General features: G+C 34.4%; 1 protein-coding gene and 1 pseudogene across 2 annotated transcripts; both read left to right on the top strand.

Moving 5' to 3' along the window:
• Positions 1 to 80,070: 80,070 nt before the first annotated feature.
• COL11A1 (collagen type XI alpha 1 chain) lies at positions 80,071 to 268,165 on the top strand. 2 transcript variants are annotated; one of them, XM_087866138.1, is made up of 68 exons: positions 80,071 to 80,209; positions 101,447 to 101,614; positions 106,749 to 106,962; positions 110,307 to 110,469; positions 139,308 to 139,436; positions 145,052 to 145,168; positions 145,433 to 145,585; positions 145,773 to 145,865; positions 147,846 to 148,100; positions 148,856 to 148,918; positions 150,402 to 150,443; positions 151,463 to 151,525; positions 152,306 to 152,380; positions 153,638 to 153,721; positions 155,806 to 155,862; positions 159,142 to 159,195; positions 162,343 to 162,396; positions 162,515 to 162,568; positions 162,756 to 162,809; positions 163,995 to 164,048; positions 164,169 to 164,213; positions 165,441 to 165,494; positions 165,997 to 166,041; positions 166,320 to 166,373; positions 166,832 to 166,876; positions 169,325 to 169,378; positions 170,758 to 170,802; positions 171,925 to 171,978; positions 172,059 to 172,103; positions 177,185 to 177,238; positions 178,789 to 178,896; positions 181,646 to 181,699; positions 186,393 to 186,446; positions 186,572 to 186,616; positions 186,763 to 186,816; positions 186,957 to 187,001; positions 190,529 to 190,582; positions 195,995 to 196,048; positions 200,394 to 200,447; positions 203,369 to 203,476; positions 203,872 to 203,961; positions 204,220 to 204,273; positions 217,896 to 218,003; positions 223,483 to 223,590; positions 224,523 to 224,576; positions 225,646 to 225,699; positions 226,201 to 226,308; positions 231,417 to 231,470; positions 233,292 to 233,345; positions 234,354 to 234,407; positions 237,831 to 237,884; positions 238,515 to 238,622; positions 238,917 to 238,970; positions 239,618 to 239,671; positions 240,696 to 240,749; positions 246,534 to 246,587; positions 246,702 to 246,809; positions 247,265 to 247,318; positions 254,291 to 254,344; positions 255,248 to 255,355; positions 255,851 to 255,904; positions 256,011 to 256,046; positions 256,146 to 256,199; positions 257,666 to 257,915; positions 261,393 to 261,505; positions 262,937 to 263,005; positions 265,020 to 265,253; positions 266,446 to 268,165. In XM_087866138.1, exons 1-68 carry the CDS (start codon positions 80,089 to 80,091, stop codon positions 266,590 to 266,592), a joined length of 5,589 nt encoding a protein of 1,862 aa, XP_087722264.1. In that variant the 5' UTR covers positions 80,071 to 80,088; the 3' UTR covers positions 266,593 to 268,165. The 2 variants fall into 2 exon arrangements, with proteins under 2 accessions (XP_087722264.1, XP_045657603.1); XM_045801647.2 differs by lacking the exon at positions 145,433 to 145,585.
• On the top strand, positions 87,685 to 88,253 carry LOC123795145 (superoxide dismutase [Mn], mitochondrial pseudogene; annotated as a pseudogene).
• Positions 268,166 to 288,358: the final 20,193 nt, after the last annotated feature.

Genomic DNA, 288,358 nt, shown 5'->3' with positions numbered 1-288,358 from the left:
ATGATTGAGGTTAAGAAAGAGATAGAGGGAAGACTTGTCATAAATTCTGTTTTAAATGACAAGCGACTACAAAACAAAGCTTTGTATACATGGGATAGGACTTGACTTTCATTATAAGCAAATGCCAACTATACTTAAATGATATAAAATAAGGATTCACGTACTTGTAATTAAGATGTACAATAAGAATTGTACAATTATAAAAATAATGTTATTGTTAAATATTAAAGAATGTATTTTACAAAAATAGAAACTGAGGCAGAGATGTTTAATTGGTTTGCTGCTGGTCATTGCCTAAATTGGTAGCAGAACTAGAAGAACTGGTGGTTGAACTCAGTCTTATATCATTCAGCCCATTACATACATATGATTTGCTTTTGGTACACAAGGCTTATCTTTAGTTATATTGAACTTTACTAAAATAAAGCAGATGGTTGCACGTAGCAATAAAACTGACTGGGTGACTCTTTGATATATTTCAACATTTTGAAAATTCCCAAGAAACAGTAGACCAAAAACTGCCCTAATGTTTTTCTGTATTTTACAGAAAAAAAAAAAAAACCACTATCAAGAGATTTTTGAGACAAATGAATTCTCTTTTAGATCATTCACCCCATAAGTATAAAACTAAAATATTCCCCTCCACAAATGAATATCTTTTAATACTGAATTTAGTCAAAATAAAGAAATATAGCAACTGGGGCACATTGGTATCTCGGTAGTGAGTTCAAGCCCTGCACGGGGCTCCAGCATGGGTGTGGAGACTACTTAAAAAAGAATGCAGTAGTTACAGTAGGATGAAGAATGGCCCCTGCTTTTTGATGGTCTCTAAAACAAAATATATCTCAAATCATTCCAGAAATTAAGTTATAAGTATGAATATTTAAAAATACTTGAGGTTCCATACAAATTTTAAGATTATTTATTCTAAAACTTTGTGAAAAATGCTTTTGGTATTTTAATAGGGACTGCATTAAATATGTAAATTGCTTTGGGTAATACAGACATTTTAACAAAATTTATTCTTCCAATCCAGGAGCATGGAATGTGTTTCCATTTCTTTTTGTTATCTTCAATTTTTTTCATCAGTGTTTTATAGTTTTCAGAGCACAAGTCTTTTACCTTTTTGGTTAGGTTTATTCCTAGGTATCTTATGGTTTTTGGTGCAATTGTAAAATGGGATTGATTCCTTGACTTCTCTTTCTGCTTGTTCATTATTGGCATATAGAAATGCAGCAGATTTCTGTAGATTGATTTTGTATCCTGTGACTTTTCTGAATTTATCAGTTCTAGCAGTTTTTTGATGGAGTCTTTAGGGTTTTCTATATAAAGTATCATGTCATCTGCAAATATTGAAAGTTTGACTTCCTTCTTGCCAATTTTATGCCTTTTTATTTCTTTTTGTTGTTTAATTGCTGTGGCTAGGACTACCAGTACTATATTAAATAACAATGGTTAGAGAGGACATCTCTGTCTTGTTCTTGACTATAGAAGAAAAGCTCTGTTTTTCCTCACTGAGGGTGATGTTAGCTGTGGGTTTTACAAATATGGCCTCTTATATTGAGGTTTATTCCCTCTAAACAGACTTTGTTGAAGGTTTTTATCACGAATGGATGGTGTACTTTGTCAAATACTTTCTCGGAATCTATTGAAATGATCATATGTTTCTTATCCTTTCTTTTATTAACGTGGTATACCACACTGATTGATTTGTGAATACTGAACGACCCTTGCAACCCAGGAATAAATACCATTTGATTGTGGTGGATGATTTTTTTTAATGTATTTTAGATTCAGTTTGCTAGTATTTTATTGAGAATTTTTGCATCCATGTTCATCAGGAATATTGGCCTATAGTTCTCTTTTTTAGTAGAAAAATAAGCACATAGTCCAATGGAACAGTGTAGAAAACCCAGATATGATCCCACAATTATATGGTCAATTAATCTTTGACAAAGCAGGAAAGAATATCCAATGTAAAAAAAAAAGGACAGTGCCTTCAACAAATGGTGTTGGGGGAAATGGACCCCAACATGCAGAAGAATGAGACTTGACCACTTTCTTAGACCATACACAAAAAATAAATTCAAAATGAATGAAAGACCTAAATGTGAGACTTGAAACCATAAAAATCCTAGAGGAGAACACAGGCAGTAACCTCTTTGACATTTGCTGTAGCAGCTTCCTTCTAGATGTCTCCTCGGAGGCAAGGGAAACAAAAGCAAAAATAAACTATTTGGATTTCATCAAAATAAAAAGCTTCTGTACAGCAAAGGAAGCAATCAACAAAACTAGTACGCAACCTACTGAGTAAGAGAAGATGTTTACAAATGACATATCTGATAAAAGGTTAGTATCCAAAATATATAAAGAACTTGTAAAACACTTAAAAAAGTAAATAATCCAATTAAAAAATGGGCAGAAGACATGAATAGACATTTCTCCAAAGAAGACATACAGATGGCCAACAGACACATGAAAAGATGTTCGACATCACTCATCATCAGGAAGATACAAATTAAAACTACAATGATATATCACCTCACACCTGTTAGAATGTGTACACTCAACAACACAGGAAACAACAGGTGTTGGTGAGGATGTGGAGAAAGTGAAACCCTCTTGCACTATTGGTGACAATGCAAACTGGTGCAACCACTCTGGAAAACAGTATGGAGGTTCCTCAAAAAGTTAAAAATAGAACTACCTTATGCACTACTAGGTATTTACTCAAAGAACACAAAAATACTAATTCAAAAGTATATATGCACCCTGATGTTTATATCAGCATTATCTAAAATAGCCAAGATATGGAAAGATCCCACATGCCCACTGACAGACGAAAGGATAAAGAAGATGTAGTCTATATACACAATGGGCTATTAGCCATAAAAAAAATGAACTCTTGCCATTTGCAACAACCTGAATGGAGCTAGAGAGTATTATGCTAATCAAAACAAGTCAGTCAGAGTAAAATAAATACCATAGGATTTTACTCCTATATGGAATTTAAGAAACAAAACAAATGAACAAAAGGGAAAAAGAGAGAGAAAGAGGCAAACCAAGAAACTGACTCTTAACTATAGAGAACAAACTGATGGTTACCAGAGAGGAGGGAAATGGGGTGATGTTTTAAATAGGTGATGGGGATTAAGAAGTGCCCTTGTGATGAGCACAGGGTATTGTATGGAAATGTTGAATCACTATATTTTATACCTGAAACTAATATTACACTGTATATTAACTAACTGGAATGCAAATAAAAATTTAACAAATAAAAATATTTGAATGAATCTGCTTTAATATGGTTTAATCCTTTAAAAGGGTAACCACTTGATGTAAATCTTCCTACTTCTTGCTCTCCACCTGCTTGTAGACTTTGACTTTTCTTCTACCTTCTATCTTTTTTGGAGGGTTTATTCTACTTATATTGTAACAATACTAACGCAGAAGTAAAAAAAAACAATAACAAAAACAAAACTTCTTATGAAATCCATTCCTCCTCTTGAAGTAGGATAGAGCTATAAAATAGTAGTCAGTCAAAGCTTTTTTTTTTTCCTGCCAATATCCACCCCATCACATGTTTTGTTTCTTCTTCTTAGTGTCTTCACAGAGCTAATAATAACTAACATTTGTACAGCGTATTCTAGCTTACCATTCCAGCTTTGTCATAAGCATTGCCTCATTTAGTCCCCACACTAAGCCTTTGGGGTAGCTATTATTATCACCACCAAGCTGCAGACAAGGAAACTAAGATTCAAAGAAGCTACACAGCTTGTAAAGTAGTTTTCAGAATTCACTGGATTCATTATGCAGCCATTAAAAATGAGGATTTTGTTGACAATTTAATGACATGGAAAAATGCTCACAAAAAAAATTAACTAAAAAAAAATAACAGGCTATAAACTATAGTAAATGAATCCAATTTTCTCCTTTCTGCACTTCAGATTTTCCACAAAAAGCATGCACTAATTTCCATAATATGATTAGATCTCTAATAATTTTTATCATCTAGCAAAATCAACATTAACCCCAAACTATGTTCAGTTCCACTACCAACTTGCTTACAGAAAAACTATTAATGTTGTAACAATGTAACTGTAAACAAGTATTTTCCAAAGAATGAATTAGGTTTGCGCCTGAAGAGGTTTTTATTTTTTTTATTTTTTTATTTTTTAGTTATTTATTTATTTTTAAAGATTTTATCCACATTAGAGAGAGAGACAGAGATAGCGACAGAGAGCGCAAGTGGGGAGGAGAGGGAGAAGCAGGCTTCCCACCGAGCGGGGAGCCTGACGTGGGGCTGGATCCCAGGACCCCGGATCATGATGTGAGCCAAAGGCAGATGCCCAACTGACTGAGCCACCCAGGAGCCCTGAAGAGGTTAATTTTTAAATAAGATCATTTGTGTTTTATTCTCAATTTCCCCCCCAAAACCTATCAGATTAGGTGTCTATCAGTAGAAATGGACTAAGAGGGTATACACTGTCTAGAGAATATTAATATTTTTCCATTCTTCTGGGGATAATGCAGGACTCAAAATAGCTAAGACTTATTGATAGTTAAATTATTTTGTACTAGGTGTTTTTAAAAACACTATAATAGATTAAGTCATTGAAATCTGACAACATTCCTATGAGATTGGTCTGATTTATGACATACTTTTACAGCTTAGGAACATTAGACTTGGAAATGTAAGATGCATTGTTCATGTTCATGGCAAAAGAATACAAAAACTCAAACTCAGATATTTCTTTTTCCAAAGCCCCTGTTCTCAAGCTACCAATCCTACTCTTTTTATATTGAAGAATGTATGAGAGATCTTATCCCCTGTGACCTAACCTCACCTAGTAATCTTAATTTATTAGCTCTACTTGTTAACCTTCATTATTTAAGTTTTAGAACCAAATTCAGTTCTTGGTTTTGTTGTTTATTAGCTTGCTATTTGTTATTATAGAGATAAATATAAATGCACTTTTTGCTGGCTTCTATTAACTAGTCATCTGGAGAGCAGTACAGTGGACTGAGGAGTAAACAAAAAATTCACCCACTGATGAATTCACAATTCTTTAGGCTTAATGAATCTTGAAATGTCAAGTTATCAGATTTTTATATCCCAATTGAATTCACATTGTGGAACTTATAAATACAAAAAAAAGTTCAGTCAAAATATTTTTTTATTCATCAAATACTGATCACAGAGTGTTTTCCTCTTTATGTCATGAAGTGGAACTTTTTGAAGGTGCTCTCCGTATGAGTTTTTACATTGGTAATAGGTTGTCTTGACATTTATCCAAACCATATTTGAAAAACTAAATTATCCCCTTAACTTTGTGGTAGTAGTTCTTACTCTGCTAAGCTCTCTGGAAGGTCATAGGCTTAAGACTGTACTGTGTCAAGATAAAAAATGCCAAATGTCACGTGGGAACTGAAATGGCACATCCAAGGAGAAGCAACAAATCTGATGAGCATTTTCTTGGTGACTGCAGCTTTTTTTTAATTTTCTATGTAAAAATGCATTTTATCATTTTATTTCATCTTTTAGTGAATCATTGCCTTCACATAACAGCCTATTATGTTCTCCACATTCAATTTGGTATAACATATAAGAACAATTTAGAGTTGACATAATCTTCCTAAATATTTCACTGATCTTTATTATTTGCTTTTAAGAGGCTGGCCATCATCACGCCTGTTTCTCCTTCATGATGCTTTCACTAAAGTAGAATAACATAAGCTGTCTGCTTTTATATTTTATATGAATTGTTTTACTGGTTGTATAAAATAAAACGTTATGCTATATTCTGTGACTTTGTGATCCAAACTACAAACGCAGATGTACAAGACCTTAAAGGTTCTCAAATGTGAGTATTCTTCAGTTAGAAAGTAATTTATCCCAAGTTCCATTAAAGAATGTGCTTTTCAGTGTATTTATATTTTAAATATTAAGCCTTAGGAATCAAATCCAAAGAATGTGTAAATATAGAAATATTGTAGGGGCGCCTGGGTGGCTCAGTCGTTAAGCGTCTGCCTTCGGCTCAGGGTGTGATCCTGGCGTTATGGGATCGAGCCCCACATCAGGCTCCTCTACTAGGAGCCTGCTTCTTTCTCTCCCACTCCCCCTGCTTGTGTTCCCTCTCTCGCTGCCTGTCTCTCTCTGTCAAATAAATAAATAAAATCTTTAAAAAAAAAAGAAAAAAAGAAATATTGTAAATAATTATAAATAAATCACTGTAACATTCATTGTAAATAATTTCATCTTTATTACAATGCAATACACTGGCAAAATATTATTTATTATAAATAAAAGCTATATATTGCCATTGGAGTCAGACTTGTAGCAATAGGGAAATTCTGAAATTAAAACTAGAAAATCTGGGTTATAATTTTTTCTCTTTACCAAATCTGTGAACTCCAATTTAATCTTCACTGCGTGTGCTAAGGGGATCTTGCAAACTTTGATAGGATTAACAAAACATAATTTATTTATAAACCCCTTGAGACTCATAAAAAACTAAGGAAGGATTTACACATGCTTTTTTATTGTAAATATCATTATTAAGAACAATAATATTACTGTAAATAAAATAATTATCTGAAGCTTGTTATTTTTCACTGAGTGAATATTAAATTGATTCCCAAATATACAGTGCAAATCTGATACCTCATGGTATTTCTTGTCCAGGGGAAACAAATCTCTGCTAGCCTCGGCATTGTAATTTTGTTTTAAATAGTTTCTTTGGGGGTGCCTGGATGGTTCAGTTGGTTAAGCATCTGCCTTCAGCTCAGGTCATGATCCCAGGGTCCTGGGATAGAGCCCCACATTGGGCTCCCTGCTCCAAGGAGAGCCTACTTCTCCCTCTCCCTCTGCCTTCTGCTCCCACTTCTTGTGCGCTTTCTCGCTGTCAAATAAATAAACAAAACCCTTAAAAAAATAAATAAAGTAAGAACATTTTGAAAAATAAATAAATACTTTCTTTAACCTAATGGTACTGTAAATATTATATCTGTTTATGTTATTTTCTTTGTACTAGTATCAAAGTATTCTATAGCCACATCTCCTATGTACCTCTAGCCAGCCTACACTGCCTGGCATGAATTTTTTGTGTATATTCCTCTATCTGAACATTATTGACAGTGTTAGTTGTTGTTGTTGTTGTTATTCTCAGTCAGTTTTTAACTTTTTACCTAAAATAATTATAAATTCACTGGAAATTACAAAAGTAGAAGACAGGTCACATGTACTCTTTACCCAGTTTCCCCTAAAGGCAACATCAAACACTTGTAGTACAGTAAGTAGCAAAACCAGGGAATTGACATTGCTGCAATCCCCAGAACTTGTTCAGATTTCAGCAGTTTTGCATGCACTCGGTTTTTTGTGTGTAAACGTCTATACAAGCTTATAACATATATACGTTTATTTAGCCACTACCGTAATCAAGCTACAGAATTATTCTATTACCACAAAAATTTCCCCCAGGTTACTCCTTCCTTAATGACAGCCATCGTTTATCCCTCTCTTCCATGTCCTTAGCCCTGGTCAATCACCAATCTGTGTATGCCATTATAGCTTTATCATTTCAAGAATATTATGTAAATGGTATCATACAGTATGCAATCTCTGGAGATTTTTTTTCACTCAGTGTAATTCTTTTGATATTTTATTAGGTTTTTGGGTATATCAATAGTTCATTCATTTTTATTACTGAGTAGTATTCTGTGATATACTAAATTACATGGGAATGTGCCACAGTTTTTTTGAAGGACATTTAGGTTGGTTCCAGTTTGGGGTTATGACAAGTAAAACTGTTGTGAACCTTCATGGTACATTTTTGTGTATGTGAATGTGAGTTTTCATTTCTCTGGGATAAATGACCAGGAATGGGATTGTTAGATTGTATGAAAAGTGTATTTTTTAAAATGAAATTCTCAAACTATTTTCCAGAGTGGCTGTACCATTTATATTTACATCCCCACCAACCATCTCTGAATAATGAAATTTTTCCATATCCTAACCAGATTTGTTATTGTCACTATTTTTAAACTCATATTAACTGTAGTAATATCTCATCATGGTTTTAACTTGCAATTCACTAAATGTTTAATGATGTTGAATATTTTGTCATGTGCTTATGTCCTAATATGCCATTTGTATATTCTTTTTTGGTAAAATGTTCCAGGTCTTTTGCCCAATTTCTGATTAGATCGTGAGTGTGTGTGTGTGTTTGTGTTTGTGTTTATTATTACATTGTGAAAGTTTTGTATATACACTAAATATGAGTCCTTTTTCAGATATGTGGTTTGAAAATATTTTCTCCCATTTTAAATCGCTTTTTTATTATTTTAACAGGATCTTTTTTAAAAAATTTTATTTATTTATTTGACAGAGAGATAGAGAGCACAAGCAGGCAGAATAAAAGGCAGAGGGAGAGGGAGAAGCAGGCTCCCCACTGAGCAGCAAGCTTGACTTGGGGCTTGATCCCAGAACCCCAGAATGGTGACCTGAGCCGAAGGCATATGCTTAACCAACTCAGCACCCAGGAGTCCCTTTACAGGATCTTTAATTTTAAGTAAGTTTATCAATTTTTGTTGTCCTTTTTTTTTTTTTCTGTTTAAGAATTCTTTACCTACCCCTAGGTCCTCCATATTTTCTCCTACATTTTCTTCTGTAAGTTTCACTGCTTTATATTCTACATTTAAATACTTAATCCATTTAGAGTTAATATTTGTATAAAATGTGAGGTTTAGATTGACTTTTGTTGTTATTTGTTGTTTTTTATTTTGTTTTGTTTTGGTTTTTGCCGATATTTATCCAATTGTTCCAGCAATTTAAGAAAACTATTCTTCCTCCATTTTTTTTTAAAGATTTATTTATTTATGTGAGATAGAGAGAGAGAAAGAGAGAGAAAGCACAAGCAGGGGGAGGGTTAGAGGGAGAGGGAGAGAGAGAGAGAGAATCCCCAAGCCGATTTCCCTCTGAGAGGAGAGCCTGATGCAGGACTTGATCCCAGGACCCTGAGATCCTGACCTGAGCAGAAATCAAGATTGGGTCGCTCAACCAACTGAGCCGCCCAGGCACCTAATTCTTCCTCCATTTAATAGATTGTGTGCTTTGTTAAAAAAAGCAATTGGCTGTATTTTTGTGGTAGTGATTGGCTATATTTCTATATCCTCTATTCAGTCTCATTGATCAATGTATCTATCCTTTGTCAGCACTGCACTATTTGATTGCTGTAGCTAAATCATAAGGTTTAAAATCAGTTAGAGAACCATCCTGTTTTATTCATCTTTTTCTTTCTTTCTTTTTTTTTTTTAATATTTTATTTATTTATCTGGTAGAGAGAGAGAGAGAGAGAGAGGGCATGCACAAGCAGGGGAAGCAGCGGGTAGAGGAAGAAGTAGGCTCCCCATTGAGCAAGGAGCCTGCTGAGGGACTCAGGACTCAATCCCAGGACCCTGGAATCATGATATGAGCTAAAGGCAGCCGCTTAACTGATTGAGCCACCCAGGCATCCCTATTCATCTTTTTCATAATTGTTTTAGCTATTCTAGTTTTCTTGCCTTTCCATATAATTTTTAGGATAAACTTTTTAATATCTTCAAAGCATGTTACTGGAATTTTGTTAGGAATTGCACTATACCTATAGATCAGTTGGGCGAGGGTCAACATCCTTACTACATTGAGTTTTCAAAATCATAGAAATGGTCATGTCTTCTCATTTACTTAGATCTTTGTTTCCTTTTATCAGTGTTTTGTAATTTTCAGTATACAAATACTGTACTTGTTTTATTAGATTTATACCTATGTGTTTCATTTTTGAGCTATTATAAATGGTATTTTTTTTTAATTTTTGTTTCTTTGTGTTTATTGCCACTGTATAGAAATATATTTTTGTATGTTGATTTTGTATACTGAGACCTTGCTGAACTCACTATTAGTTCTAGGAAGTTTTATTTTGTTTTGTTTTTGGTCTTTGTTTTTGTTTTGTAGATTCTTGGGATTTTCTATGTAGATTGTTATTGACAAATGGGGAAAATTTTATATCTTCCTTTCCTATTTGTATGCCTTTTCTTTCCTTATTAACTATCTAGGCATTCCAGTGAAACTGAATAACGGTGGTTAGAGTTGACATCCTTGTCTTATTTCTCATTTTACTATTAAGCATGATATTAGCTATAGACTCTAGTTTTACTTTTTTAAACATAGTTTTGATTTATTGACCATTACATTAAGCAGTCTTACAGTTGTTTTATAACAAGTAAATGTTAAGAATTCTTGTTCCTAGATTTCAGATGTCAGGATAACAAACTCACCTGCCTCTTACAAAACTTGTAGTTTCATTGCATTCCTGACACTTGGTAATTCTTTAGCTTCAAGCAAGATGCAATAAAGTAGAGGGTTTATGAGTGTTGACCACAGAGTCAATGTGTCTGTATTTATCTCACAACTCATATCACCCAGCTTTATCTCTCAACAGGGATTAAGGATCAGTTTCTGATCCTGGGAAAGTTTGCAACAGTTGACCTGGCCAGAGTAATATTATATGACAAGGGTTAGAATGTCCCAACTTACGGCAGTTATCCAAGCCTGAAGTGTAGGAGAATGGAAAATATAACTCTTCCCTCTGGAAAAAAAATTCCATTCTGTATTACTTCTAAAAGTATGAATGATAATTGCCGTGCCCTAAAAAATCTCCCCAGTACTATATATATTTATGTATATTTTGTAAGTCCTTTAAATTCACTGGATTTAGGATTTAATTGGAGAATCACTAGGTATGTGTTTTAGTATTGTTTTAATTTACAGATGTTCATTTTAAGTTAACAGAGATATGCACAGTTTAGGTAAGTGGTAAGCAAATTTTTGCATTTAAGTAAATATCAAATATGGTTATGATTGTAAAATCTTTTCTCAGCCATATTCCTTGGTTTTAAACAAAATGCCTTGAAAAGATGTATCAACTTCTCTTTTTTTGGTAATTTTAAATTCTAATGTTTAAAAGTCTATGTATGGTACAGACTTCCAGTTAGAAGATAAATAAGCTCTGGGAACATATAATTTTTTGCCTATAATAAATATTAAATGAATACAAGTGGAATTAAACTGTAGTTTTCATAGTCTTGCAGACTTTTGGAAATGTAGCAGTAAATTGTCTTTGTTCATTTTAGGAGTTTTAATACTATACATACTATTCTGTGTGGAACAATTTAGAAGGCACAGAACTTTGAGAAATTGGAACATATTTGTAGTCATTCTATCTCCCTCACTAATAATAAAGTGAGAAAATATGGACATTATTTTTCCACTCCCACCAGCTAAATAATTGCATGCCCTTGGGAAAGAAAATTACTTTTCTGGGTCTAATTGTCAAAAATGTAAAGAGTTGAACCACAAAATTTATTGTTTGATTTCTCTTCATTTGAAGATTAATTAATGCTTTGCTATATGAACTTTCCTGTCATATTTAATAAATTTGGAAAAGATCCAAATAATATCTAGAAACATAAGTTCTTAGATTTTCTGACTAAATTTCTAGATTTCATGTTAGCTGGATAATTGACAAGGCATGGTAATGTCATTATAAATACTTAAAAATGAAAAAAAACTATATCCTTTGTGTATTTTTAAAATATGTTCATCAAAGAAACTTAACATAAGAAAGACTATAAAGTATAAACAAATTCTGCTCATAGATAATGTTATTTTATTCTTTCTCCCTAATACCAATATTGTATGCTCAATACCAACCCTTAATGAAGAATATTTCCAGATATTTTGCCATTATATTTCATAAATACTATGCTAGAAACTTTATGCAGATTATTAGTAAATTATCAACAACCCTGTGCTAATCTTTTGTGCTGCATCTAGTGTTTCTGGATCTCTGCTTCTCAGGCACCCAGTAGGAATGCTTTTGGACTCCATCACAGCTTACATATGTTGAATGTTAGCCAATATATTGTGAGTGGAAGTGACATGTGTCTTTTCCGGATTGCATTATTATTTTGTGGGAGCTCTTTCCCTCTGCTTCAGCTAATCACAACTTTGAGATAGTGTTTTCCCTATCAGGCTGTGTCACAGAGTGAGCAGATATGAGAGAATTTCAATTCATGACAAACACATAACCCTTCCTTTTTATAGGCCCCTCAGGTTTTAGGTTTATTTTTCACTGCAGCCTAACATACACTAGTATTAACTGTCCTATTTTATACATTAAAATAAACTGCACAGTAAGAGGGTGAGTTAAGACACAAACAGGTCTGTTTCTAAAATGCATGTTTTTCCATGCAGCCTACAGAGTCAACTGTCATCCCATATCCCTGCACCAACTCTTGTACTTTTAGTCATTGTTTTAGAGACTTTGTGAGTACCTCAGGTATTTTGGTATTGTTGTAGAACGCTAAGGTCATTTCTCTCAGAATGCATTAAAATGCATTATTTATCTAAGGCTTAAATTCCTAACTCTGCTTCTGTTATGATTTTGCATAAGGAGAACATTGAGAATTATGTACAACATTTCGTGGTCTTGATGTTACGTAACTCCCAGCTGCTGACCATATGAAGAAGCCACATAAACAATTGCAAACAAAATAGAGAGTTTTATTAAAAATACATGTGCTCTGAGATTGACCTACCAATGGTGCAAATTCTTAAACTTTTTGTTTGATTTAGAACATTTAATAAATTTGGCATGAGGAGCTTAATTATAAGGCAGTTCCATCTCTTTCTGTTTAAAATAATATTTTCATTAATGGAAAAATGTTTCATTGCTCTTGAAGCCCATTTGCTATTAAAATTCAGAAGTTTTGGGTAGAAGTGGACATTCTTTGTTTTACATAAGTCAGTTTAGTTTTTACACAGTCTATTCATTTTGCACCAAAATGCTACACTAAATAATGGATTATTGGATGTTTCTTGGAATGAATAGTAATCCAATATTCATGGTACATGTAAAATTTGATTAAAAAATTAAAATTGGATTTCCATAGTTCTGACACAAATCAAGTAACCATTAAGTAACGTAATATTTTAGTTTTTTATTATAGTTTAGCTATAAGTTTCACTGATCTATAATGTGCTTTTAGAAGTCTGCTGTGGTGAGGGGTGTGACTCTGGTGGTTGAGGGGCGGGGGGGAACCCTCGCTGGGACAGTGTGGTCTCAGAACCCTAAGGGTCACAGGAAGACCAGGAGTGCCTGAGTGCTGCAGAGCTCTCACGTATTGGAATAGGGAAGCTGGCTGCAAACAGTGAGCCGAGGGCTGGGCTCTCTGCTTGGGGTTGCCATAAACCATGGTCTGCGGCACAATCGGGCCACTGCTCTTTGAGCCGGGGCCCAACAAGCAGCAGATCCAGGGAGACCCCCTTTCTCCCCCCAGGAGGAGCAGCGTGGGAGCACATGGCAGGAGTCTTCTGGGTTTAGAGTCTCCAAACAGGGCATGTGCCAGAGACAGAAACATTTGGTCATAGGCCAGGTGAGCACGGAGTGTGGACAAAGACCAGGGAGACAGGAGTGATTGACTGCTTTTCTCTGAGACTCACTGAGGAATGGGGCCCTGAGCTCTTGGCTGCAGCTGGAGATCAGGAGTCCATTTCCATTCTTATTGTCTAAAGCTTCACGGAAAGCTTTCAGGGAATGAAAGCTACAGAAAGCAAACTGGAGCAGCCTGGTCCCTGGCAGGGTGGTGCAATTCCGCCTGGGGTAAAGACATTTGAGAATCGATGCAACAGGCCCCTCCCCCAGAAGATTAGCAAGAACATCCAGCCAAGACCAAGTTTGCCGATCAATGAGAACTGCAAAACTCCAGCACTAGGGGAATATGGCACATAGAATTCATGGCTTTTTCCCATGATTCTTTAGTCGTTCAACTTTAATTTTTTTTAATTTTCTTTATTTTTTCTTTCTTTTTCCTTTTTTTTTTTTTTGGAGTTATTATTCTTTCCTTTTTCAACCAACTTATTACCAATTCTTTTTTTTAAAATCTTTAAATTTTCATTGTTATAGTCATATTGTATCCCTTCATTGTTTTTAACCTTATTTTTGAATATATATAAATTTTTCTTTCTTTAAAATTTTGGGATGCAGTTTCTTCTGACAAACCTAAATACACCCAAAATCTAGTGTATAGCTCTGTTCTATTCACCAGCCTGATCATATTCTTTTTCTCTTTTTTCTTTTCCCCCTGGCTTTGAGTCTCTTCTGATTTGTTTAGTGTATATTTCTCTGGGGTCGTCGTTACCCTTTTAGTATTTTGTTTTCTCATTCATCTATTCTTCTCTCGACAAAATGACAAAATGGAAAAACTCACCTCAAAAAATAGAAGAGGCAGTACCGACTGCCAGGGACCTAATCAATACAGACGTTAGTAAGATATCAGAACCAGAGTTCAGAATAACGATTATAAAGATACTAGCTGGGCTTGAAAAAAGCATAGAAGACACTAGAGAATCCCTTTCTGGAGAAATAAAATTTAACCAAGTCAAAATCAGAAAGGCTACTAATGAGATACAATAAAAAATGGAGGCTCTAAATGCTAGGATAAATGAGGCAGAAGAGAGAATTAGTGACATAGAAGACCAAATGATGGAGAATAAGGAAGCTGAGAGAAAGAGATAAACAACTACTGGATCATGAGGGGAGAATTTGAGAAATAAGTGATACCATTAAGCAAAACAATATTAGAATAACTGGGATCCCAGAAGAAGAAGAGAGGGGCAGAAGGTATATTGGAGCAAATGATAGCAGAGAACTTCCTTAATTTGGGGAAGGAAACAGGCATCAAAATCCAGGAGCCACAGAGAACCCCCTTCAAAATCAATAAAAATAGGTCAACACCCCGACATCTAATAGTAAAACTTACAAATCTGAGACAATGAGAAAATCCTGAAAGGAACTTGGGACAAGAGGTCTGTAACCTACAATGGTGGAAACATTAGACTGACAGCAGACCTATTCACAGAGACCTGACAACCAGAAAGGACTGGCCTGATATAGTCAGGTCACTAAATGAGAAAAATATGCAGTCAAGAATACATTATCCAGCTAGGCTGTCATTGAAAATAGAAGGAGAGATAAAAAGCTTCCAGGACAAACAGAAACAAAGAATTTGAGATCACCAAACCAGCCCTACAAAGAATGTTGAAAGGCGTCCTCTAAGCAAAGAGAGAGCCTAAAAGTAACATAGACCAGAAAGGAACAGAGACAATATATTGTAACATTCACCTTACAGGCAATACAGTGGCACTAAATTCATATCTTTCAGTAGTTACCCTGAATGTAAATGGGCTAAATACCCCAATCAAAAGACACAGGGTATCAGATTGGATAAGAAAACAAGACCCATCGATATGCTGTCTGCAAGAAACTCATTTTAAACCTGAAGACACCTCTAGATTTAAAGTGAGGGGGTGGAAAACCATTCACCATGCTGATGGACATCAAAAGAAAGCTGAGGTGGCAATTCTTATATCAGACAAATTAGATTTCAAGCCAAAGACTATAATAAGACTATCATACTTAAAGGGTCTATCCAACAAGGAGATCTAACAGTTCTAAATATTTATGCCCCTAACATGGGAGCTGCCAATTATATAAGCCAATTAATAACAAAATCAAAGAAATACATCAACAATAATACAATAATAGTAGGGGACTTTAACACCCCCCTCAGTGAAATGGACAAATCATCTAAGCAAAAGATCAACAAGGAAATAAGGGCTTTAAATGACACACTGGATGAGAGGGACTTCACAGATACAGTCAGAACATTCCATCCCAAAGCAACAGAATACACATTCTTCTCTAATGCACATGGAACATTCTCCAGTATAGATCACATCCTGGGTCACAAATCAGGTCTCAACTGGTACCAAAATATTGGGATCATTCCCTGCATATTTTCAGACCACAATGCTTTGAAACTTGAACTCAATCACAAGAGGAAAGTTGGAAAGAACTCAAATACATAGAGGCTAAAAAGCATCCTACTAAAGAATGAATGGGTCAACCAGGAAATTAAAGAAGAATTTTTAAAAATCATGGAAACAAATGAAAATGAAAACACACTGTTCAAAATCCTTGGGATCCAGCAAAACCAGTCCTAAGAGGAAATTATATAGCGATACAAGACTTTCTCAAGAAACAAGAAAGTTCTCAAATACACAACCTAACCTTACACCTAGAGGAGCTGGAGAAAGAACAGCAAATAAAATCTAAACCCAGCAGGAGAAGAGAAATAATAAAGATCAGAACAGAAATCAATGAAATAGAAACCAAAGAACAGTAAAAGAGATCAACAAAACTAGAAGCTGGTTCTTTGAAAGAATTAATACGATTGATAAACCCATGGCCAGACTTATCAAAAAGAAAAGAGAAAGGACCCAAATAAATAAAATCATGAATGAAAGAGGAGAGATCACAACCAACACCAAAGAAATACAATTATAAGAATATATTATGAGCGACTATATACCAACAAATTAGACAATCTGGAAGAAATGGATGCATTCCTAAAGATGTATAAACCACCAAAAGTGAACCATGAAGAAATAGACAACCTAAACAGACCCATAACCAGCAAAGAAATTGAAGCAGTAATCAAAAATCTCCCAACAAACAAGAGCCCAGGGCCAGATGGCTTCCCAGGGGGAATTCTACCAACATTTAAAGAATTAATACCTATTCTTCTGAAACTGTTCCAAAAAATAGAAATGGAAGGAAAACTTACAAACTCATTTTATGAGGCCAGCATTACCTTGATCCCAAAACCAGACAAAGACCCTACCAAAAAGGAGAATTACAGACCAATATCCCTGATGAACATGGATGCAAAAATTCTCACCAAAATACTAGCCAATAGGATCCAACAGTACAATAAGAGGATTATTCACCATGACCAAGTGGGATTTATTCCTGGGCTGCAAAGTTGGTTCAACATCTGCAAATCAATCAATGTGATACATGACATTAAAAGAAAGGACAAGAACCATATGATACTCTCAATAGATGCAGAGAAAGCATTTGACAAAGTACAGCATCCTTTCTTGACTAAAACTCATCACAGTGTAGGGATAGAGGGTGCATACCTCAATATCATAAAAGCCATCTATGAAAAACCCACAGCAAATATCATTCTCAATGGGGAAAAACTGAGAGCTTTTCCCCTAAGGTCAGGAACATGGCAGGGATGTCCACTATCACCACTCCTGTTCGACATAGTACTAGAAGTCTTAGCCTCAGCAATCAGACAACAAAAAGAAATAAAAGGCATCCAAATTGGCAAAGAAGTCAAACTCTCACTCTTTGCAGATAATATGATCCTTTATGTGGGAAATGCAAAATACTCCACCCCAAAACTGCTAGAACTCATACAAGAATTCAGTAAAGTGGCAGGATATAAAATCAATGCACAGAAATCAGTTACCTTTCCTTACACCAACAACGAGACAGAAGAAAAAGAAATTAAGGAGTTGATCCCATTTACAATTGCACCAAAAACCCTAAGATATGTAGGAATAAATCTAAGGATGTGTACTCAGCAAATTATAGAATACTCATGAAAGAAATTGAGGGAGACACAAAGAAATGGAAAACCGTTCCATGCTCATGGATTGGAAGAACAAATATTGTGAAAATGTCTATGCTGCCTAGAGCAATCTATACATTCAATCTATACATTCTATTTTTCACAGAAATGGAACAAATAACCCTAAAATTTGTATGGAACCAGAAAAAACTCTGAATAGCCAGAAGAATGTTGAAGGAGAAAACCAAAGCTGGTGCCATCACAATTCTGGACCTCAAGCTCTATTACAAAGCTGTAATCATCAAGACATCATGGCACTGGTACAAGAACAGACACACAGATCAATGGAACAGAACAGAGAACTCAGAAATGGACTCCCAACTCTATGGTCAACTAATATTTGACAAAGCGGTAAAGAATATCCAATGGAAAAAAGACAGTCTCTTCAACAAATGGTGTTGGGAAAATTGGACAGCCACATGCAGAAGAATGAAACTGGATAATTTCCTTACACAAAAATAGACTCAAAATGGATGAAAGACCTAAATATGGGGCAGGAATCCATCAAAATCCTTGAAGAGAACATAGGCAGCAACCTCTTCGACTTTGGCCAGAGCAACTTCTTCCTAGACACATCACCAAAGGCAAGGGAAGCAAGGGCGAAAATGAACTATTGGGACTTCATCAAGATAAAAAGCTTTTGCACAGCAAAGGAAATAGTCAACAAAACCAAAAGACAACTGACAGAATGGGAGCAGATATTTGCAAAGGACATATCAGATAAAGGGCTAGTATCCAAAATCTATAAAGAACTTATCAAACTCAACACCCAAAGAACAAATAATCCAATCAAGAAATGGACAGAAGACATGAACAGACATTTCTACAAAGAAGACATCCAAATGGCCAACAGACACATGAAAAAGTGGTCAACATCACTCAGCATCAGGGAAATACAAATCAAAACCACAATGAGATACCACGTCACACCAGTCAGAATGGCTAAAATTAACAAGTCAGGAAATGACAGATGTTGGCAAGGATGCAGAGAAAGGGGAACCCTCCTACACTGTTGGTGGGAATGCAAGCTGGTACAGCCACTCTGGAAAAAAGTATGGAGGTTCCTCAAAAAGTTAAAAATAGAGCTACCCTCTCCCAAGAATTACACTACTGGGTATTTACCCGAAAGTTAAAAATGTAGTGATCCGAAGGGGCACCTGCACCCTAATGTTCATAGCAGCAATGTCCACAAGAGCTAAACTGTGGAAAGAGCCCAGATGTCCATTGACAGATGAATGCATAAAGATGTGGTATATATACACAATGGAATATTATGCAGCCATCAAAAATGAAACCTTGCCATTTACAACAGACATGGATATAACTAGAGGGTATTATGCTAAGCAAAATAAGTCAATCAGAGAAAGACAATTATCATATGATCTCACTGATATCTGAAATTTGAGAAACAAGGCAGAGGATCATAGGGGAAAAGAAGAAAAAATGAAACAAGAAGAAACTAGAGAGGGAGACAAACCGTAAGAGACTCTTAATCTCAGGAAACAAACTGAGGGTTGCTGGAATGGAGGGGGATGGGAGGGAAGGGGTGACTGGGTAATGGATTGGGGAGGGTATATGTTCTGGTGAGTGCTGTGAATTGGGTAAGACTGATGAATCACAGACTTGTACCCCTGAAACAAATAATATATTGTATGTTAATTTAAAAAGTATTATAATATACATTCAACTCCCCAAAATGAGAAAATATGAATACTATTTTCGTAAAGAAAAAATATGTGTGTAATAAACATAATCATGGAATTTCAAATTAAACCCCAATGGCCATCATCTTATATTTACTAGTATGGGAAAACTGGAAAATGAAAAAATTAACTAATGTGTATTCATAAGAATATGAATAACTCCAATTCATGTACACTGCTGGTGGCATATAAACAGTACCCTCACTTTGGAAAACAATTTGGCATGATTTTTAAGTAAACATGTACACATCTTACAAACTATTTCAAGTTCTGAATATATACCATGAATTTCTCCAGGATTATGTTCCAGGAGACATGTATAAGAATATTTATAGAGTTGTTTATAATACAAAAACACTGGAAACAAATCGAAATATCTGTCATACTCAGAATGGTAAATATGATGTGGTATAGTTACACATTATGATACAAAACAGCAGCAATAATAAACGAGCCTCATCTACATATATCAACAGAGCTGCATTTTATAAACATAAAATGTAGTGTAATAAAAATCTTGTAATAGAATACATACTTTCTGATATGATTTAAATGAAGTTAAAACACAAGTAAACTAAGGTATTCATTATTATGGAACAGGTATATGTGTTAAAAGTATAAAGAAAATAATGTGTCAAGTAGTTAAATCTATATATAAAGTATCAAAAAGTATAACATTGTAACACTCTGATATTTACTTTCACACCTTATACTGGGTGACTTTATACTGTGCCTTTTCAATGATGTTTTTAGTTGTATAATGAAAAGCCATGAACTAAACTTCTAATTGTATTGTTAATTTTAAAATTTTTATCAATGTGCATTTTCTATGTCTAAATCAACCAATCTTTCTCTTTTAAAAAATATTTTATTTATTTATTTTAGAGAAAGAGTACTAGAGAGACAGAGCAAGTATGAGTGGGTGGCAGAGGGAGAAGCAAGCTCCCCACTGAGCAGGGAGCTGGATGTGGGGCTCTATCCCAGGACCCTGGGATCATGACCTAAGCTGAAGGCAGGGAGATGCTTAACCGACTGAGCCACATAGGTGCCCCTTAACCAATCTTCTATAATTTAAAGAAATGCCTTGTTCTGGTATTAGGATTGAGACATGAACTTCATAAAACCATTGCAAAAAAAGTATATATATATATATATATATATATATATATATATATATATATATATATATATATATATATATTAAAAAGGTAACTATATATAACACTTATAACCCATTGATACTTGTGATTCCAGGAAGAGACAGAACCTATGGGAACGGTGGCAGTACGTCAAAATTTAGGTTTAGGTAAGGGTTTTATGCCCAATTCAAGCTTCTCGCTCTCCTTTTCTTTCTCCAAATAGATTCTTTCCTTCACTGCAAGGTGAAATAATTTGTATAATAACATTTTGTTATTGTTGATTAGTAGAAGAATATCAAAAGTGTAAGCTTTATCAATCTTACATAATGCTTTTGTTTCCTGCAATTTGAAAGACACCCAAAAAGAAGTTTTTCTTCTTTTTTTTTTTAAGTTTTTATTTTAATCACCTGGTGCTCATCACAAGTGCAGTCCTCAGTCCTCATCACCTATTTAATCTATTCCCCCCCCACACATCCCCTCTGATAACCTTCAGTTTGTTCTCTTTAGTTAAGAGTGCTCCTTGGTTTGTCTCTCCTTCTCTCTCTCTTTTTCCCTTTGCTCCTTTGTTTTGTTTCTTAAATTCCATATATGAGTGAAATCCTATAAAATTTGTCTTTCTCTGACTGACTTATTTCCCTTAGCATTATACTCTCTAGCTCCATCCATATGATTGCAAATGGCAACATTTCATTCTTTTTTTATGGCTGAATAATAATTCATTGTATATATATACCACATGTTTGTCCATTCATCAGTAAATGGACTGATGGGCTTATGCTGTTTCCATATCTTGGCTATTGTAAATGATGCTGCCATAAACATAGGAGTGCATGTGTCCCTTTGAATTAGTATTTCAGTATTAGTATTAGTATTACTATTAGTATTAGTATTAGTATTAGTATTAGTATTAGAATTTTGTATTCTTTGAGTAAATACCTAGTAGTACAATCGCTGGATCATAAGGTAGTTCTATTTTTAACTTTTTGAGGAACCCCATACTGTTTTCCAGAGTGGTTGCTCCAGTTTGCATTGCCACCAACGGTGCAAGAGTGTTCCCGTTTCTCCACATCCTCACCAGCACCTGTTGTTTCTGTGTTTTTGATTTTAGCAATTCTGATAGGTGTGAAATGTTATCTCATTGTAGTTTTGATTTGTATTTCCATGATGATAAGTGATGTTGAGCATCTTTTCATGTGTCTGTTGGCCATCTGTATGTCTTCTTGGAGAAATGTCTGTTCATGTCTTCTGCTTTTTTTTAAATTGGATTATTTACTTTTTGGGTGTTGAGTTTTACAAGTTCTTTATATATTTTGGATATTAACCCTTTATCAGATATGTCATTTGCAAATATCTTTCCCCATTCAATAGGTTGCCTATTAGTTTTATTGATTGTTTCCTTTTGCTGCTCAGAAGCTTTTTATTTTAATGTGGCCCAATAGTATAGTTTTGCTTTTGTTTCCCTTGCCTCAGAGGACCTATCAGGAAAAAGTTCCTACAGCCAATGTCAGAGAAATTGCCATTTGTGTTCTGTTCTAGGATGTTTATGGTTTCAGGTCTCCTATTTAGGTCTTTAATCTGTTTTGAATTTATTTATTTATTTTGTATGGTGTAAGAAAGTGGTCCAGTTTCATTCTTTAGCATGTTGCTGTCCAGTTTTCCCAACACCATTTGTTGAAGAGACTGTCTTTTTCCCACTGGATATTTTATCTTGATTTGTCAAAGATTAATTGACCATATAATTGTGGGTTTATTTCTGGATTTTCTATTCTGTTCTATTGATCTATGTGTCTATTTTTATGCCAGTACCATACTGTTTGGTCATTACAGCTTTGTAATATAACTTTAAATCTGGAATTGTTATGCCTCCAGCCTTGCTCGTCTTTTTCAAAATTGTGTTGGCTATTTAGGGTCTTTTGTGATTCCATACAAAATTTAGAATTGTTTGCTCTAGTACTGTGAAAAATGCTGTTGGTATTTTGATAGGTATTGCATTAAATATGTGGTTTACTTTGGGTAGTAAAGCATTTGAACAATATTTGTTCCTCGAATCCATAAGCATGGAATGTTATTCCATTTCTTCATGTCGTCTTCAATTTCTTTCATTGGTGTTTTATAATTTTCAGAGTACAGGTCTTTCACATCTTTGGTGATAGGTATCTTATTTTTGGAAATAATTTTTGTAAATGTTTTTGATATATTTTTTTAAGATTTTATTTATTTATTTGACAGAGAGAGGGAGACAGCCAGCGAGAGAGGGAACACAAGCAGGGGGAGTGGGAGAGGAAGAAGCAGACTCCCAGCAGAGGAGCCCAATAAGGAGCTCAATCCCAGGACTCTGGGATCATGCCCTGAGCCTCAGGCAGAATCTTAATGACTCAACCACCCAGGGGCCCCTGAGATTGTTTTCTTAATTTCTCTTTCCGCTTTTTCATTATTGGTATATAGAAATGCAACAGATTTCTATCTGTTGATTTTGTATCCTGTGACTTTATTGGGTTTATCAGTTCTAGCAGTTTTTTGTTGGGTCTTTGGGTTTTCTATATAGAATATCATATCGTCTACAAATAGTGACAGTTTGACTTATTCCTTGCCAATTTGGATGTGTTTTATTTCTTTTTGTTGTCTGATTGCTGTGGCTAGGACTTCTAGGACTATGTTGAATAAATATGGTGGGAGTGGACATGTTTTGTTCTTGAGCTTGTTCCTGACCCTCAGTTTTCCCCCATTGAGGATGGTATTAGCTGGGGGGGGGGGGGGGCTCATATATGACCTTAATTATGTTGAGGTATGTTCCCTCTAAACGTACTTTGTTGTGGGCTTTTATCGGGAATGGATGATGTACTTTGTCAGATTGGTTTTCTGTTTCTATTGAAATTATCCTATAGTTCTTACCCTTTCTTTTATTGAAGTCGTGTATCACACAGTGAATGACTTGGGAATGTTGAACCACCCTGGCAACCCAGGAATAAATCCCACTTGATTATGGTGAATGATTTTTTAAAAATGTATTTTTGGATTCGATTTGCTAGTATTTTTTTTTTAATTTTTGCATCTCTGTAGAGATATTGGCCTGTAGTTTTGTGGGGGTTTTTTGTGTGTTATCTTTATCTGGTTTTTGGTATGAGGGTAATGCTGGCCTTATAGAATTAATGTGGAATTTTTCCTTCCTTTTCTAATTTTTGGCATAGTTTGAGACAAATAGTTATTAACTTTTCTTTAAATGTTTGGTAGAATTTGCCTGTGGAGCCATCTGGTCCTGGACTTTGGTTTGTTGGGAGTTTTTTGATTGTTGATTAACTTCCTTGCTTGTTTTTGGTCTGTTTAAGTTTTCAGTTTCTTCCTATTTCAGTTTTGGTAGGTTGTATATTTCTAGGAATTTATCCATTTCTTCTATGTTGTCCAATTTGTTGGCATATAGTTTTTTTTATAATATTCTCTTTTAAATGTTTGTGTTTCTGTGGTGTTTGATGCTGTTTCTCTTCTTTCATTTGTGATTTTATTTATTTGGGTTTTTCCATTTTTTCTTAATAGGTCTGTCTTGAGATTTATCAATTTTATTGATTTTTCAAAGAACCAACTCCTGGTTTCATTGACCTACTCTATTGTTTTCTCTTTTTTTCTATATCATATATTTCTGCTCTAATTTTTATAGCTCCTTTGGGTGTAAGGTTAGGTTGTTTATTTGAGATTTGTCTTGCTTCTTGAGATAGGCCTGTATTGCTATAAACTTCCCTCTTAGAACCTCTTTTGCTGCATCCCAAAGATTTTGAAACATTGTGTTTTCTTTTTCATTTGTTTCCATGTACTTTTAAATTTCTTCTTTTATTTCCTGTTTGACTCATGCAATGTTTAGTATCATGTTATTTAACATCCATGTATTTGTGGTCTTTCCGTATTTTTTCTTGTGGTTGACTTCTAGTTTCACTGCATTGTGATCAGAAAAGATGCATGGTATGACTTCCATCTTTTTAAATTTGTTGAGGCTGGTTTTGTGGCCTAATATGTGATCTATTCTGGAGAATGTTCTATGTGCATTTAAAAGAATGTGTATTCTGCTGTTTAAGATGGAATGCTCTGAACATATCTGTTAAATCCATCTGGTCCAGTGTGTCACTCGAAGCCATTGTTTCCTTGTTGATGTTCTGTTTAGATGATCTGTCCATTGATGTAAGTGGAGTGTTGAAGTCCCCTAGTATTGTATTATTATCAATTAGTTTCTTTATGTTTGTTATTAACTGTTTTATGTATTTATGTATTTGGGTGCTCCTGTGTTGTGTGCATAAATATTTGTAATTGTCATATCTTCTTGTTAAATTGTCTTCTTTATTATTATAAAGGGTCTTTTTTGTCTCTTGTTACAGTCTTTGTTTTAAAGTATTTTGTCTGACATAAGTACTGCTACTCCAGCTTTCTTTTGACATCCATTTGTATGATAAATGTTTCTTCATCCCCTCACTTTCAATCTGCAAGTGACTTTAGGTCTGAAATGAGACTCTTGTAGGCAGCATATTGATGGGTCTTGCTTTTCTATCCATTCTGTCACCCTATGTCTTGATTGGAGCATTTAGTCCATTTACGTTCAAAGTAATTATTGATAGATATGTATTTATTGCTATTTTATTACTTCTTTTGTGGTTGTTTCTGAAGATTTTCCCTGATCCTTTCTTGTCTTTCTCTTTCATGATTTGCTGGTTTTCTTTAGTGATATATTTGTATTTCTTTCTCTTTCTTCTTTGAATATTTATTTGTATTTTTTGGTATGTTGTTCTTATTAGGTTTGTATATAACATCTTCTGCTCATAGCGGTCTATATTAAATTGATGGTCATTTAAGTTTGAAACAATCCTTTACTCCTTATCTCTCTGTTGATGTCCTCCACTCTTTTCTCACATCCAGTGAGTATCCTTATAATCATTGCTTTAAATTTTCCATCAGGCATATTACTTATATCTGCTTTACTTAGATATCTGGCCGTGACATTGTCCTATTCTTTTATTTGGAACAAATTCCTCTGTCTTCTCATTTTGTCTAAGTCTCTGCACCTGCTTCTGTGTGTTAAAGAGGTTAGCTATGTCTCCTGCTCTTGAGAAAATGAAGAAGAGGTCCTGTAGTGCCCTGCAGTGTAGTATTTCCTGTTCCCCAGGGCCTGACATTTCTGGGAGTGTCTCCAATGTGTGCTGTGTGTGCTCTGTTGTTGTGGCCTGGCCTCTTTATCCTTCAGGCCAGTCATCTGCAGAAACTCTCTTTGCCTGTTGTGGGCAGTGTTTGGTCCCTGGGTTGAATGTGGCACATTTTAACTAAGTGTGCTCTGGTCTGCCTGTGAAATGGGAACTGTCATTGCCATCGGATCTGAGGCCTTGCAAAACTTCCAGGTCAGGAGACATGGTGTTGGCAGGGGTTTGGGCCAATCTTGGGGCAGAGGGAGGGGAGGTCTGCCATCCTGGGACTGAGGCAAGGGTGACTGGGAAGGGCAGTTCCACCAGAACGTGGGGGTACAAGCCCTGACTTTGCCAACTGGATTATCTGGTGACATTTTCCATAAACTGAGTGAGCTAAATCTATTACTCTGAGGTTAGAGTAAACTGCAGTTAAAGCACTAACAGTCACATATGTAATACACAGAAAAACATATCCTTTACTACTATTTAAATCATAGTCATTTTTTATATCAAATTTAAAATGAATGAGACGGTGTGTGGTATTTCAAAATTCTTTTACATGGTATGCAAGCAAAAATGTTCCATTTAGAATATGCAGGCAGGAGAGAAATGAGCTGCCAGCATAATGTGAAGACATATTTTCTCTAATTACCAACTGAGCATGAAGCTGGCCCTATATGTTACTTGCAAAAAACTAAGGATTTATAATAAACTTCTAAAATCTCCACACACAAAACAAAACATGTAGGTTTTGTGATTGATACCTTCGAAGGCTTTATTTTGATAAGCTGTTATAAGAGCAGGTTTCCCCACTACTGTGAAATAAGCACAGGAAATGCAGCATAATGATAAGGATCTAAATGCCATAATGGTTATTCTTTTGTACCTAAATTATGTAGTCAGTAGTCATTCGTAGAGTCTGCATTCACACATGGCAAACCACAATTGAGGAGCTGGAAACGTTTGTTTTGAGGGTGTAAAGTAAATCATTTCAGGGCTACAATGACTGAATTCCTGGGCTCAGCACCACCTGTTTCAGTTATCAGGGCAGGTGAGGTGAAGGCACAGTCAATCAACCTTCTGAAAATTAAATATATATGAAAGAATTACTGGCTGTAGAGCAGTGTGAACTATATATATATATTATTACATTGATTGGCTTAGACTACTGGAACTCCTCTTTTTAGCTACACAAGAGTTCTCTTGTTATAAAAATTGTGTTATGTAACAATCACCTGCCAGTGGAATACTGAGCTTCTGACCTAAATTTTAAAATGCAGTCTTGGAAATTATGTTCTCACCTCTTTACTTGCTAGTTAAAATTCTGATTCTGATGACTTTCCAGTCACACAATGACTGTATACACATGATTCTAAATACCTACAAATAAGCAAAAGCTCTTGATCGATGACTTATATTACCATATAACCAGATGTTTTCCATATATTTGTTATTAAAAAGAGGAAGAAAATTGATATTTCATTTCATTTAGTGTCACTTGGACACAACCTAGAAAAATAAAAACCTCATGACAAAAGAACACCGTATAATTTTGATTTAAGTAATTGGAAGCAAAGAATTTGGGAACCATGTAGTAATAAAACCTAAGGAATAAAAGCTCTCTTCCTGTACTGCTACAGCCACTCTCAATTGGTTAGCAACCTCATTTCATCTTCCTACATATATTATTTTAAAGAAAAATATCAGGTTTTAATTACAGTTATTATCAATGTAAAATGAATTCAATAATTATATATATTAAATATATTTTCTGAGTTGAAATTCAACAAACCATTGATTCACTTCCTTAGGGAAACAAATGCATTTTATAATGTTTTCCTCTTACTTTACCCTGACTATAGAATTAAGGCTTTTAGATTTATAAAGATAAATAACCTTTTTAAATTAATTCTCTTTTGTGGTATCTGGGTGGCTCAGTCAGTTAAGCATCTGCCTTCGGCTTAGGTCCTTGTATTGGGCTCCCTGCTCATCAGGGAGTCTGCTTCTCCCTCTCCTCCTACTCTCTCGCGCTCTCTCTCTCAAGTAAATAAATAAGATCTTAAAAAATAATAATAATAATTAATTAGTTATCTTTTAAAATTGACATTTTAAATCACAAGATATTGCAACAAATGACATATTATTTTGTACAGCAATGTTTTTAAAATTTATTATATTTTTATTAAATTACCATCAAACTAGCTGAGTATTTTGAAAGCAAATACATAGAAAATATTAAATATATTTGTTCATTATTCTCTGACACCTCCCTACCCCTAGATCCCTTCTCAGCCCTTCTGTGTACTACTTTGTATCCCAAGAGGCTGTATCATTTAGCCCCTTACCTTTGATTCCAATTTGATTTGGTTATTTTAACAGAGTTTCTCAACAAGGACACTACTGACATTTTGGGTTGGATTGTTTTTTATCATTGTTGTGGGGGGCCTGTCCCGTGCACTGTAGGCTGTTTAGCAGCACCATGGCTTCTACCCACTAGATTCACCTCCTCCTCTATTGTGGCAATCAGAAAGTCTCTCCAGACATTGTCAGATGTCCTGTTGGTAGGGCAAAATGGCCCCTGTCGAGAACCACTGTGTTAACAAGAAGAAGTGATAGGAGATGGAAGAGGGAGAGGAAAAATATTCTGTGTACTTAAAGCTACCCCACCCTTTACCACGTAATGGCTGTGCCAGTAGCTTTATTCTTCTGTTTGTGACTTTCACCTCAAGTCCCTCTTCAAGGCTGTATTCCTTTCTGGGTTTTCATAACAGTAACAACATCCCCTCCCCTTGCCACATCAGGTCTAGGGGTGATAATGACTTCCCACCGTTGCCAGTCCTTGGATGATTCACCGGCCCTTGATGGTTCTTTCTGTCCTCACACTCTAATTAAACTCTCTTCAACCTATTTCCTGCTAAGTTCTTGATTAACAAAATACACCTTTTTGGAAGGTGACTTATATGTCCAGTAAACACAGTGTTTTTGCTTATCACTAATTCCAGATCTTTCTCATCTCTCTCTCTGTCTCTCTCTTCCTTTAACTCTTGATACACATTCAGTAGACAACATTGCAACATTGACATTATTTGGACTGTACTATAATCTGTATTAAGATTTCTTTTCAGAAAATATCCAAATTTTCATTTATTGTATGTATGCTAGAGTACCTGTTCCCCTGATTAAATACTCTCCCCACTCTTTATAAGGCTTGGGGTTCACTCCCATGTTCTTTTTTTTTTTTTTTTTTAAGATTTTATTTATTTATTTGACAGAGAGAGAGAGACAGCCAGCGAGAGAGGGAACACAAGCAGGGGGAGTGGGAGAGGAAGAAGCAGGCTTCCCAGTGGAGCAGGAAGCCCGATGCAGGGCTTAACCCCAGGACCCTGGGATCACGCCCTGAGCCAAAGGCAGACACTTAATGACTGAGCCACCCTGGCTCCTCAACGCCCATGTTCTTAGAAAGCTTTTCTATCCCCTCTAGTCTGCACCAATCCTCTGCTTACAGTGGTGCAATTTACTGAATTTTTGTGTCCTGACCAAGAATCATGTATTGAAACCCTAATCCTCAATGCAATGAGATTAGGGGATGGGGTCTTTGAGTGGTAATTATGTCATGAGGATAGAGCCTCATGATGGGGTTAGTGCTCTTATGAGAAGAAATACAAAAGAGCTTGCTTCCTCTCTCTCCTCAGCCATATGAGTTCTACATATTGTCTATCAGACAAATTTGATGTCAGAGTATTCAATACATTTTTTGAGCAAATCAAAAGTCATTTCTTTTGAAGAATGTACAACTCAGGGAAAAGTTTAAATACATTAAGTAATGTAAATCATTGCATATTATCTAATAGGTCCGATATGATGGATGAGGGCTGGTAGTTGGTATCTATAGCAAGGTAGCAAACAAATCAGTTGTTGGAACACAAGATCAGTCAAGTTCTTGTGGAAGGAAGCTAGGGCTAGACTGAAGATCAGAGCTTATCCAATAGGAGAAATTGCTGATCCTAGAGGATATCTCTTCATTAAGGCTTGACTTATACAACGGAAGTTAAAGTAGTAATGTGTTCCTTAGCTGGTTCAAAGTAGCTTAAAAGCAAATTGTGACCTCATGGTGCATCTAGATAAGGCCATAAGGTTAATTCTAGATCTTGCCATGGGTAAAGATGGAGTTTCTAATCTACTTCTAGGTATGATCTGGATTGGCTCACAAACTTTTGTGGGAATGAATCCATAAATACTGAAATTGAACTTGAAGATGAGAAGAAAAGATTTAATCACTTTCATTTATTCACATATTTAAGTTATATCTGTTAATAATTTACTGGATAACCAACATCAGTCCACACCCTGAAGATATACCAGTGAATTGCATAAATACCTTTCTCATGAACTTATGATGCTTACATACTAATGGACGTGTAGTGACATAATTCTTATAGTCATTTGCACAGTGCTTTTCCTGTATGAAAGAAATAATTAAAGAAGACCTCAGCTAAAACTATCATATTGAAGTTTTGATTTTGTCCAAATTTGTTCTTAAATGATCTGTGATTTCAATTTACCTTTTATTATTCTTTTGATTCTTTGGGACTGTATAGGGCTGACCATGGAAGACTTCAAAATAAGGGGGAAAATGGGTTTGGGTATTGCTTGTTACATTTTAGTGCTTCTTAAAAAAGAATTTATGTATGTATGTATACATGCATGTATTTATTTATTTATTTAAGTGAAAGAGAGTGAGACAGAATGAGCAGGCAGGGGTAGGGGGAGAGGAAGAGAGAGAATCTCTCAAGCAGACTCTGTGCTGAGCACAGAGCCTGAGGCGGGGCTCAATCCCACGGTCCTGAGATCATGACCTGAGCTGAAACCAGGAATTGGATGTTTAACTAACTGAGCCAGTTAGGCATCCCTACGTTTTAGTATTTTTTGTCCTCATCCCCCTTATGGCATTTTCCAGTGGGAAGCCAGGGGAAAAAAATAGAAATGTTGCAGTTTGGACTTTAGTGCCTACTGTGTTTGACTCTGGAGTATGCCACATAATTGTATGTCTTGCCACCTAAATGTCTAGAAGACTCAGTTTTCATGTCTGTAAACAAAGTTGGGAACTGAGACTGTTACAGAGGAGGGATCAGCAAGACAGTATTGCTGTTCTGCTTCTTCCAAACCTTTGTGGCTGCTGGACTCCCTTGAATGCTCTGAGAAACCAAGAGAAATGGTAAAATTTGGAGTTCCAAGATAGATCTGAATTTTCATTGATAAATTTTTTTTGGATAGCTAAACTTCTTTCTTTAGCACTGTGTTAACAGCTTGAAAGAAAAAAAAAGTATTACGGTACATGTGGTTTTTTAGGATATATATATATTTATCTTCTCTTTTTCACCCAGTATACAACTGAGCTCTGAGCTTTACTTAGCAGGTATCTCAGGAAAAGATTATACTGTATTAACGAAAAGTGAAAGTCTCCTTCTGAAGGTGAAGTTTTCCAGACCAGCTCATTTATTTTGTGGCAAAGATTACCATCACACGTCCAGTGCCTTATTTGCCTGGAGTCAATTCCTGTGGTTCTCATAGTTGGAAGGCAATCAGAAGAAGTGGGAAAGACAGATGCTGGTCAAGGCTAACCATTAGTCGGCAGTGGCAGCTTCACATGTTTGAAATCACGTTGTGGTTTTTCCAGTTTGATCTTTATTGTCTGTTTGGCCTAAACACTTGCCACTCCTGTTATGAAGTTAGGATCATAAAGACCAGTGTTCCTTAATATCACATCGCTTTAATACCTCATTGTTATAACTGATGCCATCCGGAAATTTCTCAAGAGAAAGGACATATTGTAATGATACTTAGGAAAAATTTACAGCAGCCAGGGTCCATTGCTGATTTTAAAGAATACCGTTCTTAGAGTTTCACTTGCTTTAAAGGAAGGTAAAGCTTACCCTTCTGCAGAATTTACAAGTAATTCTTAAGAAGCCATGCCACTGAAAATTTGATATATCCGATGTGAAAGTGATATACAGATAATCCACTGCCCCTCAGTTCTTTTTACGTAGAGGTTTCTCTTCTCAAAAGCATTAACTCAAATAACATATCCATTCTTGAAGTTAGAGTAACATGGATAGTTCATATGCAAGCTTTCCTTCCTATTAGTTGTGTGGCCTTGAGCAGATCGTCTAACCTCACTAAACTCTATTTTCTGATTTACAACTGGTGATTGCAAGAATTATGAAGAGGCTGATATTTCTCCCAAATTGCAAGGTAACATATTAGCATGCTTCATTTTCATGGATTCTGACATAAAACACGCAACTAATGAGTCAGAGAAAAGGGACAGGTTTTTTTTACAGCAAAACAGTAGCCAGATAATCATTTTCCTGTGCCCTTTTCCCAAGCTTCAATTCCCACAGGGCACCATAATGAGGGCTTTTGAGAATCCAGAGGTGGAAGGGACTTTTATATTGACATTTAATCATCCAGCATCATCTTTTAAAGAACAGTATTTCATGCCTTAGTTTTTATTTTTATTTCTGAATTTATTTTATTTCTGAATACAAAGACTGTCTATATATATATATATATATATATATATATATATATATATATATGCCAGGGTTAGTCAGGGAATTACCTGTTTCTTCAAATAGGGGAAAAATTCAGAGGGTCTAAATATCTCTATAGACTTCCAAATTGGCAACATCCCTTCTCCAGAGGTACCTGGTGTCTTTGAGCCCTAAGCCGTCGTGAATTCTGTGGCATAAAAAAGCTTTACTTATTGGCTTCTTCCTTGCGGACCTCTGTTTTATTTTCCCCCAGTTTTCTAAATCAATCACCACTTCCCATCCATTTTCTGGCTTCTTGATATTTATTGATACACCATATTTGTTGTTACATCTACTCCTTGTTCTTTGTGTTTGTAGATTGATGCCTATTTTTTCTTCATCACTCTCATTTAAATCAATTTTCAGGAGGAAGCACAGCTTAATAAAAAACTCATACAAGCCTTCTCTTAGAAGTCTATGTTCTGAGATATTAGAAGTGTTTTTACACTCTTTTGAGTCCCAAGTTATTAGTGTACATATACAAACCTAATGGAGATGGTTCTATGACAATTCATTATTTTTCCTTATTTTCTTTTCCTCCCCTAGAGGTAAAAAAGAAGCTTACTTATTTTGCTGTAGAAAGCTTGTGACACAAACACAATTTTTCTGAATTCTTAAAAGGATAATAATGTTTTAATCTTAAGAGAGAAGTCAATGTCATGTGATCGTGTGTAAAATTCTTCTCCTGAGTCTTCCACTAATTGACTGCATTGTCTGATATTATTTCCCTTATATGTAAGAAATCTTGGTGCTTTTGTAAAAATCCAGTGTAAAATACACATTAAAATGCTTTGAATACAGCAAATATATAAGATTATTTAAAGGAAAATATTCTACATAATTTTAAAGTTTAAAAATGCTATTTTTTCTGAATCATCAGATTGGTTGACTTCTTTGTATACTCTCCAGTTCCTTGCTATTCTTTTTAAAGTATGAAGTTCCATCTTAGATATAATATCTTTAAAAGAAGCTTATCCATATGAAATACATCGCTCTGTTTTCATTCATTCCATTAACATGTTGCATGCCAGTATTTTGTCAGTTTTTGAAATATATGTGGAATTCCATTTTCACAAATACCACTGCAATGTCCAGATTTCCAAGAGAGAATATTTCTAGGTTCCAAAACACATGAAAAGGGACTATGACAGTCCAAATACTATTTTACTATCTTGGATACAGCAATCTGTATTAAATGAAAAATGCTCTTCAAAAGACATATTCAGAAATCCCTGTCTACTGAGTGATATTTTAAATGTAGATTGTATCCTTTAAGTATTAAGTATAGAATAAAATTGAAGAGAATAAATTGTTATTTAATATTCTATATTTTGAATTATTTAGATTAAAATATATACTTGTATGCATCTGTAAGACTACTGGCAGCAATTTTGAGAGGGTCAAGAGCATTGGCAATTCAAAGGACATGAATCTGGAATTTAGAATGGATGGAACTGAATCACTGAGTAATCAAAATCTAAATTCTAAAAGTTGTTCTGAGAGTTTCACAATAGCTTTTCTGTTGCAAATACACCACGTCTCAAAAGTGGTGAGGGATAGCCTCTCAGCGTTGCTATTCATGTCTGTAGCAGTTTTGAAACAATGGTCGCAAAATCTTTGACACTTACTCCATTCATGCTGTAGGGTCTATGTCACCTGTCCTTGAATCTGGGCAAACTAGTGACTGCTTCAACTCATAGAATATCGTGCAAATGATGGTATGTGTCTCATAAAGGGCTCATAAAGGGTCACGTAGTTTTGTCTTGTTATCTGAAACACTTTCTTAGAGCCGTGGGTCATCACGAAAGATATCCTACTAGTTTGAGGCAATGCCATGAGAAAGCTCATGTTCACAAAAAGACCACATAGTCATTCTGGTTGACAGTCCCAGCTAGTCCCAAATTTGAGGCATCCCAGCCCTGGCACAAGATAATCAATTGAAAATGTGTTTATATACATCTGCCTTTGGCTCAGGTCATGATCCCAGCGTGCTGGGATCCAGCCCCACATCGGGCTCCCTGCTCAGTGGAAAGCCTGCTTCTCCCTCTCCGACTCCCCCTGCTTGTGTTCCCTCTCTTGCTGTATCTTTCTCTGTCAAATAAATAAAATCTTAAAAAAAAAAAAGAAAATGTGTTTATATGATTCTAGTCCCCAACTACTCAAGTTACCTCCAACCATTTTAATCTTCTCAATCTCTTTTCACCCTAGTCATCATGGAAAAGAGACAAGCCACCCAAACTGTGTCCAATTTGAATTTCTGACTCACAAAACTGTAAGTATAAAAAAATGATTTGTGTTTTATGCCACTAAACTTTGGGATCGTTTATTTTGCAGCAGTAAATACCCAACTAATCTTAAATCAGCAATGACCTTGAAAGAGTTTCATTCTTTGCTGTATAAAATTCAAAAATGTCATTGAACAATTTTTGAATCAATCACTTTGCAAAAGTCAAGAGAAGCATAACAAAATACCTTTTGAAATCAGTGGATTCATAATAAAGCTATAGTATTTCGTAATAAATAAATTGGACATGCATTTTTTTTTGCTTTATGTAAGCACAATTTACACTTTTAAAAATTTAGACTCTTAGAAATATATGTACTTTTCTGACGTGAAATAAATTATACTCACAGATAATAGAATATAAATGTATCAGAATTTGTAACATAATCAGGTATCACTTACAAAGTAAATTTCAGGGACACTTGGGTGGCTCAGTTGGTTGAGCACCTGACTCTTGGTTTTGGCTCAGATCATGATCTCAGGTCATGAAATTGAGCCCTGGTTTGGGCTCCATGCTCAACAAAGAGTCTGCTTGAGATTCTCTCCCTCCCTGTCTCCCTCTTCCCCTACCCCACCCCACCCTTGCTCTCTCGCTCTTTCTCTCTCTCTCAAATAAATAAATCTTAAAAAAATAAAAAATAAAAAGAAGAATAGGGTGCCTGGGTGGCTCAATTGGTTAAGCGTCTGCCTTCAGATCCTGGAGTCCTGGGATTGAGTCCTGCCTCAAGCTCCCTGCTCAGCGGAGAGTCTGTTTCTCTGCTCCTCCCCTGGCTCATACTCTCTCTCTCTCTCTCTCTCACATAAATAAATAAAATCTTTAAAAAACAAACAAAACAAAGCAAATTTCAAAAAGTACACAAAGTTAGGGTTAGAGACTGCAAGTTGGTGTTGGGAGATGTTCCCAAGAATGTATCTTAACTATTGGCATTGTTTGGTCTCTCATGTGCAATTTTTAATTTTTAAAGTACTCCTTGCTCAAAATCTTTCCCCCTTTATTTTTTTCTCATATCTAATTCACAATTTTTATGAATACTCATAAGGCACAATATACTTTATACCCAAAAAGCTGCTCTCAAATTATGCACATCTATCTGTCTATCTATGTAGTTTCTATGTATTAACTCATTACATTTTTAAACAACCATATGAAGTGGTATTATTTTCTTCTTTTTATAGATGAATTAACAGAGGCCAAGAGACTAAGTATTTCTTCCAAGGTCATTTAGTTGGGAAGTAGTAATGTAGACTTTAAAACAAATCAGACTTGTTTCTGAACTTGTTCTTTTTTTTTCAAGTTTTTATTTAAATTTCAGTTAGTTAACATACAGTGTAATATTAGTTTCAGGTGTACAATTGTGTGATTCAACACTTGCATACAACATATGGTGCTCATCACAAGTGCACTCCTTAATCCCCATTACCTATTTTGAACCTGTATTCTTAAACCTTATGCTTTAAAAATACTAATGTCTATACCAATTTAGACCAGTTAAATCCTTCCTAAAAAGCGTGAGTTTGCACTCAATTGCTCACCAATCTTAAAATTAGACAAGATAGACAATTTCTAAGATCAACATAATGTCCTTATCATTTTTCACAATAAACGGATTTAGACTTCTTCTTTGGCTTTCTATTAGCTAAACTATTGGGGAAGGAAACTGATCCCAGACTTACTGATTTCATGTCCTGAATCTCTGCTCTCTGGTACCACTGAGTAAAGATCCAGGCATTAGGTGACCCATTCCTCAACTTAAGAGCCATAATGTGGTAGCAGGGAGAACTTGATTCTGAGTCTTCTGGATTTAAATCCCCTGCTTTTTAATTTTTTTAAAAACTACATCACAAAATGTCTTTTGTTCATCCTCCTATCTACCTCTTTGCATGTATTTTTTGGTATGTCTCCCCAAATTACACATGAATTTGTTCTAGGATATGCTTCATAGTTGTCCCAAATTTCATACATAAAATCCTCATTTCCCATGAAGTACTGAAAGTAAGACATTCTGGGAAATACATATTCCCACAGATTCACCCTGTAGGGGTTAAATTCTATGTGCAAGTCTTCTGTCAATAGCTTTACTAACTTACAAATACAAAAATAAGTTAAAATGTCAATTTTGCCTTCAAAACATTTCTTGAGTCTATATTTAACCTAGTTTCACCACCACTCAAATTCAAGCTCACATTATCTGACGTGGATACTTCATTTATTCCTTCATTGGACTCCAGACATCCACTCTGGCACACTTTCAGTCTGTTCTTCACAGCACAGCCAGAACAAAGTTTTTGAAATGCAAATATGATCATTTTTACACCCTGTTTAAAATCTTTTATGGGTTCTCCATTGTTCTTAAAATAACTTGACCAAGAGGCTCTCATATAGTTCAGCCCCAAGGTATCAACAAAGCCATATTGCCCCCACAGTCCTTCTTTATCTTTTCACTTGAGATATACCCTTCTCTTTTCAGTCCTTTAGACCCTCTCTACCCCCTCCAGTCACTTAATTGTCTTTCACATTTATTTTGCCTAGGTAATCCCGACTCATATTAGATTTCAACTATCACTACCTAGGGTCACTTGCCCTGGCCCATTTAAACGTCTCTATTTTCAGCTCTCATCATAGCAGCTGCATCTCTTGCATAGCACAATATACCAATATGTTTATATTTATTGTGTGATATTTTTCAGAGGATCACTCTTCTTTAACAGACTGTAAACTCCATGATGGCATTGATAGTGTCTCTTTTGCACATTGTTGGACACCTAGAGGCTGGCTGAGTGTACACCTCAGAGTAGGAACTATTTGCTGACGAACATTTATATTCCTTGTTGGGTACATTGATTCCAACCTCATGGAAGTGGCACTTACCATTTAGCTCTTGCTTAAAAATGCTGTAAAGGTCCTCTCTAATTCTACACATTACATGTTTTTGATTTTTGGCATTTAACAAGTTACTTCTGAAATCTTTGGAGTTAGAGAAAAAAACAAGGTAGAGAATTGCTTCTAGAATTAGCTCCTAGGCCTTTACTCATACTCTCAGAGCTGTTTATTGTACTGAACAGTTGTCTAATAATACAATTCCCAACATCTAGCATACTCAGTGCATGGAAAGCCTACAGTTCATCCAAGTAACATCACACCAAGCCCAGATCAGTTATGTTCAGGCTTTCCTTTATTTTGAAGAAAGTGGAAGGTGAAGTTGCCTATCCCAAGTATTAACTCTATTCTCCATCTCCCTTCTGTGATTGTATACTTGAACAAATAACAAATACCAATAACAATAGTAATTTTAAAAATAACAATCTTAAGACGCTGGAAAGACCTTAATCTGGGTATGTGGAAATTAAACAGAGCATATTTATCCACTTGTTCAGGTCATAATTTTGGAAGAATAATATACCGAATTTGCATGTAAAAACAGAACACCGTATGGGATCTGCATATGGCACTTCAGCACTTTTGGAACTTCTAGTGAATAGGTATCTGCCGTATGTTTGCATAATAAGAAATGATAACAGAATTCATTGTCCCATATGCACCCTTAAAAAGGCATTAACTCCCAAGGTTATGGACTCGCATTACCCTAAGAGTTAAGTACATTATTAAATTTTGGACTCTGGATGCTTCACTGGCCTCACCTTTGTCCTGAGCGTGCCTGAATGGCATTATCCAGTACTAGCTTGAGAAGCTTGTAAAAGCAATCTAATGGAATGAGTACAAATAAAATTATTTCAGTTTGACATAGACTTGAAATTATTCTTGAAAACAGGATTTTATTTTGATTGATAATGAATATCAATATGAACAAGCCTCTTAAAGATCACATTAAAAAGCAATAGAATGATTTCTGCTTCCAACCAGTGTAGTGTAACAAGGATCCAGTTACTCTCCTACCTGAAATAATTAAAAACTAGAAAAATACATGAAGCAAAAAATTTTAAGACTCAGGACAACAGGCAACAAAGGGTAGTGATCCCTGAAAGATAGAAAACAAATGAGGTGTAGGTTAAGATGGCCCTTATACTTGCTTGGAGATTTTTGCAAGCAGCATAATAGAAGAGTAAAGTCAGGCTTTGTAGGACAGAGGAAGCCAAGAGTCCACAGAAAATATAACAGTAGAGTTTACAGGACATTCACAGAGAAAGTACTTATTCCCACTAGCCAGAATGGAAAACCTATATCCATGGAGCATGTGGTAGGTTACTCAAGAGTGTCTTATCTCAGTAGTAATAGAGTGATCAACCAAACTGGGTTGTGAACAGAGAGTATATCAGGTTGTTACAGTGAATATTTGAGAAATAATCCCTGGAGTCACTGGCAGGAGAAGGGGAAAAGTAAGCATTGGCAAACACATCCACTGCCTTCTCCAACATAAAGGCCTATTTTTAAAGGGAAAAGACTTCAGCAGGTACAATTCTAAAACTTTATATCAGCTGAAAGAAGGGAACTCCTCCTCCCTTCAATCCCCTCCAGTCTTCCAGTCTTTCCTAAATTAAGAAAATGGAATAAACAGGAAATTAGGCTCCAAGAAAATAGGATGGAAACACAGAAGATAGGGAAAAAAGCGGATCCGCACTGGGGGACACACATGCAAAAGCCACAGGCCTGAGTGGAAAGTCCCCTAAAATATTAGTTTAACTAGATTATTGAACATACATTGTCCCTCACAACCTACTGCCACACTAAGACTCTAGTAGAATAACAGTGGATTATAGCTGAAAGAGCAAAACAAAGATTCTTTCCAAGGTACTATACAAAGAAAAGCTGTAAAGCCAAAAAAGGAGATAAAAACAAAGAAACCAGATGGGTTTGAAGCCTCTGGTACCTCTAATCCCAACAAATATTAAAAACAGCCCAACTCCCAGCCAGATTAACATAAATCCTTATAGTAAAGAGCTGTTCACCTCAGTTTTTATGACCTAATACAATATTTCTGACTTTTAACAAAAACTTAGATGGCATGACAAAAAGCAAGAAAAAACACAGGCTGAAGAGACAAAGCAATCACCAGAGTCACTCAAGTACAACACAGATATTAGAATTATTAGACAGGAAATGTAAAATAACTATGATTGTTATGTTAAAGACTCTAATGAAAAAAATAGGTAGTATCCAAGAACAGATGGGCAATATAAGCATAGAAATAGAAATTCTTGAAGAAATGGTAGAAACCAAAAATAGTAACAGAAATAAAGAATGCCTTTGATGGGCTCCTCAGGAGACCAGCCATAGCTGAGAAGGAATCAATGAGCTTGAAGGTAATTCTTTAGAGACTTTCCAAACTAAAATTCACAGAGAAAAAAAAAAGTAAAAAAATAATAACAGGATATCTAAGAACTATAGATATGTGGAACAAATTAAAAGTTGTAACATACACACACAATTTGAATAACGAAAGGAGAAGACATGGAGGAAGGAACAGAAGAGATATTTGAAGTAAAAATAGCTGAGAAGTTTCCAAAAACGAATGACAGACATAAAACCACAGATCCAGGAAGCTCAGAGCACACCAAGGGAGATAAATGCTGAAAGAAACCCAATCTCAGGCATATCGTGTCGATTGTGGGTTGAACTGTGTCCACCCGAATGACACGTTTAGGTCCTAACCCCAGTACCTGTGAGTATAACTTTATTTGGAAACAGGGCCTTTGTTGATGTAATCATGCTAAAATGAAGTCCTATTGGATCAGGTTAGGCCTTAATGAAGTAAATGGTATCCTTATTAGATAAGGGGAATTTGGGCACACAAACACACACAGAGGGAAGGTTGTCATATGGAGACAGAGGAAACACAGGAGAATGCCATGTAACACCAGAAGCAGATAAAGAAAGTGATACAGTTGCAAATCAGGGAACACAAAGGGCTGACATCAACTACCAAAAGCTAGCAAGAGGTGAGGAATGTTTGTTCCCCAGAACCTTTAGATGGTCCTGTGTCTGGGCTCTAGAGCTGTGAGGAAATAAATTTCTTTTGCTTAAAGCCATCTTTCGTGACACTTTGTTACCACAGATCTAAAAACTAATAGTCAAATTGCTCTAAACAACCATTAAAATTTTCCTCAAAGTACAAATACAGTAAGAGAGGAGATAAAAAGGAATTATATTAAAAACTGAATTAAAATGAAAGAAAAAAGAAGTAGAGAGAAGAAAAGAGCTACTGCAATGAACAGAAAACAGTTACAATTACAGTTACGGTGATGGTAAATATTAATTCAACCATATCAACACTTTAATTGAGAATGCTTTAAACATACTCATTACAAAAAGATTGTCGATGGTGTTTAAAAAAACAAAATACAACTATATGTTTTCTACAAGAAACCCACTTTAATATGAAGACTTTGATAGGTTAAAGGTAAAAGTATGGAGAGAGATATATGATGCAAACACTAGTTTGCAAAAACTAGAGTAGCTATATTAATTGCAGAGAAATCAGACTTAAGAACAAGGAAACACATCAGGGATAAAGAGGGGCATTATGTAATGACTGGTTAATTCTCCAAGAATATATAACAATCCTAAATATGTATATACTAAACAATAATGAATAAAAACACATGAAGAAAAAACTGATATAACTGAAAGAATTGTTACAATTGGAGACTTCAGTCCTCCTCTGTCAGTAACTGCCAGGTCACGCAGTCAGAAAAGCAGTAAGAATTACTGTAACAGCACTAATTAGATCGATATGATCTATTTGATATATATATAGAATACTCCATCCAATAACAGTAGAATATACTTCTCAGGTTTACATGGAACATTCATCTAAATAGACCAAGATTTATGTTTAAAGAACGTGAATCCCATAAAATATGTTCTCAGACTATAATGGCATTAAATTAAGAAATCAACAACATAAAGATAGCTGGAAAATTCCCCAATATTTGGAAAGTAAACAACAGCCTTTTAAATAATACAAGGATCAAAGAAGTCCTAAGAGAATTTTAAAAGTATTTTGAATTAAATTAAAATAAAATTACAGTTTATCAAAGCTTGTGGGGTATAACTGAACCCCAGAATCTTAGGAATGTGGTGCTTAGAGGGAAATTTAGCATTTAATTTAGCATTTAATATAGCATTAAATGCATATATTAGACAATAAGAAATATCTAAAATTAATATTTGAATTATTACCTTAGAAAAGTAGAGAAAGTAGAGAAAGTTAAATAAAAAGCTAGCAAGAGAAAAGAAATGAAAATAAGAGCAGATATCAATGAAATTAAAAACAGGAAAAAAATAAAGAAAACCAATAAAACTAAAAGCTGTTTTTTAAAGGATCGATAAAACTGATAAACTTATAATTAGGTTAACCAAGAAAAAAAAATATATATATTACCAAAATTAAGTGGAGTCATTTTTACTGATCCTGTAGCATTAAAAAATGATAGAATACTTTGAAAACTCTATGCCCACAAATTTGATAACTTAGTTGAAATAGAACAATTTTTTTAACTCTAAATATTCACTCAAGTACAAATAGGTAAGATGAAGAGCCATATGCCTATTAAAGAAGTTAATAATTGAGTAATAACCTAGTTAATAATTTAAAACCTTTGAAAGAAAGACAGAGAGAGGGAGGGAGGGAAGGAGGAAGGAAGGAAGGAAGGGAGGGAGGGAGGGAGGAAGGAAGGAAATCAAGGAAAGAAACAAAGAATGCAACAAAGAGAGAGAGAGAGAGAGGCACCAGGCCCAGACAAATTCAACCAAATATTTAAGGGGAAAATAATACAAATTTTCTACAATCTCTTCCCCCCAAAAAAGAAGCTATGGAACACTTCTTGACCCATTTCGTCAGTTTAGCATTACCTTAATACCAAAACCAGATAAAGACTTTACAAGGGAAGAAAACTATAAACCAGTATCCTTCAGGAACATAAAAGCAAAATCCTTAAGAAAATATTATCAATTTAATCCAGCAATAAACACAAAGGATAATAATTCATAACCAATGGGGTCATTGCAGGAATGGAAGGCTGACCCAATATTTGCACATCAATCAATATAATTTATTATATTCACACAGTAATAAGAAAAAGTTATATAAAAGGATGCATAAAATAGTCAATAAAATTCAACACCATTTATTTAAAAAAAAAAAAAGCTCTCAAAAAACTGGGAAGGGGGGGGAGTTTCCTTAACCTTAATAAAGGGCATATAGGAAAAACCTACAGCTAATGGATGCTTGTTGGTGAGAGCAGTACAATAAGAAAAAACAAAGAAATAAAAGTTTTACAGATCATTGGGGCGCCTGGGTGGCTCAGTCGTTAAGCGTCTGCCTTAGGCTCAGGGTGTGATTCCAGCGTTCTGGGATCGAGCCCTGCATCAGGTTCCTCCGCTGGGAGCCTGCTTCTTCCTCTCCCACTGCCCCTGCTTGTGTTCCCTCTCTCACTGCCTGTGTCTCTCTGTCAAATAAATAAAATCTTTAAAAAAAAAGATATACAGATCATAAATAAAGAAATAAAACTGTTATCTTTATATACAGATAAGATGATTGCCTTCATAGAGAATCTCAATCTACAAAATAATCCTGAACTAATAGTAAAATGTAAAATTCCAGATTGCAGGATACAAGGCCAGTATACAAAAGGCAATTGTTTTCTATATACTAGCAATAAAAAATTTAACTCAGAAATTAAAATGAGCAATACCATTTACTATAGCACCTCCTCTTCTGTCCTTCAAAATCCTTTTCCGACAAAATAATCCACATGCAGAAAACTATAAAACTGTGATGAAAATATCAACGATTTAAATAAATATAAAGATATTTCATGTCCATGGATCAGAAGAATCAAAATTGTGTTGATGCCAGTTCTTCCCAACTTGAACTATACGTTCAACATAGTATCAATAAAAATTCCATCCAGCTGTTTTATACATATTAATAAATGGAGTCTATAATTTATATGGAAAAGAAAAGGCCCTAAATAATACTGAACAAGAAGAATACAGTCTGAGAAGTCACACTATCCAATTTCAAGTCTTTCTGAAAAGCTACAGTTATCAAGAACATGTGGTGTTGGTGAGAGAGTAGACACATAAATCAGTAGTACTGAATAGAAAGCCCAGAAATAGACCCCCCACTGCCAGTGGAAGTGTCAACTGGTGAAATCACTGTGGAGGTGGATACTATTTAGTTAACTGAACATATACACGCCCTGGATACTCTTGGGCATCTACTCAACAGAACTTTTAATTATGATCACCAAAATATATGAACATGTATATCATAGCCAAAATGGAAATAACCCAAATCCCCAGCAATCTTATGATGGATAAATTGGGGTAGATTCATAATGGAATGCCATATTCAACAATGAAAATGAACAAACTACAATTATATGCAATGACCTGCGTGAATCTCACAAATACACTGTTGAATGAAAGAAGATACAAATTAATATATAATGTATAATTCCATTTCTATAATGTAAAAAAAAATAGGTGAAACTAATTTATATTGTTATAAGTCAGAATAGTGGTTACCCCTTGAGGGAGAGTAATAATAAGGGTCACCAGATGGTATTTGCACAGGAGAACAATCTCCGTTTTCTTAATGTTATAATTCTTTATCTGAGTTTAGGTTACATGGTCAGTCTTACTTTGCAAAAATTCTTGAAGGTGTATTTTTGTTTGTTTGTTTGTATTGCACATATGCTATACTTTAATAAAAAAAGATGACAAAATGTTCCACTGCTTTTATATCTACCAGTGTCATTTGGTAAATGGAAAAATTATTTTCCTAAGTATTTCCCTCATGTGGACTGGGGCTCCTTTGTTCAAAAATTATATTGGTGTTTGTTCCTCAAACTTAGTAAAAATTAATGAATCCATTAAATGAGCATTACAGTTACCAAAAAGAGAAATAGAGTATTATTGTTCTAGTATCTGTATAAAATGGGGTTTCAAATAAACTATTTCAAAACTCACTGAAATTAGAGTAATGTATCAAAGTAACACCCTCTAGTATTATGTTGTTATAATTTTAGAATCTTTGGTCTTAAGAATCTTATTTACCTTCAAAATGCTTCTGCAGTTTGACCAGTACACTCATCCATTGCCACCATCCCAGCCCAAGATTCCATCACCTCTTACCTGGAACTTTACAGTGCCTCCTCCTCTTAGTCTTCCCTATATCTATCCCTAGCCTCCTGGCAGTCTAGTCCCAACAAAGAAGTCAGAATTATTTGTGAAAACATAGATAAACGATGTCATTGCCCAGCTCAGAATTCTCCATGGCATTCCATCTTGCCAAGATTAAAAATCAAAGTACTTATTAAAACCCTCACCATCTCATGGTTCTCTCCACACTAGCCATACTGGTTTCCTTGTTTCTCTAACTTATGATACACATTCTTGCCTCAGGGACTTTGCACTTGTTGGCCTTTCTTGAAATACTTTCCTCACATTATTTGTACACTCCCTCACCTTTCCCTTGTTTTAAATATACTTTCTCAATGAGGCTTTCCTTTACCTTGCCAACTGAAGTCTCACAAACATGTCCCACTTGACAACTCCTTTTCCAGATTTATTTTTCCTTTGTAGCAATTTCATTATTTAATACACAGGCCTACCCTGGAGATATTGCAGATTCAGTTTTAGACTAGTGCAATAAAGCAAATGTCACAATAAAGTGAATCAAATTAATTTTTTGGTTTCCCAATGCATGTACAAGCTTTGTTTATACTATACTATAGTCTTTTAAGTGTGCAATAGTATTATGTTTAATAAACAATGTACACACCTTGATTTTAAAATACTTTATTACTAAAAATGCTTTAACCATCATCTGAGCTTTCGGAGAGTTCTAATCTTTTTTTCTGGGGAAGGGTTTGCCTTGGTGTTGATGGCTGCTGACTAAACAGGGTGGTGGCTGCTGAAGGCTGGGGTGGCTGTGGCAATTTCTTAAATAAGAAAACAATGAAGTTTGCTGCATTGATTGACTTTTTTCCCCCCACAAATGATTTCTCTGTAGTATGTAATGCTATTTGATAGCATTTATTCATAGTAAAACTTTTTCCAAAATTGGAGTCAATTCCCTCAAACCCCGCTTCTGCTTTATCAATGAAGTATATGTAATATTCTAAATCCTTTGTTGTCATGTGAGCAATCTTCACAGCATCTTCAACAGGAATAGATTCCAGCTCAAAAAACTGCTTTTTTTTTTCTCATTCATAAGAAGCGACTCCTCAGCCATTAAAGTATTATCATAAGATTGCAGCAATTCGAATGTAATAATAATGAAGAAGTTTGAAATTTTATAAAAATCACCAAAATGTGACATGGAGACACAAAGTGAGCAAATGCTGTTGGAAAAAATGGTGGTGGTAGACTCGCTTGATGAAGAGTTGCCACAAACCTTCAGTTTGTAAAAAAATGCAGTATCTGCTGACTGCAATAAAGTGAGGTCGGTGAAATGAGGTAGGCCTTTAATACGTATTTATTTTTTTGATTTTAGTCTCCTGTCATAGAAAGGAAAATCCAGATAGGAAGGGGCTTCTGTCCGTTTTGTTTTGTTTTGCTACTACCTCACCAGTGCCTAAGTCATAGCTCTTAGTAGATACTGAATGAAATCTAGAGAACATTTGAAAGAATACGTAGGAGTATTTTATTAAATATAGACACCGTTGGCCATTTTTATCTTTTGAAAAATTATATACCTAGAAATTCCAACTTCTCAATGTAAGAAAAAAATAAAAAGAGAACACTTCAAGAAATTCTAGAGCTTGAGTTATAGAGATAGATTTCTAACATGAGCTAGGCCACTAAAAATCAAAGTTACAGACTTGAGGTTTCCATATGTAAGGGACTTGGAAATTCATCTTAACAGACATGTAAAATGAAAAATCAACAACTCTTCTATATCCATTGGCAAAGTAAGATTACAGCAAACTGCTGCCCTCAAAATTAGGCAGACAGGCAGATACAGAGAATCTCAACTTCCTGGAGCAGAAACCCACGAGCAGAAACCCCTGCGGGAATGAATACTACCACGATAGGAAAATCTAAACTGTAATTGATGAATTGCTAGAGGCTCAGTGTGGGGAATTCTGAGTCAAAAACTTTGGGGGGAATCAGTCAAAAACTCCCACTTGTAATTTTTAGTGCCAGTAGTTCTACCAGATTCTCACAGTGAATATTGGAGAAGAATCCACTCATGCTTCCGACAGGGAGAGAGGAAAAGGAACCATGCTAAAATACATAACAGCATTCTGTTCTTAATAAGCTCTGCTCCTGTGAGAAACTGTTTTACCAGAGCCTAATCTTTGGAGGTTTTATCAGAGCCTAACCAACCACTGACCTGGGGAAAGAGCAATGTGTTCATTTTGCAATCCATTTGGATCTTATAATTCTTTCCCGACAATGGCAGAGGTTTAAGTGAAGAGAAAAACCCTAAATTAATTACAAAATAAGGGTGCATAGCAGCAAAACAATGAGGAAGGATAGAGGACCAAATAGCTAAAATGTCAAATGCCTCAAAAGTGCCTAAGTTTTTATGCAAGGATGGCGATTTAATGATCTCTAATCAGTGGCTGGGAAAGAAAGAGTAAATGAACTTCACCTACTGACCCTCAAGTGTGGAAAGCTCTGAGACTCAATTTCAGTCAGGCAAAGAGAAATGTATATGTTGTGAACTTGAGAATGACAGGGAGTTCCTTTATCATGAGTACAGGGTTCATAAGAGCATAGTGCAGAGACTATGAAGAAGAGCTGTTGGAGGTTATGCAAAGACATGTGTAATGTTCATAAATGACTGACTGTGAGTAGAGATTGGAAAATGAGGAGAGAATACAGGAATAGGAAGTGCAGACAGTCAAAGATTTGTAGACAGCTACAAGATTTTAGAAGAAACAGTTTCAGTGATCCCCTTGTGTATGGGTATCAGTGGCAAGGTCTCTAAAGGTCTTGGGGAAGACAAATACTTTTTCAAAGCTTCCTATATACCTATGGTTGATCTTGTGAGAAATAAACATGTGTCAGCTGGGGTGTTTGGGAAAGCTTTTTTTCCCTTTCCTTTCCTTTCTTTTTCTTCCTTTTCTTTCTTTCCTTTTCTTTTCTTTCTTTCTTTCTTTCTTTCTTTCTTTCTTTCTTTCTTTCTTTCTTTCTTTCTTTCTTTCTCTCTTTCTCTCTTTCTCTCTTTCTCTCTTTCTTTTTCTTCTTCTTCTTCTTCTTCTTCTTCTTCTTCTTCTTCTTCTTCTTCTTCTTCTTCTTTTTTATAAAAAGAAACAGACTTTACTGACTTCTAGGCTGAATTCCAGCAGCTATATTGTGACTTGGAGGGAAAGAACTTGACATCTTTCACTGAACTGCTGACCTAATCTCAATAGTCACCTACCTTTGCCATGTGATAAACAAACAAGAAACTATTTTTTTTTATTTAAGTGGTTGTAGTTCAGTTTTCTGTTATTTGCAACCTGAGACAGTTCTATCTGATATAATTTCCATGCTTTTCTCAGGGAGAATTAATTGGTCCCCTTTGTACTTTTTCACTGCATATAATTTCTTTTCCACCCATATTGTTATTTATCTTCCTTTCACATAGATTAGACATTCTTTGAAGGCAAAAATGCCCTTATGTCTATATTTGTGTTGTAAGTTCTCCTCACAGTATCTGACACATGATAAAATTTAATAGATAATCTTAACAGATGAATGGTGAGTCTATTGGAAACCTATAGTTTTATCTGTCCAAGAATCACTTCTGGGAATTGTCTTTGTTCTCATACATACATGGCCATGATGAAAGTCATTCTGCTAAATTTAAAGAAAAAAAACCTTGATCCCAGTTTACAGAAGACTGATTCAGAGATGGGGCTCTCCATATTACTGTGTCTATTGCAGTCTTTTCCTGGGTGTTTGGAATACAGAACTAAGAATCATGGAAGCAGCATCATACTATTGACAATACCTCAGTGTTACAAGTAATGTTGTTGTTGTTGTTGTTGTTTTGTTTTGTTTTGTTTTTTTGCTAAAGACTAAAGTTTAATTACCAGGTCCCCAATGCTTGCTCGATCAATTTCTCATTGGATTCAGAAAGATATGATGAATTTCTTTATCAGTAATTACTTTAAGTGTAAATGATTAAATTTACTTTCAAAACATAGAAATTGACAGAATGAATTTTTTTAAAAAGATTCAACTACATATTGTCTACAAGAGACTCACTTTAGATCCAGAGACATAAATAGGTTGAAAATGAAATAATGGTAGTCAGTTTGGATGGCTATAACACATTACCACTGACTGCATAGTTTAAACAACAGTTATTTCCCACAGTTCTAGAACCTGAAATTTTCAAGATCAAAGTGTTGGCGAATCTGTTGTCTGGTGAGGTCCTACTTCCTGGTTTGCACACACATATATATAGTCATATGACAGAGAGAAGGGAAGAAAGCTCTTGTGCCTCTTCTTATAAGAGCACTAATGTCATTCATGAGATCCCCACCGCTATTGCCATCACATTGGGGGTTGGAATTTCAACATATGAATTTTGTGGCAGACACAATCAGTCCAATACAGGTGGCAAAAAGATAGTACATGCAAACACTAAACAAAAGAGAGCTTGAACGGCTATACTATTAACAGATATAATAAATTACAAGCCAGAAATAGTTACATGAAATAAAGGAAGACATTACATATTAATAAAAGGATGAACTCATAAAGAGATATAATAATTAAAAGCATACAAACCAAACAGTAAAGTCTGAAAATATATGACACAGATATTAACATAGTTGAAAGAGGAAATATGTAGTCCTGCAAGAATAGCTGGGAGATTTTAATAACCCACTTTCAATAATGGATAGAGCATCTAGATAAAAGACCAAAGGAAATAGAGACTTTGAACAACATTAGAAACTGACTAGGCCTAAGAGACATAAAAAGCATTCTACCTAACAAAACACAGTACATACTCTTCTCAAGTGCACATGAAACATTTTTCATGATAAAAAAAAAATTTTAGGCTACGAAACAAACCTCAATAAATTTTAGAAGACTGATAGCATATAAAGTATTTTATTGGAACGCAATGGGATGAAGCTAGAAATCAATAATAGAAGGAAAACTGGAAAACTTACAAATATGTGGAAATTAAAGAACACATTCTCTTTTTAAGAAAAGATTTATTTATTTATGTATTTATTTGAGAGAAAGAGAGTGGGGGAGGGTAGAAGGAGAGCATTTCAAGCAGACTCCCCTCTAAGCATGGAGCCCGACACGGGGCTCCATCTCAGAATCCATGAGATCATGATCTGAGCCAAAATTATGAGTTAGTCACTTAACCTCCTGAACCATCCAGGTGCTGCTAAACAACATATTCTTAACAAACAACTGGGTCAAAAGAAGAAATCATGGGAAAAATAAGGAAATACTTATAGACATAGGAAAATGAAAAAGAACATACCAATATATGTGGGATATAGTGAAAACAATGCTCTGAGGGAAATTTTTAACAATTAACAGCATACTTTATAAAAGAAGAGAGATCACAAATCACTAACATAACATAAAGTAGCTTAAAGGATTAGAAAAAAAAAGTAAGCTAAACCAAAAGCTAGCAGAAGGAAGGAAAATAAAGACTAGAATGGAGATAATAGAAAATAGAAAAACAGTAGAAAGGATCAGTGGAACCAAAAGTTGTTCTTTGGAAAGATCATCAAAATAGACAAACTTTAGCTAGAATGACAGAGGGGAAAAAAAAAAGATGCACATAACTAAAATCAGAGATGAAAGCTGGACTATCAGTACTGGTCTCATAGAAATAAAAAGGCTTCTAATATGATACTATAAGAAAATTTATGGCAACGCATTAAACAACCTAAAAGAAATAGATAAATTCTTAGAAACACACAAATTACCTAAACAACAAATAGAAAATCTGAACAGACCCATAAAAAGTAAAAAGATTGAATCAGTAATGAAAGCATTCAGAGAAGAAAAGTCAATGATCTGATGGCTTTGATGGTGAAATCATCAAACATTTAAAGAATACACAGTAATTCTTTTCTATTCAAAAAATTAGAAGAGATGGGAGCACTTTATAACTTATTCTACAAGGTAAGCATTATCCTGATACCAAAGCAAGACAAAGACACCATAAGAAAACTACAAAGCAATATTCCTTATGAATATAGCTGCAAAATCCTTGACAAAAATACTAACAAACCTAATCCTATAGTATATTAAAAAGCTTATACACAATGACCAAGTGGAGTTTATCCCAGGAATATAAGGGAGATTAACCTAAGAAAATCAATCAATGTAATAAACCATATTAATAGATCAAAATTAAAAAATCACATGATCATCTCAATTGACAGAGGAAACATTCAACAAAATCCATAATTTATTATAAAAACAATCAGAAAACTGGAAATGGGGGAGAATTTCTTCAACATGATTAAGGGCATTTATATAACAAAAATCATACTCAATGGTGAAAGATTAAAAACTTTCTATTTAACATCAGGAACAAGAGAAGGATGTCTGCTTTCACTGATGCTGTACAAAATTTTACTGGAAGTTACAGCCAGAGCAACTAGACAGTAAAAAATGACATAAAGAAAAATAAAAGACATCCAAATTGGAAGGAAAGAAGTAAAATTAACTCTATCTGCAGATAACATGGTTCTATGTTTAGAAAGTTCTAAAGAATCTACAAAGAAATTACTAGAATAAGTGAATTTAATAAGTTTGCAAGGTCCAAGATCAGTACACAAAAAAATCAGTTGTAATTGGATACACCAGCTATGAATAATCCAAAAAGGAAGTTAAGAAATAAATTCCATTTACAATGACATCCAACACAATAAAACACCTAGGAATAATTCAACTAAGGAGATGATAGAATTAAATACTAAAAACTACAAAATACTGTATTTATCAAAATTGTACTTTCCTGAAAGAGATTAAAGAAAATCTACATAAATAGAAAGATATATTATGTCCATGGATCTTAACACTTTTAAGATAGTAATGTTTCCGAAAGTGATCTACAGATACAGTTAAATCCCTATCAATGGCAATGGTCTCTTTGCCAAAATCGAAAAGTTGGACCTCTGATTCACGTAGAATTGCAAGTGGCCCTAAATAGCCAAAACAATATTGAAAAAGCAAAGTTGGAAGACTCATACTTTTCAACTTCAAAACGTACTACAAAGCTACAGTAAACAATACAATGTGGTGCCAACTAAGACATAGACACACTGACCAGTGGAATGAAACTGATATCCAGAAATAAACCCATATATCTATGGCAAATTGATTTTGACAAAGATGATAAGACCCTTCGTGGGGAAATAATAGTCTCTTCAACAAATGGTGCTGAAACAACTGGATATCCACATGCAAAAAGTGAAGTTGGAATCCTACTCCATGTCATAGACAAACATTAATTCAAAATAGATTGACTAAACATAAGAGCTAAATTATAAATCACTTAGATAAAAACATAGGGATAAATCTGTATGATTTTGCTAATGGATTCTTAGATATGACACCAAAATCATTAAGAACAAAAGGAAAAATAGATAAATTAGATTTCATGAGAACAAAAACCTCTGTGTCTCAAAAGACACATTATAAAGAAAGTGAAAAGACAACCTACCAAATAAAAGAAAATACCTGCAAATCATATATCTGACACCGGTCTCATATAGAATAGATAAAAGGAACTCATATCTCAACAACAAAGACAGACAAACCATTTAAAAATTGGTGACTGACTTCAGTAAGCAATCCTTCTAAGAATATTTACAAATTGCCAACAGGTACAGGAAAAATGCTTAACATCATCAGTCATTAGGGAAATGCAAATCAAAGCTACAGTGTGATATCATTTCATAACTACTAGAATAGTTATGATGATAAAAAATGAAAACAAATATTGGTGATGAGGTGGAGTAACTAGAAAAAACCCTCATACTTTGCTGGTGGGAATGTTAACTTTTTAGCTGCTATGGAAAATGGTTTGGTAGTTCTCAAAAAGTAAAACACAGAATTCTTATAAAACCCCACAATTCCATGCCTAGATATATACCCAAAAGAATTGAGACAGGTACTACAACAAATAAATGTATACACATATTCATAGCAGCACTATTTACAATAGCCAAAAGGTGGAAATAACCCAAATGTCCATGAGATGATGGATAAAGAGATGAATGGATAAACGGGTTGTGATGTATACATTATTGGCCATAAAAATGAATGAAATACCAGTACGTCCTGCAATGTGGGTGAAACTTAAGATATTATGCTAAGTGAAAGAAACTAGACATACAAGATCTTGTTTGGTTTATTTATGTAAACTATCTAGAAGAGTTAAATCTGTAGAAAGAAAGCATGTTTGTGTTTGCCATGAGCTGGGGGGATGGGAGGATAAGGAATACATGCTTAATGAGTATAGGCTATCCTTTTGGAATGAAGTAAATAGTTTGGAGCTATATAGAAGCAGTGGTTGCACAACGTTGTGATTGTACTAAATGCCACTGAATTGTTCAATTTAAAATGGCCAATTCTGTGTCATAGAAATTTCACCTCAATTTAAAACAATTTCATACCGTTTGGTAGACTCTTTTTCCTTTCTTCTTGTTGTAGTAAGATGGCTCAGATTATACTAGCAAAACAATACGTCTCAAAAACTAAAATGTATTTACTTAACAGAAAGTACTTTAGAAGAAACAGAAAATAGTGCCAAAAATTTGGAGAAAAAGAAATTCAAACACATTGCACAGCACTAGGGTTTCTGTTGAAGGAAAGTACAGATGTTTCTAACATTTCTCAGGTTATGGATTATGGTACAATCTGCCTCAATAATAAAACCGAAAGTCCTGTTTTTTTTGTGTGTGTGGTGAGTAAAAGAAAAACGTATTGGAGATGATTTAAAAGAATCTTTAATAAAAATAATGTTTCCTGGAAAAACAGTGTAAGTATAACCATTTTAGTGTGCCTGCTTTGAAAGCAATAAAGGAAAGATAATTTTGAAGTTATGTTCAGCAATATTACTACATAAAATATTCTTTTTCAAAATTATTCACAGACAAACCACTGCAGTAAAGCAGTTGTAGCTGGAAAGACACAAGGATGTCATCAATGCAGATAATTTCAATTAAAAAAAGACTTTTAAAATACAGCCAACTGTAAAATATACCATCTCTTTCCCTCTTTTGTTTGTAATGTATACAAAGCAAATATTTTGATTCATCTTAGCATGGAAGGGTAAGAAAAAAAGGCTCACCTGCTTTTATAAATAATGTTTTATTATACACATACAAAAATATAGTTGATTTATTATAATACTTCATATGTGATGGGGAGTGATCATAAAAATATCTGGTGGCAAAGTATGTAAAAGAATTGTGAACACAATTAAATTATACATTTTTTCTGTTATCTCCTCTGAAATTTAGATTTACCAAACTTTTTAAAAAGATTTTATTTATTTATTTGAGAGACAAAATGCACAAGCTGGGGGGAAGGGGTTCAGGGAGCCCGCCACTGTGGGGCTCAATCCCAGGACCCTGAGATCATGACCTGAGCCAAAGGCAAATACTTAAGCAACTGAGCCACCCAGGCACCCCTAGATTTATCAAACTTTTAAAAATTATAAAGTGGATGTCAGTATTGCCCTGCCCAATACATAATTAATCATTTTTTGCACAACTTCACTTCAAGGTAAAGATGACATTTTAACAATGACTAAAAAAAACAATAACTTTTGAATAGAAAATTATGCTATGGAGAAAGTGTTTTGAAAACATATGTTGGGAAATGTTTCCATTGTGCAGTCAATGCCAAAGCCCACATGTGTTACCTACAAAACTTTCATATCTGCATTCATCAGAAATAGAAACATTTTTTAACTATCTAAAACCTTTCATATGAAGATTTTCAGTGAATTTAAAGCTATTTTTAAAACATTTAGACACATAACACTTTTTGAAATTTGCAAGAACATTGCTGAGTTCAAGAAAAGCATTCATCTTGGGGCGCCTGGGTAGCGCAGTCGTTAAAGCATCTGCCTTCGGCTCAGGGCGTGATCCCGGCATTCCGGGATCGAGTCCCACATCGGGCTCCTCCACTGGGAGCCTGCTTCTTCCTCTCCCACTCCCCCTGCTGTGTTCCCTCTCTTGCTGGCTGTCTCTCTGTCACATAAATAAATAAAAAATCTTTAAAAAAAGAAAAAAAAAAGATAAGCATTCATCTAAGTCATTAATAGAAAGGAAGAATAAATATCATTAATAAGACTCTAAGTATTACAGCAATTAAAGTATCAAGATAAATTAAATCTAGAACCATATATTTTATCTTTTATGAAGCAACTTATAAAGTCAACATTTTAAAAAATAATGAATTCATTTCTATTATATGCCTATCACTGACAATATTGTTAATATTTTATACTTTAGAGAGACCAAATATCAATATAATAGTAATGAGGTGACATTAGCAAGATAATAGAACAAGAAGTCCCAGCTCTCATTCCTCCACAGAAACAAAAATTATATTTGGGCCAAAATGGCTTTAAGTGAAATCCAGAACACAGTTAAGGAATTACAGCACCTCTAGAACATGAGGCTGTAAAAAGTCACACCAACATATATAAGAAGAACAAATTCACTTTGCTGAATTAACTTTTCTCTCAAACCAGTTAGCTTTGTGCCAAGAAGATTGCCTTGCCCTGTGACCTCTCCCTCAAGGATAAAGTGAGAGTGGGATGTGTTTCTGACTGTCTGGCCTCCTGGCTTTATGGTGTGCTCCTCTGATGGGCTGGTTTCTATTTCTCCCCATACTGAGCATTGAAAGATCAGCAGAGCCTAGATACCTGGGACAGCTAGGAACAAAGAGAAAGAAGTGGATTTCCCCATACAGCAAGCACTGCTCAGTAAGACTGGGTAAAGCCACAGAGAGGAGGCCTTCACTCTCAAAGGAAGGGAGAAAGTAGAGTGATTCTTGTCCCAGCCTTTTAGTGTGCTCATTCAGTGGCTGGTTTTGATCTCACCTCATTGTAAGTGCTGAAGGACTGGCAGAACCTGAGTACCTGAGACAGCTAGCAACAAAAGAAAGGAAATGGTGTCTTCCTACAGCTGGCACTGCTCTGAGAGTTTGGGAGTAAGTGCTATGTCTTCAAATGAGCAGATACCAATGCAACTCTACAAGGAACATGAAAATTCAGGAAAATATGCCACAGTCAAAGGGGAAAAAAACCAATCTTCTATAACTGCCCCAAAATAAATGAAGATTTATGAATTACTGGATAAACAATTCAAGTTGATGACCTAAAAGTAGTTCAGTGAGTTATAAGAAAATACCCATAGACAATTAAATCAGGAAAACGGTGCATGAACAAAATGAGAATACCAACAAAGAGACATAAGCTCTAGTAAAAAACAAATAGAAATAGCAGAGCTGAAAAATACAATAGTTGAATTTAAAAATTCACTTGAGAATTTCAACAGAGTGGTACAAACAGAAGAAAAAAATCAACAAGCTTGAAGGCAAGTCATTTAAAGTTATCCAGTCAGAGGAGCACAAAGGAAAAAAGAATGAAAAGGAGTGAAAAAAGACTTAAGGGGTTTATAGGATCAATAAGTAAACTATACATTATAGGATTCCCAAAGGGAAAAAAGAGAAAGGGAAAGGGGAAGAAAGTCTGTTTAAAGAAATAATAGATGAAAAGTCCCCAAATCTGGGGAGGGAAATAGACCTCAAGATTTATGAAGTTCAGACAGACTGAATTTAAGAGGTCTACACCAAAACACATTAAATCAACTTGTCAAAAATCAAAGAGAGAATTTTTAAAGCAGCAAGAGAAAAGTGATTCATTACATACAAGGATGTCCCCATAAGCCTATTGGCAACTTTCTTAGCAGAAATCTTACAGGCCAGGAGAAAGTGGTGATACATTCCAAGTGCTGACAGTAAAAATCTTCCAACTAAGGTTACAATACCTGGCAACGCTGTTTTTCAGAAATGAAGAAGAAATAAAAATTTTCCCAGACAGACAAAAGCTGAGTGACTTCAACATCACTAGACCTACCTTACATAAAATCCTAAAGGGATTTGTTCCATTTGAAAAAAAAGACATTAATTATTAACATGAAGATATATGAAAAGTATACAGTCAGTGGTGAAGACAAATATATAATCAGTTCAGAATGCTCTAACTCACCTTTAACTCTAGTATGAAAGTTACAAGACAAAATAATAACTATAGTAATAATAACTAGTTAATGGAAACAGAATATAAAATATGCAAATAGAACATCAGTAGCATAAAGTATATGTTATTGGGGAATACAGGTATAGAGTTTTTGTATATGAGTGAATTTAAGTTGTTATTGGCTTAAAAAATACTGTTCTAAACGTGAGATTCTTGTAATTCCCATGTGTGATATTGTGATTAATAATTAGAAATATGTATTTTGTCTTAATCCCCATTTTTGGCACAAAGCTCATTAAACCCTGGGAATTTCCTAAGGTGATGAGCACCATAAAGGTAACTTTTGTTATGCTAATGAGATGACTTTTGGAACTCACCTAAGGATGGGGGCTCATTGCCAGTGGAGTTAACCTTGTGATTAGAGGGTTGGAAATTTAATCCCACTCCCCAACCTCTTGGGAAGGGAGAGGGCTGTAGATTTAGTCCAATCACCAGTGGTTAATGATTTAATCAACCATGCCTACATAATGAAGCTTCCCTAAAAATCCAAAATCTAAGAGACAAAGAGAGCTTCTAAATTAATGAACACATTGCTGTGAGAGGGAGAGGGCCTGGAAACTCCATACCCTTTCCCCATACCTTGCCCTGTGCATCATCTCCATCTGGCTATTACTGAGTTATATTCCTGTATAACAAACTAGTGATCTTGTAAGTGTAAAAAAAAAAAAAAAAAAAAAAAAGTGAGTTCTGTGAGTTGCTTTAGCAAATTAATTGAACCAAAGGAGGGGGTCATTGGGACCTCTAATCTATAGCTAGTCAGCCAGAAGCACAGATAATAACCTGGACTTGTGACTGACACCTGAAGCGAGGGGGTGGGGATGGGTGAAGTCTCTTAAGACTAAGTATTTAACCTATGGGCTCTGATGCTATCTCCAGCTAATGTCAGAATTAAACTGAATTATAAAACTTTGAGCCAGTGTAAGAAAATAGCTTGTGGATATGTGGAACCCACCCCCACCCACCCACCCACATTTTGGAGTTGTGTCCAGGAACCCCTTTACCATAATAATTACACACACAAAAATTTACAGTGGGTACACAAAAGATAAGGAGAAAGGAATGAAAGCCTATCAGTATAAAAAATCTCCAAGTCACAAAGAAAGAATAACAAGAGAGGAAGAAAGGAACAAAAGAACTACAAAACATATAAAACAATAAATGAAAGAGCAGTAGCCCTTAACTATCAATAATTACTTTAAATGTAAATGGATTAGATTCCCTAATCAAAGGACATAGAGCAGCTGCATGGATAAAAAAACAAGATCCAACCACATGCTGTCTACAAAAGACTTAGTTTAGCTTTAAGGATGCATGTAAACTGAAAGTGAAGGGATGAATGAAGATATTCCATGTAAGTGGTAATCTAAAGAGAGAAAGGGTGGGGGTGCCTGGGTGGCTCAGTGGGTTAAGCATCTGCCTTTGGCTTGGGTCATGATCCAGGGTCCTGGGATTGAGCCCCACGTTGGGCTTCCTGCTCTTTCTCTCACTTTTTCTCTCTTTCAAGTAAATAAATAAGATCTTTAAAAAGAGAGAGAGAGAGAGAGAGCAAGGGTGGCTATACTTATAACAGACAAAATTAATTTTAGGTAAAAATATTGTCATAAGAGATCAAGAAGGCCATTACATAATGATAAAAGAGTCAATTTACTAGAAAGATATTAAAATTATAAATATATATTCACCCAACTTCAGAACACCTAATATATAAAGCATATAGTAACAGTACTGAAGGGAGAAATAAACAGGAAAATAATAATAGTATTTTTTATTATTTATAATAGCAGTATTTTACTTTTGTGTTATATTGTATTATAATAAAACTATTTAAAAAATTATTGAAGGAGACTTCAATATCCCACACTCAACAATGGATAGATCAACCAGACAGAAAATTAATAAGGAACCACAGAATCAAACAACATTATAGACCGAATAACATAACAGACATATACAGATTGTTCCATTCAACAACATCATAACACACATTCTCCTTGAGTACACACAGAATATTATCAAGGATAACTCACATGTTAGGTCACAAAACAAGTTTTAAAATGTTTAAGAAAATTGAAGTCATATCAAGTATCTTTTCTAACCACAAGGGCATGATACTAGAAATCAGTAGCAGGAGAAAAATTGGGAAATTCACAAATATATGAAAATAAAATAACACATTTCTTTTTTTTTTTTTTTTTGGAGTTTAGTTCAACATTTATTTAGAATCCCATATATGCCAGGAAATGTACTAAATACTAAGAACTGAAGATTGGAGAGCTTCCACTGACGTGGAGTTTACAACAAAACAAACTTTAACATTATAGGGTTTGAATTGGATAGAGTTATGAACTGGGATTTTATAGACAGGGACCTTTCTTCTACTTCTTTTTATTCCACACAATTCCTAGAATAGTACTATAGAAACTCAGTATTTGTTGAGATTTGCCTGATTATAGAGATGAAACTGTGGCTTTACTTATGTTCACCTCCAGCGTATTGATAATAAGACTGAAAATAACACGAAATGAAGCGAAATGAAAGCTTCTTCAAATGAAGAAAACTGGTAAAAGAAAAAATTAAAAAGGAAATAAATATTTTGAGACAAATTAAAATGAAAAACACCCTACTAAAATTTATGGGATGCAGCAAAAGTGGTACTGAGAGGGAAGTTTGTAATGATAAATGCCTATATTGAGAAAGAAAAAAAAAAAAAAGAGTGCCTGGGTGGCTCAGTTGGTTAAGCATCTGCCTTTAGCTCAGGTCATGATCCCAGGGTTCTGGGATCGAGCCCCACATCCGGCTCCCTGCTCAGTGAAGAGCCTGTTTCTCCCTCTCTCTCTACTGCCCTCCCGCTTGTGTGCTTTCTCTCTGTTAAATAGATAAATAAAATCTTAAAAAAAAAAAAAAAAAGATGCCAAATTAACAATCTACATCTCAAGGAGGAATAAGAAGAACAAACTAAGCCCGAAGTTAGCAGAAGGAAGGAAATAATAAAAGAGCAGAAATAAATGAAAAACAGACCAGGAAGACAATAGAAAAGAAATCAATGAAACTAGGGAAAAAAAGAAGGAAGACTAAAATAAAATTATAAATGAGCGAGGACATTACAACTGATACTACAAAAATTCATGAGAGAATACGATGAACAATTATATGCCAACAAACTGGATAATTTAGAAGGAGAGGATAAATTCCTAGAAACATGTGATCAGCAATGAATGAACCATGAAGAAATGCAAGATAAGAACAGACTAGATTAGTAACAAGTAAGGAGACTGAATCAGTAATCAAAAACGTCACAACAAAGAAAAGCTTAGGGTTAGACAGCTACACTGGGGAATTCTACCAAACACTTAAAGAAAAATAAATTCCAGTCTTTCCAAAAAATTTCCAAAAAATTGAAGAGGAGCGAATTCACAAAACACTGACACCAAAGTCAGACAATAATACTATAAGAAAAGAAAATTATAAGCCAATATCCCTGATGAATATAGATGGAAAAATGCTCAACAAAATTCTAGCAACCAAGTTCAATAGGACAGTAAAAAAATCATACACCATGATCAGGTAGAATTTATCCCTTGGATGAAATGGTGGTTCAACATATGCAAATGAATAACTGTGATACACCTCATTAACAGAATGAGAGATAGAAATCATATGATCATCTCAATAGATGTGAAAAAAGCATTTGACGACATTCTACATCCATCCATGATTAAGATCTCTCAACATATTGAGGATAGAGGGAACTTACCTCAACATATTAAAGGCCATATATGACAAGTTCACAGCTAACACCAGAATCAATAGTGAAAAGCTGATAACTTTCTTCTAAGATCAAGAACAAGACAAGGATGTCTACTACTGCCACTTCTATTCAACACAGTACTAAGAGTCATAGCCAAAGCAATTTTGTAAGAATAAAAGGGGGGGCATGCAAATCAGAAAAGAGGAAGTAAAACTCTTTGTAGATAATATGATCTCATAAATAGAAAACTCTAAGAACTCCACTAAAAGTCTGTCAGGGCTAGTAAGCTAACTTCAGTAAAGTTTCAGGATACAGAATCAACATACTAAAATCAGTTGTGTTTCTATACACTAACAATGAACTATCCAAAAAGAAATTAAGAAAACAATCCCATTTAAAGTATCATCAAACAATTAAATACTTAGGAATAAACTTAACCAAAGAAATAAAATATTTTAAGCTGAAAATTATAATACATTGATGTAAGATATTAAAGAAAACACAAACAATGGAAAGACATCCATGCTCATGATTGATAAAATGCCATACTACCCAAAGCAATCTACAGATTCAATGGTATTTCCATCAAACTTCCAATGACATTTTTACTGAAATAGAAAAAATAGACTTAAAATTCATGTGGAACTACAAAAGACCCAAATAGCCAAAATGATCTTGAAAAGGAAGAACAAAGCTGAAGGTATTATACTTCCTGATTTTGAAATATATTACAAAGCTCAGTAACTAAAATTGTGTGGTACTAGCACAAACACAGACATATAGACCAATGGAACAGCATAGATAGCACAGAAACAAACCCAAGGATATATGGAGTGGAAAGAATATGCAATGGGGAAATTATCTCTTTAACAAATGTTGCTGGGAAACTAAATATCCACATGCAAAAGGATGAAATTGGACCTCTAATTTTTCCCCATACATAGAAATCAACTGAAAATAGATTGAAGATTTCAAGAAAGACCTGAAAATATAACTCTTAGAAGAAAACATAGTTGGGGGGCTTCATGACATTGATCTTGGCAATGATTTCATGAATATGACACCTAAAAGATAGGCATCAAAAGCAAAATTTGACCTGTGGGAATACATTAAAGTAAAAAAATTTGGCAAAGGAAATGAAAGTTGTAACATTCCCTGACAGTTTTCTCTTTTTTGTAATTCAAGTGGCTGATTTAAGTTTCAATTGCAGAGACATCCACTTCAACAATGGTTGTCTTGAATAAACATTTTGCCAGCCACACAGCTAGGTAAAGAGCCAGAGTGCATCCCACCCCCATTTTAGTATGCCCAGTTCTCTGAGTTATTTGATGCATTATTCCTTTGTCTTCTATTGTCTTTCACAGAAGAGCTAACATTTCTATTTCATTTAGTATGAATCATAGCTTTATACGTGCATCCAGGCTCTATTCTACAATACTCCTTGAATTCTTGCCAAGGTTAAATCCTGTAACACAAGCGAGTGCTCCTAAATAGGTAAACTTGATCTTCCTCAACTTTATGCTCTGCCTTCTTCATCGAGCAAACTCTAGTCTCATACATACTCTTCCAGCTTTAATCTCACCAGGTCTTGCAGCCACTTCAAAGAGGGTACCATCACTTTCCTCTGTTAGCAGGGCCAGCACTTCCTGACTGGGTTATAATGGAATATAAAAGTTATGTTGTTCCCAGAAAAGGAGGAGAGCAGTGCATATGTTTTCTTGTTAGGATGAGACTTCTGCATCATATTCAAGAAAAGAGATACTCTAGGGCACCTGGGTGGCTCAGGCAGTTAAGCGTCATGATCCCAGGATCCTGGGATAGAGCCCATCTGGCTCCTTGCTCAGTGGGGAGTCTGCTTCTTCCTCTGCCCCCTTCCCTCCCCCCACCCACTTGTGCTCTCTCAAGCACTCTCTCTCTCTCAAATAAATAAAATCTTTAAAAAGAAAAGAAAAGAGATACTATAGAGTGGATCATAATAGAGTAAGATAATTTTACATTTCTAAAAGGTTCAGAGGAATCTTATTTGATTCAAGTTTTTCTGGAACATTGAGTCAGATGTATCTATTCTATGTCTTAACCCTTTACATGTCTCCAATAAGGGCTCTTGTTGGTCCAGACTTCCCAGATTGAGTATTCAATCTCCTCTGGACCTCTGTTATAATTATGTGCTGGGCCTGATGCTGTTTTTTTCTGCCAATCACTCAGAAAAAAAGTGAAAGTTACTATATTAACTACCAGGGTTGCATTCTAACTTTTATGCATAGTCTTTAGTTGGTGACTAATCATCCTGTACTTAGAATTTTCCTTTCATTTCTCAATTACCTCCAACAGCAGCTGATGAGGTACAGGTGACTATACGTGAGGTTCAGTGGGGTTGAGTCTGGAGCCGACGACCAAGAAAGAATTCTTGAGGTGTCTTTGCTGCAAAATGGTGGTTTATTAAAGCACGGGGACAGGACCCGTGGGCAGAAAGAGCTGCTGCCCCGGGGTTGTGAGGAATGGCCCATTTATATACCCTCAAGTTGGGAGGGGGCTAGGGATAGCGTAAGTCTCTAAGGAATTTTGGAAGCAAGGTTTCCAGGACCTTGAGGGGGCTAGCTGTTGTTGGGAAAAGGTCATTTATTACTGCCTAATAAAACCTGAGTCATGAGACCCTTCAGATGTATATCAGTGGGCCATATGCTTGGGGGATGATTGCCAATATATATCTTGGGGGGTTAGAGATAAAGGAAGTTTCCAAAGCAATTTTTATATGTTAAAGTAGACTTACAGGATCTTGGTGGAGAAGAGGGGGTCAGACTAGGACTGCCTTTTGCCCCCAGCAAAGTATTAACATTGAGGCAGCTGAATTCCTAGAGGAATGTCACCGTGCCTGTTTCAAGGACTTGTCGATGGGCTGTAGGTAGTAAGGACTGTTTCTTTGTCCTTTAGGGCAGCCAGGAGTGCCTGAGGAATGTCACATACAACCCATGGGGGGGGGGGGGACAAAAACTTCTGCTTTCTCCTCAGCTTGCCTTCTGTTCCCTCATCATTTCCCCCGTGAACAATTTTGACCCTTAAATCTTTAAGGCTGTTGAAGGTGAAAGGTCTCATCTTCTGTAACTTCTTCCTGCTGAATAGGGGCATAGAGATATCCGTACCTATGGGTCAACATTGGTCAGTCGGGGAATGTATAGGGGAGTTACGAAAGGTGAGGCAGCTGAATCCAACATGGACAACATGGATGAACCTCCTTGAGTAGAAGGTATTATCTGTTAGCTGGAAGTTATGGTGGTGAAGGAGTCTTGGCACTAGGCAGGGAGACATCAGATATGAAAAAACAAGGTTAATATTATAAGGAGAGATCTGAATAAAAGATCTTTGATAGTTGTCCTTTGATAATTTTCCTCCAGTCCAGGAGATTAAAGCAATCACTAAAGGAAAGAGATAATTTAAAGCACCAATTTGAGCATTCATGTCAGGTAGAAACCCAGAAGTATTTTGTGGTAATCTGGACTGTATACACAGCATTGTTTTATGCTGCCACATATTTCACCTTGTATAGCAGTTAAAAATATCTAACATCACTCTATTCTATAGAGTATCACTTAGGGCTTTACCATGTATTCAAGAGTTTCCCATGTGCCAAACAACATTCTCCAGTCTCACAGAGGTAACAAAGATAGATGCTAGGTGGTCATACCAGTGGGACACAGAACATGTCCACCATGGTTTTAAATTTGGAAGGTTGGCTGGGTTGGTAATGGTTTTAATAATGCATCCATGCATCCAGGCAAAACCCAGAATACAGTGGCTTATCCAGCAAGGAGGAAGCTATGGACACAGGTTAAGTTGCAGAGCCATTGGGTCCCAGCCAGGAGCCAGTCATATAATACTGGGCCTCCTTGAAACTGCAGTGAGGATTTCAAGGGCTACTTGGTTTTGGAGGACCATACATGCAATGATTTCAGGCCCCTATTTGATTGGGGAGTTATGGCTTGATAATAATTCCCCTTTTTTTCCATGAAACTATTACCATTGGAATAGTTGGCTAATACCATTCGGAAGGTATTAGCCAAGCTCAGAGGATAAAATACAGGGAGAAACTGGGACATTTTCCTTCCCTCTCTGCTGATATCCCTGGCATTAGCAATTTCTCCTCTGTGGTTCTAGCTACTTTCATTCTGGTTAACTGGATGATGAGTTCATGCCACTTTTCCTTTATGTCCCTCCACCCTAAGAACTGGTGCCCTGTTTGGCTGCCAATCTCTGGGATAACTATTTAGCTTCATAGGTCCTCCATCCTTCATGTAATCATTTCCTGAATTATATTATCTCAGTTTTAAATGCTTAAAAATGTTCTGTCCTACCAGTTGGATCTTGATAGAGGGTTTAGTGTATTATTATCTTGGCTAGAAATGTTTGAATATTTTACAAATTGTACTGATTTCTATGTCAACATCTATATTGACAAATAAAATTCTATCCATGCCGAGTTTATAGAAAATTTAAGGGAAATACGTAAATATTTAGGAATGTATTGGGTGCACAATCCTTTTCAAGGCAAGATATGAATCTAAACACTTCTTTTTTTTTAAGTGTGAATGAAAACACTTCTTTAAAAAGTTTTAAGTGTTAACTGTTAAACCAGTCATGATATGTGTTAAATTTTACTTAAAACTGAATAATTTCAATCATGCTGTAAGTGGCTTTGAAATTATAAATACATGATTTTAAAAGATAGAGTTGAGGACTTCTATTCAAATTTCATGTATATGTGACTAAAATCTTTCCATAAGTAGAGAGTAAAGAGCTGTTGATGAAATCCGCAGCTTATTCTTACTTGGAAGAGAAAACCACCAGCAAGGTTAGACAACTTTCACAGGAACTGCACATAATCCAAACAATATAAAATCACTAAGTCCATGCACCATAGAAGTGACCATTAACTCTGTAGACTTGCTAATAATTCCTCATAATTACAAAGCAGACAAATAACTGTTATTTAGAAAGTAGCTGTATTTGAGACTTTATATAGTCTTTTATTATTTATTTTTACTTCTGAACCACTCGCTTTTTTTCTAAAGTTGTATTCAGTCCTTCGTTTATTCTTCAGATATAAATTAAGTGCGTACTAGATAACAGGCACTATTCCAGGAGCTTGAGATACATCAGTGAGCAAAAGAAACAATATTCTAGTCCTTGTGAATTTCCATTCTGGCTTTAAAACAACAACAATAACAAAAACATAGTAAGCATAATAAAATATCTAGTAATGTTTAACTCTTAATAATGCCAATAGCCTATACTGTGTCATTTCTAATTTTTCATATATATATATATTTAATATATATATACAACAAATCACCCTAAATATAATTCATAAGGATTCATAAGCCAGGTGAATATTCTGTAAACACAGAAAAGAATAGTTAAGTGATAGGTATTTAGTCCATGTGTGGGAAAAAAATGTTAACAGACACCCACTTTCACAAACTACAAGACAAAACAAGATTTAAATTTAGAGGAAATTATACATAAAAGTTGTGAAAAACTACAATACATTGAAAATATATGAAATGTTTTCTGGGGATCGTTAAGCATTGGTTTAACAAATATATTTCTGAAATGATTTAGACATAGGAGGAAAGAATGCAAATCAATAGACTCTCAATGGCTCTTTCACTGTAAGTTATGATTTCAATTATTTTTTAGAGTTGATTTTTTTAATTTGCCATTAAAAATTCAACTAAATCATTCAACTAACCATATTTATAATCTAATAAGGAAAGTTTTGGGTGATAAGTTTACAAATTTGTTTTCATTTATAAAGTTGTTTCCTTCTTAAGGAAAAGATAATAAAGATCACGTTTAGTTTTGTAAGTCAAGGTCCCCTGGACATAGCTTAGATCAAAGAAGGTCAGACAAAGAGTTAATTTGCTCTCCTTAATAAATCCACAGAATGAAGTAGTAGGTCTTCCTTGAATATCTGTTGGGTACAGAATTGAGGCTGGAGTTGACAGCTAAAAGAAGGAAGTGTAGGACTCTAAGTGACATAATGGCAGGCAGGGAGTGGTTCAGGAGCTTTAAAAAGACAAGGATATCTAGCATTCAACTTTGATTTGAAGAACCAAGTATTCCATAGAAAATTGCCAATTGTAGCAGGCAATCAGGGAATATCTGGTGGGATAGAAAGAAAAAGTCACAGGACTTAAAGTACTGATAAGAATATAGGACATTTTTGAAAAAGGTTGAGTGGACAGACTAGATAAACCAAATGTCCCACACACACTGTACCCCTGTCCATCCAAAATACTGGAGAGTACCTAACTTTTCCACTATATGTGCAAGCAAGATGGTAATCCTTGTATTTGAATATTTAAATATAACATCACTATGGAAGACTTGAGGATTTTGGGTTACCAAAAGTCATCTTGATTATGCTAAACTTCAAGTATAATAAAATAAGGTCATAATGTATCTCCAAAGGTCTTTAATCTAAACAAATAAAATACAAATCTATTCATAACTTTTATTAATTACTTGAGGGAGAGCATACTAGTTGCAATTTAAATGAGGAGCTAACAGTGTGAGTATACAAGAAAGAATTCTGACTCTTCTAGATAAGCCAATAGTATCAAACACCCTTTAAAGTACTACCAGTGATGTTAAAACACATGGACAATTATATGTTAAATAAACAATAAATTTCAGCTGAAGGCTTATTTTTTATGAAAATTAATGCTTGGAAGGGTTAAATCCCATCTAATCCTTTGGAGAACAAGCAGAATGAAATTATGATTACAGGATATTCAAAGAGTTCATTCAAAGTCAAATCTTTCCTGTAGTTTCAGGCTAAGAGAGGTTAGTTTCTTGCATAATACTAGCAGATTTGGGGAATCTTAATCATATTTTTGAGAAAGTACTATTCCTTCACATGACTATATTCTTAAACATGTACTGCATTCTTATGGTATAACTTGAGGTCATCTTTTTCCTTTTGGTCAGAATACATGTCCAGGTTAATAACTGATGCCAGTGCTTCCTAACTACATTTAAGGGAAACCTTGAATTAACCTGCATACAGTGAAATTATGCATTCTTCCCATCCCTTTGCTAATATTTAATGGAGAAAGGGAAAACAAGCTGTAAGGTGTGGTGGAGACAGGTAGGGAGAGATATGATATGTGCTCATGAATGTACAAAACATTTATAAATGGGGCTACCATTATCATTGTTATCTTTTAATGATATTAAGGAATAAAGGTACCGCTGCTCTCATATTTACCTTGGCAAGTTCATAAACATATCTTGGACTGAAATGATTGAGAAACAGTGATTTACACACATGAAAAAAATATGATTTAACTAAAAGTAACTATATTTCCTCAAAGTTCTTGTTCTCATACAATCACTCGGAAAATATGACTTAAATAAAATAAACATATTTAACTATTTTTCTTATAAATGTGTGTGTCTGAGATAATTTTATATTTACTTTGCTGGATAGTATGAAAGGGAAAAATTTTTCCCATTGTAGAAAGTACACTAACATGGTGTTAAAGAGATTTGGATTCTAAAACAAGCTCACCAACATATGTTGCTATATATGTGAATTGAGGAAACGCCATTAACTAATCTATCCTTAGTTTCTGGTTTCTAAAATAAGTTGATTGAATTTTTAAAATCTTCAATATTCCTTTTAGGTCTGATATTCTTTGAAACAACATGTAATGAAGAACATTTTAAAATACTATAGTCTTCTTCAACACCAAAATGAATTTTGTTGGTATGCTGATTTTTTGTTGAAATTTAATGCTCTGTAAAAATTTAAATTTTTTTATGTTTCCAGTAGCAACCAGCACAGTCATGGTCAAATGCTACATTCTGGGGAATATGTATTTTTTTTTTAAATATAGAAAATTTTTTGACTCATTATTCATTCATGCATTCAGCAAATTTTCATTGAAGACCTAATATACACATTGAATTACCTCCTGGAGATAAAAAGAGCAGGAGAACGAGGTGTTTGCCATTAACAAGTTCAGTTTCTTGATATCCTGCTTGACAAATTAACTTTACCATTTTCAGAAAATACTTGTTAAAACAAGTCACAGAGGAAAATATTATAAAATTATAAATTGCAATGCAAAAAGTATTTGATCAGAAAATTAAATGTATCCTTATGAATGGGTAAGACAAAATTAATAATGAAGTTCTTACCAAAAACTATGGAATCTAAGCAGGTAAAGGAGTATGGAAAATTCCACCCCAATTGAAGTGAGTCTAGAAATCCAGTTCCATTGCTTCAAAGATCAGCTTTATGGGACAACCTAAATATGGGGGAAAAAATCTGATCATGAAACCAAACTGACTCCTTTCTTTGTGACTAATACTCTATTTCTGGAAAATATGCATTTCAGAGCACCATGAAGAGCTGAAATTATGAAAGAGGAATTCAAAGGTTTGAAAGCTCAGCTGGTCTGAGGTGAGGAAAAGAATGTGGGGTTTGAAACACCAAAGTAAATTACTCTAGGACTAAACTCTGGGAAATCAAGGACCATACCCTAGAACGACCCTTTTCAGGGTCAGGATTTACTGACTATTACTACTTATGACTGTTAAACTTAAATTTCATACTCTTTCTTTAATCAAACGTTTCTTATTTATACTAAATCCTTTTCGGATGAAAATATTTAGTTTGAAACAACTTCATTATTTTTCAAAAACTGAATTCATTACAACTTACTCTTAACAAAACTCTTGATTCTTATTTAGTATTAGCATTAAACATATTTACGGGAACAGGGTACACATTTTTAAGAATAAAAGCAGCAATATGAAATGAAGAACATTTAAAACTATCATTGTCTTTTTGAACACCAAAATAAATTTTGTTGGCATGGGGTTTTTTGTTGAAATTTAAAAATATATTTAATCACTTGTTTTCCACCTAAGTATTAAAAATGTGATAAATATATGAGCAGAGAGAACTTTATTTTGAATGCTTAGTCTTGAGTCAGACAAATATTTTCAGTTAGTGTTCCAGGAGTCAAATCTCCTGTCTAATTTAAATCAGCGTCATTAAAGCTATCATCTCTGTCAGAAAAAAATTAAGGTTAGCACATCTGCAAGGCAGTGCAGCTCGCCAAGTCCCACTGTCTGCAGGCAGGCTGCCCAAACAAACAAAAAGTAAATAAATAAAATAACGAATGTCACTTTTAGTCATTTGTGCTGAAGCACAGTGCTACTCTTTGCTTGAATGGTGCTAGTGGAAGGAGTTCAAAAACAGGAAATGAAAGGGGGAAAAAAGGCTCTTTCACGAATTACTGACTCTAGACACCAAACTGCTTTTACCTCTGAATTCTCTGCTTGTAAAAATGCTAATTTACCATCATTCTGGAAAAAATTTAAAAATATGCTACAAATTAATAATCCGATATGACTTAAAATGGAAAAGTTACTTTTATCTTTTTGATAATCTTTCCTCATCAAAGTTTGGCCAAAGAATCTGAAGAAAATAGGCTCCTTATTAATAGTCCCTCTCTAAAAGATGCTATTTCTCAGAGATGCTATTCTCAGAGATTTTCTCTGAAAATAGTCTAATTTCATGCACAGATGAAAAGTTGTCTACCCCTACTTGTTTGAGAGCCCCAGTATGAAAAAATAGAAGAAAACTACTAAAATAGTAGAAAACGACATTTTAGGTTTCTAATTTTCATAAAATTTCTTAAATTACTTTTTAAAAAAAATTCAAGGTCCTTAAGTGGGAGGAAAAATGCATTTTTAGTGCATGGGCTGTTTTTAATTTTTTCCACCCTACTTTAGTTGACTACAGCATGAAAAGAAACCAAAAAACTATTTTACACTAAATGTACTGTAGGGAAGGGAGTGGTGCTCGTGGTTAAAGTGTGGGACTTGTAGCTCAATTTTTTGAGTGCTATTTCTGGCTTAATTACTGGCAAATTCTGTGGTTTTGTGATAGTTGCTTATATGGTCATATATGGGTTTGCCTATCTGACAACCACTTGTGAATGCTCCGCACTCCTAAGAAGCAAAGTGAAATAGAGACTTGCATTAAACTGATCCTACCTCTTTTAATACAATCCTTAAAATATTTTATTTCACGTTTGTCCTCATAATACTCTCTGGTACCCACCATATCTAATGTCTACCAGATATTGCAACTGTGCTCGTTGTTCCATGTCTAGCCTGAATATCATTGTGTCCTAATCATTAAAGTTCATTCGGTTGTGAGAAATAGGAATCTTCTCTGGCTAGGTTAGGCCACAAAGGAAATTTGTCTTCCACTTATGGAAGAGTTAATTTATCACACCTTTATGACTTTATAACTTAAGCCTGTCAGAAGTGTGGGTCACCATTCAGAGTAGTAAATACAGATCTCAATTGATTTGCTTGATATATATCCTATAGGATATTTTACACAAGAACCAAAATATGACTAGTTTACTTTGTTATCGGACAGGTGCAATGAATGATGTTTGCTGTAGACTGAATGTTGTGTCCCCTCCCCCCACCAATTCATATATTGGAATCTAATCCCTGATGTGATGGTATTGGGAGGTGGGGCCTTTGTGAGGTAATTAGGTTACAAGGAGAAGCATTGGTGAGTGGGATTAGTGCTTTTATAAATAATAGAGGTCTCAGAGAGCTAGAAATTTATGGAGGAGTAACAATTTCTTGATTTTAATATCTGTTATATAAATCTTGATTTCTCTACATGTGATCTTTGAATCATTTTTTACATTATTTACAAATACTGTTTATATATAGCAGTCTTTTAAAAATCAATATTTTGGATAGTATGGAGGGAGAGAATACTCTTAAAATTTCTCTGAAAGAGCTTCAAGAACAGTTGAGCAGTCCAAAATGATAAAATGAAACCAAAATGTAAATAAACATATATTTATATATTTATGTTGATATATAAAATAAATTTATTTATTTATTTATTTATTTATTTATTTATTTATTTATTTATTTATTTATTGTGAGGAGTTGGCTTGTGTGGTCATGGAGGCTGAGAAGTCCCATGATCTGCCTTCTGCAAGCTGGAGACCCAAGTGATATAATTCAGTTGGAATCCAGAGGCCGGATAACCAGGGAAACCCATAGTATAAATCTCAGTCCTACAGCAAGAGGCAATGAGCTACGCTGAGATATCCCAGCTAAATATTTGTCCTTGAAGCAGGAGAAAAGGGTGTTTGGGGCACCCGGCTGGCTCAGTAAGTGAAGTGCGCAACTCTTGATCTTGGGGTTGAGAGTTCAAGCCCCACGTTGGGTGTAGAGATTACTTAAAAATCTTAAAAATTTTTTTAAAAAAGGAGAAAACGGTGTGTCAGAAAATGCATCATGGACTAACACTTCTTCAAGCATGTTCTTAGACAACTCTCCCTTTCTTCAACACTTCTCACTTACGATGACTGCTAAAAGTCTATTTTTTCCAGTTTCCAGAAAAATCAAATTTTTCTCTTTCTTCTAGTTGCCTGGAATTCTCCCTTAAGATATGTAATTTTCTCCTATGCTGATTGCTTTTCTTGCAAAAATACTCAATCTTTTATCCCTGTCCTAGCCCCTGAAATTCTGAGGAATAAAATTCTGGCAATGCAAGGTTCAGGAAAATGTCTTAGTAATAGATTTGGAATGTAAATGAACTCAAAGATGTCCACAGGCAATGGGAATAATAGGCTGGATAGATAAGCATTCCTTGTGAGTATTCCCCAGAAGTATTGCTAAAGACAAGGGTGGTAAAGACTGATCCAGGTTTTCAATAAATAGTAAGAAGTATCTTTCCTGGTCTATAGTCAGAGACTAAATAAGTACATATTCATTCAGAGCACTATAATATCCATCACAAAATCCCTGGATAATGTTTACTTTTCATCAAGCTATTTATCTGAGCTACCAAGGTGTGTGTGTGTGTGTGTGTGTGTGTGTGTGCGCGTGTGTATTTATGTGTGTATTTAAAACATTTCTGATCATTACATGATCAAATTTTATGTAAGTTATAATCTCAAATAAAATCCATTTAAAACAGTACTAAAGAATATAGATTTTTTTAAAAAAAATCACTTTCTATAAGTAATAACAATTATTCCCCAAGTAGGATTCCTTCTTTCCTAATTGACTTATTAATAGATTTTTCTTTCTTTACCTGAATATTAAGGTTCTAGGATTTTGGCCAATACCCCATTCAAATATTTATGAAATCACTATCCATATATATGACATATTTTTGAGAATAGCTCATGGCACTATTTTTGCCATGGTCTGTATTTGCAGTACAATATGAATATGGTTATATATGAATTAAAAATTTTATGTGTCATCAATGATTTGAAATCCTTATATGAATTCCTTGACATTTTCCTTGTTTCATTCTTACCCATTCAGCAAAATTTACTCAGATATTCTGCTTCAGAATTTTTGGGTAGTAATAACAAGAGAAGACAGTGGAGACTACAGGAAGCAGAGTTGGTTGGTTGCCAATATCAAAGTTCACGGGAGGTCAGATACAAACCATACAGGATCCTTATTATCAGGAAATGGTAGAGATGAGGAGGATATCTAAACTTGATGGGACTGTATCAGCAGAACCGATCATTCTGAAGTTTGAACACTGATATAGTAAAATATTCCGGTAAACTGTGCCTCAAGGAGTATGTCAAACTTTGTCTTGATTGTCCACACCTCAAAACTCTTGTTTCAACCTTCCAGGTTGTTAAGAGTCCCACAGTATTGCCAGTATCTTCCTGCGGGTCCAATCCCAGAGCTTGGGTCTCAGGAATATAATGACTCCTATCTAAAGTTCCAGTGTTTTAAAATAATGGACAAAATCACAAACAAGCTCTTTTGTGTTTTAAAGCTGCATTAAAGCACACAATTAAGTGTCAACAAAAGCATACAGAGTTCAGTGAGAAGAGGAAACCAAGACTTTCAAGATACAACATAGAATGAATGTGTAATTTAGAAGGAAATATGTAGACTAGAAAGAAATGTTTATCTAAGGCTTGATATATCTTCTGCCTCAAAGCTTTAAAATTTTGAACTAGAAGTTCTTTTTTTTTTTAATATTTTATTTATTTAGGAGAGAGAGAGAGCACATGCAGGGGAAGGGGCAGGGAGAGGGAGAAGTAGACTCCCACTGAGCAGGGATCCCAGGACCCTGGGATCATGACTGGAGCTGAAGCAGATGCTTAACTGACTGAGCCACCCAGGTGACCTGAAGTAGAAGTTCTTATGTAATACTTGTAATTTTCAAGATGTTCTGTGCATTTACAAAATATTAATGTAATTATATTTCTTCTGTTTAACATATTGGATACCTTTTTTCCTTTCTCTTCTTAGAAAGTGTAAAATGACTTAAGGTTAATGTCAGTAGTGTTTCCTGTCTGCAGAAGTGTATGAAGTCATAAAGTGATTTTAAAATTCCAGAAGAGAGTGAAACTTGAGAGTTGACATTGAGATAAACAGAACTTATCTTCATTTATCTTTAAGACAAGTTTTTTATTTCTAAGAAATAAATGGTTTTCTAAGAAATGTTTTCAAAAATATCTCTTTAGTTTGATTTATAGATTTTTTTTAAGGCTATAAATAAGGTCAGTAACATTACCTTTCCTTATTTTAAGATTTGTAGTACTGGAGATTTTATTCATTTTAATAGTTAATCTATAAGAAAAATAATGTGCCGGGGCGCCTGGGTGGCACAGCGGTTGGGCGTCTGCCTTCGGCTCAGGGCGTGATCCCGGCGTTGTGGGATCCAGCCCCACATCAGGCTCCTCTGCTATGGGCCTGCTTCTTCCTCTCCCACTCCCCCTGCTTGTGTTCCCTCTCTGGCTGGCTGTCTCTATCTCTGTCAAATAAATAAATAAAATCTTAAAAAAAAAAAAAAAAGAAAAAGAAAAATAATGTGCCTACTATAAAATACAAAAAAATATAAAATGCCTTATCTATAAGGAAAGAATTAATAGTGAGAGAGAGAGGGGTGAAATAAAATTTTTGTCACATATTCTGTTTCTGTATTCCTAGTTTGAACTCTGAGTATGCCTAACCTCATCCTTAAAATGAAACTATTAAAATTGCCACATTCCTGCCTTATGAAGATGTCATGAAGACAAACAACAACAAAATAAGAAATTTGAATAAAAATGTTGTTATAGTGACAAAGGTGTTTTGCATTTAAAAGTATACCTTCATATGAAATATTGCTTGTTTTACAGCCCTTTAAGTCCATATGTGATTTTCCACTCTTAACAGATTACATTGTGAAAACTTTCAAAATAGGATCTATTGTTTGTCCAGCATTTGAATGTGCAATAATTTGACCATACCAGTACTGGCAGAAAATATAATATTGGGAGGGTTATTAAACACTGAGAATCTGCAAAACCAATTAAGTTGGAGTTATTCATCACAGATGTTTTAAAAATCAGATCTTGATATTTAACCATATTCACCAGCCTTAAATCTTGTATTTGGTGTTTGTTGTTGCATCAAAAAAATGTACAAGACTGTCATATAAAAAAAACAGCAATATGGTATATAATTCAGAAATCTGTTTTATGTGAGTCTTCTGTTTCCAAAGCACATGCATTTGGTTCCAGAATGAAATGAATTGGTACAAATGGTGGAGGCACAAAACAGATTACATATGGCTGTCTGGAAATAATAATCATTTTAAGTAAAAAATACTGACAAATGCCAGTGGGGCATATCACTCTGTGAAGGCAGGGTAGAGGTGGAAAAAAAAAGGAGTCTACTTATTTGAGAAGGTGCAATGATGCCTTTGGTCATCTTGGTTCCTTTTACTATTTATATTATGAAATGATAAGTATCCAAAAAACCCTATTTGTTTGAGTAAATTCTTAAAAGGAAATAATCCCTTTAAAGAAGCTGAAATCCTTCCTTAGGCAACCTTATTTTATTAGGAACAGCCAGTGTGAATCAAGATGAATACTCTTCTAATGATAGCTGGGCGCCATGTGTCGTGAAACACCATTGGGATATATCATTGGTGTGGTACTTCTTTTGGCCATGACATGTGGTTCATTGAAATATTTAAAATCCATCTTCTTCTACTGATAGAGATGTTGATACTGTCCTGTACCACTTTGTAGAAAGTTGTGTTATATTTTTGCTGACACACAGGAGCATAGCAAATGCCAAATCTATTCAATTAAGAAGAAAAAAAGATACAGAGAGTAAAAATATCTTGACAAAGGTCCAAAAAAATATTCAAGTTTTTACCCTGGATCATTCTGTCCTCGTCCCTCTTTTCTACTTTGGACAATTATGGAAAAGAACTAGGATGACAAATACAGCTAACTAAAGTATATATTAAGAGAGGGGTACATGCATGTACAATGCTATATTCTGTGCTTGTTGTGGGTTCACTTATATTTTGTTTTCTTTAGGTTATTTTAAACAGGATGGGTCAGTCATTTCTGAGTTGGCTCCTTCAACACTCCAACAGACCAAACTTTTCATCTGAAGAGTCTGTTTTATCATGGAAATTGGGCTAAATTTGGATTTCTCTGAAGTTCTGTAAGTTGTTTCACAGGAAATGTGCCAAAAAATACCCGGTCATCACTAAGGGGTACTTGTGAGCTAGGATGGACTATGGAAATAAACTTTTCTGTCCTCTCCCCACCCCCAGTTTTTACAGTACAATGGCCTATCTGTGAGGTAAGAGGGACTAACACCATTTTTAAACAGAGCCTAATTTTTAGCCTCTCACGTATTAGAAAAACTGTAAAATAAATGTCAAAGTGCTTAGTCATTTCTTTCTTAAAATAATTGACCTAAGTTCAGAAAAGGGCAAGAAAGACAAACCATTAGGCACAGTAAGAGAGGGATTATATTCAACAGCAATTTTCTTTTAAACATTTTAAGTATTTCTGATGTGTGCATGAGTTTCCCACCCCCACAATAATTTCTCACTCAATAAGTGAAATTTGGTGCAATGGTTTTAGTTATAGTAAAATGTTTGGAGAATATGTATATACATATACTAGGCATATATGTGCATACTTTATATATAATATATGTATTATATATACCAATATCTACGTTATATGTAATGAAAATAGGAAGGCTAAAGCATCAGTATGAGAAAAGAAGAATGAATGTCAAATGATTTAAAAGATGGTGCATCTTTTAAAAAATCTTGCCACTTAATCTATTTCTTCTTTCCCTTAATTGTACCTGTAGTGATTTATTATGTAGAGTTCTCTCTATTTCCAATACTTTATTACTATTTATATTATGGGCATCCAGCTCTGGACCAGGTTTCTTCATTCCGAGGTTGGTTATTGAGGTCTCCATAGTTAAAACATTGGTTCTCAATCTGTATCCCCTGATTCCTAGAGATAGGTGAAGAGATTAAGGGAGATCTATGAACTTTTCACAATGTTCACTAAAGCTGAATATTTATATCCCCCTAATCTGACCACCCAATCAATTATCAAATTATTATCTTAGTTTCTCTAAGAAGCCTATATGGACAGTCAACGTAAAATATTGCTACAAAAGAAGTGAATATTTTTTCTCTAAACCATTTCCATCTTGGTTTTGAAAGTCTTACAATCAGAATGAATTCTACAAAGTTGAGCAAATATCTCCAAACATTGTTTTTTAATGTGACAAGATAGATGTCATATAGCTAATTGTGCTCCAAATTAAAGACCTATGTCAAGGAAACTGTCGTATTCTGTTACATTCTGAATCTATGTATGAACGGCAAGGATTGGTTGAAAGGTGATCTAGGAAGTGACGCCCCTGTAAGTTATCCCTTGAGAAGCTGAAAGTGGTGAGGTGCGTGTCTTCCAGCTTCCCTCTGTTCCCTTTGTTGTTTAGTGTTACCCTTCCTTTTGCAGAATTCACCTCCTGTAACTCCATGCTCTGGCTCCTGGGAGGCTCTAGGTCTGGCAGCTGGCTACAGACTGCAGGGGTTAGACATAATTACCTACTCCTTACCATGAATCTACTATATTTCCTTCCAGAGGCATTAATTCAGACCCAGGTTATGCCTAGATGGGCTGTGGCCAGAGGAATTTAGACCACAGAGTACAGAAAGCATAAGGTAGTAATAACTCTATTCACCCAAGACACTTTGCCTGAAAGGACCCTTTCACCCCAGTGAGAAGGCCTGAGATGTGACCAGAAGGTGGGGCGTGCTAGACTGCATCATTTCTCACCTTCTAGAACATTATCAGGCCATGGAATTCTCAGTAAATCAGGAGAGCTATTGAGAAACAATTTGGAATATCATCCCTACATATTGCTGCAAACGCTGTTAGCTATCTCTGCCTATTGAGTTGGTTCATGAATCTGGCAGCCTCACAAATACGTATTTCTAAACTTTGTATTTATTTTGCTCTTTTACATCTAGGAGAAGACCTATAAAACAAGTTCAGAAATAGAGAAAGAATTGAACAGAAAAATCGTGTTTCAGAAAGTTTCGCAACTGAAAATACAAATTTTTCATTTTGAGAAGATGAAGGATAATTAAGATGGTAAACTGACCTATATTTCCATCATAAATTTCTTAATTGGTAATTGTACTTTCCACATTTAAACACAATATAATATGTAATCATTTTATGAAATTATATTAATAACTTGAGTTGGAATCTGAAAAGCTAGTTGGTGATATTTCTCTGCAGCTAGTATAAGGCATCCCAAACATTCTGCCAATAGCATTTCTAACATAAAGTGGGGTTTTCATATGTTCGTTTCTTTTAAACTGTTATCGAAGAGGTAAAGTTCTTCATGTGGGAATGGTTCTTTGTCACAGAGGGTGACAGTCATCTTGCAGGTATATTTGCTTTAGTATTAGTTGCTTTCCTCATTTTATATGCCTCATCTATGTTAAACAATTCCATCTTGGGCCTCCATCCTGTCTCTGAAAGCCTTCCTTCCAACTTCTAAACCACATATATGGATTATCTGATTAATCTAGTAGATCATGAGGTATATTTTGATAATAACTAACAGAAAAAGAGGTTTCTAGAGATTAGTGGACATATGGGCCTCATAAACTTAGTTGAGAATCCTTAAACATTGAAACGTCTTAAATACTCAGCATAGGTCCTGGGCGAAGTGTCCAGTCTTTGTCAACAGGAAAATGTATTCATTCACTCAGTCCATCTCTACTGAGTGCCTGATGTATGCTGGCTACCTTGTTGGGCACTGTTCCAGAAAATTTTTGAAAGAGACATCTCAGGAAATATTAAGGAACAAAAGGAGCCAACAGGAGGGAATAATTTAAGCTTGGAAAAAATGACCAAGGAATCTATATTCCAGGTTTAAGTGGATTACTTTGAGGAAGGGTAAATAGAGGGAATTTAGAAACCTGCCCCTTATTATTTCCTCTGTGGAGTGACCATGTTTTCAGCTCCTGAGTCCCTTTAGAGGAGCTGTGGGCCTAAATGCTTGTATATCTCTGCTAGTATCCTTCCTTGTCTTTTCTCCTCCCGCTTTGCACCCCCATTGGAGATCAGGTCAGAATCAGCTGGAAAATTAAATTACTCACCCCCTCAATGTCAGCTCCCATACATCTCTTTCTCCTCCTGCCTCAAGAGTACAGTTCAGCTCTTTAAGAGACGAGACTCTGAATGAAGGTAGTGCAGAATTTAAACATTTAAGAGAGAAACTTGTCAGTTTCAGAATTCGAAGGACAGCTTCACTATTAAGATCAGGGGTTTTGACCTCTTGGGTCCCTCCATCTCACCTTCATCCCTTTCTTCTAATTCTCAGTTTTAAAAAGTAAATAAATAAAAATACTTTTCGGAGCAGGCAGAGCAATGAGTCCTCTGGTTCCACGTCTGCTATAAGAAGCAGATTTTTACACAAGGATAAGGTTACGGCTGCCAGCCCAGAACTCCAGCAGTGTGGCAAATCAGACGCTGGGCTCCTCCCCTCCCCCGCCGACGAACGAGAGGCTAACAGACGGGTGCAAGTAGACAAGTAGCTGTTTTTATTGAATACAGAAGCTCCTTGAAAACTGTGGGCTCCGGGGCTCTCCTGCAATTCCTTTCATTCCCAAAGTGCTGGAGCCAAGCACGCGTCCCGCGTAACTCCCTCCCATTTCTTCTCGGGGATTTGGGTAGGAGAGGAGGGAGGAGAGGAGAGGGGAGATGGGGGGTGGTTGGTGGGCTGGGCTTGCCCAGAGTCCTGATTCTTGGGCCCAGGGAGAGGGGGGCGGGCTCGCGGCAGCCCGAAAGGCGTGTGATTGGGTCTGACCCTCAGCCGGCTTGTCAGTTTCTCTCAGGGTAAGGGGGGCGCGGGAGCCGAGTGGGCGGAGGAGGGGGCTGCCCAGAGCCTCTCGTCCGGCCCACTGACGGCATGAAGGCTTTAGGGGCACGCAGTCCTCTCAGATTTTCGGTTGAAGCCCCTCATCTGCCTTCAGTCTGAAGGCAGGGCCCCGCAGAGGACGGATCGGAGGGTCGCGGCCGGCGGGGCCAACCGAGAGGGAGAGGAGGGGGCGAGACACGGGAAGGAAGCAAACCATCAAATTTTAAAGAAAAAGCCCTTTGACTTTTACCCCTCTCCGTCCTCAATGGCTGTGTAGCAAACACCCCCGAAGATACCTGGGAAGGGACGAAGTTGGTCTGCAATCGCAGTTTCGTGGGTTGAGTTCACAGTTGAATGCGGGGCTCGGAGATGGAGCGGTGGTCCTCTAGGTGGAAAACGAAACGGTGGCTCTGGAATTTCACCATAACAATCCTCGCACTGACTTTCGTCTTCCAGGCTAGAGAGGTCAGAGGAGGTAAGAAAAAAATGGTTTTGGGGAGGTGGGAGAGTGCCGTCGGTCTTTGTCATTCTGCGCCCCTCCCCCTCTTTGCCCTTTCTCCCCCGCCTTACCCCCACCCCCCAAAACCCCAAAACAATTCTCTTAAATAAAATCCAGATTGTAACTGCCACCAGGTTGAAGTGAAGGCTGGAGAGAGAGATGGATGTAGGCGGGACAGTAATGGGAGAAGAGGTAGCAGGGAAAAAGATCTGTCAGGCACAGAGCCTGCTGAAATGCCCTTCACCACTTTCCAGCGTCTTTGAAAAGAGGAAAAATATTACCTTGAATACAAGGGCAGTTGTACAAAGCTTTTGTTTGAGGACTAGTCCCTAGACTGCTCTTTGAACACATCTTCTGGTTTCTTCAGATTCTAACTAATGGAAATATCTTTTTAAGGGTGAGCTGAGGAGAAAATATAGAGAAAGGGTATAAAATGAACCTTGATAAAGTTCTTTGTGTGAAACAAAGTGAGAAACAGGCTCTTTTACTTTTAGGGATATAAGAGAAAGCAGAGGTGATGAATCTAGAAGACTGAGAACACCGTGTGTGTGTGTGTGTGTGTGTGTGTGTGTGTGTGTGTGTGTGTGTGTGTGTTTGTGTTTGGCATTTTAAGTGGAAGAAAATTTGGCAGATTATAAAGAACGGGTTGAAGATAGGGAGAAGACTTCTCCCTGAATATCAGTCCACTCCTCTCTACTATGACCCCCACTCCCAACCCCCACTTCTTCTTGCAGGTTGGACGTGCAGTTCTCTTGGAGAATGATGAAACTCGCCAAGCAAATGGGGTGGGGGAGGAGGAATAGGGATTGGGAGGGAAGAGGAGGGGGCCTGGGATGGGGTGGGAGGGGAGAGGTAAGGAAAAGTTCCTACGTGGCACCACCAAATATTCAATGACCAGACCTGCTCAGAAGACTGCAGCCCTGTCAGTACCCAAGAAGGGAGAGCGACTTCACTCCTCCCCTCTGCCTCCTCCCTCCCCTTCCCCCGCCCTTTCCCGCAAAGGCATCTGGCTGGAGCGGTCCGTTAGGTGCCGTAGACACGACTGGCGGGCAAAGGCCTTTGGAGTTAACGGAGCCCAAACAGCTTAGAGTAGAAAAGCGAGCTTTGTCGGGAGTGCACAGAGAAGTGGGGGGTAGGAAGGAGGGTGGCGAGGATTGGCTGAGGGAGAAAGAAGTTGTCAATCCCAAATGCGCAGGCTTTAGCAGAAACCTGAGTCTGGCCCTGGTAGATGCCAAGATCTGAGTTCTCCCTAATGGGAATTAGCGCTCCCGGAGGCCGAACTCTGGGAAACCTGGTCTGTATTCCTTCCCCAAGCTTAGTGGTGCTCACCTTCCTGAGTAGCAGGCAGTGCTGGATTATTCTTAGCTTAGCTTTTCCTGGTAAATACAGTCAGAGCCTCAAATTTAAATTTTGCTTCAATTTGGATACAAGTTATGCTAATTATTTTGATTCATTCATTTCAATATTTTCAAGGATAAATGGTAGAGTCTTTGAAAGTGGAATCCATCAAAAGTTTGCTTTTTACCTTTGGTACCTGGTCACCGGCTGGGTTGGTCATTTCTGTCAGCAGTTCTGCCCTCTGCTGGTTTTATTTATTATCTGGAATTTAAGTAGCTGCCTTAGAACCTAGGACCTCTTAAAATTCTTCTAACTACAGTGATGCTGGAAAAGGAACTCCATTAAGAAAGGACAGCTCTACTACTTTTTTTCCAGCTTATTACACATACATATGGACAAATGTATCACAATTCCAGCTCTTAATTTAAAAATATAGAAACCAAACTTTCTCTAATGAAGATGGTTGAGATATAAACTCAAGAGGCACCATTGCAGACATTCAGGAATTATTTCAATAAAGATATTTATGTTTCTTTTCCACATTTGGCCTCCCCTAAAGCTCTAAGGATATCAGAAAGGTCAAATTTCTACACTTGTGTTGCATAAATTGTCTCTTTTCAATCTAGCTTCAAACCTGAAACACTTTTAAACAAACATCCCAGTACCACATCAAGTAAATGGTGGAAAAAGAACCCTGCTTATTATTATAAGGCCAATAACGTGGGAAATAGCAAAGCTTAAGGATCACATGTTGTTTTTGCTTGTCATTTCTGACGAAATGTCTTAAAAGTTACAAGAGTATTTGGATATTCAGACTGTAAGATTCGGTAATTCGTGTCATGAAGTTGCTAGGTGCTTATTACTTCCCACTAAGTAATATTTACAAATCTACTCTTTTGGCATTTTTGCCACTTAATAAACTTCAACAAGGAAGTAATAGTATACTAATGCTTTAAAAGGAAACACTGGCCTGAATCATCACACAAGGGAAAAATAAACCCAGTGTTCAGTTCTTATGCTAGCCATTAGATTTGCAATTGAAGTAAAAATGAATATGATTTCATTTCAGTTTCTAAATAAAGGTATTATGTACTATAATTTATTGATGTCTGTAAGATGCAGTGGTGCAATTTGGTTGCTAAATCAAAAGGTAATTTAGAACAGCCTATTTTCATCTAAAATTTGTATTTCTTGGATTTAAGACACTAACGCCTGAAAGAATTCTGGGTTCATAATAAATCAGATTCTAAAGAAAGTGTGGTTAGAATCCTAAAGTATCTGCCTTACAAAGAATAGTTCTTGGAGTGAATGGATTGAAAGAAAATTTATACTCTCACATAGAATCGTATTATTTTACTTTGCAAATCCAAACTCTACAACTTGGTCATCTTTAACATGCCTATTAAAAATTTTTAGTATTTATAATGATTTAGTATGAGTTATTTTATAATATATTCATTTGTGTTAATTTCAATTTTATGTTTCATATATTTCCCTGTGGTTAACATAAATGTTTTATCTCAGAAGTTTATGGATTTCTTTATCAATTAGTCCACTGGCTATTAGAGAGGACCTGAGATTTACCTGGAATTTATAGTGACTGTGCTCTGATTGTATGCAGCGTGTTGGTTTTAAGACCTTTAAAAACAAGTTAAACTAATTGAATACTAAGAAAAATAGTATCTAATTGAATCATTTTTTCTAGTTAAAATGGTACTCAACCTTTGGTAGTTAAGCCAATACTTGTCTTGCAAAAAGTTGATTAATTTTATGAGCACCTTTCAAAGCTTGTCAGCAATTGGTAGTGAGCCTTGCTGGAGTGTTTTGAGTGCCCAGGATCAGCAGGTGAAATGGTGCTGGCCTCCAGAGTATGTGCTAATCCAGCTTTGCAAAGAGATCAAGTTTGTCCCTGTGGCTTCTTAATCATGAATCAGTTAGAAGGTCAGATACACTTCTGATAACAAATGCAGTGTCTGCTAGAATTATTTAATTGTCTTTCCTCTTGTTTATTAAATAAAAATTGACACAGTCCAATAGGAAAACAAAAAAGAAAACCAGGTATCTTATAAGAAGCATCTTCCTGTTTGTTTTATACAGATTTAGGTGCCACATATATATTCAATTAAATATAGACACTTTCACAGAATTGTCTGCTAGTTTTTAAATTAAGTTTATTAATATCTTAAAGTGACAATTTACTTCATAATAAATACTTAACTGAGACTCTACTTTATAAAAATTATTCTCTAAGAGGTATTCTGATATTTTTTTAACAAAACTGTGAAGTTGCAAATGAGAGATGTATATACCTAGGTAGTATAATTGCTTACAATTCATTTAATTACTATTTTAGGTTCTGTGTTTGCTTCAATGTGACTAACATAGAAAGAGCATATTATTCAAGTTAAGTTGTCCCTAAAATATAGCAAGGTAAACATGAATCTCTTTCCATTCTCGGGTAGGATTTCTGACAATAAATAAATAAATAAATAAATAAATAAATAAAAGAACACAAAACACAAAACAAAACCCCAAACTAAACAGTCTGTTTGCTTCTTTTCTGAAAAACCTCTCCTCACTTTGGTTAATTTATTGAAGCATTGCCTATTTGATAGCGAATGATAATGAGTGGACTCAAATCAAGCTTAGTTGAGTGTCAGTGTAATAAAAAGCTGAATTTTTTAAAGGAAGAAAAGGATGTTTAGATTAGGTTTTTTAAAGAGAATGCTAGAGATAGAAATTATAGTAGAGATTGTTTCTCTTCACTACCTCTCACTTCACTAATTAGGAAACCAAGGCACAGAAAAGTTATTAGCTGAATGCTTTTTCTCATAAAAACATAAAAATATTTCTATAATATTCAGTGTTTTTCTAAGTAAATATAGTGAAGGTCTGCAATAGTGGTAAAAATATTCGTAAATAGTAGTACGTCTGAGACTTTATGGAATGACCAAATATTGCTTAATTGTATGTGTTGGAGTTTAGTGAGAAGATGGAATAAGTGAAAATGATTGATTTAAAGAAAATCAGATAGGAAACAGAGTTATAAAATGCATTTAAAAATTCCTGAATTTCCTGAGTTTGGAGAAAGGTAATTTTTGATCATTTATACTGTTAATATATCTAATTATGAGAATCTATAGGTTTATCAGTATCAGAGTAGAAAGCATAATAGTTTGTAAAATATTGTGTGTGTGTGTGTGTGTGTGTTGCTGGATTAGGAACATAGTCTTTTACGCACTCTAAAGTTGTTAATGGAGGACCAGACACACTTCAAATTTTCAAGAAGCTAAGAAATTATATACTTATATAATATAAAAATATTATAAATTATATATTTACTTCAAATAATATATTCATTTAATAATACATCTATGTGTTTATTACGAATGATGTCAAATTTCTATGATTTTAGATTGACTGGATGATAAATACTATATATATGTATGGTTTTAGTACTAAACCAGATAATGAATTATTACTTGATATGGCTTGTTTGTTTATTAGATAATCTTTCCCCAGACAAGTGGCAAACTTTGGGAAAATATAGAAGAGCACTTATTAATTTTTCTTTTGGATTGTTAAGGCATCTGAGACGACACAAACAACTTCGACCTCAAGAATAAATGGACATTAATCTATAGAGAAGTAGACACTCCTAAGAGATCACCGTGACATTTGTTGTGCTGGCAACAACAATGGTACATCTAGTATTTCCACAGAATGAAGAGTTTTCCTGTCTTTAGGGAAGCAGTACATGTCCTTAGGGTCCTGAAGAAGAGACTGTGGAAGCTAATGTTTATACTCATGATCAACACTAACAATTTATATGAATATAGGGCTTTATAAGTACTGAGCTAGCCCATCATTTTGTATAGTTTTTAATGATTATACTCAGGTATCCAAAAGCCAGAATTCCATTGTATTCTAAACACACTTTTCTTTCCTCCTACCTTTGGAGAAATAATTAAGGGCAGTTGGTGTAATCATTAGGAATTCAAGGCAACTACAGAATGGGGGCTGAGAGCTGATCTGCATTTCTGCTTTTACTCCTTCACTTCCCTCATTTGATACTGGGGAAATGTGACCTGAGCTGGGAGTGGTGAGAGGAAACCAAACTTTGTTTTTGACCATTGAAGTTTTGTTCCTTAGCAAAGGAGAAAGAGAGGTATACACAGATGCTATAAAAAATTACAGTGTTCCCTAAATTCTCTCCCCAAAGAGGCAACTTTAAATGCAGATTTCAGTGTAGCTTTTGGTATACTCTAATGACTCTCCTAAATTTGGACTTTTTTCTTCTAATTTCTCTTGCAGTTTTATTCAGAACATAAAGATTTAATTTTTTTTCATTTTAAACTGTTTTTCTATATTATAATGTGTCTACTATATGTGCTTATTTTTCTTGCAAAACCCTAATATAATTTTATTTTTATAGGCCTTTTTTTCCTACTTTCCGTTGTCTTAAAACTCAACCTGAATAATACTAGCTGGTAGAGAAGATGAAAGTCGATTTTAAAGTGATTTAGTGAGTAGTGTCTATTGGTTGCAGTCTTTGGCCTACTACTGACTTGGCTAGTGGTTCTTTAGACATTGGCTGATCACCAGACCTACTGTTATCTGGTAAAATAAACTCTTTGCTTGCTGCGCATGGAATTAGAGACAGTGCTATTAATTTAGGAGAAAGAACTCAGAGAAAAGAAAGGTTATCATATTTCAGAGTAAGAGACCAGCTTAAATACGACTTGACAATTGAGAACTAAAACAAACCTGTGTAAAAGTGCTTTAGCACAAAAAACTTTTGCAATCCCTTCAAAACCTCCTTTTTTTTTTTCCTTAAAAAGCATTTCTTTCTTATTTTAAACAAATTTAATTGCTCTTGAATGGCCCTGTACTGCACAGGCAAATGAAGGTCCCTATTCATAGAACTTGAGCGCATAGAGTGTCCGTGGAAGCTTCCTTCCTCTGTCTGACTGGTAAACTGGCATCCGGGCTTACAGGCGTGAACCTTCCACTGTGTGAGGTGGTTGGCTTTCCTTCCCCACTCAGCTCTTCACAAACAACTTCCCAAAGGATGACTGCCAGAAAGGGCAGTGGTTGCAATTCCTGACAAATCTAATAAGAAACTCTAAAGCACTTTTTCACTTTGTGCTCTTATTAGAGAGCTCTGCAGAGAAAGAAGAGCCATGCATATTATGCTATTTTCCCTGACTTTTCTCTTTAGGCTAGAGTGAACAGTGAAGCACAACCTCTTAGCTGTCACTCTTCTTTTTGAATGCTGATGAGTCTTCAAAATACTTCACTGGTTTTGAGAAAAAATATGTTGTGCAAAAGGCTTAGCATGATGGAGAGTAGCCTTCAGGATGGGACCCCTCTGTACATTCAGGCTCATGACCAGTCATTTCACACCTGCCATAAACCTGCCCCCATTTACCTTCCACTTCAGCAATGTTAAACCTCTTGCCCGTATTCTCCCCTGTCCTAGAACACACTATTCTCTTTCCTTGGAATATCTGTTCCTTTCTCATCCATCTAGCAAATGTTTTCTCCTACTTCAAGATTTAGATCAGGCTTCATATCTCCAGACAGATAGAATAGTAAGATCTAACACTAAATGCGCGCTTATTATTACGTGCCAGGTCCTATTGTTAGCACTTCTCACATAGAATCTTATTTCATTCTGAAAATTGCCCCGGAAATAAGCTAATATTAAAATATACATTTTTTTAAGATTTTATTTATTTATTTGACACAGAGAGAGAGAGAGAGAGAGAGAGAGAGAGTATAAGCAGGGGGAGCGGCAGAGGGAGAGGGAGAAACAGACTCTCCGCTAAGCAGGGACCTCAATGTGGGGCTTGATCCCAGGACCCTGAGGTCATGACCTAAGCCAAAGGCAGATGCTTAACCGACTGAGCCACCCAGGCGCCCATAAAATATACATTTTACCCATGAAGGAGCTGAAAAAAGGTGAAGTTAATTATCGTGCCTCAAGTCACACAGCTTCTATGTGATAGACCCAGGATTTGGACCTAGACAATCTTGTTTCAGAGCCCGTGCTTTTGATCGTTTGTCCATGCTTACTTTATTGTGTGTTATAATGTTTCCACACAGCCTTCCTGGCTTATGATTATAATGCCCTGGGGCCTGACATTAATGGACAAATCATGCAACTGCACCACAGTAAGCTTCATGTCAATTGTGTGAATAACTTGAATGCCACCAAGGAGAAATATAGAGGACTTGGCAAATGGCAGTGTTATAATTCACATAGTTCTTCAGCCTGCATTAAGGTTCAGTGGTGGAGGCCATAGCACTTTTACCATTTTAAGATCAAACCTAAGCCCAAATGATGGTGGAGAACATTAAAGGCTGTTGCTGGAAGCCAGGAAATGTTACCTTGTTTCCTCTGACTTATTTCAGGAGAAATTGACACGTGTCTGTTAGCATTCAAGGTTCAGACTGGGGTTGGCTTGGTTTCATTAAGTAATAAGGACACTTACAAATTGCTGCCTGTTCTAATTAGGATCCGTTTCAAGGAACCACAGGTCTTAGTCCACTTTGGGAGAATGATATATGGTAGTATGCTTATTACCTTCAGTATAAAAGTGTCAGATCTGATTACCTAAAAGCTGTTTGGAATGTAATCACCTGGGAGAATGTAACTAAAAGATACACAGTTTGCTAAAAAAGATATATCATAATTTTAAAAAAATTATTCATTTATCTGTTAGTCTTCGCATAGGAGTTCCTGGGGGGTAATGACTATGAATTAGTTTTATTTCTGTCCTCAGGGTCTACCCAGATGCCAGAATGCACAGTATATGATATAGTCACTATTTAGATTATAAATTGTCTTCTTAACTTTGCCCAGTGGACTGGAACACGGTTAAATCTAGTTAACTTGGGAGTGGTGTGAAGTGACCTACTCATGTCTTGTCGTTAGCAGTAATTAGATCCCTCCCTTTTTCTCTGCTAGTGAGTGAATTGGGATATCCCTCTAGCTTTCCTAATTTGGAGAACAGTTTTTGCACATTCTCTTCAAAGACACTTCTAAATGTTTGAAGGTACTCATTGCCTATATTACCTCTAAAATTGTAGTTTGCTTTAACCTAGTAATCTGATAGAGAAAAACACCATATGAAACGGTATTTTTGTTTTGGCAGCAAAATAAATCATCATTTCACTGTCTGCTGATGAGCAAGAGAGTTTAAGCCAAGAGTGGTATCAATCTGTTAAAGTAATAATTGGGAAAATTCCAATCATGTGTTCATTTTGAAGCTTTCATCTGTTTTGTATGCTATTAGGGATTTCTGATTTTGCTTAATAGCTATTAGAAAGAGTAGCCTATCTATATTTATTGCTTTATGATTATTTTAATAAACTAATTCTAGAAACTAATTTGCATATTATACATATATTATAATTATTATATTATGAAGTACCAGCTTTAAGCAAGAAGTATATAAAGTTTCCAGTGCTTAATAAGAGACAGTAGTTGCAGAATTGTTTTAGAAGAATGTTATGTATTTTTTATATTCTATTCCTATCCATTGTATATTTTAGTTACACTAAAATCATTAAGACAGGTATCTTTATCTGTTTAGTGTGTCCCAAGCACATAGAACAGAGCCTGTTACATAGTTAGTATTTGATAAATCTTTGTTGAATGAAGTGAAAGTGTTGGTTGAAGCTCTGATAAATTGCTTTTCAATAATCTAACAATCTGAGATATGATATAAGGTTATATATATATCAGTTATTGCCTGTGTCTGCAGAAGTGTATCGAACAGATTTTTGCTGGTGTAGTTGTCATTTCCTGAACATGTCAATATCTGCAAGCTATGATCTCCACCTTGAACACTTCCAAACCGCTTACCATTGCTTTTTTAGGATTTAGATATTATCTCCTAAAGGAATACCTCTTCTCAACTGTAAAGACTGAGGTAGTTGACCTTGCATAACATTCTGAAGCACACTAAACTTACTCCAAACCTGAATACTTACCACAGAATATTTTTGATGCTAAAATGAAAACAGGGAATGCATCTTTTTCATCTATGTAAGAAATTCTGCCTTCTAGCACTATATCTGGAGCAGAATAGATGGCCAATAAATGTTTATCATATGAATTAATGACCTCATAAGCAAGGGATTATACTAGAGTCAAGAAGACAGAGGTAGTCAGCCTTGGCTTGCTATCACAATCATTTCCAGTCCCATCTCTGTGGATTTTGATTGAGTAGATTTTGTATAGAATCCAAGCATAGGTGCTTTATAAAGCTTCACAGATCATTTTGATGCATATCCAAAGGTTTATGAATCTTTTGTAACAAGAAATAAATGCACAGAAAAATGGGAATGTGTCTAGCTTGTATAACAGGGCCCTGGAAGTCAAGTAAAAGGTTATTTATCTGCTGTGTGCAAATCACTTGATAAATACCCAATTACCCAATAGCAGTGACTCTGGAGAAAAAGATTTGGATAGATAACTGATTATGATAGAGATCATGCTTTTTTTTTAATCCTTCTCTCCATAGCATGTAATTAACTAAATGCCAACAAATATTGCTTTTCTCAACATTAATGTCAAATGCTTGTATTGACACTATAATTTAAGTTTTATAATAAACATTTTAATAGCTTTGGCCACTTGTAAATCAGATATGCCAAGCTTTTTAAGTATCACACTCTCAACTGGCATTTGTTCTTTCCTTCAACATCCTGAGTTGTGATATTACTTCTGCTTTCAATTTTCAGTTCATAGAAGCTTTTTATGATACAAGAAAGTTCAGGACTGAGGCTGTTCAATAACCATGAAAATTAAATGACTCTCTTCTAGGTGCAATCAGTGTTAGGTGCCCTGACTACAAAGACAGGATGCCAGTGTCTATTACACATACATGGGGTATGTGTGTTATCAGGAGAGTGCTGGGGTTAGGAGAATGGGCTAGGGCCACATAACACAAGACTGTATAGATATATTTTTTCTGCATAGCACAGAATCATGTGACTAATTAAAACATACAAGAGGCTGCTAAGTTGGCAGAGTCAGTATAGACATTGGTATCTATCCATACTAGGTGGTTCCCCTTGATTGCAACCACTGGATCTTCTGACAAATAACCAGGGAACGGGGGTCATGCTGCTTTTTCTGGAATAGCCAACCCACTGTAAAGTCACCTGGGGTTCCCCAAGATAATTAGTACATTTAAGTCACACTTGATACAGGGTTATGGCCGCTATGGACTTGAAAAAAATGTATGAATGAATAATCTTCCTGTTTTATAAGGAAGTACATTAAACAAAATGTATACACAGATTTATAAAATCTGTTATAAGACAAAGATGTAGCCTAACATTTTAAACCTTAAATGTAATCGTTCTTGTTATTACCCAACTTGTAGCGTGTTTTAGGACACAAATTATAAGTAGAGTTGTTTGTTTGTTTCTGAGGATTCATATATTGGCCCAAGATCTCTATGTTGATTATTTGAGAGAATAAAATATGTATTATAATCATTTTTAAGTCATAATGATTTCTTTCACAGAAAGTTGTATCAAATAGAGTTTTAAATAAGTGTAATGACTAATTATAGCTTTAAATAATGTTAATAGGCTGTCAACTCCCAAAGTTTTATTTCTATCACATATCTTTTCCCTGAATTCCAGACTCATATACTCAACTGCCTGTTCAGCCATTTCCAGTGGAATGTATTAAATCATCTCAAAATTAGCATACTCAAAATTGAATTGTAGAACCTTCCTGAAACCTGTTCCGCTCACAATCTTCCCATCTCAGCTGATGATCAGTCATGATGTTCGAACTAAAATATTTGGAGTAGCTTTGACTCCTTTTCTCTCATACTCCATTTCCAACCCATCAGCAACCCTGTCTGCTACATTCAGAATATATCCAGAATCTGACCTAGTACTTCATCTTTCAGTCCAGGATTGCAAAACTGACAAAATTTTACACCTCAAGGATTGCAGTTGTTTCTTCTGCACTCCCTTCCACTCTAGTGTCCCCATAGTGTGTTCTCAAGGCAGCAGCCACAGTGGTTTGGAACATTTGTTGGTTCGTGTTACTCCTCTCCCTTAACTTTCAGTAGTTTTCTGTCTCACTTGGAGTACAATCTAAACTCATTGAACATCCCACAGGACCTATACAGTCTGCCTCCAAACTGCCTCCCCTTTACTTCTCTGGCCTCATCTCTTATACCACTTTTATTTCCTGTGCAGGAGACCTGAATGTCTCCTTGCATTTCCTCCAACTCCTCCCGTTTGTGGCAACTCCTATCTCTGGATCTTTGCACTTGTAATTCCTTTAGCTTAGAATGCTGTGCTGTCAAAATATCAGGATAGAGAAGCCTCTTATGCCTTGCTAGACTGCTCAAACATTATTTTCTTATTGAGGCCTTTCTTGTCTTTCCTATTTGATACTAAAATCCATGCCTCCTCAACCCTCATTTAGGATTTATTTTTCTATTTAGTACTCTTCAAATATTTGTGATTTGTAAAAAGTAATGACTTATTTAAATTAAAGGTGAAGATTTTATGTTGAGGCATTCTATCAGGTGTAAAATTAGATATTTTTGAAGTACAAGGAGTACAAATATTGCCGTAAAGTATTTGGGCAGCTTCTAGACCATTTTTAATTCACATGATTGCCAAGCTTTTAATTTTATTTTTCATATTTAGACATAGTCAAAGTGATACTTAAATTCCACATAGAAAAGTATTTTACTTATTTGATGAATGCCATGCACACCGATTCAGTTGTTGTAAGAGATTATAGTTGTAGAGAAATGGTAATGGGATTTTGTTTAGCTGGTTTAACAGGGCAATAATGTGGGACTTGTGGTTACTTAAAAAGTAGATGGGAGATGTTTACAGGTAAAGACATAAAAAGCAACTACAGATTAAATATTGTTAAGGAAATGTACATACATGCTGATATTCAAAGCAAAATTTATTTGTTATTTACAATCAGTACTAAATATCAGCTAGGATCACAGGGTCTACACATTTCTCTCAACCACTGGGTAGGTCATAATTGGAATAAACAGTCAATGGTGGGATGTGGATACAATGGATTGTGGTGGGAGCCACAATTTTTCCCTTACTTCTACTTCAGAATATTTCACTGTGTATTTCTTTTACCCTGATCTTTCCAATCTTGAATTTAACCAGGTAACTGACTTTTTAAAGCTGGTATTTTCATGGGATTGTAAGGAAGTACATTTATATTTGGTCTTTGGGTGTCTGTTTTCTGAAATGGTATTACCATTAGGCTTGTTAGGTACCTTGGTGCTGCTGATTAACTATAAAATTCCTGAAACTACAGGCTACTCTTTTATACATGTCTTTGTCCATGTTATTCTCAATTTGATGCTATTCTTGGTTTGAGTATCAAATATCCAGTTTTTGCAAGATACCCATCAAACACTTGAACCTTGAGATACTTATATTTATTTTATTCTTTTTTATCCTGAAGGGACATATACTCTCCAAACATAGGTTTAAAATGACAAAACGTATAAGTTTATTATAGAATCCCTTGGAGATAAAATGAACTCTAAACACTTCCCATGCCCAGGGGGGTTTAATGTAAATTCTACAACTATAGTCTTATAAGCTTAAAATTTATTAATGTATTCAAGCAGTTTGTTTCTACCATTTTATATTTTCTTTGAGAACAAAGAATAGATTACAGAATATAGACAAAAAGTCTAATCGTTTCAGCTACAAAGAGTTGTGTTGGGGCATAGGAAACTTATGTGATTTCTATTGACATTATTTATGCCACATAGTTACTTAAAGATGAACTTTCATACTTTTTGTTTTTTAAATATGGAAGAATTTAGGTCAATATGTTTTAATTTTTTAATACTTCATGTTTGTGATACAAGATTGGCATATAGCATATATGTGTTTGAAATAAATGAAGAAATAGTATCAGAGAAAAGGCACTAAATATTAGTTTTTTTAAAGATTTATTTATTATATATATAGAGAGAACACATGAGTTGAGGGGAGGGGCAGAGAGAAAGAACCTCAAGCAAACTCTCTGTGCTGAGCACGGAGCCTTATATGGTGGGCTTGATTCCACAACCCTGAGATCATGACCTGAGTGGAAATCAAGAGTTGGATCCTTAACCAACTGAGCCACTTAGGCATCTCTAAAATATCAGGTTTTTTTTTAATTCTTAATAAATAACTCACATCACGGTTGCTTTATTTAATCTAGAGATATGTTAACATCTATCCAATACAAAGAGAAATTACTAAAGGGGGAAAATGCTAATGATAGCATATGAATGTCAAGTTTTGCTATAGGGCAGTAATGAAACAGTGAACATGAAGATGCAGATTCAAGACTTATTAGATTGCATATGCTGCCAAAGTTCCAGGCAATGTCATGGAGTTGTACGTACTTGGGATAACCTAAGAATGTGCTGGAGAGATTGGTCAACACTATATAATTTTCATGGACTATATCTGATGGACCTTTAGCGATGGAAACCTGTTTAGTCTTCTGTTCTTCTGTAAAGAGATTTCCCAAAGTAGTCAGGGGAAATGGGTAGCAAGAATCAAGTTAATTATAACTCTGGGGGAAACAGGTGATGCTCACTGGAACTATTAAAGATGTTCCAAAAGGTTGAAAATTTAAGGACATAGTGCTTTTAGATATTCTTTTTACTGAGTTATTACTATGTGTTGGGCACTAGCCTCAGAGGTTATAATGCCTTATTTTATTTAATTCTCAAAATGAGGCTAAGTTGAAGAACTAAGTCACAGAGGAGGTGAGTAGGTTACCCAAAGTCACACAGATAATCCGTGCTTGGACTAGAAGTTGAATTAGAAGTTGGGCAAACTTGGATTAGAAGTGGGCAGTTCTAATAGTAGAAATGGAGTTATTAACTGTTGCCTATTCACTTGTCATATTCACTTGTCATATCCTATCCTAAGGAGTCCATGTTAGACTCTAGTAAGAGCTCTCGTGATTTTAAAATATAGCAAGGTATTGATAACAGTTAAAATATAATAATAGTCACTTCTCTCTCATTTTTTCTTTTGTCAGCCCTACATTCCACCGCCACATAAACGCAGTAGCACTCCTGGTTTTTGATATTTATCTAGAGCAGTGAAACATTTCATGACTGGGTGGGAGATTTTTTTTAAAGATTTTATTTATTTATTTGAGAGAGTGAGTGCGAATGGGGGAGGATCAGAGGGAGAGGGACAAGCAGACTCCCTCTGGGCTTGGAGCCTGGGGCCTGGTGTGGGGCTGGATCTCATCACCCCGAGATCACGACCTAGCCGAAGCCAAGAGTCAGACACTAAAATGACAGCGACCCAGGTGCCCCAGAAGATGGTTTATAACTTTCTGTGTTTTAACTTACTTTTATTTCTCCCTATAAGGATATGTTTCATATGTGGCCTGTGATGTAAGGTACAAGGTGAAGATAAGTGACTCCCTAGAAATGGGAAAGCATCTACTTTATTAAGGCTACTTAAGAACTGGGTTCTTGCCACACTTGAATCAAATGGAAACAGTCAGACTTGGGAAGATCTTTAAGGTGCTGCTTATAAAGGCCATTTCTAACACTCATTTTCCTGCCGAGACTGGTGGGAAAGAAACTCTGGCTCTGAGGCAGGATGTAGCTGCTCATTGATTCATGTATTCATTCATTTATTAAACATATCTCTATTGATTATTTACTATGTGTCAGCTGCTATGTTATTTATGAATACTACAGTGAACATCAATAGTGCTGATGTTTGCTGTCAAAGGGTTTACAGTCTATCAGGGGAGGCAGACATCAAACAATAAATTACAAGCTTAGCAGAGAGAGAAGGAGGGAAATTAGGTGGTATGAGTCTGTAACAGGGAGTTTAGACACACACTGTGCCTAAGTGAAAATTAGATAATTAAGCAAGCAAACAAAATAGGATGTGGAGTTATCCAAGGGGGATATAAGGTACTTGGGATCATATGAGTGGGTCACAGAACCCAGCCTGGGAGAGATAAGTAATGATTTCCTGAAGGAAGTCATGATTAGGTTGAGATCAAAAGGTTGATTAGGTCTCAGTTCACCTGGCTTTAATCCTGGTTACCCATTAGATTCATCTAGAAAACTTCTAAACCATGAAGGCCTGCCCTCCCCCACTCCCTTCATTCTAATTATAAGTTCTTACACAGGACCCAGGCATTCTTATGTTGGAAAAGTTCTCCGTGAGATTCTAATGACAGTTAGGATTGAAAACAGTCAACTATCCTTAGCCAATTGAGAAGGGATTGAAAAATTCCCAATAAAGGGAGCACAGTATATTTTAGAAACTAAGAGAAGTTTATTTCAGCTGGAGCATTACATTTGGGGTTGGAGAAATAGATAGGAGTTAGTGTAATGTTTCACTTGGAGACTGTGGCTGTGAAAATCCATAGTGGAGATCTGATTTTTCTCAAGAGGTCCTCAGCAGCTATGATGCACATCTAAATTTATTCAGTGTTGATGTCTTGTCAGGCAACCATGATTACTTTCATTTCCTTGTACACTGTATGTCTTGTATCTGTGCTGCCTATCTGATATTTCTGTCACCCTCCTCTTAGCTTATAAACTTCTACCTATCCTTTAGGACTCAGCTTAAAAGAAACCACATGTTAGATATTTCAGCCTTTGTGAGCCATACGATGTCTAATCACTGTGACACAACTGTGTCGTAGGGCAAAAGGAGCTATGGACAATATATAAATGAATGGGTGTGGCTATAGTCTAATACAGATATTATTTGTGGATGCTGAAATTTAAATTTCATATAACTTCTGTATGTCACCAAATATTATGCTTCTTTTAAGTTTTAACCATGTAAATTACAAAATAGTCAGCAAGGGCTTAACTCATAGGCATAGTTGTCCCTCCCACTGTTCTAAGGCATTGTCAGAAATACCAACTCACAAAAATTCTTTTAGATAAATATTTTTTTTATTATTTTCATTTTACAGATGTAGAAACTGAGGCACAAAGCAGTCTAAATCACACAGATGCTAAGTACAGGGATGGGATTCAGAATCATTCCAGCTCTTCCATGCTATGTATTGGTGTCGTTTACTCCTTATTGGTCATGGGAATGTGTGAAGAAGTTTAAAGGAAGAATTAATTAGAGATGAAACAATCAAAACATTATGAGACTTTAGTTCAGTAATCCATGGGGACACTGAAAGCAACAGAGGGAAAGGATTAAAGACCTGGGACAGACTAATCAGTGAATGAGTCAGGGTGTTCAAGAGATCAGCAGAACATAATAGAAAAGACATATTAGGCCCTTGAAAATTTTGGTTTTAAGATAAAAGACCCCTTTGGGCTTCAGAGAAAGTTGCTTCTAGTATTTTCGCATTATCGTGTTTCATGTTCAGTATTTTATATAGCTCGTGTTGTAGGTGGGTTCTCTTCTAGTTTGGGAAAAATTCAAGTATAGCTAAATAATTAAACCCAAATGCAAAAAGTGCTATAGTAGAGGGGAGTATATGGAACCCAGCTTTGGGAGATAGGAAATGCTTGCCGGAGCAGACGACACATCACTTATATCCTGTTGTCCTCAGGTGAAGTGGAGCTAAATGTTTCAGATAGGGAAAATAGGATTTATAAAGGCCCAGAGGCAGGAGAAAGAAGATGGGGGAGGGGTTCTGGGCAGTCTAAGTTCAGTATAACTAGAGCACTGAGTGAGGACGGAGTTAGGGGAAATGACAATGAAAAAAAAAAATGGTGGAGGTGCAGTTGGGGTGGTATCCGGAAGACAAATGGGTGTGTTCAGGTCTTCACGATTTTCTGTGCGGGGTTTGTGCATACCCTCTGGAAATTCGTGGGTTCACTGGAGGGATTTAAGCAACAAAGTGACATAAAGCCTGGAGTTTTGGAAGTTTGCTCAAGTTGTGGTGTGCAGACTGATGAGAAGAGACGTGGAATCAAGTTAAATGGCTATTGGACTAATGCACTGGGCTCTGATAGCTTATTCTTCCATATAATAAACTATAACAGTATGTAGTAAAAGGCAGGAAAAATACTGTTGAACAAAATATCATACTAATTGGATACATCTGAAATTCTTTTCATGGTTTGTGGCATCAGCTATTGGCAACATGGAAATGATTCCAATATTAAGGGCATTTAAGAATTGCTTTGAATATGGAAATTTCGCTTTTTTAGATGTATCAAGCTACAACAATTACTGCTTTTAATCTTTAAACAGTTGCAGTTCAGTTAATAAAAAATGAAGAATAACTTCCCTATGTGTGTATAATGTATGTGTGTATGTATAAAGTCAGAATCCGTATTAGAAGAATTTGTTAAATGCTGCAATTATGAGATCAAATAACAGGCAGATTTCAAAGTGGTTTAATTTATTATTTACTTTATTTGAAGGAAAAAAACTTTAAAACTTGATTGACTAAGTTTTACATTTTTATAACTTGATATGCTTTTCTAGAAAAAGAAAAAACGTAGTTGAAATCTTTACTTTGTGTCCCTATTTTTTAATTGCTTTTTGAAGAACGAATTATTGCATATAATGTGTCTCTACAAAGCATTTTGTGAGGTTTTAAAAATAGAGCCCTTATTTTGAATCCTGTAGAGGGAATGTGTTTTTATCACAGTGCTTTCAAAGTAGGAAGAAACAAATGTGGCAAAATCTGTGCTCTTGGAAAAGGTCATCCTGTGAAATGATATTCTGTTGAGAAGGGACGTGTTGTTTATTTTATGTATTTACCTATGAGCAGTTGGGACCATGACCATTGGACTGTGTCCTTTTCTTCATAGAATTACAGCCTTCATAGCTGTGCTCATGTCAGTCCTTGAGTCTCCACCCTGATGTGCTTTTGCTAATAGCCTCAGAGCAAGAAGATAAGATAAAATAAGCAGATAAGACGCTGTGACTTTTAGAAACAGCCTCCTTCAGAGTCATTTATTCCTTGAAACATAAATTGAGTGTAATTTAAAGCAAATATAAACATCAGGAATCAATTAGCTGTCTCAAGATAATTTTAGTATATTATATTTACATTTTAAGTTTCTTTTACAGAGTTTTTATTTACGGGGTATAGCAGTGAAGGTGGCAAAGTGGAAAGAGCCTGGATTTGGTATTTGCCCAGATCTTAGGAGTGTCCTCAGTTTGCTTTCTGGTTCTCAATTCCTTCCTCTGTACAGTGTGGATCAGAACACATGCCCTGCAAAGCTTAGTGACTAGCACATACTAGGCTTTCTAGACCAGGGAAGCCATTATAGTTATTACTTTCTTTTTGTACTTTATGATAAGAGAAAAGAAGAAAGTTAAGAATGGTCAGGGGTTCCTATTGGCCTGAAAAAATTGACCATCACAAGTAGGACTCCTGCGAAAAGGTTCTTGAAGGCTGTGATTCTTTTAAATATTCCAAGGCTGAACTAGAGAGGATCATATGTGATAGAGTTGATTCTTTTGAAATGTCTGATTTCCATAAAGAAAAGTTGTATTTTCTTTTTAATAATTTGGAACCATGTGTACTATACTGGATAGTATGTTGATTTTTATTAAGAGGCTTGATGAAATAGGTAGACAGAGTATTGTTAAAGCAAAGTATACTTGTTATACTCTAAACGGAAACACGTAAAGCTTCATCCACATATGTTTGTACATATGGAAGTCAATACACCTAAATCTTAATTAACTAAGGAAAGGACCAGATATACATTGGTCACAAGCACTCATTCATTCATTCATGCATTCTATAATGAATGGATAGTTATTGTAAAAAATATTAGTTGAAATTATACTTTTCACAGAACAGCATCCTCTATGGAATGTGATAAATTGTGATCGTATTTTCCAATTCTAAAATCAATCCCTTTTCCATTCTCATTAAGTCGTCCCAGAAACAGTATATTTTGAAATTTGATGGCAATTCTGTTGTTGTTGTTGTTTTTTAACTAACAACTGAAGTTTTCAAATTAATAATATTGGTTCACTTTCAGGCAGATTTGATCTCTTTTCTTTCTGAAATGGAATCTAAATACTTGCAGTAAGACTTATGCCTCAGACATGCTCAGTAATACAAGGGCCAGCACATTGCCTTCTCTGAATATTTTTATTTTTGAATAAGGAGAAAAAATCAAGAGAATATAGGTATATTGAGTGATATGGAGTCTAAAGTCTGTTTTTATAACAATGCTTACACCACATGACTCATGTTTTGGCTTGCTTAGTGAATTAAGTGGATATTAAGTTGTGGATCAGGGAATTTGATGGTCTAAAACATTGTCCTTTTATGTCTGTTTTATTTCATATAGTGTAATGTTTTGAAGGTTCATCCATGTGGTAGCATGTATGAGAACGTCATTGCTGTTTGTGACTGAATCCTATTTCATTGTATGCGTGTACTGCATTTTGTTACTTTGTTCATGTATTGATAGAAATTTGGGTTGTTTCCACCTTTTGGCTATTGTGAATAACGTTTCAGTGAACATTGGCACACAGCTATCTGTTTAAGTGCCAGCTTTCAATCCTTTTGGGTATATATCTAGGAGTAGAATTGCTTGGTCATATGGTAATTCTATGTTCAGTGTTCTGAGGAATATTATATGATTCCACTTATATGAAATTTCTAGAATAGTCAACTTCACAGAGACAAAGTATTATTATCAGTTTCCAGAGCCTGGGCAGAGGTGGTGAATAGGGAGTTATCACTCAGTGGTTACAGTTTCTGTTTTGGGTGATAAAAATGTCTTGGAAGTACATAGTGGTGATGGTTGCACAGCATTGTGAATGTAATTTTGCTGCTAAATTGTACATAAAATGGTTAAAATGGCAAATTTTTTGTTGTATGTATTTTACTACGATTAAAAAAGTGAATAGTATAATATACCAAAATCAATCAATTATACATTTTAAATGGGTGAATTACTTGGCATATGAATTATATTCCAATGAAGCTCTTTGAAACATCAAGTTTATCCAAAGGGATTATACTTTATTACACTTTTATCGAAACTCTCCAGGGACTTTCAATCTGAATCATGAAGCATGAAGCATGTCCATGAAGATACTCTGGCAAATTTAGAGAGTAGAAATCAACAAATTATATATAGATACATATACCCATGCGCAGACACACAGATACACGTACATACACAGTACACACTATTCACACATGCTGTATGCTTATATATAATTTGTTAATAACTAACATAGGAATGCATTCAAGACAAGAGCGTTATGTTTTGTTACCTATTCTTTTTAACAACTTATAACTTCTTTGTGTATACAATATGGCTTATTAATTACACATTTTACAATAATTATGTATAACATTCATTGTGAATTTGAACCTTCAAAATCACCTTTATTTAGATTATGAATAGTTGAATAATAAATCTATTAGAAATTAATGGAATATGTCCAGATGCTGGTTTTCACTTTAATTCCAAATAATGCAATTACTTAGAATGATTAAAGACTTTATAAATTGTAATTGAAATGCATCAGACAGGTTGTAAATTCACATATATTCAATTATATATTATATATATATTACATTACATATATATATAAAATATATATATAACGTATATTTGATCCTAAATCTACATATCCCCCCCACATGAATATCTTCTGTTTGCTTTTCCATAGTTTAATTCTTGATTTGAGATAATTTGTATTTGAGAATTTTATAGTTTGTAATTTATCTGCTGTCCCACTCCTCAATCTCCCGCCCAAATATTAAAGAAACGTGGCAAGTGATGGATTTAAGAAATAGAACAACAAACTATCTTATCTGTTAAAAATACTCATTTTTATATTAGACTATTTGTTCAATCTTTTTTTTTTTTTTTACTTTTCACTTATTTTCAGCTGCTCCAGTTGATGTACTAAAAGCTCTAGATTTTCACAACTCTCCAGAGGGAATATCAAAAACAACGGGCTTTTGCACAAACAGAAAGAATTCACAAGGTTCGGATACTGCTTACAGAGTTTCAAAGCAAGCACAACTCAGTGCTCCAACAAAACAGTTATTTACAGGTATGTTCACTTTATTACTACAACTATTACTAATTTGCAAATTATTATTGTTTCTTTTTATCATGCTGTATAATGGACAATTATTGGCGCAGATATAATTCTTTCATATATGGGACACCAAATACATTGTGGTCACTAAGGTGACTTAATGAAAATAACTAATGATTTAATGATTGCCAGTTTTAATTCAGTACAATTGCAGGAGAAATGCTCATTTGAAAATTTAGTAATTTATTGTTTTATTCCAAGACAACAAAACTTGAAGACAATATTTTATCTAACTTATTTTTGCATACAATCATGTAGAATTTATTTTTTGGTGGGAACATGGCAACTTTACCCTTAATGACTACCCATGTGGATTGAATGGGCATGTGGATTTAGACATACTTAGTGAATGTCTTTCTAAAATTAATAAAAGTTTCTGTTGAAAGAAACACTTCTTCAGCAGATATTATAAAATAGATTATTCTGTCTTATTTTTGGATCCTGTTTTATCTCAAATATAGTAAAAGTTAGTCACATCTCACAGTTACAAGGAGATCTGGGACTAGAGATTTTGTAAATCTTTACCTGGGAAGTTTTTGTAATGGTATCAAAAAATACTTGGTAAATATTTTCTTTCTTTCTTTCCATGATTGACCTAATCACACTAATTATCTGCAAATCATGATAATATAGGGAAAGGGAGTTGAGTGATGAAACAATTTCTCAGCATCACATTGTGAAGGCAAGCAACTCCTTACAAGTCTGCTGTTGGATACATGTCAATTATTTTTTCTTGTAACTACACTAAATTGAATGTCCTCATCCTTATTTAACAGAAGAGGAAATAGAGTTTCACTGAAGTTCTTGGACTTGTCCAAATTACAAGGGGTCAGTATTTAATCCAGATCTTCTCTGTTGCCTAGGCCATTATTCCCTATATTATCAGATGTTTGTTGTTGGTGCTTTCAGATCTCTCAGAAATAATTTATCTTCTAAATTCTTCATATTATCCTCTCTACTGTCTTTACCTCAAGGGATTTGAATTCTCTACTTTCACTTAAAACTATTTCCTGACAACAGAAAAATTAAAAATCTGGGGACTAAAGAATTACAAAAGAAGATAGTGTATTTTTCATGGATGGACATTTTAAAGTATTTTTGAAAACACATTTATTTTGATTAAATCATTGACTTTTCCTAGATTTTTCTTGTTTTGCCATAATTTGTGATGGACAAAAGTAACAAATGCAAATATAAAGAATGTCAATGGCTTTGTCTCTCTTTGAAAATAAAATTCTGACTTTGAAGATAAAAATTAAAAGTCATTAAATCCATAAAATATTTTTCTAAAAAATCAAGTTTAAAAGTTGCAAATGTAAAAATTATGTTGCTTTTCTATTTATCTGCTCTCTAATGCTGAAATAGGAAAGGGATGGGAATTTTCAAGAGGAAAAAAAACAAGGAAAAATACGCTAATGAAAAAGCTCTAGAAATACTCAAGAAGTTAGCCTTAATTTTTTGTACTTTGGCTCATCATCTCAGGGTCAGTGTTTTGCCTTCCAAATTGGTACTTAGTTTGATTAGTTCAATCACTTCTGTTGTGTTACTCATAGAAAAAGAACACAATGTATGCCTTTAGGATCTCCTTCCCTAAGAGTTAACAAAATTCCCTTATATCAATTTTTTTTCACCTTCTCATAGTGTTGTGCCTTAAGCATATAATTCTAATAATGAATATTTCAGATAAGAGGAGACACCTCTGATATGGACCTTATTTTTCCCCCACACAAATGAATTTAAACTTAATCTTCCTACAGAGTAGAGCTTCCTGCCAAACAATGCAACATGCAATTAATAAAAATGATCAATGACATTTTCATAGTTAAAAAATACAGAGTGGATATTTTCTTTATCAAATAAGTAAAAAAGATCTTTGAAAAATTACTTGGAATAGTCTTTCTTCCATTATGGGAACATAATAGCGACTTCTTTTCTAACGCAGAAAGTAAGCAGTGGTAGTGGAAAGTTCAACACTGGGTAGGGGTGGAGGATTATCAGATAGCCACTGTAAAATTCTGTTTAATGAAGGTATATGTCCACTAAAGTCCTAATCTGAGACCTTTAATTTAACTGTCTGAGAACGTTGTACATGTGACCTGAATAGAAGCTGTAATTTGCAAATTCTATCTGCCCTCTTTAGAACACCTGCTGTAGGACAGATACTATCCAAGAAACTTCGTGTATATTGATCTTTGTCTTCATATTCATCTGGAAAGAAGAATATTTAAGCCTAAATTACAGATTGAGGGTTAGAAATGTGGAGTATTTGAATATAATCACAGAACCAATGAATGATATGAGCCTGAGAGAGAATCCCTGCCTCTTTTAGACTAAAATGAGCTTTCCTACTATGCAAAAATGGCCTTCCCTCCTCATTTTCAAAATCCTGCTGACCACCAAGCTACATCAAAAAAAAGATTTTAACTAAAGGAAGACATATTCCACATGGGAGTTTATTGACCATAATCTAAAAAAATTAAAATCAAATAATAAAACTTTGTGTCTTTTCATATAAAATGTATTCATGCATGCAATATCTATTGATAGTAAAAGGCCATTTTAAGAATCACTATTGAATTTGATATATTCCGTGTGAATTATGGTTATTGCATGTATATGATTTATGTATACATGCATATCAAAAGTAGTAATAGCATTTTTTCTTTAATAGCAGTCTTTCAACAGAGAGGATGCTTTATTTTTAGGTTGTATTTATACATTTCAAACATATATTATTTAAGTTGAAAAATTTCACATTTTATTTTATCATGTATACTGATCACTGTTATTTTAGATAAAATTTCATAGAGTAAGTGGTTGCATTTTCTTGTTGAACTAATATCATAGTGAATTCTCTCTGAGACATCTAGTAGATATGGACAACGTTGTTTAATGTCTTATAGGGAAGAAACTAAGGTGGGGTGTGTAGGTTAGACTGAATATTTTGACATCAAGTCATGAATTTTAGGTAACTAAATTTTCTTTTTTAAAGGTGATAGCTTAAAGATAATAATTAAAATCTTACTGACTAATTTTAAATTGAGAAATACTTCTGTAATTGAAAGATTTTACTCATTAGTGTGGTTAGCAGCTGACAATTTCAAAAGCTGTGCTGTACAAATTGAATGATTAATTAGAATTTGCTATAATCTATTTGGTCTTATATGAATATATTCTTTCTTAAGATTCCTTTTTCCCTAAGTGTCTCTATGTGGACATTAATTCATAATGTTTTTGCAAAAATGAAAAAAAATAAATATTGTTTTCCCCTAACTCATAATATTTTAGCATCTTTTTTTTCAATGTAGATATTTGAATAATTGAGGTACATTTAGGGAAAGAATTCCTGTGATTCTCAACATTCTGAGCTACTTATTTTTAAAGTTTCTTTTCTATAGTGCTTCTTCAATAGCAGGCTGAATTACCTACCTAGATTTTTATTTATAGTACAAGCAGGTAAAACTTGTTTTATTAACTGATGTGTTTTATTACCTTTCTATTTTATTTATATGATTATTTTCCTTCTGTTGATTTATAGAAATATAAAATTAGATGTCTTTATGACACTTAAATGAAACAAAACTATATACATGTTTTTATTATTTTTTCCTGTGATAGCAAAGGTTTTATGACCTACTTGTGATATAGCAAAGTTGTTTGGTAAGTTATTTTAAAAATTAAAATAAAGAGGTTTAAATAAACAGTTTTTAGTTTGGCGATATCTAGTTATCTAGATATAGACAGATCTGGATAAAGATACAGATATAGATACAGATATAGATATTATAGAACCAAATGGTTTACATGAATTGACTATTTTCTCTCTTTGACTTACTTTTATTTAATTTCTACATTTTAAATAATTTCAATTTCATAAAATGTCTCCTACTACTTTAAGTGGCTAGTTATGCTATATAGGTGCTAAGTATTTTATTTCGCCAGTCCCAACCATTGTAGGCCATCTTAATATTTTAGGATTATAAATTTAGTGTTCTGGTGAATTGACATATCTTTACACGTGAGCATTGTTCCTATTCCAATAAATTCATAGAAGTGGAATTGCTTGTCTCCTATAATCTTTTGAATTTGAATCCATGGCAGTCAAATTCATAGTATTTTAACCATGTAGAATAGAATTTAGAATGAATGGATTGAATATGGAAGGTTCCTGGCCCAGATATCATTGATTACATATGCACAGATACACCAGTTTTGCATATGGACAACTTTTTAACTGAAATCTCATCCTTCAAACAATAATTAATGCCTGCTTTACTTATGTTCCAGAATAGTAAGATATATATGTAACAGTATTTTTGAAGAATAAAATGCAAAATTTAATATGCAGTGATTTTATAAAAATATACAAGTATTCATTGCTTAACTATCTGAGATATATTTGTGATAATCATTTAACTGACATATTTATTTAATAAATAATTACTAAGCACTTGCATAGATTTGACCCCATGCTGGATATTTGGAGTATGATGGTAAGGGGGTGGGGAGAAAGACAGTCCTCTTGAACTTAGAATCAAATTAACCAAATATCTAATAGTTGTGATATATAATGACATAAGCTTTTTACTAGTGAAACTGCAGTTTGCATGATAGGAAAAACTGATCAGAAACTCTTTAGCTTTTGAAGGATGACTTAAAAAATACCTTCATATATTGTGTCCTTACAGTGCCTTCTTTAAAGAGAGAATGTATGGCCATAGATCAGACAAGGCTGAAAATACAAATCTTACACCAAAAGTGGTACTTTCATATTTTAAAAGTTCTTACTATGTATTTAATATTGTACTGGCACCATGGTGAATCCTGTTTCCTAACTTTGAATTCAATTTTACATTATCATTGTGCCTTAAATGAGTGGCTTAAGATTTGAATATAGCTTGGACAATTATTGCAGAGAAAGCTTATTATCATCCCCTTCCCATTTGTTTTTTAATCTGAATTGTTATTACTGTTTGAATTTACATGACTTATTAAGGCTACCTAGCATGTTAAAAAAAAAAAAAAAGGGTGATCCAGGAATAATTTGGGAATTTGGATTTCTGACCCTTTGGCTTTCTCTTCTCAGGAGGAACTTTTCCAGAAGATTTTTCAATATTATTTACAATAAAACCCAAAAAAGGAACTCAGTCTTTCCTTTTATCTATATATAATGAGCACGGTATTCAGCAAATTGGTGTCGAGGTTGGGAGATCACCTGTTTTCTTGTTTGAAGACCACACTGGAAAACCTGCCCCAGAAGACTATCCCCTCTTCAGAACTGTTAACATCGCTGATGGGAAGTAAGTAATATAATAATCCAGTGTTGTAGCTATATTGAAAGCAATTATTTCATTTAATTATTAAAAAAATACTCATAAAGTGTGATGCAGTTTTTCTAGAGACTGGAGATACAGAAATGAACAAAACTTAAAATACCTAATTTTACACAGTTTCTTTTGCTGTCTGGGTAGACCGATGATGGCCAATTTAAAAAAAATACGAATAAAGAGCATATCAGGTGATGATAAGTGAGACAGAAAGAAATAGAGCAGTGAAGAGGATAGGGAATGGTGGTGGAGGGTACCATTTTAAAGAGTGAGATCAGGGAAAATCTCACTAAGAAGGTGACTGGTGAAGAATCTGGGGTGTATGCCCTGCTGATAACTGAAAGTATACTATTTCAGGAGGAGGGGAAGCAAATACACAGCCTCTGATTCCAGGTGTGGCTGATCTGGTCTAAGCAATGTCCAGGATACCAGCACGGCAGGAGCAGAGTGGGATGAGGAGGATGGAGAAGCCCTGGGAGACCAAAGGGTAGAACACTTTGTAGATGAATATAAGCATTCTGGGTTCCATCTGGAGTGAAATGGAAAGTCACTGTAGACTTTTTGAGAGAGGAATGACCTCATTGGATTTACTTATTATCAAGCATGTTAATATTGACAATCATAAGAAGCTTTTTATAATACTTGATGTGTGCTATATACCATTTGAAGCACTTCATACATAGTCGACTCATTTAATTTTTCATGACTCTTTGAAGAAAATAATGTTAATAAACCCATTTTACAGATAAGGGGACTGAGGTACAGAAAGTTTAAGTAACTTGCCTTAGGTCTTATATTTGCAAAGTGGCAGAGGTAGGGTTTGAACTTAGATAATTAGACTCCATAGTAACCATCGTACTCTTCTAAAAATCATGCTGAATTCTGAATTCTGCATTGTGAATATTGCCTTTCACTTAGGGAGCAGCTAAATACAAATAAATGTTTATTAAATTTACTTGGTGGGATGCGTGGGTGGCTCAGTCGGTTAAGTGCCTGCCTTTGGCTCAGGTCTTGATCTCAGGGTCCTGGAATCAAGTCCCGCATGGGGCTCTTTGCTCAGCAGAGAGCCTGCTTCTCCCTCTTCCTGACCCTCCCCCTGCTCATGCTCTCTTGCTATCTCAGAGCTCTCTCTCTCAAATAAATAAATAAAATCTTTAAAAAATTTACTTGGTATTTTATTGCTGAATCTAGGCTTCTAAAACTAGCCTTATCTGAAATATGATATTTAGTTATAGATGTAGGAAGGAAATAACAGTGCAGATGGGGAAAAAAAAAAATCCACCCTCAGTGTATCCTTATCAGGACCAGGGAAAAAACTTCATCTCAGTGGCAGGAAAAACTAGGCTTTTATGAGCAATTTACATACTCTTCTTAATAGTTAATATGAAAAGTGATGTTATGAAAATAAATCAGGGTAAGGAATTTAAGGGTGTACTGTTTTCGATAGAACATCTCTTTGGTATGAGTGCATTGAGCAAAGACTTATTAGAAGTGAAGGAGTGGGCCATGTGGGGATGTGGAGAAAGAATGTTTCTGGCAGAGTGAAGAACACTGCAAAGAACGGTAAAGAGACAGCAATGTGGCTGTCGTGCAGGGAGTGAGAAAACAAAAAGTTGGGCATGAGGTCAGAGGGCCAGGGCACACCCTGTGAGGTAGAGTAAGGACTTCAGCTTTTACCAGGAGTATTAGATGGTTTTTAGCAAGGCTGAGACTTGATCTGACTTGTATTTTAAAACGGTCACTCTGGTTGCATGAGAATGGAGGCAGAGACCAGTTAAGAGTCTAGATGAGAGAGCTTGCAGATTGCATAAAGTCGAGAGACACTGGATTCTGTGTATCTGTTGAATATAAGGATTTTCTCATGATGGGAATGCATAGTATATGAGAAAGAGAATAATTAAGAATGACTCCAAAACTAAGGGGTAGTTTAGTATTTTGACTATTATGTGTAATACCATGATTATGACGTATCATTTTTATCAGAGCTGAAAATAATCAACAAGATCAAATTTAAAGTCCTGATCAGCTTTTAGCAATGGAAATCATTTTTATTTTCTGTTAATGAAAAGCACATACGTACAACAGTGGAGATGGTTTAAGTTAAGACACAGGCTTCTTGGCAGAAATACGTGTAAATTTTACTCTCACAGTATTAAGTGGCTCCAAAATAAATCTTTGCGAAATTCAAACTAAGCAGACGCCTATGCTAGTTGAATGTGCTATGGAAAGACCAAAGATTAAGTGTATATGGAAATATACTTGGTCCTCATCAGTAGCCATGCCAAGTCACATGAAACAGACATTTAGGAAGGCTCCTGCAATTTTTTGGGTATTTTATTTTATGGATGTAGTCCTAGACACTTCTGCAATATTAATCTAGCATTTTTCATTTGGAAAAAAAAAATAAAATATAAACCAGAGTGGCTTGCAGAATCCAAGTGAGCCTTACTCAGTGGTTTATGTTAGCACCAAATACTGTTAATAAAACCCACCATTTTATAGTAAGATTAGGATATATATGTTTCCACAGGGCTGGCCACGTCTACCCCTAAGCCTGTCATCGCCGCCCTGAATTAGCTGGAGCAGTAGCTTCAGCGTGAATTGAGACTCTCACTCCACACATGCGTTGACTATGCTTTCTTTCAGCGTTCCCACTTCCTGCCAACCCTGGAAAGAAGGAGAGATATTGTGTCTCAGTTTTGGATCCTGCCCACAGTAGTGATCTATAACTGTCTTGAAATTAAAGTGGAAAAAGAAAACGAAAGCACTTGAAATAAATGTGAATAAAGACAGAGAAGCACATTGTGTTGTACAATTAGGACGTTCAGTTGTTCCAGATGGAGCAGTCATTCAATTAGTAGACATACCCTTTTACAGTTCATCTCAGGGGATCTCTAGAGAAAAAAAAAAAAAAATTAAGTGGAATTCCATTTGGAAGAAAGCATTTACGTACATAGAAACTATTACTTACCCGGTATCCCACCCTTGATCTCTATCAAATACACTCATCAGGCATTGGTGAGATTAAGCTTTTGTTGCAACCACACAAAGTGAAGCAAAGGATGGGCACTTCTTATCAGCATAGACAGCAACCCCTGGTGTGCATTTTATACTGTTTGTGTCCTTTCTAGTACCTAACACTCTTCTGGGTAAACCGTAAGTAGTCACCTGTTAACTGATTGATTAAAAAAATGAGCTTACATTTTGTACAATTTCAGCTCACTTTCACAGTTTAAAGTACATTGTATTTAAACACGAATAATTTTGTGGCAACAATGTCTTTGAAGCTTACAAAAGAATTACTTGTCTTTTTTTAGGTGGCATCGGGTAGCCATCAGCGTGGAGAAGAAAACTGTGACGATGATTGTTGATTGTAAGAAGAAAACCACAAAACCACTTGATAGAAGTGAGAGAGCAATCGTTGACACCAATGGAATCACGGTTTTTGGAACAAGGATTCTGGATGAAGAAGTTTTTGAGGTAAAAATAAATCAAATTTTATTTGAAGCTGAATATTGTTAAATCGGATGAACTGAGTTGATAACAGTAACAATCAATATATGTTATAAAGCAACGTTGAAAATGAAAGGGTGACCTACTTTCTTCCTCTGCGGGTGTAGCGGTGATGTTTTCTATTGTTCAGTAAGAGAATGAGTAGACAATGATGGTTCTAACGACTGGGAAACATTACAGAGATTGGTTGATTTGAACACAGGCATGCTATTCTCCTGGGAAGGGCAAATGGCTTTACTCTTAGTACTTAGCATTATTTTCTTTGGAGAAAAGAACATTTTCTTCACTTCCTTCTCTGGGAGATTAATTTAGGGAAATGCACAAATCAGATATTCTGCCTTTGCCTGTTGTTAACTTTTCCAAGGTATAAAATAGAGATCATATTGCAAAAGCTGAATTTATGTCTTTAAAATCACTTTTTTAAAAATGTGAAGCTCATAGTAAAAAGTTTTCTTCCAATTATAATTCACCAATTATGATAATCACATTCTTTCTTTTAATCCTTCAATCATTGGATCTGGTAATTTGTCCTTTAATTTTCATTTAGTCAATTATTAACAGAACAAACAGACCTGAGTCCTGACCCCATAAAGGGATGCACTCCTGAGACATTATTCAGTACTGTGATCTGGTTTTATACAATTTATTTTTCAAAGTATAATAAAGTAAAGCTCTGTAATATATTACAAATTAATAGACAAGGTTTACATGGAAGATTCTCTGTATTTGGTTGATTGGTGAATATACACACACACACACACACAGACAGTATTTTTCATAGAAAGAACAGTGTACATTCGGTGCAGGAGGATATTACATTCCTGTACTTAAATACATAACCTATGGCATAATTTTAAATATAATTAACATTTGTGGCACTTTCAGATTATTTAATTGAGATTCTGTTTTCGATTTTTCTCAACTTGTGTATACTTAAGCCTTTGACTCCAAATGAAATGTTTTTAACACATTATATCATACTAAATTAAATGATAAACTCATTCAGGCAATATATAATGATATATTCTCAGATATTCCAATATCATGTATTGATTGCACATAAATGATAATAAATATTTATTTATTAGATGAATATTGTAAACAAATTAACTTAATTTCTAGTCTAGCAAAGTTCTTTTTTTAAAATTAAATTACGAACATCAGTTTCACAGACTAAATTTATTTTTGTAATACACACAACCTTATTTTCTGGGAACATATATGAGTAATACGGATGCACTGTATCAGTGGATGGTTTCATTTCATATCATATATTAGTTTAGTCTATTGCTATACATGGTTACAGAGCCTGTGGAACCTAAGCAACAGAAATTAAGAGTAAACTTTGTTCATCATATGGATGCCTGGGTGGCTCAGTCAGTTAAGCATCTGCCTTAGGCTCAGGTCATGATCCCAGAGTCCTGGAATCAAATCCCACATCTGGCTCTTCGCTCAGTGGGGAGCCTCCTTCTCCCTCTGCCTGCCACTCTCCCTGCTTGTGCTCTCTCTCTCTCTGAGAAATAAATAAATAAAATCTTAAAAAAACCCCACAACTTTGTTCATCATAAATGATAGGAATATATAAAGAGGAAATCAGAAGGGGCACCTGGGTGCCTCAGTTGGTTGAGCATCTGACTCCTGATATTGGCTATGGTCATCATCTCAAGGTCATGGGATCGAGCCCTATGTCCAGTTTCAGGCTCAGTGTGGAGTCTGCTTGAGATCTTCTCCTGCTGCCCCCCCCCCACGCCCACCATGCTCACCCTCTCTCTCAAATAAATAAATAAAATAATTCTTTTAAAAAAAGGAAAATAACAGAAGAGAAAAATTAACATTAATTAATGTTTTAAAAATACAAATTAATTATTAATATTCTTAAAATTAACTGCCCTGAAAGATATTTGTTATATGTACATGCTGATTGGATGTCTTTTTCAAACAGGCCTTCCCTTGCCACCCTCTCCCCATTCCCCATGCACAGACTGTACTCCACTTTCTTTCCCATATATGCTCACTGGGATGCAGTTTAGAGTTTTTGAATTACAGTTTTAGACTATCACAATATGTTCTTTTATCAAAGCAAATAATCGAATCTGATGTTACATATTTTAAAATATGTAATAATAGTCAATGTGTTTCATAGGCTGATTACAGTATCAACTCCTAGAATATATAAAAATGATTTCCCTAAAATATTTCCATATACTTTCACTACTGCTAACCACAACCCCTTTGGCCAAGAGGGCTTCTAGTAAATTACCAAGGAAGATGTACTAGAAGAAAAGATTAATATATGTATTCATGATTAATTCTTAATTTTCTAATCCATAAGCCATATTCTAAATCCTAGAGTAACTCCAGCTGTTTATTTGGAAAAACTGCTAAACTATTAAGAAAAATAATTTTTCAAAGACTCATTAATAAATTCTTTAGTGAGTGTGACAGTGAGTAACAAAAATAAGTGTATTATGCTGCTTTGCATCTTGGAGTTTCCTGAAACTTTATGGAGCTTTAAAAAGGACACTTATTCAATATGAAGTGTAATTAGTTTTGAAAAAGTAAATAAATGCAGACATTTCACTATAAGGTTTATCTTTATCCTCCATCTACATAGTCATTATACATAAACTCAAGTGGTATTTCCTAAATTATATTATTGTATGGGTATATAAATTTCAAAAACAATTTACTCTTTCCGACTTGAAAAAAGACTATGAAGAAAAGAAATAATTCAAACACAGATTTTAAAATCACAATAAAACTTTCTGGCTCCTTTTGTGAAACTAGTTCATCTTATCTATACATGATGTTAATATATCTTTCTCTAAAAATTTACTTGAATATTTTTCTTTTTATTTTGTTTTACATTATGATATCTATCTAGACTTTTGAATCTCTGCAAGTGAATATGTAGAAATTAAACTAAAAATGATGAATATGTAGAAATTAAACTAAAAATGAGGAATGGTACCATCTATGCATTATTTTAGTGTTTGATAAACAGTTGTAATGGTGAAGATGATATAAAAAGATCAGTGATTCATTTTTATGGAAACTGAAAATATCACTTCTTTGGAAATAGTGTCATTCCGATTTAGAAGCAAATTTGTTTAGTGTATAATTTCATCTCTATCGTCTCTGTATTACCCTGCATTTATGGAATGGTACTATTATGGCAAAAAATGCTAAACGTGGCCGTATTTGAATTACAGTCTGAAGACTTCTAAGAATTCAACATCAAACAGATAAAAGCAAAACTGAAAATGTTTTTTTTAAGTATGTTAAGTTAGTTTATATGAAAATGCCAAATGAATATATAGAGCTATAATTCACATTATATAATTTCAGCATAGTGGAGTGAATATAAATATTGATTATAGAATCAAAAAAATCTGATTTTTGAATCCCAAAATAGCTTAACTACATTTCTCTATGTAATTACTTTATGTGGGTTTTATTATTTATTTATCTATATTTTACTTCATGTAAGTTTTAATTTCTCATTCTTCAAATGGGAATCGTAATGTAATCTCCCTAGTAAGTATATATATTAAAAAAATGAACTCATGTAGGTAAAGTGCTTAAAATACTAGTATTAATTATATATGTATATATGGTTATATATTTTGTGTTTAATTATGTATTACTATGTAATTTTCTTATTATTACTTATGTTCTTTTTTATCATCTTACAACTACAACATGTCAGATATTCTTATACATATTTGATATGGGAGAGCAACAGTGACCCATGTATCAGTCAAATGTTTTATGTGGTCTTTTTGTCTTGTAAATGAAGTACTTGGTTCCTGGGCTACTGCTTGTTTACAAGGTTATGTTTTGGGGATTAGATAAATTTTCCCTCTATAAACAGGTAGCACGGGGGTACAGAATTTAGCAGGGGGAAACATGGTCTGGGTAGATGAATACTTTCAAGTAGGCACAAAATATCTAACCAGCACTAATCCACAATCTTGGGGTTTTTTCCTAGCTTGATAATACACTTCAAAGATGGTAGGAAAAGCTAAATTAGAAAAATAACTACATTGCCTGTATTCGTTACCAGTAAAATTACTTTTGTAGTCTTTTAAACAGGAAACTTCTTTACTAAATATCAAGTTGTAGCCATTATAATTCAAGTTTTCAAAACATTGCTATTTCTATCTTTTTTTCTTTTTTAATGATCAAAGCAGGTAATTACAAGTCTTTTATATTCCCAACAATTTTCTCTCTTTGGGCAGATTCTTTCTTTCTTTTGAGAGCTTGTTTGGAGGTTCTAGCAGGGGAGCGCAGCTGCTCGTATACCCTTGACCGAAGAACGGTCCTCCTCTATCGGGGAAGGTCGTCCTCTTTGACCCAGCGCGCACCGAGCGCGCAGCTTCGGGACGGACGCACATGGAGCGGTGGGGGAGGAAGGGGACACCCGCCTAGCCAGCCAGATAAGCCGAATCAACCCTGGCGATCAATGGGGTGACAGATGTCTCAGCCAGATCGCCCTCACATCCTTTCTTTCTTTTGAAGGAATGAGAAGAATATAATGGCAATTTAAGTGGAAAAGCTTGTTGATGAAATTTTTTCATTTTTTCAAACTTCTCAGAATGATTTTGGCCTTCAGTTTTCTTGGGAGAAATCAATGAATAATAGTTTATAAAAGCGACACAATTTTAGTAGTTTTACAAGACCAGAAAACTTACCTTAAGGTAATAATAGCTATCTCAAATATTCCAGTAATAATTTGATTACCGCTTTGTGATACCTGTGTATCTTTTTAATATGTGTTTTTTCCAAGCATATATGCTTTTTAAAAAATGATGTTAGTAGGGGCACCTGGGTGGCTCAGTCGTTAAGCGTCTGCCTTCAGCCCAGGGCGTGATCCCGGCATTCTGGGATCGAGCCCCGCATCAGGCTCCTTCGCTGGGAGCCTGCTCCTTCCTCTTCCACTCCCCCCGCCTGTGTTCCCTCTCTCCCTGGCTGTCTCTCTCTCTGTCAAAATAAATAAATAAAATCTTAAAAAAAAAATGATGTTAGTAGACATGGTTTTCCTATAGAACAACATAACAGGATGGAGGTAGCTTTCCCATCTATCCACTTTTCCTAGTCTAGATGCATTAGCTAATAACACTTGAGATTTTTAAAATCTATTTATTGAGATATAATTGAAGTACAATAAACTGCAAATATTAAAAGTGTACAATTTGATCAGTTGTGAAATATGTTTACTTCTCTGAAACCATTATCATCATCAAGAAAATAAACATGATCCTCACACCCAAAAATTTCCTCGTGGACTTTTATAATCCATGTCTTCTTCTCCCCTAACCCCAGGCAATCACTAGTTTGCTTTTTAATCACTGTAGCTAACTTATTTTTTCTAAAAATTTAATAAGCAGAATGATACTGAGTATACTTTCTTTGGTTTGGCTTTTATCACTCAGCATAATGTTTTTAAGACTTATCCGTGTCTCATATATATCATTATTTTGCTTTTTTAAAAAAATTGCTGAGCAGTATTCCAGAGTATGAATAAACCACAATTTGTTCATCCATTCATCCTATTAGTGGACATTTGGATCATTTCCTGATTTTGGCTCCTGCATATAAAGCTAAGCTACTATGAACATTCATGTGTCAATTTTGATTGGGCTTTATTTTTGTTTGTCTTTGTTGAATACCGAGAAATGGAATGCTTTGATTATTTGGTAGTGCATATTTAACTTTAAAAAACAAAGAAACTGTTGAACTGTGCTCCAAAGTGGCATTAAATCATTTTACACTCCTTCCGGCATTGAATGAAAGTTTCAGTTGCTCTGTGTCCTTGCCGAGCCTTGATATGGTTAGTCTTCTAAATTTTAGCCATTCTCAGTGGTTGTATAGTAGTATTTCATTGTGGTATTAGTTTACATTTCCCTCATAACTGATGATGTCAAGCATTTTTTCAGGTGCTCATTGGACATTTCTGCATCTTCTGTGAGGTGTCTTGCCCATTTTAAAAAAATTAACTGCTGTATTTCGATTATGGAGTTTTAAGAATTTTTTTTTAATAAATCCTTCGTACTTTGTTTGATAGCGTTTTGCAAATAATTTTCCAGCATGTGGCTTACATTTTTATTTCATTAACAGCGCCTTTTAAAGAGTGAATGCTTTTCATTTTGATAAAGTTTGTCAATTTTGTTGTTATGTTTTACAGTTTTTGTATTTCCCTACACCAAATTTACAAAAATTTTCTCCTGTTATCAGATACGTTGTAATTTTAGGTTTTACACATAGGTCATACCACATTTTGAGTTAATATTTGTGTATGGTACAAGTTAAAGTCCATGTTGATTGTTTTTAGACAAGGGTATCCAGTTCATCCTTTATAAAAAAGACTTCCCTTTCATGCATTGGATTGCTCTCATTCTTTGTTCAGAAATCAATTGACTACATATGAGCAGATCTATTACTGAACTATTATCCTATTCCGTTGATTTGTCTATCTTTTCATTAATACCAAACTATCTTGATTACTGTAGCTTAATAGAAAGTTTTGATAGTAGGTGGGGTAATTGCTCTTACTTTTTATTCTTTGTATACATTGCATAGGCTCCTTTAGGTTATTGGCATCCTATATAAATTTTGGAATAAGCATATCAATTTCTAAAATAAAACTGAGTTTTCATTTAAATAAAATTTGGTTTTAATTGGAATTTCATTTAAGCTCTAGATCAAAATGAAGAGAATCCATATTTTAACAAACACTGAGTTTTCCATTTCCTGAATATGGTATAATTTTCCTTTTTTTTTTTTTTTTTTGCTTTTCTTTAATTCCTCTCACAAGGTTTCCTAGTTTTCATTGTAGATGTCTGTTTTCCTCTGAAAGTGAACTTGATATGATCTCATTCCATGTAGATTTATTGACAATTATTTTATGGCCCAGCATATAGTCTATCTTGGTGAATGTAGCATATGCCCTTAAAAAGAAAATGTGTCATGAAATTGTTGGATCGAGTGTTTTATAGTTATAATAGATGTTTTAAAGTCTCTAAGAGTTTTAACATTTGGGTTATCTGAGTTGTTTATTGTCTTTTTAAAATTATTCGTTAATACACATTGTTTTTTTAGAGCTCTTACAGATTCAGAGCAAAATTGAGTGGAAAGTATACAGTTTCCATGTACCCCTGTGCATGTGCATGTGTGTGCGCGCGCACACACAAATGCACACACACACACAAACAGCCTCTTCTACTATGAACATCCACCAATCCAGTACATTTTTTGCAATGAGTGAACTTATATTGGCATATCATTATCATCCAAAGTCCATAGTTTGCATTAGGGTTCACTCTTGGGTTGTACATTCTGTGGACCTTGACTGGTGTATCATGACATGTATTCAGCAGTGCAGTATCTTGTGAAATAATTTCATGCCCTAAAAATCCTTTGTGCACCCCCTATTCATCCTTCCTTCTCTTCTAAATCCTGATGACTACTTATCTTTTGAATGTTTCCATAGCTTTGCCTTTTCCAAAATGTCATATCGTTGGAATCACACAGGTTAGTCTTTTCAGGTTGACTTCTTTCACTTAGTAATATACATTTATGTTTCTTCCATGTCCTTCATGGCTTGACAGCTCATTTCTTTTTAGTACTCAATAATATTCCATTGTCTGAATGTAACACATTTTATTTATCCATTCATCTACTGAAGGTATTTTTGGTTGCTTTTAAGTTTTTGATAATTCTGAATAAAGCCTCTATAAACATCTGTGTGCAGGTTTTTGTGTGGACATAGTTTTCAACTGCTTTGGGTAAATACCAAAATGTGTGATTGCTGATATGGTAAGAATATGTTTAGTTTTGTAAGAAACTGCCAGACTGTCTTCCAAAAGAGCTAACCATTGTGCATTCCCACAAGCAGTGAGTGAAACTTCCTGTTCAACATTTTTGGCATTTTGACCATTTTAGATATTGGCCATTCTAATAGGCATGTAGCAGCATCTCATTTTTTTAGTCTGCCTTTCCCTGATTACATGTTGAACATCTTTTCATATGCTTTCTTGCCAACTGTGGGTCTTCTTTTGGTAAGCTATCTGTTAAGGTCTTCTGCCCATTTTTTGATCAGGTTGTTAATTTTCTTATTGTTAAGTTTTAACTGTTTTTTCTATATTTTGGATAATAGTACTTTATCAGATGCGTCTTTTGCAAATACTTTCTGTCAGTCTGACTTGTCTTCTCATTCTCTTGATATTGTCTTTACGTAGGTGAAGTTTTTAATTTTAATAAAGTCCAGCTTATCAATTATTTCTTTCATGAATTATGCTTTTGATGGTGTATCTAAAAAGCCCACACTATACCCAAGGTCGTGTAGGTTTTTCTTGTATGTTATCTTCCAGGGGTTTTAGGTTTTGCATTTTACATTTAGATCAGTGATCCATTTTGAGTTAATTTTTGTGAAGTGTTTGCATTTAGATTCACTTTTTTTTCCCCTGTGGGGTGTCCAGGTTTTCCAGCACCATTTGTTGACTAGACTAACTTTGCTCCATTGTATTGCCTTGATTCTTTGTCAAAGATCAGTTAACTCTACTTATGTGGATCTGTTTCTGTTCCATTGACCTATTTGTATTTTTTTTCCAACAATACCACAGTGTCTTGATTACTGTCAATTTATAATAAATCTTGAAGTGAAGTAATGTTAGTCCACACAATTTTGTTCTACTCATTCAATATTGAGTTGGCTATCCTGTGTCTTTTGCCTCTTATAAACTTTAGAATCAGTTTTACAATATACACAAAATAGTTTCCTGGGATTTTGACTGAGAATGTTGAATCTCTAAATCAAGCTGGGAAAACTGACATCTTGACAATACTGATTTTCTTATCCATGAATATGGAATATCTCTTAGTTACTTAATTCTTCTTTGATATCTTTCATCAAAGTTTTGCCATTTTCCTCATATGGATGTTATATATATTTTGTTAGGTTTAACCTATTTCATTTTTTAAGGGTTAATGCAAATGGTATTGTGTTTTTAATTTCAAATTCACTTGTTCATTGGTTGTATATAGGAAAGCAACTGGCTTTTGTATATTAACCTTACATCCTGCAACCTTGCTCTAATTAGTGATTAGTTCCAGGAATTTTTTGTTTGTTTGTTTGTTCTTTTGGATTTTCTATATAGACGATCATGTCATCTATGAACAAAGATAGTTTTATTTCTTCCTCCCATATCTGTATCTTTTATTTCCTTTTCTTGTCTTATTGCATTAGCTAGGACTTCCAGTACAATATTGAAAAGCAGTGGTGAGAGGGGACATCCTTGCCTTGTTCCTGATTTTAGTGGGAAAACTTCAAGTCTCACCAGTAAGTATGATGTTAGTTTTAGGTTTTACATAGATTTTTTAAATTTATCAAATTAAATAAGTTTCCCTCTATTTCCAGTTTGCTGAGAGGTTTTTTGTTTTGTTTTGTATCAAAAATAAATGCTTAATTTTGGCAAATGCTTTTTCTGCATCTATCCATGTGATCATGTGGTTTTTCGTTTTCAGCCTATTGATGTGATAGATTGCATTAATTGGTTTTCAAATGTTGACCCAGCCTTACATAGTGGGGATAAATTTCATTTTTTCATGGTGTATAGATCTTTTTATATATTGTTGGTTTATACATTGTCAATTTGCTAATATTTTGCTGAGAATTTTTGCATCTGTGTTCATGAGAGACATTGGTCTGTAGTTTTCTCATAAATTCTCTCTCTGGCTTTGGTTTAGGATATAGTGTCCTCATAGAATGAGGTAGGAAGTAGTCCTTTTGTTTCTGTCTTCTGAAAGAGAATGTTGAAGATTGGTATAATTGCTTACATAAATATTTTGTGGAATTCACCAGTGAACTATTCAGGGCCCAGTTCTTTCTGTTTTGGAAAGCTATTAATTATTGATTTGATTTATTTAATAGATATAAGCCTATTCAAATGATCTATTTCTTGTTGTATGAGTTTTTGCAGATTGTGTCTTTCAAGAAATTGGTTTAGTCCTTCTAGTTCATAGTATTCCTGGATTATCCTTTTATATCGATGGGATACATAGTGATGTCCCTGCTTTCATTTACAATATTAGTGGTTGCATCTTCTCTCTTATTTTCTTAGCCTAGCTAGAGATGCAGTGATTTTATTTAAGACACACACACACACACACACACACACACACACACACTGCTGCTTTTCATTTTACTGGTATCTGCTCTAATTTTTATTATTTCGTTTCTTCTGCTTACTCTGCATTTAATTTGCTCTTCCTTTTCTAGTGTCCTTAGGTGGAAACTTAGGTGATTGATTTTAGATTTTTCTCTTATTCTAATATATGTATTCAGTGCTATACATTTCTCTGAGAACTGCTTTTGCTGCATCCCACACATTTTGATAAGTTTTGTTTTTATTTTCATTTAGTTCAAAGATACTTTTAAATTTCCTTTGAGATAACAGCTTTGACTCATGTGTTATTTAGAACTATGTTGCTTATCCTTCAGCAAGTTTGGAACCTTTCAGATAGCTTTCTGTTATTGATTCTTAGTTTAATTCCACTGTGTTCTAAGAGCAGATACTATATGATTCTATTGTTTTAAAATTGTTATTTTTTTATGGCCCAGAATGTGGTCTATCTTGATGAATGTTCCAGGGTGAGCTTGTGAAGAATGTGTAGTCTGTTGTTTTTGGATGAAGTAGTGCATAGATGTCAATTACAGTTGATCCTTGAATAACACATGTTGAACTGCATGGGTCCAATTATGTGCAGACTTTTTTCTGTTATGTACAGTACTGTAAATGTATTTTCTCTTCCTTATGATTTTCTTAATAACATTTTTTCTTTAGCTTATTTTATTATTAAGAATACAGTGTATAATACATGTAGCATACAAAATGTGTTAGTCAACATTTTATGTTATCAGTAAGGCTTCTGTTCAACAATAAGCTATGAATAGCTATGTTTTGAGGGAGTCAAAATTATACATGGATTTTCAACTGTGTGGGGGCTCTCCACCCCTCACTCCCATGTTGTTTAAGGGTCAACTCTATATCCAGTTGGTCGATAGTGCTGTTCAGTTCAACTGTGTCTTTATTAATATTCTGCAGCTGGATCTGTCCATTTCTGGTGGATGGGTGTTAAAGTTCCCAGCTATAATAGTGGATTAATCTGTTTCTTCTTGCAATTATATCAGGTTTTGCCTCACATGTTCTGATGTTCTGTTATTAGGCACATACACATTAAGGACTATCATCTCTTTTTGACAGTTGATTCTTTTTATCCCTGAAAACTTCCCTTGCTCTGAAGTCTACTCTGTCTGAAATTAATAGACATATTCTTGTTTTCTTTTGACTAGTGATGGCATGGTATATCTTTCTCCATCCCTTTACTTTTTATCTATATGTGTCTTTATAGTCAAAGTAGGTTTCTGGTAGACAACATATAGTTACTCATTGTTTTTTGATCCATTCTGATAATCTGTCTTTTAATAGGTATATTTAGACCATTGATATTTAAAATGATTATAGAAATAATTGAATTTATATCCACCATATTTGGCACTGTTTTCTGTTTGTTGACCTTATTTTCTGTTCATCTTTTGTCTTCTACAATTCTGCATTTTTTTTTGTTAAATTGGACATCTTGTATGATTATGTTTCACTCTTTGCATATTAATTATACTTCTTTTAATTGTTGCCCTAGTATTTGCAATATACGTTTTTTAAAAAGTTTATTTATTTATTTTAGTAATCTCTATGTGCAACATGGGGCTTGAACTAAGAACCCCAAGATCAAGAGTCATACACTCTTCCAACTTAGCCAGTCAGGCACCCCAGCAGTAACTTCTGATTAACCTTTAAATAACACTATACTATTTCACAGGTAGTGCAAGTACCTTATAATAACAGAATATTCCTATTTCCTCCCTCCTCTACCTTGTATTATTGTTTTCATTTGTTTCATTTTTTCATAAGCATACATATATTTATACATATATATTTGAATATATTTTGCTATTATTATTTTAAACAAACCGTGATCAGTTAGATCAATTAAGAATAAGAAAAATAAAAATTCTTTTTTTTTTTAAAGATTTATTTTTATTTATTCGACAGAGATAGAGACAGCCAGCGAGAGAGGGAACACAAGCAGGGGGAGTGGGAGAGGAAGAAGCAGGCTCATAGCAGAGGAGCCTGATGTGGGGCTCGATCCCATAACGCCAGGATCACGCCCTGAGCCGAAGGCAGATGCCTAACCGCTGTGCCACCCAGGCACCCCAGAAAAATAAAAATTCTTATTTTACTTCTACTTATTTATTCTCCAGTGCTGTTCCTTTCATTATCTGCATTTGAAATTCTGACCTATAGAATTTTTCATCTCTCAAATGAACTTCTTTATTAAATTGCTTGAAAGATAGACCTCTCACCAACAAATTCCTTCATTGTTTGCTTTTCTGAGAAAGTCTTGATTTCTCTTTCTCTTTGAAGGATAATTTTGCAGGATATAGATTTCTAGGTTGGTGCATTTTTTCTCAACACTTGAAATATTTTATTCTGTCCTCTTCTTGCTGTGCACCTTCTGAAGGGAAGTCAAATGTAATTGTGATCTTTGCTCCTCTATAGTTTTGGTGTCTTCCTCTGGGTTCTTTCAAGATTTTTCTTTATCACTGATTTTCTGAAGTTGAAGTAGTTTTTCTTTGGCATTTATGCTGCTTGTGGTTCTCTGGGATTCCTGGATATTTGGTTTGGTGTCTGACATTAATTTGAGCAAATTTTCAGTCGTTATTGATTCTATTATTTCTTTGTTACTCACTCTCTTCCTTCTGATATTCCCCTTACATGTGTGTAATATCTTTTGTAGTTGTCCCATACTCCTTGGATATTCTGTTCTTACCCTCCCCCCCAATTTCTTTTCTCTCTGCTTTTCATTTTTGGACATTTCTATTGTCATATCCTCAAGCTCAGAGATTCTTTCCCCAGCCATGTGCAATCTACTAATAAGCTATCAAAGATCTTCATTTTCAATCTCTAGCATTTCTTTGTGATTCATACTTAGAAATTCCATCTTTCTGCTTATGTTAGCCATCCTTTCTTGCATATTGTTTGTTTTTTCCCAACTTCTTTAGGATATTAGTAATCATTTTTAAAAATTGCTAGTTGGACAATTCCAAAATCTTGCCATATCTGATTGTGGTTCTGATGTTTCTCTGTCTCCTCTAACAGTGATTTTAGCCTTTTGGTATGCCTTCTAACTTTTAGTTGAAAAATGGGCATTATGTATTGTATAAAAGAAATTTGGTCAAGATGTTAGTAATATGTTGGTAAAATACAGGGGTAGAGGAAGCATTCTATAGTCCTATGATTAGATCTAAGTCTTTTAGTGAACCTGTATCCCTGGACTGTGAAGTTTACCAGTGCTTTTCAGTTCTTTTTCCCCACTGGGTGGGGCAGGATAGCTATAGATGGCTGTAGATGTGTATTTCCCTTCTGCCACATAGAAGGGGACTAGAGTTGTGTACTTCCCTTTCTCCAATTCTGTATGGATCTTCTTTAATTAAGAAAGAAAAAAAGCAAGCTATCACTATATTTAAAAATTATCATTATATGCTTTCAATCTAGGTTCTAAACAGAAAGCTATATTCACTAATTATTTCTTTAAATTTTACTCTTGCTTTACATATATTTAGAAGATCTCTCGTACAATACAAACTTTAGGAAGAGAAAAGTGGGTGTGAGTGAACCCAGATGATAAAGTCATCTCCATTGCTTCATTTGAGGACTGAAAGATGAAGACAAAGTTATCATTCAGCAACTAAAAAGTGTAGAAATAGTTAAATGAAAAAGGTGATGATGATATTGAAGTTTTTGCTTTTTTTAAAATATTGTATTTATTTATTTGTGAGGGAGAGAGAGAGAGAGAGCTATAAAGAGAGCATGAGCAGGGGAAGGGTCAGAGGGAGAGGGAGAAGCAGATTCCTTCCTGAACAGGGAGCCCAACATGGGGCTTGATCCCAGGACCTAGGAATCATGACTTGAGCCACCCAGGTGCCCCAAGTTTTTGCTTTCTTAACCACATTCACAGTATTTAGCAGTATTGACTCTGGAGCCAAATAGCCCTGGTTTGACTGTTGGATTTGGAATTTAGCCAGATTGGACATCATGGTCAAGATACGCAACCTCTCTATGTCTTTCTCCTTATCTGTAGAATGGAATACCTGGGGTGCTTCTTTCATAGAGTCATTGGAGAGTTAAGTGAGTTAACATGTATAAAACATTTATATGTGTCTGTTAATACTTAATGCTGTATAAGTGAAAAATAAACTTTCTTCTGTTGATTATTTCTGAAATTAGGTGAAAACAACAGATATATAACTAGCATAGCAGCTACATTTGGCTTTGTGAGGAACTTCAGCTTATAGTGTATTATTTTATAGAAGACTTCAAAAACTGAAAGAAAAAATGAAATGTCATCCTGGAATGGAATTGTATTTCTTACTCTGTCAAAATAGCACAGTGTCAGCGAAACAGAAAAACAACAAAGCTTTGAATTTACCATGGTGATTTAGTTTTGTTCTTGTTCTGTGAATCTTCAGTTAACATGTGTATTTGGGAATATAACTGTGGCTCTTCTTTTAATTGTTGAAAGCATTGTCTAGAATCTGTTTTGTGATTAATGTTTTGTGTAATGTAGTAAGACATCAAAATTATTTATTTTCTAAATTTCAGGAATTATGTACAATTTAGGAGAAGTAACAAATATGGATACCAAACCTGAGGTATAAATTTGATAGGGTTGATATTCAAACACAGTCCAAGTAAAACTTGATTGTAACAAACACAAGTTCAATGCAAATTAGAGCAAAAAAGTCCCAAGGCACACACTAAACACCCATGTAATATTGGGATTCAGCAACAACACTGCTTTAAAGATGCACTGTATTCACAGACATGCTGAATTTCTCTAATATATAGAAAAACTAAATACGTATGCAGTAATTTCTAAAAGGGGATCTTCTGGTTCTCATGCAGAAATAGCCCAATGAATTTGAATGACAATATCTTGTATTAGCAGTTTTATAAAACAAAATTTTGTTACTCAAACAAATTTAGAAGTTGTCAAATTTTATTTAGACTTGGTGTTAATAATCATTTACAAAGTTGTGATGACATATAAGATATTCACCTCTTGATTTTTCTGTTTTTAGGAGATAATTAAGTCTAACACTGACCACGTATACCAGTAGATCAGAGTCCAACATTGGGTTAATCCTTTTTTTGAGAGTTTTCCATAGCCGAGTCTGAAAGGAACATCTGTTTTTGGCTGTTTGATGTGTAATTACATTCTTTTTTGCTTCACTTTGAGCTGGTATGACAAGTGTGGTGAGGGTCAACACACAAAAATGTGCCACATTATTTATGACCAAGCTTCAGTGATGCCGTAGGAAGTTTTGGCAGCCTTCTCCAGACATCACTGTACTTTATTATACAACAGCCGTGTGGTATACTGTTGCCATTCAAACTGTGATCAGATCTGTACCATTGTAGCATGACAGGCAGATAACAGCTATATTTGGGGACTTTACTGATAGTTTAGTATAATTTTATATTTAGTAAGATTTGTCATTGAAACCATTTTATGAAATTCAATGTAGCATTCATTTTAGGTGGATTTTGATTTCAGAGCTCTATAGAAGATCCAAAGTACCAGTTATACAGGATATTCCTTGTCCTCTAAAAAGAACATTGCCATTTTGGGTCAGTGTTTTACTTTTTGATTAGTGCATCACTGGATTATCCACTGCCAACAGTGCACAATAAAGTGTCACATTTTATTTTGCCCTCTTAAAAATTTAATGTCTGATTACCGTGGTGAAAGGTGATACTTGTCTTCCTTATTATTTTTCCCTTTTAAATTTTATTATTAGTCAGCAGCATTTTATTACCTTCTCAAGGATTAGCCATTTTGAATTGTGTTCTTGTCATATCTCTGTTATCATGTTGTTTTAAAATTACCTATTAATGTATAGCTTTCTCATTAGACTATAAATTCCTTGGAAGCAGGATTTATAGCCTATTAATTTAGATATTCCAGTGGCAGCACCAAGCACAAAGTTTGACACGGTGTTTATAGCCACCGAAGATTAGTAAATACATGAATGAGTGCTGTTCCTGGTGGTGGTGAAGACTTCTTCAGAAGTGTCTGGGAGGAAAAGGGGCAGGGATAGCTGTAGGCTAGCGTATGCCATTTGAAAGTTAGGTGTTAATTATTAAGTAGTTGACTATTCCCTGTTAAAGCAGAATAAACATTATTTGCCAAACATTATGCTTAAATAATTGATATAGAGGCATAAATAAATAGTTGTAATAAGATATGATGGATAAGATATAGAAATGTTCAAGTGAAGGAATAACAACTATATTCAAAATGTTGAAAAATAAAGTGATATTTAAAGATGAGGGCACAGGAGCAAAAGATGAAAGTTTGGAATGAGCACAGCAGATCTGAGAAATGTAATTTGGTTGGGGGGCATTTGGGACATGACCTGGTTGAACGTGTTAGGGCACGTTTGTGGATAGCCTTTTACGCCACGCTGAGGAAGTTGAACTCTTAAACCAGAGGTCATGAAATATCTCTTTAAGTAGAGGAATTCAGATTTGTTTTTTTTAAAAAACTCGTGTGTGTGTGTGTGGCAGTGAAGGAGTTAGTATAGAATCAGGAGAACCAGTAGAAAGAAAAAAACAAACCCTGATATGTTGAAACATTAGTTCAAATAAAAGGTATCAGAGTAAAGACAAACAACGACAGAAGAAACAGAAGGAAGCGTCTTGCTTCAGGATGCTAATGTGAGGTAGACCTGGCAGGACTTGGGGACTGACAGGTTATGTGGAGCCAAGGGAGAGAGGAACTAAGTACTTTAAACTTCACACAGATAGTAAATAGTTGGTGTTTCTTTTTTACCAACATGAGCTCTTTGGAATTTTAGCTATGTTTAAAAGTCTTTAATTTTCTTTTTTATGATTTATGACTTAAGTGCTTTAAACAAAGCTTTAAATTGGCTAAAGGCCATAGGATTATCCTGGACAAAATAATCTTATCTCACCATGTTTCTATACTTCAAGAGCTTTAGAGTGAACACACAGTTAATGTGAAATTATTATTCACTCAAAGGAATATAAGAATGTGTTAGACTATTAAATTATTTTTTTTAAATGAGATCTTCTTAAGGCATGACCTAGTTCATTTCTGTTTATAATAGGACTTCGTTCTTAGAAGAGTGGCAAGTACACAGTAAGTGTCAACTAAGTAGTATCAAGCCTGCTCCAGCCTTGGGGCCTGGGCATCCATTAGTCTTCCGGCTGGAAGGCTGTCCCCTACGTATCTGCATCTCTTATTTCCTTAGTTCCTCAATATCTCTTTATCAGTGAAACCTTTCCTGATCACACTTTGTACTAGAGCATCCCACCTTCTGACCCAGCTCCCTTATCCTGCTTTATACTCTTTATGGCACCTACCGCTTTCTGATGTACTATACTTGTTTATTTTCTCTTCTCCTCTGGAACATAAGCTCCAAAAGGGCAGGGGCTCTGTGCTATACCCACAGGGTCTAGAATAATACCTGAAACTTAATATTTTTTAATGAATGAAATAAGTATACTTTCTAGCATCTATTAATTCAAGGGACATAAATCATCTACATCAAACGAAGCAGGAAGCAAGGTTTGTTACCGTTTTTCTAACCATTTTATTTTTTTATTCATTATTTTGTGTTGAATAGAGCTACATTGATAGTTATCTTTTAGTAAGAAACCTTGTTAGAAAGTATAAGATACATATGCACTTTTTATGTTAGTGTTTCATACCATTTTAGGCATTTTCTGTATTAGTAGGTAATTAGCTAGTTATTAAAACAGTACTCCATTCGAATAACATAAGAACACTACTCATTTTCTTAAAACCTGATTTCTTTTTTTTTTTTAAAGATTTTATTTATTTATTCGACAGAGATAGAGACAGCCAGCGAGAGAGGGAACACAAGCAGGGGGAGTGGAAGAGGAAGAAGCAGGCTTCTAGCAGAAGAGCCTGATGTGGGGCTCGATCCCATAACGCCGGGATCACGCCCTGAGCCGAAGGCAGACGCTTAACCGCTGTGCCACCCAGGCGCCCCTAAAACCTGATTTCTTAAGCTGATTTTGGGACACCAAGAAATATAAAGTCTCTTGTGGGTAGCAGTTCTGTCTATGATTATGTGTTTTCTCTCATTCTTTCCTTTGAATTATACCTCAGATGCGATCTCTGATCCATTTTTCAATTACACTAAAATTCTAAGCATTTTGGCAGCTTTCCTTTTCCACACAAAATAGTTGAGAAAGAATCGTTAACGGTATGGCATGTTTGAAAAAAACTATGATGAGAGTTAAGGCTTTGGCAGATTCAGAATTCTGAGTAGACAAGAAGCCTAGTTTTTCAGTTAATCTTCTGATAATGGTGTTACTTCTTGAGAATTCTATGCTATGTTTAAGTTTTAATGTCAGTTTTGTTCCTGGATATGCAATCAAAAACCTCTATGAAGACAGCTCATACTTCACAATAAAGCTCTAATATCAAATGTGAACCGAAGTTTTAGGGTCCAGGGTGTATCTTATGGAAACATTGTATAATTTTGTTAAGCTATTGCTTTTACAGTGGCACATGCTGGAAACTGCTTAGCCAAATGTATTTTTCTTTTTCTTCTATTATGTTTTTTCCTGATGGGCTTTACTTATAGAATAATGACTTTAAGGCTCCTGAAACTCAACTTTTTTTTGGAATTCATTATTGGAATGATTACAGATGGATTCTCCAGCAGCATTTCTTAGATTTTACAGTGTCGATAGACACGTTGTCTAGAAGTTTGCGATTCAGAGGTGTGTTCTCCTTTAATTGCCCTCAGATACTGTAGTAATTATACCTTATATTTGTGAACATGTTACATTTTAAAAACTGTTTAAGTACTTATTATTTTTTAAAGAATCTCTAGGAAATCCAGGACAAATAATAGTATTTTCAATTTACAGATGTTGAGTTCAAGTCTTGTAATGATGAACAAATTAATATCTTAGAGATCCATTTATTTTTTTATTTTTTTTGAAGGTTTTATTTATTTATTCGACAGAGATAGAGACAGCCAGCGAGAGAGGGAACACACGCAGGGGGAGTGGGAGAGGAAGAAGCAGGCTCATAGCAGAAGAGCCTGATGTGGGGCTCGAACCCATAACGCCGGGATCACGGCCTGAGCCAAAGGCAGACGCTTAACGACTGCGCTACCCAGGCGCCCCTAGAGATCCATTTATTGAACAAACATTTATTGTCTATCCACGATATGTAGGCCTATTCCAGAATGGTGGAAATCTTAGAGAACAAAACAGAAGAGTTCTTGCTGTCACGAAGTTTGTATTCCAGTGGACAATATAGATTGGCTAATTAAGTAGAGAAGCCTAGCCTATAAACTGCACCTTTTGTCTTGATTGTTTGAGCCCTTAAACTTAGTACATATGTAAAAGGAAGATGCCAATTACTGTTTTAAGGCCTTTAAGTACATGTCTTTCTCTAACTTCTTACATTCCCTGTGAGTCCACACTATGTTCCAGCAAAAAAACAGTCTTTACTGAGGTGATTACAGAGGTGTGAACAAGAAGGCTGGAGAACCTGGTGATGAGCATTACTTCCCTAGAGCTAAAGAGGCAAGGGGCAGAAACAGTGGTATAGAGTTCATTGAAAGCTGGACCCATGCAGAAGTGTTTTCCAGAAATGGCAGTAGTGGTAAGGGGGCCAGACTGCTGTGATAAGCCCGGGAAGTGGGAGGAAAACAACCTTTCCCTTCCCACCTTCCAAACTCTTGATAGTAACTTCCATTATCTGAATTGGAACCTGCAAGATAGTCTGATGATATGGGCTCTAAGGGTCAGATTTTTGGGGTACAGAGTAGGAGACGGTAATATAAGTAATTAGGATTTGGGAGACCAACAGAGAACAGCCAGCACTTCCATATTTAAAAGAGAAACTGGATCATTAACTTTATCATTAATTGTGCCATTTATGCCAAGCTTTTCTGGATTGTTCCTCTAATTTTCCCATATGGAAGTTGTCCCACTCTCCCCACCCCCCAGCTGCCCCATTTCTTTCTTCCTCATAAGTGGAGTATGGTAGGTACTAAAGAAATATGTTGCTTATATGTTACGTTTTGTGTATTATTAATCTTCTTTACCAAGCTATAAGCTATCTGAGAGTGGACTCTGAGTCTGTTTTCCCTCTTTATTCCTCTTGCTTCTATCCAGAGAGCTAGCATGTTATTTTGCTTTAATATTTGCTGACTGAATGCATAGATGAATGATTGGTAAACAGCCAAGGAAAAAGATTCTCAGAGTTATCTGGCTGTTAAATACCTGTGTATTACAATGAAAAGTTATAGGAGAAAAGCAATTATTATCTGGCTAATAATGTATCTGTGCCTATTAACAAAAGTTATCACATATGCTAATGTATAAAAAGAAAAATTTTTTATCTTGGGAAAAATGTAACTCACCCTAAAATTGTGAGGTATACAGTACCTCCTAAAATTAGGAATGTTGCATAGCAGGTTTGCTTTTGCAGTCAAGAAAAATATAGTTCTTTCCCCATACTCCCATTTCAATAGGGACTTCTGCCTTTCAACTTTGCGAGCATGCGCCCTGTTTTTCACTGTTCAATAGACATATATGCAGGTTGGCTATATTCTGTCATGAGCTAAGAAGTTTCCACAATGACATGGAAAAAATCTTTTTTTTCCGAAATTAAAAAAGTAAAAGATGTATTTATTGTTTTACATATTAATACGCATAGTTTTAAAAACCACTTAGGCTTATATAGCTTATAAAATGGCCAGTTTTGATTTCACAAAACTTCAGTTCACTAAAGGAAAAATATCATTTATTGTTACATGGTAGAGGAGTGGAACACAGTAAACATAAGGAAATATTTTTTTAAAGTTCTGTTATTTCTAGATGGTATCACTGTATATAGAATGAGAATAATGAATGTATAGAGATGCTACAACCAGTCATTTCATTTCATCCACTGAAAGTTATTTTCTCTAGCCTTAAAAATAGGCAATAAAAAAAAGGCGATGCTTAAATTGATATGTAAAAAAAATAATTTCCAAATATCAAGCTTATTTGCTTAGAGGAGGAGATGTGCCAGTTCAACTGTTAAACTCTTTATGGAATGATGAAAATAGTCTGTCATGTTTTTTCATAGTCAAAAGATGATAATTACTTTAAAATTAAGTCCAAAATTTACTGCCAAAGTCAAAAGCTATGAAATGTAAAGTAAATGTCAAATTCTGCTGTTAACTTTGTGAGACAGGCAGTGAAAATAGTACCTACATGCAAAGGCCATATTTGACCTTTATGCTGGCATTAGTTATATGTACTTGTCCTTTAAATCTGTGTTATAATACAAGTTAAAAATATTAAATGATGCCTGTTTTTTTTATACAGATGATGTTTTCTTAAATTATTTTTTAAAATGTCTCAATCTGATTTCCATTTTAAAATCCTCTTTTTATTTTAAATATTATTTTAAGTTATATTTTTAAGAAAATAGATCTTTGTATAAAGTATCAGATAAATTTATTTTGGGAGAGGAATTAAGTTGTGGTGATACACATTTTAAATGTTTGCTTTTTAATGAAATTTTGAAATGAATCGTTTTGTGATCTGAAAATCATCTCAGTATTTTTCAGACTTGTAATTTAAATTTTTACATGTTTTCTTAAATCAAGAAAGAACTAAGTGTGTGTTTTACTCTTGATTTACATCACTTTGATAGATAAAATAAAATGCAAACTACAAAAGATATAGAATTTTGATAAATACAAATATACACATATAATTCTGATGAGAATACATTTTTCTGTTCTTTTTTCCATTGTTGACATGAAGTTGAACTCGGATATAATTTCATTAATATGGAGTTAGAGATACAACCAGGAGTTGTTTTTTTATTGAAGTCTAATTGACATAGAATATTATATTAGTTTCAGCATACAACCTAGTGATTTGATATATTTACATACATTATGAAATCATTACTACAATAAGCCTAGTTATTATTTGTCACCATACATAGGTTGTTACAATATTATTTACTGTATTCTCTATGCCGTACGTTATATCCCAATGCGTATTTACTTTATAACTGGAAGATTGTGCCTCTTAATCACCTTCTCCTATTCCATCAATTGCCTTTCACCGTCTACCCCTGGGCAAACATCAGTTTGTTCTCCATATCTGTAAGTCTGCTTCTGTTTTGTTGTGTCTGTTCATTTGATTTGCTTTATAGATTCTACATGCAGATAAATCATAAGGTATTTGTGTTTCTTTGCCTGACTTGTTTCAGTTAATCCAATACACTCTTGGTCTATCCATGTTGTTGCAAATGGCAACATTCCTTTTTATGGCTGAGTAATAGTCTATCACACACACACACGTGCACACACACACACACACTCACACACACACACACCGTATCTTCTTTGTTTATATTAGTGTTTTTATTTTCTTTGGATAAATACCCACAAGTGATACTGCAAGATCATATGACAGTTCTAGTTTTAATTTTTTAAGGAACCTCCATGGCGTTATCTATAGTGGCTATGCCAATTTGCATTCCGACCAACAGTGCATGAGGTTTCTCTTTTCTCCATACCTTCTCTAGCACTTGTTATTTCTTTCTCTGTGTGTGTGTGTGTGTGTGTGTGTGTGTGTGTGTGTGATACTTTTTAAACCATTCTGACTGGTATGAGATAACATCTCACCATGGATTTGATTTGCATTTCCCTAGTGATTAGTGATTAGATACATCTTTTCATGTATCTGTTGACCATCTGTATGTTTTCTTTGGAAAAATGTGTATTCCTCTGCTCATTTTTAATCAGATTGTTTATTTATTTGTTGATATTTAATTGTATGAGTTCTTTATATTTTTTGGATGTTACTCTCTATCAGATACATCATTTGCAAATATCTGCTTCTGTTCAGTAGTTTGCCTTTTTATTTTGTTGTTTTCCTTCACTGTGCAAAAGCTTTTTAGTTTGATGTAGCCCCATTTGTTTTTTTCCTTTTCTTCTCCTTGCCTGAGAAGATAGATCCCCCCAAAATATTGCTAAGACCAGTGTCAGAGCGTTTACTGCCTATGTTTTCTGCTAGTTTTGTGGTTTTAGGTCTTACATTTAAGTATTTAATCCATTTGGGGTTCACTTTTGTATATGGAGTAAGAAAGTAGCCCAGTTTCATTCTTCTGCATGTAGCTGTGAAGTTTTTCCAGCACGATTTATTGAAGAGACTGTCTTTCCCCCACTGGATATTCTTGCCCTCTCTGTCGTAGGTTGACTAACCATATAAGCATAGGTTTATTTCAGGGCTCTCTATTCTATTCCATTGATCTATTCCATTTGGGTTCTTTTGTGGTTCCAAAATGGCATTGATATTTTGATGGAATTGCATTACATCTATAGATTACTTTTTTACCTTTTTACTTAAGATTTAAAACGCATTTTGACATAGTCATATAAATGGATGTTTAAACTCAGTATGAAATTTTGCATAATTTAATTTGATGATTTTTTTTTAAACCTCTGGTAAGTTTACTTAAGGGAAATTCTCCCTGATTCTTATTGATCCGAGCGCTCGGTTTGTTTGGCTTCAGTGATGAACCTTACAATCTGCAGGTAGAGGGACACCACGAAAAAGTAAATGAAGGCAATTTTCTTAGAAGAAAAACTGAACTTATTCTGGAAACAATCATTAATTATCATTCCATTTTGTAGACTTAAGAGGTTCATCCCCAAATATTTCCTTTTATTATGTTTCTTAACTGAGTAAATGATTTTGCCTCCCTGCAGTTGCTCACTCCAGAAACTAAAGAATTGCTTTCCATTCCTCTCTAATGCACTTTCCTCCATCTTTCCTGCCATTCCCAACCTACCCCATTATCAGCACCTGGTCTCCAAACCTTACAGATATTTTTCCCTAATATGCCAACTCTATGTCTCCTTTGTTCATTCCTTCTTCTGCTTAGTTTAATTTCTCAGCACTTAACTACATGGATTCCTAACAGATTCCCAAGCTTCCAAACTGGCTGCTTCCAAATCATCCTTCCCTATGTTGTCGATGATTTCATTAAAAAACAGCATCCATCAATTTGTTCCATTGTTCAAAATCTTTGAATGACACTCCATAACTTCTGGAATTCAGCTCAGACAACGAGGTTTTTCTTAAATTGTTCCTCCTACCTCTTTCCACTTTGAACCCTCACTACTCATTATCATCAGATAGGGCCTTCTCTCCACCTGTGGGGCACTACAGCTACTTCTCTGACTTCGTCATGTGGTTTCATGTCTCCAGGGGTTTGGTTAAGATGCCTTTTCTATTTAGTGCTGTTTCCATCTGCATCTTCTTCATCAAACTAACTCCTCTTTGCTCATAACGTATCATTAAGATTTTTCCAAGAAGCATTTCATAAAAACATTCATTCCCATTGAAATATCTGCATGTTGCAAGTTCATGGAGCCAAGAATGTACTATGGGAAATTTGGAGTTTAGAAGATTTTATAGAACACAATTGCAGCTGTGTGATTTACTTTAGTATTAGGGGAGATGAAATTTTTAATTCTAGGAATTTATGAAATTCAGTGAGATATATCATCAATAGGTACTTGGAGTCTGTTTTTCCTGGTATTATCAAAAGTAAATTATTCTCTTAGAATATAAGAAACATCCAAGTTTTAATAATAAAAGTTTGAGTCTTCCAAGATTACGAGAAGAGTTAAAAGCTTCATGGTGGGGTGCCTGGGTGTCTCGGTTGAGTGTCTGCCTTCGGCTCAGGTCATGATCCCAGAGTCCGGGGTTGAGCCCCCTGTTGGGCTCCCTGCTCATCAGGGAGTCTGCTTCTCCCTCTCCCTTTGTGTGCTCTCTCTCTCTCTCTCAAATAAATAAATAAATATATCTTTAAAAAAATTAAAAAATAAAAGTTTCATGGTATTGTACAGATACTAGTTGCTAGACAAACATTCAAGAGAGACTATTTATAGATAAACTACTTAAAAATGAACTCTTTGTTTGAACAGTGATAGTTGAACATTGATCCAGCCTCTCCATTCACTGTTTTGGTTATATCTGAATTTCCTTGCCATTCTCGTGATTTTATTAGGTTCCAAGCACATAATCCATTCACAGGTCACATTGTAGTGGACATGACAGCTGATCAGAGCCTGGTTTTCCATTATGCATTCTCAGGAATCAGCTACTGTGCTGTTCAATTCAGTGGATACTTAGGCTGGGGACTGACTTCAACTAAACACTGGTTGGCTTCACATAGGATGAAAAGTTGAATTTGAAAATTCAGACACTTAACTTTGACACATTGACATTTGTCCTTAAAACATTAGATCAATCTCTTATACCACATTTTTAAAATAAATCTGATTGCTTATACATGGGAAAAAAGCTAAATGTGTATTAACTTATGTATTTCATAGACCATGATGTAGTTTATTCATCGCACGAAAACTAGAAATAGCTAGGCTTTATAGAGATATGAACACACACACACACACACACACATACACACACACACACAAATAGAAAACAAACCAAACAAAAATTAGTAGAATATCTGCATTATATTTTAATTATAAAAGGAAGATATGCTATTACTTATTAATTGGGCCTGATAAAGCTGTGGCAGGATCTTTTTGCACTACGTGTGAAGTTTAGAAGAACCTCATCTTTATAGATGGGTGCCATTTGGTTTTCTTACCCTTGCTTTGCTTTCCACCTTAATCTCATCCTGTCTATACACAAATACTACCGTAGAGACTTAGTTGACACAGCTGTAGATAGCAAGGTAATTGCATCAACTCTAAGTTTGGCTTCGTAGATCATTAGAGGAGGAGGACATCTTTTTCATGGTTCATATGCTGCAGATGCCAGTATTACTTGGTAACTTCACCCTTTTCCAGCTGTGGAAATTTTTATGACTATTGAATCTAAATATTTACAGTTTATTCAACCTGTCAGGGTGCTTTTGTTTATCTACAGACTGTCTCACAACATGTCCTATGATTAACATAAAACACTGTAAAACACCTTCTGGGGAAAATTATACTGTAGCATTTTAACTGAATTTTTCAGTTTCTTTCCAGTAGTATATTTTACGGCTAAATATTAAACACCTGAAATAAGAATTTATAGTGGAAAGATTGGCAGGATTCCATTTAATGAAGTCAAGTAAGAACTTAGAAAACCAGAATTCTTCTAAAAAATATACTATTTAAAAAATACCATATGCTTATAAGATAGGCAACATTTTTTTTTTTTCTGTTTCAGCAGTAGCTTCAGTTGATTCATTACATTTCCTATACTTAAGTATGGAATTCTGAAATTCTGGAGAGAAACTTAGATATGATCTCTACATGTATTCATTTTGCTAAAGATGAATGAGGTAACTTGCATAATTCCACATGGTTAATGGCAAAGTTGGAAGAAAATTCAGGAGTCAAGATTTCTAATTGAAACCCTCAGGGATGCCAGCACTCAAGATGTACTCAATAATGCCTCATTATTATTATTTTTTAACAGCAGAATGAAAAACTGTGTATTCAAAGTTCTGTTTCTTACTTACTATTATCCATTTATATGACTATATAATTATTTGCATATAATTCAGTAGCGGGTACTCAGTGTTCCAAATTGATCAGTTAATGTTTTAAAAATGCTATCAATAAATTTTAAGAACTTATATTAATTTACCTTGAGCATATTTACAACTAGTGGACAGAAAAGAAATATTAGAGACTTTCCTATCTAATTACAAAAAAGAACCTTGAAAAAAATCTCGGAAACAATCTAATTCGATTGATTAATTATATTGCCTCATTACATGTGAAAATAAATAATTTTGAAGTTGGAGCACTTATAATAGTATGACTATTATAAACTTTTTAGTTTTCAGGTGGATATTGGCTGATTCTGAATTCTTTTATGTTTTACTGGGAAATAAAGTAGATGTTTTCTTATTTGTGTGTTACCTGACCGTATTAAAATGATATATACACTTTTAAAGACTGTTTTTGTTTTTCAAATTTTTATTTAAATTCTAGTTAGTTAACATAGAGTGTAATATTGGTTTCAGGAGTAGAATTTAGTGATTTATCAATTATATATAACACCCAGTGCTCGATACAAGTGCCCTCTTTAATACGCATCACCCATATAGACCACCCCCACCCACCTCCTTCCACCAACCCTCAGTTTGTTCTCTATAGCTAAGAATCTCTTATGGCTTGTTAAAGCACTGTTTTAATGAATGATCAGATGAAATGACTAAACAACCATTGTACAGAAGTGCTAGGAATTCTTGTCTGGGATTCATTGTGAGAGAGACTTTTTAAATTTAATGTCTATATTTTCCTTAGGCTATATAGGTTGTATAACTCTTGTTAACAAAATGCAAAATGCTGGAATAACTTTGAAATTATTCAAAATGGAATCAGGAGTTCTGTGAATCAGACTTATGTGCTGAAACTTACAAGGACTTGAGTCATCAAGTCGAATGGATATTAACTTAAAACTTCTTCTGGGCCTGAGTATAATTCTGGATTGATATGGCCATGACCCATGGATTTATATGAAACTAGTTTCATGTTGAATTAGACCCTGTGGAAATATTCAGAGTGCTTCAGGAACAGAATATTACTATTTTTCTCTTGTTTACAGTTTCCAGAACCAGTTTCCTGAATCTCTTAAAAATTAAACTCTTTAGATAACCCTATTACTAATTATTTGTAATTTTTTAATTAAAATTATGTAGAATTCAAGATAAGTGAGGTTTAACGTACTTAGATGCTCCATTTTTTCTTAATAAAAGTATATGAAATTTATGCCTTTTTATTCATAATTTCAATTTTTCTGGTCTCTGCATTTCTTACTCATCTTTGTGAGTAGGAATTCCTTTTGATACTCTTTTACCAGAACACAATAGTAGAATCTATATTTTCATTTAAAAATTGTCATATAAATTTGCCTAACAATAATTCCATTTAATTTGATTGAACTCTTCAGTTTATATTTAAAATATATTACTATCTTTATATATATACAGTTTTTAAATTTTATTTTTTATCAGCTTATTACTTATATTTTATTTGTCTTATTTTATGCAGTGTAAACTGTGAATGCAGTAAAATCCAGTTTTAACAAATGGATGCATATAGTAAAGATTCTCTGAACCACAGAATAATAGAATAACAGGTGATTACAGGTGTTAATATTAACAGCTGATTTGTAAAACAGGTGTGAATTTTTCTTTAATCCTGTAAGACTATTTTTTATTTAAGTTTTTAAATTCCAGTATAGTTAACATACAGTTTTATATTAGTGTCAGGTGTACAATATAGTGCTTCAACAATTCTGTACATTACTCAGTGCTCATCACAAGTTCGCCCTTTAATCCCCATCACCTATTTCACCCATCCCCCCACCCACCTCCCCTCTGGTGACCATCAGTTTATTCTTTATGGTTAAGAGTCTGTTTCTTGGTTTCTCTGTCTGTCTCTCTCTTTTCCTTTTGCTTGTTTGTTTTGTTCTTTAAGACTATTTTTAACATTGAATGTAAGTGATAGTTCTTCTTCAGGTATTTAAAAATACCCTACACATTGTCTTGGGTAAATCTTGCTCTGAATATATGTATATCTGAATATGCTGACTACATCCATGTTTATTTCTTGACAGGGGGACATCCAGCAGCTGTTGATCGTAGGTGACCCCAAAGCCGCGTATGACTACTGTGAGCATTACAGTCCCGACTGTGACTCTTCAGTGCCCAAGGCCGCTCAGGCTCAGGAACCTCAGATTGATGAGGTGAGGACTGTAAACTCTGGGCATGTTTTCTCATTTCAATGGTGCAGACCTACCCCTGTAGTATTGAGGCTTATCTCTATTAGTCAGTTTTAATTAAAGAATTCTTTATTTTTAATAGTGTTTTAATATTTCTAGGAAGAAGTGATTTAAAGAAGATTTTGCGTGTTTTTTCCTCTTAACTACTCTGTTACTTAAATTTCTTAAACATAGAGATAACCCACTGTATACTCTGTATATGAGCATATTCATTTTGGGGGAGATGAAAAAAAAGATAATTACCTAAAAGCTATATTTCTGCTACATAACTATCTAAAAGCTACATTTCTGCCCTTGGCAGTTAAATAATTAACACGGCCTCCAGATAAGGGTGACACATCCTCTGGTGTGCTTGCCTCTGGCAATTCAGGCAGATGAGAAAGTGACGTTAGAGCTGTCTTAAAGTTACAGGCTGTGTTGAGTATTTAGAGAGATTTTTTTTCAGTTTCTTATTGTCTATGCTACACTGATATGTATGTTTTCTTTCTCTTCCACAAAATTCAATATAAAGAGCAATAAAATGAAAAGCAGTATGATCTGAATGCAGTAACTAAAACTATTCATGTACGTTGATTCATATTATGTCACTTTATTTGAAATTCAGGTGTCAAACCATTCTCCCAGGCTATTTTTGCAAGAAAATTTACCAGAATGAAATTTTACCCTATTCTCTTTCAGACCAAAAAATAAGTTTGCACAGCCATAGCAATTTTGGCAGAATTAAATATCCCAAAAAACAAACAAACAAACAAACAAAAAATACAGTACTGTGTTCCCTTGTCCAGATTTTTTGGTAAAATCCTTTGATGTGGAGCTTCTTAAATTAAAAAACAAGCAAACTGGAAGGAACTTAGTCTTTAGTTGGCAGCAAAACAGTTTTTTTAGATTCTTTTTTCTCAAGGTGAAGAGTTAAATTTTGGAAGAGGGGGTTGGAAGGTTGAAAACATCCAAGCTGCCTTTCTGTTTGAAAATTGCTCAAGTAGCATTCTTCTTACTTTCTAAATATACTACTTGGTGCCATCTTTTGAGCTTGACTACTTAGAAGAGGTTGGGATCTTATCTTTTATTTTAATTTATTGTTCTTTTTGCATGTGAGTTCAGTTAGGATTTTACCATCTAAATGCTTGAGATATATTTGTTGACATCACTTTTCTTTTTAAAGTATGATAGTGAATTCTGTTGCACTGATCTTGTCAATGACTTAATATTAATGTTTTTCTTAAAACAGGATAAAGTCTTAAGAAGCTGACAGAAAAGCAAATATGAGAGAGAAAAAAGACATTGCTTGGGTAGTTGTGTTTGCTATTCTCACAGTTTTCCAGTGCCTCAGTCTTTTTATTCCCTCAGGATTTATTTAAACAATTGTGTGTGTGTGTGTGTGTGTGTGTGTGTGTGTGTGTGTGTGTGTGTGTGTGACTTCCAAAAGGATAGGTAAAATACCATCAGGTTTAGTGCTTTTATACCTTAGAGATTATGTGATGATTCAGTATTAAATTTATAACATTTATACATGTTATACATGTTTGAGATTGCTGAGATTTATTTTGCTCCTATTTTAAGGAAGATAAGTTTTGTTCTTTTTAGCTACAAATATGGCTCTGATTTTCGGAAGAATGAAGGTATGCTTTCTTAATATACCACCTTGAGGAGTTTTATTACTATATTTTAATGTTATCATGTCAAACTGTGTTATTTTAAAGCAAAATAGTTTTTATCCATTTTTATTGGATAAAAAAGTAAATTTTAAAAAGTAAATTTGTCCTTTTCTGCTTTAGTTGTTGATGATGTATATTTAACATTCTATAGAGAAGTCAAACTTGTTTTTACTATGAGAGTTTGAGGAGAAAAACAATGTATTGCTATAATAAATACTGCATGGAAATCCGGATGGGTGATTCTATAATAAATATAGCATTTCTTACCGGTTTCTATATTGACTGTGTTACAATGAAAAGCTTTTTTGAAGAATCAGCTCACGTTTTTTTTCCCCCAATTGTAAATTACATTGATACTTCAATAATATAACCATTCTATACAATTATGAAATAAACTGGTTAACCAAATTAGTAAACAGCCCTTATATTAGTTTTGACATACAGCCATTAATATGTAATTATATTTCAAATATGCATTTTAATAATTGGTCTACAGATGTTCTTCCTGTACAGCATAGGAAGCAATGTTATTTGCCAGTGAGTAAAGAACATGAAAGCAGTATAGAGCATTGACCATACAAGTTGAACTTTATAGTGCTTAATTTTCCATTAATAAATATGTGACATTGCATATTCATTATTCTAATTTGGATTAATAGATAAGTCAATTTATTTTATCAATTAACTCAAGGGTGATTTTTCCAACTTGTAATTTTGTCTAGCTCATACCCTCTAAATAACATCTTCTAAGTCATTCCTAAGATTCAGTCTTTTCATGTGCTTGCCAGAATATCGCATCATCATCGTCCAGTGAAAAGCATAATGTAGGTAGACTTAAGTATAGTCATAATATCATCAAACTTTAGTTCTGTTTGAACCTACACAATACCATTTATATAGAAGAGTAACTAATATTAAAATTATGATGTTTGGGGATTTTCTCAAGTTAGATTATTCTACAATCTTATAAGAAATTAAGTGTGAAATCTACATGCGGTTATTTCTTAATGTATTATGCAAACTGTTGTATCTTATACGTAGGAGGCAATTGCCATTCTTTTTTATGAAGAATGAACAAGAAAAATGAAGCAAAGGCAAGATAGTGTTTTATAGAGAAATTTAAACACCAACCGACTTTCCCAAATGTATTACCTTAATCTTTTTTGGCACTTAATATTTATCATATATTCCAGTTCTCATAGATGCACAGATATTTACTGATGCCACTATTTTTCTAACAAATTAAATAAGAACAGATTATGACATTTCTGTACTCCTCACATACTATAATTAATGCTAGGCTACTCTCACATATCAAAAGTGAAATCATCCCATCACTGCATGTCTTTTTGCATATATTCATCTCACTGATTACAGCTAGTTCTGTTTTCAAGGTAGCCCAAAATTCCATAGTAAGTAAAGAAGATCATCTCCGAAAGTAGGTTATAAAGCTTCATGTACATTAGTGCTAAGTATACTCAATACCACCACCAAAGGGATGTTGTTTAGATAAAGAAATAAGAACAGGGACGCCTGGGTAGCTCAGTTGTTGAACGTCTGTCTCTTGATTTTGGCTCAGGTCATGATCTCAGGGTCACGAGATCAATCTCCATCTCGGGTTCCATGCTCAGTGGGGAGTCTGCTTGAGATCTCTCCCTCTCCCTCCACCCCTCCCCCTCTAAAATAAATAAATCTTTTTTTAAAAAAAGAACAGAAGCAGTGATTCTTCATTGACTCCTGAAAGAGTCTAAGAAAAAGATGTATTTTAGTGTCCAAGGAGGAGAGAATATTATTTCCTCCAGTATTCCATAATCACAATTGGTCTGGTTGGTCTTCATTTGGAAAGAGTTTAAAAGAGGAGAAATTTATAGAGGTTAGACATTTCCTCCTACAAGAAAAAAAATACGACATGAAGTTGGTATATACTGATACGAATACCATGCTTCATTTAAGATGCATTAAACTGTGCATTTGAAAAATCAGCCCTTTCTGTCTTTGTTTATTGTCCTATGTTTTTAAAACTCATTATAGATGCATCTGATTTTGAAAAGTCTGCCTAAGTTTAAAACTTTACAGCATAAATAGACTGTCAAATCTTTTCTTTTTTATGTTTTACTTCAAGCTGGCAGCTAGTAGCTATGTAAATTTAATATTTCTTATTCCAACATGATTGACCATAACTACAGAAAAATTATTCATTATACAATATTCAATCTCCATTAATATCTTTTTAATATGTATCTAAATTCAATATTTAATCATTTTATTTATTTAAGAAGTTATTAATAATGTTTGCAGAGGCATGAAGAAACAAATGTTCAGTGTTGTATACATGAATTTTTCTACTTTACAAAATTCTGTACAAATTCAATTAGAATACATCTTTGTTGAAGTACTTTGTATGTATATTTGTTGATAAACTATTACCAAGTAGATAAAATTAGTAATCCATTTCAATTAATTTAATCAAATCAGTGTTTTGAAAATCATAAAGAAAACTCAAGGCATGTCTATGTTTATATTTCAATATGACCTTCAGCTGAACCATCTAGAAAGTTCACTCTAGTGAGGGTATTTCATCAAAGGCCAGATGTAGAATGTTGCCAGGGGATCAGCTTTGGACATGTCTCATTATAGGTCTGTGAAATTTGCCCTCATTTGCATTGCTGTAGTTAATAGAGCTTATTAGAAGGCACAGTGATCACAAATTTTCTAAAAGACATATGGTCAACAGTTATTTTTCTGGCAGATCAAAAAGCCTTTTGTGGCAATTTTGAAATGCCAAGAAGTCTAGTTGGGGTATAATTGGAATTTTACCAAATATAATACTGAGGGAATTCCAAACAGGTTGCCTTTAGCATATATATATTAGAGATTCAGCTTGTTGCGTTTGCTGCTTAATATTTTATGTATATATGAGCTTAGTGTATTTCCAGTTATTTTGATTAAACTAATGACTAATATATGTTTCACAATAACTATATTCTTGTTTACAAATTAAAGTTTTGATAGAGATAGTTGGTTTTGAAGACTAATACATTATCTTCCTTATCACTCAATATGTAAGATTGTCTTGTACATCCCTCTGTTAAGAAACATACCTCTTTCCAACTAAGTTATTTTGATACAGAAGAATCTAGTATAAAATACTGTTTTCCAGTGTGAGTTCAGTTTAAGTAGTTTACAAGGTCTAAGTGCTATGCTTTTTTTGAAAAGCAGAAATAATGTATCAACTAGAAACAGATTAATTTTGAATCTTTAAATGTTTCACAAGTATTCTGTGCTCATTTTGACCTTAAGTCTTAGCAAATTAGAGATTTCTGAATAAATTTTAGATTTTATTTTTTCATTAGTTCCAGTGTTCTGTTTAGACTCATCTTATGTTCCTTGCATTTCGTTTTCCTTATCTCCCCTTTCTGATTCACAGCATAAACATTCTTTCATACTTGGAAAGATTACTCTCCATATTTCAAATTTCAAGCATGTAATTTAATGAAAAAAGTACCCATTGACATTATAGTAAAATTCTTAGAGAATTTAACAAATTACTTTGTAACAATTTTTACAAATAAAAATTAACATGAATATTTAACAACTGTGACCATGTACATAATTGTGTGTTCCAAATAAGCCATTAGCTAAAAGTTTCGAATATTAATTAAGTTTGAATTAGTATTCAAAATTTTTAGTTTCCTTGCATTCCTAACCATGATTCTGCTCTTAGAAAACCTGCTTTGTCACTCCAATGTTATTATACTCTGTATAGGATGGTATAATACTTCTTGTAATACAAAATAACATTTAAATAACATTTCCCTGCCTCTTAACCTTTACTGTAAGTAAAAGTTAAGACTATTACCACTTTGTTGTTAGTATTACCTGCAACTAACAAAATCGCCTGATATTTTTTCCTTTGCAATGTAGTATGCACCTGAGGATATAATGGAATATGACTATGAGTATGGGGAAGCAGAGTATAAGGAGGCTGAATTTGTAACAGAGACACCCACTGTAACTGAGGAGACAATAGCACAAACCGAGGTAAAAACAAAGTAGCACCTCTGTGTATGGTGTCCTGCTGTTTGTCATTTCATGGTTTCTTGTGTCTGCTGTTCCTTGAACTCATCATAAGCCTTTCATTCACCTGATTTCTATGAACCAATAACTGTGATTTTTATTCAACAGTAGCCGTCCTGAAGGAATGATGCTCATTTTGCTTTGCTTGTCCTTCCTTTCCTCCATGCTCTTCATTTCCCTTTTTGCTTTATTTATGTTTCCCATTCCATCTTTCACCACGTTTTACAGAAAAAGAAATCCAATTTCAAAAAGAAGACGAGGACAGTGGCCACTAACTCAAAGGAAAAGTCCAAAAAGTTTACACCCCCTAAATCTGAAAAATTTGCATCCAAGAAGAAGAAAAGTTATCAAGCAGCAGCAAAAGCCAAGCTAGGGGTAAAGGTAGCAAAGAAAAAGCAATCAAGATCTCTCCTGGATAAGCTGGAAGATCTCTGATGGAATCATTGTCCTAACCCAACTAGATAAATGCCCATTTGGCTAATCTGATAACCCAATTAAATCATGATTTCCCTAAATTTGGGATTACCTTACATTTTTATAATTGCTTTTCTTTTGAATTTATCACTAGGCAAATATTGTTGATGATTTTCAAGAATACAACTACGGAACAGAGGAAAGTTACCAGACAGAAGCTCCTAGACATGTATCTGGACCAAATGAGGTAAGCTCATTGACACTATTGAATTACAATTCATATTTTTAAAATGTGTAATACTTCTTAATACACTTCACTCTGGCAGAACCTATAACTTGTGAGAAGTTCCATCTTTTTATCCCTCTACTGAGGTAAGAGGAACAATAGCATTGATTCACTGTTACTAGAAACAGGTCATTTAAAATCAGTCAATTCAGGTTTTGCATGATTCTTTGCTTCATGCAAATGCAAGTTGATTAAACTGAACTGGCTGCTATCATTTTCTTGATTGCTTCTGGGATGAGCGAGCTTCTCAACATGTTGTGATGAAAGGTATTCACAACATGATTTTTCTGTGAGGAGGAGACTCTAGACTCCTCTAAAGTGAAAATTGTATCATGAAATGATACAATTAGAATTTATTTCATCTGACCAATAATCATGCATTTTCATGACAGCAAGCTTCTTGAGAAAACGTAGGCTTAGTGGATTTTAATAGCTATTTACATTTTCAAACTTGTTAGGAGTACGATGTTTATGATTAAATTAATATATCTTACCCTTTTTCATTCTTTTCTATGAAAATGTTTAAGCACATACTGGTATAAACCAAACAATCTTCCTGAATTTCATATTATGCATACATTCTTATCATGAAAAAATGAGGGTGCAATTCAGTTTAACTTTGTGAAATACTTGTCATGCCAGGTGTGAAGAATACCTGAGTCATTTAGCTATAAGAAAATTTATATAACATGTGTCCCAGTGAGGCAAATAAACCCAATGGTGCATTACATGCAAACACATGCTTTAAAAAATAACATTTCAGGGTGAGAACAGATTTTAGGTTTCAGCTAGTCCAAATTAATCATTTTCCAGAAATGGATAGCTTGAGTCAAGGTGTCTATCTAGCCAAATTTTTCTAGATAAACTTTTTTAGTTCAGAGCTATGAACATAGTAATATACACATATTGGATAATCTTCATCCCTTATAGATAGTATGTCCTCCCTGTCTAAGAACACAAAATATTATAGTTATTGGACATTTTATTTTATTTAGCAATTGCTAAATTAATCATTTAGCCACTTTTTTACTCACGTGATTTTGTGTACTACTACTCATTTATTCAGTACTATTGTGTCATCTAGATTCACTGTTGTAGAAATCAAGTTACTTAAAATGAAATTCAGAGAGTAGCAAGATAAATTATTTAATTGGAACTTCATCAAAGTCATACTATCGCTAAAATTACATAATAAATATGATTCAGATTTATACTATTAATAAAGAATTACTTATGTGATAAAGAAAATTATACTAGGTTTATTTTTTTATCTCTGAGGGAGTATTATTGATATAAAATTTACTTGTAAATGTATATTTAATCTCTACTCTATGAGATTGTACGGTGATATATTCTATTTCATTGTCTTGAATTTTGAAGACTATAATTATATTTTATTTGCTTCAAAGAACTCTTTGGTGATATACTTTCTTATATACTAGATACTCTGTAAAAATTGCAATGATAAGTCTCAGTATTGGCATTAATATTTTATTTTTGTGATTGAGAGTCAAATTTACATGTTTTTTCTGGTAACAGTTGTATGACATAATGATTATCTGTAAGTTTTGAAAATTAAACAAAGCTTTAACTATGTGCATATTTCATTGTCCAAGTCTCAAACTATAAAGCAAATACAAAATTGACTAACAAGTTTTTTTTTTTCAATGGAACAAGCAAATACACATGCTGAATCCATGTGAATATTTGCAGTTTATTGGGAAAAGTACCTTGAAAGCAATATTTCCCTGTGCATACCAATGTACAAAAATATTTCTTTCAATGATACTGAAAGGTTATCTTTCTCGGCCTTCAGGCTTGCTTGAGTAGCATTTAAATTGCTTCCCATCACATTCCATCAATCTGTAATTGCAAATGCTTACCTTGCTTTACTAACAGTAAACTTCATGTTCTTCAACTCCTTGCAACTTAAATTAATAGCCAAATCCAGTTGAAGAAGTATTTACTGAAGAATATCTAACGGGAGAGGATTATGATTCCCAGAGGAAAAATTCCGAGGATACACTATATGAAAACAAAGGAATAGACGGCAGGGACTCTGACCTTCTGGTAGATGGAGATTTAGGCGAATATGATTTTTATGAATATAAAGAATATGAAGATAAACCAACAAGTCCCACTAATGAAGAATTTGGTCCAGGTGTTCCAGCAGAAACAGATATCACAGAAACAAGCGTAAGTCAGTATTACGCTCTGTGTCATTGTATGTCTTATTTTTGGAGTATTTTCACGTTTATCTTGATGTCTTTTCAGGTGTAAAATACAGGTTGTGTTCTTATGTAAATTGTAAATATTTATCACTCCTAGGACATCTTGATAGATTCTTCCTCATGGGAATCTTCAGCAGTTGTAGTTCTGCCTACACTACCAGAGTCTCATTTGAAAGTATAGTCTTGAATAGAATTGTATCCAAATTGTCTTGTCATTGATAAGTTTAGAATAGTTATTATTCTGGATAGTAAGTAGAATTTCTGATTTTTGGACTATTTTATTTTTTAATTTTGAAAAAAATTTTCTATCGATGCACAGTATGGTACCATATTTGTTATTTTTTTTTTCACCATTTGGCCCTCTTCACCCATTTCTTCTACCCCCTGACCCACCACCTTTATTTTGTTAAATTTAATTTGATGACACTTTTTGCTTAATACCTTGGAATAATAATTGAAGTCTACAAATGTCTTTATCTTTCTGTAATATGTCTTTAAGAAACAATTGTTTCATCTTATTCAAGAATTGTATTAATGCTCATTATACTTTCCTTTTTATATTTTCAGTATCTGAACATTCAATAGGTTTCTATTTTTAAAAAGCACATTTTAATAGGTTGTTTTTAAATGCACTTGGATGATTAAATTTCCTTAAAAAAAAAAAAACTTAAATGACCTTATTTACTTAAAGACAGGCTGCTTGAATTTTTCACTCAACAGATAAATGGCCATGGTGGATATGGAGAAAAAGGGCAGAAAGGAGAACCAGCAGTAGTTGAACCTGTAAGTATTGGTGTGAATACATTATAAAGGTTGGTACAATTAATTAATATATATTATGAGCCATCATCACCTTACATTATATATAAAATTCTAATGTCCAAATGTTTACAATGTGCCACAAATAAGTGAGTTAGTGAGTGAGGCCATTTCTGGCATGTGAAATTTTAATCAACCAAAAAATACAGAGACATGAATTTTGGAATTTGAAAGTAGCTGAAATTTGTCTAGTCTCATTCTCTCGTTTTACAACAAAGGAAACTGAGACCTAGAGAATTTAAGTAACTTGCTAAGGTTCAAGTGTTGGTGGTTGAGGCATAACCAGATGTTAGCTTTTCTAACTTCCTTCAATTTATCTAACATGACATTATTAGACATGTACTATTTGACCTAGATACTTTCTTGTTTAATATCCAGATAATGTCACGTTGTGATATGAAAATATTGCTTTTAAAATTCACTTCCTTTTTTCCCATCGAAGAATTGGTCTAATTCATTCCAAAAGTGATTTTTAAAATTTATATTAATGTTATTACTACTCAAGATATTGGTAAAAAGCAAATTCTTACTGGAAATCATTTTTACTATTGTTCTCCCTAATCACCAACTGTTGCATTAGAAAACTGTTGCATTAGAAAACTGTTGCATTAGAAAACTGTTGCATTAGAACTAAGGGGAATATGCTGAACTGTTAGCTTCAAGATCATGAAAATCATTTCAGAAGTTGCAAGGACATAAAAACTGAAAGACTGGGTGGGGGGAGAGCTAAAGGTTACTTTTGTCTATAAGGGCATTGCTGGCTATCTACTGTATTACTCCAAAATCTGAGAAATCGTGCCAAGTACTCACCAAAGAATTTTTAAATATTTTTTTCAGAATAAATATGCCCTTATTTTGAAAATGCACAACTAACTTTTTAAATGATAAAACAATTTCTGGCAGTAGAATCATAAAGTTTGTGGAATGAGTTTCTTATCCTGAAACAGTACTCTGTTCTCTTGTCTATTGACGAGCTTATCTCATATTTATCCCCAATTCTTTTGCTTGGACTTTTTTCTCCTTTTCCTGAATTAAAGAGCTTAGGTGCCACTTAACTTCCGTTCTTTCATTCACACAGTAAATATTTATTAAATTCTGGCTTTGTGCCAGGCATTATTCTGGGTGCTAGGGCAAACTTGGTCAAATTTCTTTGCTCTGCCCTTCTTGGGAGCATGTAGCATATTCTCCTTTTAATATTACTTTTCTGAATGTTTATTCCTTTTCTAATTAGTTCACAGATTCTCCAAGGACAGAGACTATGTTTTCTTATCATTTTAAACTCTCTCCCTTCCCCATGCAAAACTGTTCGTAATTGGTTTTATATGGTAGAAATAGAGAATTTACTTTTTGAAATGAAATGATGTGGTGCTTTGTTAGAGCTGCTTAGACGAGAGGTTAGGGGTTACATTTCACTAGTAGTGATTCTCTGTCTTTTTTTTTATTATAGGGGATGCTTATTGAAGGACCACCAGGACCAGCAGGACCTGCGGTATGTAACTGCGTCAAGATTATTTTTGTCTTAATTTTTTAAAATAATCAGATATAGAATTTCTATTACATTATTGAATTTATAAATTTTATACTAATTTGAGTATTGAATGATAGATGCAAACAGTTTTATCAGAGGGCCTGGCTGCCTTGAATTGCTCTCTGATTTGTCTTTCCAAATGTTATTCTTTTGAGAGCAGTGGAATTAAATTTTGTTTAATTTTCTTTCTTTCTTTTCCTTTTCTTTTCTTTTTTTTCTTTTTCTTTCTTTTTTTTTTTTGGCTTAAATACCTCTGCATCCTCTAACCTCATTTTCAGCTTTCTATCTGTAAGTTACGATAGTGAAAAAAAAAATCTTTGTTTTTTTAAAGAAGTATAGGTATATCTCAATAGATGGAGTTGAGAATTCGAAGTGGACAGTAGCTGCCTTATCTGTTCTCTGAATGGAGTGATTAACAGTTTCCATTGTCACTTCCTAGTGAGGCTGATGTGGCTTCGTGTGTCTTTATTCTCAGGTAGTTGTACTGATCTGACTTTGTAAGAAATCACTGTCTTTTGCGGAATTAGTTAAGTCCTTGTCATCTGAAATAGATATGTTATGCTGATGCCTTTAAATACTTTTTATCCATAAAAGAAAATGTAAAAATGCCTCCAAGCTAAACGATTTCTACTTTTCAAGTTTGCTATCACAGTTTTGAGGGCTAATTGAGTATACCATTTCTTCATTAAGAACTGCAAACCCACTTCTATTTCAGGACTTTATATTGGCATGTTCTCCTTTCCTGTTTTTCCTTGGAATGCCTGCCTCCACCCTGAGAGCAGCTTCATAGAGGAAGCGTTAAGCTAGCTACTGGGTGGTTCCTATACGTTGTCTTTTCATAGGAAGATAAATAGGGCAATTGTTTGGGAGACAAGTATATATTTATGAAATATAAAATGAGCTCTTTTTTGATATTAGTAGGATGTATTTGCCTGAATGATAATAAGATCTGACTCAGATCATGGTTTATTTCTCTGTAGGGTCTTATGGGTCCCCCTGGTCTGCAAGGCCCCACTGGACCCCCTGGTGACCCTGGCGAGAGGGTAAGTGGAAGACTCTTTATAACAAAAAAATAAAACATAGATTAAAATAATTACAATATATTCTGCAAGTTTGACATGTTATCCTTCTCACTGGAATGGGGGAGAAGTCTGTGAATTCAATGTGCAACATTTTGTTTAACTTTTCTAACTATAATTTTAGAAGTGAGAATGAACAATGTGCACTTATCTGTTGTAATTATTAAGAAAACTTTTATTTTCAACAAATTTCCACTTTGAGATGAACCTGCTACATTAGATTCGGTTCTTTAGTCTGAATTGAGACATGTTTTCCACAAACTCTGATGAATATTTAGTTGGATTTTGATAGACTGAGTTAATAAACCTGAATTCTAATTTGAAGAGCATGTCCTGAATCACATGGTAAAATAGACCATTTGTGTTGTCAGTCCAAACTCCTTGTAAAATCTCTTTCCCTGTTTTTCCTTCAACCTTGAGTAACCAATAACTTTGTGCATTATTAAAATCCTATAAAACTAGTGCAAAGAAAATCAACCCTTGCAGGGCACCTAGGTAGCTCAGTTAGTTAAGCATCCAACTCTTGATCTCAGCTCATGTCTTGATCTCAGGGTCATGAGTTCAAGCCCCACTTAAAAACAAAACAAAAAACCTTTCTAGGTATACTTACTAAAAGGAGATTAACCAAGAAGGGGAGGACAAGTGCAAATTAGTTAATGTAGACTAATGTTATTAAATTTATTCTACTTCTAATAAACTTGATTCTTTATTCGATTTATTAATTTTGATGATTTACTTTCCTAGGGTCCCCCAGGACGTCCTGGCTTACCAGGGGCTGATGGTCTACCTGGTCCTCCTGGTACCATGTTAATGTTACCGGTATGGATTTTTTTTACTGCTATAAAGATGACTTAATATTTCATCATCTTATTGTTGAAAAATGTTGCTGAACCATATTACAGAGCAATTAACTAAAAACCATTGTATGAGGTAGAGATACTTGAAGTCAAGCAGCGTTGAGAAATGAAATTTTATTAAAACAAAAATTTGGTAAATATCAATCTCTGCATTAGAACTAAGGTTTCATTATTTGATTAGGCTTGACAACAAAGCTTAGACGTTCTTAATATTTCCAATCATGTGCTTCATCCTGAGTCATATGATTAACATGTGTTTCATGTGTTACTTAACATATTAATATGCTATTTATCACCATAGAGATAACAGTTGATACTTTTTAAAGAAAATATATCTATATTGTCATTATTCATTGCTCAAAAGTTGTTTTACCATATAAGATTGCTTTTTAAAGTTGCCCTTGTTCTCCTGGAAAGAACTTCGATTAATTTGTTTAAATGTAATAAAATTTCAAGTAATAATCAGGTAGAGTAAGGAATTGACTGATGCTGCATATTCAGTTAAAATTTAAAAGGATCTTTAGAATTTTAGAATTTTGTGTAAAGACACTGGGAGGGTGAGTTTCCTATTATAATTACTTAAGAAAAGGTAAACAAAACAAATATATCTCAAGGGTGATTTCCTCTGTATTCATACAGATTCCAGAAGTTTGGGGGCGCAGTCGTTAGGCGGCTGCCTTCGGCTCAGGGCGTGATCCTGGCGTTCCGGGATCGAGTCCCACATCGGGCTCCTCCGCTGGGAGCCTGCTTCTTCCTCTCCCACTCCCCCTGCTTGTGTTCCCTCTCTCACTGGCTGTCTCTCTGTCACATAAATAAATAAAATCTTAATTTAAAAAAAAAAAAGTTTGCGCCACAAAATAGCAATTGATCTATAACCACCACTGAACTGAGTACATTTGGATTTTTTACAAATGAATTAATAGAAATAGGTAAAATCTGTACAGGTAAAAATATATGATGACTTATTCCAGATTTTTCAGAGACTATGGAATTTAGAATCAGAAGTCTCTAATCTCTTCTACAAATGGTAAACATGGTCCAGAGAACTTCCATTATGGGCAGGAGAATTAAAAAGAAAAATCTAAGTATCTTGAGTCATATAAGTTACCTTGTACTTTTATAAAATCCCACCATTTTCAGTAAATAGTTTTTAATTAGTAATTAAGGCACCTTTTTGACAAAGGCTAATTTTGAACTTCTCTGTGTTCTCTTTTCTAAGTTTCGTTATGGTGGCGATGGTTCCAAAGGACCAACCATCTCTGCTCAGGAAGCTCAGGCCCAGGCGATTCTTCAGCAAGCCCGGGTAAGAAAGAACGAACGTGTATTCCTGTAAGCTGATTCTAAATCAGACTGTGTGTGTGTGCACGTGTGCGTGTGTGTATGCGTGTGTGTGCATGTGTGTGTCTGCAACATTGAATTTAGACAGAAAAAATACTAAGGTTATGATCTATTTTTTCCAGTAGGAATATTTTCTGTAATTGAATATTAAAGTTACATGACTGACTCTTGCAGTATTGCCATATATAATTCTAGCAATTACACATAAACCAAAACACAAATTTTCTAAATTTTTTTCGAAGGGTATCGATAGGTTTATGCCTAGCACTCTCTATTTCTCACATACAATCTGTCTACTAAGACAGAAGCTGATGATTAAAAAAAAATAAGGGAATAAGGTTTGAAATAATTTTCCTCCTAATCTAATGAATTATTCATGATATCCCAAATATTCCAGGAAATTAAGTTCTTTTAAGCATTTTCATATAAGAAAGAAACCTTCAAATATGTATTTAAGTTCTAATCATCATAATCTATAATGTTTTTACAAAATCCATTGTTTATAATCCTTTATCAGCTGAAAGTTTCCACTATATCTTATAAGACCTATAATTTTTTAAATTCACTGCAATTAAAAAGTCTAAAGAATGGACTAGGAAAGAGTTGAAAGTCGTATAATACTTTTATTCATAATACAGGATTTTTTTAAGGAAAAAAATAAAGGGCTTACATTTGGTATGGATATGGGCCCACTTTTTAAGTGATATAAATAATTTCTGTGATAACTTTGGGTAAATTTATGAGTATATAAAATTTAACATTTATAAGTCTATCATCATAAATTTATGAGTGCATAAAATATCTGAAAACATAAGTGAAGATTATAATTTATTCTCATATTTGTTTATATCTTTATTAAGTCTGTCAATCTGAAAAGATGCCATTATTTGGTTACATCACGTATAAAGACAAAAATATTAAAGAATTTGTTTATTAGATCTTGGTGTAACACTCACCTGAAAATATTTAAAATAATTTGCTAATGATTCTTACAATTCATCTTATAAATTATATTACTTTCAACAAATTTAAAGTAATTATTTGAGCTTAAATATTTTATGAGGCCATTGAATTCCTCATTTTATTAGTCCTTTTAACCTATTTGGAAATAGATAGCAAGCATTATAATTCCAATTTTTCAGATATTTAATCTCAAGGATTAAGAAGTATATTGTCAAAAATCTCATGGTGAGTCAGTAGTGGAACTTTGGAGATCCTACTGTTTTTATCTCATGCACTTTTCTAATATGATTTTACATATTGTTTCTATTACAGTATTATTTTTGGATATCTGTTTTGATAATCTAAATATTCATCTTTTGGAATCACTAATATTCAAAAATAGCTCACCATACTAACTTAACATCTATCAAGTATTTACCCTTTGTACTCCACTTGTTCCAGCTTTTCAAGTATGTTAATTTCATGTTTCTAATATTCAGTATCAATAGTGCATGTAATCAATCTCTCATGCCTATGAGTATACAAAATGAATGCATTTTTCTTGTAATGTTAAATTTGATTTAACATTTGTTAAAAAGAAGTGTATTAGCATATTTTCTGATAAATTTTGCTTGCTATCTGGCTTTAGTTGTCATAGTTTTCCCTGAAATATTGCTAGAAACTTTTTATTTAAAGCACCTCAAATTCTTCACCTCTAGAAGGATTTTCAATGATAATTGTGCCAGCATGTTTAAGAGAAGGCTATATTTTATTCTGAAGTACACTTCAGAGTAGAAAAATTATAAAATATTAGATATCTTATACTACAATCTATTTTAACTTTTATCATTGAATGAATCATAATAACATATGGTGCAAGATTGTATACAAGATACAGTAGTTTAAAGAACATCTGATACTTATTTAAGTCATTTGTCATTCTAGAAACTTGCAGTTCTTCAGTAATCAGGCACTCTTTCTGGTGTGTAGCTATTATAACTGTGTTGATCATCTGTTACTTAACAGGTAGCTTGTGCAAATGAATATTGTGGTTTAATATGCTTGTCCAGGAAAACATCCCTGAGTTTGATTTCCTTTATTTTCTAGATTGCTCTGAGAGGTCCACCTGGCCCAATGGGTCTAACTGGAAGACCGGGTCCTGTGGTAGGTTACTCAATAAGATAACGTATGTTTAAATCCATGTATTAGTAGTTCCTTGTGCAACTTGGGCCAAGCATTGTTCACATTTCTAGCTAATGAAAATAGATACATATACCTACTTATGATTGATCTTGCTTCCATTTTAAAAGTCTATTTCAATTCAGTCCTCAGTAAGTTTTGATAAAAAAAGTTTCAGTGAAGAATTTTCAAATCAAATAAATGCAATGAAAAATATAGTTGAGTCATATCTATTAATTTTTCAAATTATAAGCATAATTTATTTGCACAATATTCCAAGTTATTAAAATTCAATTTGACATTAAATTATTGAGACTTAAGTTTGTGTTTAATAGAATTTTTATTAAGAAAGAAAAAATGTTTGAGGTCAGTTAAATTATTCCATAATCTGGGGAGAAAGCAGGATAATTGGCTTAAACTTCAGTTTGCCTTCAATATTCCACAAAGTGCTTCAGATATTAGAGAAATTAATTTGTTTTTTGGACACTCTTGGAAAATGACAGTGTTTTATTTTTCCATGCAAGCTTGCTAACAAGCTAATATTTTCCAAGTGGTTTTTAAAAAGTATCTTCGAATATTTTGAAACTTTTACCAAATGTTAAGCAGTGTAGCAATTCACAAAAAAACACAAAGATTCTTTTCAAATCATATTTTTTCTTAAGAGAAAAGAAAACTGTAGGAGTCCAACCTCGGTTCTAATTGATTTTAGAATTAATTGAATAAATAATTTCTATTTTAAGTATTTGTTTTTCTATTTAAAAAAAGCCATTCCTCCTGTTCTTTCACATTAATTTATATGCTTTCAGTATGTTTTATGGAAATAATGGTGTTTATAGAAATTATTACTATGAACATTAAAATCTTACATTTTATTTACTTAGTAGACACAGCAAAACAATTTTATTCAAGTTTGAATCAAGTTAATAGTCTTCTAATTATTTAATCTGTTTTACTGATCTTAGTAGGGTAATAAATAGTTTTCTTCATGTGGTTTATTCAAAGATTTGTTATGTAGTTGCATAAATTTATGGTAATCTTAATTCGGTTAAAAATTTGTATAGCTTATATATTTTGAAGGGTATACACTCAGGTATACACTCAATGATATGGGCTCATCTAGAACATATATTCTAGCAAAATAATAAGAAATGTGGAAGAATCTATGTTACTTAACAAAGAAATAGAGTTAATATTTCATTGCTTGTTAGTGATAACTCAAATTCACATGAGTAGGGAAAGTCAGCAGTATGCTAATGCTTTATAAATCTGGGGGCAGAAGAATTATCTGTATATTTTATTAAAAATAACAGTTCTTGGGGCCCTGTACTTGAGATTCTGATGATAAAGATTCAGGGTTGGATGTGGCAAGCTATATTTTTAATGAGTGCACCAGGCTGATTCCTACAGTCAAGCATGTTTAGAAATACCGCCATATGTTACCTAATTTAAAAATATCACTCCAGGATCTCTAAAACTACATTTTCTAAAGGAATTTTCCTCCATATCATCCTGACAAGCATAGCAATGAAAGCATGTTCCATTAGCAGTTACTGTTTTCACCAAACAATCATGGCGGGTCAGTCATTCACAGCGTGTTGGCGAGGAGAAAAGATTGGCAACCGCGTACACCTTCTCAATGTCATACGTTGGATACAAGATTAATTGATTTCACTGCTTAAGTCTTTGTTATGGGAAGCTTTAGCATGCTTAAATATTAAAAGTAGGTATTTAGAGAAAAACATATTGCTTCTTTTCACCATTTTCTCTTCTATTATACTTTGCTCCAAAATGTCAAATTATGAAAGACTTTCAAATATCTGTTCATTCTAGAGTCTTAAACTATTTTATTATAAAAGAAACAAAATCTACATCAATATATTAAGACACAAACATAAACATTCTTCCAGTGAAAAATTCTTTATCCAATTGTTGTGTCTGATTGCTTTTCTAGACCAGTAGAGGCTTATATTATAAAACATACAGGGAATGTAGAAAATATTGCAGTTATTTTTTCTATTCTGTTACTGTCAATTGTTGCATGATAATTTTTAGAGTAAGTGTTTGGACAAAGTAATTATAATTTGTTGAGTAGGTCGTGCTTATATACAGAGAATATAGGGCAGTAAATTAATTAAAAACAAATTGTCCTATAAATGTGTTCAATTCAGTGATTAATAATCTGATTTAATATAGAACCTTAGGTTTTCTCTTGAAAAAATTCAGTTGCAAGGATTCTTAATTAGAAGTATGAAGGTTATTATTGTTTAACTTTCAAGATTAGAATATTCATGTTACTTCATTTTCCATATTTCTTAGGAGTCAGATTAATAGTTATTTTCCTTTAGAGCCACCAGGAGGCTCTAGATAGCTAACATTTCCAGACTTAGCACAATTTTGATCTTTTTGTATAATGATTCAATGCACCATTATTTGAATATATATTGATTTAAATAAATCAGAAACTTCTTAAAGACCCAAAGTATACTTCTTCCATGTGAAGTAACTGTTATCACTGTGTTCAATTTTAATGTTCTAAAGCTTTTTAGGGGAATGAACAGCCTAGTATTTATTTTTAAAACTCACAACATTTTTATAAAGTGATTTTATATTTTTTCCAGTTAATGTGCCAGGTTTTTATTGCACTTTTTGAGTTATGTAAACATTTGTAAGAGGTTTTTTGTCATAAGGACTTATTCTTGTGGGAAATAAACAAACCACTTTGGGAAAAAATGCTTTGACATTATTTCAGGACAATTAAAATGATAGTTGTAGCATCTGTTCTTGACATTTTATTGCTATAGAATTCAGTGTCTGAGAAATTTCTGAGTGTAAAAGCAATAACATTTTGCCAAGTTCTTGCTGTATAAATGGATTCAGTGTATACCTGATTCAGTAAAAATGTGTTGCCTCTAGTACTGCATCAGAGTATAATAATAAATAGTGCCTTGTGTATCATCATAAGTACTGTGATGGTACACACAGTAAAGAAACTTTCGATGTGATTTCCTGAAATTGGCTTCTGTGTAGTTATGTGTAAAATAGAGACTTTTAAATTTGGTTTACACATTGGAATACAATAAATCTGAAAAGAGATGTATTTCAAAGGGTTTGAAAATTTTATTGTATAAATTAATAAAATTATACTAGTTCGATGAAATATATTTTGAATAGTGTTTGACTATTTCACATGAAAATGGTAGGATAGAAGTAGTTAAGGACTTATTGCTCAATTAAATGATTATATTCTTACTTTTTTTTCTTTAGGGGGGGCCTGGCTCATCTGGTGCCAAAGGTGAGAGTGGTGATCCAGGTCCTCAGGTAAAAAAAAATAGCCTATTTCACTTATTTTATTTTTGACTTCATTTTATCTTGTAGGGTAATTGAAGTATCTGCCATCTGTTTTATGAGTAAAGAAATTACTTATATTACTTTTAAGTTCACATCACCTCCTTTAATTGAAAAATCCCTAGTGGCCAGTTGACTGCCAATAACTTGATTAATTTAAACAATATTAAAAGAAGATAATAAGCTAGGATGGAAAAGGCTTGATAGTAATAGGCCTTCAGAATATTAAATTGACTTGAGATTGCACAGAGCAGGGCAGAACTACTGCAATTGTATTTTTTAGTGGTCCTGCCTCAAACCCACAATATTTTCTGTGAAGAGTAAATCTAACATAAACTTTCAGAAAGAATATTTAACATACTTCAAAGATGCTAACTTCAAACTTTTTGTAGAACTGAGGAAATTATGAGAATTGAGAACATCTGAGCTGAAATTTTTAGAAAGATCTTAGATTATATTTACGTGGTACCAAATTAAAAGTATTATTTTTCCCTTAATGATAGTAAGTAGATAGAAATATTCAATATAAGCACCTTATGAAGTAAACTTTTCTAGAAATCAGAAAAACAAATGTGACATTTAAAAATACATTTATTTATTTACTTATTTTTAAGATTTTATTTATTTATTTTTAAAGACTTTATTTGTGACAGAGAGAGAGTGAGAGAGAGAGAGAGAGAGAGAGAGCATGAGAGTCAGAGAGGGAAGCAGGCTCCCCGCTGAGCAGGGAGCCCAACATGGGGTTCAATCCCAGGACCCTGGGATCATGACCTGAGCCACCCAAGCGCTCTAAGATTTTATTTATTTATTTGAGAGAAAGAGAGAGAGAGAGAGAGAAGGAGAGTGTGAGCAGGGAGAGGGGCAGAGGGAGAAGGAGAGAGAGAATCCCAAGCAGACTCCACACTGAGCACGGAGCTCCACATGAGGTTCTATCCCAGGACCTTGAGATCATGACCTGAGCTGAAATCAAGAGTCAGAAGTTTAACCAACGGAGTCACCCAGGTGCCCCTAAAAATACATTTATTTTTAAATGAAAATACTTCCTGATATACTCAATAAATAGAAATTCAGATTGGGCTGCAGGAACTCTCAAGTGGCCGTTCACTAATTTTTTTTTCTTCTTTTAAAATTGGTTTTATTTGGGGTGCCTGGTGACTCAGTCAGTTAAGCAACTGACTCTTGGTTTCAGGTCAGGTCATGATCTCAGAGTCCTGGGATTCAGCCCTGAGACAGGATCCGTGCTCAGCGGGGAGTCTGCTTGAGATTCTCTCTCAGTCTCTCCCTCTGCTCCTCCCCCACTGAAATAAAAATAATCTTTAAAAAATAATAAAATAAAATTGGTTTTATTTTTTAAATATTACAAGGTGAAATTGAATTGTAACACCAATATATATTCTTTGTAAGCACCACCATAATCATCCGGATAGAGAATGGTTCTATAACTTTAAGCAATTTCTTGGAGCCAATACTTTACAGTCACATCGTCCCTCCAACCCCTAATATCTGACAACCACTGATCTGTTCTTTATTACCATAGTTTTTTTCTTTTCAAGAGTACTGTACAAATGAAATCATGCATTATGTAACGTTTTGAGACTGGTTTCTTTCATTCACCATAATGCCTTTGAGATTCATCATAGCTGATGAGTGCATCAATAGCTCATTCCTTTTTGTTGCTGAGTAGTATTCTTTTGTACGGATGCACTACAGTTTATTTTGGAATTGGGGAAAAAAATCAAAGAAAATTGAGAAAGATAATTGGGTAATTCAGAACATGGCAGCCTTCTTTATCATCGTTGGTTAATATTACCATAGAAGGATGGAAAGCATTGCAACTTAACTGAGAATTCCATAAAAATACTGAAATGTCCTTATTTGAATAATCTAAGGAGTTTAAGCTTTTGAAAATTTATAAATTTTTTCATCAAATTCACCCCTTTACAAAATAGTTGAATCTGAAAACATTTCAGTAGTTGTCATGGATTTTGTGATTTTTCCTGAACTCAAGTCCAAAGAAATACAATATCAGATGAAGAAGGATCATTTTCATTAAAAATTAAGATTTGTGCTGTTATTATTGACCCTTGCCTTCCAGCTGGGATACAGGGTAAAGTCATTTCACAACAAAAGTTTTCTTAAAAAGCTATATTCTTTTAAAACTCTAATTATTAGGCAACTTTAATTTCATATTTCTATAATCAACATTGTACAGTGATAAAAAATATTCACAATTTTAAATGTATTTTACATTTGCTACCACACTCATCATATGCATACTGTTAAACTTTGAAAAGTATAGTTAATTAAATATAAAGACCTATATGTTTATACTAGAACTACATTTGGTCTATTATTAGCTGTGTAATTTTATTTTAAAAATATATGTATTAAGCCCCACCAAAGACATTGTTTGTTGACATAATATTATATTGTACTACTTCAAGAAAGAAACATATTGAGAATCTTTAACCTTTAATCTGACATGGCATGGTACCAGGCAATAATTTGCATTTGGGATCGCCAAATTGTCCTCCAATATTTTGTAGATGATGGAAAGAAACATGTACCAGGCACTTTGCTAAGTTGTAGGAGTATAATGGAGAAAAGACTGAGTCTAAAACCACAGCACTTAACAATTTAATGGGAGATTCAACTATTAAAAAAGGCAATTATATTCCATGTGGTAAGTTGAATAAAAGAATAAATATGGGGAAGAGGATCTCCAAAAGATAAAGGAGAAAGGTGAAGGAAAAAGGGTTTGGAAAGAGAAGAGGAATGAGATGGATGGTGAAGAGTGTTTTCAGTCAAGGGAAATGTAAAACCCTAAGATTTTGAAAATAAAGTAAGTGAGGATTTTCTTTAAAGGTTAAACTATCACTTTGTATTTCTTTTGTTTAATTGTAATCAGATGTCTCTATAAACTTAATGAAATAATATGAATTTTTTTAAGAAAAATCGATCTTCTGCTTTATCTGAGCTTTTACGTAAGAAATAATTTATGTTAAAACAATTCAGGTAAAGCTAAGAGGATATACATTTCTAAAACCACCTGTCTCTGTGTGATTCAGTTTATTGATCAAGAATTCCATAAAATGAATAAATTGCAATGTTTTGATATAGGGCCCTCGTGGTGTTCAAGGTCCACCTGGTCCAACGGGAAAACCTGGAAAAAGGGTAGGACTGGTTTTCATTGTGTATTTTGAGGGCATCTGAAATCATCAGTTATCTTGTTTCCTTTTACTCTGTGCCAGGAGGAATCCTTTTTGCTTAGTCATGTTCTTGGCATTTTCAGGGTCGTCCAGGTGCTGATGGAGGAAGAGGAATGCCAGGAGAACCTGGGGCAAAGGTCTGGAGCTCATATATTCATTTACTCAGATCTTGTATGTCGGTTCACTCCTGAAAATTTTATGTTTTAAAATAGAGTTTCTTGATATGAACGAATATTTCATATTTACATTACAGTATAGAATTAGGTTGAGAATGTGATGATGATGATAATGATGATGATGATGATGATGATGATGATTTTACAGGGGGATCGGGGATTTGATGGACTTCCGGGTCTGCCAGGTGACAAAGGTCACAGGGTAAGATATACCATTCTGTCACTTTGCATACTGAGATAATACAAGAATATTACGAAATTTTTTTAGAATTGATAGACTTTAAGAAATCAAAAAAGAAAATTAAATACTTGTGCATCTAGTAATTTAGTAAGTTATGACATCTAGTACATACTTGAAGAAAGATAAATAGAAATTACACATGCAATATCGATATAAGTTCTTTACTTTTAAACATTAATCATCCAAATGTAAATTCAGGCAGAATCTTTACATGTATGTGGAAAATATCATATTTATAGAAAGATGAGTGTGGAGATTTAATTTTGCCTCTAATTTTTGATAATCACCTTAATTTCCCTCTTACATTTTGTTTGTGGAAATATACTTAATAGAGTCCGCTTTAGGCAGTCAATCAATATAACAATATACTGGGCACTGTATTTTATTATCTTGTTACATGGTGCCCATAGATAGATACACCACAAGCTATTTCTTGTGATAATATAAGCTTGCAATCCAGTGCAAGAGCTTATAATTTGCAAAAGCTAAACAAACCACCATGCTGAACAGGAATCCAGTGGATATTTTTAGTGAGAAATTAAGCAAAGAGGAAGTCTCTCAGACAAAATAAAGCTTTGGACCTTCACATTTTTCTTCTCCAGAAGTTAGGAATGAAGATAAGACAACCTTTACGTAAATTGGAGAATATTAAAAGAAAAGAAAAAAGAAAAGAGAACACTATAGATGTCTAGCAAGATAATTTAGTGTATACCAACCCCACGTCAAGAGATGTAGTTTTTTAAAAAATCCAAAATTTCTTTAGCTATAGTTAGTTGTGCTGATTCACTATGAATCTCTTAGAAGCAGAAAAAATTTAAATTAAAATCACCAAACTGTATCTGTTTAAAACAATCTTCAGCAAAATAATTTTCTACATGATTTAGTTTGTAATAATTGTCTGAAAATTATTTTAGGTATTTTATTCAAACCTTTTTGTTTTTCAAGTTGAAGGAACATTTTTTTTCTAGCACGGTAATATATAAAGTCAATGTAAAATTATGATTTATCTCTGCAGTGTTCTGAGGACAAAGAAAGTATATGTTTTCCTGCCAAATTGTCTGTATATTCAGCAGGATAGCTGTAGTATAGACTTCTAAACATTCTGCTTTATTTCATTTTCTAATTGTATTTATATTTATTTAATAGGGTGAACGGGGTCCCCAAGGTCCTCCTGGTCCTCCTGGAGAAGATGGAATGAGGGTATATTAAATTTAATTTCTTTTAAGAAATATTTGAAATGAAAATGTAAGAGAACAAAGTCATGTTGAATTGATACATTGTCTAATTGCGTTACCCTACCATTCATTTTGTCAATGACAGGGAGAAGATGGAGAAATAGGACCTAGGGGTCTTCCAGGTGAAGCTGTAAGCAACTTTCATTTTTTAAAAAAATAATACTCTGTTTCAGAAGAATAGTTCTTGGTGATGTACCTATAAAGTCAATAATAAACTCAGGTGACTATAGCAGTCTCACCTAAGCTAACAAACCAGGTAATCATTATGGGAAAACATTTTAAAAGAAGGGCACATAGAGCTTTGTTATACAGAAAGTCTTAGACAATTGAAAGGAAAGAAATGTGAAACAGAACATTTTTTCAGCCAAAAATCTTACCTAGTTTTTGTTGCTATTTCTTCGTTTTATCTTATTTTTTTATATCATCGATGGCTCCAGAATCCATTCATATATTTAGGATAAATGGATCTTAACAGCCAGAAGGAACAAAAAATTAGGTGCCTAGTATATATCAGATATAAGGATAAAATGTGCTAAATTATATTATTTTTTTCCACTAAACTGTACAAATGAGGAAACTGAATTGGGGAGGTTTACCCAAAGCTAGTTAATCAAAACACCAGACTAGAGCCAGGCCTCTTCATCTCAGTCCTAGTTTGTCCCATTATAGAGCCTGTCAACTCAAAGGCATGATGGCGCTAGGGAGTAGGAGAGGCAGTAAATTACTGTACTCATTTTTCTAAAGAAGGAAAAGAAGGTGGAGCCGGTGGAGGAGGGGGAAAAAGAAGAGAAGAGATTGATTAAGTTTAAAGAATAATAATTTTAAAAAATCTCTCAGGAAAATGATTTCTATCACCCACACATATAGTTTGCTTAAATACCTGTTTGTTTCTTTCCCTTTATGAATATTCTCTGAAGAAGGAATTTACCTAATACAAAACAAGAAAACCAGGATTTTTTGATGTGTATAGACTGTCTGATTGTATCATAAGATTTAATAAGATTCAGTGTTGCCATTCAAATCAGAAAATGACACAAAAGTGACAAAATATTAAGCTATTTCCTATTTTTTAAATTTCCCAAGTGACTCATATGTAAATTTATAGAATCAAAGATACATAGTTTATGTGCTAAACTCTGTGTTACCCATTTTGACTTTTGGATCAGGATAAACGTGAGATATTTGTGTTACATAAAAATGGTATTTTAAACACCACAGGCAGTGTGTTAATAGAAGATGTATGGATATTTTTACTCTAAACATTACATTAAATTTCTTTGGAGGAGGAAGTGTATTTTGAGGGCATTTCTTATGAGGACATATTGTTTCTTTTTTTGTTTTTTGGTTTCCCTTCTAGGGTCCACGAGGTTTGCTGGGACCAAGGGGGACTCCAGGACCTACTGGGCAGCCTGTATGTATTGCTGGAAGTATTCAGAATTTTCTAGGGAAAGCTTGTTGTCAGACATTTTAAATCTTAAGGCCATGACAGCTTTCAGTAGACAGCTAGGTATTTACTGCTTTGTTATATTCTAAGACCTAATGATGCTGACTGGCAGTTAAACTGATTATTCTCCCCCCCATCCGTTTCTTTCTTTCCTCTTCTTTTTGGTTTATCTGCTTTAGTGTTTCATGTCAAATTTCCAACACACAGTGGAAAATGCTGCTAGGTTGTCTCCAAAGTGGACACGGATAGGAGAGTATAGACCTTGCTTTTTTCCTCATCTCTAAATCCTAAAAAGATTTTTAGTCACCCTAGGCTAGTGGGTGTCAGGTTATTAGGTTAAATTTTAAAAAATTTTCTGTTGTAGCATTTAAACTTATAAACATCCATATATATATTATATATGTAATTACATATGTAAAAATATTTGCATATATGTAAAATGTACATAATTCTTTTTTCTTTATTGAAGGGTATTGCAGGTGTAGATGGCCCCCCAGGACCAAAAGGAAACATGGTATGTAGAAATCATCTGTAAAATAACTCATTTCTATAATCTAGGTACTAACAAACCGCTTCTGTTGCTATATCTAAAATAAAAATTTACAAAATAACAGCAAATAAAATAGCAAAAATAACATTTTGCTAAGTCCATTAGCTTCTGCTAGCATTAATATTTATGAGATTTTCCAGATAGAGAAAACTGATTTGGGGACTGTTTTTCAATTGAGAAGAAAAAAAGAAAACAACTACGTGAAATAGCTCTATTAAAGACTCTATATATTTCTCTGGCAGGGTCCCCAAGGAGAACCTGGACCTCCAGGTCAGCAAGGGAATCCAGGACCTCAGGTAAGTCCATGCCACTGCAGCTCCTTTGAGATAATGGGGTAAGATGGTATCTTTTCATGAGAACACGGGCAGCTTCAGCATTTCCATGTAGGGCTAAAAATGTTTGCAACGCGAAAGTAGGAAGATAATTCTTTATTCTCTTTTTTAAAAATTTGAGCAAATTTGCAGAGGCCCCTTTTTTCCAAGAATAAAATGAGTCATTCAGTGTTCATGGAATGCCAGCACGAATAGCCACACCTGCAGAAGGGTTCTGACTAGGATCACATTACAGTCCCACTGCCAGAAGAGTAGCCTGTGTAAAATGCCTCACAGTGTTCCAAAACTTTCTGGGAAATGTGGGGAATGTATATAGATTCTCATGACTCATTTCATGTGAAATAGAAGGTTATTTTTCTGTTTAAAAAAATGTATTCTTATGATGTGGTTCCTGACATATGAAATAAATTCTTTTAAAATAGGGTCTTCCTGGTCCACAAGGTCCAATCGGTCCTCCTGGTGAAAAAGTAAGTTACTCTGGGGTTCTGGTAATGCCTGGTCACCAATTTGGGGTTGTCACCCTTAGGCAGAAGCAAAGTCTGCCTTCTGTTTTTGATAAGATGTCGAGATGGCTCAGCACATAAGGAATTAATCTGGAGTAAAATCTTGAGAGTACAGTATGAGGGGAAGTCATTCATACATCTCTGAACTAGAAATGATAAAATTCACATAGTTCCATTTGGATAGCTTCCAAATGTGACATTCTCAGCTATATTAATTTTAAAAATGCACTGGTATGAATGAATGTTTTCTCTTCATTTTGGTTCTCCTTTTCTTTCTCATTATTTAAAAAAATGTCATTAGGTTTGCCTGCGACAAAGGGTTTCTAGCAAGATCTGATTAAGAGAAAATTGTGAAGTTATCATTCTCACCATTTTTCACGTATAAATGGCAAAAGATGTTCTTGTTAATAACTCAGTGTCTGGATCAAAACAAGAATAAATCTTTAATTAAAGAGATGTCTTTCTCCCCGATTTCTTCTGCCGATTCCTTAACTAATAGTTCCTGTCCCCTGTAGTTACAGTACAGTGCTAGCTGGTTCTTTTTAGTACCTTTTCCCCTTATTTTCATTGATTTCTGTGAACATATAATTAAAAAAAAATAAGCAGCTTTACTGGGGTATAATTTCACGTCATAAAATTTCACTCATTTTAAGTGTATGGATATATATATATATATGGATATGGATATATATGACATCTTCTTTATCCATTCATCAGTCGATGGACACTTGGGCTTTTTCCATAATTTGGCTATTGTTGATCATGCTGCTATAAACATTGGGTTCTTATTAGATATGTCTCTTGAGGCAAGGGAAGCAAAAGCAAAAATAAAATATTGGGACTTCATAAAAATTAAAAGCTTCTGCACAGTGAAAGGACACAGTCAACAAAACTAAAAGGCAATCTATGTAATGGGAGAAGATATTTGTAAATGACATATCTGATAAAGGGTTAGTACCCAAAATATATAAAGAATTTATCAAACTTAACACCCAAATATATAAAGAACTTATCAAACTTAACACCCAAAAAACCCAAATAATCCTGTTAAGAAATGGGCAAAAGGCATGAATAGATACTTTTCCAAGGAAGATTCCAGATGGCTAACAGACACATGAAAAGAGGCTCAACATCACTCACCATCAGGGAACTACAAATCAAAACCACAATGAGGTATCACCTCACACCAGTCAGAATGGTTAACTTAATTTTTAAAATAAAATCATTTTATAGCTGAAGATTTTTAATATTTCTAGTCCCTTAAATATAGCAGCAACAAAAAATCCATGTAGTATTGCCCATAGGTCATTGTCATAAAAAATCACAACTGCTGATAAGAATAATTAATGAAATAGTTCTGCATTTGTACTTTACGTCTTCTTTCAAAGAAATGAGACCATTGTCTTGAGAGCAAAAGATAATTTATGTGACTGACAAAATACTACCATTAAAAATATAGTGTTTTGCAATGGTTATTACATAATGTTACATTACCTGACTGAAAATGACTTTGCAGAGTGGTAAATTGAAACATTTAAATTCTTTAAATGAGATGCAGTTAACCTTAGTTATAAAATATAAATTGTTCAAGTTAAAGGTTATTTTCAATTTCTTTGTTGTTCTGTTATGATTTAAGTTACATCTCTTGTAGGCTCTAGATTATAAGTCTATATAAATACAACACTTGTCCTAAATACTCTCTTGAGAATGGAAATGGGTATTATGTCCAATATCTAGGCTTGCTTATATAGCTTTTCCCTTTCAATTTGTTCTAAATTCTGCCTGATTATTTGATCAGTAAGCTATAATTGTTTGGGCTCTGGAGACTTGATAAGTTAGTTATTCTCAGCAGAATGCCTATCTTCCTATCAAGAAACAGTTTACTTCCTATGGTGGTCATTCTTACTATGTTCCAACTGTAGTGATGGCATGTTAAAAAACATTTGAAACCCTCCATGGGTAAAAAGAAATTAGAGTAATGTGTTCAATAAATAGTTACTTTGTTTTAATACCTGCATGTTAGGTTTATACTTTGACATCAAAATATTAGCTATGTTTTTCTTTGTGTCCCATGAATAACTGTCACAATATAACATTTCTTAACACATTTTAAAAATTAGTTATGTTTCATTGATGTTACCATATAATTATTTTAATTAGCACTTATTAACATCTTTGACGGAAATATGCAGTGTTTACTTCTTCGATGGTATAAGTCAATATATTCTTGACCCATATTGCTTTTCTTTTTATTCTCTAAGCTCTAGTTTATTGTGGTAGGCAAATATAGATATAGATATATAGATAAAAACCAGTGACTTGTTTTATTAATAGCATATTCCTATGTAAAAGTTAGACTTTTCATTATTCTCATTTTTTAAAATAAAATATTCTCTTTCTCTATTTGATTAGGGACCACAAGGAAAACCAGGCCTTGCAGGACTTCCTGGGGCTGATGGGCCTCCTGTAAGTAATAGTTACTTGTCATTAAAATTTCTATATATTATCTCCAAAAATAAATTTTACATGTGTTTTAGAAGTGATTTTCTGAAGTCAGTGATAAAAACAAATTGAACCAGTAACGAAACATTGATCCCTCTAAAATACCATTTCATCATGTCACTTCCATATTGCAAAATCTTTTAGGATCATGCAGTGGTCCTTGGATACGCTCATTCTAGTACTCTGGTGCGAGAATTTCAAGATCTTCCTACTTCCTCATGAACCGTCAGTTCCAGGCAAACACATCCACTCACTTTTCTCTCAGCATTCTGTGAGAATTTATTGCTATACCTGTCCTGTGGTCTTTTTTTTTTCCCCATAGAAAGTGCTTTCCCATTCTCTCTCACTTTTCAAAGTACATGTTTCCTGAGGGTCCAGGAGTAATTTCTCACCATTTAGTAAATTTCCTCAAACATCTTCCATGAAAATTTCTCAACTTTCAGAGATTTCTACCTTTTCTAGAAATATAGCAATGTTTATTGTACCCCAAAGCATAATATTAAAATAAGTAATTATATAATATATGCAGTTGTTTTTTTTTAAAGATTTTATTTATTTTATTTATTTATTTTGTTTATTTGAGAGACAGAGATAGTGACAGAGATGGCAAGAGAGAGCATAAGCGGGGAGGAGAGGGAGAAGCAGACTCTCCGCTGAGCAGGGAGCCTGACGCAGGGTTGGATCCCAGGACCCTGAGATTATGACCTGAGCCAAAGGCAGATGCTTAATGACTGAGTCACCCAGGCAACCCTGCAGTTGTTATTTTAAAAAATTTGTTATTTATGTTTCTTTTTATCTCCTCAAACTACTTATATTTTAGAGCTAGCATACAAAATTTTTACTGGGTGTAATTGTGATGAAGTTATACATTTTTTTTTTTTTACTGACTCTCAATAATTTATTATTAACACTATTAGTATTTGTGATCGTGCTATATTTTCAAATGTCCCATTCATATGCCTTAGCTGCCTTTTGAAGATGCATGTTTGATTATTTGATCAATATGCAAAATAGAAGTCATATTGAAATAAACATCTTTATGTAAGAACTAATTGATACTGGGGTTGAATTGTTAATGAACATTCTCTATTGTTTTATGTACTTTTCCCAAACTCTCTCAAATACATTATGTAGTTGGTGAAACTTACATCCATAAAATATAAGCTTATTATGTTTCCTTCCAAATGCTACAATTTCCAATGTTATTTAGAGCCATATGACATGATGCAAAATGTTCAATATCTTTTGAAACAATAGATTTGAAAAAAAAGGAACAATTTCATAGTGTTATAAACTACCATTAATATTGCATCTTACCAGTATTATGTTTTTACTAAATATAGGGTCATCCTGGAAAAGAAGGCCAGTCTGGAGAAAAGGGTGCTCTGGTATGTTACAAAGTATCCATGTAAATGTCTTGTAACCTTACGTCTAAGAGAAAATGCCTTACTTTGGTCATCTTTATGCTATATATTCTTCTACGATCACTTAGGGATAGGAATATTAGAAAGTAAGTACCAGAAAATAGTTTGTATCTACCTTTAAACATGTCCTTACTTTCTAAAGATTTTTGCTATAATTTAAATATAAATTATGTCCTGGTAGTTATTTTTGTTTAGAGTGTAATAAACAGATGTGTCTTAGATAGATAACTTTTAATTTTGTATCAGTAACTTTATAAATTAGACTGTATTATCTATTTTTTAAATAAATAGCCTCATGATCAGAGATAAATTCAGATTTTGCATATGTAGTATATGTGGAATAAATTACCATAAATGATAATAATGAAATTGGGTAAGAATTACTAAATATCAATAAACTGTTTATGTCACACCAATTTTATCTTTACTTATTACTCTCTGTTAACTTATAAAAAAGAAATTTAACTGTAAGAGCAACGATTATCAAAATATCTAAATAAAATATTAAAATAAGAGCTTATTAATTGTTAATACTATTTTGGATTAGTAGTGGGTAGGATCATTTTGTTTAGATTTGCTACTTTTAGATTCTTATTAAAATAGCATTAAAAGAGAGCATTACTATAGAAATTATATATTATATTTTAAAAATTGTTTCCTTTAGGTAAATTAATTAAATGAAATCGGCTGTGGAAAATATGCAATTTTGATCATGTTCTTTATGATGTGAATTCTACAAAAGTTATACCAGATTTCTATTACAAATATTTGTCTCTTAGACATTGAGGACACCAGATATTTTCAGGTCAGGAAATTAGTTATTAATCATGCAATTATTCACTTTTTTTTTTTTGCAAAATTTTTTTTGCAAAAATATATGATACAATAAATTTGGAGTAGGTAGGGCTGGTCACATGGGTTGTTCATCGTATCAGACTTTAGAAATAAATGATAAACTCCCTAAGTAATCTTTACCAATAGTAGAAAAATGTCACATTCTTGTGGATTATTTGGTAAAATTACTGTGTGTGAATGAGTAGTACTTTCAATGTATTATATATTTAAATAGCAATGCATCTGTTTTAGGGTCCTCCTGGTCCACAGGGTCCTATTGGCTACCCTGGTCCCCGAGGAGTAAAGGTAAATGTTATTCTTTTTCACACCATGTAATTTCAATGCAAAATGTTACAATCATTTAATTCTTCTAATTTATCCCATAGGGAGCAGATGGTGTCAGAGGTCTCAAGGGCTCTAAAGGTGAAAAGGTAAAATATAATTTATTTAGGTGATTTTAATTGTCATATATCTATTAGACCAGAAATTTAAGTTTATTCAACAGATATTTCATTTCCCAATATATTAAATAATTACTTGATACCAGACAATGCAAACCTGATTTTGTACTGTGTATCCTGGAAACTTTGTTGGAAAAAGATTACACCTTGGAGTGAGGACTAAATTATAGAACAGAAGCAAAGATATGTCATAAACAGAATTAATCCTGTATCCCTTTTTTTTCTTGCACATGTTTACCTTTTATAAATTATAGAGTTGCCTTATGAATAAATTAGCTACAGGGTTTATACAATATCCAGTTGTATGCATAACAGAGGAATGTTTATTCCTTTCATTCTTTGCTAAAATCCCCAAAGTTCTTAAGCTGAAACGCAGTGCAAAAGTTAGAAGTACCCTAAATCAGTTGGAGGAAGAGGAAGTCTTTATACATTATACTGTATGCAAAGCAAAAGTATTAATGAGAAGGAAATAAAGATTAAAAGTAGGCAGGGGTGGATGAAAGAATGTGGGATTTTTTGTGGAGCATTTGTAGTTTGTCTTTGGACAAAGAAACTGAAATTGAGAATTTTTTTTTTTACATAAATGTTTAATGTCAGTCAGTGTAGATCCCACAAATCCTTCAGTGATTATGTTAAAATAAAATGGCATTACTCACAGTCAGTATTGTTAATTCTTACTATAATATTACATTTAAAAATTAAGGTTTAGAATAAAATGTTTATAGCTTTATTGAGAAATTATGGAATATAAATTTTGATTTTAAGGATAACTTTATTCCCATAGTCATAATGTTATTAAAACCACCAAAAAAACACAAACAAACAAACAAAAAACCCCAACATCTTGTGTGGATTTGATATCAATAAGGAATGGATAACAAAAAGGGATGGACTTATATCCATTATAACTTATTTTTCTGAAAAATAAAAAGTAACATATTGACACATTGTCAAGTTACGCAATTATATTCAGTTCTATATGTAAAATGTCATGCATTTGAAATGAACTCAGCTACTTTGATGAAAATCCCAATTCATTCTTATCATCACAGATGAACTTCAGGATATAGTGTCTTACTGAGTTAGCAGCTGAGCACAATGATTGATCAGACAGGGTTGAACTTGTAATTATTTGCAGAAGGCCTGTTGAATGAATATATATATATATATATATATATATATATATATATATATATATATATCACATGTATTGTCTCTGGAATTTTTCTTGTTTTTTTTTTAAAGATTTTATTTATTTATTTGATAGAGAGACAGAGATAGCGAGAGAGATCAAGAGTTGGGTGGAGAGGGAGAAGCAGGCTCCCCAGCGAGCAGGGAGCCTGATGTGGGGCTTGATCCCAGGACCCTGAGATCATGACCTGAGCCAAAGGCAGATGCTTAATGGACTGAGCCACCCAGGCACCCCTGGAATTTTTCTTCTTAAGACATTTAAGTATCAATTCAAATTTGTCTCCAGAATAAGTGTCTTCCAAAGATTTTTAGGAAAGACAGTATTTAAAGGAAAGGTGTTTAATTGGGATGGGAAAGTTGTGAACTTGCTGGCAAAAGGGGTAGTGGCAAAATGACAGAGGTAAATACAGTTATAGATGATGAGATACATGTGAAGAGAAACACCCAGGAAAAAAATGTCTGCTCCTTAGATGTAGAAAAATAACTTTAGATTATTTGTTGTTTTGAATGTGTATGGTCTCAGAAGCAACAGGTAGGTGTAGAGAAAAATAATTGAAATTTTAAATTGAGAGTTAAAGTTCTGAGTTCCAATTATAGTTCTCATACTAACTAGACTGGTAAACTGAGTCAGGTTGTCTCATTTCTCTGAGCCTTATTTTAAATCTGTAAAATGAGAACTTTGTCCTAAATAATCACTCAGGTATTTTTCAGGTATACCAATTATTTTATCATTTATTTTATTTACATCTGTTATTTTATCTAGTCTAGGTTTAGAGAAATTTTATATAAAAGTTTATGGAAACTTTTTTCTAATGATAAGAGTTCTCCCTTTTTTCTGAGTCTGTGAAGAATCATTAAATCTTTATGAATTTTAATATTGATTGTTTATTTTGTTTTTCTGAGTATGTATTATGATTGACTATCTCAAAAGAGATAAGGAAGTTCAAACTTTTTTTTTCCCACATAACAACATTAATTGTTAGCTAAAGATGAAATAGCAAGTAAGTACCTTAACTAGGATTAAAATTCTCCATTGTTCAGACAGATGTGTTCCTTCGACCTTAAGCAACATAATCAAATGAACCAAATGGCATAGATGAAATCCTCTTTTATGCATCTTCTAAAACTGTTTCCTTTTTTCTTTTTTGAAGATTAATTTAGACCTAATAGTTTTAGGACTGGAAAACTTAGTAACTTGATAGCGTCGCTTGTTTATAAAATTGCCACTTATTGTAAGGATATACCTAATATTTAAGTCACCTAATTTATTTCTTATTTGCTTCTCTACTTTATTTTCTAATTGTGAATGTATTGAAAACAAAAGTGTGACAGAAATAGCATATAGTCCACTATGTTCTCTCCTGAAACAAAAATTTCTGCCTGGAAAAATCCTAAAAACTGTTATTGATTTTTTGACTTAGATTGTAGTGTTCTTTAAACTAAATTTGGCAACTGTGTAATTACCTTTCTCTCTAGGGAGAAGGTAATGAAGACAATAGTCAATAGGAAGTTAAATGGTCATTTTCAGCTTTTAGGCCTCTATTATTGCCCGACTGCATTCAGTACAGAGAGAATCCTACATACATGGCTACTTTATAGCCAGAATGTTGAAAACCTTATGCTTTTGTCTTAAAGGAAACTTCTAGACCTGTTAGACTTTTTAGGTTTAGGCAAAATACTAGATTGAATCCCTTTTCTAGGGTTAGGTCTCATATATCCATAATTACCTGATATTTTCTGGACCTTAACATACCTTGCTAAACACACACTGAGGCATGATCACTTAATAAATGTCCATTTAGTAAATGTTTATTAAATATCATGGTTATTAAGGACCAAAAATGTACTAGGCACTGTAGGTGCAGAGGCTAATTAGGCATAAGTCTTGTTTTCTACCATTTAGTTAAAGAAAGAACTATGATCTACTAAGTGCAGAATGGCATGTTGTTACAATAATAAATGCTTAGAGGGAGCACACAGGACAGAGGGATTAATTTTGAGTAGGGGGTAGTGTGGAGATTTAGCTCATGATAAAATTTTATAGCAGAATTATGAACTGAGTCTGGAAAGAAGAGTAAAGGTAAACAGAGGTAGAAAGAGAAGACAAAGGATTTGCAGGTGTGTGTATGACAACGGAAACCAATGGAAGAATTACAAATGAGGGGAGCTTGGGGGGCTCAGTCAATTAAGCATCTGCTTTCGGCTCAGGTCATGATCCCAGGGTCCTGGGATAAGCCCCATGTGGGAGCTGCCTGCTCAGTGAGGAGTCTGCCTCTCCCTCTGCCCCCCTCTCTCACAAAAATAAATACAATCTAAAAAAAAAGTACAAATGGAAATACAGGTAATTCAGTTTTTCTAGTACTCAATCTCAGGGTGTTGGGTGGGGTGGAGGGGAGATTTGAGACCAAGGGTAAGACTGCCAAAGTGGACAAACAAGGGCTAGATCATGGTCAGGAGGGGAGGGGAATTGGCAGCTTATATTCATTATTAGTGACTTGAAACCATTGAGTTGCTTTAAAGTAAAAATTGATGGGATTAATTTTGTTTTTTATAGAGACCATTTGGCAGTAGGATGTGTATATGTGCCAGTCTTGCTAGCTGTGTTCACATACTCGACCCAATGATATGTCCTTTCCTCAAACTCTGCAAGTCACATCCATTCTCTAACTCCTAATTAAGATACTAACTCCCCTGTCAAAACTTCTTCAACTGAGGCGCCTGGGTGGCACAGGGGTGAAGCGTCTGCCTTTGGCTCAGGGCGTGATCCTGGCATTATGGGATCGAGCCCCACATCAGGCTCCTCTGCTATGAGCCTGGTTCTTCCTCTCCCACTCCCCTTGCTTGTGTTCCCTCTCTCGCTGGCTCTCTCTATCTCTGTCAAATAAATAAATAAAATCTTAAAAAAAAAAAAAACTTCTTCAACTGACTTCCTGCCTCACTCCCAACAACACCAGAACCACCACCACCACCCTCATCATCATCATTGTCTCTCTTCTCCGAACACCCATTCTACTCCATTTGTACCAAAATTAATGCAAATGTTCTGCTTTCAGTTTTTATTGTTAAAATAAAAATCTTGAAATACTCCATGCAGAGTAAGACTCAGTTAATGCTATTGAAAAATTGAGTGGTTATTCCTTAGGAACTTAATTTTTTCATTTTATTTTCTTTAAATTAAGAGATAGCAAGTTTGCTCATGAAGCCTAGTTTTAAAAGTCTAAATTTCACTAAGAATGGTATAAAATATTTCCATAGTCAAAATCTCTGCTCTCTTTATTAAAGAAGGCCCAATTTTCAGTATTATTGGTCTGTTTGTGATAATGAGTGTTATCTATGTACATGTAAAGGATAATATTGGTTTGCTTATTCTTCATCTGAAAAGAGATTGTAATATAGAACACAAGTTGAACTAGAAGGCATTTTTAAAGCACATGTTACAAAATTCATGATATAATATTCTTTGGTATGAATTAGTAAATTAAGGGTAAAGACATTTTGTAGTCAAAATTTCTTGTATTCCAAAGTTAAAATGATAATTAATTAAATATTTACTTTTTCTTTGTTCAAATGGCATAAGATATATGTTGTTACAAAGAGAATGGTTATTTCCCCTATAAGATAAAGGAGATTTAATGGACACATTTGAGAAGAATTTCCCAGAGTAACTTAGAACCAATAATAATAGAAAATGAGAGGATATGGACAATAAAGGTTAGAATAGGGAGAAGGAAGTTTCACAACACAATGCACATTTCTCAGAACAATTTTCCTGAAATTATCAGTGTTCATATATTACGTAGCCATATTTTAGATTCATTCAAACAAATCATTCAACATGTTTTATTACTTCTATTTTTTAGGGTGAAGATGGTTTTCCAGGATTCAAAGGTGACATGGGTCTTAAAGGTGATAGAGTAAGTAAGAAGAAAATTCATACCAGAACATGAACACTTATGTGTGTCTGTATGTATGCATGTGTGTGTATTCTTATATTTAAATACAGCAAGCACAGGATAAATAAAAATGTGTGTACTATCTGAGACTTTGTTGACTTTGTTTTTTATATGAAGATTACACATGTTAATTTTTGTGGAGATAATCTATATAGTCTTTCAGATATTATATTACATTTCCGTGTGTTCTATAGCCTACATATGTGTATGTATAAAAAATTGAGTAGTATTGTTTATAGATATTTTCTAAATTGATGATCAAATTGCTTAAAATAAGTAGATTGATAGGTTTCTTCTAAATTTTGTAGTGAGCTCTGTTGCTTAGAAGCCATATATCTGCAATTTTCTTGAACTTCCATGATTAGTGATCTTGAATTTTTTTAGCATAAAAGTTTGCGTATACTTTTTTCTGGTAATGATTATCTAGAAAAAAACCAAAAATCTGAGTTACCCAAAGTAAACTAAGTGTTTTATTGGGAAGATTTATTTTATATCTAACACAATAATACCTAATATCAAAGAAGCATACTGCAGAATATTTTTGTTTCCCTAAAAAATACATAATGCCTGTTTCCAGAATTGGGACAAGAACTTAACACATTTCAAAGTCTAAAGTGGCGACATTTTTCTCGTGTTCCAGTGATTTCCAAAATTGCTATTGTCAGAGAGGAAAATTACTTTTTCCTACTAACCTGCTAGGTTCTTAGGCTGGGGCCCTGTAAAATTAGATTGACAAAAGACAGATTAACAAGACAAAAACAAACAGAATTTGTCTAGCATGTGCCTCACGTTTATACACGGGAGCACTCAATGGTAATTAACTCAAAGGAGTGGTTAGAATTTGGGCTCATATGGCATTTTAGCGAAAGAAGAATACAGTTTTAGAGATATGACAAGGAAAAGGATTTTGAGTTTCTAGGGCTGCAAATTGTGGGAAGGCAGCTATATGGAAAAGTAATGGTAGATAAAGTCTAGTTAATAAAGTTCTTTGGTGTCTGCTTTTGACTCCGGACTAACGAGAGTCTAGCAGTCTCTAGTGATTAACTATTGTCCTTTCTTGTAGAGAGGGGAGGGATGGTGTCTTTGCAAATTTATATCCTGTTTTTAGCACCTTGTCTTGCTTCTGCTTCTTCTCACTTGCGTTCAACTCAAAATAACCTTCATCCCCGAGTGGCATATTTTGGGGTTGATTATTTTGCCACCCTCCACAATCTAACCTTAATTTTTACTCTTTTCTTTCTTTCTGCAACACGGATTTATTAAGATTCCTTTAGTATGAAACACGGTAACATCAGACTTCTGTAGGTTTTCAAATGTCAGACTATATGCAGTTGTTTATTTACTAATGGAAAGATTGATTAAATCAAAGATTTTCAAACCTCTTTGTCTTAAATAAAGCATGAGTAAACAAATGAGGAGTTGAAGAATACGACTTTTTGATATACTATAATCTCTGTTTTCAGTCTCCAATATATTTTAAATTACAAGAAGGTTGTTACTCTGTGTTTCAGGGAGAAGTTGGTCAAATAGGTCCAAGAGGAGAAGATGGCCCTGAGGGACCCAAAGGTCGAGCTGGTCCAACTGGAGACCCTGGTCCTTCTGGTCAAGCAGGAGAAAAGGTCAGTGAACAATTTTAAATTCCCGGGTGCTCTTGCAGATGATATTTCATCGACATTTAAAAATATTTTTAGTCACCCATGTCAGAAATCTAGATATTCTATTACATTTCAAGTATATCCATATACTGGTAGGAGTATAACCACGAGATGGGTCCATTTATCCTTTTTCATTCTCCCTTGTTGCCTATCCCCTCCGTTCTCCTTGGCCATGCAGAATCAACTGCTTTTCAAGCTCTTGCACATTAGAGGTTGAGAATTTGAGCGTGATTAACAAAGGATCAAAGAATCAATGAAAGATGGTCTACTTATTGTTTTGGAGGAAGTAGAATCATCTTTGCTCCTCAAGCCAAAATGTACACTTTCTATTTTTTCACATAAACATGCATTTTCACAGAGCAAGTGTTTTTAAAAAATGCTGTTGTCCAAGCCCAACTTCAAGAGATTTTAATTTTAGTCTGGGGTTAACCCAAGCATCGCTATGTTTTAAAACATCCCCAGATAATTCTAATTCTCATTGGTTGCAGAGCCTTTGTGCTATATGTAATATGTCAAAAACATTGTCAACCATTACATTTACATTTACATGTAATATTACACAACATTGAAATTATGCCTTTGTAGAGTATTTAGTGATGTGGTGAACACATAAATAAATGTACTATGTACATATTTATGTACACATAAATGTAACTATGAAGTTAAATTAAGAAAGAATGAGAAATGTCTGTGATAAATGTTATCCTATTACATACACTAAAGGAAAATATAAATAATAATTATTTCTTGGTGGTATATTTCAGATGATTTCCTTCCTTTTAATATGTATATCTGCTTTCCAAATTTTCTCTATTAAGCACACTATTATTCTGTGAAATATGGAAATTCTGTGCTACTTAAGAAAATTTTAATTTCCCTTCTTGCCACCCTGTCTCAGAAGAAAAATGTATGAGGATTATACAGGCACTGTGACTAGATAAGTAAGAAATATTTCCTCATGTCATTAGGAGTCCCGTTGTAGTGGTTCTTCTATAGTTTCACCCTCCCAGCTGCCAACTGTGAACTGATGAAGGATGTCAGCGTGTGTAGGCAGGGAAGGAAAGAATGGGAGAAAACAAGGGCTTCCAAGGCTTTCCACTCAAGTACTCACTTGCCAATAGTTTGAGACTCTTCTGGACCTTCCTCTCATCCTTGCTCCACTTTATTTGTATAAATGATCCCACCATCTCTTCAGAGGCATCAGGACTTTACCCCACAATTCTTCATTTTTAATATTTCATTATTATTTTCCCTTTATTGAAGTTGCCTATCACCCTATTGAAAATGCAAACAAATTTTCTGTTTGGGTTTATTTTGAAATGACTTTGAAGTAAATAAGAGTTTATATTATAATACAGTAATTAACATAGAACACAAAGGCTTTGTGATCATAATTAGAGATTTTCATTAAACTTGAAATCAGTGGCATAAAACAGATATGATAACTTAATGTATCCAAAGGGACATCATTATAAGCATGCTTCTTAGGACTTGTTTGCATATTTTCCATCTGAAGGCTGCTTACCTATGCAGCGTTGATCTTGAATCAGACAACTCTTTAGTTCAATCTCTAAGAACACGGTCATAAACTATATTCCTATTTTCTTGCCTTGATTCCTCTAGTAAAATATTTATTGTTTATAAAGTTACAGCTCAACTTTTACTGTTGTATATAGTAATTTGGATTTGTTTTTGTTTCTGTTCTTATTTTGTTTAAATGTACATGGGAAATAATGATACTATGTGCCTCCTAATGTTTAAGAGTTTGGTAAATAATATTTTATATGTGAAGTGTGCTTTCAAGAAATCTTAAGGAAAATAAGTCGCAGTAAAATTCCACAAACATATTTGATTCAGTTCATTCAACTTAATTTAATTTTCTCTCTACCTGTATCTTTAAATTAATGCTTTGTTCAGGGGGCAATTTTCCTAGTATAGCATTTTAAGCCTCTTGGTAGTTGTTACACATCTGTGGACTTTGCTATAGTTTACCATTTGTTTTAGCACTTTTAGAATGAAAGGTAATCTCATTGCACTGGAACAAAATTGTGGCACATTTAAGTCCTCACCCACAGGAATTAACACTCCACAAAAGTCATCATGACTTAGCTGTAGTTTGCAACGTTTGATACATCGATTAACCCAGATTTATCCAGATGTTTGAATAAAAGAAGAAAAGTTGCTCAAAAATTAGGTCAGAATTTCTTGTATAGTTATTTAAACTACTCAATGAGAAATAGTTAAATAACTCATGATTGCTTGCTTTATATTTACAGTGAGAAATGAAATAATCTTATCAAAAAGATTCACTTTAGTTCAAGTAATAAAATCTAAATATAGTTTTAACTACATCAACTAACTTTAAATAGTTTCAATGTTGAAAAAGCTCTGGTGTTTTCTTTATTCATGCTTAAAAGTTCAGAAGGAGTCCTAGAATTCTCTTTAGCTCAGAGTTCTGTGTCCCCAAAGAAGGCACTGTCAGTTAGACAGAAGTTAAGTTAGCAAACATTATAGAATTAGAAATATGTCCAAAGCAATTTTTTCCCTATTCAAATGAGGAAATTTAATGTAAGTGACATGTATGGTGAAAACTTGCAAATCTTCCTTCCCAGTGTTCAAATATGTGGTTCTAATTTTTAGGAAAATGACTAAACTCATCATTGAATCTTCAACTTAGAATTTTTATTTGTTATTATTATTTTTTTAATTTTAGGGGAAACTTGGTGTTCCAGGATTACCAGGATATCCAGGAAGACAAGGTCCAAAGGTAAAACAATTGGCTTGATTTTTTCTACATTTTGTAGAAATTAATTACACAGAATTACCTTTCAGTTTGTGCCATAGAGATGATAAATCCTTAAATTATAATCTCACAAGAGAAAGACATGGGGTATGTGGGTGTTTGGTGTGCAGGGGGCTCAAAGAGCTTAGGTGATTATGGATTGGAGTATTTTAGCAGACAGGGTCATGAAAGGAAGGCATAGTCAGCTACTTCCTTGTAATTGGAGCCAGGACCATTCCAGGGTAGCATGCTAGTATATCTAGAAGTGATAAGGGGATAATAGGTGATGGAGAATAGCTTTTGATTTCATTTCTAGCACCCTAAGGGTTGGAATTTCCACTTGCTGCTTTAAAAAAAAAAAGAATTACAATACATCTTTCATCATCTTTGTTTTCCCTCATTTCCACAGTATTTGTTTCCTAAGGCTACTGTAACAAATCTCCAGACTTGGTGACTTAAAACAGTGATTTACTCTCTTACAGTTCTTGAGACCAGAAGCCTAAAATCAAGGTGTCAGCAGGGCCCCCAGTCCCTCCAAAAGCTCTAAAGGAGAGTCTATCCTTGCCTCTTCTAGCTTCTGGTAGCCCAGGGTTGTCCTTGGTTTGTGTCTGTGTAACTCCAATCTCTGCTGCCTTCACATAGCCTTTTTTTTTTTTTCCTCCTATGTCTTCTCTTCTGTCTTGTAAAGACACTTGTCTTTGGATTTAGTGACCACCTGGATAATCCAGGATGATCTCATTTCAAGATCCTTCACTTAATTTACATCTATGAAGACCTCTTTTTCTAAATAAGGCAACATTCTCCTTCCAGAGATTTGAATATTGGATATATTGATTTGGGGCCACCATTCAATCCACTATAGAACTCAAGTGCTACTTTTAACTATTTGAAATATACATAATTTAAGCATAAAAATGGATGGTTTAAAAAATATATTTACTTTGGTGTACAACTTTTCCTTGAGCTAATCATAAAACTTTGTCAAGGCTGCACTTCATGCACTGACTAGTTAATTAAAGTGGTTAACTAGATTAATATGTACATTTTGGTTATTACTATTAAGATGGGTATATGTCCATGATATTATCTATCTATCATCTATCTATCTATCTATTATCTATCTATCTATCTATCTATCTATCTATCTATCTATCTATCATCTATCATATATCTATTTTTGATCTATCTCTCTCTGACCCATTCAGGCTTGACAGGTATAGTATATGAAGATAAATCGTATTTGTATAATAATCCTCAAACATATACTTATTAATAAGTTTCAGAGATAATCACTGGGAAACCATAATGTCCTTCCTTTTGACAAATGTGAAATGCATGCACTTGGGTTTGCTCATTGTCATGTGATGACACTATATTAGGCTTGCCACCTGGCTTTGTTTTATAATTTTTCATTGGTTTACTAGAAAATATGCATTTCCTTATATAGTAGGAGTTAAACATAATGCTTTGAGCCCTTCTAAAATGAGATTCATTTCATTTGTGATTTAAGAATAACATGAGCATCATTTAAAGGTTTCTAGCTACATTTAGAACATTGATTAGTAAGTTTTACCTTTTAAATATTGTCTCTAATATACTGCCCTGTCTCCTAGCTACCTTCCTTTCAAATGTCAAGCATTTTCAAAAGTATTATGAGTAAAAAAAGAAAACATTCACTGCATAACCCACAACCTTAAACTATCTTTAGATTGCTTGAAGAGTTCTTGATCTAATTACAAAGTTGAATTGCAGTTGTGGTGTTTTGATTTAAAAACAGAAAACTGTCATATTACTTGAATGAACACAATATTCTTTATTTGACATTCTTATTTTCTTCTGTTTTTTTTTTCCTGAGACAATACTCTGTTCAATATTCTTTGAGTTATTTTTATTAACAAAAGGCACCAGAATGACTGGAGAGAAATGTTTCTTCCTAAAGGAATCAAACATTTTTCTTTACTGTTTAACCAAAATGTCTGAAACTCTGGTTTTTATTTTTTTATATTACTTTTCTTCATAACAACTTTTTTTATGATCAAAAATGATTTATGTTTCTTGGTTCTAAAACAAAAAATAATGGGCTCATCAAAGACCAAAGAAGCTTCACATTTTTTTTTCCTATGTGGAAGCTAATGAATTTTGAATAGATTTAAATCTATATTGTACTAAAAGTGAAATTTGGCTGCTAATCTATTTTTAAGCAATTTAAGGACTATAATTAGACAATATAATTTATTTAATATCTTTCTAGCAATATAAATCACAATGGGTATTTGAAAGTTGTGCCACTGTAAGTATTATAAAATGATGGCTCCTTCAAAAAGTAAAATCTATTTTAATGTGGGATTCTTTATATTTAAAATAGCATTCAAATAATTTTGAAAGTTTCACAATTGGTGAGCCAATTTCACCATTAACTTTTGACTTTCGAGCATTTTGTTTGATGTTTGTTCTTTCCATTTACAAGCATTATAATGCTTTTTCATGGAAATTGTATACTTTGGTGGTAACCCCTTATGTGAAAATAGAGGAAGACTATGCCCATATATTATAAACTGTTTAGTTGGTGGGTTGGACATTTTTGTTACTTTCCCATAAGCTGCTTAGAGCAGAAACTATGTAAGAAAATAAACTTATTAAAAATAAAATTGATGCATAGAGCAATTTGTTTGAATGGAGTCTCTACAAATATGATTAGTTATCTATTCTACTCAAGACAGGAATGAATATTTGTTCTCAAATAAAATCTGATAGAGTAGATATTTCCATATTGGATTGTACTCGCTCGTCAAATTTCTGGAGTAGTCACATAGTCCTATGCTCTACCAGATCTATCTGATTCTCTGTAGAGAAAGAGCAATGGCTTTGAAAGCCCTTTAAAAAAATGTAATTTGCAGATATTATTTCCCCATTATGTGAATATTACATGTCTATAGACATGAACTAGAATATATTGGGGAATGGGTCATCAGAAGAAGGTTAGCAGTGCATACTGCGGGTTATTATTTTGATCATCAGCTCCCATAAGGCTTCAACATGTGATTTTCCTGACTTGTGGAGGAAATACAATTGGTATCTGTTGTATATGTCACCTGGAGAAATTGTTAAAAATGCAGATTCCTGGATCCTCCTGCCAGAGAGATAGATTCTAAAAACATGGAATCACTCTAGACTATTTTGATACAGAGGGGGCCGCATATCACTTGGAGAAATATTATTTTAGGGGTAATTCAATCCAAAGGAATGGATAAAAAAGCAGGGAAAGGATTCAAGTCAAAGAAGGCTTTATTATATCTCCCTAACATATGGGGAAGTGTGTAAAATCTGAATGTCTACTACTCTGTGCTAGATACTTTACACATTATTGCAATTAATTTGTATAGTGGTCTGAATAGGAAAAGTGAGTATTCGGAAGCCCTCCCACACTTTCCATAGTCTCATAGTTAGCAAGTTGAGGAGATAGGATCTGAACCTTAATCTGTTCTATTTCATGATACAATGATGAGGCAAAACAATCACAGTTATGTTAAAAGGAATCTCTGAGCAGATGAAAATCTGGACATATGCACGAGGTGAAATGGGAGAATTATATTCTATCTGTAAGATATGGCTGTTTGTGGATGAAATGACATGATGCTTTTACTGTGCTTATTACATCTCTAAATAACCAGTATTTATTGTTATCTATTATTATCATTTTTATACCTTGCCTTCCTTTATCCTAACCTCCCACAAATTCAAAGTGCCTATAAGATGTGGGTGAGCGCCCTCATTTTGCAGGAGAAAAGACTATGCTCAAAGAGGAAAAGTAATGTACCCAACTTACTTAGGTGAATGTATGATAAACCTAAGTCTTGATTTGTCTTCGGAATTCCAAAAACGGTATTTTAATGCTGGACTTTCTGACTTAGAGTCTCAGCTAGATCCAACCACATTCAAGCATCAAACAGAAAAGGTGGAAGAAGATTTTAGTCTTTATGATTTTATTTAGTTCTAAAGGTATAAAAATAAACTAAAAAGTGGTAAGTACACAAATGCAATAATGTTAATTCAGGAAAACTGTTTTATAAAATTCCTATTTTAATAATTATCCATGCTCATGAAAAATAGGATTTTTCTTCCAAGTTGAAGGAAGTACGTAGAATTGTAAGTCAAAATTATTGTATATAGGGGCGCCTGGTGGCACAGCGGTTAAGAGTCTGCCTTCGGCTCAGGGCGTGATCCCGGCGTTATGGGATCGAGCCCCACATCAGGCTCCTCTGCTGTGAGCCTGCTTCTTCCTCTCCCACTCCCCCTGCTTGTGTTCCCTTTCTCACTGGCTCTCTCTATCTCTGTCAAATAAATAAATAAAATCTTTAAAAAAAATTAAAATTATTGTATATAAAATGTCCTTTAATTGCTATTTTCTAATATGAGAAATGATAATATTTGATTAATTATTTTAAAGTTAAAAACTAAAATATGTTTTATCAATTCATGCTTTCAATGCTTCAGGATTTCAGATATCACTGTAAGTTCATTTTCAAATACATGCATAGAGGTTGTATGGTATCTTAAAATTCTATTTCTGATTTAACTATTACCAGCTTGTGAGACTCAGTGTGTTCCAACAGGCTTACAGCTTGTGGCTAAAAATGTTAGTTACCATGCTCATTGCTTATGATTTTTATTTTTATAGGGTTCTACTGGATTTCCTGGATTTCCAGGCGCCAATGGAGAGAAAGGTGCACGGGTATGGTATATTGCCCTGGACTATCGAATATCAGTGTTCTTGCATGAGTACCTTTCTCTCAGCACTCGACTCACAGTGGACTGTGATTCGCTGCATACTGAAACTGTTTGAACTGTCTTTGGCAGGGTGTCGCTGGCAAACCAGGCCCTCGGGGTCAGCGTGGTCCAACGGTGGGTACCTTCATTTAAAATCATGATTTTCATTTTTCTGTCTGGATTTAATTTTCCAAGATAATGTCTTCAAAAATAAAAACTGATCCTGTGCTTTTGGCTGTGCTTGGCACCGGATCAGTTTTATTTTTTGCTCTTCTCTGCAGGGTCCTCGAGGTTCAAGAGGTGCGAGGGGCCCCACTGGGAAACCTGGCCCAAAGGTATTATGAGTACCCCTCCCATTTGGGTTTGCTCTCAGTTCCTCTTCAGAGGACGAAAGCCAGGAGAAGGAATCAAAACTGATTTGTCTTTTCTTTTCTTTCTTTCTTTTTTTCTCTTTTGTTGTTGTTGCTGTTGTCAGGGCACCTCAGGCGGTGATGGCCCTCCCGGTCCTCCTGGTGAAAGAGTAAGCATGATATAGTAGCATAATGTAAATTAATATTAATATTTTGCAAGTGTTTACATTTCTGGGAAAAGGTACATATGCACAAACATGTGTCTGCAAAAACATGTATACAGTAATTTGCAAAATCTAGACAGAGTTTAAAAAATACCTGTATTTTTCATTGACTTCTTTTTAAGGAAAGCAGAATTAGTTATGTACTACTAATTTTGTTATCGAAATGAGAGTAATATTGTGCATAATTGCTCTATGATGTCACTCTTAAACTCAAGCCAAAACAATTTTTTTTTTAAATGTCCACGTAACACCTGTGCCTTCTTCATTCCCCTTGCTTTCCCTATGGATGTTCATTTTGTCCATGGCACTGGAAGCAGCATTACGCTGGTAAAATGCAAGCTCCCAGTAGCCATTAAGTCACAATCGATACACATTCAAATCAAGATAAAACATCTATTCCAGTAAATAGAAAAACTATTTAGCAAATTGATTTTCAATTGATATAAAATAAAGCTAAATATACATGAGTAAGCATGCCCTTTATTTGTTTTCTTTTGGCAAAATACAGAGTGTTTTGTAGCCAGAGTTTTTGAAAGCTATCTTCTTGAAAGAATTTTAAATATAAATTCTGTATTACTGTTAAATTAGTCTCACTTCTTAATATTCTATAGCAATGGTCAGTATTATGCAGTCGTAGTAATATGTTTTTTGTATATCATTGCTTAAAATTTATAATAGATGTTTCACCAAAAGAAAAACAGAAACACCTTGTGATGTTTATACAAAAACACCTGAGAGTAAGTAGTTTTGGGGGGGCAGGGAGACAAAGTTTCTATTTGTGACAGAAGTGTCAGTAGATAAGACACAAGAATAAACATTTAATTATGGTTGTTTCAAGGTTTTGGGTCATATTTAATTAAATTAAACTTCTACTAAATGTTTCTCACTGTTGATGAACTAGTCCCAAATTGGGCCTATTCTGTACATTTTGAGTTAATAAATAATATATACATTTGAAAAATTTTATGGTCAAAGTCATCTTAAGAAGATGTAGTTTACTTAACATGGCTAAATCATTAAATGGAGTAAAACTATTTCACAAATTATAGCAGAACCAGGAGTTTTGTCTTTAAAGCACAAACTTTTTTGTGCTCATATTTTGTGTATGGATTCCAAAATATCACGATCAACCATATGTACTTACAATTTTGGAGCATAACACTGTGGCCCAACAACATGATTACCTGTAATTGTAAAAATCCTTTGAGAGTAAGAAAGTATTTTTTGGGGATCAAAATAAAGGTTATCACAAAAAAACTTTGAAGTAAGCTGGTAACTATTTTCAAATAACATTCATACATTTTAAATATACAGAACACATTTCCTGTGTTCTGTGTAGTTGATGAAACCTTTTATCCCTAATATATCCTCATTTTCTGCAAAGGATTTTACCTCTCATAAACTTTTCAGTTATGTCTTAGGCATAGTTGAAGAATGACAGAAATATTATCATTAAAATATTTTCTTCAAAATATATGACTTGGGAAGTTTAGGGGGAGAGTTTTGTAGTACCATTGGACTAGAAATGGAAATACCTATTTCTGCCCATGACTTCTTTAACAATATATTTGTTTATAAGTATACACAGTATTATATGTACATATTATATACATGCCTTAGGATATTTTATATATATATATATATAGGATTATATATATATACTCATTAGGATATGCTGCAACTTAATATAATTCCTCATACTCGTGATTTGCAGATCATGGATGTCTGTTATTAAAGACTTCGTTCATAGCTTTTAGTTGGGTCTAAGATCATCAGATTTAGCAAAAGCAAAACAAAACAAAATAAAAACAAACAAAAAGACTAAGACACCCAATTAAATTAGAACTTTTATAAAAACGACAGAATAGTTTGTGGTGTAAGGATGTCCCTCACAATATTTGGGACATATTAGATTATTAATTATTTATCTAAAATTCAAATTTCACTGAACTAGGTATTTTATCTCGGAACCCTGATTGGTTCCAACAGGTTCCAACATTATCTTTACACTGAGTATGTATTTTCCATTTCACTGAAAAGTATTTTGATTAATACAGACAGAACATGTCAACACTTTTTGTGGAATTTTATAAAGACCCACTTTTTCTTTATATTCTTTAGAGAAGTGACTTTTGAAAATTTTTTCCTTACATAAATTTAAGTTCAAAATCAAATTTATTTGAAAAGGAGCCAGAATTTAAAAAGCAAAGAAATGACCTTTTAAGAAATTAGAAAAATTGAGCTTGCTATATAACCTTAAAAAATACTATTTTTAAGGTTTGTATTTAAAATAAAACTTTGTTTATAATATTCTTAAGTTATTATGATAGATACTGAAGAATGATAGCTTCATGCCTTAATAAGAGTACCAAAATTTGGAACTCCCAAAAGTTGCCCAGTGTTTTGGGTAATCGCACTGTGATATCTATTTATTTAATGACATATCTAACTTTGAAGGTTTTTTTGATTTTAAGTTGGGATGCTGGTAATAGCAATAATTTGTGATAATTTCTTAACTAACATTGGCTTAAAAATGATAATGACATTTCCCTTGGAAAGGCTAAACTGTAAATTAAAAAGAGTAAATTCTATTAAAATCTAATTTAGTAAACTTTATTTTTTATTTAAATATAAATAAATCTATTCTAGTTGAGTTACTTAAGAAATCTTTTTATATTACCTTCCATTTTATATATATTTCTGTTAGAAATGTAATTGTTATATTCTGGGAACATAAAGGATTATCTTTACCAATTATTTTGCTGTTTCTATAATAAGGTCTACTTTCTGCATTTTAAAGATATGTAAATATGAGTGTTGAATAATATAGTTAATTAAGCATCAAGAACAATATTATAAATTTTATTTGAATTGAATGTTAACGAGAATGATTATACAATAAAATGTTATCATCTTGTCTACAAAAGAAATTTATATATGAATAAAATGAAATATTGACATCTTCAAAAATTAATTTTAAATATAGAAATTTGTTAAAGTCTTTCTGGATTAGCCACTTGTTTTTTTGTTTTGTTTTTTTTCTTTTAGTTTTGTTTGACTGGAGCCAGAACATGTGTAGAGTCAATTTAAAAAATAACTTTTTGGGGGAAGGCTATGGAATTGAAATACTTCTTTTTAGGGATGTTTCCAACCAATGTTAAAAGTCCAGCATCTGTGAAACTTCTTGATACATCTATGTTCTGTTCACTTTTAATATGAATTCTAAATATTTACAATTTTCTTGATTTAAGACCACTGATGTGATGTGTGGTTTTGGGTGCTGAATAATGTGAAAAATCATGCACTTAGCTTGTGGATTAGCATAGATTATCCTGTTGCATTGCCTCAGTTTGTCATTATGGTGAAGAAGCTGTATGCTATGTTTTGGTTCATCTGTAGAAATAAACAGTAAAGTATAAAGATGTATTTTTCAAGGCATAGTCTTAAATTTCTCCACCGCTTTTTCTTTTCAGGGCCCTCAAGGACCTCAGGGTCCAGTTGGATTCCCTGGACCAAAAGGCCCTCCTGTAAGTGCCATAGGTTTTCTTAATCTTTCTCCATTGGACAATGTTTCCAAATTTTTGAGCTTCATAGTTTATATTTTAAATAATTTTTAGGTACAAATATTGATGAAAATTCTAATAAAAACAAAATTGCAATTGATAATGTCAAAGAATGTACATTTTTCAATTTGTTCCATTTATTCAGTTTCAGTTTATTGAATGTTTCTGATGTAATTCAAATATATCTTAGTAAATATCCTTTCAAAGTATATCAAAGACAGAAACAACATTGCATGGGTGGTATTCTCTCAAATATTCCTCTCCTGCAATGAATATTACTGATGGCATTAAAAACTGTTACTCATTCTTAAATATTTGTTTTATCAGTATTTCTCTTTTGTCTCCCATCACCCAGTGTATCCTTCAAAATATCACTTCCTAACGATTCTGTAGTATTCTGATGTTACTTACATCTCATTATAGTTTATTTGTATTTATTATTTTTGTCTCTATCATGCATTCTTTTAAACAATGTAATGCTAACCTTTACTTCCTGAATTATACCCTTTTATAAAATTTGCTCAGATATTCAAATATCTTCACAAAGTTAATGAAATCCTTTATTCTCATACTTAAATATTCCTGGGGACATAGGACATGCTCAGTGCTCAGCTGTTTTCTGCTTCTTTTCTTAGCAACTACTCAGAACCAGAATTAACTTACCCACTATTTTAGTCCATTTTGGCTCCTATAACAAAAAAAACCCAACCAAACAAAACAACACACCCAGAGCCCAGACAGCTTATAAACAATAGAAATTCATTTCTCACAGTTCTGGAGGCTGGAAGTCCTAGATCAAGGTGCTGGCCTGGGCGGGTGAGGGCCCTCTTCCGGGTAACCGACTTTTTATTGTATCCTCACGTGGCAAAGGGGTTGGGGAGCTCCAGAGCCTTCCATGTCACTGATCTCATTCATGAGGGTTCCACCTTCATAACTTAAGCACCTCCCAAAGGCCCAACTGACTAATACCATCACCTCTGAAGGTTAGGATTTCAACATATGAATTTCAACATACGATTTAGGATTTCAGCATGAATTTCAACACAGAGTTTTGGGCCATAGCACCCGTGTGTCTAAGGAAGTTGTTCTCAAAGTGTGGTCCTTGGGTCAGAGCATTGTAGCACCACTGGGGATTTGTGAGACATGCCACCTCGCTCAACTAGAGGGGCCCAGTCTGGGTTTAGCAAATTCTCCGGGGAGTTCTGATGCACGCTCAAGTTTGTGAGCCAGTCTTCTGGTCTACACTAGATAATGCTATGCAAACTCTAATGTGCATACAAATTGTGTCGGTACCTTGTTAAAAATGTAGATTTGACTTAGTAGGTCTGGGGTGAGTCTTGAGTCTTGACATTACTTGAAAGGTCCAGGTGATGCCAATGCTGCTGCTCCATGGGCCATACTGTAAGTGACAAACTAAAAAATATTTTGGCTGAAAATAAAACCAGCATAGTTTGGATATGATCTACTCAGCAGGAAGCTAAGTATTGTTAAAATTTTCAGTCAATAATTTGAGAATCAAATGTTTTTTCACTGTAATAATACAGATAACTAAATCATTACTAGTAGTTTTACTCACATTCTGGATATTTTCATTTGGAGGCTCACTGATATACATTTTTCAACTGAATATTCTCAACTGATTTTGAACTGAATCTTTTTGACAAAACCACAGCATTCACCTTGTGTGAGGAAGGTATATGGGACTTTTTATATATGCCAGTATTTCAAAAATTGTATATACCAGTTCCCTATTTTCAAATAATTGTAGTTAACCAAATATAGCCCAATAACAATCTTGCATAAAGAAAAGATTCAGAAAATTCTGAACTAAGACGTTAAAATTTTAAATAAATGTTGCATCTGATTTCATTATACTTTTAAACATGTTGAAAATAATTTGTAACTAAATGAATATGGGTACCCAATTTTTTATTGAATTGAATAACCCTCAATTTCACTGATAACTTTCAAATGTGCCTTTTAGCTCACATCTTTAAAAAATGAATTATTTATCAAGAAATACTGACTTATAGTAAATATTAAATGTTGAAGCAATCCCTCACTTTTGGCAATAATTTTTAGACATTTTGTTTAAAATATTGTTTCAACACTAACAGTTTTGCTTTATTACTGCAAACATATCAAAAAGGACTGTTATCTATATTACAGTATTTTGTATAATGCAAATAGCTAATATTAAATATAAAATAGTATCGATACTACCTGCATATAATGTTGTTTACCCACTATCTCAGTTTCCTTCCAAATGTAATATTGTCTTACAAAGTTTCACATGTAGAGAAGTGAAAATAGTTACAAAAATGATTATATACATAGGACGTTTCTCATAAGTATTTTGAAACCATGTACATAGATCATTGTTTAGCAACATAAAATCCAGTGATATGTATAACTTCCACATTATCATACCATTTATATTTGTACATATTGTACATATTGCTAAGAATTGTTTCCTTCATGGAATGTAATTTTAATGTCAAAGAAAGCCATTTGACCCATTTTTTCCTCAGACTTTTTCAGTCCATTCTCTCATGTATCTTTCAACAAGTTTTGAGCCATTAATCATGCATGCATTTTGTCTCTAAGAAGTATTAGAAGCATAATAAATGCCTACACTTGAGAAACATGCAGTCTAGTTGGAGAGACATGACACTGTTAAGGAACATTGCTTTCACTGCTAAACAAAATGATTTTTATACTCTGTTTCTGTGACAAGTGAAACATTAGAGCATGAAATAAAAGTACCTATTATTTCTCTGGTATGCAGTTTTATAACATTTAGGACAGAGTGCCTTCATCTCTTTCATACAGAAAGAAGAAATTCAGGTGGAGGGCTAGAGCCAAGCTCCCTTTTCTACAAATTAATTGGCTCATCTTCATTGTAATCAGAAAATGTGTATGCGTGTGTGTGTGTGTATATTTTTATATATAAATTCACACAGATACACATACATAAATGGATTATGTGCTTGGAATGTTCATGTTTAGAGTCTGTTAATCTCATGCCAATGTCAGGATATTGTTACCCTATTTAAGAAGAATTTTAACTTGAAGTGATTAAGATTTATAACACAACTATTATGACATACATTCTATTTATAGAAGAGGAAAAATAAAAATTTAATTCCAAAGGGAAGTGAAAAAATATCCTTAACATTTATTTATAAGAGTCTTTTCACAGATTGCGTTGCACACTCTCATTTCGATAAATTTGTTGCCACTGCCCTTCAACAACATCAAGGGGAAGTCTCTTTTGACCAATAAAATCATTATTTTAAAATTAATGCCATGAAATTATTTGGTAATTATTCTGCTTTATCTTATTGGATAGTAGTGTGGGGCCATTACAATTATTTAGAATTAATCACTTAATATTTGAAATATATATTTAAATCAAGAAAAATGATGATGGTATGAATTCTTTATGTAGTCTATTAACACTGTTCCTCACAATATGTAGTAAAGTCATTAAAAATCATGTATTCATGCCAAGGTGACGTCATTGTGATCTAGGACCACCATTTTAAAGGGTTATAATATTTTGCAATAAAAGTGTAATCTATGCTTCCCAAATCAGCAAATATAATGAGATATTGAAATTTATATTTACAGATTTGCCAGAAAACATGGAAATGGTTTACGCTGATGGCAAAACACATCATATGAGGGGCATTTTAGTAGAGAGGGGAAAAAAAAGCCTCATTCATATTTACTATCCTTTAGCTGCCACTCTCTGTGTTTTCAGTTAAAACTTTTACTTCTGCCCCCAATTGACTGCACATTTATTCCCATATGTATCAAAATAATAATAAGCTACAGAATTTGTTTTTATTTACTGTTTTGAATTACTGAACTTACATGGAGCCACTATGAATTAACTACTTATATCTGTGTTTCATCTTTAAACTGAGGGCAGAGCTAACTCTTATATTACTGTACACCTAGTGCCTAATACATAAATATGTAATAGATGGTTTTGAAAGAAGAAATGGTTCAATGTTGGCCAAAAATGTTTTGGGGCCTTGGTTAAAAACATTCCAGTTTTGGTCTTTTCAGAGGATGTTACTAGTATCACTGAGGTGATCCTGGGAAACATGAGCAAATCACTGAGCAAGCAATAATCTTGTGAAAAGTCATAAGAACAGTCATTACTTACAGCTGCTAATTCACATGGCAGCCAGGGATGAGATGGGATCAGGGAGCAGGGCTGGGACTAGACACTGTCAGGAGGTCTTTCTCCTGAACTGTTGGAGCCAGCGTCAAAGAAGTCTTACTCCAGTGAAACAAAGCTGTCAGTGAAAATAATCTTATTTTGAAACAAAGCCTTTTTTCTAACTCAGTATAAAAATAATTGATATTTTAAAATAGATTTTTGTAAATAATGCATTTTTAAGCTAAATAAATTTCATTAAATGATTAACATAGTGTGAAAGGTGTATCTGTTATCATTAAAAATGTTATTAAAATGATCATTTCTCTTCATTTATCCAGAGGTGAGAATATTTCTGCCTATACCTATTAAACCTGTTTTGAAATCTGACCCCAACACTTAATGGTTTCTGAGTAGGGCAAATAATCTATAATGCAGACTAAAGAAGCAATCTATTTCTACTAAGGATCTAAAACACAGGAACCACACAGAGTTGTTTACTTTAAGTGCTTAGTTAATTGCTTCATTTATTTCTTCAGTCATGACACAGACAGCATCCTTTAGAGAAAGTGATAACATAGTAGATTTTCTGTCCAGTGCTTAACAAACATTCTGTGTCCTATAGGATATTTAAGAAAACTCACTGGGAAAATTTGGCCCTGATGACTTCCAAAATTGAGCATTGCACCTCACCTTGTTCCCTTTACTTGAAGCAATTGAGAGACAAAGTGCCCTTGTTTATGTTTGTATTTCTTCTCATTCTTACCAGTTAGAAGCTCAGACCACCACTAGAGGACACTATCTTTCTGCTATCCAAATCTTGAGGTGCGGGAAATTGAGTTAGGGACAGATCACCAAAAAGAGGGGAAAAAAGCTCATTTGTCAAGTACTGAAGAACTAAGCCTTTTTGTAAAATTAAAAATACAGATCTGTGTGAATATGTTTTTAAAAAATAGATGCTAACAAAATCATTTAAATGTAAAATGTTCGTAATGGAGTTATACAATTTTCTCTTGGTCACAGTTACGGATAGAATAATCCTAAAGAGGTACACACACATACTACCATATATAAAATCAACAGAAAATAAAATTACGACACCTAATGAAAATACGATGAGAAAATTGTCTAACAGATTACATTTAAAGTATAAACAATTTCAAGAAAGATTTACGACATGTGGTATTTAATATTTGTGATTTCAGGGGCCACCTGGGAAGGATGGTCTGCCAGGACACCCTGGACAACGTGGAGAGACTGTAAGTGACCCCGCTCTTTTGACTGAAATTTTCATCTCTAGTACTTCATCGTTTCACAGAAAGCTACTTTATTATTAACAGCTACTTTCCTAGGCTATGGACAATGGAGAAATTAATTTCATTGAAATCTTTATTTAAAAATATACATAAAATACATAAATAGACCCAAATTTGTATCCCACCACAAATGAATATACTTGAGGATATGGGGTATTACTTGATTTGACTGTCCTTATTGTCAATAACAGAACTTTGGGGATGAGTTGACGGAGAAGACCCCATTATCTTTTGGATACTTCTACAAGGTTGTCCACCTTAAGCCTTTCACAAAAGTATTTGTTTAAAGATATATTCCATCCAACCCTATCACACGTTCACTCTCTAAAGGAAACACATTACACCAAGCCATGCGTTTAATAAGTTCTTCTATCCAGAACAAAGGGATGAAATATTTTCTGATGTTGGAACCAGAAGTCTATAACTGGGTAGAAACTATGTCAAATGTCTCTTCTAGCCTTAGTAGGAAAATGTAAATGAATAAAATGTAACTGAATTTTATTTTAAAATTATGAGGACTATAACATGAAATAAATTGTCTGAACAACTTTTGTGAATACAATGATTTGGGCAGGGGGGAGGGAAACTGGCACCTTAAGTATGGTTTAAAAATCCCAGTGAGTTTGTTTGTTTATTCTGCTACTGTTACAGAACCATGTGCCTGGCTTTTCCAGGGGGATGTTAATCTAATCAGAAGTTATCATAGCTTAGCACGTGTCCTTGGACTCCATTCTTGGATCTCACCATTGATTAATTTTATCCAGATTTCTTAAGGAAATCACAACACAGACTAGCTTTGATGATGTGGTTCAAAGTCATTTTAGGACACGCAGCCAGCATGAAGACATATGAGTTGCATTGCAGTGCACAGAGCAACAAATCTGAAAACAGGATGATTTTTTTGCGTAGGATAAACAATCTATCAGCAGCAACTCAATTCCTGTTTTGCTCACCAAGCGATGATTCTTAGTGCAACAACTTCCTCATTTTAGTCAGGTTGTAAGCTTCAAAATCTTGGATTTCAAAAGCAGAATCAAATATGACTTAGCGAGACCAAAGAGTATAATTGCTCGGTTTCCTCCCGGGAATTACATCTGCATGAGGAGCATAATATAAACTCGTTAATGGAGAATCCATACTCAGATTTGCAAACGTACTCTCATTCAAATCTTGCAGTCAATCATTTTTAACTAAGTCATTGTGTAACTTTTGTGGGAGTAACTCTAGAATATTCTCAAAATGTCTTTTGAAAAGGGGATACCTAGAGAATAGGCATTGTAATATCCCTTATGTCTTCAATTTAATCAAGACCTTCTGCTTCTATCCAGAGGAGCTATATTATATATAACATTTAAATTTAAACAAAGCATATTACAATAGCATATTAACTAGTGATTCTAAGACGGATACTTTCCTCTAGTAGTTTCTCATAGACAAAGGTTAGAATTATTTCTGGAAAATGTATTCCTGATTTCAAATCCACTTTTAAGAGCAAGAGTGAATCATCCTCTATTCAGCAACCTTTCTTTCTCACCTTGTTCTGTGCTGACTGGGATTCAAAGGATTGCCTTGTACAAGAAAGAGTCAGAAACTAGAGTAGCCGTATGTTACTATATATGTGTCACCTTATTTTCTTTTGTTATATTTGAGATTTGTCCCCAGTGAGAAATCCTTGAATTGAAGTTTCATTCTGACATTTTACAATTCAAAGCTTTTTAAGGCCACCGGCAAAAGTGCAAAATAAATTATGTTATACTGAAAAAAAGCAAGTTTGTCTCAGGGACACACTGCCAAATCCTACAGTCATCCTAAAATTAACTTAGTCTCCTACAGATTATCAGAATAGGAGTTAACGTTTTTATTGGGTCTTACAGCAGACCGAATGTAGCAAATTGATCTCCGTTTTCAGGGACTTTGAAAAACATAATTTAACTTGTTATTCTAAAATTAAGTGGCAAGTATAGTCTTATTACACGACAATATTGAACAAGCACACTCCACTGTGAACTACAAAATTTTCTTGTACATGGTTTATTTGTGTCACATTTATTGGATATTTGCAAATACTCTGAACGTATTAAAGGAACAGACATAATATAAACAGTGCTGTCCTCCAGCTTCTCCCAAATCAGTCACCCACTCAGATATCCTAACACCCAAGGTTTTCTCTTTCCACATTTTTCACAGAATTTCCTCAATTAAGCATTGTTTTTTAATCACTTCGTTTTCATTAATTATTATTACAATCATTTTTTGTATGCTGTTCTTGCTCTGACAGTTACTAAGGAAAAAAAAAAACAAACCTTGTAAGACCTTTTTTTTTTTCTTCAAGTTCGGTATTGCATTTGTATCTTCATGTCAAACTTAGTGATCAGAAATTGGGAGAAGGCGTAATCCAGACAGAGGGAACAAGCTATACAAATACGTGGTGTATGGCTATTCAGAGAAAGGTTAGAAGATCAGCATGGCTAGAATGTAAAACACATTCTATGATGTATTCCCCTTGTATTAATTTGTTTTGCTATTTTTTAAATATTTTTAAAAAGTTTTTATTTATTTATTTGACACAGAGAAAGAGAGAGAACAAGCGGGGGGAGTGTCAGGCAGAGGGAGAGGGAGGCTCTCCACTGAGCAGGGAGCCCTAGGAGGGGCTGGATCCTGGGACCCCAAGATCATGACCTGAGCTGAAGACGGATGCTTAACCGACTGAGCCACCCAGGTGCCTCTGTTTTGCTATTAAAAGTGGTTTCTCAAGACAAACTCTGTTGGTCTCAAGAATTAATGGTTTAAAAAGTGGAAGGACTCTGTTTTCTTTCCCTGAAATGTCAATAAAATTACAAACACAGGTTCTTTTCCTTTTTCCTACTTATAAAATTTTGTTATTATAAATAATTTAATCACTTATCTGGAAGGTTGCGATACAAACACCGGACTACAGTTTCTGCCCTTTGCTTTTCAATCTTATTATTTCCAGTCACATGTTGCCATGAATACTTTTGTAGACACTACTTGCTTTAACTCAGTTCTGAAGGTTTTTCTCCCCGTATTTTGAAGCTACTTCTCCAACTGTTAAATGTAAGTTAACTTACATGGAAAGAAATTTGCCCATCATAAAACAGTCATACACAATGAATAACCCACAAGTCTAGAGAAATACAGACACCAAAATATATGCTCAAAGGCTTTGTTAGTGACTACCTGCTGCTTACGTCTACCAGGTTTTATCTCAATGGTTGCATTATTTACAAGGTACATTTGTAACTGCATTTGGGGGGGGGGGTTAAGAAAGAATACTGATAAAATGCTGAAATGATTGCTAATCAGGCACAGTGTTCTTTTTACAAATGTACTCTACATCCTGTTTTATTTTTGTTTTTATTTTGTTTTGATTCTATTATTTTATGTTGGAATGCAGGAAAGGGAAATGCATTAATATCACAGATGATAGATTTATTTCTGTATATAGAACCAGTGGACTGTTTCAAGAATGTCTGCATCATCATTTATTTCATCCATAAACATTCTTACATTAAAATCCTCGCTGTGATGGGGCACCTGGGTGGCACAGCGGTTAAGCGCCTGCCTTCGGCTCAGGGCGTGATCCCGGCGTTATGGGATCGAGCCCCACGTCAGGCTCCTCCACTGTGAGCCTGCTTCTTCCTCTCCCACTCCCCCTGCTTGTGTTCCCTCTCTCGCTGGCTGTCTCTATCTCTGTCGAATAAATAAATAAAATCTTTAAAAAAATAAATAAATAAAATAAAAATAAAATAAAAACCTCGCTGTTGTTTGACCAAGTGGAATAGGGCTCAGAATACGTTTTTCCTCTATCTTCATTCCATTGTCTTCTTTTCTTTTTTTAATTTTATTGAAAGTAATCATTGGACTATTATGTGAAATAGTGAGGATGGTAAATTTAGAATTTTAAAGAACACTGGAATAGAATAACTCATATTTAAGCATTTAAAAAATAAGTATTTTTAGGGGTGTCTGGGTGGTTCAGTCAGTTAAGTATCTGACTCTTGATTTCGGCTCAGGTCGTGATCTCAGGGTTGTGAGATTGAGCCCCACGTCCGGCTCCATGCTCAGCTCATGCTTGGGATTCTCTCTCTCCCTCTTCCTCTGCCTACCCTCCCAAAATAAAGAAATAAAAATAATAAAATAAAATAAATTTAAAAAATAAGTATTTTTAACCAAAAAGTGACTTTGTTTTGACATGAGTTATCTTACCAAATTTTAACTTATGCTTTTGTCATGTATAACTTTAACAGATTATGCTTTCTTTCCTTAGGGATTTCAAGGCAAGACTGGCCCCCCAGGGCCAGGGGGTGTCGTTGGACCGCAGGTATGTCCATTTACTTTATATCTCTAATAAGATTTATTTTCCTGTTTATATTTTCATCTTTTCTATGCTGTATAAAATCTGCCCATTTTATTATGATTCAAAATGATGTATTTTAGATTTTACATCACATTTAAATAAATGCAACTGGGCTACCTCAAATAAACTTTAGCAAACTATTACTTAGCTGAAGAGATTTTTCAGTTGGCTGAATAAACAAAAGAGAATAAAAGAAATAATGAAAATTAAGTCAGAAAATTCACAATGAAGTTAACATGAAAGCCTGACCATAGTACTGTCTGCGAAAACCAAAATGCTTTATTAGAAAGATTGACCATCATCTTTCCCCAGAATTTCAAATACAAAATGACTTCAGATTTCTGAGTATAAATTAGATTCAGATGTAAATATATTAGAAATATAATATAAAACTTTGAAAACAGATTTTTTCCTTAAATTATAATATTTGTAGAATATTTCATGTTTAAGATTTTTGTCTTTATAACAATGATTTCCATCAATGATAAAATATTAGTTTGTAATCTTTGAATATGTCTAAATAATGAAAGTGACAGATAGCTTTTTCAACATAGGTGGCAGAAAGAGTCTCAAAAATTGATGCAGTAGACTGAATTGTAGAATAATTTGTGAGAATAGGAAATATTTATTCTGGCAAAGTGGTATTGAATGGAAAGAACGCATTTAGTTTACTCAGCTGGAATTTCACCCCTGCTAATCACAAATCATCGCAAAAGAGCAAGAGCAGTTGAATAAGTGTTTTAATTATTTAATTGCTTTAAATAGTTTTTTTCTCAGCCTATAATTAGTTCTTAAGACTTTGTAACTCAAATACACCCACACACACAAACACACACACAAATGTGCACATTCAAACATACATATAAGCAGAGAAACAAAAAACTGCATCTTCTTTCTAGGAGCATGTGTGACAGAGGCAAAAATGAAGAATTCTTGGAGTGATTAATCATTTAATTCCAGAGATGAATCCTGAACCTAGGGAAATGCTATTTATTCTTTTATAAGAGAAAAATGTAGCATGCATGATTTTTTTTTGCATTCTTTTTGTGTGTGTGTGCTGAAGAACTCTTTTTATTTTAAGATTTTATGTATTTATTTAGAGAGAGAGCATGCTGGCAAATGAAGGTCAGGGCACAGGGAGAGGGAGAGAGAGAATCTCAAGCGGACTCCATGCTGGGCGCGGAGCCCCATGTGGGGCTGGATCTCACGGTCCTGAGATCAGGACCTGAGCCAAAATCAAAAGTCAGTTGCTTAACTGACTGAGCCACCCAGGTGCCTCCGTGCTGAAAAATTCTTAACTGCTTACCAGTTTTAATTAAAAAAGAAAAAATACTCCTTCAATAATTAGCTACCCTTATTTTTTCATTTCACGCAACTTCATGGCAATTTTCAGTGAAAAAATATAACTTAAAGAATGATTCCTATTATAATCAATATCCATGAATAGGAATGGAATTAAAGTCCAAATAGAATGTAGACATCAAGGGGCTTAACTGAATAGTTCAGGACCTTACCCCTTTGAAAATTCATCTCTGCCTAATGTAGACATCTGGCTTCTGAGATCTTTGTTGTTATTGTTGTTGTTAAAGTATCAGATGTTTTACTGAGGATGCATTTCCATTGAGTTAGTTTTCTTTATTGATTCTTTTAAGAGAGAATATCCAATCCCTGATTTCAGTAAACTAATTTTCATGTTAAGGCAAAATAAGTGATTTAATAGGAACAATGTTGATCATGATATTTGATATTTACTCCATTTTTTGTAGTCATGTGAATCACTGCTCATTTTTGTCTCAATGGTGATAGCCATTAAATTAAGGATCAATTTTACCTTGCTTACTACTGAAATTCCAGTGATCAGATATCCAAGAAAAATTCCTTTGTGGGGGAATGTTTGTACATTAATGATAAATTGGGGACTTTCAGCAATATATAATTAAAAGAATTTAAACCTAGAAATTTACAGCCAAATACGAGACAGATCTATTCTTTATCCAAGACCAGAGGTTAAGAATCTGTTGCATTTTTAGAGAAATAACAGGGAATGATAATGCATAAACAACTTCAACAACACTTTCCACTGTTTAACAACCTTAGCATCTGGAAACTTTCCCTTTATATGTCTTTAACTTAAATCCTTCATTTTGCTTTGTTCTAAGTGGAGATAGAGAGCAACTGGTCACCATTCTCTATTTATACTTGAAAGCTCATTAAACTTTAGCACCACAGAACAGCACCACTCAGGGGACACATAAATGACCCGACATTTTTCACTTTGGCATTTGCAGCAATTTAAGGCAGCGGGCTATTTGTTACAGCCTTTGGCCGGGAGGAACTGCCAGCCCAAACTCACGGCCTGCAGGATCTCCCCGCTACATTCCCTAGACTTTGTCAAATGAATATAAATTAACTATAGAGAGGTCTCCAGTCGTGGAAATTCCAAGGAGAACTGCTTTGGTTGTTTGGGTTCCAGGGGACCGAGGCTTATTATCAAGCAGTGATTCATTGAGTAGCTACCAGTGTGGTACCAATGTCTCTTTTACTCCTGTCCTCATTTGGCATCTTATATAAAAAGAGGAAATAGGATGAAACTAGTGAAAACCTGCAGTTTTTAGCAATACTTTGGTCTCACTCCGAAGCACTTCTGGTAGTGAACAAAGAAAATAGCTCTTTGAATTTACCTATGTAAATGAGGTCCTAACCAAGGACGACACTTATTCTTCTCCAACTCCTCCCAGATACGCTGCTTTTTGTTTTGTAGGACAGCATGGAAGTAAATAAGAATGATAAATTTCTGCGAAAGGGAGTACTACTTCTTTGGGATTTGTGTTATCCTGACCCAAAGTAAAAGAGTAATCTAATAAGGTTTTGCTGATCCAATTTAGGGACCAACTGGCGAGACTGGTCCGATAGGTGAACGAGGACATCCTGGCCCTCCGGGCCCTCCTGGTGAGCAAGGTCTTCCCGGTGCTGCAGGAAAAGAAGGTGCAAAGGTATGACGCTCTCAAGGAATCTTCTTGGCTGAAAACATCTATTTGCTTTTCACTGTAGCTTCTCATCACCTGTCCATAGAGTCTCTACATGTTAGCATAGTATTTAAATGGATCAGAAAGATATACCAGTAAAATATTCAGCTTATTGTACTTCAAAGTGTGACTAAACAATAACATAAGCCCACTTAGCTCCATTGACCAGAAAGCCATCCATTTATATACAGTCTTAAATATAAGTAGTGGTCTGTTCATTTTAATGTATATGGCATTCCACACAATATTCTCATTTTTGAATGACATTTAGGCTTTACTTACAGGTTAGAGGCAATAATAGCTTTGAGTATAGAAAAATGTAGAAATTACTCTCTATGATTGATGTGTATTATATTCTCTAGGGTGACCCAGGTCCTCAAGGTATCTCAGGGAAAGATGGACCAGCAGGACTACGTGGTTTCCCAGGTGAAAGAGGTCTTCCTGGAGCTCAGGTATAATCAACATATAGATAAAGCATGTAAATGAGATTGCTTATCAGAAGCATTTTTCTCGGGACTTAACTAAATAAAGATTCATGAGTAATTAAGGGGAAATGCGTAAGCATAAACATTGATTATCATAATATATATAGCAATGTATATTTGAGTCTAAAAACACTTCTTACCATCTTCATTTTATCAGTCATACATCTTCTATTTATATTCAAGTCACATTGATTCATTTTCTTTGTTTTTATTCTCATTTCCCAGGGTGCACCTGGACTGAAAGGAGGAGAAGGTCCCCAGGGCCCACCGGGTCCAGTTGTAAGTATGATTATAATAAATAGCCGTGCTACCCTTGGTTGCAAATTATAGCTCTTCTTTCATTACTCTCATGCTGTGATCCCATGGTGTGTAGGAGAGAAAATAAACACATGTCAATCAAATCAGTCAATGCCTGGTTTCTACTAATTGCATGCACTAATGAGTGCAGAAACAGAGGAGTTTAGACGATTGGAAATATTTACTCCACTGCTACTGTCAGGAGGTAAAAGGAGCTAGCTTGCTTTTTAAATACTCAAGGAAATAAATCATAATTTGTCTTATTGTGAGTACTTGATGAGACTTGAATTTTGTCAGTGCTTTTAAAAACTCTCCTAAGTGGGAAAGGCGTATATTCATTTATGTGTTATCCAGATTGCTTTACTTAGTTACTGTAACCTTATGAAATAATTGGCAAATGAGCAAATACCAGATTTTTACTTCACCTTTTCCTTTCTTGAGATATACATCAATCCCTCTGAAAGCAATTGCATGCAGCCTTCATTTTTGCCCACGAGTTCAACTTTGTTCTTACTTGTACTCAGAAGGGTTACCAATAACAGCTAAACCACCAATTTTAGTGGCCTCATCTCATTCTTCATCTTATTTCACCAAGCTGAATAGCTGAAAGTGGCTTTAAATCCTCTCTTAACTTCCTTACACAAAATATTGACATCATATTAGACCCCCTCCAAAGTGTTTCTTTATTTTGTCCCCCTTTCTTGATCACCACTGCTACCGCCTTTGTTCAGACTCTCTCCTGTCTCTCCTTGCTCGGTAGTGTCTTACCGCATGTCCCTGACTCCATTTCCTTAGCCTCTTCAGTTTTGCCCACTGGTTTGAGAATTACAGGTGCACATCCTTAACTATGCCCTCCCTCTGCTTTTCTACAGCTCATGGTCCCATGCTTCCTTCAGAAACACACTCTTTATAATGACCAATGAGTTCACAGCTTGGTCCCATTCACCATAGCCTGTTTTATTTGCCTTGTTGACTCCCTCTGATTCTACCCAATTTAATGCACTGAACTTCATGCTTCTCAAACTGCCACGATCTTTTATATTTTGCAGAGAGAATACTATTTACTTTTCCCCTTCTTCCGGGAAACTATATCCTTTCTCTACTTGACAAAAATTCTACTCACCCAAAAAGATGAGGCTGAAATGTTAAATCTCTATAAAGTCATCTCTGGACAATTTGCCTCCATTTCATTTATTGGTGAAATTTCTTCACCCTTTGTGCTCTTTGTTATGGGTTGTATTTTAGAAATTACATTGGAATATAATTGGTTGTCTCTCTCAGTAGGCTGTGAATTTCTGTGTTATTTTAGTACATCAAGGCAGAGTGCCTGGCACACAGTAATATTTCCATATCTATCTATTTAAATGATCACAAAGCCTGATATTGGAGTCAAGTGTATACAGCATAACTGAGACTGAGAACATGGCATTATAATCTTTGGCAGATTGATTAGCATATTTATTCTGCAGATCACATAAATGTCATGCTACAATGATTAAGGTAGGTGTGGACATACGGTAAAGATTTTTTAAAAGGAAAAATAAGCATTTCAGTAACTATATTTGGCCTTCTATATGCATAAAATTATATAGAACATTTAAAAATATCTTCGTAAGTTAGTGCTGGTAGCACTAGCAGAAACAATAGCTGAATACGACAAAAGTTTTTGTTTGAGCATAGAATCTTCAAACTATTCAGCACAATGCAATCCATTTAATCAGACCTTCAGGATCTAAAGTGATTTTATTTCAAGAAAATATATATGTATTTTAAGATCAAGTTATTTTATCTGTGAAACCTGAATCATGACTACAAGGATTACATTGTTTCAAGTTATTTTTTAGGGCCCAATCAAATAATGCTATCCCAGGTATTTGGGACAGTTAATATCTATATATTTGTTGGGTGCATAGTATATACAGGAGATATAATTTAACAGAATGGTAATCAACAATTATCTGACCACATGTAGAATTACATATTAAATATGATATGAAAAGCTAATATTTATTTAGTTGGCTTCAATACAATTTATTTAGCAATTACTACTTACCTCCCTATGTCCAATTAAGTTCCATGGAATATATTCCTTTAAGTGACTTTATGATAAACCATTTCAAAAAGAAACACACCAAACACTAAACAGCACTATATAAGACAGTCAATGATTAAATGCCTAATGACATACAGACAATAAATATTAATTCTGCAAGGGTGGGAGGAAAAGAAGAGAAAGCAGCAAAAAGATCTTGCAGGGTGTGGCTTCACAGAGGGCAGAAGATTGCAAGATCATTTAAGAACAAGAAAAAAAAATAAGGTATTAGGGAATATCTAATCTTACCAAAGTGGAGAACATTGGGAGTAGAACTAAAATTTGATAAATTCTCGCTAGGATCCAGGCACTCTGCTATGTATTTACATAATTTAAAGCTAAAGCAGATGTATAATATGGCATATGATTATGAAGTCCTAAAATAGTAAGTTGAAGTAATTTGAAGATTTGAAGTTTTTGGAGCAAGAGGAGGAAAAAAATCAAATACAGCCTTTTGCAGTAAAAAATTAATTTTAGGGAAAATATCATTATTAGTGTATAATATATAACAGAAATGGGAGATACCCGATGAGCATAAAAGCTCAGTGATCAATGCGATGATATGAGTGAGCCAGTGATGAGGCCAGTGGGAAGTCGAAGGACAGTGCGGATGTAGCAAACACGAGGAAGGCAGGAGAGAAGGATTTATTACTAAGATTGGATGCTGGCAGTGAGGAAAGATGAAAGCTGAGTGATGACCTCAAGCTTGTGTCCTTGTGAGAATTGACAGTTTAGTGATGCCTTCCATGGCTGGAGCAATTTTACCTGGTCAGGATCAACCACAACAAAGACAAAACACTCTCACATGGAAACCCAGAACCTCTCAGCAGTCACAAAATATTTTAAAAGGCTTTTCTACTTTGCTAATGGAAATGCTCCACAGAGGCTCACTCTGAGTTTATTTATTTTGAATTAACACCCTTTCTTATAATAAATTCACATATCCAATTCTGTATGCATCAACCAATTGAAACTCTTCCTCAAAGCTGATGCAAAAAAAAAAAACAAAACAACTAAAGACATCATTCGTATGTATTAGTTCCTTGTGCTATTGCTTTAATTGCTATAAAATATAGTAAAGAGGTATATGGTGATGACTTATACTTTGTATCAAGTTTTTTATCTTTTTTTGGGGGGAGCAGAGGGTGAGGGAGAAAGAAAGAATCTTAAGCAGGCTCCACATCCAGCATGGAGCCCCACATTGGGCTCGATCTCACGATCCTGAGATCCTGACCTGAGCCAAAATCAAGAGTCAGATTCTAAACTGACTGAGCCACCCAGGCATTCCTGGTAACAAGTTTTAAACAAGCCTTGGTTTACTCCATCTAAAACAATTATGTACATGTGAAATTTGATTGGAAAAAGTTTTATTCCAAATGAAAAGATTAAAAGAAGACTGTTGATTTTCTAGATGTAAACCATAACTTACCCAGAAAATTTGTTCATGTTAATTCTAATCTTTTGAGATTCAAGACTTTGTACGCTGTTACCTTTCAATTGATAGTAAACACAAGGAATCAGGCAGGAATGGTGACTTCTTTAGCAAGGAAGATAACAAGTTCTATTTTGCAATGTTGATCAAAGAGTGATATCAATAGATCGGAGGAATATATCTGGTCAGTTGGTGAGAGACCATGAAATTCTAAGTCATAAGGGATAAAGGTATACAAATATCCCGTAAAACTTCTTGATTCTGTAGTAGATGGGTCTGAGTTTATATCCATCTGTATTAACTTTGCCTTTGAGATATTGACCAAGTCATGGTAAGTGCAGGACTGAAATTCTTAAAAACAGAGAAGGATGGGGATTTTAGTTATTCATATTAAAGAAGAATATTAAAGTGATGGATTCTTTGCAGAAAAAATGTGAATAAAGAATGTGAAGGGTAAAGGAAATAGGAAAGGGAAATGAAGTAATGTTAGAAGTGTTTATTCTTTCAACTCTTAATGCAGGGAACTTTATAATCTTTATTTGATTTGGTTCTTGGCTGCCTGAAGTAGTAGATATTATCATTCCATTTTTAAAGGCAAAGGATCTGGGGCTTAGAGAAGGTAACAACTTACCCGAGTGCATAGTCCTTTGGAAATAAAAAGTAGTGATAACACATTACACAAACTCATTTCCAGATATGTGTACCTCTCCGCAAAATCTGCTTGATTAAGTGTTCTTCTCTCTCTCTCTCTCCCTTCCTGTCCTTCTCTCCACCTCTCTACTTCTTTACCCCTCTCTCAGTTGCACTTTCCCAAGTTCTCTTGATCCTTCTCTACCGCTATGAACAATATTTTTCAAAAGGAAGAGAGTTATAGGAGTTAATATCACAGCTAACTGACTTTAGTACTCCTATATGTGGTTTTTATAACCATAGCTTAATTTAAAGGAATGAAAGTTCAGGCTGCTTAAACAGATGTATAGGTTGAATCCTCAATGACTATAGATGTTTTTCAGTACACTATTGAATCTTCAGCTTTTTAAGCCTAGAATACAGTGTTCAAGGAGCCTAGGTGTGCTGTGTGTTTCTGGATTACTAGAGAAATAAATTTTCTCATTCTACAGGATATTGATGAACTAAAACTAAAAGCCTAAACAGAGCTTTTATCAATTAGCAGTTCTTGCTCACAGTGAGATTTTTGAAGTTTGTACATGTCACAATTATGTATCTTGTATACTGTTTTTACATATTCTGATCCATACAAAGCAAAATATATTATTTCATAGTCATCCATCCATCATTGTGCCCATCTGTTTATTTATAAATATTTTTGACATCCATTCTCTTTATTCATAATCCATTTAGTCAGAAGTATACTTCGGGCTAGTTCTCTCACATTGCTATGAAATCCTGCAGAAGTGAGTTTACTGAAACTCTACTAGGTCCAGCTGTGATGTCATTGGCTTATGTTTGGAGGAACTATGATATGTAGCATTATATCAACCAAAAGGATCTGTTTGAAGACATGGGAGATTGCTTGATGCAGAGCCTTTGTTATGAATAGCCTTAGGAGAAATCTTACTAATCATAGCTTTAGAAATCTTTGTAATTTCTTGAGCAGTTAGCTAGCTTCCCCCCCCCCCCTTTTAACTGTTATGAATTGTGAAGCCAATTTCTCTTTTGACTTTGACTTACAAAAATCATGGAGTTAAAGCTGAGATCCAATAAAAAAGACAACTCTGTTTTGCTTTATATCTGTTTTTGTAGCTTTCTGAATTCAGTTCTATCAGAAAATACATGTGATGTACTTTAATATTATATATTATATTTTATTACAATTATTTTTAGAAGTGCTGGACAGGACCCATTAAATTGATTTCACAACCCATGAGTAGATCATGGCCTGAGGTTGGGAAAAACCTTGGTCCTTTGTATGCATATTTAGATAAATAATATTATTGCTTCTAACTTTTGCTAATAAAAAGTTACTTGCTTATCTATTTTTCTTGTCTATTCCTTTTTATTCTTGTCTATTTTTAATTTATCTTATCTTATATTTTATGTCTTCCCTGTAAGATGCTAAAATCTTTTCTTACAAAAAAACTATAATTAAATAAATATCTGAATATACCAGATAGTCTATTAAGCTCAAGTTATATAGATTCATTAAATAGATATTTCCTGCAAAGAGCTTATGGTATACTGAAGAAAACAGATAGGAAATAGATAAAATAACATAATAAATAATAAGTAATATATTAAAATAATACAGCGCAAAGAAGACAAGATGGGAACAATGATTTTTTTAATGTTCTAATTATAGCTATAAATAAAAATCAATTTTATCAATGAAAATTAAGTTTTCTAAAGTTTGTGCTACTTGAAGTGATTGTGTATTAAACAGTTTTTCGTGCTCCCACAGAAGACAAAGAAGATCCCAATGGGGTGCTGTAACTTTGGGCTTTTAAAGTTTGGCAAAAACCAAGTGCTCACTGTATGCCTGATGTTGTACACAAGAGCTGGTAATAGATGCCAATCAAAGCACAGGCATGCTTTCTGATCTCAGGGGGTTTACTCACTAAGTGGATGTCTCGATGCACACGCACAAAGCGGAAAGCGACAAAGGACTGAAAAGAAGAAAGGAAGGCAGCGAAGCATTTTTCTCACATGTTGAAATAAACTTGAGTAAACGTTTTGTATTTATGTAAACAGACAATATATATAAACGTATTATGCAAGCAAATTCTCAGATTTTACCTACTACCTACATTTTCACAAAACAAAATCAAGGAAAATGAATTCCCTAAATAATCTCTCCTCTGTATATTTTTTCTGATATGGAACCATCTTCTTGCCAATAGTCCTTTCTCTAAAAATAAGGAGATTAAAATAGAACGGTGCATTTAGTAAAAGCACCTTCTTTTTCTTACAACCTCTTTTGTTACAGCAGTATTTTTTCCCCTGAGAGTGGTAGGAGTTGATATGGAGAAAATGTGTGAGAGGGGGTCAGACATCTAGCTTCTCAAAGGTAAATGTCCAAGATTTCAAAATTGTGCCATACATACTTAACCCCTTTCCTATAACTTCTATTTCATGACTATGTCCTATGTCCTGATCATTCTGACTCTCTTTTCCTCTTTATGTGCTATTATTTTTTCTTGTCATTTCTTTCTTAGGAGTTTATATGTCTTTCCTATCATAATTCCTATTTTTTTTTTCCTAATTTTGCTTTTATGCCCTATTCCAGAGAACCGTCTTTTCACTGGCTTTTACCTAGTCCTTGATCCAGGGAATAGATAAATTCTAAGCAGGATTATACCTACTGACCAATTCATCATATACTATACTCTTTAAAATAGAGTACATTTTCTCTGTGAAATCCAGGTAACCTATTATGACATCCAACCAGGGATGAGCAAAGTATAGAGAGTGGGGATCAATAACCAAAGATTGAGATATTACAGGACTTTGACTTAATCATTCAGTAGTTATGCTTTAAGTTCTGGTAATGCTTGATATTTTATCTGACTTTTTGGATTGTATGATCTAAGATACATGTAATCTGGGGAGTGGGAATTTCCTCAATTTGTTTTGCCATGAAGGTCAAGTTGGCTTTGAAAGAAGGGGCAGATTTTTTTTCCCTCCTTCTACTCGAATAGCTTTAGTTCATAAAAATTTATGTTTATACTTCTGAATACAAAAAGGGTAGAAAAAATCTCCACCTTTCTTTTAACAATATGACTTTAGATATACCATATAACCTGGGTCTTAGTTTTCTCTTCTATAAAACTTCTCTCTAGTGGGCTGACTTTTAACTGAATGCTGATGAGGTGATTTCTCTGTTTACCACTCTCATTTACTTTATAAATGCTCCTTGGCGTATGAAACACCCAGTGAAAATAACAGGAAATACTCATCTGGGTGTTCTGTGTGTGAAGAGTTAAAGAAATAACCACACTGTTCTCTTTGCTCCAAGAACATAAACTGATACTATTCCTTCTTGGATTTTAATTGTAAAGTTTAGAGGAAGGGGCTGCAGAAGAGGATTAATCTAACATAAAAGTTAATATAGTTACTTAACTATAGAGAGAAATGCAAATTTCTCCTTTTAAAAGCAGTTATGTGTCTACCTTTCAGTTGATAACACGTGACTTGTAGTGGTTAATATTTAGTATTAAAATAACAGAATAAATAAATAAATAATATTTTATGTCATGGTCATTATAATTCATTCAAGTCAACATATACTATTGCCTTTGCTTTTGAACAGCAAAGAAAATATAAAACAAAAAGACAACCTACTGAATGCCTTTGAAAAATGTTTAATTTGCCATGTTCCCATTGCTTTTTAAATCATGGGGTGGGAAAATGATATTTCTATAGTTTTTAACCCTTTTTCTGTGAGTTCTTTCCAATTAGGCAATTCTAATGTGTAAAATATCCGTCATGGTTATAAAAGATGAGTATACCAACAGTTTAAATTAGGATTAGAGACATCATTCTGTGGAAAACTCTCTACCCTTCTTTTAACATAACCATGTAGACTTCTGGATCTTAGTTTTCTCTTCTATAAAATTTTACTTCTACACTCATTTGAAATTGCATATCTGTTTTTGAAATATGTAGTTGTTCATGTATGGTTCTCTAAGATCTGTTGCATTCATACTTTTAAGACAGATATTGCTTAAAGAACTTTAGAGGCATCACCACATTAAATACCACAAAAACTTGGGGACGAACTATTTCTATCCCCATTTTATTGATGAGAAATGTGAGCCTTTGAGTGGTTAGTGTGTTTGCTCAAGATGGGAATGTTGGTGATTCCAGTGCTGGAAAAGGAAAGATCACACACAACAGACACATTTATTTACTTAGGGTCTGCTACGTTCAGGTAAGTACTCAAAGTTCTGGAGGCCAATGAAAAAAATAAGCAAAAATCCTACTTTTGTAGAGCTGATCATTATCCATTTAATCAATGTGTGAGCCCAAATGTATTTATTTTAAATGTAAGTGTTTATTTATCTGACAATTATAAAGCCCTCTACTCTTTACTATAGCCAGTTATAGAGCTATGCAATACTTTCTATCACTATAAATGTCTACCCTTTATGGAAAAAAATTGCATGTGAAACGTGAGTCTCTCAAGGGGTGCTACCTAGCATAATACATTTTGTATTCCCAGTCAGTGTCACAAGAAAATAGATTCTAACTATATTTTTTTGGGAATGTGCAAATGGGTTCTCTTTTTAATATGGGGTTTAAATTTTTATTTTTTTGTAATGAGATTTCTCCAGTGGTTCAGTTGGGAACTAAAGGATTCATAAGGCTTATTCTTCTAAAAGTTGGCCTGGGAATATTTTTAAAAGATTAGCATGTTCATAAGATCATTTGCTTAATAGGTAGGTATTATCAGAGATTTTCACTTTTCATTTATAGAAGTATAAAACAAAATCATTGCAGAGCATGCTATTATTAAAAATATCCAGATTTACAGAATGTTTGAAATAACTAATGGAAAAAGAAATCAGTTATACTTTAGGGCACAAATATACATCCAAAAAGTCTCCTCTTATTGTTTTCATCCACTGTTTCAAAGTTAATGAGCTGTGACAAGATCATGAGCAATATTTTAACTGCAGGAAACTAATATGTTTTTATTGTTAATTTTAATGCAGATTCCACAAGTAAGATGGCAATCTGAAATTTAATCTTATGAATGCTCCAAGGGAGTAATTAAAATAGTTAAGCTTTGCCATAAAAAATAGCATATAATATCTACAAACTATAAACACTGTCATTGATTAAAATCAGCATTCTTTCTCTACTTGATATCCATGAACATTTTATTTGATTAACTTTAAATATTAAACATACTTTGCTAGAAAATTAATAAGCATTCTTTTCTTAAGTAAAGACCATTAGTTATTTTCACATAATTTATCAGACATAGTGTATCCAGCTAAAGAAATATATATTTCTCTTAATTTTTATACCACATTTTCTAGGGAAATATATTCAAATGATGCTCTTTCTCATGCAAATTTGGGGAATTTCTGACTACACATGAATCCATTTAGATCCTAAATTTTTTAACATTATCTATCATGTTCACATATTTTGTAGAAAGACCAGTGCATATCTCTAACTCTGTTATCATATTCTTATATTTATTACTGCTATTTATAGTTATTTGACGCATTTAGTAAGTATTTTATGCTTTGGAAGTATCAATGAAGAACTCATGGAGATACAGGACAAAATTCAGGCCAAATACTACATTAATTCCTTCAGAAAATAATGGTAGAAAACCTAGCATACTATGGTAAATTGTGTAAGGAATATTTAGAAGGATGTCTCATGCTTTAAATTCTCAGAATAATACAACTTTTAGAAAAGATGGTTGTTATCCTGGGCCTAATGAATGGCTAAAATTTTAATAGTACAGAAAAAGACCAAGGACTTCCCAAGGTAGAATGTAAGAGTGACCAACCACTCTACTAATAGCAGGCATATAGTATTAGAGGAACAATGAGAGATATGATGTATTAGGAGGAAATAACTTGCATGTTACATACTAAAATGTAAAGCAAAAAAAAAATTTCGAGTGTGTGTGTGTATGAGTATTTTGAGGGGAAGATCAAGGATAAATATATTCTCAAAAAGAAGCATTTACCCAAACTGTTTCGAGTTCTGTAAATAAGAAAGAAGAGTTAGCTTCTAAAACCAAAGGTGGAACATAATGAAAAAATCTCACACATGTTAAATAGTTCTCAAAACTAAAAACAATTCTTTGTTGTTGAAAATTAAAAATAAATTTGTAAGCAACAGTGACAAAAAGCAAAGATTCTAATGAGTTGTTTAAAGAAGTTTAAATGAACGATATCAATGACAGAGAATGACTATTTGCACAAAGGACATAACTATTGCTATAAATTCTTTCACGTTTTCTAATTTTAGAGGGTGTTCAACGAATATGAACTCATTCTGGGAGAAGTGATCATAAATGACTATGCGTCTCCCACTTATTAAATTTAGCACAGTATGTATAAATTATAGTGGTACAAACAATCAGGGATTCTTTTTTTCTCTGCATTTGTTTATGAAATACTCAGTACTTAGAAAAATCTTTGTATAGATCATGGCACATCAGGCCCTTATGGCCTTTATCTGAAAAATAAGCAAACTGTATTGGAATTAAATTATATCGCATACGCAGAGTACTTAACACAATAATTGTTTAATAGGCTTGATAATTGGAAAATAGTAAGTTTTTTAATATACATTTCAGCTTCCTAGTGAATATCCCCTTTAATCATTCCAGTCTCATAGCTTTTACCTCAACATGTCTAATGTGACATCTTCCTCGGGTAGTCTTCCAATAGTTGGGGTTTAAAGGTAACACAGAATTAAAGAGAAAGATTTCAATGGCCTGACAAATCAAAATTGCCTCTCTTTTTGTATAGTCAATTACAAATAAAATATCTTAGCACTTAAATTGGAGGCTTAGTTTAGATTTGATAACACTAATGGGTAGTAATCCTTTTCTGAGGTTTTACAAGTAAAATGTTAAAACGGAAATGTAATGCAATCATGTTGTATGCACCAGTTTTTCAGATAAGTAGAGATTTATCTTTAGGGATGTCACATTGTATACTGTCTTCTGTCGATATTTTTCTATTACAAAAAAATGTGCTTTCTTTACTGAACTTTTTCTTTCTCTCTTTGTAATTCAGGAAACACCTTTGCATTTCTTTCAATTTCAGGGTCCTTGTTTTGATCCTCTTGTTCTCTTCCCTCTTCCTTCTTCCTCCTTTCTGTCTAGAGACAAATCTTTACATTCCTTTCACTTATAGGGCAGTACCTCTCGAATGCAAAAACACTTAGAGGACTCTACTCTTTATTTTTCTCTTCTGCACTGGCTTCTGAAATCATTCATCCAATGTCTTTTACTTGGTTAACACTTACAGCACTTGTGGTTGACTTTTTTCCATATAAATATTTGATTAGATTTCAAAAAAACATTTTGACAGAAGGTAGATGTTTATTATCTAAAAAAAAAAAATACTAACTGCAATTTTCCTTTGTTTCTTCTAGTATTTAAAATATTTAATTGGTAAAAATTTAATTTTCACACAGTTTCGGTTAATTATTATGCAACTGAGGAACAATTCCTGGGTTTGTTTTTAAAAATATACTTATTATAGTGTAAAAATGCCACTTTTGTTTATATCAAGTTTAAATTTCATGATTTCTTTAACCATATTTTTAGTAATTTCTCCAAATTATTTCCATCTCCTAAGTTTAAGATACCCTAAAATTTAAAAAAAATACAGCAATGGTTGCAAAACAAAACAAAACAAAACAAAAATGAAATACAAAATAACTTCTTCTAGTGTCACTCTTAAATTATTACCAATAGTCTCAAATCTGTATTCTCTTAATTCATTTTAATTGTGTTAGCATTCAGATATCTGGCTAAATAAAAACTATTTTATGTACCTTGCGAATTTAGCCAGAAAAATACTATCAGGAAATTGAGTAGTAAATATTTTTGTAATCTTTTGTATCAAAAATATTTCAATAAAATTGAATTTGAAGATATTCCGATTAAATAACCCCTGGGAATCATTGATGTCTCCATTAGAGAGAAGCAGTGGGTGGCTTTGTAGAGAAAGTACAGGAAGGAGCCCAAGGTCAGAGTTTCTTTTGACTAGCTACATGGTTATGACCAGCTACAGGTTTCTCACCTTTACAACTGATGGACTACAACTGCAATATCAACTGTATGGAATAAAATGACAAAATGAATGTGAAATGGATTTGTAAATTGTCAAGCACTATGTCAATACAGATTTTTGTCATTATTATCACTGTTCTTGTGTTTACACATAACCGGTTCTCTACTTCATAAAATATAAATTAGAACAAAGTCAGTATTTCATATTTGTATAAAGAAAAGATTTCCAATTATATGGGAAGTATAATTTTAGAAAGTAAGGGTAAAAATATTGTATTTTCCAGGTTTTAGAAGTCATTTCTTCTATGAGTTTTGAAACGATGTTATCTATATATCTTATTAAAGAGAACTATTAATAATCCTATTTTCTAATATTTCAGATTTATTTCAATCATGAAAGAAAATGATAAATTGTAACTTAACCACTCATCTAGGAATCTAATCCAAAGACAACAGCTTTGTTATTTTTTATTAAATAAAAATGGAAATAGTAAATAGGTTATACTTGAGCTTTACATGACTTAGTAAATGTGTTTGATTTCTTTTATTCTTCCTTTAAATAATGATTTCTTAAATTGTTGATAGATGGAATTAATATGAAGGCAGTATCCACAGTTATTTTTTTTAATTTTACATATTAGGTATTTTTTAAAGCAAATTAGTTGAAAATATATGGCATCTTCTTTGGAACTCAATTGGACATACCTAATTATATGAATTATCTTGCCAGTGTTTGTAATAAAATCCAATGATCCCTGTCAGACTCTAAGATAAATTTAAAGACTTATTTTCTGGGAAAAAGTCCAAACTCTGGGATACTGATTATCAAACTTTATTTTGTAAAAATATTATATTCGTAGTCTAATGCAGTGACGATTTCTGAACTCATTTTTAAGACTTGGAAATTGTGATTTGGCAAGTTTGAGGTGAAGCCCAGAAATCGCTTTGAGAAATATTAGTCTAGAAAATTCTTCTGCCAATCCATAATAATACAGGGAGAAAATCACATAAGTCATGTATTGGATTCATGTTTTATAAAGCATTGTGAACCACTGTGAACACTTAATAAAGAATGATATCTGTAAAATATTAAAGATAAACAAATTAAAATTTTTCATCTTATCAATATTTTCCTAACTTCAATATCTGTGTTTAATATTGGGGCTAGAAATTAATCATTCAAATAATGAGTACAACCGTTCCTATTTGAGATCTCCCAGTTGTCTTGAAGTGACTTTTGCATTATTTACTATCCTAAAAGATTCCACTATGAAATAAGTGATTCTTAAGCCAGTATCACTTTTTCCCACGACTAATAACAAAATACTTTTTCCCCCATGTATTAGGGCTCACCAGGAGAACGTGGATCAGCAGGTACAGCTGGCCCCATTGGTTTGCCAGGGCGTCCGGGCCCCCAGGGTCCTCCCGGTCCAGCTGGAGAGAAAGGTGCTCCCGTAAGTGATTTCAAGGAGAAAATATATTATACTGCCATTCTGCACAAGTTATTACTTTTTATTCAAGGATATTAGCTCTTCATACTCCACTGCCTTCTCTCTGCATATGTGTCTGGCATATAAACACACTTCTTTTTATATTTATAATAGAGAAAATTTCAAATTCAATTAAATGAGATGACATTTTCCCACACTTTATGAAACTCTAAGACCTGTGAAGGAGTTGGATATTATTAATGTAAAAGTCTTCTGATTTTGCTCCTTTTAAAAAATAAAATTGGAGTTTTGATTAAAACTATACTTTGCTGCTTTATATTAGAAAAGTATGCACTTTTCACTCCTCTTGTATTACAACTTCATATCCAGTATTTCCAAAGTCTGTAAATGAAACCCATAGAAAGGGGCTGCCCTTCTCATGTAATTTGAGTTTTGATCTACAGTGAATGAGATGGGAAACATCTAACAAATTATTTTATCTTATATTTATTGGATTTAAAATTTTATTTTTAAATGATTGTGGGGTATATTCTATTCATTGGGCTTATGTTTCTTTGTTGAGATTTCTTCTCTGTTTCTGTCTTTGCTTTTGATTTAATCATATTAATTTTCTTAAAAATTTCTCATCCTCTAAAATTAAAACACAAACTCATTCAATAAATGTGGATAAAATGGTAGACCATAATACATAAAAATAGGAGTTCAATACTTTTGTATACATTTAAGTCTTAATATATATAATCTAGTTTAAACCTGTAATTTACAAAATACTGTTTTATTACTAAGACTTTAGTTCTAGGAAGTTGCTTTCATTGTCTATGAATTTTCTTTCATTGTGATATTATTCAAGTGTTTCCAAATTAAAATGCTTGTTCTTTGTAATCTATTACCTTTCAGAAATATTAGAATATTAGAATGCAGCCATACCATCTATAGATAGATTTTTGGAGACAAAAAAGCACTTTTAATTGCTGAGAAAATTTTTAAAGTAATATATTTCCAGCTTAGTAAATATGTTGAAAATATAGACTTATTTTCTGAGTTGTTAACAACTATGAAAAAATTATTCTTTGCCCCCCTTTTACAAACTCTGTAACCTCCCACCAACTTTTATAGTATGTTGTACATGAGAAGAGGACAGAAAAGACAGATTTAAACCTTCTCATACAAGTTCACTAATAAATCCAGGGTACCCATATCTTGGCACATCACAGTGAAGAATGCATACAGGATAAAAAGATATATACTTCTTCTTATACAAACTGAGAATATACTAATTAGAGAAGTCAAGGATTCTGTGAAGATAATATATTGAAATGCTGGGTTTTAAAGTGGTTAAATATCTTGGTATTATGAAGAAAGAAGGAAAATATTGAAGCAAAGAGAATAATATGGAAAAGTACCAAAAGTGATAAGAAGAAATTAATTTTGTGAAATAGAGGAGATATTATTGACAGAAGGCCTTCCTTGTAAGAGCTAAGATTTGGGCTTGAGTTTCATTGGTGATTGATGATATAATGACTAAGAAGGGGAAAGAGATGCTCTGCCCATTTGTCCTCTCTCAATTTTTCCCACCACCAACAAAAATTCCAAGATGTTCATTCTATTTTTTTATTGTTGTTCAACAAATAGTTATTGAGAACAACCAAGTGCAGCTCACTGTATTAGTTAGTATTTTTGAAGAAGGTGTCTATTTAGGGATAGGAGCATAAAGTGGTTATACAAGTGTTAGGGTAAAGTACCCATAGACCTCCATGCAGAGGTTTAGCAAAAACTGATGAAAATGTTGGCTAAGCTGTTAAGTGCAGTCTTTTACCTCTTCCTAAATCCAAATATAAATTTGGGATCTTAACTTCTCTGAGCAACTTGTGCTTTAAAAATGTTATATAATTATTAGTAGGCTAGGGCTTGCATAAAAAAAAAAAAGATAAGATGAAGGGTCTGTGGAAGGCAAGTCCTTGGCTAACTTAACCACCAATCTTCCTCCTTGGAAGGAAGAAAATAGAAAAGATGGAATGTCCACATGACCTACTTATGGCAATACTGTGGCCTAATCTCTATCCTCAAATTAATCAATCAGTGTCAAAATTGTAAATCTGAGAGTTATTTACAACAAGAGCAATGTTAAGAGGCATATTGTTGAATTCCCATGTGATGCAATATTGAGGGAGGAGAATAAAAGTTTGGATGCTCCTTTAGGGGGAATCATTATGGTGGGAGTTCTGCAAGACTCAAATAAGAGAGAGGTAGAGTAAAAGAGCCCATGACCAAGAAATAGACTCTTAACTACCGAGAGCAAACTGATGCTTACCAGAGGGGAGGTGGGGGGGATGGGTTAAACAGCTGATGGGGATTAAGGAGGGCACTTGTCACGATGAGCACTGGGTGATGTATGGAAGTGTTGAACCACTCTTTTGCACACTTGAAACTAATATTACACTATATATTAACTAACTGGAACTTAAATAAAAATGCTTAAAAAAAAAAAAAAAGGAACCCTAGAGTGATACAAAATGTATCCAGGGCACACCATCATGTAGGCCTGAGAATAGAGTCTCCTTTGTTGAATGTTGTAAAACATCAAGAATACTGAAAGCCGAGTAAAAGCAAAAAGAGAGATGGGGACTTGGCCTGTTGGGCATTTGTGACCTCTGGGTAATTACAGTGGGATTCAAAAGAAGGCGGGTGATAAAGGAGTAGGCTCGGTACATGTAGAGCTACCCCAGTAAGCCATGTGGCTAAAAAATAGTGGAGCAGTAGGTAGAAGTACAAGCAGAATTGAATGCATTTCCTCTTATTATGATGATGCACATATATTTATCGGCTTAACCAATAATAAGAAAAGTATCAGTGAAGATTAAGGAAGTTAAGGGTGTCAGAGGAAACTAGCGCTGCCAGCTTCAGCCAGTCAGAATTGGGTTGGGAATTCAAGTCTATTATTTGTTTAGTTCATGATTTTGACTAAGTTATTTTACACCCCAAAGCCTCTGAAAAGAAGGTAACCACAATATTTTGTGAAGATTAGATGAAATTGTAGTCCTAAATTACTTTGTAGAATTGTGATAAGACTTCAGTGAACCATCATCATCATCTTGTGTGTGGGCCAGAGTTGCCATAAAAAAGGATGGCTTCTAACCAGAAAATAGATGCATAAATTGGCTTTTGAATAAGGAAGGGTGGATTCAATGAATTATAATAAAAGTTGAGGGTATGGGTGCAGGCTAAATACAAGATCATGCCAAGTCAAACATAGGGCATGGGGATGGGTAGCTGCTTCTATCAAAATTTTAAGTTGAGATTCAGCTATTAACATTAGTGGAAGGGTAGAAGGGATGAAATAAAGTCTGCTTAAGGAAAGATGGATGATGTTTCTGATAGTCCTGTAGATTGCGGGCCGGGAGATGCATACATAATGGAGGGAGAGTTTGTCATCTTGCAGAGTTGTAAATGAAGAATCTAAATTTAGTGTGGTGTAGAGCAGTTGAAAGATGTTTCCTGACTCCACGCAGACCAGAATCAGAAGAAATAAATGGCAGGTGGTTTTTGGCTAGACATCATGTGTACTATAATGAAGGCAGATAAGAATTAATCTGTCTTATTTACGGATACTCTTGTATAAAACAATTGATGTTTGGAGTTTAGGCTCTAAAGGAAATCCAAATTTAGGGAGAACTATCTGAATCAGCTGATGTGTTTAAAATGATGAAATTCACTATTAATAACAGCACATTTTATGAGTATAAATAGGTTTGAGATATTGTAATATTTGATTTACAGGAAATAAAAAGTCTCTAGGGTGACATCCAGGTATGTCTTAAATGATAATTAGGGCATAGTTTTGAAAGACAAGAGCATATGGAATCTAGGAAATGAATAAATCAGAGTTTACAAGTTAACCTTTTTTATAGATATGTGTTATTTTTGTTGTCATTAATAACTCAACAAATATTCCCTAAGTGGCTACTTTGGGCCACAGGCCAAAGGGATGCAATGGAATGCAAAAACAGACATAGTTTCCGCCCTCATACGATTTATTGTCTGATGGGGCAATTAGATAATAGGCAAAGAATCGCTAAGTAGGTGTATAATTACAAACCCTGGTTAGTGATATGAAAGGAATATACTTGAATATGTCAGCTTGTAACAGAGGGAACTGAGCTGGAATCAGGTCCTTTCCTTGGACAGAACACAGATGATGGAATGTAAAAGATAAAGAGGAATTATCTAGGTGAAGGGTCCTCCTAGGCATCTTCAGGCCAAGTAACAAGAGGGTCATGGAATCAGGTTTAACTGAAAAAAGGTCTAGAGGGCTTGGAATGCAACGAGCAAGTGCAAGGGGAGGCTAGATGCTGCTGGGCAGGTCAGGTCGTAGGAGGCAGATAAAGGTAGGCCACACTAGCAGTGTGGTCTTAGGAATCATAAACAAGCAAATCGACTAAAAAATGTTGGTGAGATGATCTGATTGTCTCTCTGGTTACACATGGGGAATAGTTTGGAGGTAAGAATAGATGTGAGAAAAGAAAAAAGATTATTTCAGTCCTTCAAAAGAAAGCTACTGCTATTTTGGGATAAGGTGTTAGTGGTGGAGATAAAGTGAAGTAAAGGTATTCAGGAGATAAACAGATAAAACTTAATCATTGTGAACGGACAGGAAGTGGTAAGGGAAGGGTGTGTGGGGAGCAGGGTAACACAAAGGCAGGAGCTAATGACTTGCGGATTCCCAAACCCTATAACAAGAGAAATGAGTCACTGAGAGCAATCAGGTAATATATACCTTATGCAAAACTGAGGAAATCCTGACTTTTAGGAAATAATTTATTTTAAACTCTGAAAGAACTCTTAATGGAAAATAATGTCATTATCAAGACCTATTTTCTTTCATTACATATTAGAGGTAAATTTTAAAATGGGAAGATAATGTCATTGTCAAAAAATAAAACTAATGGCCTTGTCATTTTGAATCTGTAAAAGCAGCAATGAATTAAAATATAAAAATCTAGGAAAATCCATGGCACATTTGTTAAAAAGAGAAAAGCTGATGCATAAAGCATATTATAAAGTTGGGATATGAGCAAATGCATTTTATAATTTTTTGACACAACTATTTCAGTAACCCGACCAAAGAATAAAAGCTCAGTGAATTTTCGTAAACATCAAGCATCTGATTTATCAATGTATAATACTTGATTAGAAAATTTGTGTTTGAAGGAAGAATTCTAAGTTGAGTCTTAATTACTTTGGTGGACCATAGCCTGAGATTTATAAATTGTTAACAAGATGGTATTCTTAGTCAGGAAAGAACGTAGGGATCTTTTGTGTCGTCATTTGTTACTTGAAAATATTTTTTCTTGGTAACATTAATTTTTCTTTCAGATATGGAACCCAGAGTATGACTGTTGCAGCTGCACTTAAAAATTGTAATAAAGAGCTAATTTATAGGTTTCTTACAGCGAAATAATGATCTGCTGGATTTTTAATACAGGGAGAAAAAGGTCCCCAAGGCCCCGCTGGGAGAGACGGAGTCCAAGGCCCTGTGGGTCTTCCAGGGCCTGCTGGGCCTGCGGGCTCCCCTGGAGAAGATGGAGACAAGGTTGGTATTCTTTATTCATATTAGTACCTCCTGTGAAAATTTAATTTTTTTCTCAAGAATCCTAGGTTTAATGTTTCTGAAGTTAGATACTAACAAACCTTAAGATGGCTTTTTCGAAGTTTTATACGTCCCATGAGCTCAAAGTTTTCAATTTAGTGTGACTACAATTATCTATCCGTGAAATAGTATGTGGGATGTAAACAAAAAAAAGGGAACACAAAAACAATGGTGGGGGGGAAATAGCAGATGCCAAAATTGCTTATTTATTTTCAAATCTATAGTTTCTGAAATAAATGTGAAACAAATTAATTTAATTAATTATTTGTATATACTTAGTACTTGTGTCTTGGATATTGCAAAGAAAGACTTAAGAATGGGTCGCATACCTGTTTGCTAATACTATACTTCTCTTTCAGCCAACATATAAGTAAAGATTCTAAGCTCTTGATTCTGAGTGTAGGGTTGTGTTGTTAAGTGTATAAACTTAATGTGTCTTCTAATATTGTTGAGAAATGCCGTAACACAATTTATGAACCAGTAATCTGATAATGTGCAACATTTTAGCATTTGGAAGACCAGGAGAAAAAAATTAAGTAATTTTTGATTAATGCGTAATTATATATCTGTATAAATCAATGTAATACCATTATCAGTTTATAGTGATGATATTTTAGACAAAATTGATATTTTGAATTTAAATTCCAGCTTCAATATTCCTCAAAGTTAGTTGACTTTTGGTTGTCTATATATTAGTCAACACTAGAAAGAGAGAAGCAGAGAAAACCAGGATTTTACAATTTAAACAGTGACATTAAACACTAACACATCATTACATTAAAGTAAAATTTAATAATGGAATGCTAGTGATGACAATTGGAATGGCAGATGTGACATATTAGAAATAAACTTTAACTTAAATCTTTCCAATACAGGGTGAAATTGGTGAACCGGGACAGAAGGGCAGCAAGGGTGACAAAGGAGAAAATGTGAGTTTCCTAGTTCTTACTGAGTGGCAATTATTCATTCAACTTTTTTTTTATATTAACCATGGATATTTTTCCGTAGTACTACCTACTTATAAATCCATACTATATTACCTCTTTGGCAACTCTTCAGTTGAGATTCAGTCAATTCTAATTAAACCTCTTTCTGATGTTATGTGCTAAGATATGTAATCATTCCAATCCTGAAAGCCTCATAATGAGACTAAGTCACCAGCAAATTCACTCTCCATCGCTTTTGCATCGTTAGTTCGTATATCCCTGTGGTTTAAAGAGAAATCGTGTCTTAGTGTGGTTATGAAAAGGATTTTGACCTGGTGGAAACCTGAAAGTGCCTCATGTACCCCGATGGTCTATGAACTGTGCTTTCAGAGTCTTTGCTTTAAGTACTCTTTCCAACAGGTGGCAGTAATTATGAACAATGACTGTTTTTCTTTAGTGCTTGGATCTTTTACAGTGACTGATCAGTTATTTATATAAAAAAAGACGGTTAAGAAGAAATATTTATTCATGTAAGACTCACAAACCTATTGAAATCTATTGCTCAAAAGAAGGAGTTTCGGTAAACTTAATATATAAACTAAGTTTGCCTGTGTTTTCATATGAAGGAAATGCAGATTTTTATATATCACTATGTTCTGTCTGTATAAAATCTCGCAATCCCAATATTCATTTAGAAGATAGTGTATGGACAGATCTTTTAAGTGCTCTTTCTGACTGATCCTATCTCATTAAAGAAATCTGGCATTTTGAAAAATTTCAAATGTGAAACTTCAGTGTCTTACATAAAAATCCATTTTTAAATATCCACACTACAGTTGAGAGTGCTTTCAGTAATAACCGGCAATTTCAAGCTGATTGCAAATATGCAAGTCTGAGTCTCAGGTAGTAAAACAAATAATGGTTGACTGGGCTAAATGCAAAAGACTTCTTTTCTTTCCCATAGAAGTGTAGAGATGCATAATAGATTTTGATCAACGAAATATTCTGTGCTGTTAGAGCTGAGGCTCTTCCGGCTTCAGTTTTAAAATTACTGATTTTTATCTCACCCCAGGGTCCTCCTGGTCCCCCAGGTCTTCAGGGTCCTGTTGGTGCCCCTGGAATTGCTGTAAGTACTCCTCTTTGTTCAGCAAATTTATATCCTCACAGTGCTCTGATTAAATTTATGAACTGTCACACAACCAGTTGATTTTGCGCGGTGATGAGTTTGTACGTTTAACATTGAATCAAGTTTAAATTATCTAATACAGCTAACCACGCTGATCTTTATAAACAAAAGATATTGTGACTTCATTTGAAAAAAAAAATCACAACCAGTTGGAAGTACTTAATTTGTAGTAAATTCTGAACATCATTTCCCCCTTGTTAGACAATTTTTATGTCACTTGGTATACGTGAGAAAATCAAAATCAGCCATACTCCAGACACAAGGAGTGTAAACCATGCAAACAATGGTGTATTTATAGCAGATAATGGATATTTAATCTTTTTACTCGGTTGCTTGTAAATAGAACAGCTTTGATTAAATTAGAAATGGCTATATTTTTATGATGATGTATCAGAATCATGATTTTTCTAGTTTGTGATCATTTTCATTGCTCTACTCTAGGGAGGTGATGGTGAGCCAGGTCCCAGAGGTCAGCAGGGGATGTTTGGACAAAAAGGTGATGAGGGTGCCAGAGGTTTCCCAGGACCTCCTGGTCCCATAGGTCTTCAGGTAAGATGCTCTCTGCATTGTGTAGTTGGTCGTGTCCACCTACTTCTCACACCAGCTTTTCTGGTGGATGTAAAACCAAGTAGCCTTCCTTGTTCTATGCAGGAACTTGGATACAATGTTTAGCCATAATGACTGTTTTACTTAAATGTTAGCCCTACATTAGGTATCATATCTCCTTTCTTCATTCTCATTTTGCTTAAAAAAAAAAAACAAAAAAACCTTATTTAAGGCTGATCGTTAAAAGTGAGAGTTTAGAAGGATGCTTTTGTAGGTCTCATAGCAAGAAAAATAGTACTTCAGATGGCTAACAAAAATCCAAAGCATTTTGAGAAAGAGCAAACTGCCAATCACAACTACCAACAGACACTGCCAAGAGCAATTGTTAAACAATGATAGGTAAAATAAAAAACAATAGAGAAGTCATTTCAAATAGCATTTTAAATTTATGATTTGAATTTTATGAAACATATTCAGGACAAGAAATATGAAATTGCAGATCTTTCAAATTTTCATTCAAATATGTCTTACAACTGGACTCAGTCAACACTTGCATAGTAGACAAATCCTCTTCTTAGTTGTTTTTCCACTCTTCCATGTGATGTTCACTGCTTCCTACAAACTTTGGAAACATCCGGCTTTTTTCTTTCACAAACTTATTCTATACCTACCTAGTGATCCTCTGGAAGATTATAAAATTTTGTTTTAAATGATATTTGGGTACCGTATGGATATGCGTTATACCGCATGAGCAATTTTAGAAACGGTTAAATTAAATCATCTAGTTCACTGTCCTTAACCATTTGTGAAATTGTAGAAAAGTAAATAGAAGTTGTGTTTATATAAATTTAATTTTTTATCTTTATTTTCATAAATAAAGTCACAGAATACTGGTTTTTAATATTAAATAGGTTATTATATACATAATTATACAGATTATATTGTAAATAATATAATTAATTATATATCATAGTTATTGTTATAACACTCAATGGATGTCTCCCAGTGAACATGATATTGTAATTTTCTGCTTTTATTTTAATGCCAAAATGATTCTTTTTAGACTTGGGAAATGCAAAAACTTCATGTTCATACTGTGTTTACCTCTTTTATATTTATTAGACAAAAATAAATGAGCAATCATGAGTACAAAATATCAACATGTGTGAGAAACACACATATTTGAAAACAACAACAAGGGATTCAAAATCAGATTGCCAGTGGATAGGTTACCATTCATTTTCTGCTTTCTCATTTAACTGATTACTCTGATTCTATAAGGTTGTAATTTAGGAGTTTAGTTCTCATGATTAAAGAAGATGCCTTGTAGCTTATATTTATAAAATATTAAGTGAAAAATTACCTTCATTTCCACAATGTAAGAAATGTGCTTTTTGATGAGGGTGACTCAAGAAATTAGTTCACTACAAAATTGATTATATTTTCCCACACCTACCTCTTTAAATCAGGGATCTGAAAAGATGCTAATGTAATTAACATGTTCACAATTGCATCTGCATCCTTTAATTGAAGCTTCATGGCAGAATAGATATTAGCAATTATAATACATAAATAATAATAATCTAATATTCTGGTTAAGTGACTTGATTTTTCAATTTGATGTTTATAATTTATCTGCATATGAAGGAGACATATAGAATGACAGTTCTTGGCTTAAATTCATTTTTTTTATTTTATCACTTAAGTGCCAAATGATTTTAAATTGACAGACCTTTAAACAGAATATCTCCATGTATAAATTATTCCTTAGGAGAAAGTTGGGGCATATGAAAACTGATTAACACTGTAGTACCATTTAGCACATTTAGTTTCCAGTAACAAAAGAATTTGACTCATTATGTCTCTATTAATTTCAATGATAAGAACATTCTGTCTTAATCAGCTTAAACTATAACCAGACTTCATCAGAAAGAAAGAAATATTTCAATGTTTCTCTATTGGGAGGTCTCTACTGAGCTAATATTAGGAATACTCATATGGGGCGCCTGAGTGGCTCAGTTGATTAAGCATCTGCCTTCTGCTCAGGTCACGTTCCCAGGGTCCTGGGATCGAGTCTCACCTTGTGCTCCCTGCTAAGTGGAGAGCCTGCTTCTTCCTCTCCCTCTGCTGCTCCCCCTGCATGTTCGTTCTCTCTCTCTCTGTGTCAAATAAATAAATAAAATATTTTTTTTTTTAAAAAAGGAATACTCATATGCATAAAAAGAAGCTGGCAATGCAGAGCTTTTTTTGTTATAGAAATAAAAGAAAACTATGAACTCTACTATTTATATACTATTCAATTTGGGGATTCCAAATCAGATTTACTCTATGCTAAAAGGAAATGGAAACGTGGACAAAAAAATAAGCAATGTGATTATTAATTTATGCAGTGTTTAGGAAAACGTATAAACTTTAAGAACTTAAAATTTTAAGAACTTATAAATTTTAAACTATAAGAACTTAAGGGTTGCCTGGGTGGCTCAGTCAGTTAAGCATCTGCCTTCAGCTCAGGTCACGATCACAGTGTCCTGGGATCGAGCCCCACATTGGGCTTCCTGCTAAGTGGAGAGCCTGCTTCTCCCTTTCCCTCTGCTGCTCCCCCTGCTTGTTCGTTCTTTCTCTCTCACTGCCAAACAAATAAATAAAATCTTAGAAAAAAAAACTTGTAAGAACTTAGAACTTACAAACTTTAAATTATAAGAACTTAAACTTATGTGTAAGTTGCAATGCATGATACTTAACAAAATGGACTTGAAATATTAGATGTTAAAATCTACTTGTCTGTTCAAGAGTTTAAGTTTGTGTTCTCTATCAATGAATTATAATTTCTGAGGTTGTGCATCTTGGACTCTGAAATCTTAGTAATTTCTCCCAGCTAGTTTTTAGGCAGGCTAAAATCTAAACTACTGCCTGGCTGTATCCTCCCTGGAACTTCTCCAGTGATTCTAGAAGCTACTATCAGATGATATTAACCATTTGGGAATACACACAACTGACTATTTTCCTAGACATCCTAGTGACAATTGAGAAAAAAGAAATGATATCCTGGTATATGTTGTCCATTATAAATCAGTAATTAAGATTTTGTCATAAAATAAATATATGCCACATTAAAAAAAATGTTTATAAATACACTCAATAGAGTACCCTCTCGGAGTGGGTAGCCAAACTGAGAGCCATGTGGATTTAGCAGGTCATAGAAATAATTTAGTGGGTTATTACCACGGTTTTAAAAAAATGAAATATAACAGGATAAGGTAAAACAGAATAAAAATATCAAAGATCATCATCTGTGCATTAAAGGTATTATTTTTTGAAACTCCTCTTTCAGCCATTTTGCACGTGCACAGTTGGGAGGTAATAAGTGAAATATATTTATTACATTATAATGTAATATATTATAATATAATAATATAATTTGCAGCCACTGCAGGGTAGTGCCAACTCAATAATTTTACTAAAATACCAGCCTAGATTTAGAGCTTTTGTGCTGTGTATTTTTATTTCTTAAATAGATTATATCCGAAAAACTATTGTATAAATATTAAAAATAAAATATGTGTAGAGTGTATAAGGTATAAATAAACAATGGTATAATACTAAAACATTAAAAAATTAAAGTAATCCATAATCTTACCATATTAAAAACTATTACCATTTTCACTGTTTCTGTCCAATAATTATCATACCTATTTTAAACACTATTTCACAGATAAATTTATACTATGCATATTTACTTATACTTGTATTTTATTACTTATTATATATGCTTAATATTTAGAGTATTAGTATCATATTAATGGTCCTATAATATTCCATTAGCTTATGTAACCAAATTGATTTAGCTATGTTTTCTATTATTAACATTTGGAATAATTGAAAATTTTAATTGTCATAGCTCCTGTTATAATAAACATTTTATTGCATGTAGTTTTTCCTGTTGATTTATTTTCTTAGAATTCATTCATTCATCATTAATTCATTTTATTGAAATCCTAGTTTTTGCCTGATCCTCTGCTAATTGCTAGAGATAATATATTGACATCTACCCCAAAGTAGCTTATGGTTGTAAGTACATGAATAAGTGGCATTATTGTGTTTTTAGGTATACAATTCAAATATGTGCAAAGTATTGTTGAGATATGAAAGAGGAAATATAAACAATTCTGCTTTGGAAGAACTAGTTAAGAAGACCAAGAGGAAGTAAAATAATTTTCCCATAAAGACATAGGTGAAATTTGAGTGTAACCCGCTCTGTTAGTTTATTCTGTAACACAGAACCCTTCCAAAACAAAGACACTGCAACTGGATATAAAGGAAATGAATTTGAGAGAAAAGGGGAAGGAAAATACTCCAGGTTTTATGACCTTGCAGATTTCTAGGACTAGAAGTCAAAGTAACAGGTTAAAAATTCAGAAGTTATTTATAACCCTGGAAATGTGTTAGAATAACCCTGGAATATTTATTTTCTTTTTTTTTTTAATCTTTATTTATTTATTTGAGAGAGAGAGAGCACAATCGGGAAGAGGGGCTGAGAGAGAATGAGAAGCAGACTCCCGGCTAAGCAGGGAGCTCGTGGGGCTGTATTGTAGGACCCCACGATCATGACCTGAGCGGAAAGCAAGAGTCAGTCACCCAACCAACTGCACCACTCAGGTGCCCTCAGAATATTTATTTTCAAAAGAGTTTTGTCAAATTGGTACATAACTATAAAAACCTCACCATAGGGTGTTCTAAAATAATTTGGGACAAGATTTTTAGAAAATCCTTGCAATGGCAGTCCTATATATTACTCATAAAAGATGGAACAAATGTTTAAGTGTCCATAAATTCCCTGATTAAATTATGTATTTAGTGCTTGTAAATAAAATCAAACAGTATAATATTATACAAAGCATAAATTTTATTTGTAAATATAGGCATAAGATTTTATTATATGTAGTTAATACTTGCATTGTAAGTATTTTAACAGATGACAGTTTCTGAATCTTAATTTCATGTTTTTATTTGGCTTTATATCTAATTTTGGATTCATACTAGAAATTGGTCAAAAGTTTCTTTTTAAATACATGCCGAGTGACTTTTATTGTCTTCAAATTATATTTTCTTAGGGTCTGCCTGGCCCACCTGGTGAAAAAGGTGAAAATGGGGATGTTGGTCCTATGGTAAGTTTATATCTTTTAGGATATTATGGATTGTGAATTTTCACATTACTGATAGCTTTCTTCAGGTTTAGTAATATGAACAAAGTAGTCCTAAGAGCCATGACTTTTCAGATCTATGTCTCCCCCTTTCCCCACTAACCTGTATCTGTGACCATTGGAGTCTCTCAGCAAATATCTCCCTTTCTGTTCTCTTTCTCACTTTGGAGTAATGTTATATGCATACATGGCATTATTGGTTGATATGTTGTTATCTATATTTTTATTTCTAAGTGGGTGTATTATTGACATGTATATAAACTGCCAAACTTCAGTTATTTATCAGTTTTTAGCTCCAGACTTTGAAGTGGACAGGTAAAGAGTAGGTAATAGTCACCCATGATTTGGATAATTAGCAAATGTTAACAAAGTATTAAATATTAATTGTACTTTGTAACAAATTCTTAATTTAAAAGGAATTCTATCTGAATTAGAATGTTATAACAAAATAATTTGCACTTATTGATTCTGGCTTTCTGCTCTAAGTCTAAATCTAAGAGTTCACTGAAACTTTGAAATATATATATTTGTATATTGAGCAATACCTTGGATAAGGAAACAATTATCCAAGGTAATTGAAATCTATAATGAAATGTAATGAATATATTTCCTAATCGTCCCTTCCTTTCAATAAATATTGCCCCCATTTCTTACTTCCTTCAGAATACACATTTTGATATTTTTACACTTGTATTTTAGATTTTATTTTCTTCAAATAAGAAATCATTCTTTTTATCACATTAAACTAAGAAACAAGGAACAGAATAAACCTTGATGACTCAAAGAACTGACCAATACTCTAAGCAGCATCAGGTACACAGAGAGCTCCTTTCTAGAGATGATTGCTATGGTTCCTTGAATCATTAATACATTTCTCTCCGACATATTAGTAATAGCTAATAGTAGGGAAGTTTTCAGCAATGACATTAGAATAAACTGTGACCTTTAGAAATAATTCTAATGCCCTTGTATTCACTACAGACTAATTTAATCACAACCTTGAGGTAAGGGGTTCTGGCCATCAGTATTTTGTAAAAAGTGCCCTGAAGTAATTTTAATGCACAACCAGTGAAAAGAACATTTGTTTTAGGAAGACAACTAAATACTTAATCTTATTTCAGTTCTAACATGTAGAACATAAGAACTGACACAAAAAAACAGAATATTCAAATAAAAAATACTTTTATAGAATTAATAAATTCTGAATCTACTCAAGCACCATTTCTTGTTCCAACTTTGTATTCCTCTTTTAATCTAACATTCTAGCATATTCTAGTATAATATATTTCTGTTGTATTATGAATCCATTGTACCAGATAGTAGTAATAGCCTAATTTTCTAATTTTTAATCAAATTGTTTGCCTGCAGTCCTAAATTCCCCATAGCTTTGTTCAGAGGATCATTTGCTAACATGATGTTGTATCCATCAAGAATGACTTATAACCCTGGGATGGTTCACTGGTTATGATTTTACAGCATTGGGGCACCTGGGTGGCTCAGTCGTTAAGTGTCTGCCTTCGGCTCAGGGCGTGATCCTGGCGTTCTGGGATCGAGCCCCACATCAGGCTCCTCCGCTGGGAGCCCGCTTCTTCCTCTCCCACTCCCCCTGCTTGTGTTCCCTCTCTCACTGGCTGTCTCTATCTCTGTCAAATAAATAAATAAAAATCTTTTTAAAAAAATGATTTTACAGCATGAAACTTCTTTTAGTTTTCTTGACCACAAAGTGAAAATAATAGAAATGCAGTGTGTTTGGTCCTCATAAACCTTAATATTCATCTCTTACAGGGTCCACCTGGTCCTCCAGGCCCAAGAGGCCCTCAAGGTCCCAACGGAGCTGATGTAAGAATTGTGAAATATAGGTTAATTATTTTGAAGTTATTTAAGTGTCAGTATTATTTAATGGTAGATGGTATCTAAGACACAATGGAGATAATTGCACTATTGTTAAATGTTTAAGTGGACAAGAGCTCAAAAATCATCTACTCACTACATTTCGTTTTGCAGGAAAATAAACAGGCTTTATAGGGAACTAGTCACCACAAATATAAAAGAGTTTTAAAGTTCACATTCGATACAAGCTATTTTAGAGAATTATGTGCATGATAATATGTGCATCTCTTACCATGTAAGTTGTTTCCTCTCAATTGTGTAAAGACAGTCTCCCCCATGCTTAATAATTGACCCACTGTTCCAATATTACGGGATTTGAAATGTAATGCCATATTTATCTTACTGTTACCATTAGCAAATGTATAGAATTAGATGTTATCTCTTTTCTGATTTCACCTTTTCACAATGAAAAAATCTTTTATTCTTGTTTTCAATTGCTCTTCTGTTATGCCTGCTTTTAATTTGGTCAGGCCAGAACTGGGTAAAATAGACAAGGAGCAGATGTACTAAAAGAGTTTTTGGGTTTTAATTCTCCTTAAGTAATATAAAGGTTAATGGTTCATACTGGTTTTTTTGCATGGATTACATAATTCTTAACCAGAGTCATACTTTGATCTACTCCAAAACTCTACAAAATTAACCTTTATTCTGGCCTATTCGATGGGCAAAGAACTTGAAATTAAGTTCCGAGTATCAACCAGCATGACTAGAGTTGGAAAGTCTTCTGCCATATCTTCAAAATTCTGATGAATTTGAAAATCAATTTAATATAATTAAATTATTTGCTATCAAGTAAATTTGGCAACTCAGTAAAAGGCATCATTTTGTCCCATCCTTCAAATGACTTGGAAGATTCTTGCATATATTTCTCCTTCTTTGAGAACTACTAGATATATATTTATGACTTTTTTATTTTTATTGCAAGAATAAGGATAACTGTATATTCCTTTTCTGCAGGGACCACAAGGACCCCCAGGATCCGTTGGTTCAGTTGGTGGTGTTGGAGAAAAGGTGAGGAATGGGGGCACCGGGTGGCTCAGTTGGTTAATCATCTGCCTTCGGCTCAGGTCATGATCTCCCGTTTCTGGGATGTAGTTCTGCATCAAGTTCCCTGCTCAGTAGGGAGTCTGCCACTCTTTCTCTCTCTCTTTCTCGCTCCGTCTCCCTCTGCCCCTCCCTACTGCTCGTTACCACTCTCTCTCTCTCTCTCTCTCTCTCTCAAAGAAAATCTTTTTTTTAAAAAAGGTGAGGAATGTAGTGATATGCAGTTTGATGCACCAAGAATTGGGGACTTTGATGATACTGGCTGGTATTTTAAGTGCTTCGAATAGTTCCGTCTTTCTCAGTATTTTACACATAGTTATTTGAATCGCAGCCCATCTACTCTAGTAGTTAAATAGTAGTGGTAATATGATTTTGAGATATCATGTTTTTTTATTGCCAGGTATTGTGCTGAGTAGTGGACATGGGTCATTTCCTTTAATCAACACAATCCCTCTGATGATGATATTATTATTATCTACATTTTTAAGCTGAGACACTGAAGCTTAAAGAATTTCAATAATTTTGTCAAAGTTTTATCCTGAGAAACTAAATCAGGATCTACTGTCATGTATGTCTGACTAGAGTAAGTATCTCTAGTAACACTCATTCCTGAAAAAGAAGAGATTGGTTGATGTAACTGAAACAGGAAAAAGGAATCCTTCAAATTACAAAAGAATTAATCATTCATTTTGTCATATTTGGAGTTACATTTTCATTACTAATAATATGACCTGTCTTTGGCACTTTTCAAAATATTAGGCATGTGTCATAACATCTGGGCTCAGAATAGCTTCGTTTTCTCATGAAAATGATTTCACTTAAAACATCTCTTTCTTTTTATGAAAATGTCAAAATGATTCTCTGAATTCTTATTTATGCATTCATGGTCATTTCTTAATAGAATTTTTAAGAAAATCGACATTAATATTTGCTTTATTTAAAAAAATAAGTTATTTGCCAGTTTGAGAGATGAAAATTAAATTCCATACCATAAAATGTTATACAGTGAAAAAATGTGGGCTTTCTAGTTATTAATTAAATGATATAAGAAATATAGACTTGCCATAATTGTAAAAATGATTCTGTTGTTTGGTCTCAAAGATTTTTGACATATCACATATTGCATTTAATTTAAGTAAAAGATTTAACTCTCAGAAAAAAAGAAATGCAATAGGATATCTGCTGAACACATTCTACCATTTGATTATAATTAATCCTATATGGTCAACCATTTAAATAGTTTCTTCATTACTAAATTAGAAATATTTTAAAATTATTTTGTAATTCTTACTGCATAAACAGTCAAGTTTTTTTTTTACTGACTCTTTGTTTATATTTTTAAATTTAGCGTTTTGTGTTGAAAACGTGCAAGTGAGTTGGAGTGGAATTTAAAGAACATTTTTCACTGAGTACAGTTGTCATAGGGAGAATAACTGGTCTCTGATGATAAAACTGTAGGAGACAGATGATAACAGACTCAACTTTCCTCTTTCTTCCCTTGGCATCATCCCCTTTTGGCTGTAATGTTGACTAGATAGTTGTGAGAACTAGTCTCTAGTTTTAGTTTTGTCCACCTAGAAAATTCTGAAATAATGCTTAATAAATAAATTCTAAATTTAAAAGCTTTTTCAGCTTATCTTATGGTTTCCTAAAGCTTGCGGGTACAGTAGGAACAAGTTTAAGTACTTCAGTTCCTACTATGGTTTCATCTTGTGTTACTCTTGAAGATAAACATGGATGACAGGGGTTTGGAGTTTGGGAAAACTCTTTTTCCATATTGTTTCCATTGTTTAAAGGCTATCTGGTAACACCTGGCTACCTTTGAGTCTTAAGAGAATACAGTGTTGTTAACTATATTCACATTGCTGTATATTAGATCTCCAGAACTTACTCATCTTGTGTATCTGAAATTTTGTAACCTAAGACCAACATTTCCCCATGTACTCCACACTCCAGCCCCTAGTGACCAGCATTCTATTGCCTGCTTGTATGAGTTTGGCTATTTTAAATTCCACATATAAGTGAGATCTTGCAGTATACTGTGTATATTTAAAATATAAAGCATTTAATGTGGACATTTTATCATTGATTTGAATGGCAAACTGCTTTAGTCTTATTTCAGAGATATGAATAATAGGTCATAAGAATATTACTTATATATCATTCCATCAACCGGAGATGGATGACTGATTTGTTGCTTTGCAAATAATGTGAATGTAATATTTTACTTGTAAGGTTTATCTAAAATAACAGGTAGTATTTGCTACTCATCTTGAGAGAGAAAATAATTTACACACAATACTGTTACCAATAAATTCCTAGAAAATACTTGATATTTTCCATGATTATGCAGATAATTGAAGAAGTTAAAATATGTGCATATTCTCGAAGAATAAGAAATTAGGTACACTGAATAGCCTATCCCTGGAGTTATGTTTATATTTAATATAATGCATTTCAAACCAATTTATGAATAATGGGTTTATACCAGTACAATTGGAAATAAAGCAGAATTAAAAATTAAAGGGAATTCAGACCTGCCATTTTTTTTAAAATTTAAAACAATTTCCACTTCAGAATTTCTAGTTCCACTGATTTTGTGTAGAAACATGGCACATGAATATACTGTATTATTTCACTTGGATGATGACTTGAATAAAATACTATGCTTTTTCAGTGTAAAAAATTAGTAACAGACTTTCATAACTAAAACCTACTAGTCTAGGAGGTTTATTTATTAGTCTGCTGAGCTAGAAAATAGTCATCCATATTTGTACAGGTAGAACATAAAAGCTACTGAATTTATAATATGTATATCCTCAAAAGGAACAATTTTAATTAGTATCTAAGTATCTTTCTGTATCTTATACAGTATTTTCTATGTTCTCAGATCTCTACTAAATATATTTTATAGGATTATCAAAATACTACCAAATGATTTGCTTATTTGCTATTGTAAAGATAAATTAATATTTTAGTAAGAAATGGAATTTCTTTAATCAATAAACTAAGTTGTAATGTGAATACCGATACAGCACAAATACAGAATTTGTTAGGAAACATGCAGAGGTCTGTTTTGTATGGTTTGGTGATAACTTGAGGTTAATGCTCTGTTAACTAATTGATGAGAATTGTAGCATTCAGTCTACCCAGTTCTGCCTCCTCACTTGAGAAATAAAAATACTGAGGTCAGTAATAAGTTCCTTCCTCTTAATAAAGTCTTCTGCCTTTAAACAATATAATGATTTAAAGTCTAGTTTGAAATGTCGTGGTCATCATTGAAGGCAGTTCTACAAATGTAAAAACATCATTTCTGTGTTGTTGTTGTTGTGTTTGTTTGTATGTTTGTCATTTCTATGTTTTGAGGCTCATTTGCTTTCTTCTTTACAGGGTGAACCTGGAGAAGCAGGGAACCCGGGGCCTCCTGGGGAAGCAGGCACAGGCGTAAGTGTTAGCTTATTGTCAACGTAGGTGTTAACAGTTTGGGAATTCCTTTCAGAGTATATTAAACACGTAACTTAACTCCTAACTAATTCAGTTCTTTGCGTTTCCTTTCCAACACACTAAAAATAATCACAAATGCAGAACTTTTTGTTTAGCAATTTTGCATATCCTTTACATATTTTGATTTACATAGAAATTGAAAAAAATAACATTTATTAGACATAAGTTAGAGCATTAAAACTATAAGCTGTTTACACATTTTTTGATGGGGTGCTCACAAAAGAAACAAACTAACTGTGCTACGTCAAACAAACATGTATGAATTGTATTAGGACTGTATTCGTTCTAATTTAGATTGGTTCAAACCTGGAGTGAATTTGACCCCTGGGACACATTTGGCAATGTCTGGAGAAATTTTTGGTCATCTCCCTTGGAGAAATGTCACTCTTGATGTCACATGCTGGGATCAAATTAGTAGAGACCAGGGGTGCTGTTAAACACCTTGCAATGCACAGGATAGCACCCCCCCTCCCCGCCCCACAGCAGAGTTGTGTGATCCAATATGCTGAGGCTAAGAAAGTTTGACTTAAAGCTTATAATAAAATTATTCTTTTTCTGATGTGATTGTAGGGCCCCAAAGGGGAAAGAGGAGAAAAAGGAGAAGCTGGCCCACCTGGTGCTGCTGGACCTCCTGGTGCTAAGGGACCACCAGGTGATGATGGCCCGAAGGGTAACCCGGTAAGTGAGCTCGGTCCCCTTTAAAATGGCATCTATGTCAAGGACACATAGGAGCTTTTCATAGAAAGGTTAGAAATCATGAAACTCTGTCCCATGGCTGGTGAAGCTGACTTTTCATCATTTCATATATCCATTAGCATTCTCCATTAATTTCTTTTTTAAAACATTTTCTAGCAGAAGAAGGGAAATATTCTCATATGGTTTTGCCATGACTTAGCTCTGAAATATCAGAATACTGTGACTTTATAAAGAATATTTTTATTTATCTTCTTTCTTTTAAAAACATCAACCTAGGGTCCCGTTGGTTTTCCTGGAGATCCTGGTCCTCCTGGGGAACCTGGCCCTGCAGTAAGTATCATGGGGAAAAGAAAGGAATTATTTTGACGGGGTGGTTCCCAGTATCTCTATTGTTAATAATTAAAGAATATTCTTGATGACTTCAGTAAATCCCCAAAAATAGAAAGGAAAAGAAAATGTAAACCGCAATCACAGCTATGACAATTAAATCCATAAGGTTGAGGACAATTAGACCTATGTTGCATGATTATTTTCTTCATTTGGGTTAGTTTTCCAGACTTTGCTGGGTTGTATAAACTATCTGAGTAGCAGCATTACTATGATTTCAAAGTTACAGCATCTTTGTTTTTATTTCAGTCTCTCCTCTGCTTAAATCCTACCTCAAAGTGTGTGGTATTTGTTCATGGTGCAAGGATGCACCGGCTTTGTATGCTAATTACATCCTCTTTCTTTTCTTATATTAACAGCATACTGTATTTTAAATTTAATGTGGTGGCAGTTTTCACAAATCTTTATTGAAAGAGTGAGAGATACCACAATCCTTAAAATACAACTGGAAGATTTCAATAATAACTTTTATTTGTCCATTTAGTAATGGTTTATATCTCTAAGGACTCAGAGAGTATATCATACCTTTTTGTTTTAATAAAAGTGAACTCATAGAAATATCTGAGATCACTTTCCATTGCCCATCACAGGGCCAAGATGGCGTTGGTGGTGACAAGGGTGAAGATGGAGATCCTGGTCAACCGGTAAGTAAGCACACTATTTTTATTAGATCTTTACGTAGTCTCAAGACATTTTAAAGAAATAATCAGACTTTCAAAAGCATAGCTATGTGGGTACACGTTTTTCCAAAAGGATTACCAGTTATATTTGAATTTCAGTTCAAAGTCAAACTAACGTGGAGTTTCTTAGTTGATGTGATTTAAGCAATATAAGTAGCCATCATCATAAAAAAATGTAGTAATACCATAGTAATGATTTTGTCATACTATGTCAAATATAGCTATCTATTTGTATTAAGTAAAAAGTTATTTTAAAAACACAAATATGGCTGAAATGAAGACAGCCATGTTATCAGCCTATCATTAGCATGATTGTCCTGCAATTACTAATCTAAATGTATTCAGCATTGTATGGGACTAGTGCTATTATTTTTTTAAAATTGAGAATGACCCCGTAGGGGCTTTGGCCACTTATGTTATTTAGGGAGAGGTAAAGGAAGGCACTAAGTTAAGTAGGAACCAAACAAATCTCACCCCTAATACAACTTTGTCTCCAGAGCCATCCGCAATGGATATCTGTAGGCTTAGTCTGTGTAGATAGGACTGGCGGGTCATATCCCAACGTGCTGAGTACTCCTTGGCATGGAAATGCTAGTTCTGTACAAGAAGAAATTTAGAGAGAACAGTTTTATGGTGTCACAAATGTATGTGATATGAGTAAAGTTATTAATCATATGATTCTGTCCATTAGTATGTCTACTGGCTGCTTGTCAGATGTAAGTTAGCACTTTTTAAAAGAACGGTTTGAAGAAGAAGGAATCTGATTCACTTTCTTCCAGCTATGGAAAAGTTTTTCATCTGAATTTATCAGCTCTAATAATAGGTATCTAGAGAAAATCTAGATACCTGAAACAGAGATGAGATTATCCAGGAAAGGTAGATGTGGGGAGGTGAAGAAAGAAGTTTGATTTCAGTCCAGATGTCGGAAAATGCTGTGAGCTGTAAAACAATGCTCAATTGCTTAAAAAGGTATTTTTCACATTTATAGGGTCCTCCTGGCCCATCTGGTGAGGCTGGCCCACCAGGTCCTCCTGGAAAAAGAGTAAGTTTTTAAAATTCTTTATTTGAAACATCCACTCCTTATCTACTGTGTATATAAACTTATGTAATATTCTTATGCTGTAGGCAGCACATTACAATGATGCCGAAAGATAGAAGTCGTGGAGAACAGGGTAATTTCTTAACATTTGTCAAAATTCTTATTAAAATAGAACGCACTTCGACAGATTTAATCTGTCACAATGAGAAGTAGTTCCCCACTTCTCTGTGCTAAGGTCTCCCCTCTGTACGAAAGGAGGCTGTTCTAAAGGACTGCTGGAACCCCGAACTTCAGTTCTCGGTGTGCTACAGGGAGATGAGATGCCAAAGTCTAGCAGTAGCTACAAACACGGTAAAAACCTGAATGCAAGTATCAATAGAAAGAGCTCAGGAATCAGTCCGCACGTAATGTTAGCTTGCTTTATCTTGCCAAGCTTCTCTGATTTGGAAACATGGCTGGATTTTAACAAAAGATGACAGGAAAATAGAAATAAATAGATCTTGTTCAAAATAGTGGCTCCAGTAGATCCTAAGAGATTTACTTGAACTGTCTTTTTCTTACAATTGTACTATTTTCATAATAAAACCTTTTGTTGACCTGCCCCTTGCAGCACTTATATCAACGTACATTGTTCCCCTGCAATAGTCTGTTTTAGTCTATTTTCCATCCTCCCTGCAAACAAAATACATTTCTTAGGTTCATTCCCCTTTCAGTAATCCAAAGGCCCAGAGCACCTGCGATCATTGTTGTTTTCTCATGGTAGCTTTGTTTTAGGGGGATTTTCCTACTACACATCCTCATGTACATATTGTATGAACAGATTTTCATTTTGTCCCTCAGCAATATAAATTCGAGTCAGTATTTACAAACATTTGTCTTTGCCAGAAATAAATGTAGTCTATATTAAACATCTTCTCTGAATATGATTTTCTCTTCACTGACCAAGTGCTTTTTGCCTTCCTCCTTCCCCCTTCTTCTTATATCCTAACAACATTCTAGATAAGATTCTTATTATTTTGTTTTATTTTTGCTGTTGTTGTTGTTGGCAGCCCCAAAGCATGGTCTTGGTAGAAAAAAATGTATTACAAAGCAACCATTGGGCTGTTATTCTTAGAAAGTAATTACAAAGTGTAACATGATTTTTGAGATCTCTTGCCTATTTTTGCCTGCAGTCTGAATGCCATTAAAACTTTCTAGATGGATGAGTAAATGATAATAAACCTTCCTAATAGAATATTGATCAGAATGTTGCGAGTGGCAGTGATACTGAGAAACAAGATTCTAACTGTTATTGAGCAAGTAGGAAAATTAAGTTGTCATTTGTAGTACAAGTACATTCTGTCATGTGTTTGTAATACTGGAGAATAAATGTACATGTCCTTAAGGCACTAGAAGCTTGTGCAGTTTGTGTCAATAAACCATGGAGTTTTAACCTCACCTTATCGTTACAGCTATTTGAGACCAAGAGCTAGTTCCATGCTCTTTTATTGAAAAAACTCCTAGAGGTCACTAAAATAATTTAAACATTATAAAATGCACAAAATTTACCTGTTAAATGGAATTTTAAAGACTCCAGCTCATATTGTCAGAAGAAAGTTCACAACAAAAAATTAAGATAATTGATATTATTAATTGGTAGAAATACAGAGAATAATATATATATATATACACCATATAATGTATATATATTCTTATTATATATGTGCATATATTATTATATATTCTTTCCATCCTTAATGCTTTTATGCATGAATGTGAATGGTCAAAAGATAAAGTGTTAGAAGGAAATATCCCTCCCACATTTACACACTGAGATTCAGATCAGAGATTAGATTCTTAGGAAAGCCTTCCCTACTGTCAAATTAGAACATTGTGCCTATTTTATACGCTTGCTTCACCTTTGCATATTTTATAATGTACTGTCTTTGTTAATTATGATGTCTATCTTCACATCTAAACTTCATGAACTCCTTAGGATTTCACAGGTTTTTTATATTTGTTTTTATTTTTGTTTTGTATTTTCCATGTGCAGCACATTTCTGGCACATAAGGACAATTTAAATGATTTTTTTACATGAATGGAAGAATAGATAAATTATGGAATAATATTGTAAAATACGAATAGTGGAGAGAGGCTTGTGCCATGTATTTTATATGAAGCTTATTTCTCATGGTGAAAAAAATCCTGTGTAACAGTGGCTACTGGTAGAGAATTAACTGGGGCCTGTTTTATTGTCTCATGTTTTAGGAGGCATTTTGCAATCAGAACACTCATTAGTTTATGAAATTACAGCAAGTATTTTGCTAGATTAAGTCCTTGACCATCTGTTTATGCAGATATATGAGAAATAAATGACCAAGACAAGTATTTGTCCGTACGCATTATTAATTTTTCTTATTCTCCTAGAAAAAGTGTGTTTATCTGTTTTCATCCCAGTCTTTCTTAAAAAAGAATCTGTGCCATCTGGAAAAAAATATAAGAAATAGGGACGCCTGGTGGCTCAGTCGGTTGTGCCTGCTTTCAGCTCAGGTCATGATCCCGGGGTCCTGGGATTGAGTCCTGCATCCAAGTCCCGAATCGCTCCCCCTCTGCCTGCCACTTCCCCTGCTTGTGTTCTCTCTCTCTGACAAATAAATAAATAAAATCTTTAAAAAAGAAAGAAAGAAAGAAAGAAAGAAAGAAAGAAAGAAAGAAAGAAAGAAAGAAAAATGAAAATGGGAAAAAAGGGATAAAGAACAGAGAAAATCCATTTAATATGGATTTCCACCATGACATATATCAGGCATTCATTCAAAGAGGGAAGAAATTCTTTGGGGATGGAGAAACTCTATTTGAATCACAATTTTGTGTTTGTGTTGTAGTTTACTGGTGTTTAAATTCTCTAGGCTCTTCAAACTCAGATTTTCTTTTCTCCCTTGCAGTAAAAGCAATATTTTTGTTACATTTTTAGACAGCTGATGACTTGCTTTTTTAAAAGGCTAGATCCTTATAAATCTTCTATTCTATAATGCTCATGTGTGTAAATGTAATCTTTTGAGAAGACTCCATACCTTGATCCCACTAGTTTAAGGAAAAACCTTCATAGAACAAGGAAAAGCCTATTGTTTAGCTGAATCTCATAATTTCTATTTCCAAAATCACAGTCATTATGGTTGTTTAGGTTTGCATATGTTAATATTTTAAACATCACACCAAAATAATTTTTGATAACATTTTAACACTAGGAATTATTTGAAGTTGATGCTTGTATACAGAAATCCTCTTGCATAAATAGCATGAAATTAAAAAGAAGTGCTTAAATTTTAAACACATATTCCTGTTAACATAATGCTGCTGCCTCAAGAGACTGCTTCAAAATTTGTACATTTCTTCCTTTGGATTGAGGTGCACTATGTGCCTAATCCCATATGACGTTATGGTGATGATATTGAGAAAATAATGACCAATGCTATATTCATTGATTCTTTCTGAGACAACTGAGTTCGCAGAATGCTCTGAGTTTGATGAAGTGCTTGATACTCATTTCAAACGTGGATTTAAAAGACCATGTGAAAGACTAGCATGTGCTCATCACTAGCATATTAATATGGCATCTGAAAGAGAGAAAGTCATCCTTCTGCCTAACCTTATTTTCACCAATTAACACCATCTCCACTACTCTCCCCAACCTCCAACCTCAATCTCGGTTGCCGATTTTGAGTACAATTCATTGCAACAATTGAAGTAAACAGATGGAAAGCAGGAGAGTCTGGGGAAAAATGAATGTAATTTCTTAGAGATCATGGAGTTTCTTTTTTAGACTGTCTGTACTTATGTTCGAACTTTTGCAGAAAATTTCAACATTAGATTGAATCTTAATGCTTGTTAAGTAATAATAAAAATTCAGTAGATTAGTGGACAAAAATATTTTGTAATAAAATTGTAAATTTTATGTGTCTTAGAATAAATTATTGCAAATGTATATTTAGGTAGTTCTAGAGGCCAAAAGCATTTTTATTGTATTCTTTTTGGGCTGTCAAACCAAATGCTTTGCTTTTGTTGATTTGAAATGTACTAAGAAATGGTGTAAGTGATGATCCAATGTAATTAATAGAGGCAAAACTGAAATATAATGGGAATTACATCTACTATTAAGCTTGAAGAATTGGTGATTTCTTTGATACCTTGACTGTTATGTTCTTATTATAAATGATTCTTTTCTCATCATTTTGTTACAAGATTGAGAAATGTCATGTTTTATACTTCACAGATGACTATGTAAATATAAGAAGAAAATATGAATATCAGATTTCAAAATCTGATTATACATTTCAGGATCATAGTATACCTTATTGTTTAGCCGACTCAAAATTTTCCAGTTAAAACAAGTCGTTTCAAACATGGAATTTATATTTTTCAGGTATTATAAACAGCATGTATGGAAAAAGTAGTTTGTTGACATGGTGTCTACAACCGTATTTTGAGAATCTATTTTGTTTGACCTGACTCTTAGGTTGCCGACATGGTCAAAAGTATAGGTAAAATACTTTAATGTACAAAAAAAAAAAATCTAATAATCTTAGTAAGGATAGTAACAATAGCCAATGTTTGCGCAGTGTGCTTTTATGTCCCAGGTGCTTATATGCCATTTACATTTCTCAACTCATTGAGTTCTTATCATGACTCTGGGAAATAGCTCTTATTAGTCTCCACATTTTGCAGGGAAGTAAACTGAAGCTCTTCCATGGTGTATAACTTTCTAAAGATCACAAAGGTAATTAGTGGCGGAGCCAGGATTTAAAGCCAGGCAGCCTGAGTCCGGGCCTTGTGCTCTAAAGCACCAAATTCCATATCTGTATTTGATACCACTCTACTGGAAGGCTTGAAAGATACTTTTACATTTGTTATCTCATTTAAATTTAACAACAATTCTATAGCAAGAGGATTTTTATTGGTAGTATTTTATGGATGAAAGAACTGAAGTTCGGGAATACTAATAAGTTGCTAAAAGTCACAAAGCTAATAAAAAAAGAACTAAAGAGAATTGGGGTTGGCAGATATCTTACAAAGACACATATATAGTCGAGGAGCAATATTACAAATAGCTTTAAACAGATTAATAATTAGCATCTCTCCATAGCAATCTATGCGGCTATGTAAAAGTCAGGCAAACACCAGAATATTCTCTTAAGCTTCTGGATGGCATATGGAGTGTGAAGATTTTTTTTTTCTTGCTCTTGCCTAATATTAGATTTTAAAAAGTGATAACTGTTTTTATGTCACTTACATTGCATAGTTCCGGAAAATGAAAATAAAATTTCTGCTGACAGTCAAGATTTTAAACGTTGTGCTGCCCTAGTTTGAACATGATTCTGTAAGAACGCGTAACATATGGATGTTCTAAGATTGAGAAAGGAGCCAATCTTAAAACACGTTTAAGGATGGAAGTGAAATCTGATACATTCAATTAATTCCAAATCATACAACATAATAAATGACACCTGAGTATTTAACACACTAAGGGTGACTAAGTCATCAGCATTTCTTAAAAAATTTATCTTTACCATTTCCTTACATTGATACGACATGGTTATCTGTCAATCTGTGCTTTATTTTTAATATTCTAACTGAAAGTTTTTATATAAAAGGGTTTTGATTTTTCTCATTGTGTTTTAAACTAAATAGCTGTAGACAGCCACAATTTATTAGAATCTGTTACAAATTAGACTGGAGTATTTGCGAATAAGTCCTCAGTTACTTTACTTTTATATGCAGTATGTATTTTAAGTGCAATTTTCTGTCTATAGGGTCCTCCCGGAGCTGCAGGGTCAGAGGGAAGACAAGGTGAAAAAGGTGCTAAGGTAAAATATATGATGTTTGAGCGGCTTATGCATAAATTAAACAAAATCTATTTAATAACATAAGAAATACATTTTCTGATCATTAACATGTTCACACGTTTTATTTTCTAACAGGGAGAAGCAGGTGCCGAAGGTCCTCCTGGAAAAACGGGCCCAGTTGGTCCTCAGGGACCTGCCGGAAAGCCTGGTCCAGAGGGTCTTCGGGGCATCCCTGGCCCGGTGGTGAGCATCTCTGCTAAAAGATGCCATTTTGAAAATGTTTTATTTCCCCCCCAAAAAATTATGAATGAAAATGTTTATGTCAACATTATTTCATAAGGTATCATATGGGTGTTTTATGGGAATTCAGTAAATATTATGTAATAACTAAAGCCAGCTACTCTTCAAATATTTAAATATGTCATTTATTTAATAAGTTCAATGTGAAATTCCAACATAAAGAGGCAGAAGAAGAACCTAAACCCTAAGAACTCAAAGAGGTACAGTTTTTATACATGCATCCATAGAGACATACACAGTGTAAAAAGATTCAAAATTGTTTGTAACATTCGTAGATGTTCTCCATGTGATGAAATTCATGATGTGTTTTCTTGCTTGCTTTTTGGATTTCCAAAATTGAAATTAAAAAAGTGTACGCTTTTGTTAATAAAAAAATCAATTATGTTTATTTTCCGTAGGGGGAGCAAGGTCTCCCCGGAGCTGCAGGCCAAGATGGGCCTCCTGGCCCTATGGTGAGTATGATCTTTTCTATTACTTAGAAAGGGAGAAATCCAGAAACAAAATTGTTTATAAGCTAGAAATTCTGAAGTTTTATATTATAAATTAGATTATATTTTGTAGACCTAAAAAGGGGAAAGTAATCCTAACTGATAGGTTATTTGGAAAATATGCCACTTGATCAGATCTTTCCTTTCTTATGTCCTTTGGATAAGAAAAAATATTTCCACTCTGAATAAAATGCCACTAATGGTCCAGCCAGTTCTTTTCCAAATGTGGACAGTTCCCCCAAATGCATGCAATTACACTTAGTTTCCTGGCACTTCATTTAAAAGAATGACATTGGCAGAGGCGTATAGTGATTCCTTCACCAAATAAATTGTTCTCTTCATGAGTCATACAGACTGAAAGATAAAACATTAACCTCCATTAGTGAAGAAAGGCGTAATTATTACAGCTGAAGCTTGGTAACTGCCATAAACCCTATATGCAAACATGCTTGAGATATGCAACAGAGTATTTAGCTGACCAGCGTACTGTTCGTAGATGGGAGTTTATTATAGGTGCCAAGATGATCCTCGCTACAGAATTTAGGCAGAAGTGAGAATCCAAGTCTTGCCTTTAAAATCATTGTTTTCTGGGGGTGCCTGGCTGGCTCAGTCAGTTAAGCGTCTGCTTTCGGCTCAGGTCCTGATCCCAGGGTCCTGGGATAGAGCCCCACATTGGGCTCCCTGCTCAGCGGGGAGCCTGCTTCTCCCTCTCCTTCCGCCAGCTGCTACCTCTGCTTGTGCTCTGTCTAGTAAATAAATAAAATATTTAATTAAAAAATCATTATTTTCTGGGTGACAGATTCTATTTTATGGTAGAGGCATTTGAAATTCATTGTCCAAAAATAGTTGCATGTAAAGGGATTAATCAAAATAGCTAATAATACATACAGCATTATACAAGTGTGATGCATGTTGGTTCAAATAGCCAAATGCTTCTGTACAGCAATTTACATTTTACAAAAATACCTCTTAGCATGAATATATTAGTTACCTCAGAAATACATACTCAGAAAGCCATCGAAACTGGGATTTAAAATCTTAATTATTGAGGAAGAATTTTGGCCATTCCTCTTAATAAAACTGCCACAAGATATACCAAATATTTTGTGTTACAGAGATTTTTTTTTTTGACTTTCACTGAAAAGTTAAAGATCATTTATTTTAGTATCAGGATAAGAGTTATCAAATTTTGAGTGACCTCAAGCAGGAGATGGTCAAATCTGCACAGGACCCCATTTGCACAGGAACAGGGACCTGGCTGAAACAGAGTGGGCTCCATGTCTGCGCCACTATTGAGGGAATATTCTCCTTAGATATGGTAAACTCCTAACTGTAGAGTCAGAGCCTGGAAAAAAAAAATTGCCTTAATGTCACCTTAAAATTTGCCAGAGATTTTTTTCTTGTTATTTCAGATTTTCCAATAAGTATTCTGACCTTTCTCCAGATGAAATAAAAAACATCATGCTGGAGATTTCCTTCAGATAATATTAAAAATAAAACCATCAGACATACCACCTGACTCCAGCTTGTAAAAGTTTATATTTTTGACTTAGGTAAATGTGAGTTTACAGAGCAAGGGACAGAACAACTCAAACCCTTTCAGGCAGAATGAAGTGAAAAGCACCAGAATTTAGCAGTGTGCGTGCCATGCCTTTCTCTGGCTCCTTGTTTTTATCAGAGAGCACTTAGAACATGAATAGATTGCAGCTTTTCATACCATCAATTAGTTTGATGATATCTAATTTTAATGAAAATGCTGGTTGGTTCTCAAGAAGTGAGGCTAGTCAGAGAAACCATCTTCAGGATGCTTTTTATGGCAATTTAATGAGCTTTTCAACTCGGCTAAGAAAAATTTATTTTCGTAGGCAATTTTGATCATGGTTATTGGTTCAGGTCATTGACTCTCAAGCCAAGCTGCCTAGTTTCAAAAACAAACACTACCACTTACGTGCTAGATGACTTTAGGAAAGCTATTTATTTATTCATTTTTTAAGCTTTAGGTTCCTCATCTGTAAAATTAGAATATCAATAGCATCTATCTCATGGGATATTGTGAAGTTTAAATGAATTAAATGGGGATATTAATATCTTCTACCCCATGGGGTTCTTACGTTAATTAAATAAGTTATATGTAAAACACTTAGACCATTAATTGGCACTAGAAGCCCCAAATTAAGAATTATTAATTGAATGAAATGATGTTTTGAAAACAAAACAATTTCATATTCTTAGTGAAAAGTAACTAAATTTGGGGTGCCTGGCTGGCTCAGTCCATATAGCATGAGACTGTTGATCTTGGGGCCCTGAGTTCAGGCCCCACGTTGAGAGTAGAGTTTACTTAAAAAAAAAAGTAACTAAATTTGACCTCATTCATGCATATGTACCGTCAATAAACTTGTTTGAAAGACACTGCCAATGAAAAGGACCAACAAATAAATTATGCTGACTTACAGCAGTTGGAGTGTAAAGTAGGTAAGTACTTTAATAGAATCAAGCAGAGATTGCTCAATATATTCAGAGTCAGACTGTTAAAAAGCCATTTCCTCTGGGGACCTTTCCCTCATCAGAAGTATGGTGAGATTATTAAAGAAGGAAAAGAGAGGCTTAAATGTGTATGGAAGGCTTAAAAATGTGGGAGATAAAAATAAGAGGTTTCAAAAGTCACACAAACTTGAATTTGTCTCTAACATTAATCCATAAGAAATTCGTCTGAATAGTCTCTCCATAATGTGCTTTTCCTCATTATAATTATAAATATATTCACACCCACATCCAAGTTTACACATGCTTCAGAAGCCTGTTTAGCAGTACATTTCTGCAGCTACCTGTTGGGTCTCCTTTCCCCTTCTAGAAGCTGCCTGAAACTTCCTGCCCTATGGTCCACTAGTCAGATAAAAACCACAGCATTCCCCTTTCCCCAAGTTTTAAATACAATGTAGCTGTTCAGTAAATTCAACTCTGTTTTCATCATTCCAGATAGGCAGCTACCTAATTAGACAATTGCACTCTATCTAACAGAGCATTTAGCAGTATGGGTGCCATTTTTCTCTTTTTGTTTTATTGGAGAGTATTTATACACTTGCTTATATACTTACTTTACTTATAAAGATATTTTATAAGTATTTTATATACAATTTTATATTAACCTTTGGAATGGAAATTCTTTGGGGTGAGAGTGAAACAGATCTTTTAAAACTTTTAAAATGATATGTGTTTGGTGCTTGCCCACTCTGTAATCAGCTCCACTAGAGTTTAGATATGGTACAATATTTATTTTTCTCTTTAAAAGTTAGACATTTCTCATGGTAAAAATTAAACTTCTATAAATGCATGAATTATATGTACATATATATTTAGAATCACCATATGGAACTGAGGATAGATTAAATAGTACATATGAGAGCTAACTGAAAGCTAAGGACAACGATGAGATTATATAAAGGAGAATAAAAGGATTTTTTTTTTAAGTTGAATCAAATTTTTGAGTAGTCAACGAGAAAAAGGGATGAAAAATTACCATAATATAATCATACATGCTTTTCACATACTGATAAATAAAATATCTGATAGCATTATTTTTTAAACCATAAGTGCCTGAAAAATGGTAAGATAGCTTACTGAATTGCAGTTTCGTTTTTTTTATGCTACCTTGGAACTCTCTGTAGACAGGGTTGAGATGTGTAGCATTCCACAATGATTCACGAGGTTTAAATAACAAAGCATTTGCTTTTCACCAAATTAAACATTATTTCACGATATTACATTCTAAATAAAGTGCGGGATCTACAGTTTCTTTAAACTTCAATGCACTAGAGTTTTGAGATGCATATCAAGGCAAATATTCTGTAAAGCATAATACTGCAGGGGAAAATGTTTGTGTATTCTAGACACTTAAGAAGGTATCATCCCTGTTTTCCTTTTCACTTATTACTTATGAATTATGTATTTCCCTAGGGTTTTTCAATTTACAATATCCTAAATAGGAAAGAGAAAATATGTACTTGGAATAACATTTTTATATGCAGAATTGATATTTTTGATATGTTCCAAGTTCAGAGGGTTATTTATAACTGCTATCAATATCATAACTTTACCAATTTCTATTTCCACCTGATGAAAATGATAAGAAACTGATTTTGCTTGGTAAGTTCGTCCTCAGATAATGTTTTCAAGTTTATAAGAAATTATTAGCTTAGAGGAATTAATCCTCATTTCCTCTAACTCTTTTATGTACATTTATAGAAATGATTTAAAATGCATTATAAACACAATGTCTAGTATATTTCTCGTTAAGCCTGAGTAATTAGAATTCCAGTATTTCTTCTCCTTCTTCCCCCTCCTCCTTTTCTTCCTCCTCCTCTTCTCCTATTCCTTTTCCCTCTTCTTCTCCTTCTTCTTTGCCATTTTAGCTTATACTATTAGAATGTGGTGAGAAGGCTGAATGATAACTGTTTGTAACTTAAAAAATGCTATACTTTACTGTTTATACAGTACTTTGGTAGGTCTGGTTTTTCTTTCATTATTACAATACTGTGACACAGTTATTACTATTAAAGTATCTTCATAAATGAAGCTCAGAGATGATAAGTAATAGATCCAAGATCACCCAACTAATGTGTCATTAGATTTGAGACTCTGAATGAAGCAGTGAATACAATATTGATGTCCAGGAAGAACATCTCTTTCAGTTCTCCCACTTAGAGCAAAATTTCTGTAAATTATATCATATGCCTAAAAGAATTTGAATGTGAAATGAGAAATGAAGAAAGAAAAAAATCTGGCCTATACATAGTTTTGTATTTTCACTCTGGAGGATGTATTTACTTTTAATTGACATATGTCAGATTTAACCAACATTCTTAAAAGATTTCTGCTACTGGTATAAGTATATGGTTCTTTCATGCAGTTACATTTTTATTATAACCATTTTTTTCATGCTTTTTTATGCCACCTTGTTCTAACATATAGGGTCTTTGGCGTTTATCCTGATGGTGACATGGTTTCAAGAAATTATTTGTGTTTTCATTACTCATTGATATTATTCCTTTTAAAATATGCTGTTGGGCAACCGTATTTTCCTAATGGCTCATCATGCATTTCTGATAAAATCAGAAAATAGTAGATGCGAAATATATTCCCTTAATTTAAAAATTATTAAACTAGTAGAACTAAATAGGTAATGCTTTTATTTTAACATAAATGAGATAGATCTTTTATGCGTTCTGATCTGTAGATCTTAAAAAAAAAAGAATATTATTAGGCACATTCACATTTAAAATTGCACATATTTTCTATGAAAATAATTTGTATCTATTTTTAATGGAATGATGTAGGGAAATTGTCCACTTTTATATCAATATACTTACAGAATTTCAAATTCATTCATGAATTAAAACAAATATACGTATATGTAATATTAGTCCAAAATGCTATTGTTACACAGTACTAATGGTACGAACCCTGTTCTTACTTTCCTGGATGATCAGGAATTCAGTTTAAGGTGTAGATGTGAGAAATTAAGGAGCGCACTCATCTATTCAATCTCACGAGACAGGAATTATAACCCTCAATTCATAGATGAGAAAACTGAAGCTCTTTTTGGTTAGCTAATTTAAATTGCTAATAAGAGAGGCTGGCTTCTGTCCCAAGTCTATCCTATTCTGAGCCCATACTTTTTATATTACATCATACTACTTGGATCAGATCCATGGCGCTTAATATGTTAAATTCACAAAAATGATGGACTGGGACTTCACGTGCTCTTTCACATGGAAGATTCTAAGTGGGTAGAAAGGAAAAAAATTGTTCGTGGTAGTCTTGAAGAAGATACAATAGAGAACACTCATGGTATATATAGTGTGGTAAAAGTTAAAACAATTTGCTTTCTAAGTGCCATGTTAAAAATCGTTACTGAAACTATAATTCTAAAATTTAATTCAATATAAATAATTCAAACTCATAGAGAAACTGTTGAAATATTTTGCTTTGTTTTTCTGGCTGCCTTAATATTGCAGGTAGTAGTGACCTACATTTTGTAGCAGTATCTTGGCTCTTATTTCATCAATCACGTCCTTACCAACCATCTTTTAGTGTCAGTTACACTTCTTCTGACAAAATCGCTTGCCTGCAGTTTAGTTTGTCATTAATTTCAGAGCAAAGGTCATATTTTATATTGCTTTCAATATGGAATACACTGACTTTTATATAAAAAGGTTTGTTAAAAAGTCATCAATATGAATAATTCCATGGGTAGGGGTCAGGACTAAGAGTTAGTTGTTGAAGTCATGCCACGATTTTTATAAAAAATATAATTCAGCATAAACGGGTAAATGTCTTATCCTTGGACCATAAAAAAAGGTTAAATTAGCAAAATAGAGATGATTATATGAAAAAGCTAATTGTTTTATTATTAAATTTATAAATCATCTAGATAAAAGATTCTTCAAGAGTAATAGTTAAAAGTACTGTTGGGAGTTTGCTTAGGAAAAGTGGTTATCAAAGGTCACTTGACTGTCAAAAATTTATTGAGGTGTTTTTTTTTTAATTTTACATGAAATATTGTAATGTATTTGAGCTTAGCACCAAAATATTTGCTTAATTTGATGTATAATTTAGAAATCCCTTCTCCTAAAATTAGTGTATTTAAAAATTTATCCTTCTTTTTCTTTTTAAAAGACCACATAAACCATGTCTTATTTCTAATTTCATATTTCTGTGGTCAAATATATCAATATTATGCTCTATAATTATTGTTAAATATTAAGCCATGGAGTTTTAAACAAGCAAAATTATTCAGAATCCTGAAAAATACACATTAATCATCATTAATTATTTTTGAACTGTCATATTACCAAAACCAAACTTGTCCAGTGGATAGTAATATGATTCTCTAACTCATACCTACTCTATGTATGTTTATTATTTCTCATTATTTAGGGACCTCCTGGCTTACCTGGTCTCAAAGGTGACCCTGGCTCCAAGGGTGAGAAGGTGAGAATAAAAGCACATATTACTACAATTTTGACATCCTAATAGCAGACACAGTAATTTTGCAGATTGAAATCACTCAAAAGGAAATCTCAAAGAATATCTTTGTCCTTCTAACCAAGGAAAAAGCTGTCAATCCTCTGCTTCCCAGATGAATTTAGAAAAGAGAAAATATACAAAGTCATAGTGAAAAATGTATCAGAACTCAGTGTTATATTTTTTCAATGTCCCCTTCAAGGAACCATATGGAGAAAGCATATGGTTATACTAAAATAACCCTTCAGAAAATAAACAGATGGAATAACAAAATGCCCATTTTTATGTTTTTAAACATGAAAATAAAAAATTTAAACTAGAATACCTTTGAAATAGTAATTTGATCTTCCAGAATGTATGCTGAGTTGCAACAAATAATTAAAGAAAATAAGCCTTTTTAGAATGCCATTAATGTTTTTTGGATTATTTTCAAATCTTCAAATGTCTCTTAAAGACAGCAGAGTCTCTGAAGAGTAGAAATCATTTCATATAAAATATGATGCTTATTAAAGTAATGACTTTTCAGTTGTTTATTTCATCAATATTACATATGGTCATTATTGGCCTCTTAGTTGAGGAAATTCCTTTTAAGTAAATGGAACACTGAAGATGATATTTTTAGAAAGCATTTTGTTCCCTAATACTCCTCTCCACCAATAAAAGTCTCAGTTAATGTAAGCAGTAAATGACCCTGTTAGGTAAGAGAAAAGCAGGTTCTTAATCCTGTATATCCTTCAGAAAGGGTTAAAGTTTAATCAGTTTTTTTACTTTTATGTTTCATAAATTTAGTGTGCAATTATTTTATGACTATAATTTAATAGATGGTTGTAATTTACATATTGTTAAATTTATTTTTTCTGCCTTCTAAAGGGACATCCTGGTTTAATTGGCCTGATTGGTCCTCCAGGAGAACAAGGTGAAAAGGGTGACAGAGGACTCCCTGGAACTCAAGGATCTCCCGGAGCAAAGGGGGATGGAGTGAGTAAAGATATAAATTATTCTCCTACTCCTTTCTGGTCGTACGTACACACACACACACACACACACACACCTGTGCACATTCCATGAAACATGACCAAGGAGGTGATTTACAGCATCTTTAATCTCTTTAAGTCAATGATGTTTTCAAAAAGAAATTTACTTAACCTTAAAGTAATAAATTAAAAATATAACAAGTTAGAAATCATAAAAATTACCGTTCAGTAGTTAATTGCACAAAGATTTATCAAATCGCCAAAACATACAAATCATTATTCTGAAAGCTGCTTTATATCTATAAAGATATAGACGTTGAAGCAAATGGGGAAAAAAATACAGATTATCTTGCAAAAGTTATGTCTTAGATTTATAATGGAAAGTTTGAGGTTATCCTTACGTATTTTGTATAATCAAAAGTTTGCAGTGTGTGTTGTTATGCAAAACATGGCATAAAATAGTTGAGGAAAACTCTAATTCGGCTGATTGTCTCTATAGGGAATCCCAGGCCCTGCTGGTCCCATAGGTCCACCTGGTCCGCCAGGCTTACCAGTAAGTGAAAGACAAAAGAATTTTGTAAAGTTAACTTATAAATATACCGAAGCGTCATGAATTCTCCAGATTTTTATCTGCACTTTTGCCTTTGCCTTTTTCCTAGGGTCCTCAAGGTCCAAAGGGCACCAAAGGCTCTGCTGTAAGTACTTTCGCCTTTGGATTTTCATTTTTCAGGGAAGCCCACTCAAATGCCTTGCTCTCGATTTATCTTGTTCCTTTTTTTTTTTCCCCCAAACAGGGACCTGCTGGCCAGAAGGGTGACAGTGGTCTTCCAGGGCCTCCTGGGCCTCCGGTAAGTGCAGAATAATAAGACTGATGTGCTGGCAGTTAGCATCCTGAGACTGCCAGTGATTTCTCTGAATTTATAAGGAGGATTAAAAATAAAAAAGACATTCTGTCAAAGTGCTGATTTTTCTAGGAAATAGCAACTATATTAATTACAAAATCTGGTCCTCATGCCAAGATTTTTCTTTTAATTGAATATGAAGATCCATTGACTATATATTATGATAGTCTTGCTTTTATTTGTTTTTTAAGAAAATTACATACTTTATGTCACATTTTTATGAAAGCAATTGATTGTATGCTACAAAGATACATATATGTCTGACTACACTAGGAATAAAGACAAAAGTTTAGATGCTTGACATTTGTTTTCCTACTGTATCTAATGCTCATCATAAAAGCAATAATAATTTGTAACATTTATTAATGCTGACATTTTCCAGGCTTCACATAACTACTAAGTGACAGATCCAGTTTGCTAAGGCTGCCATATCAGGCACCACAACAAGCTGGCTTAAATAATAGAAATGTATAGTCTGACAGTTCTAGAAGCCACAAGCTCTAGATCAGACTATGGGGAGCACTGGTTCCTTCTGAAGACTGTGGAACTGAAGGTCTGTTCCATGGCCCTCTCCTTGGCTCATAGATGACTATCTTCTCCTATCTTTTCCCATCATCTTCTATGTGTGTCTCTGCACCCAAATTTCCTCTTTTTTATAAGGATACCGGTCATATTGGAATAGGATCCACCCTAATGCCCTTACCTTTACTTAACTAATTATATCTACAGTGACCCCATTTCAAAATGAGGTCTTATTCTAAAGGTACTGGCGCTTAGGACTCCTACATATGGATTTTTGTGGGATACAATCCATGCCAATATGGATTTAACTATTCAGTATAGTTCTACTCTTGCCACATATGCAAATTCAAGTCTGGCTGCATTTTTTAAGTTTTCTTAATTGATGCAGTTTTAAGTTATATTTGAAATAAGTTAATGTGTATTTTTAAAAGTTTAATGTTTCATAATATAAATTAGTATCAAGCATAAGAGAGAACTTACTGAGTAGCATAAGAACCCTAAAATGGCGTTTTAATCTTCAGAGACCAAAATCTAGTTGCGGAGACAGGACACGTAATGAGGAAGGACTAATCAATAAGTAAGAAGGTAACATACATATGTCCACACAAATCTGTGCTATGTTACTTATATAGAAAAAGGTCCAAAAGTCATCTAATTTGTGTGTCTACCTCAGTATCCCTACTAGATTCTTTTTAGAAGAACTTACAAATTTTACACATTGATATTTATATATGTATATATAGCAGCAATTAGTGAAAACATTGAAAATAGGAAAAACATTGAAAAGCTAAACCAACTGTAATTTCTTATAACAATGACAAAACCAGTAATAAATTATGCAGAATATTTTACCTTCAGAAGCAATTACATGCACATTATCTCTTTCACAGGGTCCACCTGGTGAAGTCATTCAGCCTTTACCAATCCTATCACCCAAGAAAACAAGAAGACATGCAGAAAACATGCAAGCAGATGCAGGTGATAATATTCTTGATTACTCGGATGGAATGGAGGAAATATTTGGTTCCCTCAATTCCCTGAAACAAGACATCGAGCATATGAAGTTTCCAATGGGCACTCAGACTAACCCAGCCCGGACTTGCAAAGACTTGCAGCTCAGCCACCCTGACTTCCCAGATGGTATGTGACTAGTACCGGACACAGCAGGTGTAACGAGCCTCTGAGTTATGACGGTGCAGTATCAGCTTGTTAATTCTAGTTAAATGTGTAATATAGAATCTAAATAAAACTAAAGCAAATGATTATTCATTCCGATCTTGTAAACAGAGAAAGCCATTTATGCTGTGCAATCAAGATCTGCTTCAGAGAATCCTTGGCTGTTACATAAGATTTCATTAAATTCTGACAAGATTATTTTTGGATGATTATAGACAACATAAATGCATTTTCCCTGTGCTAACTATCAGAGAATGGGCTTTATGTGTGCACGTATGTGCACATTAGTACATAATTATTTATATCCTATAAACTTATTTTATATTGATAGGAGTAAAGTTAACATGGTTAATAGCACAACTGAATCATATTTGGCCTATTACTTTAGCAATGATTTAGTGAACAGAATATCTAAGAATTAGGATATTTGGGGGCAAAAATTATTTCATTGATCCACAAATGATCGGAACTGTGAACAATTTATTTGTAATAATAATCAGGATAATTTATTATACCTACCATTTAACATAAACCTTTACATACCCATCCTGAGAAGGCAACAGTTTCAAGCATCCTGAGTTAGTTAATAAACTCACATAATTACTAAACTAACAAGGGGCAGATCTTTATGTGATCTTAAATCTCCCACTTTATGTGGAAATATTTTGTCACTCTTTTTACAGTTGGGACAACAGTATTTTGCACTGTCAATCATATAAGAATGCTGTAACTGAGATCTAAATAACTCAGTACAGAGAGAACAGTTCAACGTGATTCAGAAACAACCACCACTATAGAGGAAGAATTTCATAAAATCTTCTTATCTTAATCAGGCATAACCTGTTAAAACTAAAACACAGGTAGCTAGGGGTGCCTGGGTGGCACAGCGGTTAGGTGTCTGCCTTCGGCTCAGGGCGTGATCCCGGCATTATGGGATCGAGCCCCACATCAGGCTCCTCCGCTGGGAGTCTGCTTCTTCCTCTCCCACTCCCCATGCTTGTGTTCCCTCTCTCGCTGGCTGTCTCTATCTCTGCCAAATAAATAAATAAAATCTTTAAAAAAAGAAAAAAGAAAAAAAAAACCACAGGTAGCTAATCAGGGCTCCATACAGACTGATATCCAAGGTCTTCAAATTTATAATATGTGTATTTGAAAAAGATATGTTTAGTTCAGTTGTACTGAGTTATAAAACATGATTAATGTTTTATATGATTAATTAGAACCTGAGCAGTCAAGAAAAATCTTTGTAGATTTTGGAAATGGAAAGTTCACTGTGGGCTACGGTTCCCTGTGGTTTCTAATAGTAACTGGCATTATTAATTCTTCAATGTGTTAATTAATTGCAATTAAATATTAATTAATTAATTAATTAATTTAGCAGTGCCAGGCACTGTTCTTCAGACAGAGATTTATAGATACGCAGAAGGAATAATGCCCTTGAGCTATTATCAAACAATACAGACAGCAAAATCATAAGTATTAATAATAGCATATTATGACAGATACTGTGGAAAAAATGAGTATTTAGGTAAGTAAGAGATGATTCGATTTTGGACAAATAGGATGTTAATATTTAAGGAGGTGACATTTAAGCTGAAACCTTTAAAGAGGTAGCCAATCGTGCAAAGAATCAAAAGGGTATTCTGGGCAGAGGGTATGGGTCTTTTGAAAGCTTCGAAGAAGACAAGGTCTTGGTGTCTTCAAGGAACCCAAAGGTCTCTGTGGCTAAACAATAGTGAACGAAGTGGAAAATGACTTGAAATAATTTGGAAGAAAGCAAGGTAGAATCGAAGGAAGCTGGTTAAGGAGCTGTTGGATTAATCTAGGCAAGAAACTGTGGTGACTTGATTTACGGATCTGACAGTAAAAATAGGAGATGGATAAATTAGAGATAAATTGTCCATGGTACCCACAGTATACTGAATTTATTGAACAAAGGTGCCTTAGTAATTCAGTTATTATGTTATTTGAAGAAAAATTTTTTTTTAAAGATTTTATTTATTTATTCGACAGAGATAGAGACAGCCAGTGAGAGAGGGAACACAAGCAGGGGGAGTGGGAGAGGAAGAAGCAGACTCCTAGCGGAGGAGCCTGATGTGGGGCTCGATCCCAGAACGCTGGGATCACGCCCGGAGCCGAAGGCAGACGCTCAACCGCTGTGCCACCCAGGCGCCCCAATTTGAAGAAAATTTAATGACAATATTAACTGAATAAATCAAGATAAAAAATAGTACAGAATTTGAAATCATGTATTTCTAAAAAACATAAGATATGCCAAACATTAAGAGTGGTTATCCTGGTTGGTAAAATCCTGGATGATTTTAACGTTTTTTTATGTATTTTTTTTTCCTGAGGATTTCAGTTGGTTCCAGAAGTGAATCTATAAATGGTGCAATCAGAAAAAATGTAAATGTTTTTGTTAAATAAATATTTCAAGTGATCTGACATAGAAGCTAATCGGACGTAGAAGCTAATTGACTATTAGAGTACTTTACCTGTTTATATACAGTAGTAGTAAAAGATAAAGCAGATTGGTATTGGATTTTTAAGAGTTCTAGTACTAAGCTAAGCAGTTAGTGATTTTGAAATGTTTAAAGTTAATAACCAGTAGATTCACATAATTCCAACTAATATTTAAAATGAAGTGACAGCATAAAAAATGGTAGGAGGGAAGCAAAGTATCATCACATGTATATCAACGCTGTCTATCAATAGCTGTTGTCAACAAAACCATATTGTCAATTATTTTTAAATAATTTTGTTATTTCTACTACTTACCATCTTTACTCGTCGAACACTGAATTAATGGTCACAGTCATTCACACGATAAAATTTGCTCTGCACCATTTAGATAATGACATTAATAGCAAACGACATTTAAATATATAAAATAGACCTTTGTCGGGTCTAATTTAAAGGGGGAGTACATTTACTACAAGAAGTTTATGCTATACAGTGATGCAAAAGTGTGATCCCTGAGGCTAAGTAGATACTATCGCCTCCATTGTTACAGATGAATAAACCAAGGAAAAATATAGTGATTATAAGACAACTTAAGTAGCAAATAATACAGATGAGATTTAGTGTTAAGTTTATCTGATTCCAATATGCATGCAACTTATTACGAAGGATAAATTGAATGTTAATATTTGAGGAGGTGACGTTTAAGCTGAAACCTAAAAGTAACAGGCATGCTAGGAGCCAGAGTGTTCGGGGCAGAGTGTATGGGCAAAGCTTTGATGCAGACAAGACAAAGTGTCACTCCTTAACTCTTCAAACACATACCCTCATATGACCAAAAGCATAAAAGTGATTCTCACAGGAAGAGATCCATCAATATTAATTTTTCTTCATTTCTCTTTCTAATAAAATTTGATATTTAATGCAATCGATTTTTATATAAATGCATTTGTATGTGACATATTTTTTTCCTCCTTCTAGGTGAATATTGGATTGACCCTAACCAAGGATGCTCAGGAGATTCTTTCAAAGTTTACTGTAATTTCACGTCTGGTGGTGAGACTTGCATTTATCCAGACAAAAAATCTGAGGGAGTAAGTGCCAATCTGTTTTGGTGGTGACTGTTGACAGTTCTTGCCATGTTTTTGCAATATTGAACTAAACAGGAAAATTATACTGTCATATTTTCATTTATCTGCTTTTCTCACAGGGTAATTAGAGCATTTCATTTGCATAAACATGAATAAGACACCAAAGTGATGCACAGAGTTAACAAATACTTCTCTCCTTTATCTTTTACCCAGATGTATTCTTTATGCACCTGCTTGTGCTCTAAAATTCTATGGCTTTTCCATGACACAGCACAGCTGATTCTCAAATTTCAGTGCATGTATAGTATTCTTCATTCCAATTACCACGTGATAGACCTCACAGCTGTATACGATGTTCAAAATGCACCATTTATAATCTTTTACTTAAAATAAGAGCATTGTCTGCATTTGCGTACTTTTTAAATGTTTAGTCTCTTCAAAAACATTTCTTGATTTTCACCCAGCAGTATCAATATATTTGAGTTCTATCTTTAAAGCTATAAAGACAAATGACTAATATAGGGAGAGATTTCTCACTAGCATAATTATATTCTCCAGTTTCTGGTGATAAATGTTGCCTTTGTGTGTCATCTTTTAATAAATCACATTTTTCTTAGTACATGGCGTGGGCATACAGAGGCACAGAAAGTCCTTAAAGCAAAACAAGTAGGTTTAGGTGTGGCTAATCTCTTTAGGATAGAAGTTCACGTTTGTTGAGAAAAGGGTGGGTAGTAGGGGCAGAAGACGAAGCAACTTCTGTTTCCCAACCAAACATGGCCTGTGTCAAAGCATAATAAAATTCCTGTAGCCCCCAAAGCAATGAGGGAACATGGAAAATGCCTCCCCTTACACCGATAACTCAAATTCCCTACAGTGAGGCCTTTTATACCCTTACATTTTGCTGATGTTTGCAAAGCAAAACGATAAATGCAGATCTATTAAAGATTCTAAACATTCTTCCCAGCAGGAGATGATTAGGCTTGCTTCCTGCCAAAGACTTTTCCATAGCATGGAGCCCTTAGTTACTGGCTGAATGCTTTCAGGATGCTTCCCTTCACTATGGAATATTGATGGTACTTGCCTTGATGGCTGGTTCCAACTAGTATTATGAGGGCTTTCTTTGCAAGGGGTTTTGCCTAAGAGTTCCACCAATGTCCCCTGTAGCCAGTATTATGCCGTTGACAGGTTACTTCTCCCCATCCTTCTTTTTGAGTGATTAAAGAAAACAGGTAGAAAATGACTCAATCTTCACTAAGTGGGAAGTCACAGGATCTCTCTCAAATGTTGCTCTTTATGTCATTTTTTGTAGTTCAGGATAGACTGTTTCAAAACCTCTTTGGCATCTTAGTCTTACTGAAAATTACTGATATGTACATAAACAATACTGTTCATAATTTTTACCTACTTTCTAATTTTCCCGTTCCTTTGCAACAGGTAAGACTATCATCATGGCCAAAGGAGAAACCAGGAAGTTGGTTTAGTGAATTTAAGAGAGGAAAACTGGTATGTTATTACCCCAACATGAAATGGTTTATCTTAAACTTCATAAATGAAGCTCAAATTATGTATTACACCCTGCCTGGGAAAGTCTAAATTATACTCTTCAGGATTCCGTGTGTTCTCTGGCTTGCTCCAGCTGTATCTCTTAGACCGCTGTGGTATTTTAGAGAAGTCTAAATGCTTTGTATCAAAATACATGGAAATAGGCTGAACTTACCAACATAATGTGATCAGATAAAGTATGCATTTCACTAAGTTCCTGATAGACATCATAAAAATGGATTGTGTTAGAAATGTCAGGTATAGAGAATACGTAAATTATTTTTTTTCTCTATTTCAGTAAGAAATTTTGGAATGTGGAATGTTTTTTCTGATTGCCACATTTGGATATAAAGTGAACTGACTGACCTGACCTTTTACTTGGATTAGAGCACAAGTTCACTTAGATATTTTCATACAATGCCACTTCACTATTAATAATTTGTTATAGGTATTTTAAAATTAGGTGCCAAAACTAAATGTATATTATAAAAGCTGTTCAAAAATACGTGTGTGTTTAAAATATTAATAAGAACGTATTTAAATGAAAGTTTCTCACTTATCCAGGTAATTATGCAATTGTTTAAAGTTCTTTAAAAAGCTATTATTTTCCACTGATGGCTGTTTTATAGTTATCATCGTATGGGAACCTACACAAATTAATTAACAACTTTAGTGATGTGCTCCACTTGACATAATTCTTCAGTTCAGTCTTCAAGTTACATTAAATATCCATGTGACATCTTACCAGTGTAGAAGTTAAAAATACATACACAGAATGGTGTGTGTAGTGTCATTTTTTGGTGTTTTGGTTTGTTTTCCTTCTTGTGCATTTCTCAAGTGGCCTTTTTTTTCTTCAACCAAACAAGGTTCCTCACTATCTGAGCTGTTAATCAGTAAGGATTAAGTAAATTCAACAATAAGGAAGAAAGTCATAGATAATTACCTTTACATAAGCTAATTCTATAGTCTAGGTAAATTTCCTACTCCATTTTTTAAAAAATCTAGGTTTATATGTTTCAGCTGACCCCAGTATTTCAATTACACCCAATAAAACAATTTTTGAATGTAATAAAGGGTTTTAATAATTTTCGATTAAAATTATCTTCTGGCTCTAACTACAAAATAAGTATTTACTGACTCAACAAATATTTACTTGCATCCCCTCAGGCATTATGTTTGGTGATGGTGACACAGTGGTGAATAAGTATGTCATCTAAGAACGGACACACAGGCAGGTCTGTGCAGGAACCAAAAGACCAAACACCTTAGAAAACTATGGCCCCAAAATAGAAACTGCAGGAACATGTTTGAAAAGTTTGGGTCAAATGGATATACTATGAAATTTTTTTAAGAAGTAGGTGAGATTAAGAAAAACATTAAGGGGTGCCTGGGTAGCTTGGTTGGTTAAGTGAGGACTCTTCATTTGGGCTCAGGTCAGGATCTCAGGGTCACGAGATCTAGCCGACTTGGGCTCTGTGCTCAGCAGAGGCAGAGTCTGCTGGAGATTCTTTCTCCCTCCCTCCCCCCTTCCCCCCCACCACTCACGCGCACTTTCTCTAAAAAAAAATAAAATTAATATAGGTAACGTTTGCATTGCACCAAGATTCCTCAGTTCCCATTGTTTCACTATTTAAAAAGATACACAAATATAATGAAAGCTCTCTTAGAAACAAAAGCAGTTTTTTGGAAATTTTTAATGGTTAAGGCAATAAAGTATAGAAATAAAGTGATTTTTTTCAAAAGTAAGTAGTGCTTGCAAGTAACTCGGATGGAAGTACAATAGTGATTTCATAAAATCCTGTCTCTGGGTCTTCTGACCCTCTGTCCCCACTTTCTTTCCCTAAGTGAAAATGGGCCTGTTGATTCATCCACATGCTTCTGGGATCACAGTTCACTGTCAACAGTGATTTTTATCCTTTTATAACTTAAATGAACAAAAGAATCTCTACGTGTCTTTTTATTCTTTTATTCCCAGCTTTCCTATTTAGATGTTGAAGGAAATTCCATTAATATGGTGCAAATGACGTTCCTGAAACTGCTGACTGCCTCTGCTCGGCAAAATTTCACCTACACCTGTCATCAGTCAGCAGCCTGGTACGATGAGTCGTCAGGAAGTTACGACAAAGCACTTCGGTTCCTGGGATCAAATGATGAGGAGATGTCCTATGACAACAACCCTTACATCAAAGCACTGTACGACGGCTGTGCGGTGAGTCGACTCGCTTGCCTTCTTTCACAGGGTGGGAGGCAGGGTGTAACCACCTCAGTCTGGCCCTAAGCCAGCTTTCTCTCAGGAAATGGATGGCAGTTGTTGTGAAGATCTGATGCTTAACACTGGCATTAAAATACAGTATCTTAGAAGCCGCTAATACACACACATGCACACGCGCACGCACACGCACGCACACAGAGAAACTCCGAAACATACATAGAGACACACATGTTAGAAACCATACCATAAGGTAATCTTAGATCATATGCTATTTCTATGGAATTATTCCAGATAGCTAAATACTATTATAGCTCGTTATTCTTGAAATTAAAAAAAAAAACCAAAAACTTTATTTCATTTGTCTTCTTCATCCATGATTCTAAAATGACAGATAAAGCAATCAGCATTATACCATTTATATGGTAGGTAATTCTTACCCCTGTCTTTTGTTTGTAAGGAGCTTGTCTGTTGGTCTGTATTACACCAGTTTACTATCATTTTTTGTTATTTTTATCCTCTGGAACTATCTTTTCACACAATGGGAATTCTATTTAAGAAAATGACCGAGAGCACACTAAAAAAACTCATTGTTTTAGCTGATGACTAAAGAAGTCACAGTTACAAAGAAATAGGCCCAGGCCTTCAACGAAGTAAGCAGGGTACCCACAGATCAAAGAAGAGAAAATAAAACATTTTAAAAGTAGCAATTGTCTGGATTTCCCAATAGTAATATACTGATAATCATTCACAAGATGATAAAGCAGCAGAAATGCTTTGACTTTTGACCTTGTGCACTGTAATTTCTATACTGTATCTTAAGAAACCTTGAATATATATAGTATGATTACAGTGGTAAAAATATATTATTATGAAGGAGCCTGACACAATTTTAGCATCAGTTTTCATGTTAAACTGTATTTACCAATTCAATAAGATTCTCTTCAACAGTGCAATATATCCGAATATTATAGTTGGGTAATAACAGCTAAATATTAAACATTCAAAATTTAAAAGTACATAAGACATCAGTCATAACAAGAGTTAATTACACATAAATAATGGCAAATTTGTTTCTTACTCTCTTCTTTCTCACCTTCTCAACTCCATTCAGAGGCTTAAGAAAAAAATAACATATATGTTAAAACTATGAAATGATTGTGTAACTTTGTATTTCTGCTCAATTTTACAGTCCAGAAAAGGCTATGAAAAAACTGTGATTGAAATCAATACACCGAAAATTGATCAAGTACCTATCGTTGATGTAATGATCAATGACTTTGGTGATCAGAATCAGAAGTTTGGATTTGAAGTTGGTCCTGTTTGTTTCCTTGGCTAAGATTAGGACAAAGAACATATGAAATCAACAGAAAAAAATACCTTGGTGCCACCAACCCATTTTATGCCACATGCAAGTTTTGAATAAGGATGGTATAGAAAACAACTTGCTACGTAATATATGTACTGATTAGAAATATCGATGCCCTTGCAGGGGCAGAATCTTTACATGACAAAAGCTTTGAAAATCATAAAAATACAAGATAGTGTGGCTGAGATGGAAACAGGCCTTATTCTTGATTCCCAATTTTCATCTCTCCTTTTCCTATTTGGATTTCTTTGGTGCTATAGAAAAAAGAAGAGAACAATATATATTCATAAAAGATATGGTGCTCATTCCCATCCATCAAGGATGTGCTAAAAGTGTGTTTAATAAATTGTAATTATTTTATGTACAGTTCTATACTGTTATCTATGTGTCCATTTCCAAAACTTGCACGTGTCTCTGAATTCCATCTGACTCTAATTTTATGACAATTGCAGAACTACGATGGCAATAAATATATGTATTATGAAAAAATAAAGTTGTAATTTCTGATGACTCTAATTCCCTTTCTTGGATTAATAATAAAATGCCTTTGTATATATTGATGTTGAAGAGTTCAATTATTTGATGTCGCCAACAAATTTCTCAGAGGGGCAAAAACCTAGAAGACTCTTGGAAGCACACTTGGATCAACTCTTCTCTACTGACAGTAACTTTGCTGAATTTCAGCCAAAAATATCATGCATTTTGATGCTTTATTCAATGCTATACCTCAGCCTTTTTCTTTTCAGAGTCCAGGATTTCACAGGATCCTTGTATATACGGAAAATAAGCAAGTTTATATTTTTGGACAGGAAAATGTGTATGAGAAGCTATTTTAACAAATCAATGCCTCCATCAAGCGAACAATCAGATGTACAACTTTTTTACTACCTTATTTCATCTCATTGTTTTCAGTGTGCTTCAGTCATGCAGATTAATATTAAAAGATGGGAACTAAGCAATTATTTATGAATTTGTTCAATGTTATACTTTTTAACCAATCAACTTCTTGAATTTGATGCCAAGTTGCATATTATAATAGTCTTCGAATATTATTTTACCTGCACCTGCCCAACGGATACTATTTCTTTTCTTTCAGAATAATATCATACATTATTTGACCTGCCTAATTCCTAAATAACATATGGGTGGATTGTTACTAACAGTGCTTGTTTTAAAAGTCATACTTATTAAAGCAGTCAAAACATTTTTTTTCCACTAAGGTATTTTCTTCCAGGTAGCTTGATATAGCAGTAAAATTTAAAAATTACAAATTGAACTTTGTATCTATTTTAAGTAATATATGTAAGACTTGAAAATAAATGTTTTATTTCTTATATGAAGTGTTAAATTAATTGATACCAGATTTCACTGGAACATTTTCAACTGATAATTTATCACAAAAGAGCATACCTGTAATATTGGAATTAAAACGTGAACACTTGTCATTCAGAAGTTCTTTTATTTTTGAAATCAAGTTTGTAAATGTCCTTTCAAGAAGGGAGATATGAATCGTATAAATAAACTCAAGTCTTGTCTACCTGGATTGGTCATTCTCTTTCTTAAATAGGTTCCAAATTACTTTCTATTGCAGAAAAGGCTTTTGGTTCAGTTTCTTGACCATCCAGATTAGAAGAGTTTTATACTTCCGGAAAAGAATATTTGCTTCAGAGATAAGTTGTTTAAATTTTCCACTTGTCTAAAATAAAAACACCACATGGTAATACTCTATTTACAAAATTAAGGTAGGCTATATTTAAAATTTAGAGAGAGATTTTTCATAATTAAACATTTTGAAAAGTCTCAAACATATGTTCACAATTTCAGCACTAGAAATATTTCCAGAACTTTCACATAGTCTCTAAATTATACATAATATTTTTTATCAAGAGAAATTCCATACATCAGGCAATTTAATGAATTATAGCAATAAGAGAATATTTTGCATATTGACCCGCCCTGGGGAAGCTGTATCATTTGCCCATTTAAACAAAACAGCCTCAAATTTGGCACTCAATAGAATTAATGAATAAATAACTGAATTTCTTAACCTTTTCTATTCCTTGCACATATGGATATGGTCTTCTGCATCGCATTGGATTTTTTCTCTCCCTTATAATTGATTTAATCTGAACAAAAAAGAAGCTTAGTGGAAAGGAAAAAGCATATTATATGACATTCTAGTGTTGGCCCAAGCATGTATAAACTCTGGAGACTAATGTTGACCCTGGGTGGATCCTGGCATGGGTGCATTCTGGGCCTGATGCACACAAAATTTGGCTTTACTCTTTAAAAAAATACAAAATTGCAAATACAAAAAAAAATTACAGAATTTATTATTTTGAGTGAATGAAGGTATTACAACAAATTATTCATTATAAAACATGGACCCGTACCGAAAGTATCAGACAATCTGGGGGAAAAAATCAATGTTTTCATTCATTCCTTGAAGTACTTTTGTAATACTTTAATTCTATGTGTTTGTTTGTTTTTGCTTCAATCTCTGAGTGCCTCTTCATATGAGAATTTTATAACTTAATTTCTAGTAGAAAGAATAAGTTTCTCTAACATGTTAGATTAGAAAATGTTTCTTATCAACAGCTTAGAGCTGTTTCAATTTCACTTCTTGTTATTGGTAAGTATTTTAAAATTTTTAGGGTATTTTAAATTTAGGAAAAGCTCTATACATTTATTTTATATTTGTACTACGAATTTATGAGAATTTTTCACGGGCTAGCTTCTGATTCTGTACATTTTTTACCTTGTTTTCTTTCCACTACCAAGAGATTTCAGGCTCTGGGCACCATAAGACATATGCAGGCCATGGTACAAACTCTCTCTTCCTACTTTTTATGTCATAACACAGTGAGTGATAGGATTATTCCAGAAAGCCATTCCTACACTAGGATTACTGGCAATAATTTTACATAAATATGAACGATAAGCCATATAATTATGCCCCACCATGTAAACCTAGTCTATAATCCTGAATAAATAAATCCCTAATTGAAGTTTCTCCTTGCTGCCTCCTTCCATACCACCCAACACAAGAAAAAATGCCAAAGGGAAGTTGGAGTGGAAAGATAATACTCTTAACAGATCATAGTGAAAGGAACTTACTTGGGCAAATTTTACCAATTATATGACCATGAGAACAGATTTTTAGCAGATCTCTCAAGGGCTTAGATGGGATCCATGAACCACAACGATCCCGAAGCTGAGTCCTCTGTACGCTGAGTCATTGTGAAATGAATTAATGAAGGGCCTAGCACACTGACACACAACAAGAGCTAAATAAATAGTTGCTACTGCTCTGGACTTCCCACTGCAACTATCATCACCCTAGCTTAAGTTCCTTTCTAAAACATAGCTAATAACATGTGTGCTATTTACATCACAGAACTTTTATAAAGATTTAATTTTAAAAAAGTGAAACATACAAATTGCATGATCACAGAGGCCCAAAGTAGCAAATAGGCTCCCATAAAATCCAAGCTTTACAAATGAGTCACAAAGGACACAAAACAGGAGCAGCAGCATAAGCCATGTGAATACCCGGAACGGCACATGCATCAGACACAGCCTCTCAGCTCCTCTTTGACCAGCGTGTGTTTTGTTCTCTAGAAGGATGAGTTGAGTAAGCTTTAGAGTCCCTCAAATTTTACTCGTTGCTTGGCCTCTATCGATGTCATGGTCATATAACTAGTAATTCCTCATGCAGCTGCCTCTCAGAAATCCAGAGCTGACAGAAATACCTACAATTGAAAATCTTGCAGGAGTATATCCTCCTAGAAGCATTTCATGTTCAGAATCAGCACATAACAACCTTTGCAGGATCCTCATTTACCTTCTATCTAGTAAATCCATAGTCAATATTTGTAAGGAGATTGGTCAGGATCAAAGCCGAGGTAGAAGAGTTACAGAGCCACTGTTAACTCTTTCTTTCTAAAAATATAAGTTGAGGGGCGCCTGGGTGGCTCAGTCAGTTAAGTGTCTGCCTTCGGTCATGGTCCTGGGGTCCTAGGATGGAGTCCCGCGTTGGGCTCCTGGCTGAGTGGGGAGTCTGCTTGTCCCTCTCCCTCTGCCTCTCCCACCCTGCTCATGCTCTCTCTCTGTCTCTCTTTCTCAAATGAGTAAATAAAATATTTTTTCAAAAATAAACTGAAATAACATCAGAAATGTTTTATGTAACAGCTAGGACTTATTTTATAATAACCTTATGATGGCATTTCTACCTATAATACTATTTATATGAAGTTACACAAAAACACTGAGGAATACATTCCTATTTTTAAATTACCTATATATGTCTATAAAGAAATTTAAAAAAGTAGGCTTTTTGTTCCATAATGGAAAGATGTTGAAGAGCAACCATATGTCCTAGTAGCAGATCTTATTCTAGCGACAACCCAGGGTGCGAAGTAAGCGGAGTCTTCCAGCTGGATTCACCATCACTTTAGGGTCTCTGGTATAAATAAAATGTCTGCCTGCTGTTTTCCCTCACTGAGGGAAATGAGTATGTCCAAGGCAAAAAGACACTTTCCCCTGAAGTGACATACACTTCTGTGCTCACTCTGCGTGGGATGGCCATACTGAATTAAATGAAATGAACATTTTTATGGAAGTAAAATTTCTTAGCTATATAGAAACAAAGTGCACATGTTAGATAACTATTATCTCGTTATTTCCACATAGCTGTAGAGATTTTTACTTCACTACTGAGAGAAATAAGAGTGAAAAAAGGGAAGCAGCGATAACAACAACAAGAGAAGCACTAAAGGTATTAGCTATTTAACTAAAAGTGGAAAATTCATATGACTAGATAATATATATGACTTTATTTTAGATTTTTGGTGAAAGAGTTGAATGTCTCACGAGATTTTTTTTTTCTCTGTGCAGGGGCCTCCCCAACTTCCAGACCCTGCCACCCCCACTCTGGCCCATCAACCCCTAACCCAGGAAGAGAGCGGGAGAGGGAAGGGGGAACATGACAGGGTAGGGGGGAGGTAGCCAAGTAGGGGTAGAAGGGTAGAATTTGTGAGTAGATCCTTTCTAATGATAAAGTCAAGTGGTTTTGAACCATAGAATACTAATACCAGAAATCTTGAGTCATTTAATTATCAATTAATCAATGAACAAGTATATAATTTAGCACCATGATGAGGACAGGTCTCTACCAAAGATATATATATATCAGCTTTACAAAAGAATTATGTCATAAAGTGTCTGCACCATATCCTTATTTACAGTTTAATAAGAGAAAGAAAACCATCACATCTAAAAGAACAGTTTATTATCAAGGTTCTGACTATCCAGGTGTTTGGAGAACTGAGGGAACAATAAATGTTGGTTTGTAAGTGTGTTTCATGAGAAGGATGGTAGGTCTACAAAATGTAGAGTCTGGATAGGTGTGTCTGAGGGAGAGAAGGAAGACCACTTTATGGAGGAAATCCAGGAGAGAATTCCAGAGGCATACGTGAGTGCGGAACGTGAAGAGGACAAGGAGTCTTTTTTTTTTTTTTTAAGATTTTATTTATTTATGTGACAGAGAGACAGCCAGTGAGAGAGGGAACACAGCAGGGGAGTGGGAGAGGAAAAAGCAGGCTCCCAGCAGAGGAGCCTAATGCAGGGGTTGATCCCAGAACGCCAGGATCACACCCTGAGCCGAAGGCAGACGCTTAACGACTGCACTACCCAGGCGCCCCAGGACAAGGAGTCTGATACAGCCCCAGTGGCTGGTGTAACGCCAAGTCCTATATTTAGGGTTGGGTTATAATGGCTTGAAAATCATACAAAAAGTCCGGATATTATGCAGTGGATAATAATGAATGCTCGTTGCTGAGTAAGGCAAAGTGATAACGAAAGTCATGTTTAGAATGACTAGCATTTTGGCAGTTTCTCAGAACCCGCATAGTGGGCATCCTGTGCTGGATGGCTCTCAGAGTTGGGTCAGACGATAGCTGCCATAAGGCTGTTGCTAAAATTTAAGTGGGTGATAATACAGATTCGGATTGCAGTAATAACATCTGCATGACTTCAGAGGAAGGACCAGTATAAAATAATCGGAAAGAAGAAATTACTACTATATTTTATTTAAAAATATTCTAGAGACATTTACTGGATACACCTTAAAATAAGCTATACTCGCCTCGTCTTTAAGAACATAAATCATAAAATCAGAGAAAAGAAAAGTTATATTTACTAAAATCTGAAGAGCCAATGGGTTCCAGAGAAACAAATGTCATCTGGCACAACCCTATCAACTGGCTTTGTATCTCCTATCGCATCTCATATACTATTGCAGAATACATGTGAAAATAACTTGGTATTGCTTAAACAGTACGTGCTTACAACACTATGGGCAAACACTTGTCTCCTACATAAATAAAAGTGCATGTAGATTATCAACCACAGAAGACATACATCGACAGAGAAATCAACTGCTAAAATGTATTACATAGTTGTATCTTCTGATGTTGAAATTTTCATAAGTAAAAATTGGAGCATAAGGAATAAGCAAATACATGGAAATAATTATATATAATTTATATGAAAAAATATTATCTAGCTGTAAAAAGATCAGGGCATCATAGGAACACAATATATACTTAAATATGTAAATAGACAAATGAAGAAATCATAGCCATATGTCCTCTGTTGCCTGCCCTTCAGGGTGGAACATTTTTTTTGTTTAATATTTTACTCATTTATTTGAGAAAGAGAGAAAGAGAGCATGAGCGGGAGGAGGGTCAGAGGGAAAAGAACAAGGAGACTCCCCGATTGGCAGGAAGCTCGACATGGGGCTTGATCCCAGGACCACGATCCCAGGACCCCGAGATCATGACCTGAGCCGAAGGCAGACACTTCACCAACTGAGCCACCCAGGTGCCCCTCAAGGTTGAACTTTTTAAAGGTGGATTGTAAACATTGTTTCTACTTTCTTATCTGGCATTTACCCTTTAACCCAGAGAATGGACAACTGAATCCATCCCGTGCATTATATTGAAACTTCTCGACATCACAAAGAATAGAATATTCATCAAATCCTATTGGATTTGTATGTATTGGCATTTGGATGTATTTTTTCAGAAATGACAACTGTTTGCGTCAAAACTGGCTATCTTTCTTGTGCTCCTTATCTCAGTTAATGACATCTCTGTTCACACAGTCACCTGGGCCAAAGATATTCAGAGTCATAATGAATTGCTTGCTGTTCTGTCTAGTCACCATCTATTTCTGTCAATTCTCCTTCCTAAATATCATTCACAAATGTGGATCGCCTTCGTCTTCATTACGGCTGCCTAAGTTCCGGTAGTGATTTTTTTTCACCGAAATTTTAATAGCTTGGTATATAATTGCCTACTTCCAGATACCCCAAATCTCACATCCTTACTGAGAAAAAGGCTTATGAGTAATGCAAATGCAGACAGATTACTCCCAGTTGTAAAATTTCTCAATGGCTTCCCATGACCTACGACATTGCCTTTCTTCTTTGTTTTATTTCATTTTGTTTTACTACACATGAAAAACACATTTACAACCTCTCTCACTCTCTCTTTTATCCACAGGCACCTCACATAGAACTGAAATAACATTTTGCAAACTCGTATTGATGCACTCTGATTTGTAATATTCCATTTTATGGTACTTTATTTCATCTCAGAGAATATCAGTTGTATCCATTAAGCTGATAAATTATTTACTCTTGAAAATACTGGTCAACAGTATAAAGGTCAAACACCTTAAATTGTTGAACAAGACCCTATCAGATGCTTCCCTATTTTTCTACACTCATCCTTGGATATGTTCACATTAAAGAGTCACATTTTGCAAGACCTGAGCACAGGGAGACCAAGATAGCTGGGCTCTGTCCACAGTGGTTTACTCTGTTTTTGCCTGTCTAAGGGCACCGGGACTTGATATCACCATATAAGCTAAACTTTATGATCCTGTTACATATACCGAAGTTTAACCTCAAAGCATGTTCCCTGCAATAATTTATCCAATATCAGTGGAAAAGTGGGAAAAAATCTAAGTGAATACTGTTAAGAAATTGTTTTTTTAAAAAGTTAATGGTACATTTGTAGATTGAATGACAAATTTGTTAAAGTTAATGTTTGAAGATTTAATGACATGTTCCTAATATATTTTTTTAAGATGTTATTTATTTGACAGAGAGAGACACAGTAAGAGAGGCAACACAAGCAGGGGGAGTGGGAGAGGGAGAAGAAGACTCCCTGCCAAGCAGGGAGCCCAATGCAGGGCTCCATCCCAGGACCTTGGGATCATGACCTGAGCCAAAGGCAGACGCTTAATGTATTTCTTTTTAAAAAAAGGCGCCCCAATGTATTTCTTTTTAAAAAAAGATTTATTTATTAGAGAGAGAGACAGAGCAAGCACACAGATGGAGAGAGAGAAGCAGACTCCCTGCCGAGCAGGGAGCCCGTTTTGGGGTGGGGCTCCATCCCAGGACCCCGGGATCATGACCTGAGCTGAAGGCAGATGCTTCACCCACTGAGCCACCCAGGCGCCCTCATTTCTAAATTTAAAAAAAAAAAATCAAAGAGTATAGAAAGCATCAAGTTTGATAGATGATTTTTCCTATATTGGAGGTAAATGGAGCTTCTGCTCTTTCTGTGGTTTTTTTTTTTTTTTTATCATCACATATTGGGAACAGGCTGCACAGATACCCTGGTCCTGTCATCAGCAAAAGGCCAATTGGTTATTTCACAAAAAATTCTCATTTGTAGCAAAAAGGAAAGATGAATCATGAACACTGCAAGTTAAAAACAGAAGATCTTCAAGCTAATTCTAGTGACTTCATTCAAATAGAGCATGGGGAGGCAGGCTCGGTGAGGGGGTTAGCGTGCGCCCTGGCATCTGTCACTGGGATTAAGGCTTCTCCGCCAGAATCCTTCCCAGTGATGCAGATTCGTATCTGTCATCTGCATCGTCATCTGAAACATTGGGCTTCCTGGTATCTCCACGTCGTTGCCACCATTAAGCGACACGTCTGTTAAACAAAAATAAAGCTGATGTACAGATGTAGCTCTTCAAAGAATCCCAGGAACTAAAGAACCAAGGGAAGCAAAGAAGACATCATTTCTTCTTTATCTGTTCCTCTTCACTCAGTAATTTTTACCTAAATGAAATGTTCTTTCTTATATTTTTTTTTATTTCTTTAAGATTTTTATTTATTTATTTGAGAGAGAGCATGAGCTGGAGGGGGGGGGCAGGCACAGAGGGAGAAGCAGACTCAGGGATCCGACTCAGGGCAGGGCTCCATCCCAGGACCCTGGCATCATGAGCTGAGCTGAAGGCAGACGTTAACTGACGGAGCCCCCCAGGCACCCCAATGTCTTTTCGTTTAATGAATGCTTTGTCTGAGAAGAACTCTTAATGAGCAAAATATAATTTTCTAAGGAAATCTGGTGAAGGAAAGTTTACATTATACACATTAACATAGACCTATATAAAATAAAATTAATCATCTGATGAGAGATGTTTTTAAATAACCCAATTGCCATTCTCTCCTCCTTAACAAATATATTCATGACCATTAAGCTACCAAATATTGAAAATGTTATCTTCACTTCCTGTTGACCGTTAAATAAAAAAAGAGTAACTCATGTCTTCATTGTTATCTATGGGGGTGTGCTTCCCATGCTTGTCTCGAAAGATCCCTCCCTCCTATGATGGCACAGCCTTTGAAATGAGGATGTGGATTAGATTAGAAGACAGGTATAAAGAAGCACTATGAGTTTGGCTGCTGGACAGCAGAACTGTTTCATCTGGCTTTATCTTTGAACACGCATGGGGAAATCTTACTAACTGAAAGACCGAAGTTTTCTTATGCAACCTCTTAGCTTTTGCCGTAACAAAAAGTCAAGCTTCTCTCCCAAGAAGCAGGTATCTTTGGTGTTTATATTTTAAACCCATCATCCCAAGCAAAGACTATTTTTGTGAAACGTTTAACAGTAGCCATATATTTGATAGAGTTTACCATTTTTAGAACCCCAAAACGACTAGGTTTATTTTGACAACCTGAAGAAAGAAATAGCTTAAGGAAAGTTCTCATTTGAGCCACAGAACTATTTTTAAAGGAAATGGCAAAAGTTTATCTAAGTATTTGGCAGAATGTCAAATAAAACTCCTCAATTTTTCCCTCTCATTGTTTATTTATTCACAAACCTTGCCAGTTTTCTCCTCAAAATGTTTTTCATGACTCCCCTACTATACAACTCAGTTACTAGTGTCCTAGTCTGAGCTCCTTCTTAGATCAATTCTCTAACTTTTACTCTTTATTCTAATTGCCCACTTCTACTTATTAAGTATGTATTAATGCTCAGGAGTCTATGAGTTAGAAGGGAGGATTTTCTAGCCTGCTAGATCTGGCTAGGCTTGATCTTGCTTGCTTGGGGTCATGCATGTGTCTGCAGGCAACTGAACGGTCTTCTGAGGGCTAGTGATCAAAAATGACCTTGTCTGTGGTAGGCTTCCTTCACATGGTATCTTACTCTCTAGCAGACTATACTAGGCTTCTTCACAGGTGATCACAAGGGAGAGACAGAGGGACAGAGAGAGAGAGAGAGAGAGAAAGAAAACACAGCCATTAATTGAGGCCAGGGTCAAAACTGCCATGGGGCGCCTGGGTGGCGCAGTCGTTAAGCGTCTGCCTTTGGCTCAGGGCGTGATCCCAGCGTTCTGGGATCGAGCCCCACATCAGGCTCTTCTGCTAGGAGCCTGCTTCTTCCTCTCTCATTCCCCCTGCTTGTGTTCCCTCTCTTGCTGGCTGTCTCTGTCAAATAAATTAAAAAAAAAAAAAAACTGCCATGGTATAACTGGGCCACATTCTATTAGTGAAAGTAAATCAGACCAGCATATTCATTGCAAAGAGAAAACAGTCTTTACCTCCTAATGGGGGGACCTGCGAAGTTACATAAGAAAGTTCATGAATGTGGGAAGGAGTAAAAGATTGTGAAGATTGTGGCATTTTATCACAATCACTATTAATCTCCTGCTCCAAAACTTTCAGTCGTTACTTATTTCATAACCAGTCAGTTGTAAACTCTGCTCCCGAGATGTCAAATACACTACATGCTTCCATTTAGCCTCAACTTCGTTTCCGCCCAACTTCACCTCCTTTTCTATTTTTCTTTAACGGCTTTCTCCACCTGCGCCAGCTCAGCTACTCACTGTGAAGTGAACATGTCTTGTGTTTTAATCACTACTACTTCTGGGCTCTCACCCCTACCTCCTACCTTATATGCTATTTTCCTTCCCTTATACTTCTCTAAATTCTATTTTATCAAAGTCCATCTTCTTTTTTTTTTTTACTAAGCCTTTATTTTTATTAGAATGTCAGATGTTTCCTGATGACTCCAGTGCACATTGCTATTTGTATTTACTTTTGTTTTAAAACTCCTACAGCATAGGGGCGCCTGGGTGGCACAGCGGTTAAGCATCTGCCTTCGGCTCAGGGAGAGATCCTGGCGTTATGGGATCGAGCCCCACATCAGGCTCCTACGCTGGGAGCCTGCTTCTTCCTCTTCCACTCCCCCTGCTTGTGTTCCCTCTCTCGCTGGCTGTCTCTCTCTCTGTCGAATAAATAAATAAAATCTTTAAAATAAATGAATAAATAAAACTCCTACAGCATAAACATACTTTCCACAGAACGTTAGCCCCAGTTACATAGTTCTTTGTAACATACACTTCTTAAAGAGCGGGGGTTTGGTCTCCCCCACAAGAGTATGAAATGCATATTCCTTCGAGTCTACAAATTAGTTCTAATCATATAACAGGAATGTTATGGGTTGAATCGTGTCCTCCAAAAATTCATACTATGGACTCCAACCCCCAGTTCATTAGAATGTGATCTGATTTGGAGATAGGGTCTTTACAGAGGTAATCAAGTTGAAATGAAGCTACCAGGGTAGGCGTTAATCTAATATCACCATTTCCTTATAATAAGGAGAAACTTGGACACAGAGACAGACAAATACAGAGGCAAGACAAGTGAAGAGACACAGGAGAAGACAGCCATCTATCTACAAGCCAAGGCAGGAAGCCTGGAACAGATCCTTCCCTCATAGCTATCAGAAGGGGGATTTTGGGGGGCGCCTGGGTGGCACAGCTGTTGAGCATCTGCCTTCGGCTCAGGGCGTGATCCCGGCATTATGGGATCAAGCCCCACATCAGGCTCCTCTGCTGTGAGCCTGCTTCTTCCTCTCCCACTCCCCCTGCTTGTGTTCCCTCTCTCACTGGCTGTCTCTATCTCTGTTGAATAAATAAATAAATAAATAAATAAATCTTTAAAAAAAAAAAAAGAAGAAGAAGGTGGATTTTGGACTTCTGTCCCCCAGAACTGTGAGAAAATAAGTCTCTGTTATTTATACCACTCAGTTTGTGGCACTCTGTTAGAACAGGCTTAGTAAACTAAAATGAAGTATTAAATAAATAGTTTGATTAATTGAGTGAATGGAAGGCTCATAAGTATAAACTATTAATTCTATGTTCTTGGACAAGAGAAATTTTGACTGAATTCCTAGGAACTTAAAATTGCTGGATCACACATTCACAATACACAAAACAAGGGATTTTGTTTTCAGGATGCATCATCCAGATATTAAACTTTTGATTGTTAAACTAAATTCTCTACCTTATATTTTATTTTGTTTTTTTTTCTACCTTATATTTTAGATCTGAGAAGAAACACATGTAAATAAGAACAAAGATGACCAACAAGTATGAATCTGGAAAGTAAAGTGGGCTGTTTTGTTCTGTGCAACTGTAACATAATGGTCAGCAAACAGAATCTGAATGCTACTAAGCTGTATGAAATTAGAAATTGATATGAATAAGGTCATATGAACGAGGAATAGATTTGGCGGAGACATACACTACTTATTTCTTCTCGTGGGGATACAGTGAATGAGACTGACGTGACCTCCTCATCCTTGAGACCTTAAAGTTATGCTATGTATTATCAAAATTAAATATCGATAATATTGATGATAATAATAATGGGTAATTAATTTTGTGATAGGCAAAATGTAGGGAGGTAAGGTCATCTCTGGCAGGGGTTCTGACCTTGATTAGGAACCCAGGAAAGTATCTGTGAGTAAATGAGACCCAAAGAATGTATAGAAATTGTGCATCTCAGTGACAGTGAAAGAGAGAAAGTACGTTAACCAAAGGAAATAGAATGATTATATCACGAATCTGGGCAACTAAGAAAATCTTGGGAGACCCAAAAACCTGAGCTTATTCTTTCTCTTTTGGAGTATGGTTAAACTGATTTCTTTTTCTTCCTCTTTTTCCCACACCATCAAGTTCTTCTGTGTGGTTCTGAAACTTTCTGCGAGACAGACACACTAGAAACGAGGACTAAAATAGTAAGACATGCCTCAGAGACTTGCTTAAACTTCTGCAGTGAAGAGAAACACAGGTCTGACCACCAAAATTGAAAATCCAACCCAGTACTTCAGAGATAAAACGATACCAGAAATAGAAACAAGCAATCATCAAGAGAACGATTTAAAGCACCTGCTGATGATTTAGTCTCAGAGCCTAACTCAGGCGGGAGAAAATTCAATAGTGTTCAATGAAGTAAATAAAGTACGGAGGAAAATAAAATCCTGGAGCCTCAGATAACAATAGTATTGATGTTTGCAGGTTCTGCGTGACAGCCGCACGCACCCCTGCGGGAGAGATGGCTGCAGAGCCAGACAGCGGCTCGTGGCGCCATAAACTATGTCACATAGACAGACTCATCCCCGGGACAGAGTGACGTGGGCAGTTATCCCGTCCTGTCCTTCGGAGAAGCCCTGCTCTACCGCCAGCAATCAGCCGGGCAGGGATTCTTTGAGGCAGGGGGAGCTGTTTGCCAGACGGAGCTAAGAAAGGACAGACGCCATGATTCCACCGTAAGCAGGACTTGAACTGGCCTGATCGCCAGGGCCAGCTAAGGGATAGGAACGTGAGCCACCAGGAGAGCAACTTGCATACGAACCCCTAGCAACCCTGGGAGAAATCATTAAAGCGATTAGAGGAGAAGTCCTCAACTTGGGGCCAAACAGCCAAATCCGGCCCTCACACCTATGTTGTTTGGCCTGAATAGTGTTGGCTCATATCCAAACTTTTACATTTTTTTTTTTTACAAGTTGCTAACCTTTAAAAACTTGAATTTCTGTATGCTCTTGAAAATGTAGAGGATCTGACAAAATGTGAGAGAGTGCCCACTGCATCTTTCCGACAGGGGCGCACATTCTCTAATTTGCTGGCAGGCTGCACTGTTTTGCTTCTATCTCATTTGCTTCGTGTGGGCTGGCCCTCCTAGACATTTGAGTCCTAAACCTACTACTGATAATTCGAACAAGAAGACGCAAAAGAGGATGGAGTTTAGGAAATATTGATCAGAGAAAGAATTCATGGTCCAGACAAGAAGCGAAGGCCTAACATCGTTATATTAATTCAGGAGAAATTGGAAAGATTACCCAGATATCAAGGAAAGGGAATCAGATCTCATAAGAGGTAACACATAACTCAAGGAGATAAAACGGGCTATACTGTGGGATGGTTTATACTCTTTCAACCAGAATGAAGGCATCCAAGAACCTAGAAAGAGCCTATCAAAGTAAAAAGCTCTGTATTAGTCAGCTCCAGCTCCCACAGCAAAATACCGTACACTCTGTGACTTGAACAACTGAAATTTATTTTTTCACAGCTCTGGAAGCAGGAAGTGTAAGATCAGGGTGATGTCATGGCTGCTTCCTGATGACGGCCCTCTTTCTGGCTTGCTGCCTTCTCCCTGGGCCCTTACATGTTGAAGCTCTCTGGTGTCTCTTTTTTAGAAGATTTTAATTCTTTATGAGGAGAGAGAATGCACACAAGAGGGAGAGAGAGATGCACAAGCAGTGGGGAGGGGTAAAAGGAAGGGGAGAAGCAGACTCCCTGCTGAGCAGGGGCCCAACACAGGCCTCTATTCCAGGACCCCAGAATCAGGAGCTCAGTGAAAGGCAGACACTTAACAGATACGGCCACTCAGGCGCCCTCTGGTGTCTCTTATTATTAGGGCAGTAGCCCTATCATGAGAGCCCCACCTTCTTTTTTTTTTTTTTTTTTTTTTAAAGATTTTATTTATTCATTTGACGGAGACAGAGACAGCCAGCGAGAGAGGGAACACAAGCAGGGGGAGTGGGAGAGGAAGAAGCAGGCTCATAGCGGAGGAGCCTGATGTGGGGCTCGATCCCACAACGCCGGGATCACGTCCTGAGCCGAGGGCAGACGCTTAATCGCTGTGCCACCCAGGTGCCCCAGGACCCCACCTTCTTGACCTCAGCACTCCTTAGCTGCCTCTCAAATGTTCCAGCCCCAAATACAGATAGGCGGTGGGGTGAGACTTCAACATATGAATTTAGAGAGTGGGACATTCAGTTGATAAGAGTCTCCATCAAAGCTACCCTTACAAAGCTGCCCTCTCCTGCTTGACCCCACATGATAATGGCATTATAATGAAACCTGTATTAGTCAGGGTTCTCTAGAGGAATAGAACCAATAGGAAGAGAACTAAAAGAACCATTGGCATAAGTTCTAGTCCAAGTCCAAAGGTTTGAGAAGCATGAATTTAGATGGTGTTAAGTCCTACTCCAAGGCCAAGAGATCAGTGTTTCAGCTCATGCAGTCAGGCAAAGAGAAAGAATTCTCCCTTCCCTGCTTGCTTGTTCTGTTCAGACCCTCAACAGATTGAATGAGGTCAATCCACACTGGGGAAGTCAATCTGCTTTCCTCAGTCTACTGCCTGTTCAAATACTAATCTCTTCCAGAAATATCCTCACAGATACACCCAGAAATAATGCTTAACCAGATGTCTGGGCTCCTGTGATCTAGTCAAACTGACATATAAAGTTAAGCATCACAAAAACATATTTTGCAAATGATCAGTAATTTAAGATTGGACCATCCGTCGTTTATTTACCTCTGCATTAAGTATCTGAAGAAGACTTTGGGGGGTTTCTGCCAGAGACAAAGAACAATATCATGAAGGAGAAAATATGACTTTCATGCATAAGGGGTAACCTGAGTGTCTATCCTTCAGAGGGCTTTGTGACACTGCCGCATGGCTGTTACTCTTTCAGACTCAGATAAAATCAGTATAAATGAAAAAAAAAAAAAATCACTGCTGTTTATAAAAAGACTTCAGAAATCTAAAACTCTGGACTAGGAAAAAAAAGAGAGAGAGAGATTCTTTCAGGGGTTACTGTGTAAGAATTTGGAACAATCTAGATATAACTGCTTAGACTACTCTCTCTGCCCTTATCATCATCATGCTAGAGGGCTAGACTTCTAAGAAGGAAAGAGCACAGACAATAGCATGGTCTATAAGCTGACCTCTCCAACATCTGAGAAATCAAACTCCATTGACTGGGGGGCACCTGGGGGGCTCCGTTGGTTAAGCGTCTGTCTTCAGCTTAGGCCATAATTGGGTCCTGGGATCTAGTCCATATCAAGCTCCCTGCTCAGCGGGGAGCCTGCTTCTCCCTCTCCCTCTGCCACTCCCCCTGCTTGTACTCTGTCTCTTTGTGTCAAAGAAATAAATAAAATCTTAGGAAAAAAAAAAACCAAAAACCCTCCATTGACCGGCGTGGAGTATTAAGCATGTGGGTTGGAACCACTCTCTCCAAGACCACCTGGGCTGAACTTCCAGAAGGGGCACTGCATGCAGTCTACTATATTTTTATTTTACTTTACTTTTTTTTTTTTAAATATATTAACAAGGAATGTACAAACTTTAAGTTAAAATCTCTGGTGCCTGACCTGAGTCCTGCGTCCAATCCTCAGCTGAGAAAGTAAGTGTGGTCAGAGAGACTAAAGGGATAAGAGGGAAATTAAGAAGACAAAATGGCGCCTCTGTGCGTAGCTCTACCTTCCAAGATAAAAGAAATCACTGGAAAGAATTAGATCTCTAGGGCCTCCAAACCAAGGGAATTAGATAAATGACAAACATTTCCAATGTACGAGAGCAACCCATTGCAAAGTTTTGTCTTCATTGTACTCCCATGAAAAATTAGCCAAGGGGAAACTGGTCCTAAGTTAAAATTTGAAAGTGAAAACTCTTCTAAAATAACTTTTCTAAATACATTTCCTTACAGAAAAAGGACTTCACCCTTTGGTTTTGTTGTTTGTGAAAATACACTGTGATCGAATGGGGTAAAATTTTATTGAGAAATTTCAGGGTTTATGTAAGTTGGGATATGGTCTTTTACTAGTAGAATTATAAGCAAATATTAAAAATTCATCCTTAAAACAGGGTGTGGCTTTCACCTCTCCAGAAAAAAAATGATGGGACATTAGACAAGTGTGGCAGGGGGAATTCTAAGGTGGCTTCATGAATTCCACCTCCTGGTGTTAAATCCCATAAAATTTCATCCCCTTGAGTGGAATGGGACTTCTCTTTTGCTTGTAGAAAGTAGGATATGGAAAAAAAGTAATGGGATATCACACTCCTTGATTAGGTTATTTTAAATGGCAAAGGTGGTGAGACATCTTTCCCAAGATTACATCCCAAAATGCTATGAAATTCCATTTTAGCAGATTAGAATACAGGAACTCCTCCTTCTGGGCTTGAGGAAGCCAACAACCACACTGTGAACTGCCTGTGAAGAAGGCCACATAGTAGGGAACTGGAGCAGCTTCTAGAATCTGAGGGTGGACGTCCACTGACAGCCAATAAGAAGCATGGGCCCTCAGTCAACAGCCACAAGAAAATGAATCTTTCTAACAGTGATATGAATTGGGCAGTGGTCTCTTCCCCAGTCAGCTCGCCAGATGAGAATGAAGTCTACTTGCCCCCTTGATTGCAGCATGTGAGACCCTAAGCAGAGAACACAGTTAAGCTGTGCCGAGGCTCCTGAGCCACTGAAATCGTGAGATAATAAATATGTGCTATTTTTAAGCTGTTAAATTTGCGACAGATCATTATGCAGCAATATTTCTAGGATGAATCATAATTGCTGAGAGCAGAATGGTATCAATCTTGATAAAACCGAAGTAGAGTATTATTATAAAATGGGTTGTTTTCAATATTGTTTTCTTTTTTTTGGCATAAAATTGATTAGTGAGAAAGGTTTTTTCTAGACTGGGCAGACTCTATAGAGTGGAGAAGGACAGTACATTCAGATGTCAGTAGAACCTGAAAAATGATTATTGAGTAGTTCTTCCCCAAAGCTGAAATTCTCAATTTTTTTATTAAAGATTTTTGTGTATTTATTCGAAAGACAGTGTGTGTGCATGTGTGCAAGCAGGGAGGAGGGGCAGAGGGAGAAGGAGGAGTAGACTCCCCACTGGGCTGAGCTGGGAGCCGGATGCTGCTGGAGCTCAGGACCCTGAGGTCATGACCTGAACTGAAGGCAGATGCCCCCCCCCCATTGAGTCACCCTGGCACCCCTCAGTTTTTTTATTAGAATTTTTATCATGAGACCCCAGCTTTTGAGACTTTGGAACTGTTAATATGTCCTCATGGAATGCCTTCTACTTTTTCTAACAGAAAGACATTTTTCAGATTTGCAATCGAAATTGGCTATATTTGCTATTTGAGAAACTACATATATATGTATATATATATATATATATATAATGTTTTAATAAAAGATGATGGAGATTTATTACATAACTGAGAAAATTATAGGATATAAAAATGCTTCAAAATGAGTAGAGAAAAAGAACGTCAGGAAACTAGGTTGTTTTCTGATAACTTTAATCTGTTGTGAGTGAATGTAGCTTTTATCTATATAGTGATCATTCGATCACAACAAATACAAAATTGGAAGTTACTGGCAGCTATATTTTACTTCTATCAGATATTTAAAAATTACACCAAATCTCACTTTCCCTATAATTTTATGGATTTTATGTGTTTGTTTTATGTGAATATAATGTCCAAGGACATCTAAAGTTATGGGGAGAATGCCTAAAGTTAAGGGTGGTGGTTTTTTATGTTTTCTGAATAAATTTAGAAGCATAATGTATGACAAGTTTGATGGTTCTGAATATTATTTTTTATGCTTTCTGATACTTTTTGATAGATATGGGGGGATTGGCTTATGAAAAGCCTACACACGCACACACACACACACTCACACACACACACACACACACGAATATTGTACTTGATAAAACTGGTAGTGACAAAGCAATAAACAATGGTCCTAGTGAAGGAAGAAAGGATGTAATGTGGAAAACAGAAATGAATTCAGAGTGCAGTTCAAATAGAGGAAGACAGAGGAGAATTTTTAACAACATTTGAGAGAAGTGTATTAAGTAGTTAGGGGCTCTGTGACACGGGAAGTCTCTGATTAGTAGGGGAAAGCAATTTTGATGGTAGGAAAGGTAGAATTTCTTTTTCTTTCATTTTTAAGTGACTAGGGTATCTTCTTGTTCTGCAAGCTCTGGAGTCCTTTGAAGGCCAGACGGGGCAGGTTTTAAAAAGGAGGAAAGGATAATTTCAGTCTTCAAAATCTAGAGGGACAAAATGCTAAGCTAAAAATACTCTTTGATTTGACTATACTTAGCTAACTGGGGATGTTAAAATTACTGACCAACTTACCGTTTGTAAATATCCACATAAAAGCAGAATTAGATAGGGCCTAACAACCAAGGTGACAATTCGGATTTATTAACATTAATTCATGGCTTAAGAAAGAAATGGAAAACGTTCTTTGTCCCTGCTGAGGTGACATAACTGGTGAGAACCGGAGAATCTTCTTCCACTTGGGTTGGGAAAACAGTTGGTTGAGTTCAGTGTCACCGGGAGTAGTGGAAAAGGATGGGCAGCAGGGTAGCAGGCTACCTGGGAAGGATCTAAAAATAGTAAGAGTAACCACTGGGGCCCAAAACATGAGTCTGCAGCAAGAGGCATTTCCACATCTGAAGAGCAAAGCTTCAGTAGAGCCAGAGGAGGCAACTTTCAGATGGGACCGGAAGCAGTGGCTGTGGGATCCATAAAGCAGTCCTCCTTGGTGTTCCATCCAGCTACTCGTAGGCCCAGGTAAGGCAGATTAGGTGAGATTTGCTATCTGTCAATAGTGACAGGCTGGTGGACATGGCGTCCTGATAACAAGCCTGAAAGAAGGGGTAGCCAAAATTGAAAAACCCAAATGGGAGTGGTAAGATATGAAGAGAAGTATGCATATTCTCGCATATGGCTCATCCATGCCAAGCTGCTTCCAGTCTTCTGATACACCGTATCCCTTCACTCATGATCACATCGTGTTCGAGAGCATGGGTATTTAAACAAGATAGCCTCAGAGAGCCTAGCAGCCTGACATACCTGAGAAAAGCTACCCACCTCTTTGGGTGAGAGATTTCACACCTCTAAAGGGAAGTGGTGATGCCCATTCCTTAGAATGACTGCAGAGCATGTAAATTACGCATCAGAGAGTGTCCCCGGGAGGCACAAAGTAAAGGCTAATTTGTTGCCTTTTGTCATGTTCTGTCCTCTGCCAGGAAGTACTGATCTTACATTTCACTCCTCCTTCAGTTTTCACTCCTCATTACTTCCTCAGTGAACCCTCATTCCAACTCTCATTTTGGATTAATTCCATTTAGTTCATACAGTTCCTAGAATTTGATACTGGAGTTGGTTGTTACTATATCAGTCTTTCTCATTAGATTATTAGTTTCTTGAAATCAGTGACTATATCTTCTCAATATCTGTAGCCCACACACTGAGTATAGGGCCTGGTACAGAGTACTTATTAACGCTTTGCTGAAATGATTTGAACTAAATGCATGATGACTCATATCAAAAAGCCTTGCCTCATATATTTTATTATGAAGCCCCCAACCTGCTTTGTACAGTCTCCCTGGTACTTCCAACCTTACTTTGTAGTCTTCAGCTTGTAACTCCACGGCACTGCGATGTCTGTTTCTTTTTTGGACACTCTTTGAGAACACAGTGTATGGCATCTAATTTTCTGGAACCCCTTCATCCACAGTACCAAGCACGTTTTCAGAGCCCAATACGTGCTCATTGAGAACTTAACTATATAAATGGCTGGATGGTTGAATCTACTAAGAAAATAACATTTAAAAACTAGGAAAATGACATGCAATGAATGCTTACCTTTTAAACCAGGATTTATAAATTTGCTCTGATATGAAATATAATGAATTTTTCATTTACACTTTACTTGAACCATGAAAAGAAAAGGTAAATGGTCAAATATATCCACTTTTTGATCTATCAACTGGTTCATCTTCATCATCTTCAAATCACCTTTTATGTTGACTATGATTCCTATCTCATGACTAATACAGTTTACTGACAGATAATTTTGCTCAGTGGATGGTGGTAAGAAAACTAAATTTTATTTGTCTTAATAATTAATTCATTTGTTTGTAAAGACAATTATTGTCTAATTTTACCATTTTAACATATGTTCATATGAACACAGGCTTAAAATGTTGTATTTACAATTCAGAATAATACCCCATCTACATAGACCATGACTTAGTGATATAAGTCAGATCTCTCCAAATCTAATATGATCAAGAAAGCCTACCTTTCTTTCATTTTTCTTTTTTTCTCTCTTTATTTTCAGGAGAGGTCTTTCTTCCATACCCACTCCTATTTCTCTCTTCCAAAGGTCCATCTTGTTCTACCTGCACAACTGTGGTATCTCCCCATTGGTCTACCCACATGATTTTTAATTAGTTTTCCAGGATGTACCCAGGATAAATA

This window comes from Ursus americanus, chromosome 12 (genome assembly GCF_024610735.1).
Source record: "Ursus americanus isolate L20-20 chromosome 12, mUrsAme1.1.p, whole genome shotgun sequence".
NCBI lineage: Eukaryota > Metazoa > Chordata > Mammalia > Carnivora > Ursidae > Ursus > Ursus americanus.
This window is presented reverse-complemented; position numbering and strand designations above follow the sequence as displayed.

Bases quoted from the DNA above. Each gene is read 5' to 3' on its own strand.
- COL11A1 (XM_087866138.1), top strand. From the start codon at position 80,089: ATGCGGGGCTCGGAGATGGAGCGGTGGTCCTCTAGGTGGAAAACGAAA. The intron at 181,700-186,392 runs GTAAAACAATTG...TTATTTTTATAG, and splicing joins CAGGAAGACAAGGTCCAAAG to GGTTCTACTGGATTTCCTGG. The intron at 203,477-203,871 runs GTATGACGCTCT...TATATTCTCTAG, and splicing joins CAGGAAAAGAAGGTGCAAAG to GGTGACCCAGGTCCTCAAGG.